Here is a 266,473-nt window from a genome sequence, read left to right as displayed (position 1 = left end):
GAGTACAATACTGTAATACAGAGCTAGACCTGACAGAACTATCAGTAGAGTAGAATACTGTAATACAGAGCTAGACCTGACAGAACTATCAGTAGAGTAGAATACTGTAATACAGAGCTAGACCTGACAGAACTATCAGTAGAGTAGAATACTGTAATACAGAGCTAGACCTGACAGAACTATCAGTAGAGTAGAATACTGTAATACAGAGCTAGACCTGACAGAACTATCAGTAGAGTAGAATACTGTAATACAGAGCTAGACCTGACAGAACTATCAGTAGAGTAGAATACTGTAATACAGAGCTAGACCTGACATAACTATCAGTAGAGTAGAATACTGTAATACAGAGCTAGACCTGACAGAACTATCAGTAGAGTAGAATACTGTAATACAGAGCTAGACCTGACAGAACTATCAGTAGAGTAGAATACTGTAATACAGAGCTAGACCTGACAGAACTATCAGTAGAGTAGAATACTGTAATACAGAGCGACAGACCTGACAGAACTATCAGTATTATTATTATTATTATTATTTATTTCTTAGCAGACGCCCTTATCCAGGGCGACTTACAATCGTAAGCAAATACATTTCAGTATTATCAGTAGCCTATCAGTAGCCTACTTATACATATGTACAAAACGTATGTGACTTTCAACCTGAAATAATATTGAACACCAAGCTTAGTTTGTACCACACAGCATATAAACGTACAGGACAGGTATTTGTTTTTCTTTCCTTACTGTGGAAATCCGGCCACGTTGCTTGGGATTGGCATAAATGACGGCAAAGAGTATCTGCTGCTCCTGGCTGGGGGATCAGTCTGTCTCCTATCCGCCTGCAATGTGAGCAGCAGCCCTGTTCACTTCACCATGAACTGGGTAGCCAAAAAGACTATTTTGGTGCACCCCTGACTAGAATAGGTACAGCTTCTTTAAGGTCTTTTTAGTCTTTGTAAGCTGCAAATCAGGCAGCACATATAAAGAACAAGCTGTCTCAACCTGCAAAGACTTTGTCAGCTCACTTGTTACTCCAGTGTTAGAAGCTTCACGAGTGCTCAGCTGTCTGTTCCTCAGTTAGGAACCTGCTGCTATTTTTTGCTGAGGCATTCTTGTAAAGGAATCCCCCAAAAATCAGGTTTGTTCCCCTTCAAATAAAATAATAACTGTGGGAATCCAGAAGTGACTAGTGTAACGGAGTGTTATTCAATTCTATAAGAAACTCTTTGATTTTATTTTTTTACTGGTATGCTTTCACTTATTTTATAAAATGCATCATGTCCATTGCATCGCCCCTTAACATATTTATTCTGTTTCAATATATTGCAGTTCCAAGTTTAATTTTAGATTACTTGCGTGTAAAATTCCAAACAGAGATCTAGATATTTATGCTTGCAAACATTTAATATGCTTTTGCTTTTTGTGTTGCTGTCTGTTTATTGATTCATTATTCATGTTCTTGAATATCCATGTCCTGCTCTATCCAAGTCAGGTGCCATATATTCCTCTGCAATGTGAAGTCCAGTGCTTCTGACAGCTGTGCACACAAAACTGAAGTGCAAGCTATTAGCATTCTGACTTCAGTCCATTCTGGTACCTGTACATACAGGTAAAAAACAACAACAACAAAAAAATCACTCAAGTCTGTTTTGGTAATAAAGTAAAAGAATGATACAGCACCCTCAGCTTCCAGCAGAACCCTTCCTACTTATCAGTGCTGTAGCTACTTCCTGCCATCTCTAGAGCCTTTATCTTTTGAAGTTTCCTTTAAAAGATATTTGTTTTGTAACAGGATACTACTGTAGTAGCCATCAGTGGCGCAAGCTGGCTACCAGACTTCGCGTTCCATACCTTGGATTCTGCGCTTCTGTCACTTTGAGGGGTGTCTCTGGCTTCTCTGTAACAAATAGTCGCTCTGGCCCCAGTGAACAGATGAGCCGGACGGACCTGCTTTAACTATGCGTAAGCCTAACCCCCCTCATTGTTACATGATTGCAGCTCGATATTTGACAAATCTACTCTGGAGCTTCCAGCAGAGCGGCCTCTCATATTCTGCATGCCCATCGTGGCTTGGGAATAGCTGTCTGAGTTCAGAGGCTGCCACGCTGGAGGTGAGCTGCAGCTGGGAAATACTTTCTTCCTAACTGCTTGTAATCCACACAATGCGGGGGCGATCTGTCACCAGATACATGACCTGTGCGGGGGAGGTATTATCTGACTTACAGACACGAGGCAGGAGATGCCTGCCGGACACCTGGCATAATATAACCCATTTAATCTTGTGCCATAGACATTTGACACACTGCTGCCTGCTTGGGGAAGGAGGTACAGCAATATATATTTTATTTTACTGTATAAGAGCTCTTCGCTAATTCACTGTATTCACATTTTTTCATGTGTAAATCAGATAGCACTGTCATTTTCAAAGCAGTTTACATATTTGCAAAAGTATTCAGTATAATGTACAGTAAATAGACTAATTTGCCATATTTAGTCAATGCTCTTGGCAGTGTTGTGCAACAAAGGATTCTGGGGTCTGATCTATTTTATCTAGTTCTAATTGCCTTACAGAACAGGGAAAACTATTCTGTGCGCAAAGGCTTGGGCACATTATAATAATATCACCACACAATATCTAATTCAACATGATGAACAGAGTACATTGCACTAAATCTCCCTTTAATGTGAAAATGTTAAGTCCCAAACAGAAGACATTATATTTTTGGGGGTTGTGTAAAGATTAATGATAAAAGCTGATGTGTATTTTTATATTGACAATACAATGTCATTTAATTTACAATAATGTGTAGTATGAGATTAGGAGGAGAGTTGCTTTCAGAATACTTTCTGGGTTACATTTGATCAGGACCACTTTTTAATGTAATCCCAAAAATTAAGACTTTGATCAATCTGTAAAGGTGAATATACTGTATATTGCCTTAAATCCTTGACAAAGCCTAGTTTGTGTCTATTAATTCCTGGTCCTAGATTGTATTTAGATGTAATGCACACTCAGAAAGAGTATTAGCCCAAAGCACCACCCTTAAAATTATGGAAAAGGTTGTGGGAGTTGAGTGCTTCAGGGCACATACTTCAGATGCCTATTAAACCTCTCATGTAATCCCACACAAGCCTCATGCATCAATTTCTTTTTTACAGTAGTAATGTTTTAAGATGGCAGTTTACTATGTATGTTTCCAAGGAATTACACATGGGCCCTGTTCAATGGAATGATTCTTTTAGGACTTTCTAACGTTTTTCAAGTCTCTCTGTGCAAAACAAAAATACTAGTGTTTATACTTACTACAAGAGATACCAACTGCTTTACAATAATACAATAATAAAGTTTCTGTTTTAAGTTCTATTAAGTTTTACTGAGTGAATGCTAACACACCTCGGGGCAGGGAAAATAAAGGTGTTTGTTAACTAACTCAACATTATTTAACACCGTTGCTTAATCTGTGAGATAACTTTTTTAGTTTATTTTATTTATTTAATTTAGAGTGCCCAATTATTTCACCCCCAATTTTCTCTCCAATTCAGAATGTCCAATTTTTATTCCCCAGTGTCCTCTTTTAAACCCAGGAACTTGCGAGTGGATGTCAACGAGCTAACGACCCCTGGAGGACCAGGGCCAGCCCTGCAAGGTGCCCGTCTTTAGGACTCTCTTGAATAAGAAAATCAGGTTTGCAGTTCATTAAATCTTTTTTTTCGAAAGGGTAAGAAGTTAATTAACATTTTTTTAACCTTTTTTTTAAATTCAATTTTAAGAGAATTGTAAAAAACAGTCTTTAAAAAACTAAAATATTCCTGATTCAGGCAAAAGATATTTACAGAACTATTCACACAGCAGTCATGTTAAATAAAATCTGATATTCATTAATCAGCTCTCCATTACATTACCATAAGACCAGAAAAGTCTTTAATCAATAAAAAACAAAAAAACATTATCTACATGACTCATGAGTTCAAGCTTTCTTGAAGCAAAGACTTGTTCTTTAGTATCAGTTATCACCCTTTAATCACCACGCATTACAAGATGTTTCCTTAGACCGCAGTGCAAGTACTGGCAGGCTTGCTAATGCCTCCTGAAAGCGACCCTTTTTAGGTATTACTGTTATGCTGCCAGCTGGTTTCTCGAAATTTCTTGTTCACATATTTGTGCAGGGGTCGCCAGAGGTCATCAAAACAAAGGAGGGGTACCAACAGCGTCCATGTTGACATTTCAGGCCCCCATGCAAATACTGTATATTGATTGAGGAGCAGTCATTTTTATCTCAGGTTTGTAACCCCATAACCTTCAACCATCCACCACATAGCTAAAGAAGAAATAATATCATTGATGCGCAAAGGCTATTCTGACAGAACTGTATGTAAGAGGTGTCCAGTCTTCTGTACAGCATTCAGATACTCTCAGGGCTGCTCAACTGCACTTCATCCTTCCTGTCGCTACGACAACAACAAGCAGCTCAGGCTCCACAGATTGCTTACTCCACATTACTACTTACACACACTAAGTCTATTTGCCATAAATCCACATGTTTTAGGCCACTACACTGGTTTCCCGTGAAGCAGCGCATTCATTTCAAAAGCTAACAAGGCTATTCATAGTTCTGGCCCTCCTATTTGCATGAGTTACTTATTTCCTACAAACCAGCTTGTACATTGAGATCGGCAAATGTTGGCCTCTTTGTTATTCCAAGAACTTGATTAAAAACCTATGGTTGATGGGCTTTAGGTTTTTGAGCTCTTTCACTTTATAACTTACTTCCAAATGTTATCTTGTCATGCTGAGTGTGTCAGTATTTTAAAATCTAAGCTCAAGACATATCTCTTTGATTTGACCATTTACTAGCGAGCAGTTTGGAATTGTCTTGGCTTGCTGTTTATTTTTATTTATTTTTTTTATGGTATGGTACTAGTCATTTGACTCAATTCACTGACATTGACCGCATAACCTAAAACTAACCAAGTAAAAAAAGCTATTTTTTTAATTTATTTTCTCGCAATATGAATGTAAATCCTTTTTTTTTTTAATCGGTCCGAGACAAACTAGACAGACTTTTTTATCTGACCTCGGCTTGGCATGCATGACTGTCACTGGTGTCTTTATCAGTAGAGTAGAGCCTTCATCTGTGGGTACTATGGCACAATTAAACACATCAGAACTTTCATCCATCAAGTGCCATTAGAGGTGTAGGTCATATTGCAGTCAGGTGGGTATTCTCAGTAAGTCTATGAATGTGTAGACACTGACTATCACCCAGGGGCGGACTGGCTGGGTCACAGGCCAGGTACCAACTACAATTATAAAGCATTAGCCAAAACAAATGTGTATTTTGAAGTTTTACAGAAAATGTTATAATGTATTGCTTATGATTACAGGGAAAAATGTAAAACTAAACCCACCACACATCCATATTTTTTGCCCCAAATTAGAGACCTTTTGGCCATCATTAGTGAAATTATAATAAAATCTGTTACGTACACTGAGATAATAATAATAATAATAATAATAATAATAATAATAATGACTGTTGCTGTTTGACTGGGGGTCTCTGCCTGTTCCTGTTTGACTGGGGGTCTCTGCCTGTTTGACTGGGGGTCTCTGTCTGTTTGACTGGGGGTCTATGCTGCTCCCGTTTGACTGCAGGTCTCTGCTGCTGCTCCTGCTTGACTGGGAGTGTGTGAATACTGCTTTTTCAAGGTTGAAAATCACTTATCAGATTTGTGATGTACATCTAAGTACAGCAAGTGTTTAATTTCCTGTGATGAACCACACAGACGTTTGATAACCTCATCACAGGAAATATGGTTGACTTCCTGTTTCCGCCCACCGTCGAGTTGACCCGTCAATGGGGAAGTGTACCACAACCTTACACAGCGCCCTTTCTGGTTGGGAGGGAGATTTACAGCTCCGATTCTTTCTCTCTTTATCACATACCCCTTTGGGTATGCTTTGCTTTCTCAATACAGTCACAACTGAAGGCAAAAGGAAGCAAATCCTTCCGCAGATCTTGGACATCAACATTAGCCATGGTGGCAATGACTCCCATATTTCCAGACTCAAATACAAAACCTGGTTCACAACATGCATTATACTTTCAAGGATCTAACATTGAGACATCCCTCCGCGGTTTGCGTGTGTTATAAACTTTGAGTGCAGCAATAGGCTTGCGGAATATAACTTTGTATACTTCAATAGATGCCCTTTCATCAGAAGCAGTCTGGCCTGGCATGCACTTCTTGCTTCGGTTTCTCCTTTCAGGGAGAGATGCAGACCACTGGATTTCTTGCAATTTGCTTTCAGAACATTTTAACATTTCTGTCCATCAGTTCTGCAAACTCTGTTGCCTGACAATAAACAGCTTCAAACTCATTCACGATTTTCAGTAAGTTGTTATTCAAACTTGACAATAGCTGCCATGCTTGAAAGTAGTCAAGTCGTGAAGACTGAAGGCATTCTGCAGCACTAGAACTCAGTGAGAACTTGAAGAAATTGGCAGGTTTTTGTAGTAGTTGGCAGCCCTGCCGTTGACCCCTCTACCTTAAACAGTATCTAGGTCCTGATATGACTAGCCAATCAGAAACTCTCTCTGTCCTCCCTTTGTTCTGAAAACCCCTTTAAAGACCAGAGCTTTAGCAACTTGAAATCATTCCCGTCAAGATGACTGCCAAGTTGTAGTAAGGTATGCCACTACTCAAGTGGTCCCTTCAAAATGGCTGTAAAGCTGTCGACTAGGTGTACCATGGCTCCTGGAATCCTTGCTTTTGACATCCTTTTTTAGTAAACAGAACTATATGAACGAAAACGTACACACAAGTATCAAGCTAATGCTTATCAGGGTATATATTGTAACGGCATGTTCGAGCAAGACGCTGAGAGACCTCTGAGCTGCAGCAGCAACAAATTGAGGGGCGTGACCTCTAGACTGTGTGCGTGTGCATTGTATCGTTTATTGGTTGTTTTCTGTCTGTGTTTTTATTGGTTATCTTTAGTGCCTTGTTTGAATAAATGTATCCAAATGTTTATTGTTGTTATGCCGTCTCCAGTCAGGTCCGCAGGGACTGTATTTAGGTAGCACGGCGCGGCCTGGTTGGGAGTCAGTCGTCGGTTCCAGAGAAAGGGAGTGTATAAAGAGCCTGTTTTGTTAAACTACATTTGTGACTGGAGTCTTCATTACAATATGTACGTGTATGTGATTAGATAACGGGTATCTTATCGTATAGAGTTCATATTGTAATTTTTGTGAATTGTGGTATTTATTGTGAAGTCATTTTAGAGAATGGTTTATGTAAGTAATAATAGCCTGCAGTACTACTACTAGAGAATATCTTAAAATACAGAATCAGATATTGCACTAATGGGTATTGAGTTTAAAGAACGCAATCCTAAATGTTTATTTGTTGTTTTGTGTATGGTAAACTATGAACGAGTTTCCATCGTAACTACATGCAACTTACAGATTTTAAAGCTAAGTGATTATAAAATAGTCGTTGGCAATTATTTTTTTATTATTTTCTCCCAATTTGGAATGGCCAATTATTTTTAGGCTCAGCTCACCGCTACCACCCCTGCGCTGACTCTGCAGTGGTGAAGACGAACACACACTGTCCTCTGAAGCGTGTGCCGTCAGCCGACCGTTTCTTTTCACACTGCAGACTCACCATGCAGCTACCCAAGAGCTACAGTGTCGGAGGACAATGCAGCTCCGGGCAGCTTACAGGCAAGCCTGCAGGTGCCCAGCCAGACAGGAGTCGCTGGTGTGCAGTGAGCCGAGGACACCCTGGCCGACCTACCCCTCCCCCCCGTGCGGCGCTCGGCCAATTGTGCGCCGCCCCCTGGGAACTCCCGTCCACGGTCGGCAATGGAATAGCCTGGACTTGAACCGGCGACCTCCAGGCTATAGGGCGCATCCTGAACTCCATGCGGAGCGCCTTTACCGGATATGCCACTCGGGAGCCTCTGTTTGCCACTGTTTTCAGTGAAAGCAAACTCTTCCTCCCAGTCTGGTTTAAAGCCTCACTTCCGTTTATTACTTGTGCAATCTGGCTTTCACTCGTTGATCGAAATATGAAATATCCTTGCCGTGAACATGCAGGCTCAAAGAAACAGGAGAGAGAGAACGGGAAAGAAGAAAGAATAATTAACATGAATTAATACAGAGAACAAAAATTATAAACTTGTGTTTATTTTTACTTTGTCAGTTTTCTTTTTTGTTTATTATTCTTTCTTCAGTTCATTCAAGTCGCAAAGTGTGCGTCACCCAGCATTTCACCGGGAGCCACACTGAAGTGCAGCAGTTTGGTCACCTCTGGTATATAAGAACATAAGAAGTTTATGCATTACAGCTGGAGAGGCTCAACCACACAGATAAAGGAAAATGTAATTACTTCCATAAAATCTGAGGCCCATTTATAAATGAATTACAAAAATAGATCTAGGATATATACTACTGTTAGCTTACTACAGTGATTTTAAAAAAACAGGTGTTATCATACTGTTCCTATAAATTAATAATTATCACTGAAGGTATGGCTATGGATTTTGAGAGTTTAGATGTATGAATGTTAATATAGTTGAGAATATGTTTCTATTATAAGTATGTACAGGTAGTGGACAAAAAATGCAAACACCTGGATAAATGAGGGACACCAAGTATATTGAAAGCAAGGGCTTCCACACAGGTGTGGCTCATGCGTTAATTAAGCAAATAACATCCCAGCATGCTTAGGGTCATGTATAAAAATGCTGGACAGGCCTGGTTGCCTATAATTATGGCTAGCATGGCTGCAAGAGGAGACCTCAGTGACTTTGAAAGAGGGGTGATTGTTGGGGTGTATTTAGCAGGAGCTTCAGTGACCAAGACAGCTCAACTTGCTGATGTTTCATGAGCAACAGTGTCTAAGGTGATGTCGGCATGGAACTCAGAGGGAAAGACATCATCAGCAAAGGGCAACAGAGGATACCATAGTGGTCCAACATCCTATTAAGTGACTTTACATTGGTGTTTCCATTTTTTTGTCCACTCCCTGTATATGTATTATAAATATTAATACAAAATATTTATTTTTAAAAAATCTATGCGTCATGTAACCTTTAAATAAGAGTTTGTTTGTAAATGAAAAAAGACTGAAACGGCAACAACCCCCCCCTCCCCCCCCATTTGTTTTACAATTGCTAGGAAGAAACAGTGTGGCTTACAGAGAGCTCCTGCAGCCACAATAAAAAATGGATGTCCTTCTTCAGTAAGACAGGCCCTGGTATAGAAACAGTAATGTTATACACAACACAAACAGCCTGTACTCATGTACTGCACTCTGAGGGGCAGACACCTGATCCTCCGAGGGAAAGAGAGTATGCGGCTAAATTATTAATAAACACGAGGGAGGAGAAGATAAAGTTCCTGTAAAATCAATAAGCTGCTTGTTAAACTACAGGTGGCTATTACACTGACAGAGACTCTTACTCCTTTCTATTATAAATAATCAATAACACCTCTGTGACGTGTCATAAAGGACACTGAAATGTGTTTAATATATGAAATATAGTATTCTAAATAGAATAATATTATCTCCAGTTGGTCATGGGCAGTAATGCATGAGTGTCACAGCCTCAATCCTGTATGTTATTTGATATATTCTATTTATATGTTTACTATTCATGTGTTTTTTTTTGTTTTCCCATACCTTGTTTCTTTTGCTGAATGAAAATACAACTTTGTGAGGCTTATGTCAGCAAGTGTTTTCTTTTTTTTTTTCTTGGATTTTTATTTTCCTACATCTCTATATTATAAGAACGTATTTAGGCACATACCTACCTTTTTAACATGCAGAAAATGTTCTATTCCTTGTTATAAACAGGAAGCACTTCAGGCACCATCTGAGGCAGCATCTTCTGCTGGGTTTCTGCAGAAGACAGCTTCTTAAATTACCATCAACCCAGCAAACAAAAACATGCCAGGGATTCAACCCTGCTTTCTTTATTTTAAAACATTGTCACATTAGGGAAAACTTTATTAAAAAACTACTAGTGCTGTTTAAGTGGGCAGCATACCTGTTAACTGCAGGTTATTTTTTGGCTTATAAATGATAATGAAATATAAAATAGCATGGGATTTCGCTGTGCTCATAATTCCCAGTATCTGACCTTTGATGTAAGATCTTTAAAAATATCCCTGCTATTTAAAAGTGCAATATTTTTAAGAATACTAACTAGTGAGGTGTCTTGCTTCAGCTAGTCAAGTCAGGCTGCAGGGCTCCGATAATAACTGGATACCTGATACAGGTCTCCTGTAGGACGCTGAAGATAATTTATAATACGATGAGTATCAATCACACTGTATGTGTGTGTGGAGGGGCTCATTTAGATCAAATGATCAATCAGACTCAGAGCAGCTACCAGAAGCTGGGGTGTCAACACCAGATTAGAAGATACAGATGATGATCCAGCTACAAGGACAGCTTCAGAAAATGGAGAGGACGGCAAATTGTGACACTCAGTCGACTGAAGCCAGGGGTTATACGTGATGTCATATGATGGATCGTGTCAGCAAGTGAAGTGTTATACGGCAGATCGTTTAGTAAGGGTGCTGTAAGGGTTGAAACTGGAACTTAATAATGTACAGTGAAACCTTTCTGTTAAGCAAACAAAATGTAGCCCTCATAGTGGTGTGGCCTTAACATTGGAGGTCTTCTAACATTGAAGTCAATGGTATTGGGACTGTAACAATATGGCGTTAACTGCGGTGATGGCATTCACTGTACTTTATTGGATGTATGTTTATGTAATTGTGTACAACTATTATACTTTTCATTGTGTGCAGTTATTGTCTTGTTATCAGATTTTTTTATAAACCAATTTTTTTTGTCAGTATGATTCAACAAATGTTTTAAAATAATGAACGTTCATGGAACACTGTAGTTATTCCCACCAATGAGGATGGCTGATTTTATGAGGGAACTAGGCAAGGCACGCAATGGTTTCAACCACGCACAAAGGGCCCAAGGCCAAGGCACAGTGCCATCTTGAAGCTCAAGCAAAGGCAATGGGTGTCAACACATGTTTGATCTGAACACTCCAACCTGATAAACTACACCGTCTGGAATGCCAGCTGACAGAGCTTGAGGCTTAAGGTATGAGGTCATAGAAGACCTTGGAACTGCTGGAATCCATGTCAGAAAGAGCAAGACCTCCCATCAGGAGAATTGACCCTAGGGAATTCATGGCAGGACCATTACAATCCTAATGCCTTAATGTCTACCGATTTGACCTCCTCATAAGCAACTTTTTTAAATACTTCCTTCAAAGTCATGTATTCTGATGCCATGTTTTGGACCTACTTTTTAAAAACAACTTTTCCTTTACACCTGGCATCATTCTGCTTGCCTTATGCTGAACCTCCTGTATGCACGTACAAGGTGAATCAGGGTGAATCATGCAACTGTGGTTTGAATGCTGTTGGCACCAAGTTGCTGATTTCTGCTAGGGGCCACCAGGGAGCACTGCACTGGACTTTGAGCTCTTACGTGATAGGGGACAGTTTGCCTCATCGTGCTTCAGTCTAGACATACCAACGTCAAGACAGATGGACAGGCACTGGCTGAGCCTGATCCTCTCAATAACTTGTACAAAATGACAATAGGACATGCTCTATGTAAAAATAAAAGTCTGAAAGAAAAGAATAGAAGTGTGACACACTTATATTCATATACACACTGACAGCTAGAAGCATTTCCATGCTGTCTACTCTTTTAAGTACAGTGCTTTGAGTTTCGTGGCACTGGAAATGTAATATGTTGTCTTGCTTCAAGCTTCAGTGATTCCACAATGTCTCCTGGCTACATTCTACCCAGGACCGCCTCATTTCGACACTGCATGAGCAAGTACCACTCGTCTGATGGACAGACACCTGCAACGCGATTTCAGCAAATCATAAACCACCCAACTCTGAAGTCCACAACCCCTCAAGATTACTTTAAAAAAACAACAACAACAACAAAACACTGTCATTTGTGATGTGCAAATAAATGCAAATGCATTTCTTCACATTTATGGCAGGTGCTGTATCATAAGATCACAAATGAACATATTTCACAGGTTTTTGTTTTTTTAACACGTTAATTTTTGCAAAAGTTATTAATTGTATCCTCCAGTGTACATTGCCCTAAAATGTGTTCCATTTTCCAATTATGTAATTTTTTTTAATGCTTTTAGAACCTCAACACAGCATATCAAGCTTCTAAATAATATGTTTCTGAAACAAATTGAGAAAAAGAGCCTATCAGAGACCAGCTTCTGTGCACAAAAAAAGCACAATCATTTATAATGAACGGGTCGGATTTTGACAAGGCGATCTCAGCTGGATTCAGGTGCAGTGTTGTCTTGGAAATGTATCATTCTTGATAAACGTTTGAAACGCTTCAAAGACATTACATCTGAAACTTTTGGATAACTGGTGCTTAGGGCCCAGTAACCATCAACTACAGGCATGCTGACAACACCCATTATCAATTTCAAATCAATGAAAGATTTGATTTCATTAACATTTGTGTTTATGCCACTACCATTCATTGGTTTGGTTTGAGTGCCTATAAGCTCAAACAATTCATTATCTAGTGCCGTTGATATTTATCAGGTTCTGAAAATTCCACATCTTTCGCTGCTGAATCATGTCTGAAAGCTTATTTTTCTACCTGTGAAAGTGAATTATTATTATTATTATTATTATTATTATTATTATTATTATTATTATTATTATTATTATTATTATTACATCATCGCCAGTATAACTTTGAACACATGTAACCTTTGTAAAATACTAGTAGATACTATCAAAGTAACAAACATTCTGACAGAAGTTGACAAGTTTGTTACTTTTATTATTAGTTTCTAAACTGATTTTTGTGTGTGTGTGTGTGTGTGTGTGCCTACTCTACATTTAATAATACTTATATTCCCTACAAAATGTTATATTTGAGAACTATGCAGTTTATATTAGCATTATTCACCCACAGTTTTTTAAAGTACTAGCCCTTTCAGCTGTATTGTTTTTCTGTGGAATCAAAGGAGATGTTTTCTTCACTGCTGGATTCCCTACTGCTACTCTCAGATACAAGGTCTATCTGATTTCTACCTGAGCTGCTGGCTTCAGGTATATAATCTGGGTCAAGATCATATTCCTCCGGACTTGATAAGTCAATGTCTTTCCATCAGGTGGCAAAAGCGTTATATGACTATGGAGCCTGCCATATAAAATCCTTGCTGAAATTCCTTACAAAACATATTGTGCATTATAGTCACGCAAGTTGATCAATTGTATTGGACTTAAAAGTTAAAAATACTGTTTAAAATGTTATTTCTTAGGGTTTTTTTTACTAGTTGGTTTATGGGCCCATTGGTCTTTTATGTGCGGTGTAAACCTGGAGCTACAGAACATTAAAATAGATGTTAACAAAATAATTAAGCATATTTTTATTGGATTTAACATGGCCATGTCTACTGATTGCCTAAAAATAGAATCCAACAGTTCTGGCACTTTAATCATGTGAAACAATATGTACAAATGATTCCAATGACCACACTGCTGTCCCCACATGGCGCTGAAGCAGCCATGGCAGTTTTCAATCAGGCCTGATGAATGGAGAACTGAGAAGCAGATGCTAGATATTTTGCATGGATACTAAAGGGGATGTATCTAGTGGAATACAATGCCAAGTTTGTGTTCAAACAATTACACATGACAGTTAGAGTGTACTAAAGATGGTGTATCCTGTAGTACACAAAACCACTTTAAGGGTTTAAAAAAAAAAACTGTGGCAGCTGCTACTTGCACTGGAAATATCTGTAATTTTTTTCATGCTACAAAGATCAACTGCGCTGACCACTGTCTACTTGATGGGATGGTAGGGGAGGCTCATTGTGTCACTGTAACCAGCTGGCCAACCAAATAAGCTAAGTGCAGAAACCTGCTGTCGATGGAAGGTGAGGGGTTTAGATCTGTACCGAGATTGAACAACCTGTCAGCATTGATCTTAAAAATAGTGCCGTCCTTGCCACCTCCCCTAACCACCTCAACTTTTAGACACCAGCTGCCACTGCAGCTGCAGCCACACAATCAAGCCGTGGAAGCAGGGTAGGTTATATTGCCAATAAGCAGCAATAACTGATAACATTACAGGCAATAATAACTGATAACAGCTGAATGGCTGACAAGGTGTATTTGCACTGTACAATTTTACCATTGTTGAATGAAAAGTTCCCTCTAAAGCTGCTGAGAATTCCGGTGGACATGGACACAGACGTGTAGCGCACCGCCCACATGCGCAACTTGAGTTTGTTCAAGACCAGAAACACGACTCAGTCACTCACAGTGCAGTTTATTGTTTCCCGTGGAAGAATATCATGGAAACTGAATGAACAGGAGTGTCTGGAAACACGCAGGGCTAGGATCCAATGTGCCAGGGGTGGCAGCGGCTCTTGTTGTCTAGGGGAATGTATTCCGTTGTGAACACATTACCTGAGACGGAGAAACGAACCATCACTTTGAATAGGCAAGACATATAAGTACACAAAAACATCCTTCCACTGATAAAGCGATTGTGGTAAATAAGGCTGAGTTAGTTAACAAACACCTTTATTCCCCCTTCCCCGGGGTGTGTTAGCATTCACTCAGTAACAGTAAAGCTTTAATATCTTGTGGTAAGTTATTAGTGAGAGTTTTAAACCTATGAACCTCCCAAACAAGCATACTCATGTGTTTTACACAGCCTAAACCACGAGGCTTCCCAGCGGTTTTAAACATAGCTCAGCAGACAGTCCCTGCAATACAAATACCTGGGCTTGTAGGTGTTCTGAGTTGTTGTGTTGCTGAGCCCCTTTACATAACCCAAATGTACTACTGTGTAGCTCAAGCATAGTAGAGCATGTGGCACAGGCAGGCATGGTAAGGGAATAAAAACATGGAAAATGCATAGTGTAAAATATATAAAAGATACAGGCTGATATCCACTCCAGTCCAATGAGCTTGTACAGTACATTAAACAGCATCCTATAGTGCATTGTACCACACAGCACAACAAACCATACCCTATATATAAACCATGTTATACCGTTTTAATAGATCCAGATTATCTCTAATGGAACAGCTGTTATTCCTAAAATGTTCAGTATGAATTCATTATGAGCCTTTATGTTATCAATATAGTGGTAGAGGTAGATTTCTGTAAAGCTTCAATTCACATGATAAAGCAATGCCATTATGTGAAAGACTTCCCATATTCATATTCATGCTATACAGTGTGGTCCTTATCATTAGGTAAAATCAGCAGGACAAGAACAGGATGTTTGCCTGTGGGAGGTGAGAGAAACGTGTCCTGTCACAGCACATTTTACTGGGATGCAATACCTCTTCAGTTTCATAACAAAAGAGCACTATAAAATGATGTGATTCCAGTAAGTGGTCTGCAGGTGACTGTCCCAGGCCTATCACTCCACATGGAAATACAGTATGAGCTCATCCTGAACTGCAGCTGCTCTCCACACTTCTGCTTTCAAACAGGACAGGTGTCATTCGGCAGACTTCCTGTGACGAGTTCCAGCTCTGAGACCACAAACAAGGACCTGCATGCTTTCAGGTCGCTCTTGGACTGCTCTGAATAAAACAGACAAAGAAACGGCATTGCAAAGTAGGTTTTCAAGAGCAGTGCACATAGAGGAAGACATTACAGCTGCATTTGACATGGAATTACATGTGCCTTTAGGGAAGTTATTCCATATGCAGTTAAGGTTGTTATATGTAATGACACTGCATTTATATATGCATTGTGTGTCATATAATCACTGTGTACCGAAACCATGTGCAATTAAAGTGTTTGATACAAAATCATTTAGATGTCACTTCCTGTCCTAAATTATACTATAAAACACCTTGTCTAGCCTTTGTTTTATTTAATACTTGCATTGCATGAAAAACTAGACTTTGAATAAAAAATACAGTCAGCCTTTAAGGTTTAACACGCTTCTCTTTGAATTATGAGATTCAGGTTTGGCTGCTATCAACATGCATTTTACTATGATAACATTACTCAGGTCAATTCGGACTTGGTCATAGTTTCTTAAGAACATTTCTTTAGAAAGATCTTTATTTGATTAAAAAAAACCAACAACATATTTTTATATCAATGTATGGACATCTTGATATCATGAGAATTGTCTTCAGACTTTTTTCCCACAATTGTTTAAAGGCAATGTGTCATCCCACATGGAAAATATTTGTTTTATTTCACTAGATAGGCTGCATCCTTCTTCCTGTTAATAAAAAGCTTTCACACCAGATGGAAAAATATGGAAAAGCGGAAGTGTTTTTTTTTCCCAAAATAAATTCGCTCACTGATAATGTTTTTGTTTTTTTTCTCCATCTCAAGTATGATTTGTATTTTAGGTCTTTCACATACATTGTGCACGAAGTCTGGTCATCGCTAATGATTCCACAATCTTTTCATAACATTTCCGTCTGTGCCATTAAACCGCAAACCTGCCTGGAAGGAACAATTAAAAGTAAAACCTATTATCACCGCTGGTTACAAGACTGTTTTTACTATAAAACGCTGTAAACTCATCTCCTATACCCTTGCTTTCTCCTTTTAATCCATCTACTGTAAAAGAATAACAATGTGTCGCCCCCATGTGGTTAATGATGTACTCTTCACAGCACAATGCTTTTGACTTCATGCTTTCGTCGCACTCCTCTATTCTGTAGAACAGCTCTTGGTTGATAAAGCAACAAGCATACAGATTGCAATGTAATGCAAAAATATGTTTTAGTTCATTTTTTTGTCACTCAAAATATTTATACAGTCTACAGGTAAATCTAAATTGACATGCAACATATATTTATTAGAAAAGATCTGTTGACAGCAACAGAGGGAATCACAAGACAACACCTGTGTAAAAGCAACATGCATGGAATCAATAGGCAGAGTTCAGTATGACATCGCCTTCCAGTCTGGCTTGTGCTTATGAAACTGAAGGGAAATATTAGGGGGAAAAAAGCATACAATACCGTCAAAAACATTATTTAAAGCCAACATTTTTTTTTGCAGACGGTCTACAGTACAGTGTTGTATATTAACAATACTCCATGTTTTTTGCACTGTAACATTAAACCCATTTGTGTTTTATACAGAAAGAAAGCTATGTTTTTTTCTTACAGCTCTAAAGACCAATCAGAGAGAAAGACTTGATGACAGGAAACATACCAGGTTTTAAGAAAATACTGTCTTAGAGATAAACTGTTCATACATAACAAAATTATGAAGCAAACCATGGTAAACTATTGTAAATGCATCGTACAACCATGCAAAAAAAAAAGGGTAAAACTGCAAAAATATCGTGGTAAATGTTTGCAAGGGAAACCAAAAAGTGTGAAGGGTGTCATTGCCTCTGTCTTCCAAACTCAGTAACTCTGTGTGCTGATTGCTTTGCCAGCTCACACTATAAATGCATGTTTACATTCACATGCCTTACCTCCCTCGTATCAAGTCTAGAGTACACTGCTAATGCATTACTTGCACAGGCGTTTCACAGAAACACAATGTGAGCGCTCCCCATTAGAGCCTTGTGGAGCCTGATTCAGTGCAGCCTCCATGCTTGAGAATGTAATCCACTAAGCAGCAGATTGTTTAAATCCACCTGAAATTCAAAAGGGAACTCACAGGGTCACTGTTCCAGCAGTGGTGTGTGGTCCAGTGGTTAAAGGGACAGCAGTGTGGAGTAGTGGTTAGGGCTCTGGACTCTTGACCGGAGGGTTGTGGGTTCAATCCCCAGTGGGGGACACTGCTGTTGTACCCTTGAGCAAGGTACTTTACCTAGATTGCTCCAGTAAAAACCCAACAGTAAAAATGGGTAATTGTATGTAAAATAATGTGATATCTGTATAATGTGAAATAATGTATAATGTGATATCTTGTAACAATTGTAAGTTGCCCTGGATAAGGGCATCTGCTAATAAATAATAATAATAACAATAATAAAGAAAAGGGCTTGTAATCAGAAGGTCCCCAGTTCAAATCCCACCTCAACCACTGACACATTGTGTGACCCTGAGCAAGTCACTTAACCTCCTTGTGCTCTGTCTTTTGGGTAATTGCAAGTGACTCTGCAGTGGATGCACAGTCCACACACCCTAGCCTCTGTGTTTGACAGCTTCATGTCTGTTTTAGGTAGTGTGCCATGCTGGTTCAAGGTGTAGATGTAAGGATTTTTGCCTATGTATTTCCCTTAACTTATAGCTCTTGAGCTTAGCATGTTGACCGAAATACACCCATGTCGGAGTTACCGGCTTTTCATAACTCAGAGTGCAGCTGTGACCTGTCCGACCTAACCCTCCCTCCCCCAGGGCAGCCCTCGGCCAATTGAGCGCCCTGGAAGCTCCCGTCTACATTGAAGACATTCCAGGATTACATAGATACTGTATTCATGCCATACATCATAAGACAGCTCCAGTCTGTGGACAGGTTGCTCATTGTTTGGGATGTGTATAAACCAGACAGTCTAAAGTCAACTATGCGAGAGAAAAGAGGTACAGGCATGTTTGTCCCAGATGTTTGTCAGCTAAAGCAAACTGAATTAACAAACATAACAATGTAAAAATAGAAGCTGTAACTGTACTGCCTTCCTCCAGCTCCCCCATAAACAGGAGTGGGAGCTGGATACCAGAGTCGAATTGTAAAGAAGAAGCTGTGGACATGACTGGAACTCAACTTGTTAGAGAAATAAAAATTCATTTAGCCCTTGAGAACTTGCCTTATGTTTTCCTTCTTGACATCGCTACACTTTTATAACAAATACTAACATACTCATAGTCTATTTTGTGACTCACCTTTGTCGTTTTTTTGTGCACCTTGTGTTTATACATTAGTTGGCCATCTGTAATGAAAAAACGCTGGCATTGTCTCTGAAGATTAGTGTTTCTTTCAATGTACCCTTTAAGTGCATCTGGGTATTTCCTATTTGAGAAGTAACTGAATATTTGTTGAAAGTTGGTATCTCCTTTTCCAACAGGTCTACCCATAGTATTGAAACTCTCTGCATGTGTTTGCACATATCAACAATAAACCTGAGGCAGAATTTAATTCTGTTTTAGTTAACTAAACAGTAAATAGCGCTAACACTTTTAGTCAAATACAGAATGATATTCATATTTAGTCTCGTTCAGACTAATTTAGATTGGCAGTATTAGTGGTTTAGGCTGTGTAAAACACATGAGTATGCTTGTTTGGGAGGTTCATAGGTTTAAAACTCTCACTAATAACTTACCACAAGATATTAAAGCTTTACTGTTACTGAGTGAATGCTAACACACCCCGGGGAAGGGGGAATAAAGGTGTTTGTTAACTAACTCAGCCTTATTTACCACAATCGCTTTATCAGTGGAAGCATGTTTAGAAGAAAATATATAGACTGCTAACAAAATACATTATTATTATTATTTGTTTATTTAGCAGACGCCTTTATCCAAGGCGACTTACAGAGACTAGGGTGTGTGAACTATGCATCAGCTGCAGAGTCACTTACAAATACGTCTCACCCGAAAGATGGAGCACAAGGAGGTTAAATGACTTGCTTAGGGTCACACAATGAGCCAGTGGCCGAGGTGGGATTTGAACCGGGGACCTCCTGATTACAAGCCCTTTTCTTTAACCACTGGACCACACATTGATGAAATAAAACTAATATGTATATATGTAGCTGTTTTTATTTATTTTAGCAGTTATTAGAAAATATGGTATATGTACGCATTAGTATTAAACTGTTTATTGATATTATTGTGCAGCATGGGAGGGTTTTGGTCCTGAAAGGGAGTGTTTTGAACGTGAATTCAAAGCGTAGCAGAGTTTTGAATGTATGCTCGTTACACTCTAGAGTGTTATCAACTTCAGTCGCTCCCTTTATCCAGACTGGTTTTCCGTCCTCTCGCTCTCTCACTTCCAATAGTGGATAAAACACTTGAATTTCAGTTATAATGGTGCTCGTCTCCTTCTCCCCCGCATAGCGAGCCTGTATCCCTTATATACTGTGCCGCCTCCTCTCGCTTCTGAGAATCCGGTTGGCGGAGTCCTCTCGGTAGTCTTCACCTCTCGCCCAGTCAGCGCTCCCGCCACCTGTCCATCACAGAGGTCTTAAAGGGGCCGCCAGCCCTCCCGAGGTCGTTAAAATAAAAACACACATTTTCTACTAAAATGCGTCGTGATGTGTACACTTAAACATATTTAGGTCATTATGGGCCCCTTCCAAGTGTGGGCCTGGCGCCATTGTAAACACGACCCTGGTCCTGGGGGAGCATCCCACTGAAAAGCGTTGGTCCTGAAAGGGTTAAAGTTATAAGTGTAAAAAGTTGTCAGGGTGCTAACAATAAAAAGAAAAATTCCAGGTCCGTTATTTAAACAGTTGTAGCAACACGTGGGGACGGGTAACGCTCGATTTTCTGGAACCCCACTACCACTTAAATTGTCATATTTTCCATTATCGAGTATAACAGCTAACAACTGGAGAGCAGAGTGGTTGTATAATACAAGATAAACAACATCACTTTAAGCAAAAAAAAAAAGTCTCACTCCACATGCTGCTTCTAAAGTTAATTGCCGAGGCGTTACATTTGCAAATAGAGCCTTCACAGGTCAGACCAACTGTGAATATTTGAAAAGATTTAATTAGACGAACAAGTCTGATCACTGCAGTGGGATACACAGTTTAGTTCCATCTGGCATATGCTGCTGCTGCTGCATAGAAGGCAGGTGGTGCTGCTTTTTGCTGAAACCATTCAGAATAAAACTAAATGAATAGAAACTGATTTCTGCAGTATGTCTGTCTAAATGAAGCTGTGGCTCAAGATAACACTGACTTCTCAAAGCTGCCCTCCCAGAGCCTGGGGCAGTATGGCAGAAGGGACCCAGTCCGACTGCCCGCAGGTTTCAGAGGAAGGCAGAGCTGAAGCAGCCCCAGCTCTGACATGCATTAATATTCAACCCGGATCTCTTGGACAGCAGGGAGCGGACATCCTGCCAGCTCCAGCTCACCAGGTTTGCTCTGTCATTGGAAAATACATCAGAAAGTTAGGGCAAGGAAGCAATGACTGCATAACAATGAGAGCAATGAGAAAGCTATACCTAAAAGGCCCTGCACACCCTTAACTGCAATGTCGCATTCATTTTGAAAGTTAAATGTCATTTTGAAAGCTACATGTGCTATAACCCACTCTTCATCAGTATTAGACGTATATAGACATATATAGGATCTAATCATTAACATAACATTTACATACATCCCCAACAACCAGTAACGGTTTGGATTGACCACTTTCCTTTGTTAAGTTTTGTTGAAAATGCCCCCATTGTAATCACAGACAGTGTCATCTGTGTTTTAATAGGGCCCGTGTTTTTCTTGTGTCGATTACAATCCAGGCCAGCTGCCACTAGACTCTGAACAAAATACCTCACTATCTCAGGATTTCAAAAAGTGACTGCTCACTCACTGCAACAATCCACTACAGGATATGTTATCAGTAAGTAGGAGAATATAAATGTAAGATTAAAAAAAAACAAAAAAACAAACATTACATCACTGTCAACCAATCACATTGTTTACAGGGTTACCCCAAAACACGGAGCACAGGGTAGTTAAGTGACTTGCTCAGGGTCACACAATGAGTCAGTGGCTGAGGAGGGATTTGAACCGGGGACCTCCTGATTACAAGCCCTTTAACCACTGGACCACACAGCCTCCTCATAAAGTTGAAAGAAACCCGCTTATGTTACGTTAACATATTGAATTACATACCGCTTTGTAGTTTTCCATATACTTAACAAAAAACTGACAAGGAAAAATGTGACATTTCGAAATCTAACATCAAATACTGTACTACAGTTCTATATCATATCGTCTACATGGCTTCCAGTAGACTTTTGCGATATCATTTAGTAGTTTATTTTATTAACATGTGGCTTCTATTGCCTGCAGTACTCCCTTCACCAGGAGAGGTCTCAGTTCACACCTTCATTTAGTCAAGATGTTTGTGATTCTCATTCCTCCCTTTTATGTTACAGGGATGGAAATAAGACTCCCATTGCATAGTAGGTTGACCCATTCCTGCTTTCACTATGAGTTTAATAAGACAAACCTGAACTTGTTACCCGTAGGTTGGGACTAATGAAGCACATATTAAAACCTGGAAAGGGTGAAACTGCTAAACAATTAGGAGTCTTATTTCCAGCCCTGTTAGTTCTGACAAACATAATTCAGTGGGTTTTTATTTTATTTCCGATAATTCTATGTTTAGTTACTTCTCTGACAAGAACAACTTGTTTTGCTTTCTTTGTGTAAACATTTTCATTTTAAGAAATAATACTAGATTAACCACGTGTAATAAAAGGGTCCTGAAAATAATGAGGGGACGCTAGGTTGTATTATAACAATACATTATTGCTTAAGTCAACCCCAGAAACAGCATTACATATTTATAATGGGTGCAATATGTATGTGCCAGTCTGTGCCATTAGGCATTCAAGGGGGGGTTGTCACGGCAGCATATTCACACATTACTACGGGTAACAGGGTCTGGTGTTACAAAAGGTTATGTCATGGGACACTGAGCGCCAGGGGCGTTTGGGAACGCACGCTATTGTAAATGCCACTGTACACTATTACTTATAAAAGATTACAGTGGTAAATAAGCAACGTAATTGTGCAGTTTCCCATGGTTATACTGTGCATTTACCATAGTTGACCATGCTTTTTTTTTTTTTCTTATATGCACCATACCTCCCGGTGCTTCACGTTGCCAATTACCTTTGACCGCTCTCCAGGTAGCAACACTAGTTCACATTCAGTAATCCAAACAGTCCCAAAAAGCCACGCTGAAGTAATTTAAATATCAGTACGCATGCTTTCACATATGTGTATTGTACTTAACAGCTTCATCGGTTAGTACAAGCAACAGTTGATAAAACGAGCGAGTTTTTGTACACATTGTAGGCCTAATGGGGTTAATAAGACATTTCCTTTCAAACACAAATATAAGAAAATACAGTATCACTCGTGTTTTCACAGTGTTAAATATTTTATATAATGCTTTAATCTGAAGTTATGTTAACTACTGGAGGCTTTTTCCATTGAGAAATATGGTGAAATTAAATCCTAGTCGTAATATTCCACACACTTTCAAATCCACGTGAACCGCCAATTCGCACACCTCCCCTCCTGCCTCTTCACCAAAAAAAAACAAAACACACGTCAGGACGCTCGGTGCGTGGCCTGAGGATTACCCGGCGTGCCCCGCGGGGAAAGATGGCGGCGGCGGAGGAGGAGGGAAGAAGCTAAACTTTATCCCAATGAGAAACAACCGAAACTGGGATAGCAAGACGTGCGGGTGCTTTGGACCGCCAGACTGACCGAGTAGTGTTAGCCACTATCTTAGCTGTAGCTGGAGGCATAGGCGGGGAGAGGACTGACAGACCCGAGGAGGAGGCAACAGTGCCCAGGGAAATAAAGAAAATAGAATAAGCGGATAAACTTTATTATCCCGGACAGAGTCAGTATATATTGGATTATTATTACTAAGAAGGCACCTTGTGTGAAGCGAGAAGGTAAGCGTATTTTTTATGTTTTTTTTTTAACTATTAATAATATCAATGTATTATTGTTGTGAGTAAAATGTTAAGCAAAGATAATAACTTTATTATTTGTATGCTCATGGTCACTGACGTGAGGCACAGAACCGAACCGGTAATTAATATATATATATATATATATATATATATATATATATATATATATATATATATATATATAAATAATGAACAAATAATAATAATAAAAACATTATTACAAGACTAGGGGGATATCGAGAGTGGGTGAACTGTTGTTGATATTTTAATACTGTGAGGATGTGTGAGAGATTCCTGTGATTTATTTTTTTTTTTTAAAGAGAAATTGTACGGTATGGCATTTAGTATGCCAGTGAAAAAAAATACCACCAAGTATGCAGTGCCCTGATGAAATAACACGCTAGAACAGCATCTTTTGTACGATGGGAATAGCCTTAAAAAGATCAATTGGTTTACAAAATACAATCCATTTCAACGTGCACTGTAGTCCCTCGTTTAATATAAAAGATAGTTCTCTCTGATCCTGCCTGTTTTTATATTACTTATTAAAAATAACAAATGTGTAACTATGTTTATAATTATCAAGTTTAAACTTACTGTCACAAAAATCCCAAATGTGTATATAACTTAATCTGATGAGTTTATTGGTTTGGTTTTATAACGAAAATCGAAAAATGTAACAAATGTGATACTGTTCTGCAATATCTTATTTTTTTTGGTAGTTTCAGGTCCTTTTTTTAAAAAAAAAAAAAAAAAAAAAAGATTATGAAGTTCTGTAGTTTTGCACTTCATATGCGTATTTAATGAAATGCAGTAAACCCGTATTGAATTTTGTTCGAGAACCAAATTGTGATATTTTTGTTTTCATCCTTTTAACCCAATGTCTGACAACCACTTTTAATTAAGTACAAAATGTTGAGTGTGTTTTTGACCATTAAGCACTGAGATGTTTTACTGTGCAATAAGCTCCACCCAGAATGACTTTCATTTAAAACAAAGCTCTCTACATCAAATGTCATTGTAACACTGGCTGGCAAATAATGGTTTAAGCTGTTTTGTAAGTTATTGACCAAAGATGTATTCCAAGTCTGTTTCAAAAGAGAGCGAGTTGCCCCAAGGTTAACCTCTGATGATCAGAGTGCAGGATCGTCCTTTACATGGTTAATGAGTTGAGTCGCCCAAGCTAGTATGGGAGGTGAAGGTAATAAAAATTAAATAATGAATGACAATTCATTAAATGTTAAATTTAAGCAAGTATTGAACAGTGAATTTTAGCATCAAATAATAAATACTAGCATTAAATATTAAATTCATGTATCAAATGTTAAATTAATATCAAATGTTAAATTTTAACATCAAATAATAAATTCAACATTGAATATTAAATACTACCATCGAATGTTAAATGCAACAGTCGAATATTAAAAACTAGCATCAAACATTAAATATTATCCATTTGATGTGCCTTTTATCCATTCGATGCATGCACTTGCAAACTGTCAATCAATCCCATCCGCCCCGCCCATTGCCACCCCATCCACATCCGGGAGATCGGTGTTCCTCCTTGTTACGTGTTAACCTGTTCAGCCAATGAGAGGCTTTGATTTTCAAACTGAAACGAGAGCTGTCTTGAGCCATCTGTAGACGTTAAAAAGGGTCTTGTTATTTTACTTGTTTTGTGTGTAAAAAGTTACATATTAAATAACGTTATTAAACCTTGTGTTTAATAACGGTTTTTATCTGATTAGGTTCACATGGCTGAAGCTGCTAGACCCGACGTAGCGACCCAGCTACAGAACTATGCTCGATAAAAATTATTCTACCGAGAAATGTGCTACAAACTAATATCAGTCATGATACCATTTTGTACATTTTTAGAGTGGCTTCAAAGTATTTGGATTAATTCAGAAGCAAGCGGAATTCATGCGAACGGCCCGTTGGTGGACGTTTTATCAGAAGTTATTTCTGAGTTGCATCGTGAGTTAACATGTGTTGTAACCAATTCAGTACCTCATCAGAAACCTGTATCCCCTGGCGCATTACGCATGTGTAAAATGAGATCTGAGTAAAATGAGATCATCGCACAGGCACGTCTAATTTTTCTTTTGCTCGTGTCAGAGGTAAAATAGAAGTGATGTACAGTGCTTAATTTGAGCCGGATCCTGCCGGAACAGGATACGGCACCTCTAAGATTTGACTTTTTTTTCGTTCCGGCACCTAATTTGCTCGGATCCGGTACCTCTCGTTGTCGCTACTGAATTTGAAACGTGTCGTGGGAAAGGAACGCCAAATCAAAAATGAGGGGGAAACTGCTCCTGATGGCGATGCCTTAGCTAGCCGCGCTGTCTGCGCTGCTAATCCCGCCAGTTCAGCATCACCACCGGCACGTCCTCCACTAGCTAAAAGGCCACTAGTGAGTCAGACTCGGCAGGAGAGGGGGACGGGGTCGGGGAGGACTAGTGATGGGCAGTTCGATTATTTTTAGTGATTCAATTCATTTCGTTCATTTGATTCACTGATTCAGTGACACAAAACCAATCAATTAGACCGCATTAACGTTGTTTACGTAGGTTTATTTGAACCGGAAAGAACGAGTCGTTCACGAACTGCACATCACAAAAGCTAGGGAGAATCTATATTTGGTTGACTGGGTTCATAAACATTAAACTAAATATAGTTTGCCAAAAAATAATAATAATATATATTTAGAATACTGGAGATAACATAACAGTTTGAACCATTAGCATTGTTTAGCCATCAGTATCAATCTAATTTAATTTAATCTTTAAAAAAATAAAAAGTCAATTGCATTTCTTACGTGTTTTTTTCTATACATTTGGAGTCACCCGTTGTTTTTTTACAACAACAAAAAAGAGAGGCTCGAACGAGTGGTATTTATTCAGCACATTGCAAAACGCTGTTTGCCCAATTCCTCTTCTATCCAGTAAACCTTTGGGATTAGTCATGTAATCAATCACACGTTGAAGCACACCCATAACCGCAACATGTACATTTTATATAAACAAAGTTTAAACGTGTATATATTTAGTATTTTTTAGTGTTTAACACAGTAAAATAACATTTAGAAAATGTATATTTAATGTGCGTGTAAAATATAATAGACGTTTAAGAACGTCATCCGTTAGAATGTGCAATCTCCTCCTAAAAGGTTGTTGTATCGTAGCTGATACTACGTTTCACCTTGTGGACTAAGGTGAATCGCAGTCATCATTAAATTATAAAATATTTAACCGTAGTTGTAAATTGTCATGTATAAAATACATTCATTCCTCAAGGTGAAATATTTTATCACAAGTTATAAGTCTTGGGTACAATAACGTTACAATACCAGTAGATGTTTGTTTGTATTTATTTATTTTGGAAATGAGGTGTATATCTCTATTATTATTATTATTATTGTTATTATTAATAATAATAATAATAATAATAATAATAATAATAATAATAATAATAATAATAATAATAATTAGTAATATGGCTGACTTTACTCAAGATGACTTAGAAGTATTAATCATAATTTGTGCAAAACAGTTAACTATAGATATGATTAATTTTGTATGTGTATAAACAATAACAAACACACAGGCTACAACTAGTAGTGATTCATTTTATTATTTATTTGTTTGGCAGACTTACACAAGGTTACGTACATAGTAAACTAAGAAGAACTGCAAGAAATAAAAAATAAAATTACGGTGCACAAATTTGTAATCAGAGTTTCTGACAGCGTGAAGCAGCACTCTAGAAAGTACACACCGTCTGGATCATAGATATGGTCTGGAGGATGTAACTGACGCCATTTTGGCTCACACGGAGCTCTTATCATACACTAAGTAAGCGGGAATTTGGATCCAACGTGGCACATATGGTCTTCAGTTTCATAACACTCAACGAGTTGAGAGACAACCCGGTTTCCTTGTTACAACGAACAAATCAGCCAGACTCGAGAGGTAAGGAATCACTTCATGACTTTTGATAGACTGGTAACTCGACTCCTGTGCGCCACGCAGCTTGTTCATAGGGTGAATCAAAAGAACCTATTCAATGGGGACTCTGATCCGATTCCCATCGTTCACCTTAGTGAGTCATTCAAAAAGAACGATTAGTTCACAAACTACACATCACTAGGGAGGACAGTGCATCCACCGACGAAGTGCCCGGAGCAGGTGCAGTTTGGACGGAGGCTCAGTTCAAGAAAAAGCAAACGTATAACCCCTGGCTTGTCATGCAAAATTCAAAGCGTGGCTGTACAACATGCAAAAAGGTAGGGGGCTTGGGTCCGGAAAAGACTGAAGGGATGAAACTAGGAAAAGAGTGGGTGGAATGTACAGAAACGGCCTCTGCCTCCGACGTGAAAAAAACAACAAAGAGCCCTCAGAAAAAAAGGTTTTTGAACATGCCTGAACCAAGGCCCATTTAGCGGCAGCAAGCATTGTAGCCAAGGCTAAAGATGACACCTTATATTTACATTGTCTGGCTACATTGTGTTTGTCACTTTTTTCTCATGCGTTCCGGTACCTCGGAGCCCCCCGGAACACCCCCCCTCCAGCGCTCACTATGTGTTCCGGGACCTCCCGATTTACAAATTAAGCACTGGTGATGTGCACTCGCAGCAGTTGTCGGCTGCATTTTGCAATCATTGCATTAAATGTTTCAGAACTACAAGAAAAACTACAAAGGAAAATTGTCATGCAGTAGTTTAAATCTTTTTACCCTGCTATTGTTTTTGCAATAAACAGTGGCAAAAAAGATGTTCAAGTAATATAGTTACTGTTTACTGAGACCTTTTTTTTTTTTGGCTAAACAAGCAAATGAAAACTTTTACATGTAACCCAAATAAACACTTAAAGTAAATGTGGAGCAAGGGGGCATTGTACTATGAAATGCCCCCTTTCTCGTTTATTAGATTCTACGTACAGAAAATATGATCACAAAACAAAAACAAAATGTTGATCACTACTTAACATTTTCCTTGCATTCGTCTATTGTTGGGAAGTGTGAGGCTTTTCGGAGTGACGTACCTACATCTGTATTCCCTGAATCGTTTCCCAAATCTGAAACTGACTTTAGCCAGTAGAGATCACTATTTGGAAGCTTGGGTTGCGTGTGCTTCCTAATCTAGAATGTTTACATCTTGCTGTCAAACCCTTTTAAAATAGGGTGTCAGTAGCAGCCATCCCCGCCAGTGATATTTCATTTGAGTAGCGCATGATTCGAAAGTGAAATCTGACATGCATTCTGTAATAAAGATCTATATCTCCCTGCTGCTGCAAGTCAATTTCAGTCCTAATGGGCAAGACAGGACATCTGCTGATAATAGATATTCTTTGCAGATTCTTCTGTATCCAGGACTGCACTGTTGTCCTGAATGAATTATTCATTCAGGATAGCAGACATTCCTGCAGATTTCCCCCCTAACTCCCCTAAAATAATTGTTCAGTGGTTATTTGGGAAAAGTCACTGTACCCCTGTAGTACTTTAGCAACTTGCAAAACACATCCAACTGAACGAGTGCCAGTGCCATACCGCCATGCAGTGGTGTCCCTGCACCCTGCTAGATTTTACTAACGTTTTTCTAAACCCCTAGATTAAGGATTTGCTGCAGGGTGATGGCTTGCTGTGATTTTAAAAGTTATTATCCATGGTTTGCTACCACCATCTGGCAGTGTCAGAAGGCATCAAGAAGGAAACAAAGTTTTAAAACAGATGTAGATTCAGTAACCAGATCTGAATGAGATGCCGGGCTGACTGCAGCGTGGGCAGAGATCTTCTGGTAATGTCTGTTTCAATGAAGAGTCTCCTTTAGCCTGCTGATGCCCAGGGACTCCCCTCTTCGGAACTCACTTTAAAGACCTGTCAGTTTAGTTTAGCTTGCTTTCTCGTCACCAAACCGGTTGTGAAATACACTGGAATTGAGCAAAGAGAAACGAAGCAATGGCTGCTGCATCCCATTCAAATCATTACAAACCATTAGTTGTAAGGTTACAATTCAGAACTACCATGTATGTAGGTATGAACATTGCTGTATTTACGTAAAACGAAAGCATTTTTGTACAACTAAACAGCCCCTAAAAGCTGTACTTGTCTTCTGTAATGCATCGCTCCTAATTTAAAAGCTACTTTTATAGTATTATTTTAATCCACAGTATTTGTTAAACACCCTTTTTATAAATAAAAACTATTTGGGGCATGGGGCAGGATATTCACTTGTAGTTGTGTAGCAATATGGTGCATATGGCTGTATTGGTGGTTGGGTTTGTGCACAAGGTAGGATGACTGGGACAGGGGAATGGGTGTAATCAAACAACTAACATCCATTAGTTTAAATGGACTGGAGAATTGCATAGGATGTGTAATTAGGTAGTGTGCCTTACTATCTACACATCTATTACAGGACCCACCAAGTATCAAAGGTCAGACCTTTGAATGCATGATTGGTTCTCTGTTTGTTGCTGCAGTCTTCACTTCAGTCAGGCTTGCATTTTTTGTAAAGTTGTGCTGACAGTTTAGTGAATCTTGTAGGGCAGTTAAGCTGCTACTTTATACTTGGGTCACTCTGCTGTGAAAATTGGAGTTATTAGTTCTATTAATGAAGAAGAAAATGCTACGAGCAGGTTATTCATACTCTCCATGTCCCCTCGTTACACGTTTAGAAAAAACTTGTTTTTTTTTCCTAGCAGAATGGGTTATCGGCACATGTCTGCTTGTTCTTTGGGTAATGTAGAACAAGCAGCAAGTAACATTGCAGGACTGATCTTGCTGAGGATTTTTTTTTTATTTTATCAAATGAATAAGTAATTTTTAGCTTGGAGGAATGAGCGAGAGGAGTGCAATGGGAGGGGATCCGAATTCCAGTCCATATCATTTCTTCATTTGGCAATAGAGAGAACTGGCTGGCACAAGATAGCATTTCATGTAAGCTGTGGTGGTACATTGGAGAGTTTCTGTGGAATGCAGAATTCTCAGCCTGCCTCCAACTTCAGTTGGAGAGACTGTAGTAAACTGAGCTCTACTGTCACGTGGATGTGTGAGCTCACAAGGTCACATTTTGATTCAGATGTGGTGAGGGACTGCTATCGGCATTTTCAACACAGTGTGTTTAACAAAAAGAGAGGAATTCTCCACCTGAAACAACAGGGCAAGTTTCAGATATGTCTTGTTGAAATATATTTGTTAGAGGTTGACAGAGGTACCCCTAACACTTTAAAAACAGCTGTAGTTGAAGCAGGTTATTAAGCTTTATGTGCTTGTAAATCTGCTGCTGCTATTTCAACTAATAACACGCTAACCATTTGCCGACTTTATATTTTCAGTGTTATGGAACATTCTTGGGCAAAATCTAACATTACACTTCCCTTTGACCTGTGAACTAGTAAAACTGACGTGGTTATGTGCCTTTTTAGTTTGTTAAATTTAAATGGTAAAGACGAAAAGCTTGAGGCTTTGGCTTCATTCTAGATACTGAACTGTAGTCTTGTGATTTTCTAGGTTGTGTGAATATCATACACACCCACCCAAAAAAAAGTATTTCTGGCAGTAACTTATGCAGCCACAAAGCCTTATATCTTAGAAACCATTTGAGACTACATATGTACAGGGTTGTGTAAACCCTTCATGCTAAATGTGTTGGCGGCTGTGACCTGGATCTCTGATCTGATACGGCTGCCACATTGAGGTCATGTGACTTTCTGCAGTATAACAACTGCATTCTATGATTCTCAGTTCCATTACTGGTGTAAAGTGAAAAACTTTCACCTCATTTTATCCTTTGGCCATATCGGTATTAGCGAGCAAATGCTTTCAGATAGTGTATTTATAGTTGGTACACCGGTTTAAAGGTAATGATAACCTTGGAAACTAGGGAACGCCTGAACCACAAATTGTAGAATCTGTTTTTTCTTAGGCAGACAGCAACGAGCTGGCACCCTGCTGCCAACAAGTGCAATTCAGCCTATTGCAGCCTTGAAGACAATTCAGCGTTGCATATAATTCGATGTTGAGTTGGCAGTCTGATATGTTTACAGTGACATAGACCGAATTTGTAACAGTACTGCATCTTAAATCAAAGCCGTGTCATTTTCTTTTGTGCTTCTGATTACATAGCAAGAAATCACAGAAGGATATAATTATGTATAGAGAGCTGATGATAAAATATAGTTTGGTGTGGATCTGTTTTGAATCCTAAATACACACATAGTCAGCAGAGAAAGATAATATCTTAAAGTGCATGCCTCAGCGTTTTTAGTAAAAGTGAGCATTACATAGTATGAGCATGTGGCAAAAGAAAAGAGTTGGAGGAGAGGGAGGGTGGCTGACGGACAGAAACAAAACTGACAAGATGCCAGAAAGATGTTTGGTATCAGCATTTTCAAAAACAAAAAAACTCTGGGTACTTTTGCAACAAGTATTTTAAGTAGTGCTGGGACAAATATATGAATATTCAAACTACTATTTTTTTTTTTTTTAACAAAAATCAGATGTTTGTATTCGCTAGAAATTACAAAAATACCTTGCACTTATTTACCGCCTCACCAGAAGTTGTGCGACAGTTTCAAACATGGCAAATGAAAAAGAGCTTTGTGATATGTGAGATTTAATATATAAAAAAACAGGATCAACACAGCAGCACTTGAGCCTCTATTTAAAAGTTTTAGACAGCAAAAAGTAAACAAACCAGATTATGCACGTGCACGCATAGTGCTCTCTATGGAAAGCTATCTGGGTCAAAAAAGCATTGTGCTGCTTTAGCGCGAATAAGAATCTCATGACAGAACATGGCAAGCACGTCATTCTGAAATGCCTTGCTTAAACAGCGCCCAACTTGCTGGAAATGTTGTGTAATGATTTTTATATAGATTGTAAATATTATACATTTTTTGTTGCAACTATGTGGAATGTAATAAATGAGAACCAAAACGGGTGAGTCTTTTTCCCCCTGCTTACCATGAAAGCATTTTTTTTTTTTTTTTTTTTTTTTATCCCCCATTCACGATGTAAAAATCAGTTGTAGAACATGTACCATTGTCTCTGCGGGTAGCTGTCAACATCATAACTATTCACAGTTTTGCTGTTTTAAAAGTGCTTTAAATTTTCCTTTTAGCACCCAAATCAAAAAATGACTCGTGCTCTTTCCAAATCAGTCGTAATACTTTTCAGGAGCTTCCACTGAAATTCGTCAGGTTTTAGATGATCCTCACTTAAACAAGAGTGTTTGCTGGTTTGCACTCTGTTCTGACAGCTAAAACCCTGTTCTGCTGGTACACTAGATACAGGTATTGTAATTGCAATTGATGCAAGTTTTGAGAAAGCAGGAAAGATGTCGGAATAGTTCTCAATAAAAACCATGCAGGCCTCATCAATGATCCTCAGAAATCATAGTTTTAAGACGTGTTACTTGTCCAAATTCTTGCCTGAGTGTCAACAGGTAAGATGCTCTGATACAGATTACTGAGCCACTCTAATACCGGACGTGCGCAGTGCTACATGGGATACTGAGACCTCCGCAGCTTTTTTTTCTTTTTTTATAAAGAGGATGCAGCGAGCAGTGGAACCATTTTTACACGTTGCATTGCATAAAATTACTTTTGTAATACAAACAATTCGGATAGGGATGAAAAGGGGATCTGTGGTCTTTTACATCTGTGTTTTAGAAACGCACTGCTGTTATTTTTTTGCGTTTTATTAAAATGTCCTGCGTATATAACACAGAATTCTGCGTAAACGTGACGTGTGAAATGTGGTGTCAAATTTATGTACCATTTATTTTGGGAATAAACAAAACAACGTTTAACTTGAACTGCTGTTTGGCATCCTTTGTTTTGTAGTTAATTCACTGGGGTAAAGTAAGGCCTACACAATGTATTCTTTACTCCTGGGATATTTTTCTACTTTGACGTGTTACTGTAATGTCTTGCTGTAAAACACAGACACACACATGGTCCACGCCCCCTGCCTCTGCTGCTATGCTGTCCCTGCCTGCGTTTTGAGCAATATAATGGCTTTTATTACTTTTTGAAAACGAATGAATATTTAAATTGAGTGAATATCTGAACATGAAAATCCCGTGTTCGTCCCAGCACTAATTAAGTGTAAACACATAACAGCAATTTAACTGTCACATCATGCAACTGCTATTGTACAGCGTTACAATCATTTCTCAAATTTGTCTTTAGCAGTTCGCTGCCATTTGGATAAACATGTTATAATTTGTATTCTAATTCCCGATGTATTTGACAGCGATTCATGAAGTTAAAGGGCAGCATCTCAGCAGAGTTTTGACCTCCCATTCTCCTGCTGATTTCAGATGTCGGGAAGCCCAGCTCGGTGCACTTTTAGCATGACTGTTGTTCCCTACAAATTCCCTTCAAATATAGAGTAATTTTTTTTTTTCTATGCAGTGCAATGTATTCCCTTGTCATTCATTTTTTATAAAATTATTTCTAAACCTTAATGCATTTAATAATATCCTTGTTTTTGCCCCCCCCCCCCCTTGTGTGCATGATAAACACATTTATTGTAATCATTCCATCACATCATTTATTTTAATAAAGCATACAGACAGCTAGGAGTCTGCATTACTGCAGGTGCTGTACAACAGGAATTTATCAATCTCATTCGGACCAACGTGGATCGTTAAACATGGGTGTAGCACATTTTGCATTTGCATTCCTACATGTTTTGGTACTGTGGACACAGCATTCTGAGATGGTGGGAACCTACACCAAAACATTTCTCCCATTTTGAGTGCAGTTAGTTTACCTATTTATACTAGCAGCCTTTGCAGTCAGTGTGGATTACATTGTCCACACAGGTCATGTGCTTCTCAGTTCTATTTTCTTAACCCCTTAAATATGCAGCCTCTTGTCCTTTGTTGCAAGCTACTGCAGATGCATGCACTTGGAAGATTTTATTTTACTTGTGTTCACTCCAAACAAGCATTGCCACAAAACAAAGGACAAAGGACTAATTTAAAACCCAGTAATGCCTGGTTGTGGATGTGCATTCCTGTTACTAGGAAGATCTCGATACCTGTTGGAATCTAGCAAAGGTTTACAAAATCTATACTGCCATTAATATCCAGGGTTGTTGCTTAAAGATGAAGCTGTTTAATTAAAACAAATTATCAAACTATGATGCAGTTTAACAACATTACAATTTCAAAATAACCAGAGCTTGTTATTATCACCTGGCAGGAGTATACTGGAGGCTAATGTATGAGTGCTCCACTACTGTATCTAACTAGAGAAACACTTGTTAAAGTTGCCACGTTTAGTTGATGTTGTGTTTGAGGTTAATCTCCCGAAACCATCTCCTGAAACTCACACTTTGTTTTTTCTTAAGTGAAGCATGAAAGAATGAATTCCTGCTATGAATGTAAGCATGTGATTTTGTTGCCCCAAGGCTACACAGTTTTTGTTGTATAGTGTCTGGTATGTGGAAAAGGAGTGCCTGTAATTTCAAGCCATCCTTGATGAGTCCAGAGATCTTGTACTGTATCCTCTGGTAACGCATTCTGTTGGCAGCAGGTGTGTTCTCTTTTTATTCTGCCAGTATGTCTCCACTTTTATAAGTAGTTTCTGAATTTATATATATATTTTTAACTTCTATGCGAGGCACGGGTATGTTTGTATGGGGAATATTGGGTGGCAGGGAGGGAGTTAAAATCCTACCTGCAAAAACACGTGGGAATGTGGCTGAAGATAGGAATTGAATAAGTGTTTAAAGTGATTAATTAAGGCTCCAGCCACAGGTGTATAAATAGGATGATCACGGGTGTTGGAATAGTTAGGGTTAGAGTTTTTGTGCAGGTTTTCGTGTTGCGTGCTGTCTTGTCTCATTTGTTTATTTACGTCTGTGTCTCGTCCTGCATTACTGGAAGTGTTTTGTATACACTTTTGTTTTGGCCCTTATGCCGTTTGTTTTGTTCCTGTTTTTTGTGTGTTTGTTTTATTATTGATAATTAAACATGCACATTAGTGCTTCACTGTACCTTCTGTGTCTGAGTCTCCCTTCCTGGTAAACAGCAGTGCCAGTGACACTGTCCTGTCGCAGGGATTTTGTTTTTTTTACAAACAAGGACACCAATAAAAAACTTCAGGTGTTTTTAACATCAATTGTTGTCGTAGAATAGAAGTTAAACGGATATGTCTTAATATAAGGGCCCTCTCCAGTCAGAGGACAGCGCATCCCAAGCCGGCTGTATCCGCGGATGTGTCCAGTCTATCAACTTGTCAAACCACTTGCAAAAAAAGGTTTTAGAGCCGTTAACAATCTTGCCCTCACTCCGAGACACAGGTCATATGCAAGAGAATGCTTTTGTTTGTTGTAGTGGATTGTAATATATTTGGGAGACTATCTGTGCAGGATACAATAAGAATGCTGTGCGTGTAAGTATGAGTCCATCCCATAAGTGTCAAGGCACGATGTGTAGCAAGCTAAATACTGTACATGCATTACTGTGGCCTCAGAAAACGGAGTATGTCTGGTAGGTCAGATTTTGGGACAGATTTATTCTGTATTTCCTCTGTCAGGTACCCAGTGAATACAGAGTTGGTTCCAATATTACGAGCTAAAATTGTATTTTGCAAACCCTTTATGACATCACTTCTTAAATCATTTATTGGTGGACAATAGTGAAACACTTTCTTCTTGGTGATTTCATCTACACTTGCAGAAAGGGAAAAATCCTGGGCCTGTTGGGAATAGCGTTACGTTGCCAGAACATTTTGCTCGTGTAAACGCGCTGAGGACATTTTTTCTTTTTAGTTGAAGCAGTGCAGCCAGTGATGCAGAGCACCACACCCCGGAGAGCTCGTAAACAAACCTGGGCAGAAGCTGCAGTTGGTCAGCTGACTAACAATCTCCTACATTATCTGAGGGACTCAGACAAGCAGTTCCTGGAGGCTGAGAGAGAAAGAAGGGAGCACCAGACTAGGATGGAGCATAGAATGTCCATCATGCAACTGTTAACATCTTGTATGAGAGACCAATCACAGTCTCAGTGGTGCCCACCCCAGTCCTCAACACCTCAGACACATTTCATGTACAACAATGGCAATTTGAATTATTTTCATCATGAGGCATCAAGTCAAAACCTGGAGGGTTCACATTGGCAACCCAAATAGATAAACTCATAGAAAACAAATATTGGTTCAGTTTGTTAATGTTCACTTGTTGTTTTTTATGTTCAATATTGCACTTTAAGTTATTGGTTCAGACTGTTAATGCTTTGTCAGAATAGATTTATTTTAAAATCATTTAAAATGTCTTCTGTGACCTAAATTAATCTGAAACCAAGATCAGTTATTAGGTAATTTGCTTTTATTAAACGTTACACATGGATTCTGAACAGAATCAGTACAGTAATGGTGCAGGCAACACTATTTTTCAAATAGCAATGCAGGAGTTTGGGGAAGGGAATGACAAATTCTGTTCTCATAATTTTACAGCTTTTGTCCTGAAATGTCAGTGAATCACTAGTTTGCAGTAAACCTCAGGTGTTCCATCAGGGCTTGTCGAATACTGATTGTGCATTACTGTCTGTTCTTCTCCAGGACTGAGAACAGACACAGGCTGTGGGTGGTCTTCACCAGCAGCTTCAGACATCCATGTGTTACCGAGTGAATCCCCATGCCGTTCACATAAGTTGTGTAAAATGCAGCATGTCAGAATCACAGTGGGCATGAAATATTTTTTCGTGTCATTCCTTTTTAAAAGACACCGCCATCTTGCTTTTAGTCGTCCAAAAGCATTCTCCACTACAATGCGAGCACTAGATAAGCGGTAGTTGTCGTTTAACTGCTCTTTTGTAAGACTGCCAGTATCCACAAAAGTTTTCATTAACCAAGGCATCAGGGGGTAGGCAGGATCCCCAATCAAGTGAATTGGTACAGTGACATCAATCTTGTATGTACTTTTGGGGAAAAGGGCACCCTGACTGCCAAGGGTGAACAATTTACTCTTGACAAGAGTCCTGGCATCATGCACTTTGCCTGGCCAACCAATATTTACATCCCAAAAACAGTACTGGTGATCAACCACAGCCTGCATTACCACTGAATACCACCCTTTGCGATTGTAATAGTCACTTGAGTTACCACAATGTGCCAGGATAGGTACAGGGGTGCCATCTATAGCTGTTTGGGGTATTCTGTATTTCTCATCAAATTATACTTTATTAATCATTGTCTCTTGGTACAGCAGTGGTAGTTTTAAAAACGTTAATTATGGCATTGCACATATCTTGAATAGCAAAGAATACAAATTATTTTGAAACCCCAAACAAATGTCCAATTGAACGGTAGTCATTACCTGTAGAAAGATGCCATAATGCAATTCCCAACAGGGACAAAACTGCGCATTTGTGTGTTTTGTCTCATAACCAATGGAGATATTTGCCGTACCAGGAAATAAAATTTCTCCCTGCTAATTCTGAAATTCAGTCCATGCCTGGGCATCATTGAAGATATTTAAAAATGGCGCTCAATGATTGTCATTACGGTACAACGTTACCGCCTCTTCGGCTTACAAAGTACGCACGCGCACACTTCTGTCCTGAGAGAAGTACCCCCTGCTGTTTTATGCAAGTGCAAACGCGCGGTTTCTGAATATTTTGTACCGGAATCGTATCAGAAGGGTTCCGGAACAACAGTGTAAAGGCACCTACTGACGTGGACGTCCCAGGTTTCTCAAAGGCTCAGGCTAACTGAGTAAAAATCGTCTCTTTTCATGCTCCTCGGAGACTGAAAAGAGAGATGGGGATAAAAAACAAATGTTATCCTGTAGACATGGTCTGCATTAGTAATGCAATTACTATGCACTTTAAAGATAGATATATATATATATATATATATATATATATATATATAATATATATAATTATTTTTTTTTAATTTTTTTTTTTGAAATCCCCTATGTGCTGCCACAGAGAGAGAATTAACAAATAATAAAAAAAAACATGCTTTTAAATTTTTTAAATGCATAATTTATCTTGGCTGCTGGAGGTAGTTAGTCAAGGATTATAATGTTAGGCAGCTTTAATATACGTGTTGATGTGGATCAAGATCCCATTGCTAGAATTTTTAGGTCGTTGCTAAACTCATTCAGGTTTATTCAACATGTTACTGGCCTCACCCATGCTCATGGCCATACTTTAGACTTAGTCAGCACTCGCGGTTTAAATATTTAAAATCTATTAATTACAGACCTTGTGTTTTCAGACCATTCCATTAAAAAAAGATGGGAATTGTATTTCAATCCCATTTCACAGGAGCAGGGCTCCAGTACACAGCAAGCTTGGGGTTTCAGTATTTAAACATGAAGCAAAGCAGATTCATGCATTCAAATTCATTCAAAACCCAAACAGCATTTGCTCCAGTGTAAAATTTGCACCACTTGGAATAAAACAAAGAATTAAATAAAGAAATGTACATGTCGGAAACATGTGTGAATGATGATGCAGTAAAATATATATTGTTTTTTATATGCAAAAGTGCCTTTTTTTTGCCATTCCTTCCTAAAAAATTTTAATCCCCCCCCCCCCCCCCCCCCATTGGCTGCAGCATAGGGGGGAAATCCCCCCAGCACACACAAATGGAATTCAAGCCCTTCAGCTTTACCCTCTTGTGCTCTACAGGCTCTGCTTTTGCCCAACTTTGGGAGAATCTGATGGTGTCCAGGCAACCAAGATGATGGTCATTACAACATTCAGGCCATATCAGTCTCCTTAAGCACCCTTTATGAGAACGTTGGCATCGTAATTTCTTAGGCAGTCCTTTTCCCGGAAAAGCCTGCTCTGCAGTCCATGAAATGCCATGTAAAGAAGTCAGCACGGAAGACGAGTGCAACATTCAAGTGTTCTGCAGTCTGAAAAGAGAAGAAGTAACAGAGGATGTTGGTGATTTAATTAAAGATCCTTTCTTGGTTGCAGCACACAGACTTAATTAAGAAATTGTCATAAATTACACCCTTAACTTTAAAAAAATGAGAGAGAGAGAGAGACGAGTGATGTCAGATGAAACTGCTCCCTCTTTAGTGTGTTTTACATTTTTCTTCTCTACTGTCTACCCACAGTGTGACAGCTCTTCAGATTGATTCTGATTTACTGCACAAAATTAAGCCGCATAACGAAAGATTTTTGAAAACAGTAGCGGCTGTGGATTTAAATTATCCAATGAACGTGTGGTCCCTGGGGACCTTTTACTGACCCAGCCTACATCGCCACCCCCGGCAATGTATTTTCAGGTAGGGTAGTTTCAGAGCTCCTCAATTTAATTTCCAGGCGATGGCTCAGAGACCAGCAACTTTTTGAACATAATGATTTAGATTGAGAAATTGGTATTTAGTCCACATTAGATACATTCAATTTTTTAAATTGTTTTATTGTTATTTCCTATATAAGGAAGTTGTTGCAGAGAGACCAGAACTGGTAATACCGTCTATTACCTGGAATAGGCTGGTACTCTAATATTCTGTGTCATTGCTGTTAACCCTAAACAATTTAGAGCATTGACTATTGGCATAGGCTGGTACAGCAGCAGGGAGTGTCCTATGAATTGCGCATAATATGTAAATGCAGCTGACACTATACTGACAAACTAATTGCATTTTGAAAACAAAATAAAGACTTGTATTACTGCTGGCAAATGTTTGATCTTGATTGTATTGGAGAGAAATATGTTTTATCTTACTGTTGTGGTGTTTAGTGCTCGCCATGGCTTTGGATCATCCGTTTGTAGAAAAGTGCCGAACCGACATCCGCGTCTGTACAGAGAATTGATATTCTTGTTAAAAATAAGGTACCATACAGTTGCTTTAAAAATGTAGCTGAAATGGAAGTTGTGAGTGGTGGTGGGGGAGGGGTAAACATTCTGATTAACTTTCTAAGGAACCAATGAAACAGGCTTGTTCTTGCTTGCTGTGCCTGGGCCAAACTTGCTTGTCCACTGTTGTACGGCATTGTTTTAGAAGAGAAGCCCTATCAACAGAAATGAAACTGCCTTTGTGTAAAACAAATACTGCACTACAGTACATGCAACCTCTACTCTGCCAGAATCTCAGGATAGTCCTGAATAGCATGTCTTTGCAGCAGGCATGCCAGCCAAGAGCATTCTGTGTTCAATGTGCAACCTTCTCGTTGCTGTCTGCTTTTCCAGATGAGCCGCCTAAAATATATATAAAAAATAATACATTTACAGAAATAAATCTACAGTGCTCATAAGTTCTAGTGAATGGTATTCAAAATGTTTTTTTTCTTTCAGTAAAATAACGGCAATTTCCACAATTCATTGCATATGTAAGTCGAGTGAAACATTCCTTCTGTGAGGGCATTTTGTTTCCGGGCTTATGTTTCTGTATTGGCCAGGTAAGTTTGAATAGTGGCCCGGGGCCCTTGAAGAAATGATACTAACGGACCACTGTTCAAAGGATCCGAATGTAACCCAACCCCAACCCTTAATACACAACCACGAGTTCAACAAGAATATATTTTAGTAACACTTTTATAATATATTTTTATTAACACTCAAATAATATATACGGTTGGCCAACATTGAAGCTCCACAAACAATATCACTGTTAATATATAGCCCCCCAGGAGGACGATATGCTATAGCCTCCAAAAAATGTTCTTACTCATTTATAAATATTGCAATAGTTTACTGTGCCCCTCGTGTACCCACACGATCCTACTGGTGTGCGCCACCTTATGTATACAGCCCAATGATACTATAAAATAATTCTAATTTATTATTATTATTATTATTATTATTATGTATTTCTTAGCAGACACCCTTATCCAGGGCGACTTACAATTGTTACAAGATATCACATTATTTTTACATACAATTACCCATTTATACAGTTGGGTTTTTACTGGAGCAATCTAGGTAAAGTACCTTGCTCAAGGGTACAGCAGCAGTGTCCCCCATCTGGGATTGAACCCACGACCCTCCGGTCAAGAGTCCTGAGCCCTAACCACTACTCCACACTGCTGCCTAATTAACACAGTAAACCTACTAAAAGGCTCATAAAAATCCACAGTGCTTATCTATACCCAGGCTGTACTTAATACAATTACTGCCCCAATGGGGACCCCAAAAATAAATGATTGCCCCGCGACTTAACTAAAAAAAAATCACTGCTCCCACAATATAGTATCTAAACCAGGACCAGTAATTACTATGATATACATTCAGGCCTATATCACCAATGACATTTCCTAAAATCACTTTGTAATAAGTATAGCTGGAAGGCTCAACAAAACAGTACTTGTACTTTAATATCTTTATTACAGTCCCGATCGATCTGTTCTTGCTCCCTTGTCGCCAGCTTGTTACAAGCCGGACTCGCTCCTCTTTGTCCCGCTAGCGTGCGGTTACTCTTTCTTCCTCGTTGACAGCCTCGCTCCCCAGGCAGGTGCGGCTCCTCCCCAATTGTGCCGTTCTTCTTGGGGGCTTCTAGCCCGGCGTTCGTGGTGAAGCTAAAGCTGTCCTGGTCTCTACGGTTGTACCGATCCTCCAGGGCCGTGTCACCTCTCCCTCTTCTCAGCAGTGCAAACGAGGAGGAGCTGAAATCCAAACACAAGGTGTTAAGATACTGAGATACAGCTTTCTCCTTCAGCAGACAATGGCAAAACAATATACTTTTTTGTACGTGGTACAAATAGCACACATGCCAGTAGCCTTGGCTCTTTAAATCACTTGTTGATCTGATCAAACATTAATGGTAGCGGAACATTATAGCCGGGAGCACTTTTAACGGAAAAACTTGCCTTACCTTTAAATATATAATACAAATTTGAATAATGTGTTGTTTTTTTGTTGATTTATATTTGGTTGCACTTTTTTATGTTCTACATTTTCTTTATCATTACTGTTTTTTATTATGGCACGTTACTATGCTTATTTCGGCACTCTACGATTTGACTGGGGGAAGATTAATGTAGGTTTTGGAGTTGACAAAAAAACAAGGTAACCTTTTCACCTTTTTAGCTTAATTATTGAGCTCATTGCTTCATTTAAAATTGTTTTCACGTTTGGTCACCATCATAACTAAAGCTGGTTTTCAACAGAGCAGTCACTGAACAGCTCAGGATGAGAAGATAGAGTTGGTGAGTTTGGCAGGTTTAGATGTGAGCCAGAGAGAAGTGCTGAATTATTTAGTTTGCCAGGGTGCAGCTGTGTGCTCATATTATAATTGAAGTTCAGCTTCGCCTCCGGATTGTCTGCTTGCCTATTTCTCCACCTCTCACCATAATGACCTAAGATAGTGGGGTAAGTTACCAGTTTCTTTCTCTCTCTCTTGACACTCTCTTGACACATAATTTTTATTTGTGTTACTTTTTTACTGGCATGCAACAGGAGGCATTACAGGAATAGACATTACCAGTTGTTGTTATCCTCCCCTCATACCGTATATGTTTATACCCGTGCAAACGCCCTGTCGAGCCTTTCTTATCTATTCATTAGTTTAACCTTTTTGTATCAGGGGACAGTGTCGGTAAGTCTCATTCAATCAGTGAAAATATCTACCTCCCATTTATCTTTCTGCTGATTTTTAATTAATCCATGAACTTTGCATCATGTTTTAATGTGTAAATGGATTTTGAAACAAAGCTGCCAGTGTTTGAAGTATCAGAATATTCATATGGGCGATACTGAAATTGAAGAAGGAATCTATGAAAGACCTAGGAGTTTATGTTGACTCAGAAATGTCTTCATCTAGACAATGTGGGAAAGCTATAAAAAAGGCCAACAAGATGCTCGGATATATTGTGAAAAGTGTTGAATCTAAATCTAGGGAAGTAATGTTAAAACTTTACATTGTGTTCAGTTCTGGTCACCTCATTACAAAAAGGATATTGCTGCTCTAGAAAGAGTGCTAAGAAGAGCGACCAGAATTATCCCGGGTTTAAAAGGCATGTTGTATGCAGACAGGCTAAAAGAATTGAATCTATTTGGTCTTGAACAAAGAAGATTACGCGGTGATCTGATTCAAGCATTCAAAATTCTAAAAGGTATTGACAATGTCGACCCAGGGAACTTTTTCGACCTGAGAAAAGAAACAAGGACCAGGGATCACAAATGGAGATTAGATAAAGGGGCACAGAACAGAAAATAGGAGGCACTTTTTTACACAGAGAATTGTGAGGGTCTGGAACCAACTCCCCAGTAATGTTGTTGAAGCTGACACCCTGGGATCCTTCAAGAAGCTGCTTGATGAGATTCTGGGATCAATAAGCTACTAACAACCAAACGAGCAAGATGGGCCAAATGGCCTCCTCCTTGTATGTAAACTTTCTTATGTTCTTAAAGTAATAGGTAGGTGGGTGCAACTAATGGTTCTCTATTTGCAACGGAAAAGTATAGTGGCATTTTGGAAAAGTATTCAGCTGTAGTGGGTTGCCTCCTGGTGACTTAACCCAATTTTTAGCAAACTGGTAGAAAATCTATCGGCCATAAATGACTGCCTCATGCAGCAAGTTCTTAATCATGATGTTATAATTACCTTGTCAATCTATCGTGTCCCATTTGAAAATGTCTTCTGTGGCCCTTCACATGCCCCGTCAGGTTGAGATTATTGTGCAGTGTATTGACACTTGTTTGTTGGGCACAGGCACATCATTTCTGATTACAGAGCTTTTTTTATTTGATTCTAGTGTAATTAAGTGTCAGAAAAGTAGCATCGGTCTGTCATGCTTTATGTGAAGTCATATTTCTGTTTTGTTTGACGGAATGAGTCTCTTGACATTCTGGAATGTGTATGATGGCAGGCTTGCTCATATTTGACTGCATGTAGTAGCCTATTTGAGGACTGTGTGGGTCTTCAAAGAACATTTTGTTCTATCTAGGTCATTGAATGACCAAGGAGTGCATTTTACAGAACATGAGCTTGGTTACGACATTTGATTAAGCTTAAACAGATTTTTGAGAGGACGTGTAAAATAACCCATGAAAAGCATGATTTGAAGAAAGCAAATACAAACTGAAATGCATAACTTTTGTTTTTCAATTTACATTTTTGCATTGTGAAACTGGTGGTGGGGGGGAGTTGAAATGGATTGCTAAATTACCTTGCTTCTATTTCTATATAAATTAATTCTCATTATCACATAATGTTTTTGGGTTATTTTATCCCTGGTTTGAATCTGTTCACATCAGACAAGCTGAGACACAGATCCAGTGAGACACTGTGACTACAGTAACTTGTGAATTGGTATTGATAAATAAAATTAGCTGTGTTTGAATGTAGAAGCATTTTGTGTTAAGATGTCTGTCCTGGAAATGGGTAAGGAATCATAAAAAAAAAATAATGCTAATCATAATTGCTGCATGAATTGTTTTTTATGTGTTGAAATTACATGGCATTAGGAAGATTAGGTTGACATTTCTTTCAGTGGTTTGTGGTGCTTACATTTTAGATTGGAAAATTATTGAAAGCAAGTTTGCCAGTTTTCCTTTATGTATGCACTGTGTAATCTTTTGAGTAACACTCGAGAAATTACTGGTACATTTTGGAAGCCTGGTGTGTCACAGGCTCTGCCTTTCTAAGGAGACCTGAAATCTACATCTGCTACAACTGACAAAGCAAAGAAAACTGGCCAGCAGTTTTGCTAGAAATATTGCCACCTGGGCAAGCATGGATGCTAGACCTTTTTCTTTATAGTAAATCATGTTAAGATAAGGATTACTATTTAATTGTGTAGGATTGTAGAGACCATGTAAAAGTAAAACCGATCGGGGGGGCGGGGACGACAACAAAGCCAGTATGAATTTTGCTTACTATTGAAGACTTGTACTGTAACTCTTTAAGAAAGAAAATATTTATAGAAAGACTGCCCAAGGATATATTTTCAGGGTCTTAAACGGGAAAAAAAAAATAAAATGGGCATAGGAATATGTATGTACTGTGTACTGGATTAGTGTAGCCTACTGGTCTGTAGTTTTTTAGTTGAGTTATCTTTCCTCCACCTACTGTCTTTCAGGGTCTGCAGTGTCAAAGGACCACACCATTGCAGAAAACAATTCAGAAAAAATAATTCTAACGGCAACAGAAGATTTAAGTCTTTTTGTGTGTGTGTGTGTGTGTGTGTGTGTGTGTGTGTGTGTGTGACGTAATTCTTAATGCACAAAGTGGGTTGGATAAAGGCGTCAACCAAATAAACGAATCATAATAAAGCAATAGAGGTGGAAATATGGAAGAACAATAAATGGTGAATAGTGTGGTAAATAGTGGTAGTTCTCTCTTCCATTTTATTAGTTAAACATAGTTTTTAATAAACCGAGCAAACAAACAAAAACAACAGGTCTTCGTCAGGTTCACAATTTCAATTACAGCTGTAGTGGTTTATACACACACACTAATTCAATTAGATAATTCAGTTATAATCAAGTCATTTAGTAATTTACAGACATGTCTGCATTGTGCAGTTTCCATTAGTTCTTAACAATTGAGACATTCACCTGTAATCACTTTACATACATGATCAATTAAATTATATATATACATTATTATTATTTTTTTTAAATATCTGCTCATGCCCGGCTGAACCACAGCAGTGAACGGTGCACTCTGCACTTTGTTTTGCACCTCAGAAAGTGTGCCTCTGTAGATGTATTAGTGTGTGACCAAAGTAGAGGACACTTCAGTCTGCATCTCAGTGTAAGATTGCAGAGCCAATTTGTGCGGTTTACAGGACCTGAAAGTACTTTTATTTATGAAGACTGTTGTGTATTATGTTGCCAGGTACTGTATACACCAAACTGACTGTAAAACTACAGTATGAAGGCTACAGGTACTGTGTTATACTGTAACTATACTCGTTCAGTTACCCAGTATTAAATTAATCCAGATTTTGTATAACAATAAAAAGTCTCTCTTGTGTCTAGGGGCCTTCCAAATTTGGCCTAGCATTCTATAAATTTGACTTTTTAATTTAAAAGGTCAAAGGTTTCCCACCATCGTTGAATATCATCAGTTGGCCTATATAATAAGTACTTCCATCATGACTGACCTTTATTAGGGAGATTCAAAGTCTGAAGGACGGCTGGACAAAAAGCATAATTTTAGTATACTGTGAGGGTCTCAAAAAGACCAACACCATAACAGGAATCTGGCATTACAGTACTGGCTATTTCTCTATTGGGACCATTGGATCTGGGACTTTTTAAATTAATTGTAGGCACTAACTAAATCTCCAGCCCTTTACTGTTGGCTGTGCCTTGTATGTTGTACTGAGTGATGTAGTCATGTCTTATTTTGTCTGCCTTCTAGCTGGTGACAGCTCAGTTGACTCTCTCTTTCCATTCTGCCTGCTTTTGTTTCAGGTTATCAATAGCCTCGAACTCATTTGCCAGGATCTGCAGAATGTAAAGTTTATAGGATTAAGTTTCATAGCAGCCACCGACAGAGAGGGATGCTTGAGCACTCAGCAACAATCTTGGTTAAACAGGTGAGAAGCTGTTCATTTAATTAATTTTATTGCAAAACAAAATACAACTGGTAAACATCAACTTTATTCATAATTCTTTGCATATCTGGATTAAGTTTAATATTATTATTTTTTTGTACCTTTAGTGTTCAATGAGTTTTTGCCGGTCTTGGGTGCAAGAAACTGTACTGTTAGATTTATTCATTTGGAAGGCTGAATGAATATTCTGTGACTAATAGTCCAATTAAAGCGTGATCTTAGTTTAAAATAAAATAGTTTTGCCAACTTATTTTTAGGCAACCACCTGCTGTAATCAAGAAGCATATTCAATTTTATATTACTTTACAAGCATTTTCCCTGTTCACATGCTGTGATCCAGTGATTTCATTAAGCACTGTTCTTGTGTCCTACTGAATGCACAATGCACTGCCAAACAGCAGGTAACTAAGATTGTATAGTAGCTACCCTGGTTTAATAACTGTGTTTTAATTATTATATTTAATCTAGAACAATTTAGCCTTTCATCAGAATCTTATAGAATCAGAAAATAATGTTCATTTTAATTAATTCAACTAGACGTTTGTCTTGGTACCAAGCAACAAAAATCCATATGTAGGTCTGACACATGCAACTATGTTGCTAACACACCCAGCATTACACATTACAGGGTTAGGTAATGTATCGCTGAGGTTTGTGTTCCAGACTGTCTGACCAGGAGGTTTAACCCTTTAAGAACCGGGATTGTGTTAATGTTGTATATTACGTTAGTCCATGCACGCATACCGTAGTGGGGTTATACAGGGGCACTATGGGATATTGAAGGTATCATTGTCAGTTGTTGCGCAGTTCGTAATAAAGGCAGCAGAATGCATGAACTCCGTGTCCTGTTTCCTTCTTGCAAGTTATGAAGAAACCCTCGAGATATAACAAATTGGCGACGAGGAAGTCTGAACCTGTGTTCCCTTCTCTGTTCGGAAGATAAGTCGTTGGTTTTTTTTTTTTTTAATGTATCAAACTTTTATTTTCCGTGAACAGTTTAGGCTAATGTTAGCATAGTGTATTGTTAGCTAGACACAAACGTGAATGAGGCTGGCTAGAAACGTGAGAGGCTAGCATCGTCTGGGTTGAGAAGAAAGGACTCAAGACGGACGTAGGAACGGGGAAACAACGAAATAAATAATAAAAAAAAATACAGTGAGTGGGTGAGAAGTAAATGAAAATAACGTGACTAAAAAAAAAAAAAAAAAATGGCTGGAATTGTCGGGAACATTGGACAGTTCGATGAGAGTGTGGAGCAGTGGAGCTCATACATGGAGAGATTTGACTATTTTGTTCTTGCAAATGACATTCCAAGAACAATTTTTGAGTGTTATGGGGGCGAAGACTTTCAATTTATTACGCAGCCTGTTACAGCCAGGGAGGCCAGGTGATAAGACCTATAAAGAAATAGTGGATACATTGGCAGGACATTTCTCACCAAAACTCCTAGTCATAGCTGAGAAGTTTAGGTTTCACCGACGAAATCAGGAGGAAGGAGAAACTGACAGTGTTTGTTTCTGTACTGAGAATTAGCAGAACACTGTGAATTTAATGATGTGCTAAATGACAGTATTCGAGACAGATTAGTGTGTGGCCTACGTAGTGAAGCTACGCAAAAGAGACTGTTGACTGAAACAAACCTAACTTTGCAAAAGGCTATTGAAGTTAGTGTATCCATGGAGTTAGCAGCTAAAGAAGCTCAAAACTTGAGCTCATCAGAGAAAGTGCATAGGGTTTCCACTGAAAATCAGAGACAGGCCAATGGGCAAGGCACATGCTTCCGCTGTGGCAAAGTGGGACATCAGGCCTCTGCATCCTGGTGTAAGGACATGGATTGCCGCAGCTGTGGTAAAAAGGGGCACATTGAGCGTGCACACAGGAGGCTGTGTGGTCCAGTGGTTAAAGAAAAGGGCTTGTAACCAGGAGGTCCCTGGTTCAAATCCCACCTCAGCCACAGACTCATTGTGTGACCCTGAGCAAGTCACTTAACCTCCTTGTGCTCCGTCTTTCGGGTGAGACGTACTTGTAAGTGACTCTGCAGCTGATGCATAGTTCACACACCCTAGTCTCTGTAAGTCGCCTTGGATAAAGGCGTCTGCTAAATAAACAAATAAAAAAAAAAAAAAATGCAGAAACAAAAAGAGCACAGGGAAAGTGTTGAAGTCAGAGAACAGAAAAGAGACCTTCAAAGATAAAAAAAGAGACTTGTTCACTCTCTGGAGCAGGAAAGAACAGAGGTGAGCGACTCATCAGATGAGGAAGTTACACTACACATACTGACGGTTGCTGGGGTCCGCACGGCTATTGGGTCTCTCCCTTGCTAGAAGGGCAGCCTGTGCGCATGGAGATCGAGACAGGGGCAGCTGTATCTCTCGTGTCAGACACAGTCTACAAAAAGACATTGAAACACCTTCCACTTCAGCCAGCCAACGTGGTGTTAGACATATACTGGAGAATCTGTTGCTATGAAAGGAATCACTGAGGTTACAGTTCAGTTAAATGGACAGACTGCAAAACTGCCACTCTATGTAGTTAAAGGTGACTACCCTTCTCTACTGGGACGCTCATGGATGGAGAGTATCAAACTGGACTGGCCATCAGTACGCATGATGACCCATGGAAACTCAGGTCTACCCTCCATTTTAAAGAGACATTACAAAGTTTTTAAAAGTGAGCTGGGTAGCATGAAAGACATTACAGTGAAGCTTGATATTAAGCCAGACAGCAAACCAAAGTTTCTGAAAGCACAACCCGTACCCTACGCTATCAGACCAAAGGTGGAGGCAGATCTCGACGCTCTAGTGAAGGACGGAGTACCGGAGCCAGTCAGTGTGAGTGAATGGGCGACGCCCATCGTACCTGTCCTCCAAGAAGGATGGGTCAATCAGAATATGTGGAGATTTTAAAGTGACTCTTAACCCTGTGTTGTCAGTCGAGCAGTATCCGCTACCGCACATTGATGATCTGTTTGCAGGCCTAGCTGGGGGTCAAAAGTTCAGTAAAATCGACCTCTGCCAAGCCTACCTGCAAATGCACGTGGATGGAAAGTCAAGGGAACTGCTGACTGTTACGACACACAAGGGGTTGTTCAGGTATTGTCGTCTTCCTTTTGGAATCACATCAGCACCAGCGTTGTTCCAGAGGGCAATGGATCAAATCTTGAGTGGATTGCCAGGAGTTCAATGCTACCTGGATGATATCCTGGTTATTGGGAAGGATGAAGAGGACCATCTCCGGAACCTGGATGCAACTTTACAGAGGCTGCAGGACTATGGACTCAGAGTTTGAAAAGACAAATGCAAGTTTTTCCAGTCATCGATGGAATATCTCGGACATGTGATCGACGCCACAGGTCTCCACAAGGCTCCCTCCAAGACCAAGGCTATCTTGGACGCCCCAGTGCCTCAGAACGTCAGCCAGCTGTGTTCCAACCACAAAAGCGTCACCAGCATCGCTTCTCTTGAAAAGACCATTACGCACCAACTTTTACCTTCTCAGACCACCTAAGGAAAAGGAAGTCGTGAGACATCAACAGGAGATCCAAGTCAAGAGAAGAGAGCAAAGAGTAAGGGACAGAGCCTTCAATCCGGAAGAGCATGTACTAGCACGGAACTACCTCCACGGACCGAAATGGGTTCCTGCCACAGTCATCGCACAGACTGGTCCTGTATCGTACACTGTCAAAACTGCAGACAATCTTATCTGGAGGAGACATACAGACCAGCTGTTGTTGGGAAAGGAAACTCCTGCGGAACCGAGAGCCGCTGGTCCAGAACTGTTCCTGGATGACACCCTGAGCCAGCAGCCTTTGCCAAGGGGCTCACCTTCTCAGGAAGCTACTGTTTCAGCCCCGCCCACACAAGTGTATGAAGAGACTGTGACACAGGCAACCAACCTGCCTACACCCATGTCACCGCCACCATCAGTAGACAGTGTTGACCGCCAGTATCCTAACCGAGAACGGCGGGCACCAAGTCGCTTGGACTTATAATGATGTACCCTTTTATCTGGGGCAATCCCCATAGGTAAGGTCAGGGGTTGAGGCAGTCTACCCTCATCCCTCCATTTTGCTATTGTAAAAAAAAAAAAAAAAAAAAAAAAAAAAAAAAAATTGGTGAGCTCATTGAAATATTTTATGGGAATTGTTTAATAAAAATAAAAAATATATATGTATGGATACAGTTGTTTTAAGAACAGGAAATCTAAACAAGTCTGTTTTTCTTAAGGGGCAATTCATGTAAGAGGGGAGGAGATGTTGTATATTACGTTTGTCCATGCACGCATGCCATAGTGGGGTTATACACGGGCACTATGGGATATTGAAAGGTATCAAAAAAAGGTGCTGAAAAAAAAGCAAAGTTTGTATGGTTTCTGAAGTACTTTATAATGTTCCCCAGAGTGTTCGTAAAAAAGGACACCATTTCCAAGATGCTACTGTAAAAAAATGATTATTTTCATCTACAGCCAAAAAACGTCTAGTCCTGGGGGAGCATCCCACTGAAAAATGCTTGGTTAATGACTGGAATCTGAAGTCATTTTCCTTGCATGAATATTAGTGTGTACATAATTAACTTGCTTACATAGACTGAAGCCTTCAAGATTCATATCCTGTATTGTGCTCTCTATACACTGACATGGATTAGACAAACCTCGTCTTCAACAATGCTGTCCATAATTGAGTTTAATTTTATACTAGCAATCTCGCTGGGAATTATTTCCTGTATGGTTTTACTATTTCCCAACACCTAAATTTGCAGTTAATTAATATTTTGTTCAGAGGAAAGTACAAGCAGAATGTTTTACGCAGATTTTTATGCTGTTATCTGTGCAAAAATTATAATTAAAAAAATCTATATTTTCTTTGAAATCAATTAGCCTCCAGCTATGGTAAGTTTTGAAGACTCCATGCTAAATCCAGGACACACATTCCTGCCTTTAAGATGACCTTGAAATGTGTTGTGACAGCACAGTGATTCAAGCATTAGAGCTACCGGACAGGTGGAAGGTGTGTGTGCTGAAGCTGAAACAAAGGGCAACTGAGCCAGAACCTCCCCCAGGTGTTGATGATAAAAAAAATAAAATAAAAAAAAAGTGGAAATTACTTTTAATTCAAAAGCATCTGTTAAATCCCGACAGAGGAAGGGTTGGTTGCACAGCGTTGTAGTGTATGAGGATGACATCTGTTCTGCTTTTACATCCACACGCTGGAGTTGCTGACAGTATTTGTTTATGTTGGTGTTCAGGCAAGGCCACTGGAGTAGTTCTATTGTACTAACATGGTGTCATTGGGATCTTTCCCTTGCACACACACCTCAATTTCGAGTTCTGTTTAACCTTCTGACTGTGTTGTCATAGGTTAAACCCCAGAATGCTTTTAACAATCCACAATATTTTCCTAAAAGGAGCGCTGTGAATTTGTTGTAGTGCCACTATAATGTGGCACCCCGAATGATTGACAGGACTGTAATAATCCACAAAGTTTAATAAAAGTAAACCTAATGAGGTCAGGCAAGATTTTGTATCTCACTTTAAAAATGTATAAGAGAAATCTTGTGTGGCTCCCTACTACTACTACTACTACTACTACTACTAATAAATAATAAATACAAATAAAAATCTTAATTTTTCTTAAATATTTTGAACCGTGCACAACTCTGACATTAAATACTGTATGAGGCAGAGAGCCCTGGGATTGGCTAAAACTGTTTGTTATGAAACCTGAAGAAAATGTAAAGCTATAGGTCTGTTTGAATGTTCCGTCTAGAATTGTATGCAGTGGCTGTTAGATAAATTGATTTATTAACTTTCTTTTTGTTGATTTTTAAAATAGATAGACACATGTACAATGCCAGGTGATTAATTATCATTTTATACAGTGTGATCTATTCTAGCTGGCGCTATTTAAAAAAAGTTTTAAAAAGAAATAAATGTACAGTGTTACTTTTCTTAACCTCGCTGTCTTAATTTTCCTACAAAAGTCAACTGAAGTAGTGATCTTGATGTTTACTCATCCTTACACCACCAATGAAGGAAGGAATGACTGACACTTTAAAATAACCAGATAAATACATTATATATATATATATATATATATATATATATATATATATATATATATATATATATATATATATATATATATATATATATATATATATATATATATATATACACAGTGTGTATATATATATATATATATATATATATATATATATATATATATATATATATATTATATGATGATATGAATCATGATATATATCATTTTTGTTTTAGAGCTCCTTTGTGGAAAAGCAGTGGATGAAGACATAGCTGTGTGATCATCTCAGTTTCAGGTAATGTACTTCACTTTTTCTTAAAGCAGACTTACCATTTTGTAATGTGTTTTTCTAACAATAGTCTCTGTCGCCACGGTAGATGATGCGAAGGGCTTGGCGCTTTCAAATAGTACGATTTTATTTTAATGTTTGTTTGAATTGTGACGAGAATTGTTAACAAAGATGTGTTCACAAGAGAGCGTTGCCTTGTCACCTAATTGATGAAAGTGGAGCTCTATTCTCATCTCTGCTGTGATAAACGTTGAATTATTTATTTTTTAAAGTAGAAAACGGCTGTGTTATTGCATCAGTTTGGCATCTTTGATGTTTGATCAAAGCTCAAGATACTTTCTCCCCTGTTCAGTGTCGCAATTAAACACACTGGGCTTGTTTCACGATGGAAGCTTTAGACAGATACACAACCCAGACACCCGCATCTGTTTTATGACTTGCCAACATATAAAAGAGGTTTTTGAATTAAAAAAGGGACAAATATAAATGTGTGTGTGTGTGTATATATAAATTAACCGTATTATGTTACAGGTATTCTCCAACCAAAAGCATTCTTCAGAAAGTTTCTATCTGTCTTCAGTTAGGTGCTGCCAAGCAGAATAAACATACATCCAATTTCTTGCATGTGCAAAGAACATATTTATGGCGCACACAAAATATTAATATTAAATAGTTTATTGTATTTTTTCTAAAGGCATAGTGATCTGCCAGTTTCGGCAGAAATGTGCCTTCATCAGGATAACACGTCAAATTCACTCAGGAGTTATATATTAGTTCCAATTAACAAGTCAAGGAACAGTTTTTCAAACCGCAACAATCGCATTACCTTAATTAACGCATATACAAACATTTATCAGTCATCCATAATTAATCACAAATGATCAACTCCTGGTCATTAATACAATTTCATAATTAAACCACTGAAGTTCTAAAATGCTAAAATACATACAGGGAAGACCTCTGCTATAGGAAAGGGCTATAATGCAATTAATCATTCAAACCAGAAGGGTACAAAGTATTTCATGTATAAACACCAAGAAGATTCTCGTTGTAGAAGTATGTTTAAGTGATCACCACCTCGTTTTGGGCAATTAACCTTTTCTATCCCCAAGAATCGTAATGTAGACGGCAAGCCGTGTCCAGCTTGTATGTAATGTCTCGCTGTAGCATAATCCATATTTTTGTTCTAATGGCAGCTTTATGTTCTTTGATTCTCCTGTTTTAATGTTCTTTTTGTCCTCCCCACATATGTTATGATTTTCCACATGGACACACTAGCATATATACAACAAATGTTGTATTGCAATTAATAATTTTATTTGATACCGTTTTTCACTGTGGGGATGACGAAACGAATCAGCGTTAACAGTATTGCCACACACGGCACAACCTCCACATTTGTAATTCTCTTTGGGCTGACCGCCAAGCCATGTACTTTGTGATACTGTTTTTAAATCCCTATGAACCAGCTGATGTCTTGGATTCCAAGCTCGTCTAAATACTATTCTTGGAGGAGCCTCCACAAATTGTTTAAGTGTGATCACTCTGTAATACATTCCAATGTTTTAAAATAATCCTCCTCCCATCTTGAGCTTATGTTGAAAAATCAGTCTTAAAAATCGATGTCTCTTCAATTCGTTTAACATTTAAATCAGAATTAAGTAACTCAAGTCATGGTTTAATAGCTGCACGATTAATTGCTCTATTTATGTTAGATACATCATAACCACATTCTAAAAAAACATTTTTTCATTATTTCAGCTTGTTCATATTCTTTATCATCATCACAATTACGTCTGTCTCACAAATTGTATGGAATACTATTGTAGATGTCTAGGATGGAAACTCGAAGCTCAATAATGTATTTCTATCTGTTTCTTTCTTATAAATGGATGTATGTAATAAACCTGAATCATCTTTGTAAACATCCAAATCCCCAAAAATGTATGTGTTTCATTAGGCTGTGTGGTCCAGTGGTTAAAGAAAAGGGCTTGTAACCAGGATGTCCCCGGTTCAAATCCCACCTCGGCCACTGACTCATTGTGTGACCCATAGTAAACTTTAGACTTGCATCTGTACTGTTCATATAGGTATAGAATTTATGAAGCTTAAGCTCTGTCCCATCCCATATCATTAATATATCTTCTATAAATCGTTTCCATAGAACAGTGTGATTAATAAAATGATTCTTGTTGATGTCATAAATGGTCTCCTCCTCCCATTTACCAACAAAAAGATTGGCAAAGTGTGGAGCAAATGGGGATCCCATAGCTGTTCCCTTTTCTTATTGATAGAATTGATTTTCAAAAGTAAATTATTTTGTAAAATTAATTTAGCCAAATCCAATAAAAAATTAGGGGGGAAAAATTGTTCTTTATTTCAAACTAAATGACACAGCTTGTAACCCTAACTCATGGGGAATATTCGTATACAAACTTTCTATATTGAAACTCATTAACAAACTTTTGTTGTAGTGTTCTGCGATACCTCATTTAGGGAGCATCGATTACCACTTATAAATAATTTAATAAAGTTAGTTCAGCAGGATAAAAAAATATATATATTTCTGGCGAACTGCATTACTAAAAAGGTTGCTAACATTTGCAATTCCATAGTGAAAAATTAAAAGTTAAGCATTATATTTAAATGCTACATTTCCAAAACAGAACAAATGGGCCACTAATGTAGATGCATTCCTCTTACATGCTATCAGTACATAATTGTTTCAAGCCAAATGTCTCCGTCAAAACAACACCCCAGTGCACATTAAATAAGAACAAAAGACATTTTACTAGCGAGAGGAGGCCATTTGGCCCATCGTGTTCGTTTGGTTGTTAAAAATCTTGCAAAGAAAGTAAATTAGACTGTAATGTACTGCAGGTACTTTTAATTGCTTTCATGCTGAACTTGTAGTCGTCCTCATGGACGGACTTGTGTTGTGTGAATGACCCTCTGCAGGTGAGGCGTCGCATTGATCCTGTTAGGGAAACTGATAGGCTGGCAATGAAGTCTGTATTCATCCTGGTCTTTCCACTGCTCACGCATGCAATTCGAAACACAGGATTTTCACAGCTGTCGCATTATATGCACATAAAATACAGATTAACACAAAATCCAAAGAATATAAAAACATCACTGACATTGGGTAGAGTTTTAATGACACGTCTGCAATTAATTTTTTTCACTTTCTAGGAAATGCACTATAATGACGAAGTAAACAAGCATCCACAAAATCCCTTTTGATCAGCTTCTAGCACATTCCTGTCATGTGTTATCTTTGCTGTGACTTTTTTTTTATAAGTAATATGCACTGGAATTCACTTAAACTAAAAGAACGGAAGAAACTGCAGTCACAGTGAACTACGGCAAAGAGATCTGGGTGGCGATCTGAGAGATTTCAAGTTTTTCACTTCTTTAAAACACGTTCGATATTTTGACAGTCTGCGTTCAACCAGATTGCCATTGATCTGGCTGAAATCCAAAATAGTAACACCAGCTCTATTTGATTATATTAAGCTGTATCAAAAAATATATGTCCCTCTTAGCCGTATATTATTACCTTTTCAGTGTGTTGTCAATGGGCCAGTTTAACTTCATATACAAATGTGTGTTAACAAAGTATTTGACAAAGACTGCTTTTGAATAAGCATACAGTGGTCAGTTCAATTAGTTTCATTTAAATCTAACCTATAATAAACATGTTAAGTATAATAGCCTTATTTAACTGTGCCATTCTCGGACTATGCCTGACCTCTTTCTCTCTGTTTCTAAAAGTTGCCTGCTCAAGCAGGATTCAGACATCCTGTTTTCTTACCAAGACTATTGTTTTGATTAATATGAAACACCATTGTAAGCACTTCTCCAAATTCACCGCATGAAATCAGTTTTCTCCCCAAAAAAGTTGCTACTTATTTGATAAGAACTGTGACTGGACACAACTCCCCTAATTCGTGGAATGCTCCCTTCTACTACGAGGTTTTCTTATTATAGAAAGACCTTGGATTCAAAACTGCGGATGACAAGTAAATTTCACTTTGACTGCCAAAAAGAACCTTCCATATCTAGCACCGCTCTGCTTGCAAGCAGATAAGGGCAAGGCTTTTTTTTCTGTATATTGTGTACTAAAATTATTGAATACAGTTTACACTTTATTGGTCTAATATTCCAACCTAACAGTTCCTGTTTTTTATTGCAGTAAAACCTGTATATAAACTAAACATTTATATTCTTTAATTTAATGGATATTGTAATGTCTAAAAGATTTTTTGATTAGTTGGAGAAAGAAAATGAACTAATTCTTAAATTGATTAAATGAAATGCTCGCTCCTGCTTTTACAGTCTATTTGTATTACAGTAGAGCCTTAACAAGCAAAAACACGTGTTAGTTTAAATATTACGTTTCTTATTAGATCAAAATACTTAAAACATATTATTTCTCTTGAGAGTTTTGTCACTATTATTAGATCAGAATACTTTTTTAAAAACCTCTATGCTTGGTAACAACACAATAAAATAAAATAGGTCTTTTTAGTTTCAAACATCGTTCTGTCTAAAAAGGGGTTACCCTTTTGTTTTTGCTAATTTGCAATACCTAGTTTAGCTCCCCCAGATACCTGCTTCTTTCAAGGTTACAGGCTTCCACGAGTGTATGTGCATTAATAACAAAGGCACATAGACAAGCTGTTTTTCTAACATTAACACTTGTTCAGTTTTCTTAGTTCAAAGCATTGTAACCTATTCATAATTTGCTGCAATATTATTTATGCTGGTTTTATATTCTTTAAAACACAGTACAATTATTACAATATTCTGACAGTGTCAGTTAGTACTGAACTTTTGTTTTTAACTGTAATATATTCTTTCAACAATAATAGTTATTTGTTATGATTTTATAACATGTATTTCTAATTCAGTTACTTCAGTATAACAGTTGCTAATATTATTTTACTGAATTAAGTCTGACCCCTTTCTCTGTTCATACAAAATCCAGTCAAAGCAGATTTTAAGACAACCTAGCCTTTTGCCAATTTTTTGGTGTTGATTAGTATGAGACATGAAGCAAAGAAAGTAAATTATCGAAAGAAGCTACTTTTTCTCATAAAACTGGAATGTGTTAACAAGGCCTTATGATAAGAGCCTATCGAGTTTTACTTCTTCCAGCAGGTGCTCATAGACTGCACACAACATCTATCCATTGTTTTCTACTGAGTATGCAGACCTTTTTGAAAAGAACATATACAGTATTATTATTATTGACAAAGAGTATATCATATTACTTCAATCAATACAGGTCAGTTTAAATCATCCAATTCATGTCTAATAACTCAGCACGTTCCCAACAGGATTCGAACTCAGGCTCAGCTCGGACTGGTTCTGCGAACACCACGACAGGCCTCTGCACATCTGCTAAAAATATTGTCTAAAACACAAGAGTCAGACATCTTGGCCACATATACCTTTCACTTAAAGGTGCTCGCACCTTGTACAAGGGAAGGGTTTTAGGGTCACTCAGTGACAAAGCACAGTTCTGAAAGGGAAACTACCCCTATGCCTCAAGAGGAAAGTCTTCGACCAATGTGTGCTGCTAGTGCTAACTTATGGATGCAAAACCTGGACCCTCAGTGCAAAAATGACTCAAGAATTACAAATGACTCAATGGAGTATGGAAAGATGCATGCTGGGAATAACAAGAAGAGGCAGAAAAAGAAACAAGAGTATGCAGTGTTGTTATAAGTGCGAATAAAACTGAAATGGGAGTGGGCCAGACATGTAGCAAGAACAGACCATCGCTGGACCAAGGAGATACTAGACTGGATCCCAAGAGATATAAAGCGACCAAGAAGAATGATCTCCAGGAAGATGGCAAGATGAAATTAGGAAACACGCTGGAGCAACATGGATGAGGGACGCAGCAGACAGGCTTTTGTGGAAGAATCTTGGGGAGAAGACTTCATCCAGCAGTTGATTGAAAAAGGCTGAAGATGATGTTAATGTGTGTGTGTGATCTTTTTAACCTTTTTTTAGTGATTTGCTCTTTTTTTCTCAGTTTTAACATTTAATAGCTTGCTTAGAGAGCTGCTGATTGATCTGATTTTACTATTAAAAAAACGAAAGCCCTTGTCTTTTCATCTGTAGCAAGTTTCCCTCTTTGCATCACAATTCTACCCTGACCCTGAAGGAACTGCAGCCTCCCTACTGGGTGTGATGAAGTGGACAGCTAAATCATCCAGTGGAAGGATCAGATCAATAATACAGGCTGCAATAAAGTTGCATATAAATGAAATAGAGCTACATACTGCATCGTTGGGGCTTCACTGACTGCACTTTTCTGAAATTTGATATATGTTTTGCATCATTGTCAGTGCAATGTAATATTAAGGTACATTTTAATATATAAGTTTGCTACGTTGGAAATGACCACAGACTTGTGTCCCATGTTGGTTTGTTGCCACATCCGTAGATTCAAAGGTAGTAAAAATTAATTTTATTTGGCATCAGAGTAATTCCCTAGGCCAGCAGAGACACTGGTATGCAGCAAGCAGTTAAACCTGAGGTTCATGCAGTGTGTCTCTCTCTCTCTCGATTAAAATCTTTGGTTAATTTTTGGGCATTAGTTGATTTAATCGGTAGATTCATCCCTGCACATTTTTAATAAAGGTAATGGGCTGCAGTATGGAGTAGTGGTTAGGGCTCTGGACTCTTGACCGGAGGGTCGTGGGTCCTATCCCCAGTGGGGGACACTGCTGTTGTACCCTTGAGCAAGGTACTCTACCTAGATTGCTCCAGTAAAAACCCAACTGTATAAAAGGGTAATTAATTGTATGTGAAATAATGTATAATGTGATATCTTGTAACAATTCTAAGTCGCCCTAGATAAGGGCGTCTGCTAAGAAATAAATATTATTATTATTATTATTATTATTATTATTATTATTATTATTATTAATGATCTTATAGTGGCTGTCCTGCATAGTAATACATAAAAAAATCAATTGAATTTAAAATAACATAAGCCCAATGGGAATTTGGTCTTCTGATGCAAACATACCATATATAACACTTATAGCTCCTTATGAACAACCTTAATTTTGTTTATTTTTTACATTATATTTAGGGCTTCCGGGTTTTCTGCATTTAAAAAAAAAAAAAAAAAAAAACACTTTTCAGGAACATGAAACAGGTAAACATTGGTTAAAACATCTCTCCTGCCCATGTTCCACAATATAAACTAGTAAAAATCGGCATGCATAAATACATAAACAACTTTGAACAGTAATGTACTAACATCAATAAAACAAAACGGTATAGTCGCAGCTTGTGACACTAGTAAAAGACATTTACTCGTCTGAAACCATGCAGGAAAACAAATGAAGGAATCGTGAAAAATAAATGCTGCACTGCACATTCAATTCTGTTGAAATGAACCTGGAGAAATGTTCGTTATATCAGGGTGTTCACTATAATCGGGTTTGGCATTTTTCTGTGTCAGAATAATGACAAAATGGCAAATTTGAATTGAACATCAATCTATAATACATTTATGAAGATTCCTTCACATTGATCAATATTTAAATGGTATTGGACAAGGTACTCGTGTCACAAGTCTGGGTAACCGCATTGCGAGACAGAGAGACAACAGAGTTGGAGTTGAAACACCAGGACAGGCGCGCAGGATTTATTAAACACAAAACAGAAAGTAAACAAATGGGTCACGTGACGATACCAACAATGGTAACGCACAGAGGACACGTACAGAAGACAGGCAGGCAGCAAGTCTCAATCGAGCGCCCGTCTGTAAACAATCATTTGATTAAACATAACTCCAAAAACCACACAAAACAAACCCGTTTCCACATATAAATTACACCAACACTAATCTCCCCCAGGTATGTTTAATAGAAAAAAGTAAAGAGAAAGAATGTACACTTACATGCAGAATACAGTAATTACATATAATTTCTCTTGGAAAAACTACCCAGCGTAGATTGCTCCTCACGCTCGTTGTCTGGTTGCAGTTTGTGTGAAGATGACGGACAGGCAACGATTGCATTCGTCATGCATGATTCGTACTACAATAGGTCATCTTTGAATTTGTGTTGTCTTTGAATTAGTCAGCCATGGTCTTTGTTTTCACTGAGAGAATAACACACTTGACACTGGAGAAAGTTCAGTGCCAGTCAGTACTGAGATCGTTCTATCCGGGTTGATCCTGTACGTGATCGTTCTAATAGGACTAATTTGCATTAAAGAAATCGTTTTTTGCTGTTGGGATAATTAAAAGCATATATATATATATATATATATATATATATATATCTCTACATATACATATACATACAAGCTGAAGTACCCGCTGTTGCCCAGGGAAATTTCAATATTTCATGCATGACAAATTGGGGAATGGTAGCCTTGGTACCCTATAAGTAGAGGTCTACTTAAATCGCGGTAAATTTACGTATTTTTCACGGGTATGTTGCGGAATAAAATTAGGATTTCGCGGACATGTTTAAACATTAAATAAACCTAAGTAGACAATATTTCAGAACACTATAAAGCCTAAAAATAGTGGTACTTGCTTACTTACTAAAACAGAGTGCTGGCATTTGTTAAAGGCGAGTATGCAGCATCCCCCTGCAGTTGACTTGCCCGTACATTGAGACTGCACGTCTGCATCCACTGAATTGGTTGGAAGTTAAGGCAAAGCTTTGCCAAGTTATACAGATCTGGAAATCGATTAGAAACAGCCCAAAAACTCGGTTACACAAGGGCATCTGGCATACTTTAATAAAGTCAATGTATGCAGCACATTCGTTGTCATGTTATTTGTCCCATCCAATAATTTATTTTATTAGTAGCGAGTCAAAACAAAGAAGAAGTGGCTATTCGGGTCTAAAATTCCAACTGTAAGCTGGTGGCAGATAGGAATACTTCTTGTCTGGGCTGACTTTCCAGTTTGGTTTCTGAAAGCTGTTTATTTTACGTTCTGTTCAGCAGCCTCTGAAGTAGCCTTTTGTTTAATGTGTGATTCTGAAGCTAAATAGCGATCGATCGTATTTTCTCCAAATACACATTAAGATATGCAAAACAATTACCTCAGTCTGCATGTAGTTTCTTTGGGAAATATCTTAAAACGATCATCAGCCGAAATATACTTTGCTTTCTTTGTCGTCCATTTGTACTATTTTCCCTCCAATGCTGAAAACTAGATTTTTTAGCAATCTAAATCAAAACAATGCAGCACCAACTTTGTCCCGCCCCCTCCTGCACAGTACAGGTCACATAAAAGGAGTAAAGACGCACTGATAGGCTGGTTAAAACTTTGTCATTTGAATAGTAAACGAGAACGTTAACTGCTTTGGATAATTTATTTTGTAAATGTTACTTGTGGACATTTTTGTTTGTTTGTTTTGTTTGTTTGTCCAGAGCCCTAACCACTACTCCATACTGTTGCCCCTATATATATATTGAACATCAAAAGAAACTTAGCACTTATTTAATCAAATTCACTAGATGTGATCACAAAATGGCAAAAAATGTTTTAGAGCAGGTGCAGTGACCTTTTATTGTTCTTATTAACAATTGACATCACGAAGATGCTGCAAAATGATCTGTCGATCTTGGGCAGGTGTTGTGGCTCTTGGTCTCCCAGTTTGTGGCCTGTCATTGACAGAGTGTGTCTGGTTATACCTTCTCGCCAGGTTTGAAATTGCAGGCTGTGAGCACCCAAGACGGCGAGCCACAGTACGCTGCCTTAGTCCAGCCTCCAATATGCCGATTGCAGAAAGACGCTGCTCTCTTGACAGACATGGCATATTGTTTTTTTTTTTCTTTGATTTTCTTTATTGTTTCTATTCAGGCTTGCAATTCAACAGCTGAAATCACTCCATATCCAGTGTCCAATCAACTGTCTCACTAATTAGGTGATTAAGTGCATATGCTTCAGTCACAGTCACTCAAGCGTGTCATGGTCAAGGATGAATGTTCGAGTGATTAAAAAGAAGCCAAAAACATTTCGTCAATGTCCATTTATATATCTTATTTTTTTTCGAAAATAAATGTGTTACAACGTTCTTGTTTACTATTCAAATGACAACAAAGTTTTAATCAGTGTGTCTGTACTGCTTTTCTGTCACCTGTACTGTGCAGTAGGGGCAATATATATTACACACATATGTATACTTCAGTGGAAAGATTCCCTGCATTCTAAATATGGTTGAGCTAAAGGGATATAATCCCTGATATATGCCCTTAGAATCTTTGTAACCGCATCACAAAAACAAATCAAACAAGATCACTCCATCAGCTATTAACACAATGTCGTTTAAAGTAAATTTCAACCTTTTTAATAAGATGTCAATTGAGGAATGGCTAAATCAAAACGTCCCGGAAAATACGAGCACCTCTGAGATGTCTACAGTCGCTATAAGTAGTACAGAGAGAAGTACTGTCCGACAAACCTACCATCAGTACTACTAGTAGTGTTAGACATGGGAGTGTTCCCCAACAGCGACTTGATTTAATTGAAATAAAATGAACTGAAAAAAATACCAGAAAACAAACAGCTTAGGCAATTCATTTTTTTTGAGAATGATGAAAGGAAAAGAATAAAAACTCAAATTGAGGAAAACACTTGCCAGCGTTTTAAATGAATATCTCAGAGAATTTTATGCAACCATCAAAAATAGAGGGACAACAATACGGTATATCTAGTTATATTTCTTTGAGAGCTGAAATATTCAAGTCGATTACCAAGGAAAAGACAAATTATTAATATTATTATTACAATCTTCTTTTTTTCTGAACTTTGTCCTCGATTTATTTTCACGGAAGCATTTTTAATAACTGCGCACTAATAGTAGTAATAATAATAATACATTTCTTTCACAATCTTTTGTTCTGTTTATTCAAATTAAAGTATACAGTTTTAAACGCTTTTTTGCACACTCATTTGATAGAGAAGATCGTTGTTATGGAGGATTATATGTATTGAACGGTCATTTTAGAGTGCTTGTGTGGAAGGATACGTAAAAAAAAAAGGAAAACCTAAATAAATGAATTTAAAATCAGTAAAAATTATAGATAATTGTGCAGTAACACTGACTTAGTCCCTCGTTTATAACACTCTTCGGTTATAAGGCTCATGTGTGTGTCCCGAGACCAGCAATATAGTGAGGGAGTGCTGTGTATGTAATTACACACTCAGACAAAAGGAAAGCAGATCTCATTTTTGTGATTCCAGCAGTTTCCTGTTATGCAGGAAAAACCTTAGTATTTAAGACTTTGTTTCACACTTGGTAAGTGACCAAGCTAATTAAGGATAGGAAATAGATTATTAGACTTTAGCTACGCTTTTAATGGTAAAATAGCACAGTAATCTTGTTGCAGCCTTCATTACCGCATCTACTCCATTCTACCCAGATGTCCCTGTGGAGTCCTATAGTTATTTATCTAGTTCTCTTTCTCCTCCACTCACTCAAGGTAATTCAGATTTCATTCTGTTGTGTATCTTTTAGTGGTAAAACCTTGTTTTACAGAACTGCGTTGACATTTATCACTCTAATGTGGTGGTATTTCTGAAAAGCTGCCTTCAAGGGGCTTGATTCCCTAAAAAGTGAAGTGTGCTCGGTTAACCTGGGTGGGGGTATGTAATTAACAGGATTAATGGCTGCCCTGTTGATTTTATGATATTAAATTCAAAACCGCTTTTCATGTTAGGAGTCACGGCTGGAATTTCAACATGCCTGTTATAATATATATATATATATATATATATATATATATATATATATATTGTATCTGTCACTTAATCTGTTTTACTGAACATGTTAATGTTTGTATAGGCACCAATACACAGTGTCAGACACACAGATTCTTAAAAACATGGAACATCTACAGGGATGACAAGGAGAGCGTAGGGAAGGCGATGCTCTGTGTTTCACTGGTAAGCTGGCTGAGACTGATTATTTCTTTATTGTGAAGCCCTGAATGTCAGTGGCTTGAAAGAGAGTAGAATATCACAGCATAGTTGAGTAGTAGTCTTAGTCCTGGGGTCTGGCTAAATTTACAGCCTTCCACGGGGGCTGGTCAATTATAGGCAATCATGCATGCCGTCACAAGCTGGATGCATGGCCATGACTCTGGCCTAAGGCATCTCCTGATTTTTTTTTTTTTTTTTTTTTGTAGATTTAAATAGCCCAGAACCCCATGATTTAATTATACTTCTCTCCTAAATAATGTGTACACAAGTCAGGTTTCCTCAGTTTTTCATGGACAGGTCCTGGGGGTGGGGGGAGGTCAGCATGATTGTCTTCCAATCAATACAAAATGATTGCATTATTTAATTCACTACAAAACGTATACAACTTTTCTATAATGAAAGAACAAACTGCCGTAGGGCTTATCTTGTAATTGAATGTCTTGTCTTGTTAAGACTGCTATGCAAAACTGTGACGCATGCATACTTTTACATAGCATTACTGTGCTGTAGGTGTTGATTTCCAGCAGCAAACCAACAACATACATGTATTTTCCATTGTCACTAAAACAAGATCTGTTATAGAAATAGCTCTGCTCTGTTACCGTATAATTCATCCAGAGACTGACACAGTAAGCAGTTTTAGGATCAACTGGTCAAGGATTCAGGCTGTGAGCCATAGGCTGTCACTTTAAGCCCACTGCATATCTTTAAATCAGATCCTTTGACTTTAGTGTTTCCTAAACTTAACTACATACATGCACATTGATTAAAACCCCCTTTGCTTTTTTATATGCATTGATTGTTCTTCTGAAGGCTCCACTGTATGTAGCTTTCACTTATCTAGTTTTACCCTAGATTGGCAAGGGCTTATTAAATTAGCTATAGTTGACTTGCAAAGGCAAACAGTATATTGGATTTCAAATGCTGTTTTAAAACTAGAGAGAGAAAGGTTGAGTCTGACAAATTGCTTGATCCAAGAGAGAATTGACATTCCCCTAATTTAACTGGTTTTCACATTGTGAATTGTACTCCTGGGCTGCCAGACTCTCTTGGCAGCTTTCAGTCAATGAGTCTCTCGCTCTCTCTCTCTCTCTCTCTCTCTCTCTCTCTCTCTCTCTCTCTCTCTCTCTCTCTCTCTCTCTCTCGCTCTCTCTCTCTCTCTCTCTCTCTCTCTAACCCCCCCTCTCTCTCTTTCTCTTTCTCTCTCTCTCTAACCCCCCTCTCTCTCTTTCTCTTTTTCTCTCTCTCTCTCTCTAACCCTCCCTCTCTTTCTCTTTCTCTCTCTCTCTAACCCTCTCTCTCTAACCCTCTCTCTTTCTCTCTAACCCTCTCTCTCTCTCTAACTCTCTCTCTCTCTCTCTCTCTCTCTCTCTCTCTAACCCTCTCTCTCTCTCTCTCTCTAACCCCCTCTCTCTCTCTCTCTAACCCCCTCTCTCTCTCTAAACCCCCCTCTCTCTCTGTCTGCCAGTCAAAGTCAGCTGTAGGTTAAGAGTTTCTCCATCGGAAACACATTTCTGCCTGTAATCAATCACTGGCTTGGAGGCATGCTTGCTCTTCCCACTCTCCCTGTACCCCACCCATCCCTTGTCAATGTCTGTGTGCGTAGGTAGTGGCGAGTCACTAAGTACTTTACATCAGAACACATGATTTGACATGTTTGATGGTTATTTGTAACAGCAGCGCTCCTCTTCTGAGCACATACAGTACAGTACAGACAGCTGCTATTGCTGCTGCTCACATCACAGCATATTGATTCAGACAGGACTTTTTCATTGCAGTGGCAGGGCAGACCGTGAAAAAATATATATTTTCCACTCTGAAAGCGCCATTGTTAGGGGCCGGCGAGCTGCTTCTGATGCTTTTCTCTCGGTCCCGGTAGGTTGCAGCGTGGGAACAAAGGAGGACAGGGCCCGAGGATGACGAGCGCGGCTCCCGTGAGGAAGCCCTACCGCAAGGCACCGCCCCAGCACCGGGAGATCCGGCATGACCTGCCAGTGTTAAGAGACGAGCTGGACGGGGACTTGGCCTTGCCGCCAGCAGAGCCATGCCAGGTAACTGACAACCAAAATCTTGTCCCTGTGTTTCAGCACACGCGATTTGGGGACTTTGAGCCCACCAGGACAGACAGCGCTGATATCCTCAATGCCTTTTCTTCCTCTTGGTCTCTGGATTCGGATAGTGATCAGCATGTGTCCAGCCTCTCAAGCCTGGATCTGACTATCCTGCCCCCTCCTAGCCTTTTCAGCCACACTGGCCCCCTGCAGAATGAACTCTCCCTAAACAAGGCCTGGGTGCTGAACCGCTTCATGAGCAGAAGTGAGGAGACGCTGGTGTATTCAGGGGATGAGGTTCTGGTGTCGGATGTGTTAAGAGGGGTCCCTAGCTGCCCATCCAAGATCAGGAGTCTGGAGCGCTCGCTCGTCTTCAAGGAAAAGGCTGAGATTTTAGTTCCCAGGCAGCCACAGGGTAACTTTGTGGTCCAGCCACCCCCGAAAGGGATCTTAAAGCAACCCAACATGCTAGGGGTCCAACCTGAGAACCTACGGAAGTCAAGATCAGCGGAAATGCTAGATCAAAACAGGGTCCGAAACCCCACTCCCCAAAACCATCCACCAGGAAAGAAGCAAAAAGGGTTTGATCAAGCTAAGCTACCAGCAGCGCAAGCAGGGGCAACCACTACCGCTTCAACAAACCAGGGATGGAAGTATAAAGTGCTGGAGGAGAAGGTGAAGTTTTCGCAGTTCCTGGATGAGATCATCTACAGGGTCCTAAGTCCTGCCAATCTGCAGTCGCTTGGGGCACAGAAACAGGAGAGCCTTCCACACTCTTGCACGTCGGCTGCAAATCCTTCTACTCCTGCTCCTGCACCTGCACCTGCACCTCAACAGCAACAGCACCTGCCGCCAGAGGTTAGGAAAGGTCCCCAGACAGACAGGAGCCCCAGGGTGATGAGAAAGAGGGAAGAGAGGAGGCACCAAACAAGGGGCAGCTTAAAAAGGAGCCAGAGAGAGAGGGATGCTGACTCCAGGTTTTTGAACAAACCCACAGCAGCGAGGAGGTACAGCTTGGAGACTAACCTGGGCCCTGAGCGGCAGTGGATGGAAACACTGAGGGAAGGCCCCAGGCTGAGGCCTTTGGAGATGGACAGCAGCCGGGGACCACTGGGTGGGGGAGAAGGAAGTAGGGGAGACTGGCAGGAACATTTACAATGGATTGTCCCACCCCACCACCTCCACACTGGGGCAAGCTCAAAGGAAGCAGTGGATAGGTCTTTTACCTTTGAAAACTCTGCTTCACTTTTAGATGTGGATAAATTAACAGCAGAAACACCATCTACCTCTTTTTCTAGGCTTACTACAAGCAAGGTATGTGATTGGAATCATACTCGGACAATATAATATTATCTTTGTGGATTTTTTACAGCTGTAAACGGATTTCTATGGTAATTTGGTGAATGAAGAAATGTAAAACCAAGCCATAGGCAGCAGCTAATTTTATGTTTTCCTTTCTTGACAGGAATCCCTTTCAGATACGGACAGGATCAAGTAAGTTTGGATGTTTGCTCACTGGTTTGCATGCAAGTTCTCGAAGCAGAACTATAAATCTCTATTTAGCACATAGTCATTTAAGCTTTCCAGTCAAGGCCAAGCAAATAATACTGTGAGGGTGCTGCATGGTAAGAAGTGTAACAATCAAAAAACAGTAGTTCCAGCTGGGAGTTTTCAGATAGGGCACTCAATGTGTTTTTGTAGTTTTTAAAAAGAGCAGATGTGACTAATGTCCTGCCAAACCATTTTATTAACATGCAAGTACATGAGGGTTTCTAGCAGAGCAGTTGCTTTGATGGATGCGGCTTTATTAGATACACCTTATAATGTAATAGAAAAATATGCAGGGCAGGGTTCCTAGTTCATTTTATCCTAGTTTTAATGCTTTTTTTATTTTAAAATTGAGTGGTCGCCAATTAGTTTTTTGTTTTCTCCCCAATTTAGTAGTGTCCAATTATTTTGTTTAGCTCAGCTCAACGCTACCACCCCCGCGCTGACTCGGGAGGGGCGAAGATGAACACACGCTGTCCTCCGATGCGTGTGCCGTTAGCCGCATGCTTTTTTTACACACTGCAGACTAACCATGCAGCCACCCAAGAGCTACAGTGTCGGAGGACAACGCAGCCCTGGGCAGCTTGCAGGCAAGCCCGCAGGTGCGGTGAGCCGAGGACACCCTGGCCGACCTAACCCTCTGACCCCCCGGGCGGCGCTCGGCCAATTGTGCGCCGCCCCCTCGGAGCTCCCGTCCTCGGTCGGCAAACTCGAACTGGCGACGTCCAGACTATAGGGCACATCCTGCACGCTACGCAAGTGCTTTTACTGGATGCACCACTTGGGAGCCCTCCTCATTTTTTGCTTTTGACAGCTGAGATGATAGAATGTGTTTTATGTAGCATACTAAAATGCTATGACCAAGATTGACCTTACCGGGATATTGTGAGTCTTGTTCTTCCTTGCAAGATATGAAATTGCCTTACCCTAGGGCAACCCTGGATTCTGTGCAAGTAGTGTTCCTTTAACGAGGCTTCTTGTAAGGTTTTGTTATTGTATTGTCTTTGCAGTTCAGATAAACTGTGGAAGAAGTAGGTCCGGTTATTTTATGCTGATTGATAGTGATTCAGCTGCAAGCTTTACAATGCAACTTCTTTAATCCTAGTACATGGGATAATCATTTCTTATTAAATCCTAAATTGCCATTTGGTATGGAGTCTATCATTTTTTTTCACTTAAATAAAAATGTATACATCTGGCACATTTACTTTTGTTTTTGTTGGTGGCACTTTTAATATGAACTTTTAAATAGCTCATGCATATACAAGGTAACTGATTTTTAACAAAAATAAGAAGGCAATTATTAATTTGCACCTAGTGTATGTGACTTTCTGCTGAAATTTTAGACACTCGAAGCAAGGGGCAGTGTTGGTTGGTGGGGTATAGGACCACAGCTGAAAGGAACATAAACTGAAATCCAATTAAGTGCTAGAAAATAAGTAACTGCTGCACAAATTGCTGACTAGTGTGAAAATGTATTGCCGCAGCTAGGACAAGCAGCCCTTGTGACGGTGTTTGGCCAGCACTTTGTACTGTGTGCCAAGTTCTTAACCCTTGCTGGTTGTATGAACAGGCCCAGCGTGCAGTGTCTCTGGCATCTGGATGATCAAACTGACCCGCAAAAGTGGTCACGTAAAACATGCAGCATTACCCAATGACCTGTTAATGACTCCTTTGTACTCGTGTACAGATGAATTGAGCTCATTAAATGCAAGTGATTTTTTTTACAGAATTTACAGAATTATTATTTTTTTATTTTTTTACTAAAGTTAAGCAAATATTATTTATTTCACCCAGATGTATGCTTTAAAGAAAGTAAGTTAACTGTTTCAGATACTATGTCAACCTGGCTTAATGTGCATAACAAATGCCTGCTTGTGAAATGTGATCATTAACAAGCAACTATTATAGCCCTAATCCCAGGCTGTGGTTTGAATGCATACTTACGGCTTCAAACAGATACATACTTAGAACAACGACATATATCTATCAGTTTCTGTTTTGATTGATTCTTTGAGAAAACCTTTCAGGCTTGTATCTGTGCTTTGTTTTTGTTTGCATGTCCACTACACATCAATTCACTTTGTGTGGCGTTGCAGAACAAAGGCAGCAGCCTTGGTATAAGCAGCTTTATTGCTTCAGCTAGTCAATTGATTGGCCTAGATGTTCTTTGTGGGATGAAAGGCATACATTATTGAGTCAGAGTTCTTTTGACTCTTGGAACTTCACAGAAAACCGTATACCCCCAGACCTTCTTAACGAGCAAGAAAAGCCTGGAATTCTGTAGACCTAGTCAACCACAGTGCTGTAACGCAAGAGCGCAGCATCAAAAATGTAACTGGCTTTACTATTGCAAGACTGAAATGAGCACAGAGTTTGTTTAGTGTTTTGTGTTCCATTTGCACAAAAAGGCAACACCAAAACAGCTTGCTGTCATAAGTTAATTTTTGTCTGTTTTTGAAGGTGATTCCCATTTTGGAATACAGTAATGTCTGGTAACCAAGGTGTTGTTTACCAATTGGGATAATTTACTTTTTCAAGCACAATTTTTTGCATTAGTCTACATGAAACAATACTAGATGGAATTAAATTGAATGCCAAGGATGCATTTCAACCTATTATGCTTCTAGAATGTATCATCAGAACTTCCATTGAATACAGCAAACAATCTGATTCCAAATAGTTTTTGTTCTTTTGGTTAAGCATGGAGTTGATGTACAGTAAGGGGCAACAGATCTCTTTGCTACCAAGTTGACACACACACAATGTTTCAGAAATCCAGTTTGCTTTTGACAGTTATTTTAATACTCACTGGGGAATCAAAAAAGAGGGATATGTTTAAACGGTGAAATAAAAAATGCAGCAAGCTTTTTTATAAAATAGAGTACTGCATTTTTATGTTGGAGCTGAGCATAAATCATTCATGCCTCCCTGCCTCCCTGCCTCGCTGTGCTTTCTCAGTAGAAATAAATTGGGACTAGCATGGATGCCCTGTCTGTAGGCCTTAGCAGCTCACGTGCTCCTGTATATATAAAAAATCCTTCTCCAGACGTTTCCTTTTCAAAATACATTTTCAGACAACATTGGATCACAAAGGCCATTGACTGTATTTATGTTGTGAAGCCTTTTCTGACCCGCAGGGCTGTGCTAAAAGTATGGACCCACTAAGCTTTTAACAGTGTTCTAACCCATCCTTTAAAAAACATTTTCTTCCCTCTGATTTGCAACAGCATTCTCACAAGCCTGCAGGTACAGTGTTTTATGTTTTCTTGTATAGTGGTGTTTTTTTGTTTTTTTTGTTTTTTCTCTGAAAGCTTGTGACTTATAAATTGTGGATTGATTCTAAAATTTGTATAGGCCTTCATGATGTTAAGGGATTGAAACCTGCACTATTGTATTCCCTGAACACCCTCTCGTTGACTTGCAGATCTACAAGCATAATCATGTCATGATCCCTACTTATCCTATTGTTATCAAACTTTACATGGCCATTTCCTTGGCAGAAATTATTGAGAATATGATCCATGTAAGCACCTGACAAGGTTAATCCTTGGTTACAACACTGTTATTAAGAAGAAAAAAAAGGAATGGCAAGTTAAAAGCTTTTCATATACCTAAATTGACTGTAACAGGATGCCCCTTTTGATATCCTTTGTTTTGTCAGTCATGTGATGGCTAGCGCCCCATAGACCCAGAGTGCTGCTGGCAAGGTTTCCTGTCTGAAACACTGAGCTGTCTGCTTAGTGCTCACCCTTAATTTCCCTTGTGTCTGCAGTCCGGCAGCCTCCTCTACAGTGGCTCGATGCTTGGTGTAATGGTGCATTGGACAACTCAAAATAAAAATAAATGATATACAATACCCTACTAAGTGACTAAGACAAGATCTATGTCTGCATTTCTCAATCTACACCATCTTTAAAGGGATATTGCCTTATCTAAAAAGTATTGTTTTTCATGGGTTGCTTTTTTGCAGGCTATTTCTGTGTTCAATTATAACTTGAGTTATGTTTTAGCAAAACATTGATAATGTCAATGTATTGTGTTTTGTTGTACCATTTCATCTTTTAATACCAAGCATTTGTTAGAGTTGCCTCCTGACTCTTTTTTTATTTATTAGCGTCTGAATAAATAAAGGGGTGCATTTTTGGGGAGTGGAGGATGGACGGACAAGAACTGTATATGCAGACAGTAGCACATTAAGGTGTTTTTGATCTGGATTATTCCGTGACAAATTATCATTATTATTATTATTATTATTATTATTATTATTATTATTATTATTATTATTATTATTATTATTATTATTTATTTCTTAGCAGACGCCCTTATCCAGGGCGACTTACAATTGTTACAAGATAACACATTATTTTTACATACAATTACCCATTTATACAGTTGGGTTTTTACTGAAGCAATCTAGGTAAAGTACCTTGCTCAAGGGTACAGCAGCAGTGTCCCCCACCGGGGGATTGAACCCACGACCCTCCGGTCAAGAGTCCAGAGTCCTAACCACTACTCCACACTGCTGCCCCAACAGGTTACACCCTACCATCTCCGAATTACACCAGACTTGGTTCTTGGGGGTGGTTTCAAGCAAACAAGCTCCAAGCTTTGTCTGTGCAAAATTTCAGGAAGGTAATATTTTTGGTTTGCTTTGAAAAAATAAAAACCTAACCTATTCCTCAGACATTTTCAATCATACCAATCCAATATATATCTGTATTGATGACAAAAACAAAACTTCCTCTCTGATATAAAAATGCATTTTCTTCCTCAGCACTGGATTCATCAGAGCCATCCCAGGAGATACTTAGTTTCTGATTCCCTTATGGAGAGGGACAGGCTTGCCCCCAGAAATCTTTCACATGGTACCCACAGCTGAACCACAGCGACATCCCCATCTCATGCCGATAACGACTGTATCAACATGCTGTAAAGTGTTTCAGCCAATCGGAGAGCTGCATTTTTGTTCTTTCCTGAGTTTTCCTTTTTCAAAATGAATAAACACAGTGCACTGCCATCGCGACAGAATAGCAACTACAGTGACAGCCAAGTAGCCCACAACAACAACAAAAGCTACAAATAAACCTATTTGAAATACAGACTTAAATTAGGGGAAAAACTAGCTCACAAATATTTAATGCTGGTTCCATTTCTAATCATTTTACTCTCACAATCACTACAACAACTAATCATTACTCCTCTCCTTAGCATGGCGTATAAATAGGGGTCTACGTAAATTTACGTATTTTGCACGGGTAGGTTGCGGAATAAAAGTAGGATTTCGCAGACATTTTGCAGACCTGTTTAAACATTAAATAAACCTAAGCAGACAGTATTTCAGAGCACTATAAAGCCTAAAAATATTGGTACTTGCTTCCTAACTAAAACAGTGCTGTCATTTGTTTAAAGGCAGGCATGCGCATCCTCCTGCAGTTGACTTGCCCATACAGTTAAGGCAAAGCTTTGCCAAGTTATACAGATGTGGAAATCGATTAGAAACAGCCCCAAAACTCGTTGTCCCAAGGGCGTCTGCAGGAAAGTGAGGCACTGTCCCCTGACACCACGGTCGGATTGGTGCGTAAAGTCTGGTTTGATCTTCAACTTAATCAGGCACAATTTGGACATGAGGGTGTCCGACAGCTAACAAAAACATTGTTTGAGATCCGAAAGTATGAAAACAGATTTGAATATTTGTGCCTCACATAACGAGTACATAAACTCGCCTGCAGATACAGCTTCAGTATCCATGGCAGCTTTTCCCCTTACTTCCTTGGTGTCATTTGAAACTCCGCCCATCACCGGCGTGTGTTCAGTCCTGTAGTCCATGTGCAATCTATTTTGAATAAAAGTTGGAATGACATTTGTGGAAGTCAGCCAAAAAGTTTGTTTTTCTAGAAAAGGAATTACTGTGCTTGTTACTGTATATCAGCTACATTAAAAGAGTAAGTAGCGGGATAATGAAAGATACAGCGTTATACATCCCCACATGCTGCTGCAACTGTTTAAATAACATACCTGTCAGTTTATTTTCATTGTTAACATCCTGACAACTTTTTACACTTATAGCTTGAAACTCAAAGCTCTTTTCAAAATGTCCGCTATAGTGCAAGGATTATTGCCCACATTGTCAAACAGGTAACACAGAAAACAAAGGACAGTGGAGGTGCCTAATGCCAGTTATTGCGATTTATAATTATTGCAAACTTTCAGTAGCTGTAAGCTCATATATTTTTGATTGCACTGTCTCTCATTGCCATCAAAACTATTGCTACCAGATTTCCACCCCCACAGTTTCTCTTTTGTTGTAGAAAACCAGTTCACTATTTTGATTATATACGAAGCGCTATTGTGTTTTAATATTTCAGTACCAGCCATTTTCTGTGACTTAAGTTGAATCCTGTTGTCAGCAGCTTAAATTCCTCTTTACTGATTTAACAATATGTTTTTACATTTTACAACATAATGCATATCGAAATGTCTTAACCCATTAATGCATGTCGGTTGTTAAAACTACCAAAGCACTTGCAATAAAATTGTTACAATTAGCCAACATAATTTTGAAAAAAATCATATTCATAGTAGTAATTGAAAATAGTCACGTTCAGAGTCAGAATTTGCTGCAAACGTTATAAAATGTAAAATTCTGTCACGTTCAGTCTTAGGATGCTACGCACTCAGCAGCTGTATAGTTGGCTGATCGATATGAATGCCTCTCGTGGCGACACGTTCTGGCAAAATTGAGCTACGACAGTATTACATATTGAAAGTCTTAAATAGACTGTAGATAATCTAATGCCGATACTTTATTGATGTTTGTATTTATTTTAATCAATCAACAGAATTGAAAAAATATTAATGAAAAAAAAAATACAACTTACTGTAGAAATCGCATTGTTTACAGAAATTGCAACAGAAACAAACTTTTGAAAACTAAAATAAACAGTGTTCGAAATCGCAAACGCATTTTTATTTTATTTTATTTATTTATTTATTTATTTATTTATTTATTTATTGCGCATTCTCGTACTTGGTAGTTAATGAGAAACGGTGTCATGGGAAAGTATGTATACTCAATCTTGTAAGACTACAAATAAATGTAAGGACTGGTGGTTCCATGAATATTTTTATTTATTTATTTATTTATTTATTTATTTATTTATTTATTTAAATTTAGACGTTACCAATTCGTTTTTTTATTATTATTTTCTCCCCAATTTGAAATGCCCAATTATTTTTTAGGCTCAGCTCACCGCTACCACCCCTGCGCTGACTCGGGAGGGGCGAAGATGAACACACGCTGTCCTCCGAAGAGTGTGCCGTCAGCCGCCCGCTTCTTTACACACTGCGAACTCACCGTGCAGCCGCCTCAGCGCTACAGCGTCAGATGGCAACGCAGCTCTGGGCACCTTACAGGCAAGCCCGCAGGCGCCCGGCCAGACTACAGGGGTCGCTGGTGCGCGGTGAGCCGAGGAAACACTGGCCGACCAAACCCTCCCTCCCCCCGGACGACGCTCGGCCAACTGAGCGCTGCCTGGACTCGAACCGGCGACGTCCAGGCTATAGAGCGCATCCTAAACTCTAGCGAGTGCTTTTACTGGATGCACCACTCGGGAGCCCCCCCCCCCCCCCCCCCCATATGAATTTTTTTTTTTTTTTTTTTGTATAAATTCAAAAGCAAAAGGAATATATGAAAAAATAGAAAACAAAACGCAGCTTATGGCTTACCTTTTCTGTATTCAAATGTACTACAAATTAATACTGCTGCTTCTCATGTCTTTAATTTAGAAATTGCTTCACATTTTTCTCTTCTGTCTCACTTGGTATTATGGTATCTATATAATGTGACATTGTTTGTTTGGGGCCCTATTAAGGCACATATTTAGGCCCAGGATATGCAGGATTTAGACCCCTGGAAAACCCTGAAATTTGTTTTCGGTGGGGGGCGTTGCCCCCTGCACCCGAGCTGGGGGAGGACCCCCCCGTACCCCCCTGCACCCGCGCTGGGGGAGGACCCCCCGTACCCCCTGTCTTCTACTAAGGATTTCTAGCCTCCTACTTCAAATGAAAATGAAAATACTGCGTTATTTAAACAGTTGTAGCAACACGTGGGGATGTATAATGCTATATTTTTGGAACTCCGCTACTTCCTCTTTAAGCAACTGCAAATGTCACCACCCGGGAAGAAAGAGAATCAAGTCAGCGTTATTTTTCACAATATTGTCATGACACATTATGGGGAAATACTGGTCCTGATGACACATGTTGGAAATGATTTTGGTTTTTAGACACATTTTTTTTTTATTGCTCGTCACCCGATGGGTGCACAGAATCAGGTTACTTTTTTTTTTTCTTATGATGGGAGAAAAACATAGACAAAGTGTGGATTTCTGCTGAAATGAAAAGTAAAGTGTTATTAGACCACAGCGAACACTAAATGGATTTGATGATCTATTTTCACAACAAAAATGATGCCAGCAAATGAATAGTGTTTTGTTTCCTCTACAAAATTGGAGTTGATATTTCTCTGGTTATCAAAACTACCAGTTTCATTTTCAGATGGGTACATATAGTTCTTCATTGCCTCAGGGAAATAATTCCTGCATTTGGTGTGTTCCTGTAGCTGTCTGGGCTACAGAATTTGTCCTTGAAGCCCCCATTTCTCATACAAAACTCATATCGCAAAATACACTAATGTTTACAGAGTAAAATAAAAAAGATATTAAGTGACATGATTTCCATTACATGAGAGTATATGTTAATAAAAAGTATAATAAAATCAGTAGCAAAAGATCAAAATCAAATAAGATAAAAAAAATAGAGAATACAGTAAATAATGACATGTAAGCGTGTTTGACTAAGAGCAGTTAACTTATATGAAAACTATTTGCTTATACGAGTAAAGTCCAGTATGAGCAAGTACGATGAATGGCCATTGGTGGAGGAGCTGAGGGGGCGAACGGGTGTATAGGGAGAAATTATAGTCTGGAGTTAGGAGGGAGCAGAAAGGTTAAGACAGCAATAGACGTAAGAGTTTTGAATTGGATGTGAGCAGTGATAGGGAGCCAATGCAGAGAGCAGAGCAGCAGTGTAGTGTGGGAGAAACGAGGAAGAGAAAAGACAAGGTGAGCAGCAGAGTTTTGGATGCGCTGGAGTGGACAGGTAGCAGAGGCAAGGAGGATGGCCAGGAGGGAGTTGCAGTACTCGAGGCGGGACAGTACCAGGGCCTGAACTAGGAGCTGTGTTGAGTAGTCTGTGAGGAAGAGGCGAATTCTGCATATGTTGCGGAGGAAGAAGCAACAGGAGCGTGCCAGATGTGCTGAGAATAAGAGAGCTATATTAATAATATCTAGAATAGAGGAGACAATGTGTACAATTACAGTCCCATTGGTGCAATGGCACTGACAGTAAATGGCAGGATAATTTACACTTGCTTGAATTACTGTCTCCGGTGTGAGATGTATTTTCATCATTATTTAATTCCATCACGCACAGACTTAGTACATGATTCCATTGCGGCTGTTTTTGAAGTCGGTAACTAGATCTGCTAGTTTTAATATTGTTGATGGTTTACATTTTCCAGGGATCAATTTTCTAACCTGTAGAAATCCAACCTCACAGCTCCCCTTTAGTTTTGTTGTAGTGAGTAAATAATCCCAGTTTTTTAGCCTGTTAACTAATATTGACAATGGGAAGCATGGATTAGAGGAGATGACACACAGTTGCTTGTGTGCAGGAGATAAGTATGAGGATCGGTCTCATTGTTTGTTGATATGTGATCATTGTTCTTGTCTGGCTGGTCTTTTCTTCATAATTCCTATTTCAAGAGTCCTGGTGGTCCAGAATAATTGAGACTTGACAATAACCGTGACACATTGGCTTACCATACCGTAGTATTCTGTCAATGCTATGTAAACTCAAGTGTGAATATGAATGATTTTCTGTACAAAATGTAATTTATATAAAATATTGATGATATTTATTATTAAAAACGTATTCTGTGTAATGGTGGTTAAAATGCATCTGTAATACATACATCTCATTACATTGAGATGCATCTCCTTTCTTTAAAGATCATAAATAGAAGGGGGAAAGACTAGTGCCTTGTCCAAGATTTCTCTCCCAAAAGTAGCTCTCCTTCCTGGTGAATATGCCACACTGATCTTACTGTTATTGTTACTGTTAAATGATGTATTATTATTATTATTATTTATTTCTTAGCAGACGCCCTTATCCAGGGCGACTTACAATTGTTACAACATATCACATTATACATTATTTCACATTATACAGATATCACATTATTTTTACATACAATTACCCATTTATACAGTTGGGTTTTTACTGGAGCAAACTAGGTAAAGTACCTTGCTCAAGGGTACAACAGCAGTGTCCCCCACTGGGGATTGAACCCACAACCCTCCGGTCAAGAGTCCAGAGCCCTAACCACTACTCCACACTGCTGCCCTCGAACATATGTATATGAATATTCCTATTATAATAATGTTACGTTAACATAATGAATTACATACCGTTTTTTAGTTTTCCATATACTGGTACGTAACGAAAAACTGACATTTATTTTTTTTATTTTTTTTAATCTAACATGAAATACTGTACTACTGTTATGGCTTCCGGTAGACTTTTGCAGTATCATTTTGTAGTTTCTTTGATTACATGTTGTTAAACAAAAGACCTAAATTATGTTCATTATTATTATTTATTATTATTATTATTATTATTATTATTTATTATTATTGTGTCCTAAAATTCTAGCTGAAACTTTTGGCCATAGCTGTAGGCCATCACTTGGAATTCTGCTGTTATGTAAACACAGTATTTCCCAAGCATTGCCAGAATGGTAGTTGTATAAAATGATAGCGACTCTGAAACAGCCCCAGCATTAACTCCTGTCGCCTTCCTCTATTCCCGGGCAGGGTCCTGCAGCAGCAGAATGAGGACCTGCGACAGAGACTCACCTGCACCACCCACAAGATGGAGGCAATGGAGACGGAGTTCGAATCCAGCCGGCACTACATGGAGGCAGAGATGGGAAGGACCAAGGACGAGCTGGAAAAGATGAAGGATAAATTCCGCAGGTAGGAGAGTTGGAGTCTGAGCATGAGGGAGCAAGAGTGGAATGGTGCAATGGATTATCCATAGGGGAGAGAAAGCTCAAAATCAAATCTGTAGTAATGTACTCCAAGGGCATTCACGATTCCCAGGGCATCTAATGTTGCAGCTAGCAATAAAGAGGAATTGAACATCCAAGTCCTGATCAGTCTTTTTCCTCTCCAGTTAGGTCATATCTGTGCAAGTTGTGTTGGGTTTTGGAAGTCATTTTAATGCATTTCTGAACACAGTGTCCTGTGTTGACTTTAAAGGTGTGATAACCAAACAAAAAAAACTCTAAATAAATAGTGTACTTTTTTTATATAGAAATGTTTAATAGTTTATATGCCATTTGCACAGAAGGTTTGATAGATCAAGTTTAACAGAACCATAGGGGTGCAGTCTGGCATCCGCAGATTGCATGCATGATCAGTAGGGTTAAGAGAGATCTGTCAAGCTCTGCATCATCATGTTCCCTCAATTGTGTACAAAGCAGAGTAAAAAACAGAAAGTATAAAGTGTTTGCAGGTTCTATCTGCCACCCACTGTTTTGCCCGAGGCCCCCTATGTCATCAAGTCTGTATGTTGCTGTCGGCTCGGGTTTATTTATTAAAGCAAATGCAGAGTCCCAGATGGCAAGCAAATTTTAAATGTTTGCTGGATTTATAACAGCAATCAATAGCACATTCATAGTGCTTTAAACAATCTTTTGGGTTTCTACATCTGCATCTGATAGTGTGCTAGTGTGAGTCGAAGTGGCTATCAGGGCTACACGACATTATTTATTATACAATGAGTATTGATTCTACTGAATAACAAAGAAGGGAATACATTTTTGATATGGTCTTAGTTGAGATGTTCAGTATGAAGCTCAAATCTCTATAAATATAAATTCAGCGTCAACAGAAGTCATGCATTCCACAGGCTATTATGCTTAGATCTGATTTCCATAATTATACATGTTTGGATTTGATTTGTTAAAACAGTTTATTCTGTTTTTGTTTTTTTCCTCATCAATTCCAAAAAACTTCTGTGCTCCTAAATTGAAAAAATATGTTTTAATACACAATTCAGATGCGTGAATATTTTGTCACCACCCCCTCTCCTTTTGTGTGTGTTATTTATTTTATTTAGTCTATGATGTGGTTTATGTTGGTTTCACAACACTCAAACTGCTCCGCACTGTGGTATTTTGTGGCAACGTTAAACATTAAACACTTGATATCTTTTTTCCAAAGGTTTTATCTCTAACCCCATGGGTATAGAAGTGATGAAGCCGAACTTGATCTCCATCAAGTCAGGGATGTAACTGGTCTAGCCCATGAAATTCCAGAGAGTCAGGAGTTTTCTGTCTGAAATGATAAATTGTATATCCGATTTAAAAAAAAAAAATCCATATCGGACTTGAAAATGGAAACCCTGTTTCTGCCAGCCAAGCTCCAAGTTAAAACTGCATCCAGATTACAACATGGTTTGAACCACTGCTAGTTTTACTATGAGTTTAATGAGACACACCTGAGCTTGTTACCTATACACTGGCTAATCAAGCTCGTAGTAAAACCAGGAATGGGTGAAACTGCTATACAATATGAGTCTTATTTCCATCCCATTTTCTCTCTCTCATTGAGCCCTCGATTTAAATGTTCAGTACGGTAGATCCCACATTGTCCAAACCACCATTTTAACCAGTTTGCGTAGTCCTTACGTTCTTCAAGTTGAAAGTACTTGCTTTGAAGTAGAAACGCAGTCATTTTCTCATGTTCATGGCTATTTGCAGGCCAGTTTACAAAGCACATATTACCTCCTGCGTTTTTTTCGTCCTCTCCTGCATTTGTTCATGTGTTTTTTTTTGTTTTGTTTTGTTTATTCAAATATTAAGCAGAAACATATATAAATACATGTTTGTATTGTTAAAGTCACTAAAAGATAGGACGCTACAAACTTTTAGTTGACTTCCGTACTAATCACTGGAGGCTTCCTTGTCAACAGACACTTTGTGGGGTGGGGGGGAAGCAACTGCAAGACCAGTCACAAGCAGAGATATTACAGTAGCTGCTGCCAGTATGATAGCCTTACAGCATTACATTCAGTTTAAACAAAGCAGTCTTCCCCACAGAGTCCTGGGGTTTTATATACACAAACTAATGCTGTTTGCATTGTGAACATTAGGCTTTCAGTCTTTTAAGTGCCTCTCGAAGCGCAAAGTCAGGTTGCTTCTCCCTGCTGGGCGCTGATGAATCTCATGATATTCTGTGAGGCACGCAGGACAGCTCATCAGTAATTGAGCAGAGGAGTAGATTCTGTATCAATCACCTGTCCCATTTGTCCAGGCTCTTTTAGAATCGACCAAGAAAGACATGACATTGATTGCACAGAGAGACCAAAAATAGTCGTGAAAGGTGATGGCCCGGTTTGTTTTGAGTACATTTTCAGTGTCATGCACTTGAGTAGATCTGTAATTTCTTATTTTAATGCGTTTCACAAATCATTTCTGACTAACCGAATGGGCAGGGGATTGCTACATTAAACGGGTCTCTTTTTGTGTTACATTCAGCAGTAGAGAGAGATGCTTGACACTTAGGGTATTCTACATTTACAGTTTATTCTGGTTGCGATCTTCATGTTATTTATCATGGCTATTTATTTTTTAATCACTGGCCCCTGCACACAATTTGAGATTTTAGATTTGAAAAAAAAAAAAAAATTAAAATGCGTCCTAATATGATAACGAAATGCATGTTTCGCCATGTTGTAATCCAGCCTTATATAAAATATAATCTCTTCCTGCATGGAGCATCTAGATGACAAAGTGAGACAGGGTTTAATTTTAGCAATATTAAAATAAGCTTTGAGCCTTTACAAATGAGTTAAATTAGTCCTGCATTTTGTTTGGAGCAGTGTTAATGTCTGTCTGTACCTTTGCAATTAGGTGTCAAGCCTCTAATTTGTTTGAGCAGAGCTGGGACATGCCTTAATGCTTTTGTTTTCTATGCCAACAATAAACTCAATTTTTTTTTTTTTTTTTTTTTTTTTTTGGTTTTCTCCCCATTTGCAGACTGCAGAACAGTTACACAGCATCCCAGAGAACCAACCAGGACTTGGAGGACAAACTTCATGCACTGGTAAAGAAACTGTTGATAAGACAAAGGAACAGATAGAGACACTTGGCATGTACACTTTTAAAAATGCCATTTACTTGTTGTAGCCATTTTGCTTTTTTCAAAACGTAACCAAACATCTCAATATACAAGGTGCACTTGCAGTAACAGATCACATAAACCCAAAACGCCATGGGGCAAGTCTGCAGTCTGGGCTTTTTGATCAAGCTCTCTGTAGCTGCTGTCTCTCTTGTCAAGCCTGGGAAAGAGCAGCAGGAGTCCTTGTTTTGACTTGCAGTGCTGTATTTCAGTTAGCTATTCAGATTTTAGAAACCATGTTAGACCTGGCATTAAATTGCCAAAATCCAGTGTCTAAAAAACTGTAAATGATGTTTGATTGTTTGCAGTCAAGCATTCGGACCCGATAGAGGATTGGGTGCTGCCAGAGCAGTTCTGACAAGGGATACCAACTTCTCCTTGCAGGTGTGCTGTTGAGCAAAACAAAACTGAATACATTCCTTATGAGTACAGGCTGAGTGGTGCCACACCCCCTCCCCCCCTCCCCCAACACACAAAAATTCTGAATTTATTATAGATTTATAAGCAGTGTTTGTAAAAGCTGCATGTTAAAAATGTTGGTCTATTTGGGGGGAAATAAATGTAGAGGTGTATAGCACCAGCCTACTCTGCATAGATCATACCTAGGTGGAGTAATTCACTAGTGTTTTTATGTTTTTCACCTCTGGAGACCTCAGGTGACAAATGAGTCTCAGGTTAGCCCCTAGTGGACATGCTTGCTTGAAAGGCCCATAGAAGTGAGAATAAGTGAGAAGCTTGTATGGTACCTGCCAGCACTGCGTCTGACTATAGCCAGTGCCATTGTCCATCACTTTTCATTAGCACTAAATTCACTGACAACATGTTTACTTATTTAAATCCTATACCATATCATCATTAATATAACTGTTCTTGAAAATCTAGACAGCAACAATTTGGTTTTGATTTTGATAAATAATGACCTCTTTAGAACCTGCTGATGCAAGAGGTTTTGCACTCAAACAAACCTTTTTTGGAGTCCCCACCCACCAAAAAGAAACTTGCAAACTGTTAAAAATGCATAAGGTAGACATTGCGAAGAGGTTCTATATTAAGGTTAGGGACATATGGTAGCAAGGCTGCATAATACACTCTTTATGAAGTACAGTCCTCCTGTTTAGAGCCAAAAGGTTGTGAGTTCAAGTCCCCTGTGCAAGGCTGCAGCAGTTACTCCTTTTACAGATTGTACTCGATGGCCTGACCTGAGATGCAGCATCTTAGGATCTCATTCTAGTGTTAAAGATGGATGGAATGACAGCACAAGATGACTTTCACATTTACTGATTCAAGCCTGTAACCTGATGTGGGATTTGAACATGGAGTTCAGTTACATATTTGCATACTTTGGTTTACTGCTACTACTGCAGCAGCTAAACATTGAGCTATGTAGAGTTTAGTTTGTCCAGATTCTGCTGCTTCAGGAATTTGATGCCACCGATGTGTAATCAGTGAAGCTTGGTTTACTTATGTTAGTGTACAGTGTCAAAGCCTTAATTTAAACCAAACTGGCCTGGCCACTGGCTCCAGGCGCCTAGCTCGCTAGACTTTACAGTGCCTTTTCTATGTTGCATGGAAATGCTAATCTTCCCATATGTAAAGTTCTGCCTCAGGAACTGGATGTGTTATTCAAGGCTTGATTTTAATATTTCATAGCATCATGTTCTCACCATTAGTCTCTGTCTCTCTCTCTCTCTCTCCTTCTCCATGCTGCCATTGCTCTGGGTGTCTCATCAGGCTGCTATAAGCCAAAGCTGGGTCTATGCAGTTGTGTTTCATTTTTCTTTTCTATATTCTTACTATAAATTCACTATTTCATTGCTAGAAATGCCATGCTTGTTCTACATTAGGCGTGGGTAGATTTAATTTATTTTTCTAAAGATGAGTGTAATTTAAAGGATGTCCTGAAATTGGCTAATTTCAAGAAATGCTTCACAACCCCTCCCACATAGCCCCAACACCAATCTCTAATCGATAATAGTGGCTATCCTGTTTGAACCAGTGCATTTTTAGAATTGCAAGTAGATATGCATGTATTATCCCAGGGACATTCAAAATGTAACCTGAGAGCTGAATCAACTTGCTTTATCAGACCATTTACTGTCATGCCATGCCATAGTGGGATAGCTGTGGGTGCTTTATAGAAGTGCAATCTAGCTTTCATTGCCAGGGTTAATTTTGATCTCTCCAGCTAGACACTAACTGTCTGCTTGGATTTCCTGTAAATTGAACTGTGTTAAGAGAGAACCTCCAGTAATGTACACTAAAAGACCACAGCAATAAATACTTCAGTGTAATCAGGTTAATGTTGCTTCATCCAGTCCAGTCAGCATGCTTAACTTCACATTTTAAAATGGATGTCATCTGAAATCCATTTTAATCAACTTTCATCAGATTAAACTACAGTGATCGATTCCCATTTATAGATGTCATTGTTTGCATGGTACTCTGTACTGTTTAGAATTTGCCTGATTCAATCTAAAATACAATATATACAGTTTTTCACTGCGTAGTCTGGGGATCAAGGGGGGAATTGTTTCTCATTCATATAAGCAACAATTTAGAAAATAGGATAGGCTTCTTAAGTGGCCCCAACTTCAAGCTGTTCATAAAGTACTAAAATGTAAGTGCCTTGTACTTGACATTCTATAGCCTTTTGTGGCCGGTGTAATTACACAATCCAGATAGGATTGAAGTACTGTAGTATCATTTCCTAGGAAACTAATTACAATCCTGCAGCGGGCACTTAGTAAGATTTGGCTTGCATTGGCCATGGCAGCGTAGCTCTCATTTTCTTTTTATTCCTGACAGACCATGTGATTCCTCCTTCCCCCTCTGTAAGGAGTGCATTCATTTCAGAAACCTGCACTGCAAATTAATATTAACGTATAAAGTTGACTCTGAGAAGATAAGATCGGTTCTTTTTAATTGACTAATTTGGTCTCAGTTAAATCAGAATAAGATAACTTGCTACAGTCGGAGAAATGAGTTGGCTTGGAGGATTCCAGTTTTGGAGCTATTTTTAATAGCGGTGGTAATAAATGTAATTCTTTAATTTAAGATAAAGTGCTAGTGGTCTACATCATCCTAATCAATCGCCTAATAACACTGGGAAGCCAGATTTCCATAGCAGTCGTGATGTAATTTAGCAGCCTCGCCTTTTTCTTTTCTTCCTCGCTTGCTCTCCCACGATGGTCATTGCAACCCATTAACCCACCTCATGCTGTTTCACTTTTTGTTTGCTCTGTCAGCTTTATTAATAATACATTTTCTCAATGTAAAGATGAAAGATTCTGTGCTGTACTTTGTGTATCAGCTTGTACTTTATTTTCTGAATCGCTTTAACATTGTACTTAATCTGGTTTGATCAGCCTGCCTGACGTATACTGCCTATCTGCTGTATAATATTTTAGTTGACACCTTTCTCCTTTTATTTCAAAAGCTCAGAATGGTGGAGAACGATAAGAAAACCATGGACCACGAGATTGTGGAGCTCACAAATAAGCTGCTGGATGCTAAGAATACTATCGATAAACTGGAAGAACTAAATGTATGTGTGGTTTTTTCACGGTTCACTAAACCCCCGAATTTATAGTTCCTTAAAAGTTCCAAAAGACTGCTAACACAGTGATGTCCTTGTCAAACTCCTGAAATTTTTTGGTACAGTCATTTCACAAGCCAGAAATACAAAGCAAGCCTGATCTAGTATATTTTATTATATTTCCCAAACGTCTAGGATATCTGCTTTTAAAATATATCTTGCTGTTAAAAAATAATTAAAAATTAAATAATTGTAGGAGTAAAGTTATATGTATGTGAAGCATGCTAGTGTTACTTGAAAGTTAAGCTGTGAATAGTGAAGTTCAAAAAGGGTTAAAGTCCATTACAAAAAAAATAAATATTCAGTTAGTTCAACAGTGTCATTGACATGGCTGCCAATTGCCTAATATGGCACTCCTGGTTATGTGTAAATGTTTCACAACTTAAAACTGATCAAGTATGTATTGGTAGAACTTAAGTTTTGTATAACATTAGGACTTCACCACTTCAAGTTTTACACCCTAGCAAGGGCATCATTTTTAGAATAAAAATGTAGCCAACATACCAACAAATATAAGTTTTTAACAAGTGGATAACCTTGTCACGAGAGCAAGGTTATCCACTTTCTTTGAAGTTGTGTCTAGCTGTCTCCATAGCGATGTGTTTGTACTGTTGAACAATGGCGATCTCAATGGAGCCAGCCTCTGTTTGTCTATTTAATTAAAGGTACAGTATACTACCAAGGGTAATTTAGCCAAAGCTCTGACTTTTATGTTAGTTTTGAAGTTGCTCTGATGGAGCGTCCTGCTTTTCAAACAAGAACAGCAATATATTTCTTGCACTGTTTCAGGACCGCTATCGGCAGGACTGTAACTTGGCCGTGCAGCTGTTGAAGTGCAATAAATCTCATTTTAGGAACCACAAGTTTGCTGATGTAAGTATAACTCTCACCATGAAGAGGGCAGTGCGCTAATCAAAAACCAGCTTTTCACCCTCGTTGTCTGGGGGGTGGGGCTGGAGATTGCCACTAAGAGGTGTGATCCGTTCTTGATGTCTACTTGCACACACAAGGAAGGAGTACGGTGTGTGTGGGGGTCATGTCTACAGGACACTGTGTAGCAGGACATGGAGGCGTTGACCTCGTTTCTACACTAAGGAAAGTGGGGTGATCTTTGGCTGTGGTACAGCTACACTGTGTTGTTCCAAAGTAACAGATTACGAGAAGCTAAATAACAGCTGTTTTGTTTCTTCACAGTATGCCATACATGTGGATTTAAGCCAAATGTTTGGAAACTGGCTCTTCAGGGTAAAAAAAACTAATTGGCGTGTAAAAATACTGACAAATTCAAGATGGTCTCATGAATGACCACTCACTTAACAGACAGAAGTTTGCTTGGTCTTATCACAGCTGTCTAGCCACAAACTCTCTCTTGGGTCTTCATCACAGCTACTGACTTGTAGTAGCCTGTAGTAATAAAATGTACTAGAAAAACAACAAACCAAATTGCATTGATTTGAAACGTCTCTGGCTATTCCTGGTATGGTGTTAATTTCAGGCAGCTCTGTTCAGCGTTACAATATGCACGACTAGTTCACTCCCAGCAGTATTTCAGTTCAATATCTTGTGTGCAAGCTTTTTGAAAAGTTGTCATGATGATTGTAATGTAAATATAAACATGTGTGTGTGTGAGAGAGAGAGTGCATGAAAAAAGATGAAGCTATTTTAATGTATTGATGTCATTCCTAACAGCTTGTTTTCTACAATGTATTTATAAATCTAAAGAATCTAAACATCACTGTCAGTTCTCAGAAGTATATTCTTGCCATCCCAGTAAATATGTCCCTCTTGACTACTTGTCTAGTTTGCATTGCATAATTCCACTGCTTTGAATAATCGCTGCATCAGCACTCAACAGTGTATTTATGCCAACTAAGGCTTTATCCTTTTTCATACCCTTAATAAAACCTTTTCACTGCCCCCTAAAGTCAGCCTTTGATTTCAAATACGTTTTTGTAACTTTGTAACTTCTTAAATGGCACAGCACAATAGAGCAGCCGTCTCCCTTTGCAGGTATGCAATACCATTGGCAGACTAAAATGTCCTTTCTATCTAATTTACCTATCCCAAAGTCGCAGTTAATCTCACAGAGTAGGGCACAACATTATTACGAACCCAGTCCAATAAGCAGACCCATAAGTAGCCAGTTGCCTAAAGGAGACTTGGCACAGAGGCAAAGACAGAAATAGCGAAGCAGTGACCCATACATGATTTCTTGGGGATCAGTGCAAAGGGCAATCTGTCTGGTTGATGCTTGATGTATTGGTTGTCAATGAATTTCAAGGGATACTAGTTTTATTGACTAGGAAGGTATAACAGACACCAAGGGGGAATTTGTTGAAGGACCTTATCTATCCAATATGAACCCTCCTTAAAGTCTTTCCTCATATCGTGTTCAAAACAGCAGATTTTTTTTTTCCCCCAAGATGATCTGAAAGGGTGGCTGACTGGTGGCCATTTTGGGCTCTGTTTGGCAGGCGGGTTCCTAGTTTTGTGTCCATGTGTATCAACATAGTAGACAGGTGCTCCTCTATAGCGTTTAACTTTTTTTTTTTAGAGACATTTCAAAGTGAAGAAAAATATTAAAAAGTGAAGCACTAAAATAAGGGAACAGCTATTTTAAAACATGGCAGGGCATTTCTAGCACTGTGCAGTATTTCTATCCTAATTAAAAGACACTGGATTTGCCTTTCTGGAAAGTGCAGCTTGGCTACAATTTCCCCATGTGGTCGTAACCTAGGGTGTTTTGATTTTCCTGACCTAGAGTAAGGCTTAATAAAAAAAAAATAAAGAACATAACTGTGAGTAGTGGTTAATTGAATCTGTTGAGATATTTATTAGGGTTACGTGTTGTGATTTTAAGATCAAACTTTCTCTACAGAGTAGTGACAGAGCACCAAGGTATAGAAATCTCCTCTCCGGCAGGCAGTGCAGTGTGCTGATTCGCTAATGATGACCGCATGATTTATGAAACTGTTTTGCTGCTATTCTGATGTAAAACGTCTCATCCGTCTTGTGAGTTGGCTGACTGCCGCCAACCTCGAATTCCTTGGAGACGAGCTGCCAGGCTCACAGTGATATACCCTGGTTAAATAGCTAAATAAATAACAATCAGGATAATTCCCTTTTATGGAAGGTTACAAGTTGCAAGGCAAGCATTACAAACTTGGTCAAGCCTAGTGTGCTACCTTTTAAGATTAAATAAGCGTGATACACTGGTTTAAAAAACCAAAACAAAACATGATTTCCTGTTCTGCTTGGACTTATTTCTGTTCTTGCTACTTCTGCTCGTGTTTTAATAAATTAAGTTTTAAAAACAAACTTGCAGGCTGTTTTCTTTGGGTAAAAGCTAACTACTGGAAGGAACCATTTCTGGAAAGTAGCTTACATTGCTTGGATGTTTCCTGCAATTGTTGTAAATCTGACCAAAGGTACGTCACAGAAAAGGGGCTTTGCCATAAATGACCTTACAAATTAAAAGCATTGTAGGGCCATAGCAGTAAGTATTTCTGAGAAGCAAAGACACTTGCCTTTTGCACAAAACAAATACATGTGCATGCCTGATGATGCCAGACACCTCATTAAATGACTTCAATAAAAAAAAAAGAATGTGGAGTGCTGAAGATTTAAGCAAGCCTCTCATCTCCCTGTATGGATTTCTGTATTCTGACCCGCTAATCGGACTAACTGAGACAGGACGCAAGCATGTTGCGGTGTATGTTACACCACACGTACTGCAAGTCAGGGAAATGGAAAGATCTGCAGTGACCACATACCCTTGCTGTTAAAGTAGTGGTTGTGTGGCTATTGTGGAAGCACTTGATTGATTATTGTCCTGCCAGTGAGGGGAAGCGAAGGGTGTAGTATTACTGCTTAACAGGATCGTTAGAGCTTCATACACAGGGCTGTAAAATCACTAACTCACTTAGCCCATTTTCCAGCGATCGATTGCAGCCCTGCTCCATTCATTTCTGTGAATGTCAGTGCGCAAAATAAAGGCTACAAATTACAGACGTCGACATCCTTTTTTGTTTGGTATTCTTTAATCTGATTTTATAGATACAGATGCATTTCTGTGTGCTGAGGGTGTCATTCTAACCTTTTAATGGAGTGCATGTAATACAATCTTGAATAAAATCAGCATCAAAAGGGGCCCTTCTCTTTCAGATAGAATGCCACCCTTTCAGATATTAGATAAATGTACTGACCCAGGGTACTGGAAAACTGAAAATGTTAGCTGCTGAATGTCTGACAGCTATAAATGTCAAACTAGTTTTTTTGTATATATATATTTTTTCCAACATAGCTGTTTTTGAAACTGGTGAATAAGTAAGCATCGTGATACAGCAATACAGTGCTACCCAGATATAACGTGACCTGTTATAGTGTGGAATTGGTTATAACATGGTAAGGTTGTGGCTGCTGTTTCCCCCATAATGCAATTTGGCTCGCAAATGTTGGATGAACGTTCCAGATATACAGTACGAAGCATGGCAGACAGCAAAAAATGAAAATCTTTCTCTGTTAAAATGAAACTTGATGTGGTGGACAGTAAGAAAAGGTGAAACTCAAGCAGCAGCAGTTTTAAAAGATATAAATGTTGCAGAATCTACATTGCATGGATGGCTAAAAGACGAAGAAAAACAAAGGTTTTCTTGATAAGATTGACCCCAAAGAGGGCTGCTGTAGGAAAAAAATGCTTCATTAAAGAGTGAGGCAAGCTGCTGTGTGAGTGTGCAGCAGTGAGAGTGTAAGACTATTTGTTGTTTTTGGTGTGGCCCAGGCTAATGGGCCGGGAATAATTGTCCCAATAAACCGTGGATTCGAGTGCCTGCAAATTGTGTGTGTGTGTCTCCTTCCTTCATTTTCCGCTACAATGTTAATTTGGCTTGTGGGCATTGTTTATCATTTCGGGAACAAAAATGCCAATATTCGTCATAAGGCGAAACACAAATAACGCGTTTTCCTAATTATGGACCCCGTCAACCGCATTATAACGGTGAGCACTGTACTTTAAACTTGCATATTTAATGCAATCAGAAACAGTGTAGTCCGGAACATACAGGACTCTGAGATATGATTTACTTTTTCTTGAATAGATTTTAGGGCAGTTCTAGCATCTCACATATTTGACTGGAGGTCTTGGGTACAGGCCAATCTTAATGTATCGTCATCTAAAGTTATGCTTCTGATGAGTATGTGAGAAGTTCTATTCTCCAAGTGGTCCTCATAATAGTGTTAATAACAAGGTGTTCTTTTTCAGCCAGTTCAACCAACACTATTAGATCTGAAGTAATATGCTGGCAGAACCCTACAATTCCCATAGAAGGACTAGTTCACAGAAGTTGGCATGATTTAAAATTTAACGTAGAGTTTGGACCTTGTGCCTAGTTTACACCTGGTTGAGACTGGGGCAATTGGAGGTCACAAGCTGTGCTGCTGAGATAGGGTCTTATTCCAGCTCACAGTTTGGTAGGTAGTCTATACGGTTTCCCTTGCAGATTTAGGAGCTCCTAACAGATTTTGAAAGGCATATAGATTCAATGTTAACATGTTACTAGTTAATGACTAAAAGCTTCTGTTTTTCTTACAATGCTTAAACCTGCCTGCAATTATTATTTTTTTGTTTTGTTTTGTTTTTTTTTTCTCCCCAGCTTCCTTATGAGTTACAAGACATGGTAAACAAGCACATGAAGACCAGTCCCCCCGATTCAGGGCAAGTCCAGCCAGAGTCGTCCCCAAGCCTGGCTTCTACTGATGTGGTGCCCACATCGGTGATCGCCCGGGTGCTAGAGAAGCCAGAGCCTCTGGTGCTGAACTCTGCCCAGTCGAGCAGTAGCGCAGGGCGTCCCGTGGCGGAGGACGTCTTTGTGCACGTGGACATGACTGGGCCACAGGCCCAGAGGAACGGGCAGGGTCGAGAGAACGGTGGGCAGGGCTTGGCGAGAGGAGTGCACCAGCACCAGCTGCAACAGAACGGGACATGCGGTCAACAGGGCAGTGTAGAGACCCCGGCAGGAGAGGAAGGAGGGAACGGAGCAGCGTTGTCATCCTTTGAGAAGCTGAACCCGTACCCCACCCCACAGCACCCCCACCCTCTCTACCCAGGTCGTAAGGTCATTGAGTTCTCCACCGATGACAAGGTGAAGATCCCAAAGAACAGCCCGCTACCAAACTGTACCTATGCCACCCGGCAGGCCATCTCCCTCAGCCTGGTGCAGGGAGAGGATGACGGGGAGCGGCAGAGGACAGTGCCCAGCAGTCCTGCGGTGTCCGAGGGGGGCTGGCGGTCAGCAGCCTCCTCCTCCTCTGGTAGAGGTGGCGGTCGTGGCAGTCGCTGCCCTCAACAGCAAAACATGGCTGACCTCCGCTCCACCCAGTCTAGCCCCTTCAGTAGCCCACCACCGGCCCCCAGCGCCCTTGCCAGCTCGGCCAGCTCAGAGGAGGACCTTCTGTCCAACTGGCAACGCATGTTCGTGGAGAAGATGGCTCCCACTTCCGAGGGCACTCTGGTCAACCGCACCTCCTTCAGCAGCGAGACAGCCCACGAGCTGCAGAGGAGCTTCCAGGGTAAGACGGTGCCTGGAGGTGGGAGGGGGAGGGGGGAGCAGCGGGGCGCCTACTCTGACGGGGAAGAGTCGTCGGCACGCAGCTGGACTGTCAGTCGTGAATCCAGTCTGGACACAGATAACAGCAGTGCTGCAGAGTCCAGAGTCAAAAAGGGCCACTACACCACTGACTGCTCCCAGGAGGAGAGCAAGAAGCTCTTGATGGCTGTAGACACTCAGGACGATGGTGGCAGCATTGACACCACCATTGCTACCACCCCCATAACCAAGACGAGCCCTGCCTTGAAGAGAAAGGAGTATGTAGACTTGGGATCAGCTGGGAGCTCCACAGAGGAGCGGGATATCTTGCCGCAGGAGTTCACCATGATCGCTCCAAGGGCTTTCCCCAGCTTGGAGGAGTTTGGAGAGAAGCCACCTCTACACCATACCACCACAGTCTCCTCCAGGCCCCAGAAGAGCCCCAAACGAATGGGGGTCCATCATCTGCACCGCAAGGATAGCCTCAACCGGGCACAGGAGCATGGAAACCTTCTGGATTAAACGGGTTAAGGAGTAAGAGGAGGCGATGATTGATCAGCAGATACTCTCTTGGCACCCCTTAGTTTATGAATGAGAGAATCAGTCAGACCAGTTGTGGTGGATGGAGAGAGGCTGTTAGCAGAAGCATGTTGTCTATGTATTGCCTGCCTGGAAGAGCCACATGTGGATTGAAAAATGTGGCACTTGTAGAGAGGCTTTTCCCCATTGATAAGTTCAATGCTTTGAGAGCATGTCTAGAGAGCACAGGTAACTATTTTAAAAAGGTGGCATTTAGCTTTGTGGTGTGGTCTTGAAAACAAAGTTGTCCAGTGGTTCATTGCTGATCTCCTGTAAGTATCTATCTATCTATCTATCTATCTATCTGCTTTTGTACATACCTCAATACTGTATAGGTTAGTTATCAAACTTCTTTAAACAAACTTGAGGTGCTTTGAAACTCCACCCCATTAGAGGCATGACTCGCATCCTTCCACAATGCACTGTGCATTCAGCATTGTGCCCTATTGGGGACCGTTGGATTATTATTGTGATCCGGGGAATCCCATTGTGCAAAAATTTAATTGCCCAAGTGCTTATGCATAGTATTTAACAGCAACCAAGGCAGATGCTTTCTCTTTCTTGGTTAACAGTTGCCCACGGTGCACTTGAGGGAGTAACAGGGGGGCTGCAGACGTCCAAGATGCTCCGAGGCTGCCCGCCTGGTGTTAACAGTAGCGTCTGTCTGGAGTTGCTGTTGCAGGATCTTGTTGCCGTTTACAGTATAATTTCAGCTGACCCTTTTGTTCACTTGCAGTGCCTATCCGCTTGTTACGGTGTTTGATAAGACCGAAAAGATGTCAGGGTTCCTTTAGGGATCCCGTTTTAATATTAACTTTAGCTGTGTGTGTGTGTGTGTGTGTGTGTTTCTTTTAAAACTTCTGGAATACAGTATATTGCCACTGAAGTATAATAACAAGCAAAAGAGGCATTATAAAGGCTTCCTCTCAATCTGCTAAAGTTCACCAGAGCACTTTCAGTTTTTAGTGATTGCAGGTTTGAACTTGTGTGTTAATTTGCGTTTTGTCTTGTGTGAAAATACTGCAAACAAAGCTGTAAAGACTGAAAATGGACATTTTGTACATGTGACTCTTTGTCTTCATCACAGTAGTGTTTTGTAGGTGTACAGGAAAAAAAACTTAAGTATTTTTATATTTCACTTTTTTCCAGGTGCTGATCCCGATGTTCAGTATCTGCATTGTGTATAATCTAATCTGCATTGGCAAAAGCTTTGTACACTGCTAAATAAATACCTGAAAGCAGCAAACATATTGCTGTAGCTTGATTTACAAAGGGGTGGACACATGCAAGCCTATTGATTTCCTATGGGCTTGCTTACGCATGTCTCTGAAAATTAAATCACGTTTTTTTGTTTTGTTTTTAATTGTAACAGAAGTAACTAAGTAGTGTTTTACCTATGTGAGATAGAAGTAAATATAGACTGATGCAGGTATCTGCGTGCCAGCTATTGTGGGATCACAGTTGTTCTGGTAAACTTTGCCCTCTGTAGAACAGGGTCTTCATCTACCCCTGTATGTGTAATACTTCTTGTTCATTCATTTGAATGATCAACAGTGTAAAGCTGTATAGTTTTTAAAATAAAAATATACTAAAACTCATACAGCAGTATACTTTGATCAGACTGATCCATAAACAGTACATGACCCTTTAATAGAGGAACTGCCAAAATTTTTGTTTTTGTGTGTTTTTATGGTCAAGGCTTTTGGAGAGAGTTGATCATCCTTTTAAACCCAAACATTGGATTTAAAACATTGAAGTTTTTTTCTTCCGATGCTTATTGCAAGTTTAACTCTGGGCTGGTATCAGACCCATTATTTGTTCTAGTCTTGGACTACCTTATCTAAGGTAACATTTGGTAGTCCCAAGATTGCTAATCTGGGTCTGTGGAACCAGCCAAGAGACTCAGGTTCAACCCCCGTTGTCAGCCTGGTCCGTTTACTAGAACTGGTAATTCACACGATCACACAGCGGGTCTTTGACATGCATGTCATTTTCTTTCAGTATTCAGTCACAATTATTCTGAAAACATGCGGTGCAATTAGAAAGCAATGATGTAATTGCTCCTAAGAAAACCCATTTTGAGCAGCCCAGCAGTGCTGCCGCTGGCTGTGATTTTGTGTTTGTGGGAGGAGAGGTCAAATAAACTGCCTCCCCAAATTGGGAAATGCGCTGCTTATAACTGGGCTGTACATGTAACGGATGTTGAAGTGGTTTACAGTAGCAAGTCGGGCTGCTATGTCTTCATCTGCAGTGTTACTGGAACTGGTACCCATACCAAAAGACTGTTTCCTGTTGAGTGAAGGAACGTCCTGTGGTATAATAGGCGAGTCGAATATAAAGTGTCTACCAGATACATGCAAAAAAAATACCTGTCTACAAGCCCAGAGCCAACAATTCATTTACAACAACTGTTGGCTCACGGGGGAGTTAGTTCAGTTTTGTACCAAGATTTCCTGCAGGTGCGCTCAGTGTCTTTGCAGAAGTGCACATTTTTTTAAATTTCTGAATTCTGATGTCATCTCTGTTTATCTGATCAGGAATGTAATCTTAATCCTGTAGCATTGATCTTACGTTTGTTTGATTGTTCCAGTTGTTGTTCCTTTTTTTTTATTATTATTTAGCGTTAAGATTTATTCCTGATGTTTACTGTGCGTTGATTTGCGTTAACTCCATTGAGATGTCCAGAACAGTCTTTTGACTTAGAGTAAATGTTCTCCAGATAGTGAATTTATTACTTTGTGTTTTACTTTAATAAGCTGATGTCTGTGTATGACTGCAGTAAAATCATGACAACCCCACCAAAAAATATTCGTTTTTAATATAAATGAGATGTTAGTGTTGTGCTTAAAATAATGGAGCAACTTTTTTGGGGTAAATGGTTAGGTTTAATATCACCACTGTACAGTGGTATCAGTTTCCCATTTCTGTTAGTACAACAAACCATTAAATGTGTATGAATGGGAAGCATTCCTGTAATTAAGGATGATCAATTGTCTTCTCTGCAACAAGTTGATTTTTCTTATCCAATGATATTCTTTGCACCATTTTAAGCAGTCTTGACTCAGTCTTAAGATCAGTATGGTTGTCTTTTTATAAAGTTTTCGTTCTTTGGAGCAAGCGTTAATAATGCAGTATTTCAGATTTGTTGTCTGTTTGAGAATTAATAAGGTGCTAGAAGTTGTAGATCCTGGAATTAAATGATTTTTGAAAATGAGGAAGCACATGCTTAAGAGTTGATCATTGTTGTTGGTCTATTACGCAGAGCATGCTGGGATAATGAAGTAAAATTTCCATGGTTTCATTCAAATGATTGGATTACAGCAACTGTCATACCGTGATGTTTAAAACATCCAGTAAAGGCGCTCCGCATGGAGTGCAGGATGCGACCTATAGCCTGGAGATCACAGGTTCGAATCCAGGATATGTCATTGCCAACCGTGACCGGGGGTTCCTAGTGGGCGGCGCACAATTGGCCGAGCGCAGCCCGGGTAGGGATGGCTTAGGTCGGCCGGTTCAATCCACGGTTCACTGTGCACCCTGTTACTGATGAGGCGCCTGCAGGTCTGCAGTGGAGCTATTCACATCTGTGTTGTCCTTTGGGACTATAGGTCTGGTGCCTTCACTGTGGATCCGCAGTGTGAAAAATGACGACAGGAACACGTTTCGGAGGACACGCGTCTCAGCCTCCGTTCCCCGAGTCGCCGGGGGATAAAAAAAAATAATTGGGCATTCCAAATTGGGGAGAAAACCAGGGTAAAATAAAAAATGAGAAAAAAAGCCCCACCTCCATACTTACTGTCATGTGTATAAAGTCTGCTCACATAACATGAAGAGAGTCTGTTGTCCATTTAACATATCAGTGACCGAAAGATGGAAACGCAGGCAGCAAGTAACAATGACAGCAATGCTTCCTTTTTTTTATAGGGTGTGAGTCATAATGTACTGTTTGAATGACATTACATTCTGCATAGGTCTTCACCATCTGCTGTTACAACGCTCCTCGTCTTTAATTATTCAATACAATTGGCTTCAGCTTGACAACACAAATGTTAGGTGAAGAATAAGAGTTGGGGCAGTCTGTGAATTTCCATTTCATTATACAAAAAGATAATGTAGTCAGCAATTAATAAACATAGAACTGTCTTCCCAAAATAAATAATGCATCCCCTTTATTACTTCCTAAAATATGCTGCTTATACTCTCTTAAAGCCAAAAATAAAGACATTTGTCAGTGTTAACATGGGTTTGAATATTTCATTGTGCTCTGTGAGGTTCCGAAGACGCACTTAGCTTTCACTGGAAAATGTGGTGCTTGTCTTTCTCATGCATGTCAGCTATCAACAAGTTATGAGGCAGATTTGAGATGCTTTCCCCACCAGACTCTCTTAATAAATGAAAATCTGTGGAACAACACCGAACATCTCCTTTCAATTTCATGTAGACTTATTATTTTACAGGAACTTGTTTTCGGGTTATAGCCATACCACCTCCCCAAGCCATTAGCATTGCACTTTACATAGTTTTTATATACAAGTGTATTATAATGTAACCAATGATGCACATGGGTTTGTTTTGTGTGTGTGTGTTTTTTTAAATGTCTTTAATAGAGAGATTGAAGAGGCCACACTAAATTAATATTCTCTATGAACTCTGAAATCATACTTTAGGACAGTAACACAGATTTACAGTTTTTGATTTGAACCCCCCCCCCACCCCCCAGAAAATAAGATCAAATACAATCGTCATTAATCCAGTGAATCCCGATACTCCTGTCACCTGACTCCAAAGTGAGTGATTTATAACCCAGATGTCTTCTCTTCTCTCTAATGCTTCATTTTCATTAAGATGCATTGGTTAAAGTAGAAACTAACAACATAGTGAGTGTAATTGTAGTTGTACACTAAGTATGTCCTTTAACGGACTTGAGTCTTTAATTTCCCTTCACGGTAAGGGGGATACACTGATCTGTGTTTCCTAGAGGTATATTGCATCATGATCCTTTTATGGTCCTAAGGAATAGAACCGTTTTTGTTGATTTATTAGGATTGTTTTTGTCCCATATTTGTTCATTCCATTCCATTTCTCTTTTTCTTTTCCTGAAGACAGAAAGCTTCCATGGTTTTGTAGTTGCACCCTTCATCCTTATAAAAAAAGAACACAATACTGTTAAACCTGTACTAATTTTATTTTCTGAATTTTTAAACTGAGGTTGTATATTTTAAAACAAATAAACTATTTTAAATGTACTGTGGTCTCCTCTCTTTGTCAGTCATATACTCCTAAAAATGCCTTTTCTGAATTTCTTGCAAACCACTGTAATTCACACAAGATGGGTCTCAATATTGAGTAACACTTGGTAGAAACATTTGTCATTTAATTTAAGCTTCTTTTAGTATTTCTCAATTGATAGTTGGCAATATTTATGGTTGTTTTTTAGTTGATGCCTGTATACAGCTATTTTCTTTAGTATTGTATTTTAAACTTTGTATGGCAGCCTTTAACTTATTGTTTCCATCCTGTGTGAATTCCACTGATTTGCACCCAAGTTTCACATTTTTTAGCAAAGTGGGAGCGTGCAGAAGTGAGTCGGTTATCTCCACCCCCCCCCCCACACACACACAATGAGTCAGCCCAACTCCAATCACAAGGCTGCACTGCTTCCCTGGTGGAGACATTTTAATTGCTGTGTTTTAAAACCCAGTGGGTGCTTGTAGCCTTTCTGTTTGTTCCTTATTTGCATGTGCATGTGACTTGATGCAGGAGCATACAGTAATCTACTATGATCGTTGTGGAACACCCCATGGTACCTGAAACGTTAACTTCACATTTCCAGCAGCCCAGTGAGCTCAGGGGGGCTGGAGCAGAGCCTTGGTTCACAGTTTTCTGTGGTGCTTCCTGACAGAGGATAAATCATTTACAGCCAAGCTGTTAGTCACACAAAGCTGCACACCTAAAATGTTGAAGGTCTGATAGAAACCAAATACTTTGTTGATGCTGTCACTGCACCGGTCCCCTGTGTATCATTCAGATGCAACCTTCTCAGATGCAAGCTGCTGCGGTGTTTTAGTAAACCAAAAACCCTACCATGTAAGGATTTTATAAATGAAAAGGCACACATGAATGCAGACTGATGACTCTTGGCCCTGAATTTGATCTTCATCTTCAGGATGTTGTCTGCATTGATCGGGTCAGTCGGAAGTGGGAGCGTGTAGAAGCGAGTCACTTATCTTCCCAGATCTGTGCTGGCATTGATCTCCTTGTTAGAGAGGCATCAGAGCCACGCTGTGGCTGTAAACTTCTTAAAGGGAAACCAGACTCGCTAGGGCAGTCACTAGACTAGTGCACCCCCTGGTGAAAAGTCTGGTGTGAGCATCATTAGAAAATTCCAGAAAACATGTTCATTCAACTTCAGGGATGAAAATAAGACTATTGCAGATTAGCCCCAGTATATAGCTAACAAGCTCAGGTGTGTCTTATCAAAGTAAAACCAGGAATGGATCAAACTGCTATGCAATGGGAGTTCTCTTTCCATCCCTGTACTTGGAATATTGTCAGAACAATCATGGTAATCAAGAAGAATGAATGCAACTTTGTAGTTGGTTAAAATGCTCTCTGAAGCACACACACCCATGTAAAATGTATATAACAGGAAGTGGAATTGAGGAGGCAGAAACAGTAAGTTTGTTACATAAAACAGTCAACACAGGCAGAGTTATTTTGTGAATACATGTTACTGATAATGCCTTCCTGGGTGGCTGCCCCTATCAAACTTGCTGAGGGCTTGGTCTGGGTGTAATGCACAAGCATATTTTATTTTTTTATTTATTTTTTATAAATGTAGTCGTTGCCAATTATTTTCTCCCAATTTATTATTATTATTATTATTATTATTATTATTATTATTATTTATTTCTTAGCAGACGCCCTTATCCAGGGCGACTTACAGTCGTAAACAAATACATTTCAAGAATCACAGTACAAGTAATAATACAATAAAGAGCAAGATAAATACAATGACTTTGGTTCTAGCAAGTACAAGTATGACAAAATACCATTCAATAATGGAGCAGATAACAGTGTCAGTGATAGTTACATCAGTATATAATTAAATACAAAATACTACAGATTAAATAACACTTGACAGATTACAGTACTCTAAAGTACAGGATTCAATGCAGTAAAATAGGGGGCAGAAAAGAGCAAGTAAAGCGCATTTAAGGAAGGGTGATAAGTGTCCCGGGGGAAAAACAGAGGAGTTCTACAGGTGCTTTCTGAAGAGGTGAGTCTTGAGGAGGCGCCGGAAGGTGGTCAGGGACTGGGCAGTCCTGACATCTGTAGGAAGGTCATTCCACCACTGCGGGGCGAGGGTGGAGAAGGAGCGGGCTCTGGAGGCAGGGGAGCGTAAAGGAGGTAGAGCCAGTCTTCTAGTGCAGGCGCAGCTGAGAGGTCGAGTGGGGGTGTAGGGAGAGATGAGGGTCTGGAGGTAGCTGGGTGCAGTCTGGTCAAGGCATCTGTAGGCTAGTACAAGAGTTTTGAACTGGATACGAGCGGTGATCGGGAGCCAGTGGAGTGAGCGTAGTAGTGGAGTTGCATGGGAGAAGCGAAGCAGAGAAAACACCAGGCAAGCAGCGGAGTTCTAGATGAGCTGGAGCGGACAGGTGGTGGACGCAGGGAGGCCAGCCAGGAGGGAGTTACAGTAGTCTAGGCGGGAGAGTACCAAGGCCTGGACCAGGAGCTGGGTGGCGTAGTTGGTGAGGAAGGGTCGGATTCTTCGGATGTTGCTCAGGAAGAATCGGCAAGTGCGTGCCAGAGTGGCGATGTGCTGGGAATAAGAGAGGCAGGGGTCCAGGGTGACTCTGAGGTTCTCAGCTGAGGAGGAGGGAGAGAGTGTGGTGGATTCCAGAGGAACAGAGATAGAGAGATCAGAGGAGGGGAGGAGGAGGAGGGAAAGAAAAGGTCGTCAGATTTAGAGAGGTTGAGTCTGAGGTGATGCAACTCGAACTCGCGACATCCAGACTATAGAGCACATCCTGCACTCCACGTGGAGCGCCTTTACTGGATGCGCCACTCGGGAGCCTCACAAGCATATTTTTAATATAGATTTTAATGTTACCCTTGTTTCATCTTTTTTTTTTTTAACCTTATAATTTTTTTTTAACCTCGGATATTGATTTCTAGGTTCAGACTAGAGCTAACCTTGAACTGCAGGCAAGAAAACATTTTTGCAATCCATCTACAACAGTATATTTAGCAGTCCAAGGTTCATATACAGTATTATCCACACATAAACACTTTCCATTAAATACATGACCATGCTGATTGAGGCCAGGAAGAAAAGCTGTGGAAAATAGTTTGTTTGCACCCCGTCGCCTAGCAACCTGGAAATGACTCAGGGACGTCCCATTAATTATGAATCGTGTTTTCTTGGGGTATTATTTTGGTTTCCAAGGAGCGGCACCTGTTGTAGAATGAGAAGGAGAGCTCAGGAGGCTGCAGGTTTCAGTTTGAAATGCATGGGAGCTGGGTGGGTACAGTGCTGTGGCGTTTTCATTTTGATGTGTGAGCATCAGACTTCAGTGTCCCCAGAATAATTTTTAGGGTTTGTGCAGCCTCGTTCCATCATGTTTAGCACAGAGCATATAGTGACCGTACTGTGGCTATCCAGTAGTTTAAATTTGCCAAACATATAGGTTTTACTGGGGAAGCTCCTGTGGTTAGCATGAAATGTCAAACTACAGCAGACATGAGACTCCCTCCTTTTAGGAACTTTGCAGTCTCACTCCAAAAAGGAAATGACCATGCGTCTGAATGGAATATCCCAAATCTCACTTATTCGGTTAACTGTTAAGTGTAGTTAATATATAATAACAGATATAAGCAATTCATATAGCAATGGTTTTTAATGCTTTTTAAAGCATGTTCACTTACATGATACAGGCATGTTAGTAAGACAGTTATGAATAGTTAATAAACATAAAGTGCCCTTTTAAAATAAATCTTTTTTCTGTTTCACAAACGGTGAGGAAGATAGATGAGTGGTCCTGTACCTATGGATCGGTTTACCATAATATGGAAGCCCCAAACAGAAGTAGCTGGAAAGGAACTAAAGTCGTTACCGTGTACTTGCTCTGAACTCTCACTGGCTGCTTTTGCACCGTTTCATAAATCTGTATTTTAAAGTCATTGAATTTTTCATTTTGGAATGCCCAATGAGAAACACACACATGTACCCATGAACAGAGAACTGGCATGGATACTGCATCATGTGAATCAACTAAATCAATTCAGATAATACACCCCCTGCCAACATGACGTGCATCGGTTGTTACCCAGAGACTCCCAGCAATGCATGATGGGATGGAGTGAGCAGCTTTTTAGAATTCATCTTTATTTGACAGGTTTTAGAGTCCCTTTCCTTTGATAACACTATGTAACACAATTTTGTGGGGAATAATAGCCATTTTCTATACTTTTGAGGCATAAGCAATTAGGAAATAACACTTACTACCCAGGAACCAAAAAAAAATTAAAAATTTGTTACACGGTGTAATCAACACCTGCTGTTTGTCTTGCCTCATTTCACCTTTATAGAAAAAGTTCACAATTATTTGTTGATCTCCTGTTGTTTTAGGGACCCCTGGTGTCCGTTTTAGGCACTGTATTTGATCGCCATTAAAAGTTTTGCACAGTTATGAACAAACCTGCTGAGATGTTTTTTTGAATATAAATGTCTACTGCATCTTCCTGAGCAAAAATAGCATTCTGCTATAGCTGTGTTTAAAAAAAAAACAAACAAACAAAAAAAAACCCTAGACATAAACAGAAAGTGTTTCATATTTAGTTTTGCAACTCATCGCACTGGCCAAAGCCCCTTACGAATCTTAGTTTCTTATAGTCTGGCCTGATTGAAATTATGATTCATTCTTTTACAATACACCGTCTGCTGCAAAGTCAGCATGGCATATATAGACTCGGTAGGGCTGTGTTTCCACTGCCACAAACCCCACCCTGAACACCATTCTCTATGAGCACTGTGCTGTTCCAATGATAGCCCTCCTCTCCCTCTGCAAGCAGGTTTATTCAGCTCTTGGGGAATGGGTAGTAAAGCAATCTCAGGGCAGGTTGAGTGAGCACAACCATAGCTGCTGGTCAGGATATATATATATATATATATATATGGACCCATCAGCGATACATGTAACTTCCATTTCTCTTGACAGGTTTCCAATTAAAAGTCTGAGCCTCACTGTCAGTGAAAACAATTACTCGTCTCAAAAGCAGAGCTCAACAAGAACACATCTAAGCATGCACCCGAGAACAGGAGCATTGGACAATGGAAACATCACTTCGCATGCTCGCGATCTTGTGGGATTAGGGTCCATTCGTCCAGGTGTACAGGCTGCAACTGGACAAAAGACTGTGGCCGTGAATGCGTTGGATCAGCATTTGGGACTTGATCGGCAACAAACTTCAGGGCCCCTTTGTAGTGTATCAGTTAGAGTGGTTCAGATTTGCTGGCAGCACAGGTTAAAGACAAAGTGCTGTCTGCGTGAAATGTTCAACAAAAAAGGGTCTTCATTCCAGATAAACGTATACTGCTGTAATCCAATGGAGTCTGCAGCAATCTGCTAACAGCTGCCTGGCTGGGCGGAGGTGAGGGGATTAGCCCTTAATGCAGCAGGGTGTATCTGCCTGGGCCTTAACAAGATCAACAAGCCAGTGTCAAAAATACAAAGTGGCTACTGACTGGCAACAGCAGCACCTGGACAGACTGTGTGTGTGCGTGCTCCTGTATTTCAATGAACATTAACACACTGGGGGGGGGTTATCCTGTATTTCAATGAACACTAACACACTGGGGTGCTCCTGTATTTCAATCAACACTAACACACTGGGGTGCTCCTGTATTTCAATGAACACTAACACACTGGGGTGCTCCTGTATTTCAATGAGCTTTGAAATAACCACACAAAATGTTTCTTAAGAAGGTGTAAATATGTTTATTCGGACACTTCTTTACCTTAGGCCTGTATTTTTAAGTCAAAGCTTATCCACCCTTTTTCTGAATGGAGATAAACAATTTTACTTCTATAAAGCTAGCTTTAAACAAACCAAAACAAACTGTTAACATATCTGACCTGCAAGTTGTGTCTGGCGAGTTTATTTTTTCATTTTTTACGATCAGTAAAAATGGCAGCAAACTGCACTTCCTTTATACCCTTATACTCAGAGGTTAATGTAAACCCTGAACACACAGGTTTCAATTTTAAATGTACATCTTTAAAATAAATAGTTAACTTTTAACTCACTTGGTGTTCAAAGCCTGTGCCTATTTATAAAGTCTGTTTAAATCTATGTACAAGTGCCAAAAGACCATGCATGACCAAGTGATTGGTTGTTCACTATCATCTGACTGCATCATGTGACAGGCTGCATTGCAGTAGGGAGAGAGACTTCCAGGGTCACATCTCTGTTTCAGCCAATAGGCTGTCTCCGAGTCCTGACGTCACCAAGACCATGTGTGAACTTAAATCTGGGAGAGAGAGAGAGAGAGAGGCAGAATTTGATTTGTGTTTGATTAGACAATACAAATGAGTAGTCCGTCAGAGAAGGCTGTTACAAAAGTGGTCATATTTTACAGATCATCCAGTAGTACAACATCTGTACAGAATTTATTACAGTACACCACCCTGCCCAACCCCCTTGGCCAAAACAGGTAGCGTGCTTCCCATTCCCAACTACTGCCCCCCTCCCAGAGCATAGTGGGAAGATGAGGTTGAAGAAACCTGCAAGCCTGGTTCCTTACTGCTTTGGGAGACCCAGGTGGTCTTCTCCCTCTCCCTGCCCCCGGCGCTCCCCCGTGCCTCCCCCTCCTTGTCCTCCTCCTCCTCCCCCTCGGACAGCAGGTCTGAGATCTGCTGCTGCAGCTCCGTGCTGATGTTGTTCTCAGCTAGGATCAGCATCCGCAGGCACGTTGGGTAGTTCTCCACCATGTCCAGGAAGATCTGGGGAAAACAAACATCTGTTCACTCTTTATTTTTTTTTTAATTCAGTGCCCAATTATTTTATCCTCAATTTTCTCCTCAATTTAGCATGTCCAGTATTTTTTTCCCCTCACCGCAGAAATTGCCCACATAGCTCAGGGGAAGTGAAGGTTCAGTGGGCATCCTCCGATCCCACTGCCAAGCCAAGCCAGCTTCCACTTCTACACCCAGGAACTCGAGAGTGGATGTCTGTGAGCTGACAGCCTCTGGAGGACAAAGGCCAGTCCTGCAGGTGTCCAGTCTGAGCTCACTGGGCGCTTGGTCAGCAAGGTTCACGCGACGAGAAGAAACAGTCCCTGCCGGTTTTGCCTCCCTAACCAGCAGGACCGCCACAGCCAATACCACGCTCTCTCTGGAAGACCGGCGACTTCGCACAGCCAGGACGCGAACATGTCGTGCTTTTACCAGGTGAGCCACTCTGAGATTTCCAATGGGCAATGGACTGTTTTAAAAAACCACTGTAATAAATGCACTGTGCTATTTATACAAAACCTGGTAGGATAGCTGCCAGTGGTTTTGCAGAGAGATGACATTGTATTGTTGAAGTACCGTGGCTTTAGACAGGGGAACCACTGACTGACATTCCCACCCTCTGCTCACAGACTCATTTGTTTCCACCAAGAAAAACTATTCCTGCTGACGGAGTGTTGGGCCAAACTGTTCTGACAACAGACCAGGTAGCACCAATAAACCCAGCAATCTGACATTGTGCAACTGGGTTACACACTGTGCGGGCTGAAACTGTTTCTATAAGGAACATCCAGAAGAAAAGCTGCAACTGCCAGGATTTCCAAGTACAAAATATGGATGAAACAAAAGAATATTGTGGCAATCTTGAAAAAGACGCCCCTTTTTCCCCCGTTAAAGACAATGTATTTAAAAGCCCAGCTCTCTGTCGGTATCCTATAAGGAAAGGTGTTCTTGAATTCAGAATCGCGAACACGATCAAATGATAAAGGGGGCCGGAGCTCAGCTCCCTCATGCAGTACCCAGGCCAGCACTGAACTGAGATGGTGGAACTGATTCAAATAGGTTTATACGCCAGCCTCGCCATAGTTCCAAGCCTCTGGTCATTTTGTTTATTAAAGTACACAGCAAAGCCTGAATCTCGGCTTCAGTGGTGGGGGTGTGGGGCTGTCTGCTGGAACAGGATTAGATTTAATTCTTGGATGCCACAGATAAAGGTCTTTGGAAATTCTTTGAAAATAAAGCCCACAGCACCATCGTATGGTAGCAACTGGGTTAATTCCAAAGAATGTGTTACACTAGCTTGTTTTGAATATATACACTATTAATGTGATACAGAGTGACAGTGAAGTAAGCCAGCCAGTAAAAGTCACAGTAAAGCTGAAGAGGGTGCTGACCTGTGCAGACTGATTGGTGAGACCTGTTCCCTCGAGATCCAAAACCTCCAGAGTCCGGCTCGACGCCACGGCAACAGCCAGCATCCCGGCGATCTGGTCACCTTTAGAGCAACACGAAGAAGAGCCCTTGGTACATTGTACGTTTTTCACTGTAGAAAAGTAGACTTGATTTGGCTCCTCTTTTAAAGAGGCTTTTGCAAGTAAACTATGTGTCTGATGGTGTTTATTGCTGCTTCAGATCCTATACTGTTATCCATTTTAATACATTATAAATAGGGCTTGAAGCTTTCAGGTTTTATTTTTGATCACATGACGTCCCTTTAAACTTATTTTGTTCCCTAATTAAACTCAGAACAAGCTGTTAATTACAAAACAATGTCACTTGTTTTTACCTTCATATCTTGACTGAGCCTGGTTCTGTTTCGCTTCATTTTTATTTCAAACAGGCGTGACAAATTACGTCAATTGCTCATCGCTGATCCTAATTGCATTTCATTCTTGCAGTCGCCTAGATTATCGTTGTGCTTTTGTTATTTTCTCTTGTTTAACAGAGTTGTCCTGACAGATTTTCTTTTAAGCACAAAATACCCAGTACGGATTGATAGCAAGTCCATCACTTAAAATCTCCTTGATTTACAGCAAAGAAGAAAATAATCTTAAACCCAGTATTTAATTAGTATTTTTCTCTTTATTAGGATGCAGAGACAGCTTTACATCTACTAATCCACATTTAAAAGGGAGGTCGAGATTTGGATGTAAGCCAGCAGTAGGATGCCATCAATGAAATGTGTGTTTGTGTTTGTGAATAACTTATTACAGGAAACACATACTTATACAGTTAGTATTTTCAGCTCAAGTACCTAAACATTGTTTAAACCGCATAGAGCTAGCGTTCTACTAATATGATTTCAGATATGCAAAACTAATCATAATCTCGTAATGCTGGTAGAGCTCAATCGATTCACAGAGCAGCGATCATTAAAAACAGTACTGACATAGCTCTTTGATCTGACACAGAACCCGCTGTCATGGGAACTGATTAGGATGGTTCTGCAGCGCTGCTGTTGTGAGGTCTCGTACTGTCAGGGGATATATCTGCACAGCACTGTGATCTGCATCTTGAAACCCTAGTAAAGGAAGCCCTCAAACTTAAAAGAGTCAAAGTCACTTCCAAAATGAACATAGCGCTGACACAAGCATGTCCGTGTGGCGAGATTTATTTTGGAGAAACATCAAACCTGAAAATGTTTTATCATTTATCATATCTGTATGCATGGTAAACCACTAATTTAATACTGCATGTGAAAGTATGTGACTATTATTAATATATTAGTAATATGATGGCCATAGACACAAAATCAAGTTTACTTGTCTACAGTGAAAATGTATATGATAGTTTGAACCAGGGGTGTCACGCCAGTCCTCGAGGGCTGCAGGGTCTTCTGGTTCCCTTTCAATTCGAAGACAACCACCAGCAACATTATGTATGGGATATGCCTGCCCATTAGGTAGGTATTACTGAGCTCTTTATAGCAGAGCTGCCGATAGGCCCCTTCCTGGGATGACGCACTTGGTCCCGCCCACCGAGGGATTAAAACCGTCATCCTGAGGAAGCCATTTCTCTTTTTCCTTCTCAAGATGGTAAGGTAAGACCTCTATGTCTAGCTGAGCGTATTGATAGAAAGAGCTTTGAGTCGTGTTGTATTTCCCTTGCATTTGTGCTGAAAGCCAGCTTGCAGCTTTCCTGGAATCACCGAGTCTCTTCTGTCTTTCAGCAGCCTCCTCGCCTGCATTGTAGGCTGCTCTGTCATTATTTACTTGAAGGAGCAGATGACACAGGTCCTTGAGCTTCTGCCTAAGCAGCAAGTTCCTGCGGTACCAATACAGGTCCTGGCCCCGCTACCTGCTACAGCCCCGGCCACTGAGCCTCCCACGGGAGCCCAGGCCGATTCTGAATCGCAGCCATTAATGGTGGAGGAGGACACACTATCATTAGCGGCCTCCTGGGGTGACTCCTTCCCCGTTGAGATGGAGGAAGAAGGGGAACGAGCACAGTTGACCGTGGCAGAACCGAGCTCGGAGATTGCCTCCGAGTCTAGTTTGCCACCATTGCACCACTCTCTGTCGGCACTGATGGGGCGCGCTGCAAGCTTCTTACAAATCCCCTGGACAACACTGACAGAGCCCCACCGATCTGTATTCCGGACACAGGCAGCGGCTCCTGCGGTGCAACCCTTCCCACAGTTTCCATGCAGGAAGTACGCTCCTCTTGGGACCGACCAGCGTCAGCGCCGAGTGTGTTGAAGCAAGTCGCTAGGCCCGCTGCATTAGAGGATGCAGAGAAATTGGGGCTGGCAAGTTTCCCCCTGGTCGACTCCAACATCACGGCCTTAGTTAAGGCTCCGCCTGTGGGTGGATTGCCCAGAGGCCCTAAGTGCTCTAACCCTCAATGTAGGGTTACGGAGACACACCTAAAGAGGGCTTATGCAGCGGGAAGCGCAGGCGACTCACCTAGCTAACACGGTGAGTATTCTCACCACGTACCTGGATGGCATGCTCACGGAGACCCTGCTCCCTGAGCCGGTGGCTACAGAGCTACGCCTCATATCTAGTATACTGCTCTAGATGTCCGGCCTTCAAGGGCAAGCCTGATGGTAGCTCGCAGACCGCTATGGCTGTTGCAAGCTAGGGTACCCGATGCGGATAAGGCGACGTTATTAGATGTGCCGATATCTCCTGGGCATACACTGGTCCAGCTGTGGAGGAGATCCTACAGCGCTCCCTCCGGCAGCGCGAGGCATCTCGGCAGGTTGCACGCTCGCACTGCTAACCTTCGGGTATATACCATCGGTTAGGTGATTATGAAGTGTCCCTCATATGCTGCCGTTCCTTCTCCAACGCGACGGCTCTGGTATACATTATCCCATACATAATGTTGTTGATGGTCATCTTCTGACCACCAACCGTGAGGTCACATTGGTCGCCCTCACTGGTGCGATGGAAAAAGAGAAATGGCTTCCTCATGATGACGGTTTTAATGCCTCTGTGGGCGGGACAGATTGGGTCATCCTAGGAAGGGGCCTATCGGCAGCTCTGATATAAAGAGCTCAGTAATACCTACCCAATAGGCAGGCATATCCCATACATAATGTTGTTGGTCGTCTTCTCTTTCAGGGAACACCCCTGGTATAAATGGTAAACAACCCTTTACAGAAAACGTAAACTTTAATCTATTTAACATAGATTGACAGCGATACAGTCACACTTTTACCCTCACTGTGGGTTATGAATTTATCATTCTTTACCATGCTTTCCCTGAAATTTACTGCATTGCTTTTACTACAGTATGCCAATATAACCTTTTAGAAGAGATAACCCTATCTCAAAGGTAGCTGTTCGAAGAAAATTTAATCACTAAATTTAGAAGTTGCAAAAAACTTGAGTGTCCTACTTCAATGTGTGAGAGTAGATCATGCCCTAAGAGAATTCTGAATGCAGCAGCTGTTTTCTGATTCTTTTTAGATATCCCCTAATATAGCACACACTGTTCTGACATTGCTAGAACTGTATTGTACAGCCGTGAAAATCCTAAAACCTGCTGTCTAACTTTCAGTAATTTCATATAACTTAACTCTAGTTGTGTCTGGGAAAACATATCGGTGAGCTTGTGTTTCAAGATGAAAGTGCTATTTTTTTCCTTTACACAAGGGCCCTACAATTCCATACATTTTAGGGGCAACAATCTACACAGAACAATCCAGTCTTTTTAAAAGCTTTTTTATGAATAATTGAATAGATTTGAAATGTGCTGGCGCATTCACCTTTTAAAACAGCAGACGCGTTGTTTTCTTTTTCTATTACTGTTCAATTTGGGCCCAAAAGTCTACGGTTTGGAGCTACTGTACATAAATTGCTTTTAAATAGTCTCATGTGTTGGTGGCTTATTGTGCGGATCCTGCTTATAACCGTCGCGCAACCTCTATGTAATTCAGCATATTCCTATTGGTAATGTGGGCTTTATTTGATCACATACTTTTATTTACTCTTAAATAACAGTGTACAGTGATGGTATAACGTTGATTAGTGTTGGTATTTATATATTGTACATACTGTGGCATACCAAGCAGATGTAAAGTGCTGAATTTTGTATTGGCACAGAACAAGCCAAGATGCAATAAAAGACATTGAGAGAGTTTGTATGCACTGATCAACTCAGAAATAAGAGAGTAATCTGTTAACCCAGACAGGCTGAAGATTGATTCTCACATTAATTAGTCTCTTGCCATCATACAGCTCTCCCTCTCCCTTATAAGGATAGAGTCTTTCGCTGACCTAAATTCTGTGGTACTTGTCCACATTCTTCATCATTAGTCTGCAGCTCTTATTAGACCTGCTCTTGGTTGGCAAAATAAGATAACCAAGTAAGGAGCAGCTTCGATCAAAAAACCAGAGCGCCCGCATTTGGTCCCTGTTCTATCTTTTAAATGAAGGGCTTTTGAATGTTAGCACAAGTTGGGATTTTTGTTAACACATTGGCTTATAGGGGCGTGTCTATTTTATTTTATTGAATATACATCTAACAGTTAAACACACGTCTGCTTAATGTTTTATATATATTTTCAACCTTCTACATGTTAATATGGGTGTGATCACCACGGACACTAGTTCGGGCCTGGCCTTTATATACAGTGGTTTGCAGAAGTATTCACCCCCTACCAATAATGTCACATTTTGTTGAATTACAAATACTGTATGCACAGTTTTTCAAACAAACTTTTTTAAGTATTCAGCCCCTTAAGTCAGTACTTGGTAGAAGCACCTTTTGCAGCAATTACTGCAAAGTATAGGCGAATCCTTGAGGAAAACCTGTTTGAGTCAGCCAAGACTCTGAAACTGGGGAGTTAAATTCACATTTCAGCAGGACAATGACCCAAAGCACAAAGCCAAAGCCACACTGGAGTGGTTGAACAAAAAGATAATTAATGTTCTTGAGTGGCCCAGTCAATGTCCTGACATGAATCCAATCGAAAATTTATTGCAGTCCATTGACGATCCCCAACATACTTATTAGAACTGGAGCAATTTTCCTGTGAAGAATGAGCAAAAATGTCACCATCCTACTGTGCAAAGATAGTAGAGACCTATCCAAAAAGACTCATAGCAGTAATTGCTGCAAAAGGTGCTTCTACCAAGTATTGACTTAAGTGGCTGAATACTTATGCAACCAGTAAATTTCATTTTGTACATTTTCTTTGAAAGTTTTACTGACATTTAACCTCCTCCTCATATAACAGTTCATTTGAAAAACTGTGCACACATTATTTGTAATTCAACAAAATGTGACATTATTGGTAGGGGGTGAATACTTCTGCAAACCACTGTATATAAAGGCCAGGCCTGAACTAGTGTCTGTGGTGATCACACCCATATTAACATGTAGAAGGTTGAAAATGCAGACCCCTTTCCCAGCACAGACTGTCAGATAACTGCATATTACCAGCACTCTGCACCCATTTTACATTAAAATGACTGAAGCTTTATTTTTTCAATACCAGATTTGAGGATTTCTAATGTGTAATCTGAACATCCCTGAAAACTGTTTTTAGTACTACAGTAATCACGAAAAGGTTACAGTCCCACAACGTGCCCTGCAACCTGCCCTCCGAGTGTGATGGTGTTTTTTGGAAGTGAACACCTGTCCACTGAGAACTGAGCCAAGACGACAGACTCATTTCACACACAAAGGACAAACAACAGCCACCAGACTTTCGATTGCTCCTGGTGTTGGCTGGATTCAAACTGCTAACCAAGCTTTGTGTGCCAATGCTTAATGATCCACTACCATACCTCCAAGCAAGTTATTCTCCAAGCTGCCAGCCCTCTGTGTGTGTGTGGTGCAGGACTATCTGTTAGCTTCTTACTGGAGAGCCTTCCCCTCACATCCTCTTACCTAAGGGGTTGTAGTCCAGGTTTAAAACCCGCAGCTGGGAGCTGTGGGCTACAGCAATGGCCAGCCGTGCCCAGCCTTTGGAAGTGACGGTAGGGTTTGCACTTAGGGTCAACTCCTTCAGTCCTGTGGAAGAGACAGAATGGTGTTCTCACTCTTAGCATCAGTTTGGGCAGAATTAAATCTTGAAATCTTTTCTCATAAGTGGTTCTATGACAATGTGATGAATAGCTCTGGAAATCTAAACTCACAGAAAAAAACTGAAAAACATTGCGCTACCATTTTAATACCATTATAGTACCCTGAGTGAACCCTAGCAGAACCACTGGACCACTGGACCACTGTTAGACGAAAGGCTACTTTAAAACAAGATGGTTCCTAATGCAGATCAGACCAGGGCCTCCTGCTGTGTGTGTGCAGCGTTCTCTCATTGACTTTCATGGGTTTCCTTTAAAATCCCACAAAGACCCACATGAAAAGCAATGCAGGGAGCTTGCATCTTCAGACTGACTTCCTTTCATTCCAACTGAATGAGCCAGTTAGACCAAGCCAAAGAAGACACCACAGGCCAAGGTGTTGGAGGGTTTGAATGCCCTTTTATTATTTCACTTTTTTTGTAATTCACTGTTCTGGTTCCTTGACGGTGACAGCAATCTTATTACATAATTCTGCACATAATGTATGTAATACAGTTTAACAGGGCTCTTTACTAATTGAATTCCCTCAGCAATGACGAGTGGGCAGCGGGGTCCCCGGGTGGCTCCCCTGGTAGAAGCGCCACCACGTGGTGCGCAGGGTGAGTCCTACAGCGCAGGTCTGCATCCCTTCAAAGGGAATGGTGCATTGGCTCCCGTGGGTTCGGGAGGTAAAACCAGCAGGGACTGTTTCTCCCATTGCTCTACAGCGAACCCTGCTGGCCAGGCGGCCAGTGTGCTCAGAGAGGACACCTGCAGGGCTGGTCTTTGTCCTCTAGATGTCGGTAGATCCGCTCTCGAGTTCCTGGGTGAAAATGAAAGCTGGCTTGTTCGTGGGATCGAAGGACACCTGCTGAATCTTCGGGTCTCCAGAGCCGTGTGGGGAATTGCTGCGGTGAGGAGGAAAGTGATTGGGCGTTCCAAATTGGGAGAAAATTAGGAGGAAAATTATAATTAGACACACTAAATTATTATTATTATTATTATTATTATTAATAATAATAATAATAATAATAATAATAATAATAATAATAATAATAATAATAATAGAGAGGGCACAATGCGTACACATTACAATACTATTAATGCATGGTTTTGTTAATAATAATTAACTAGAATAAAGACATAACAAAGCATTCAGATGGGTTCTCCAGGGTTGCATGTATTCAGATGGGTGCTCCAGGGTCGCATGTATTCAGGGTGGGTGCTCCAGGGTCGCATGTATTCAGGTTGGGTGCTCCAGGGTCGGATGTATTCAGATGGGTGCTCCTGGGTCGCATGTATTCAGATGGGTTCTCCAGGGTTGCATGTATTCAGATGGGTGCTCCAGGGTCAAATGTATTCAGATGGGTGCTCCAGGGACGCATGTATTCAGGTTGGGTGCTCCAGGGTCGCATGTATTCAGATGGGTTCTCCAGGGTCGCATGTATTCAGATGGGTGCTCCAGGGTCGCATGTATTCAGTTTGGGTGCTCCAAGGTCGCATGTATTCAGATGGGTGCTCCAGGGTCGCATGTATTCAGGTTGGGTGCTCCAGGGTCGCATGTATTCAGATGGGTTCTCCAGGGTCGCATGTATTCAGATGGGTGCTCCAGGGTCGCATGTATTCAGGTTGGGTGCTCCAGGGTCGCATGTATTCGGATGGATGCTCCAGGGACGCATGTGTTCAGATGGGTGCTCCAGGGTCGGATGTATTCAGATGGGTGCTCCAGGGTCGGATGAATTCAGATGGGTGCTCCAGGGTCGCATGTATTCGGATGGGTGCTCCAGGGTCGCATGTATTCAGGTTGGGTGCTCCAAGGTCGCATGTATTCAGGTTGGGTGCTCCAGGGTCGCATGTATTCAGGTTGGGTGCTCCAGGGTCGCATGTATTCAGATGGGTTCTCCAGGGTCGCATGTATTCAGATGGGTGCTCCAGGGTCGCATGTATTCAGGTTGGGTGCTCCAAGATCGCATGTATTCAGATGGGTGCTCCAGGGTCGCATGTATTCAGGTTGGGTGCTCCAAGATCGCATGTATTCGGATGGATGCTCCAGGGACGCATGTGTTCAGATGGGTGCTCCAGGGTCGGATGTATTCAGATGGGTGCTCCAGGGTCGCATGTATTCAGATGGGTTATTATTTTTATTTACCAGTCCGCAATGTGTTTAGTTGTAATCAGATTAGTCTCTACTCTCTGCCTGAGTGAATGACTGACAGTCTATTGTTTTCAATCAGCCTTTTGAAGGCTGGCGCCTGCTTGCCAGGTGCGCTGCTTTGGTCAGTCAATTAGCATCGGGACTAGTGAAAATAAATACCAGAGACCGTGGAGTTTTACAACGCAACAAAATATGGAGTTGATGTTTTGGATCAGATGGCACGAAGTATTCCGTGAAAGCTGGCTCCCGACGGTGGTCTGTTCAGGGGTTTTACAATGTATTGGACCTAGCAGCCATCAACTCCTGGGTACTTTACAAAGAATACATGGAGAAGAATTTACCAAGGAGAGAATATATTTTACAGTTAGTACAGGAACTTCGCAAGAAGCATTTGGAACAGAGGGAGACTGCCAATTGTGTACTCACAGCTGAAGCTGGCAACCCCACTGAGAGCCGCAAGAGACGCCAATGCCAGGTTGGCAAGTGCATAAAAATAAAACTTCGGACAGCTGTTCTCTGTGTAGAAAGGCAACGTGGAGAAGCGCATTATCTGTGTTGACTGTGAACGGCCTTAGACTCAAGGTAAAGGAATACCCTTTTGTCAAAAAAAAGAAAAATAAATTAGACTCTTTTTTTTATAACTTCATGTGTTGTGCGCTTCTGTAAAATGTTTTTTCTAAGTTTATGTATCTACGTTGTTCGGTTGCTTTTGCTCATCTGATAATAAACCGATTGCTGTTGAAAAGTTAAAAATGTATTGCTATCGTTTCAGTTTTATAAATAGGTATGTTGTAAAGCGATGTCTTGAATTCTTGCAGCAACCTACCAAGTTTCACCCGGGGGCAGTCAATTCTGAATCTGTCACCACAATAACCCTCAATGTTCTGTTTTACCTGGATCTCAATGAAAAGTGACCCGAGTGCTTTTCTCCCCATGCTCCCGAGAGGCGTTCCCCCGTCTACCTGATTTGGCGCCATCTGGTGGCAGCATCCCGCAGATGAGCTGGAGCCCTTCGTCCCCCAGCATGCAGTCCCCGAGGTCCAGCGAGACGAGGGAGGGGTGAGTGGACAGCGCTGGGTTCAGACAGGCCAGCCCTGCGTCAGTCAGGGGGCTTCCGTGGAGACTGCAGTGGAAACAAAGCACCTCAGTGACTTGGTTTGACATGTATTGGGCCACATTCATTGACAAAGCATTCACCACTGCTTTGTGTGCAAAACTGCTAATGTTACAGACCCAGCATTAAAGTACTCAGATGCAAGTTTGTCGGGTCTCTGACATAAGCCTCAAAACCTTTTGTCTGTATGTTTCTCTCAATGAGTTTAATGTAAAATGATTTGGGTTCTCATTCTTATATCCATGGGTAGTGTGGTGGTCTCCACCCAGTTGATAAAATGTGAAATTCTCTTAATTTACCATGGTGGTAAATTCTTTGTGAATATGCCCCAATATATTCTATAGTACCTGACTGATCTTCCCAGCAGAGGCACAGGGGATCGTGGGTATTGCCACAGTTATTCCAATACCAATATAATGTTTATTTCTAAAGCTTAAGACTTAAAAGTTTTCTTGTTTGCACGATTGAGTCAATACGATGGTAGCTTCGATGTATTTTCCCTTTGTTTTATACTCTATAAATGTGTTAAAAGTGACCCAATTTCAACATAGAGCTGGTGTAAGAATGGGGACAGTGCAAGTTTGTGCTAAAACAAAACACAGTTATTTAAAGAATGAAATGCAAGTAACTGTTGTATTACACAAAACCCATGTGTGGGCAACACAAAATTGTGTTGACTTAACTCAATTTCCCCTGTGGTACTAAGGCCCTCTCCACACTACATAACCGATCTCGAGAACCATACTCAAAAACGTTTTAATTAATCTAGCTTAAAGCGTCCATAAAGTACCGTTTCATGTTTAGTTGGGCTTAATGCGTACAAACACTATTAAAATAGTTTGGTTACAGCGCAATGGACTGTGGGACTTAATGACATTATCCCACCATGCACTGTATTTTATGTTTACAATCCGGCAAATATAGAGTCTTTGCTGATGGAAGACATAACGCTTCTTAGCACGAACGTTATGTCTTTGTTTCTTAAAAGTACAAGGTGCATTTTATCATAATGGGTGCATTTCGTTTTGAACTCTGAAGTTCTCCGATTTGATCACTCCAGATATCAATGTGCCTTGATTTCGGCATCTGATCACGTCGCTCCATCATCCACCATTTTACAACAACTCTCACAAATTGTACACAGTGCAGCAGTATTGATGGTCGTTCTCAACTCCTTCAGGCGCCTGTTCTGAGTACAGTACTGTATTTGTAACGTCCACGCGCCAAAACATATCAGAAAGCATTCTGGGATATTGGATGATACAACCGAAATTCACAAAAACAACAATACGCGCTCCAGTTTAGCGTACAAAACACTTTAAACAAGTTTCTGAAACGGCGCAGCAGGTTTTCCTTTGTTAAAAAGAAACCAAACTTGTAATTTGTTAAGTAGCACACATTTTAATAACATTCACTCAGTCCTCCATCTTGTCTCTCTTCTCGCTGCTAAACAGTCCTTTCTTAGTCACATGACATTCTGATTGGCTAGAGGTTGCAGCTTTTAGTAAATTAATTGGCCAGTGAAACTATCAATCAGGCAGAGATTATGTAGTTGGAAAAGACTTCCCCTTTGTGTCAAAGTCAGTTCTTAAAGCGAACACACTGAATTTACTATTTTTGTAACAGTAAAAAATAAATTTATTTTGCAAATGTATGTTCTGTATTCATTAAATTATAGTTTCATATACCAAGTTATGGTGGATATTTTATGCCAAAATAAAAAAAGAAATGAATAAATAAATAAATAAATGAATACATACAGAAATACATTTGTTTATGTATTTGTTTATTTATTTTTCATTTTGTCATAAAATATCCTCGTGAGTGTATAATAGGATATCATACAAACAACCGTGGCAAACAATGACAGGGCTGTGAGTGACACTGGCAATGCAGGACACCTCAGGGTGCTTGACTCTAAAGAATGACAGGGCTGTGAGTGATACTGGCAATGCAGGACCCCTCAGGGTGCTTGACTCTAAAGAATGACAGGCTGTGAGTGACACTGGCAATGCAGGACCCCTCAGGGTGATTGAATAAAGAATGACAGGGCTGTGAGTGACACTGGCAATGCAGGACCCCTCAGGGTGCTTGAATAAAGAATGACAGGGCTGTGAGTGACACTGGCAATGCAGGACACCTCAGGGTGCTTGAATAAAGAATGACAGGGCTGTGAGTGACACTGGCATTGCAGGACCCCTCAGGGACTCTAGATCCTCTTTAAGTTCATCACATAAATACAATATCGTAGCTTTATCTATTCGATATTTCCATAGCACTTGCTCTTCATTAAGGTCAAACAGGCGGGCCTTTGACGATACACTGATGGGGTATATTTTCGGCTGTGATTCCATACTGGGGGGGCAGCTACATTATCCCTTTCATCCTCTAAAATCACAGCAATCCCTAGCAGCACATTGGGCACCATCACCGTTAATATAGTCAAAGAGTCACTCTGCCTCAGGGGGTAGTCTCGAGTCCGGTTCCAATTAGATCGCATCAGGTAGTGCGGTTTATCAGAAGTGTGGACGCTATAATACTGAACTACATTTTTTGTGTATCCTCCAATATCCCAAAATGCTTTCTGATCTGTTTTGGGGCTTGGACATTACAAATACAGTAACCGTTTATCCACCGTGATCAAGCTCTTCAACAGTGTGTGCGTGTGTGTGCGAGTGTGCGCGTGTGTGAGTGACAGTGAACCAGAACCTGAGTTAGATAACGAAGACTGAGTAAGCAAGTCGAAACCGCCGACAGCCAGGCGATTAGCCGGAGTTAGTTTATTATTGAACAGAGAAGATTAGTTCAGAGATTGTAGATCCCACCAAAGTTTTTGTGCACTGTGTTGTATGTGATCTGTGCCCTGCCATTGCTGGTAGTGTCACGTGAGCTGTTCAGTGTGTTGATATGTAAATAAATCATGTTCGCCTGCGGGGCATATCAACTTCAACCTCTCGATCTCCTGCCTGTCACTCAACAGCAAATACACACAACCACAGGGCAGACAGCTACCCTGTCAATTATAGGGTTAATTAAAACGTTTTTGAATAAGGTTCTCGAGATCGGTTATGTAGTGTGGACAAGACACAAGAATTGTATTAAATAACATATTTAATTATATGTATTTAACTTGTTTTTATATTATTATAATAATGTGGTTTAATAATATGCATGAACTATACTGTCATTTAATTCATACAAATACTTTCTAGTGCTTAAGAAGGCTTTTGTATATGAATCAATGGTTTACATTGTGTTTTACCTGTATAATACTTTTTTTATATTATTATAAAGTACAGTAACTTAATGACATGTATTAGGGAAAATACAGAAGTGTCCTTCATTACTTACAAACCATACTAAACAAATACATGGAGTACCGGTACGTTTATTTCACAGTACTGGTATATGTTCATTCCAGTGTATATTAATTATTAGTACTGGTATATGTTCATTCCAGTGTATATTAATTATTAGTACTGGTATATGTTCATTCCAGTGTATATTAATTATTAGTACTGGTATATGTTCATTCCAGTGTATATTAATTATTAGTACTGGTATATGTTCATTCCAGTGTATATTAATTATTAGTACTGGTATATGTTCATTCCAGTGTATATTAATTATTAGTACTGGTATATGTTCATTCCAGTGTATATTAATTATTAGTACTGGTATATGTTCATTCCAGTGTATATTAATTATTAGTACTGGTATATGTTCATTCCAGTGTATATTAATTATTAGTACTGGTATAGGTTCATTCCAGTGTATATTAATTATTAGTACTGGTATATGTTCATTCCAGTGTATATTAATTATTAGTACTGGTATATGTTCATTCCAGTGTATATTAATTATTAGTACTGGTATATGTTCATTCCAGTGTATATTAATTATTAGTACTGGTATAGGTTCATTCCAGTGTATATTAATTATTAGTACTGGTATAGGTTCATTCCAGTGTATATTAATTATTAGTACTGGTATATGTTCATTCCAGTGTATATTTTAGTGTTTCATATGATCATGTTTCATTTCTTTTAAAATCAAAAACATAATAGAAAATCAAAAGGGCACATTAAAAATAAAACACTTATCATATTAATATGTCTTCAAACACGTTTTATATAGTGAACTAAATACAGCTAGCTTACACAAATGAAAAAGAAGATGCCACAATTTTTTTTTAATAAATCACTAGACTTACCTGCATTGATGATGATGATGATAATGGTTGTTATTATTATTATTATTATTAATATTATTATTATTATTATTATTATTAAAATGCAATAAACTCACAATAAAGTGTGGACCGATCTGTTGGTGTTGAGCGCTTCTGCGAGCTGTTTGACCCGGCTCGTGTTGGACACCACCCCCAGATTGAGGTTCAGTTGAGCCAGCGCGTGGCACTCGGCGACACCGCGGCACACCCGCCCGAAATCCCGGTCTGAGAGCTGGCAGCCCCGCACCGACAGGAGCCGCACGCTGTTTTCCTTCAAACTGTCGCAGATATCTTTAATCTCAGCTGCAGAAAGGGCTTCACCTGTGATCTGAATTGAGCCTGGCAGCATGTTTCACTGTCGTATATTAAATTAAGCACTAAAGTAACGAGCGATCAGTAAAAACACCCATCCAAGTATCAACTGCGCGCAGCCTTCCAAAGCTTAAGCAGAACTGTTAATCCATACTTATTTTTATTTTTTTAAATTCGAAAATGGGTAATACCATTTATAAGGCTATCAGTATTATCATATATATATATATGATGAGCTTCAGTTAGGAATTAATTCGATATTTATTATGCATCATAATAATTAGTTTAAAAATATTAAGCGTCAACCGCGCTGCAATTCTAGAAATACTTTAAAATAAATTAATAAAATGCGATTGTTTTCCTCATTGCGATCAATACAAAAATGCGACTGCTGTATCAACTGGTCTGGGATATTTCCTTAAATAAACTACTGCAGCTTAGCAATGCATTATCGATCTCTAAATGTTATTGTTATTACTGTAAAATGTATGTACACCAGCTGTCTTAATAATAATACGCGCCTTTCTTCGCTCTTCAATGCCCCTGTCTTATTTATTATGTCGTCCTGGCATTTTACTAGAAATCCAGCAAACAGTTAGCATTCTAGTCATGTTTTAGTTCTCTGGCTGCAGTCTTACAGCATTGAAAGCTTGGCAGAATAAGGTTTTGTTTGCAGCCTCTGCAGGTGCCAGTTACTATGGACACAGCAGCGTCAATGTCACCCTGCTTTTTATATCAACACAGCATTCCAAAAAAAAAAAAAAAAAAAGAACACTCCGAAAATTCTCAAAGCCACGCAATCCTCATCAGCAGCAGGTGAGCTGCACCGAAACTAATAGACTGCATGATTACTCTTCATCAGCGGCAGCATATGGATTATTTTTATCCAGTATATTGCTGGTCTGTGCATGTATGAGTTCCTTTTGGCTCCTTCCAGTGCTGCCTGTCTGCCTGCCTGAGTAGAAGGATGAGCTGTAACTCAGAGCAATAGATCTAACAAGTGAGCAAGTCGTGCTTTGAAGCAATCAGGCGCGATTAGTTCAGTCTGTTGTAGCAGTAACTTCGCTTCAGACCGGTTAAGAGTGTTGCAGATCGTTAACACACCTATGCATGCGACATAATTCAAAATAATTAAATCTGGTATTGGTTATTGCAATCTGTCTGCAGCCCAGGTATGACAAATGGTACTGTATGAAATGAAACTAATTTTAGGTAATTAAAATCATTTTGCATTACTTTTAAGACGTTATAAGAATATAGGTTCAGGAATTTTAAAAAAATACCAACCCGTGTTGTCAGGCTGCAGAAACGTTTAAAAAGAATACAGCATCGGAAATGCATTCAACATTCATGAGCTGTTATACACAGAACCCCAAATAAAAAATGGAATGCCATACAGGGCAATGGGTTACGGCAGAACCTGATTAGTCATTGACTATTTTACCCAAGGCAAAATAATCCATCTTAAAATACTAGTTTGATTAGCCACAGTGTATAGGTAACAAGCTCAGGTGTGTCTTATTAAACTCCTAGTAAAACCAGCAGTCTGTCATTAAAAAAATAATAATAATCCCCTTGCCTTGTATGGTATTCCACTCTTTGTAAGGTAACGTAAGGCAGACCAGATTAGTGCCAGGTTCAATAGATATATACTAAAAGTTTCATATCTACAAAGGTGGTTACAATTTAAAGAAATAACATGACCAGGTGCAGCGTTTACACAATCTTCCTCATCTGAAGTGGTTTTATAAAAGTGTTCTCAGAGACAGAATTCATACATTTGTAATCAAGCATTATATTCTGTATTAGGTATGGATATTGATATTTCATGCAAATGCACAATCTTAACATTTTAATTGTGAAATAATCATATGGGTATAGTCTAGTGTTCACTCCAGGCTGTAATTGTTTAAAACACCTGCTCATTGTTCAAAACTAGAACTGAACTGCAAAGTAATATAATCCAAGGGGAAAGCTTTTTACTTCATTTGGAATTGGAAAAAAAAACAAAACAAAAAAAACATTAAAAGCCACTAAATCGGAGGCTGTGTGGTCCAGTGGTTAAAGAAACGGGCTTGTACCCAGAAGGTCCCCGGTTCTATTCCCAGCTCAGCCACTGATGCATTGTGTGACCCTGAGCAAGTCACTTAACCTCCTTGCGCTCTGTCTTTCGGGTGAGACGTAATTGTAAGTGACTCTGCAGCTGATGCACAGTTCACACACCCTAGTCTCGTATCTTGTAAAGTTCTTTGTGATGGTCCACTATGAAAGGCGCTATATAAAAATTAAGATTATTATTATAAATTGTAGTTGTTTATATCTGGTGATACAGTCCATTGACTTTTTTGTAGTTTTATATTTCTGAAGAAAAGAAAAAACACATACTGTTGACATTGGAGCAAAGAGCTTTAAAAATCGAGCTTAAGAACCCCATATATAGTTTGAATGTCATTGTGTAAAGAACATTGATATTTTAAAACATGACATTATTAAAATAAACCAAACAGCAGAAAGTAACAATAAAGAAACTTGTATTCAAACTTCTTGAATATTTTATTTTATTTTCTGTACAATAACTATAATATATAAGAAAAAAGTAAACCCATGATAAGGAACATTAATGTACAATCCAACTAAGACCCAATTCCACAGAGAACCCATATTAAACTACAGGCGACTGTAGATCAATGCACCATAAAGCACAGTCCCAATGAATACACTTTCACTGCAGTTCAATGGGAGATGCTGGGAAGCATTGAGAAGTGACACTGACTTGATCTTTGTATATCAAAGCCATAAAAAGACGTTAGATCTAGACCTAGATGCCACAAACCCACTTTTTTGTTTGTCTAAGAAATTGTCTAATAACAAACCCCAAACAAAATACAAACGTTTTTGAAAAATACAGATCAATACATGAGCAATCTACTGTATCCTGGTTCAATAATACAGCTTGATAAAAACAGATTAAAATACATAAAGATTTTTTTTATTATTACATACTTGAAGAAAAAAAAAAAAAATCAGATGACATAATTGACCTGGGAATGGTGCAAGATTACATTATCTGCACATGTCGAGCAACCAAATATGTGTCTTTCTTGCTGTCTAATGACCCACTGTCAAGCCCTGGGTAAGGCTCTGATGCAAAGCTACCAGGCTGATCAACAGTTGCAGCTATACCGATGTGTATGTGAAACATTACAGAAACAGAGAGAATTAAGCAACCTGTGGCACATCACAGGGCAGCGAAGACTGATGAATTTAGGAATAGCTTACACTTTCTTTTGTTTTTTGACCTCTTACACTGTACTAAAACACCATAACATGAGGTCTTTGCCTTTTGAAAAAGAAGATGATGACTTTACCAAAAATAGGTTACCCAATTAAAACAACATGAAATAATAGTAAGAAGGTTGGAAACAGGAACAAAAACAGTTATGAACGGAACTCTTTGCCAAAGATGGACTGTAAATCATTGTGTAGTTTCCAGAGTTCGTTTCATGATTAATAGGACTGCAGAGTGGCGCTGATCGTCTTTACTGTGGTGTTCACCAAGGCCACTGAAACTTCAGGGATGTCACGGGCAATTCGCTGAAACGGGGGCACATTGGGGCCTTCCAGGGTGTCCAAAATACCTTTAGAAACACAGGAACAGGAATATTACATTAGCAATTAACCCTAACCAATTTGTATTTTAGTAAAGACTGACCAAGTACAAGTTTTAAAAGGTGTGCCGTATAATTATGTGATATTATCATGCAGAGTTTCCTCATATGTTGCTTACATGTGTTGCTTAGTGGACAATAAAACAATAGCATGAGACATTGGATATTATACAGCTTATTAATACCATTTAACACATATCTTAATTACAGAACAACAATATTACCCATAGCCAGACCTCCTCAAGCTTTGTTTCCCCAGATCCCAACCCCACCCCCCATGCAACATCCTGTATATGGATTTCAAATTAAATGAAGCCAACAGCATCTCACCTTCAACAATCTTATGATAGGCAAAGTGCAGGTAAAGCAAAAAGAGCATGTGCAGAGCAGAGAGGGTCGCGCACAGGATGAGACGTGGTGTATGCCCCACAGTGCGGGAAATCAGAGCAGCAACCTGCACCACCACGGGGAGAAAAAAAAAAAAACACTGTTAACCCAAGACTCAAATTTGCAATACTGCAGTGATCCCCTAGATGATTTCACACTGCTTTTTGAAGAAGCAGGGTCGACCTGGGTGATGGAAGCAACTACACAATGCCCCAGATGCAGCAACATTCACACCACCACCCTTTGGCTTTCAAGATGGCGTGCTTGTTACAGACTCTTCCATCCAAGCTCCTCTGGATTGCATTGTCAGCCCAAATGTTGATTAGAGCAAATGTTTCTTCATGGCGCCACGCCATCCCCGCAGCAATCTGGCTCATGGTGTCCCAATCTACAAAAATATGACTGAACAGAATAAACAGAAATGGCTCGCAGGTTAATGAGTGAGTGAATCCTTCACGTATGCGTGGCTACTTTCGTCCGCTTAAGAACGCCCATCATGCATTTTATCTTGCTCGACCGGGGACAAAGTGTTTCAACCCACATCCTGAGGTGGGTCGTTGCCGACCTGGGTCGAGCTAGGGTCGACCCGGGTACATGTTTTTACACTATGCGGGATTGTGACCCGGGTAGCCAGAACCCAGGTCGGGACCCAGATAGTGCTAGTCTGAAAGGGGCTTAAGAGAGAAGAAATTAACTTCCTGTATATAGGACTGTTGTAGAACTGCGTGTTATTAGGCAGATATATACATTCAACAGATGTAGCAAAGATATATATATATATATATATATATATATTTTAAACCTTACCATACGTAGTGTTGAGAGTCCTCCAACGACCAACCACAGGATGTAGAAAAGAGAATGGAAGTGAACAGTGTAGGTCACGAAGAGAACAACACAGTGTCCGAACAGACCATAACCCTGTAAAACAACACAGTCTGTATATTAGAAAAGGGCTAATTATTCATTAGGTTCAGGGAAGTACTTATAAAGGTACAAAACAATGATCTGTGGTTTTAACTTCGACATACTAATACTACTGTTCAGGAACAACGCTGGGAATCAAAGTGTTAATGAATGAAACTGGCAAACCTGCTGCTATGAGAAATAGTTTTAGAAAACCCAAATGTACTGTAAATAGAAACTTAGAATACCCAAAAGAATGTTTCAGTATTGGTTTACTACAACATGGATATGTGTGTGTATTTAAGAATAGTATGGTCCTTTAGCACTCACCAGAAGTGACAGTATCTGCAACATAGTGATCTGAGCATTGCACAAGTACGCCAGGAAATAGATGAAGGAGGAGATGCCAAGCCAGTATCCAAAACAGGTGCCTATGGCTGTGCCCATCAATGTGCCTTCTCTCTGCGGGGAGATACAAGGGAGTCTGAACTGTGAGGTGTGGCAAGAATCAAACAGCTGTGAAGAGTTTATTTAAAAAGGAACATTTTTTATGTTGTTGTGATATAAAGCAGTTTCTCTAATGGTAGTATTGTGTTTATTTTCAGAACACCATTTTAAAAAGGGTCTGAGATAGTTCCTTACAATGACAGTTCCAGATGTCTTCATTCCATGCAGGAGAATGGCAACCAATGTAAAAACCAGCATCAGCGGGCCATACAGTTCTCCAGCAATTTTCTAAGGGTAAAAAAACAACAAAAACATTACTATACATTAACATTTATGATTGGGTAATATCAAATGTTAAACCTACAGTTTAAAACTAGCAGTGCTTTGAATTAGAAATCAATTACGATTATGGTCTGCTTCATATGACACACCATTTACTTCAGCTGAAAATAAAGTGCTTTAATACCTTGCAATCAATTATATCTTCAATCCTAGTCGTACCCAATACTTCATTTTAGCTGTTATTCTAAAAGCATATAACAATGCTAAAAAATAAAAAGAAAGGTAGCGATTTGCAGCCTTTTTTCTAGTTATTCAACTTAACTTAAAGATTGTGATCCAGATAATCCAGGATAGACACCTGGAACCTAAGGGTTCTGGTCACCTGAACAGGCTTTTGTTCAGAATTTAAACCACAAGCATGTTTTTAAATACATTTGTTTTTAAGTCCATACATGGTTTAAAAATCAGATCTAAAAACCACAATCACCTGTGGGAAGTTAATAATTCGGACAGGTATCAGAGACTCCAATAACCTGCAAGAAAGCAAAAAATCAGCTTTTATTTAATAAACTTCAAATTATTATTATTTTTTTTTTTTTAAATGTTAAGACTCCCAAGGAAGTCATTTGAGTGGACAAAAGTATACTGTGCTGGGCTCTTTATCCTTCAGATAAATAAGGAGTTTAAAAGCCTGTCTTACCTGTTCCTGACCTGGATAGGCTCAACATCAAAGTAGGGTCTGAGGATGTCGATGTTGCCATACAGGTTAAAAGCCTTTGATGCCTGCCTCTTACCAGCCTGCCATACCTAAGAGTCAAAAGCAAGGGAATAATTCTCAGGGCTGTTAATATCTGCCAATACCTTTGTTACATAGCCTTCTGCTGTTCTGGCTTTACTAAAGTGCACGTGTTACAAGTATGGGTCTGTCACCATCGCAACTTCACTGGGTAGATTTAAACATTTGATTCACAATTGCTTTTTTGCTCAAAGTATATGCGATCACCAATTAAAGAAAGATGCGTGTGAGAACCGATCATGTTAAATGTATTTTTGTCTGTTTCCTGTGTCCCTCTTGAAAAACAAGCTGGATGTACCAGCTTAATGAGGTTTTCCAGGTGTGTATGTGTATAATTTTAAATCAATAAAATTAAAAACATTTTCAGGGGAATTTATCAGATGAACTTAAAGATCCCAATTGGGATCTCTGAATTTTCTAATCCAGGAGCTGAACCGTCCACCCTTCACTGCCAACCGGGTCTTACCTCATCGGCAACCTGGCGGCCGAGTTGCCCCTTGACCCCCTTCATGCCCAAGAACTCTCCGTCATCCCCTTCCTCCGTCGCTGCTGCCTCCTCCGACACCTCCTCTTCCTCTTTTATTCGCTGATGCATGTCCCCCATGTCCTCGAAACTGGACCCCGAGGTGTCATCCATGTTCTCCATGTCGATTACCGCGGAGCCGCCTCCCTGCAGGGGAACGGGAAAGGGGAAAAAAAGAAGCTTTGATCGACTGAATGATCCAAGCAATCCAAGAGTGCTGAAGACAAGCATTTGCATCTCCTAATTCAATGTAGTTTGAAAAACAAAAAGTGGTGTGCTAGTCAACAAATTGGACACTGTAGTATGATTCCTATCATTTGTTTATGAAATACAGTATCCACCACTTACACCATACAGGGTCATTTCAGGCAGCTGTTTATATCGGACAAATAGCGTTTGCCATTCCCATTGATTTCAATAACAAAAGCATTGTTTATACCGTGTTAAGAATGCTGTATATTTCGGACAAACTCAGCTGTTTGGATCTCGTTATGTGCCATTCACATAGATTTAAATAACAAACACACTGCTGATTACTGTAGTAATCAGTTTTACTAATCCATCAATCAGCTGTTTGCACCTTGTTACTGAGCGATTACCTTGTACTGTACCTTGGCTATTTAATCCCTGTACGCAGTGTCGGGTTTATAGTTTGAAAAACAGCACTGCCTGCAACAGCAAGCAAGCATGGCTGTAAAGAGAAAAGCGATGAGCATCAGCACGAAAATTCAGTGTAAATAAAATGTCTCTGTTAGATGATGTGCGCTTGCTAAAGCATGCTTGGAACCGTCAGTCAGCAAACAATGCAACTGGAGTTTAGGAGAAGAGTGTTGCCGAAAATACAACCGAAACTTACTCTGACTGAAACTTACTTTGCCGTCCATGCAAAAAAAGATCATCCAGATGTGTATCACAGAGTTCTTTGCTGGAAACAATTTGCAATAATGTAAAACTGTTTTTACATTTCTGCACTTGCATTACTTTTTTGCACTTTTTATTACATTTATAGGTTTCAATACATCTTTTTCATTAGTGTAATAAGCATCTTACTAAAGATTTTTAACCGCATACACGCTTGTTTGTTTTGATTACTGAACTGGTGATTGGGGGATATTTTGAATGTCAGGTTATTGTGTGAGTGTTTATACCGTCCATGTTAACACAAACACGCCTGTTCTAAGAGGTGATGATTGTATAATAAAAAAATATATACCAAAAGTACAGGGATGGAAATATGACTCCCATTGTATAGCGGTTTGATCGTGATTTTACTATGATTGTAATAAGTCACACCTGTGCTTTTTTTTTTTTTTTTTTTTACCTATATGTAACAGGGTGACCCACGTCACTTTATTTAGGCACTTCTTATTAACATTTTAAATTATAGTAACCACATTTTGATTCATCACCTTTAATTTAATGTTAGTTTGTTTTTATTTTATCACCTTGTTTTAAAGCTTGTTTATTTTGATTTGCACATTGCTTTCGTAGTTCAAGCACAGATCTCACTGGCACGTTGATGCCCTCCTGTTCTCAGCCTCCACAGGTGTCAACTGGACAATTTGAAGAAGCTGGGCACCTGATTTCATCTACTCGAGATGGGATTGTGTTGTTAATGTGAACCCGGGTGTGTCTGGAGTGGAAGTTGGACATACAGCCAGCAGGATCAGAGAAGGAATTAGACTCTTTTGGGTTCAGGGGTGGGTCGGGAGAGAAATGAATGAAACAGCCGCCGACATTTAGAGCGAGGCTCCTGCTGTGCTTCCTGTCTCCCTCCTGTTTTAGATTTAGTATTTTTTGTAAGCCCCGTCTCTGCAATCGTATTGAGCAGCACAGCACTTTGTTCTTTTATTATAATTATTTATTGTTTTTATTGAATAGTGCAAACCCCATGCTGTGACTGTGTATATATAATGCAGGTATATCCAGTAGTAACCAACTGACTCCTCACTGACAGAACTAATTAAGCCTATATGTTGAGAATGACGTTTTTGGTTATCATGAAACTCTGCATGGTTTTGCAGATCATGGTGATCACGTGACAGCTCATATTTGAACTCTAGATGGAATTATGTATACAAATACCAAAACATACTTATTAACAAATATTAAGAAATCAATCTGGCAAAGAACAAACACACCTGCACACAAGAAGTGGAGGATGACAGCTGAGGTTTGCACTGCTTTAATTTAATTTATTTTTATAACCGTGAAAGTGCTGTGCATCAAATTTAGATGATGGCTTCGTTTTTGGAATGTTCCATAGGCTACTATAATTGCTCTTCAGTTAATTGCTCACTAATTATAAATATAATTAAGCAAAAAGTCCGTAGCTACACATGATGAAAACTGGTACTTCTGCATCCCCTGTAACTGTTTTTAATTGTAACTGATTTTAATCTTATATCATTTACTTGAATCGGGTTGTCCTCGAAGCCTCCCCACGACTCCGTGCTGTTTGGGTTCTTGTTTCTTTCTGTTGTTGACATCTTCGTGGTTCCTCAGATTCTTATTTTTCAAGACAGTTTTCACTGAAGCCTGTCGACTAACATGTAATGATGTTTATTTATCTAACAAAACACAGTCAGCGGCGTCTACGTGTTCCAATCGTATTACTGTTCTCTCAAACACACTCAAATGTTAAATTTCATTACAGGATGTTGCAGCTTGGAGACGTGGAGATCGCGGAAGCTCTCGCGGAAATGTAGGCAGTCCTTTTCCTTACTCGCGAGAATCGTGTTTGTTTTTTCGGGGAAGCCATCTTATTAGGGGCACAAAACCAAATGCTATAGCTACACAATATCATATGGCTAATATGCATTAAACAGCCAGCTATACAATTGTTGTAGCTATGTTAATAATAATAATAATAATAATAATAATAATAATAATAATAATAATAATAATAATGTATGTCCAACATTGTTAGATCATGTTGAATGTATTCCTGGAAATGTAAACATTCATTAAATGATAATTATTTTTTAGAGGGATTTATATATAACAAGTACTTAGGTTTTCTAGTCGTTCCGGTTCAGTAAGGATACCAGAGTCCCAAAGACCAGCACTGGTGTATGCTGGTGGATTCTGGTTTTCTAGTCGTTCTGGTTCAGTAAGGATACCAGAGTCCCACAATGATAAACTGGGACGTTTTTCTTTCTTCAGTTCGCCTATAGCAACAGTGAGGCAGTTAAAATGACTGTGTTTAATAACACAGTCATAATTTAAAAGGTACACATTGGCTGTATTTATTGCAGATCATATTCATTGTTTTCTTTCTATTACCCAAACATGTTAAATGTACAAACAGCCATGTTAGACAAATTAGATCAGCAATGACGAAAGAATAGATCAGCGTTTAATCGAAAGAATGTAGTGCAGTTTTACACTGGCCCGTCTTTATGCATCTATGTAAACAAAGCACTACTGATAATACCATATAGTAGATTTGTTGATATAAAAATGTGAGGATTAAAACGCATTGCCATACCTAGGTTGGTCATTATCAGTGAATGGGGCCAAGTTGTAAAAGATGATCATGTACTTTACAGTACTGTTTATTGGAGGTAGTCATTTTTAACACAAATGTTATTTCTAGCTATATCTGACTGGGACACAACGAATACTGTTGAATTGGTCCAAGTAGTCAATCAGTACGTTTACATGACAAAGCGTTTCCCGAAAACTAATGTTTTCGTAAAACGGAATCAGAAAACTGATTTTCTTAAAATGACAAGCGGATATGATGTTTGAGGGACCCGTTGTTGTTGTGAATTCTTGCGGTCGATATGCGTCACTTCCGCTAGCAACCAGTGTTTGGGTTGAAAACAATCTGGCAACCTATAAAGTCTATGGCAATTACAGTGGTATACTATATTTAATTCAAGCGATTACATGGACAGCCTGTCATATGTCGCTAAGGAAAGATGTGCAGCGAAGTTATCGGCTGCAAATCTCAAAAACTGCCCCTACAAGCTCCCAGTCGATGTTTGGGTAAATGACCAAACGAAATGGACGAGGGGCAGTTTCCAGATATCTATATCTACCTCATCGAGACACCAGGTGTGTTAGTTAGCTGGCGAGAAGCGGTGCGCATGGTGCTTGGCGCCGTCATAAAGTTCTGAAAAGACAAAGACATCATGCTGTTTGTTAATTCATCTAATAATTCATTGATTAATTAATAGAAAGGCTGTACTGACGTGCACATTTCCAATCAACCAGACAAACTTCTCAACTCCCTACTGTCAATCTCGCACTGCGCTGAAAACACTGCTACCTTTCTAGCCAATGGGAGCACACACTAATATTTTATTATTATTTATTTCTTAGCAGACGCCCTCATCCAGGGCGACTTACAATTGTTACAAGATATCACATTATTTTTACATACAATTACCCATTTATACAGTTGGGTTTTTACTGGAGCAATCTAGGTAAAGTACCTTGCTCAAGGGTACAGCAGCAGTGTCCCTCACCTGGGATTGAACCCACGACCCTCTGGTCAAGAGTCCAGAGCCCTAACCACTGCTCCACACTGCTGCCCTTCCAATATTTCTCTTATTATAAATATAATAGCTGTGTATGTTGAAACTGTATTATGAGTGCCAGTTAAAGCAGATCTTTGTAGATTCCTATGTTTGCTGCGAAGGTACCAGTGATGCACGGCCATTGTCCAGGATGAGATTCTGGCTGATTCCAATGAAGGCTGACTATATGAAGGTCGGCTCTTTAAATACTGAAGCGCAGGTAAGGAGTTGTTCCATTGTCTTGTAAATACCCAAGTACTTGAGGGATCCAAGTAAATTCGATATAAGTTTTACTCTCTGTGTTGCGGGTTAGTGAGTTGCGGGTGGATTACAATACTGTCAAAAACCACGGTCTAAAATGAAGAGAAGTAGGTTCTGTATTTATTTATGTATTTAAATAAAGGGGAAAGCAGTATGGATTAGTATGGATTAGAATGCTAATACATGTCTATGTGTTTCTTTCTGTCTAACAGTAATAGTAGATGTTGTGTCCCGTGTTGCCCACGGGAGATGAAGGCGGCACAGAGATTGACACAATTCAATTTCATTTAAACATAAAGTGCTCCAGGAACCCAAGAGCTACCAAAGACTCTACAGACCCCAGTGAGCTCTGCCACATGGGAATGTTTTCCTGCTGTTTCTGTCATTGGAGATGTGAAGATCCAGCGATTGCATTTAATATGGAATGGTACTTAAACCACCGTTTTCATTCTCATAAGTCATGAGTCCAACAAGAAAAGAAAAAAAAAATACTGTTTACCTACTGTATACCTATACTGTATATAGTATCTTTTAAATTATAATACATACTGTGCATTATACAGTTATGCTGTGATATTTATGAAATGAATAATGATATCTACTGTAGTAGTTCAGCTATATATGAATACAATGAGTGCCCAAAGTATTGGCAACAGTTGTTCCCGTTCTTGCAATTTATTTGTAGAAAAATGATTCTCTTCTTCTTGTCTGACGTATGACTGGTAGCGCACTGTAGTAATGCGCTGTCTGGAACTCATGTATTTTTCCTGCTCTCCCTGGTTTACACCAGGCACATGAAGTAGATTCCCATTGGCAACACGGTTTAGTTCACGTTTTATAATTTGTTAATTAAGAAAGTTAGGCTTCAACGCCATGTTTTTTGTTCAATGTAAAAATCATGCTACTCCTTTAATACGTGTATTCCATGCAAATTAAAAAATCTAATGTCACACATGGGCTTATTGACATGTCACGTCTTGAGGTAAGTGTATGAGTTTGGTTCAGATCACAAGTGACATGGTCTTCTCTGTCCAGTGGACATAGGACTATTGGGTCACAACCCAGACGCTACAATTGGCAGACCTGAGTGTCCCAGGTTTATGCTCTCCAAAACACAATGCCTAAGTGGTTGCCAGAAAACTTAGTAAGGTCCTTTATCCCAGCAGGTTGGGGCAGGTTGTATTAATTGTAGGGCTTTTTTTTGTAGGGGAGCTAGGTGTCTGGTAGAGAAGTCACATGCTATACACCTTTCTGTAAATGGTCAGAATCTTTTTATTTTATTTTTTCAGGTAAAGACCATGCCAAGTTTTCTCCAAACGAGGAGCACATCAGCAAAAAGCTCTACATAATTGCTTTGGTGAGAAGGATCAGTTTCCTTATCGCATTCTTGCTGGATCATGGTATGTCTTTATTGTGCACAGTAGTACAAACTGGGGCTCACAAACAAATCATCTGGAAGGGTAATAAAAAAGCTAAATATATTCTGTGTGTGTGTGTGTGTCTCTGTGTGTCTGTGTGTGTGTGTGTCTCTGTGTATGTGTGAGCCTCTGTGTGTGTGTGTGTGTGTCTGTGTGTCTGTGTGTGTGTGTCTGTGTGTGTGTGTGTGTCTGTGCGTGTGTGCGTCTGTGTGTCTGTGTGTGTGTGTCTGTGTGTGTGTCTGTGTCTGTGTGTCTGTGTCTGTGTGTGTGTGTGTCTGTGTGTGTGTGTGTGTGTGTCTGTGTCTGTGTGTGTGTCTGTGTGTGTGTGTGAGTGTGTGCGTGTCTGTGTGCGTGTGTGTGTGTCTGTGTGTGTGTGTGTCTGTGTGTGTGTCTGTGTGTGTGTGTGAGTGTGTGCGTGTCTGTGTGCGTGTGTGCGTGTGTGCGTCTGTGTGTGTGTGTGTGTGTGTGTGTGTGTGTGCCCTACCTGCATCACCAGAGCCTTCTTTTTCATTTAGAGAGGAAGGTTGCTAAGGTGCTGAATTTTCAACTAGATACCTGCAGTGGAGAAGTCCTCCGGTACGAGGAACTGAAGAACAAGGTGAAGCTTGCCAGAGTCCGGGATCACTTTATCTGTAAGTTCACGTTACTGGAGACTGCTTTGTTAATCATCTTCCTTTTGGCAGACCCTAATTCCACCACTCTAAAGTACAAAGTGAAAGTGGGCTTGCCTTACTATCAGGTAGTCTGTCACACTCGGACTCTGTAGGACATGTGACTTTGGGGCCAAAGCATGTTGCTGGCTGTAAAGCATGTCAGGAGATGGTTTGTTAATGACAGGAAGGAAGGTGTTGAGGGGTGGATAGAATTTACTCACCAGGTGAAATGACCAAGGAAGTATAATAGACTACCTGTAAGTAAAGCATAGAGTGAGCTTTCTGGTATGGTAATTTGGATAATTAAAAAATAATAATAATATAAAGGCATGTTTGCTAAACATGCTTTTCATTCAAAATTGTGCATCGCCTAATTAAATACATTAAGATGACTATTACTGGGGCACCCTGAAACAGAATACGTTTTATATTTGTTTTAGATTTATCGAATTAAAAAAAGCTTCTGCCTCTAGGGAATGTATTTCAAGGATACTGAAAGAAACTAAGTTTAGTAAACAAATGTGTAGACCCTGTTTAAACTTGGATGTTTTTTTTTTTATAATTTATTTTGTACAGTCTCTGTGAAGTCAACAGCAATCCTTCCCCCTGATGTTCCAGTGGGTGAGGTTATCGAAGTCCTGATGGCAAGGTGTAGGAGGTTTCTGGATGAACTGGACTCCTTCCCCCCGATGTTCCGGTGGGTGAGGTTATCGAAGTCCTGATGGCAAAGTGTAGGAGGTTTCTGGATGAACTGGACTCCTTCCCCCCCGATGTTCAGGTGGGTGAGGTTATCAAAGTCCTGATGGCAAGGTGTAGGAGGTTTCTGGATGAACTGGACTCTGCTCAGCTGGACTAAAGGAAGAGTGTGAAGATCTTGCTGGACTTTCCCATTTTGGTATCTGTTTGTTCTTCTGGACAGAGATTATCCAATCTGCAACCCCCACTAAGAGTCTGGGGTTTATCTACAGACGATTTCTCTTTACAGTTTGATATTGCGTAGCTGAGTTGTAAAGACGGCTTTCTTCTGTGTAGAAGTATAGTTTGCCAGAAGCTATTCCAAGATTTGTAGTTTTGGTTATACAGAACTGTGCTGAAAACCAAGACTGTTTTCTATTACGTTTTACGTTCTTATCGATCTCCCACCCCCATGTGATTTAATTGTTAAAGCAGTTCAAATCAGCTGTGTCCAATAAACATGAAAAACAAAGATCAGCTACACATGTAACTTCAGTTTCATTTATTATATATATTTTTTTCATTTAAACACTGTTATGGTGGAAAGTTATAATTGAGTACAGTAAATGGTTGCTGCTTCTTCTGAATGATTTATCTTGCTTGATTCCTTTGTTCTCTCCTTCTTTTTTGTGTGTTTCAATTTGTTTTAGTTAACTTCAGCTCATAAAATGTATATTCTCTGATCTGCAAGGAAGTTACATGAGAATGGACAGCTTGTGAGAGGGTTGAATGTATTTTGACAGTCAATGCAGCCAAACAGCATGCAGTTTGAGCTTTGCAACATAAAAATATTACACTGTTTTGCCGTCACCTTCCGTATACATTCTAGCGTTAACATCTTCCACATGAATTTGTTTCTTTCACTGCTTCCTGCACAGGATCCTGTGGGCAAGTTGTAGCTACGAGTGGCTACCATGGTAGCAGTAAATTGAGCTTTTCCTTTGATAGTAAACCTAAGTGACATACTGCTGGAACCAATCCAAGAGTGGGCCCAAGCAGGGGAAAGCAAGCCATCGCTGCCCCAGTACCTTTAGGGTTTCCATTCAGATTTTTAGACTGATGATCTTAAAAGGCAGAATACAATTAAATGTGGAGAAGGGTATTGAACTTGTATGATTCCTTAGTTCTGTTCAGTACAAATTTGGAGAGCAGTCAGTACAGTATTAGGGGAAGATGATTTGTAGTTCATCCCAATTGCAAACTCAAGGTTTCACAGGGATGGAAATAAGACTTCTATTGCATAGCAGTTTCACTCAGAGGAAGCAATGTGTTGCTAATATAGTACCCCAAACATTAAGCACAAACAGAATATTAATGTTTACCAGTTAAAGAAGTACTAATTATTACAATTTATATAAAACCTTAAACTCATTGTAAAACCAAGAATGGATCAAACTGCTATGCAATAGGAGCCTTATTTCCATCTGTTTCATTATACCAATTGCAGTCTATAAGCACACTCAAGGCTTCATATAGATGGATTTGTAAGGAAACTAAATTGATGTTTGTTATATCAGTAAGTTTCCATTTATTGATTACAATATTCAATAGTTACACACATATAGCTCAAACTTTATCACTGGACACAACAAATGTGGCACCTAATTATAAACAGAAGTCAGATAATGATCAGTTTTCTAATGGTCTGTTGTCAGGAGAGAATTCAGGTAGCTTTTTCTCACTCGCACTCTCAAATGTCTTACATTAAACATAGGAAAGTCTCCAAATAAGCTAGATTAAGTGGAAGTCTAGCAAGACTTTTCAAAGGATATTGATTTAAGCAGGATCAAGTCTGCTGGCGGATCAGTTTCATTAAACCCTAAAGCCGATAATAACACACTCTTATACAAGTTCAGAATGCACCAGGATTATCTCCGAGGCCATTGAAGATTCAAATAAACATGCTGTGCCTTTTCAATACGGTATTATGAGGATCCTGGATTATTGAACAAAACTTGTGTCTGACTGTCCAGTGACATTAATGACTGTAATGAAAGTCATGCTTCTGACTTCATAATGTTATGTGCCCAGTGAATACAGAGTGGGTCCTGCCAGCTGAGGTCTATGGAGACCTGCTGACACTAAGCTGATTAGAATATGATGATGGAGGCTGGATAGTGTAATAACTTTGTTCAGGAGGATTTCAAATGTCAAAGGCATATTCATGCATACTTGTTGTGTAGCCAGACTGTAATGCATCCAGTCAAAAAGTGTTCAATAATACTTTTGCTTATTCATACAGTTCTGATCTGTGTGACCTGTTACACCCTCTCCATACAACCTAAATGGTGCTCATCAATAACAAAACACATTGAGAAAGACTTCTAGGTTTGTTATTACATTTATTAAATTTATTTTAGTAATTCTAAAAGAAAGTTAATAAATAGACACATGTTGAAACCAGGTGATTTCATTTATTTTTCATTTACAGTAGGTAGTGTGTCTAGAGTATAAAGGAAAACCCATCAAAGATAAGAGGAAGTGGTTCACTTGTCCTGGTAACACACTTTGGTTTTTAGAATGACCTTGTGAGAGGTGTAACTAAAATGATCAGGTGCCAACAATGTACAGCATTGCGTGCTCTGTGCTGAACTGACTAGTTATTATACAGGAGTTCCCAAACTTGTATGAAGTCTCACACCACACTGCAGTAGAGCTGATTGTCACCTCTCACCCACATGGTTCCAAAAACAGGACTGGGTGCAGCACAAAATCCCTTCCCCACAAGAGGTCATAGCGGCTGCCACTAGCGTGGTGAAAATCAGCTTTTAATATGTAGTTTAAAACAATAATTAAACAGTATTTCCATCTGATACAAAGGCATTCCAGATGGCTTTGTATCACATCGATATCAGGATCAAGTAAAACAGAGTTGCATGGTGTACTTTCTTGTATAGTTTTCTTTGAACTGTATCTGTTTCCAGTCCAGTATGTTTACATTCCCCTACGGTCGTTTTTGATCTGCAGTTATGTAAACTACATTACACACTCAATAACGTTCTGTTGATACTATTTTCAGCCACTGGTTAACGTTACATGACCTTTTTTCGTCTTTTATATTTTTGATTTTTTTAAATTAGTTTATCACAGTTTTTCCTTTGCATAGGTTAGGCGTAATCAAAAAATACAGCAGCGGCATCTACATCCTACATAAAACTGAGCAAAATATTGTATTTACATTTAAAAAAAAGGTCTGTGTCGCACTTCATTTATTTGTACGTCGAGATGCCCCGTGTTTTCTGAAGTTTATGTTCATTTTCACAACATACAGCAATTATTCTGTCAAACAGCAATCCAAATAGATTATAAAAACCTCAGAAAACAATGATATGATTTGATTGACGTATTTTCATAGTTGTGTTAATCTGTGTAAGTCTGTCCAATATTAGGCAAGTCTCAACTTTTTAAATTCACATTAGTCAATTGCTTATTAAAAAACCACACATTCTATTTGTGTTTATTAAATACTAAACAAGACAGCAAAAAAAAATAAACACTATTACTCTCATTTTAGTCTAGGCGTTTGTTGCAACTTGAGTTTCATCATTCACCTAACATGGTGTAACAAAAGAGTATTTTTAACAGAGTAAGACGAAGACAAACACGTTTGCCAACAAAAACGATGGCGGCGCCAGCGCTTTTCTAATGCAAGGTTTCATTGGAAGCACTTCCTCCATCAGTTTGGTCATGTTTACGTCACTTCCCAGATTCCTTTGCAGACGAAGATGGCGGCCGTGGAAGACAGAGTGGATGCAGGTGTTGGAGCGCTGGAGTGTGGATCTATTTCCCCGCGATTATCCACTCCGCCCCCGGACCACGCTCACCAGAACAACCCGCTCCTGGGGCTCCCTATCGTGGTCATCGACACCATTCTAAATTGCCTCACTTACGATGAAATCAGTTTTCTCCGCCTGGTGAGACGGAACAAAAACAAAGCCCAAAATGCATATCGGCACTACAAGGACCGATTGACAGTATATTTGTTTTATTATTGTGATATTTTACTATGCCAGATTGACACATTGCGAAAGTTATGTCAGTGTCAGTATATCATAGTTAATACATATTACGCTCTTTAAAAAGAGTGATATTTAATCTAACTATTTCCTTAATCACTTTATATTTATTAGTACATGTTATTACATGGATGTATTGTTAATTACTGCACCAACTCAAAGAACAACCGTTCGGTTTTGTGATTAGTCCAGCTAGCTCTAGAAAATACGTCGCTATAAGCAGTGTTGGGTAATTTATTTTAAAATGTCCTTAAGATGTGCAGGGTGCAGCACTACAGCAAACTATATAAAAGCAATTTTGTATGTTTCACGCTGGTTGGTTGGCATATTCCATATTAATGTTTGAAGAAATTGACATTCAATAACTAATATAATAACAATATTAATTATCAATGGGGTGTATTCGTAGTTTAAATTTTAAGAATGTAAATTACTAATAAGGAGAGAGAAAAAAAAAAAAACGTGTTTGTTTTAAGAGTATTGCCGTTCAACCCTAAAAAATACAAATATGATCAAACCAAAGTGGTCAACCGATATGAAACAGATTTCAGAATACTTTAAAGAAAAAACACCAACACAGCTTTCGAAGTATACACAATTTTCAATTGCATTTTGATATTAATCAAATAAATGCGTTTTAATGGACAGCTTTTGAACGCCTATAACTAGTGTTCTTGTTTAACTGCCTTGTTCTCATAGAAGATTGAGATGAAATTGTAAGTGGGGCATAAAACACAAAACCAAGGCAAACAGGTTTTGAATCTTGTCCTGATATGAAGTAAATATAAACCTGCGTTCTGGGAATTTATTCCCACCTAAGTCTTGTTTTTTTGTAGGGTTCTGGGTTTTGACACCAGTTATGAGTTCTGTGTATTTTTGTAAGCATTAAAAATGAAAACAGTCTGAGAATGTAATCTTGAATAAATGCATTTTAGCTTGAGTGGTGGAGTGAGAATGAGGAAGTGGTTTTGTAAGTGTATTAAATGATGTTCATTTTTAACACTTTGACTTTGAGAATCAAGTGTACCCCTTTTTTCCTGGTTCTTGGCTTGTTCTTTGTTTTAGGTCAGATTCATTCATGAGCCAAATGTCCAGCAGTCAGAGCATAAGGCCTTTAGCACCAAAAGTCTCTGTGTTCCAAGAAGAGGCATTTTAAGATGAAGAATTGTTTTATCTTGGGTTTGCCCTGCATCTGGTCTTTGGACTGATGCTTGGTCATATCATTGCTTATCACAGTCATTGCATATCCCCAAACAGTTGGTAATATCATTAGGATTTCCAGCCTGATGATCTCTTTGCCTCTGCCCTGGCAGGTGTGTAAGCGGATGGACGTGATCTGCCAGCGAATGCTAAACCAAGGGTTCCTGAGGGTGGAGCGGTACCACAGCCTGTGCCAGAAACAGGTCAAAGCACAGCTGCCCAGGTACGAACCACCGATACTTCAGTGTTCAGATAGCACAGCTGACCAGCAATGAACCACCAGTACTTCAGAGTTCAGATAGCACAGCTGCCCGGGTACGAACCACCGGTACTTCAGAGTTCAGATAGCACAGCTGACCAGCAACGAACCACCAGTACTAAAGAGTTCAGATAGCACAGCTGCCCAGGTACGAACCACCGGTACTTCAGAGTTCAGATAGCACAGCTGCCCAGGTACGAACCACCGGTACTTCAGAGTTCAGATAGCACAGCTGCCCGGGTACGAACCACCGGTACTTCAGAGTTCAGATAGCACAGCTGACCAGCAACGAACCACCAGTACTTCAGAGTTCAGATAGCACAGCTGACCAGCAACGAACCACCAGTACTTCAGAGTTCAGATAGCACAGCTGACCAGCAACGAACCACCAGTACTTCAGAGTTCAGATAGCACAGCTGCCCGGGTACGAACCACCAGTACTTCAGAGTTCAGATAGCACAGCTGACCAGCAACGAACCACCAGTACTTCAGAGTTCAGATAGCACAGCTGACCAGCAACGAACCACCAGTACTTCAGAGTTCAGATAGCACAGCTGCCCGGGTACGAACCACCAGTACTTCAGAGTTCAGATAGCACAGCTGACCAGCAACGAACCACCAGTACTTCAGAGTTCAGATAGCACAGCTGCCCGGGTACGAACCACCAGTACTTCAGAGTTCAGATAGCACAGCTGACCAGCAACGAACCACCAGTACTTCAGAGTTCAGATAGCACAGCTGACCAGCAACGAACCACCAGTACTTCAGAGTTCAGATAGCACAGCTGCCCGGGTACGAACCACCAGTACTTCAGAGTTCAGATAGCACAGCTGCCCAGGTACGAACCACCAGTACTTCAGAGTTCAGATAGCACAGCTGACCAGCAACGAACCACCAGTACTTCAGAGTTCAGATAGCACAGCTGACCAGCAACGAACCACCAGTACTTCAGAGTTCAGATAGCACAGCTGCCCAGGTACGAACCACCGGTACTTCAGAGTTCAGATAGCACAGCTGCCCAGGTACGAACCACCGGTACTTCAGAGTTCAGATAGCACAGCTGCCCAGGTACGAACCACCGGTACTTCAGAGTTCAGATTGATGATGGCCCGTGGGTCAGAAATATTATTACATCTGCCTGCTTGCAGTGCTAAAGTAGAGACCAGATTAATTGGAATCATTAGCACTGTAAGGGGGTGGACAAAACATGTGCCCAGTCTTGGAAATAGTCAGGCCTGTTACCTTGACCATTTGGGGCTGAAACTGACTTCAGTGAAATGCAGACAGGAAATAGCAAAAAAGAATGCAGTTGCATGTAGCAGCAGGTCCTTTAAAAAATATTATTATTAATACTAATAATAATGGGGCCAACGTTGCATTCTCTGAAAAGCAATGCCTGTGACTGAAGAGATATTAGGGTTTCAAGTACTGTGTTTGTGTTGATTCATTCTGCTTTGTGTAAAAGATTAGACACTGTACCAAGACTCACAGTTGCTTGATCTTTTCGATTGCATGCTGTCTTGGTGTTCTTGTCTCTTATTTTGCATGATTCTCTGAAGTCTCTTTCAGTAGTAAATTATGTGATGAATTGGATCCTGTCACCAGTAAAGGGTTGAGTGGATCAGTGTTTATGGGAGCAGAGGATGCATGTACAGCATAAATAATTGATGAGTGACATTTGTGGTGTGGACTACTAGCAAATAACTTCATGAATAAATGTGTGACATTTATTCAGACAGGCTGTGGTAATGAATGTAGATTAGAAATAAATTTACTAAGACCATGGAAAAATAGCAGTGCTATAAAAGCCCTGGAGAGATCTGTTTAATGGGGCTTTTGCAAGTCTTTAACATTAGATTTTATAAAATGGGCTATATATGGACTGAACCTAATTTCCACTACCACATTTTCTTCTATGCCATCCCAATGAAAATATCCCTTCTACTTGCACCAGTAGTTTATGTGAAGTCACTTTGTTAAAAGGATGATGATTAAGTGGCCCACAGTTACATCTGACAACAGGGATACAGTGGAGCTGTACATTTTTATAATAGATACCAAACATGTTGATTCAGTACCTGACAGAGGATATGAATGTTCCTGACCTGCCCCCTTCTCTTTTTAGACGAGAATCGGAGAGAAGAAACCACTCACTTGCACGCCATGCAGACATACTGGCAGCTGTGGAAACACGCCTTTCCTTGCTCAACATGACATTCATGAAATATGTTGACTCTAACCTGTGCTGCTTTATCCCTGGAAAGGTAGGACAACAAATCCCTAAATCCAAAATGTATTAATGCTACAATCTAAATTTGTCTACAGCAGCATATCTGTCCCAAAGGGAGGCAAAATGATTAAGTGTGTGGTCTGACTTCTGGTGGTAGAGCTTAACCTTGTACGGTTTTCTAAATCCACGAGATCAACTGTAATCATTTTTCAAGGGGCTAAATTACCAAGCTGAAAGCGTGGGCTCTGTGCACTTCTGCATCTCTGTTTTAATACAGTGCATTCGTGTGCTCTGTGGCAAGAGTTTCTCAGAGGACTTTCAACGCAAGAAACATCATGAAAACATTTAAATTTGCCATGTTAATTTTGTCTATGGTGGGTGGTGAGTGAAGAGCTGGAATATAGATTTACTTTAATTATATTTGTGTTTTGAGATCTTGGGTGGAACACTAAAAAGACTTTTAGGAGGTCCTCTGAGATTTTTATTTTCTATATCCCTTGCCACGTTTGAAGTTCTTTTGCAGTTTTTTTTTTTTTTTTTATAACTGTTGTAGTACTTGCCGACTTCGCAATCAAATCAACAATGTTGAATCTCCTTTCAAATAAAACCACAGCCATACTGGTATGTTTCCTTTCTGTTGGGTGAGGTTAACTCTAGAAATACCCAGCCTTGAGTGCACACATGGCTAATTTACATATTTAAATAGCAGGATGGTGGTTACTGCAGTCTGTGGGCTAAAAAAAAAAACCTTCAAAGATTGTCAGTGTATGATGTTGCTGATTTACAAGTGTGTAGTGTTTACTAGGTAAGTTTACTTTTCTGAAGTTTAAATGTTCGATGATAGCAATTTAATGAGTTCAGTGTTTTATCTACGTTTTTTAAATAATATTATTGAGTTGAGCAGGCAGCTAGGCTGCCCAATTTAGACAGAGAAAGACAGTAAAGGCACTCTGCGTGGAGTGCAGGATGCTCCCTATACCTGGAGATCGCGGGTTCGAATCCAGGCTATGTCATTGCCGACCGTGACCGGGAGTTCCCAGGGGGCGGCGCACAATTGGCTGAGTGCCGCCTCGGTAGGGAGGGCTCAGGTCGGCAGGGCAATCCACGGTTCATCGCGCACCAGCGACTCCTGTGGCTGATAGGGCGCCTGCAGGTCTGCTGTGGAGCCATTCAGATCTGTGTTGTCCTCTGACGCTGTGGATTTGCAGTGCGAAAAACAACGGCTTGACTGGGACACATTTCAGAGGACGCGTGTGTCAGCCGCCGTTCCCAGAGTCACCAGGGAGTTGCAGCAGTGAACCGGGATTAATAAAAATACTATTGGTGAATCCAAATTGGGGAGAAAACTGGGGTAAAATCATGGGCAATGACTAAATTAAAAAAAAAAAATTAAAAAAAATTAAAAATGTAACTTTTGGAAATATTCACTTCAAAACAGTGTGCTTATTCTGGCTAGATTCGATACCGCACAGGACACACACAGCATTTTACATGGTCTCAATTCATGTGTTCAACGATAACATTCAAGTTCAGTAAAAAAATAAATAAATGTTTTTTGCAAATTGCCTTATCTCTTTTCTCTCTACACTTCTGCATTTTTTGAGAATTGCTTTCTGATTTTGTTATAAATTGGAACTTAGTTTTGTTTCAGAAGCATAACCTGTTTTTGGACTCTTAATTTGGACTTGTTTTTGAATTAGTTTTACATAGCATTTTTAGTTGGTGCATTGTCACCGTCGTTAACTAATTTTATTTTATTTCGTTAGTTTTTAACAGCAGTTTTTCATTTGCAGTACTTGGCTGAACTCTAGCCCCTCCTTTCCTGTGTGCCTTCTGAGTCAGCAAATCGAGACACTTTTTTTGTATGGTCCACTTAAAGCTTTTTTTTTTTTTAAAGTCCTGCTGGTTCATTTTTAAATACAGAATTACATACTCTCTGTGTATGGCTGCATTGTTTAGTAACCAGGGCTTAGTTTTACTGAAATTTGCCCTGCAACACGTGACCAATCTGAAATCGAAATATTGCCTTGCGGTTCTGGATGTAGGTCTTGACACTGGCTTTTGGTGTCTAGAGTTAAGAGGTTTTGCAAGTTCTTAATCTAATAATTAAAAAATGCCATCTTTTTTTTCCTGTTTTCATAGGTATATATTATTACTCACATGGGGGTACTAGATTATTTGGAAAGGGGTACAGGCCTAAAAATCTTGAAAACCACTGCCTAGCTAAAATAGTAAATGTTTTTCACTGTGTAAAAGTGAATCTCACTTTTATCAGTCAGTACTTTAGTTTGTTACATGTATAAACAGCAAATGCATCTTAAAGCAGTGACTTAGCTACGGTCTCCTGTGTCCTCACACTGATGGTCAAATTTCCTTTCTAGGTGATAGATGAAATTTACCGGGTGTTGCGCTACGTGAACTCCACGCGGGCACCCCAGAGAGCTCACGAAGTCCTGCAGGAGCTGCGGGATATCTCCTCCATGGCCATGGAGTACTTTGACGAGAAGATTGTCCCCATCCTCAAAAAGAAGCTCCCTGGGGCTGACATGTCAGGCCGGCTGATTGGCTCTCCTCCAGGTATTTAGATCACATATTGATGTCTTATGTATTGACCTGCTTTGATGATGAGGTTCTGGAAAGCTACCCCACTATTTCTGGTGGATATCGTATAGAAAATATATTTATTTGTTCTGGATGTAGGTCATGAAGACCAACTTTTTTAGGGTACTGACACCAAATCATTTTTTATACAGGGACTCCCATTGCATAACTGTTTGCTATCCTTCTATAAGCTTAATAAGACACACCTGAGCTTGATACTTATAAATAAATCTGCTAAATAAACAAAACGATACTTACAGGCTGTTGCTAATCAAACCTGGAAAAGGTGTTATTTCAGTCCCTGAGATGCTTGACTGGATATGTCTGTTACTAACATACCTTATCAACCGCAAATTGGTCAATGCTTTGTTTTAATGGCGTGTTCTCTTACTCAGTGCCAGGCCCCTCCTCCTCCCTGACCACGATGTCGCTCTTGGCCAAGAACACACCATCGCGGTCGGAGATGACGAAGCTGCAGCAGCAGGTGAAAGTGAACGGGGCAGCGGTGACGGCGTTGCGGCGTGAGATCTCGGAGCTGCGGATCAAGCAGCTGGAGCAGCAGAAGCAGCTGCAGGACCAGGAGCAAAAGCTGCTGGAGCAGACCCAGGTGATTGGAGAGCAGAATGTACGACTGGCAGAGCTGGAGCGCAAACTGCGTGAACTGATGGACAATGCAGTGGGAGACAGCCCTCCTGGGACCAGCCCGGAGACACCCTGCAAGCGCAGCAGGAAGGCAGCGGACAGCCCCCGGCAATCCAAACGCCTAAGGAGCAAAAAATAAAAGGGGGGGAAGGTTCCACGGCAAGGCAGTAGCCAGCCACCCCTCCACACACACACACACACACACACACACACACACACACACCCTTTTCCACCTTCCTCGACCACTCCAACACTCTCTAGGTTTTGCCCGGCCACCCGGGGATTGGGACTGCTAGCCTACTATATATATTTTAAAGTGGCACTATGCCCTGAATGGGCAATCCTGCACATTAAAAGGAAAAGGGTGAAGTCCTGCTGAATGAATTTAAATTGCTATCCAAAGAAAGTTCTGCTAGCTAGTGAAAGCCTTGTAAAGGTTTCTTTGGGAGGTTTTAAAACGGCAGAAGTGTCCCACAGTAATTTGGATTTGGTGGTTTGGCATCGTACTGCAGGTAACTGTGTAGAAAGGTGGAATGTTTAGGTTCTACTCATGGATTTTCTTGGTTGGCAGAACAGTTAGCTGCAAAACAAATGTGTTTTTTGTAATTGCTTTTTTGTTGTTGCTTTTTTAAAGGAGTTTAATGTAATTTTCTATAGAGAAGTGGCTCTAGTAGATGAGGGCATTTTAATGAATGCTCCGAAATCAGCAATTTGAATTGAATTAAGCAAACTACTGAATGGGGAATCCCTATTAATTTGTTAGCTGACTTTTTTTTAAACATATTCAAACTTTAATTTCAACAGAATCTAGCAAAAGCTTTCTTTTTTTTTGCTAGTTCATCAAATGCATATTTGCGTCAGATTGTAATGGAGAAGTTATATCAAAGGAAATAAGACAGTGGTGAAGACAATGACAGATGCAACATATCTATCCTGAAAAACAAAACAAAAACAATATTTATTCTGTATATTAAGGCAGAACATATTTATTGGTTAGAAGCCTCCTCTGTTGTCTCCATAAAACCTGCATCAATTAGAAGAACTCTATTCTGTAATCTCAAACTATCTCATGTCTATAGTAACCCAGCCTGTGTCCCATACCCTGTTGCCTTGTAGTTTTACTGGAAGCATATATATATATATATATATATATATATATATATATATATATATATATATATATATATATATATATATATATATATATATTACACACACACTTGGGGCTCCAGTTATACTTCTGTATGCAGGGCATTGTCATAACAATCGGAGTGTTCACAGGCTCTAAAATGACACCCATAAGTACCAAGCAGATACCAAAGCTTTTTTTTTTTTTTTTATCCACCCATTCTGGATCATTCGATTAGCGCTCTTTTTTCTTTTTTTTCTTTTTTGAGGATTGTCAGATTTTTGTAACCCATACTTTGATCTAAAAGTGGACTTGCAGTTGTGCCTCTACAAAGCTGTTTAGTGTGGTAGTGGTTGGTCATACATTAACCATGCATGTTAACGTGCAGAGCCAGAGGCTGCAGGCCATGTTCTCCAATATCATTACAATACAAATGATAACTGATTGAAAAAAAAAAAAAAAACAGAGCGCTGTGCTGAAAATGAATCTGGTGATACAATGTTAATGTAGGGGCAGATCGGCATTCGTGAAACGGTACTGACTTGAGTTTGCAAGTCATGCCTATAATCCATGTAGTCTTTATTCTGGGATTATTTAGAAGTATTGGCTGTGGTCATACTGTGGCTCTCTTGTTTACTCTGGTTTTAAGATGGTAAATGTTATTATCCAGCGTTGTAAAGAAATTAACCCGTCTTGTGTTGAAATCCTTTTTATAAAGCCTTTTTTTAATTTAATTATTTTTTTTATAAAGGCTGTGTCCAATTTTCAGTTAATGCAGCTTGTAAGACATGTGAGGGAGTAGAGCAGCTGCACATTCAACCAAATCTATTGCCCATCAGTGCCTGCTCCTGCTTTCAGCCCCTGCCCATCAGTGCCTGCTCCTGCTTTCAGCCCCTGCCCATCACTGCCTGCTCCTGCTTTCAGCCCCTGTCCATCTAGCCAGTGAAAATACTTCAGCTCACAGTTGCCCTCTTTTTAAGGTATTCTTTTTTTAATTGCATACATTTTTTGTTTTTATGTACTCCTTTTTTAAGCTGTCCTGCAGCGTTGCTGTTACCAAGCTCTTCTAACCTGTATACAATTACCCCTGAGCCAAACAACAAGCAAGCAGCTTGCTTTAATTGTTTGGAGGGCAATATGAGATGGGAAATCTGAAATTCTCCAAAGGCAAATCACAATCCACAGAATTCTATTTTCATTTATTTGTTTTAGGAGAAGAAAAATATGTTCTTGAGTTGTTATGTGAATTGCCCAAGGAGAATTGTCAGAATTCCCTAAAAATCAAATTTTGGCCTTCATCGTATCTGTGTTCTCAAGTTTGTCTGTTCTCCAAACTGATAAGCCACCCCAGGTTCAACACTGCTATGATCCCACCTGCTATTCTGTTCTTTTTTTTGTCTGTAACCAAAGTCATTACCAAATAAAATGAATGACCAGTTTTAATGATCAGAACTGAAAACGGGTTGATACACTTCCACGCTTTTCTTTTGGGTAGCATCTGATGTACTTTTAGTTTGAGCCTTTTCTGGCAACAGTTGTGGTGGGTTGGATTTAAATGTTTAAATGGTTCAGTGAGATTGAATAGTGCAACCTATTATGTAGAGATGTCCAAAAAAATGTATTTAATTAAGCATTGCAATTTATTAAGTTATGAGCAACTACTATTGAATTAATTGGCTGCCAGATCAATGTGTGTTCCAAGTAAAATCCCAGTTAGAAAGGTGAACTGTAACCACCCTTTTTTGTATTTTTTATTTTTTGCACAATAATTATCTGGTACTCTACATACATCCATCCCATTTAGATTGTAAACTTCTTTAGTAAGAGCAGTCAGACTTTGTACCCTATTTTTTGTTTAAGGAAACCCCTGTTGTCTTACCAAACACCCTAATCAGAAACAGGAATAGATAGTGTTCATAGATTCTGCTTGTTATAACTGAATTCAGGAACAGTCACAGTTGGAAGAATAGTTATTTCAGTGACTGCAAGTCATTTCTTCCTTTTTAATTGTGGCATGTTGGTAATTGCAGTAACCAGTGATAGCTGTAAGAGGACAATATGTACACACACATGTAAAGTGTGGCTGAACACAGGGAAACTAGAGCTTGTGGCTTATAAGAGACTGTGTCTCCTGTTTAGAAATGACTGTACTGTAATCTATATGTATTCAGAGTTTAGATTGTGAAATATTACATGTATGTAAGAAAGAAGAAAAAAAATCTTGTAAATTACCTAATGTTCTGGTTTGTTGCACACATTGTAAAATGCATTACAATATTAAAAGAGGTATTAACATTGCTGTTAAAGAAAATTGCCAAACATTTGTATTTATTTATTTAGAAAGGTACTCAATATGAGACAAATCTGATATGTACTTTCACTTAAATATCCTCAGTATTTTGCAGTTGTTTGTATGTGATTTTCAGCAAAAGAACAAGGAACATTGCATATCATTCTGTAGTTTACTCTTTGCACACAAAAACACCAACTGCTAGATGGCGCCGTTGTGCTGCAAGGTTCTGGAATGCTGGTCCTAAGTGCTGACATGCTACAGCGGGGAGAAGCTAGCTGCCATTGGTATAATACACAGATAAGTAAAGTGTTACCCAGCGATTTTTCATGTGCTGACAAGTTCCTACCTGTTTTTATTGGGTACAGTAAATTCCTTAAGATAACATGCCTCTGTATGAACCAACAAACTGCACTCTACAGCAAGGGTGGGGGGGGGAGGGTAAGTTCTGGTCTAAAGTACGCAACGCTCTTAAAAGTTAGTTGCTCTGTTGTTGAAATGTTTAAATAGTACTGCAAAGTGTTTCTAGACTGTCACTACAAACTTTGACCCCCAAACTCCAGGGAGGAAGAGGGAGAGCAGAATTCTCTGGAAGTAGTTATTACTTGTTCCTGATTTGCAGCATCATATAAAATGTTTTATTAACTGCTTAAAAGTTTAAACAGAGTCCCATTACTTCAAGTAAAAACATTAAGGTAAATTTATATAAAATTACTATTTACAAGGACAATGGCAGAATTCTTATATAATAGTTTTTGAAGTCAGTATGTCAATTTGCACTACTGCTGTATTTAAATAAAAAAAACAACAACAACATAATTGATGCTGTATTGTGATCTTGACAATTGAACCCTTCCTTAAGACAAACAGGGTCCAAAGCTGCATTTCCACTGCCAACGTAGCCATTCTCGGGTACATTCTGATATGCATTCATTTGGATCACCATGCTCTTGAGCCTACTTCTAGTTTCTGCCGACAGTAACGCTCAAACAAGTTTAGTATACATTTTTTTAAAAATCAAATAGAAATAATAAAGAATTAATCTTTATCTGTTGTTTGTTAACCCTAATGTTGGTTCTCCATTACTCCACAAAGTTTAATTTGAGATGTATATTCTGGATAGGTTTTGGAAATCTTGCAAAACATCCTGTACAGATTTGGAGAATCAAGAACTGTTTGTATAATACATAAAACAACATGTAAATTCCCTAATTTGTTTGTTGAGCACAGGTGCACGTGGCAGGCTCTTCGTTATCTTTCCGAGATCTTTGTCCTTTGGTAGCTCCTTTATTTGCATGAACACAAGGACCCAGAGCCAGTGAGGTGAATATGAAAGCACAGTCCCAGCGCTGCTTAATCTTCAGGATTTGAAATTGGAAACTGATGACCTTTTGTCCACCTGGACCTGCAAATCTTTAACTACCGCAGTCTCTAAGCAGAAAAAAAAAAACCTGTATGCTAGTTCAGGCAGCTTTCAGTAATTATTTCTGAATCTAGTGGGCTGTAGTGTTCTTTTATATTACTTCTGCAATTTATTTCTAAGGTTAAAATAAGGTTAAAGCACTTCTAGCTGGATTAATGCAACTATGCTAACCACGAGGCAAACCACTGGGTTCGGTCCCGAAATAATAATACACTAAACAAGACAAACACAACACGGTCACAAGTCCAGAGAGAGAGCTCTTAGTGAAAGTCGTGATTTACAGGTTTATTTGTGTACAATGGTGAAGTGTACTCTGGGTTTCTTGTTGGCGGTTTAGCTACAGCTCCCAGAGGTTAGCCTTCTATTAATGACAAGCACACAGAAACAAACAAAACACTTAACACTCATGATGCGCTTATCGCAGTATGTTTCCTTTCTCGGTCATTCTCATAACCACATCAAAGGAACATATTACATTGTGACATCCCCAATTATACCCTTAGTCACGCCCCCTGCGATAGCTAGTTCAGTCGCGTCTCCTACAATCCATGACTGACACATTGTGTACCACTTTAGGGCGATGACTTTGGGCATTGTGACTCCGCCCCCTTCCTGGGTGGCTGGCTTCCGACTGACCCTGGAATGAACTGCCAGACCAACCAGTACGAGGCACTCTGTTCCTATTAAACAGCGCTCTCACAGGTCGGGAGGGAGATTGTTGACTAGGATTCATTCACTCTCTGTCATAGAGACTTATGTCCCTAGTACCTTAAAGGGTTAACTTGTAAGTTATTTAAAGAAGTCACTTTGTAAGAAGGAAATGCTTTTTTATGTTTGTATTCATAAAGACATTCTTTACATAACCCATGAGTCAAAGCTTTGTGAATAAGGTCTATGCATTACAGTATATGTGCACATTTGACATATTCAACATATATTCAACATATATGAAATATATTTCATACTAAACTTAAACTTGCAATTTTGAGTAATTACAGTAATTAAGATTTGGTAATCATGGCTTTTTCTAAAAGATTGTAAATAAAGATTGAGTGAAATTTCTGTGAATAGAGGCATCTATATTTGTTTAGGTGTTGAGTATCTAACGCTACAGAGTGAATTTTTTGTTTTGTTTTTAATATTTCATTTTTTAATTTATCTTGCAGTCACTCAAATCCAACTACAGAATGACTGGATACTTATTTCACTTCCTTGACCCCTTTGGGGACTCACGGTGGTATTTGTTTATCTTTATTTTAACAGTAGCATTAAACTATAATAAATGAACTGCCATTGAACTTGTATTATTTCTAGCATTAAATAAAGCTTTGCCTTTGCTCCCTTCAAACGAGGGCCTATAATGTTTGTGCTTTAAAACCTTTAAGATATATATACTATAAAAGTTTCATAATAAATGTGTATATGTACTTTATTTTTGGCAGAAGGAGTCTATTTGACTGATCTAAGCATAAAGACAGTTTGTGAACCAAAGTTATGAAACTCAAACCTCTAACAGTTCAAATGGCCCTGGTACTCTCCCGCCTAGACTACTGCAACTCCCTCCTGGCTGGCCTCCCTGCGTCCGCCACCCGTCCGCTCCAGCTCATCCAGAACTCTGCTGCCCGCCTGGTGTTCTCTCTGTCTCGCTTCGCCCACGCTACTCCACTACTCCGCTCGCTCCACTGGCTCCCGATCACCGCTCGTATCCAGTTCAAGACTCTTGTACTAGCCTACAGATGCCTTGACCAGACTGCACCAGCTACCTCCAGACCCTCATCTCTCCCTACACCCCCACTCGACCTCTCCGCTCCGCCTGCACTAGAAGACTAGCTCTACCTCCGCTACGCTCCCCTGCCTCCAGAGCCCGCTCCTTCTCCACCCTTGCTCCGCAGTGGTGGAATGACCTTCCTACAGATGTCAGGACTGCCCAGTCCCTGACCACATTCCGGCGCCTCCTCAAGACTCACCTCTTCAAAGAGCACCTGTAGAACTCCTCTGTTTGTATCCTGGGACACTATCACCCTTCATGTAAATGTGCTTTATTTTGCTCTTATCTGCCCCCTAGTTTACTGCATTTAATCCTGTACTTCAGAATACTGTAATCTGCCAAGTGTTTAACCTGTAGTACTTTGTATTTAATCACATCCTGATGTAACTATCACTATTTAATCATATCCTGATGTAACTATCACTATTATCTGCTGTATTATTGAATTGTGGTTTGTCACACTTGTACTTTGCTTGAACAAAAGTTATTGTATTTCTTGCTCTTATTGTATTACTTGTATTGTAACACTTGAAATGTATTTGCTTACGATTGTAAGTCGCCCTGGATAAGGGCGTCTGCTAAGAAATAAATAATAATAATAATAAAAATGTTCTGTAGACATGTGCAGAATGCCAGAGGGTCCTATTCCAAGATTTAAGACAGTGATATTGAGCTCTCCTAGCGTCTATATCAGCTGAATAGACCCCAGGTTTTCTCATTGTATGGGATGTATTTGAAAATGTATTATAACAATCTGAACACAAAATAAATAAAAAAATGAATTGTCACTTAAGTTACTGTAAGTTGATTTATTTAAATAGCCTGACTATAAATCAATATATGAATGCCTTTGTGAAGTCTATTTTTTAAGCTATGGTCTGTATTGTTGCATGCAAGCTTTTAGTAGATAATAAATAATACTAGAGCCTACTTACAGTGCAGGACTTGGAATAGAATTGTTTTTAGGGCCAAACAGATTTGAGGTTTCAGATCTTTATCCATACAGGAAGAAAGAGACAGTGTTCTCCAGACAGCAAGGAAAGGGAGCCCTTCAACTAAAAGCATGTCAGGATGTGGGAAGTCCAAAGAAATGGACAAGTTGGTATTTGTACAGCCTAATAGTGCAATGTAAAGTCACACTGTTTTAAAACTAAACCAAGTGTAGTGACAGATAAGAGAAACCACAGTCAGTCCAGCCTGCAACATATCAATAACTATAAATGCATTAACACACGTACCCAGAAAGCCACTAGAATAATCATGCACTGTTCTGTGTGTGCCTGCTGCCAGTCGTGACGTGAACACCCTCTTAGGCCTCTCTCAAGTAGAACATGCAAATTGTGGATAAATATACTCTACCAAAAAATTAGCATAAAACAAGACAGGAACCTCCGACAACCAACTATACATTAAGTTGATTCATTCAAGCAGTATACCTTTAAAGTAGAATTATTTCTTACAGATAATTTGTCTCTGTCTTTACACTCTTCAAACAAATGTTCTATACTGTGTGAGCTTTAACACCTACACACTTTAAAACAAGCAATATAAAAGTCATAAAACTGTACACTGTACAACTGTAATAAGGTTCGACCTTACCAATATGGCGTAGTTCTTGCTCCGACACTACGTCATGATTAGCGTCCTACAGATGAAAAGAATATTAAAGATGTTTAAAAAAAATACATTTTAGAACAGAAATAATGTGTAAGTTGTTGTTAAACGATGATGTTGATGTGATATTAAATATTTATAACAGGGTCGCTGTTGTGTCGTAATGGTGGGAGGAGCGTGTTATCGGCTCGAAAAGTTGTCAGTGGGTGAGTGAGGGCGAGGAGTGCGTTAAATTGCTGGCTGGATTGTCAAATTTTTTAGGACAGGAAGTAGACGTGTGGGGTAACGTGGAAGAAAAAAGAGAAAGCGTATCTCACTTAAAACAAAAGAGTCAGAGACGTAGTCAGTTGGTAATAAGAAGAAGAGACATGGGGAACCGTGTGGCTCGAGACGATTATGAGTGGGTTTACAGTGACCAGCCGCACGCCGACAGGAGGAAAGAGATTCTGGGTGAGCTGGTGATGGGTGATGGGTGAGGGTAGGGCTGGGTTATCGTGGGTGCGTGTGTGTGTTTAGGAGGACAACGGTTTGTTAAGCTGGCCTGTATGAATATGTGGAAAGAATAGCAAACAAGTGATGATTAAATCAATTGAGGACCAAGTGGAATTGCGTTTTCACATGCATCACATTTTTTTGTATTTTAAGTAAAACATGTTGGTTTAATTTACGAGCCGTGTTGTTTTTTAAACGGTGTTGTACCAGGTATTGATGTTAGTTGTTTCACAATTGCTAACTATATTAGAATGTTGTAGTCTTGCTGTTAAAAGTACAGTGACTGTGTTCTGGCTTGAGACTGACTCTTGCCCCACCCTGTCTGACGGCGTCAATTTGGAAACGTCGCAGAACCGTTAAGTTCACTTGAATGGAAGGCCCTCTATTTTGTTAACTACACGTACACATTTGGACGAATCGGTTCTTTAGAAATGAAGTAAGAGCCAATTAATTTAAAGAAAATAGTACATGTGCTAAATGATCCAATGAAAAGGGTGCCTCACATTTTCCATGCTTTTCCAAAAGCGATCAGGGAATCCTGAGCCTTTATATATATATATATATATATATATATATATATATATATATATATATATATATATATGATTTATATTAGCTCAAAGACCCAGCTGCCCTGTATTTCTGTCACCGTAAACTTCCAATAATCGCCGGGTCTTTTCTAAACGGCGAGTTATGAATAATAATACAATGCACGTTATACTGGATGTGGTCTTTTTAGTGGATTTTATTGTTTATTATTATTAACAGTGGTCGATGAAATTCAGTTTTGCAATGCAGATTCGTTCTTCTGCTTGTTCATTTTCTAATGTTTTGCATATCCTTGTTTTACTTTCGCTTTATTCTGTGGGGGTGTACAACACAGTGGCATTGTTATAAAATAAAACTGTTACTTAATACCCACTGACACCACATTCTAACGATGTTGCTGGAATGTTGCAATTTAGTTATGTTAATGCTATGAGGATGTATGTTGGTGGCTTCTCCATGATTGTATTTGAAGATGTTACATAATAAACGCTGGGTGTCAATAGTCGGTCTGGCTTATTGCTAGGGTCCTGCGTTTACGCGATCTGCTTTCTTAGGCTGCACTTCATTCCTCCCACCGCAAGGTGGTCATGTAGTCTGCTTAATTAAACCACTTATTAATTAATAATCTCCCGATTCCTTTAATCATCTCAGTTAGTCATTCTAGTAACGGGCGTTGATTAGGCGGCAGCAGCAGCTACGGACATTTTATTTGGTCATGCATCCCTTTATTACTAATACGTCTTATTCGATATTATTACTTAGAATGTGTAAATAATTTAAATGGTTCAATTTACTAGTAGGAACTATTTAAAATATTTTTAAAAATTCCCGGAACAATTTATATAAAATACTGAAATAACATTAATGCTGTAACATATTACAAATATTACATTAATAATAATAATAATAATAATAATAATGATGCAAGGTTGTTCGCAAGCAGCACATTAAGTGTCACTTACAGTTTCATGAAAGAAAATGCCCCATGCATTAAATGTTGCTATTAAATTTAAGCATCGTCAGTTGGTTAACCCTGCCTTCTTTCATAGATTGACGTTGTTCTGGAAAATCTTGGCCATAAGAAAAAACACTTCTTTACGCTTCTTAAGACAGAGTTGACTTCACTGCGAGGTGGCATCTTGTGCGTACAGATGTTGACAGTGTGTGTATATTGTAACAACAATCCTAAACGCTAGAAGAATGAACTTTCAGTCGATTCAGGGCCAAACTCGATGTTTATTACACTAATAAATAATCAAAGACAATCTGCCAATTGTTAAACAATTAACAAGTCTCTGTGGGCCACGACCTACGTCGCTAAAACAAATTCATTATTGAAAGGGATCTCGGTGGAACTATTCTGTCTGTTTTATGCGCTTCTCTATTTGCTTCACAGTAACAAACACTCCCCCTGTCACTGGTCTTTAGTCCCGCCTCGTCCCACGCCATGAACAATCACCAGCAGCTCCTGTGGTCCGACTCGCATTTGACGATGTGATACACAGCCCCTCCTACTCCAAGCGTTCCTGTACTTCACAGACCTCACATATGATACAATATTAACTTTTTTTTTTGCACCTCACCTGAGTATTTCGCTGGAACTGCAGCATGCTTTGTCATGAGATGTCGCACATTTTTCGTTCACTGCATATGAGACAAAGTGGAAATCCTGTCTTCTCCACAAAGGCGTACGTATCGCTCCGTTCGGCTGAAAAGAACGGTATTCCTCATCCGACTTCTTCCATCTTGATGCCATTTTGTTACGAAACTAAAGAGCTCTACACGATAACGCATGCATTAACCCCCCTACATTGGGTCGAGTATCCCGTTTTTGGCATAAGGCTTATAGATTGTTTACATATTTAAAATTAAGGGCACATTATTAAAGTTGTTTAACAGTAGTTTTACTGAATGAAAGCTACTGTTGTCAGGATCTGTATTGATTTTTACATTCTGCCATGCAGCATACATGCTTTACCATTTTTATACTTTTATATAAAACATTTTAAGTAACACTTGGAAAATGCATTAAAATATAAATACCATTGTAATGAAAATTGAATATTTTAAACGGTAAAGACCTGTTTACACAAATGTTTATGTTTAATATTCCACATAGATTTACAGTCTTATAAAATATTTAACAAGAAAAAGAAAGATTTAGGTCAAATCAGCTAGCAGGGTGAAAATTGGTTAACATTTTTGCACCAGCTTTTTGTTTATGGCAAAATAACTAAAATGCATGAGTGCGTGATGGTAAGCATTTTCAGCACTCTGAGAGGTTCCCATGCAAGTTGTTAATTTAACCCTTCTGGTAGTGGAAATTAACACATCATTTCATGGGCCTCACCACCTGTATAAACTAAACCATTTCCTGTAACAAAAAAATTGTTGTGTTTTGTAACATTACAGGCGGGTAGGGTTGATAGTAAACAATAGTAACTACATAATAGAGAAGAGAAATGTCACTAAAACTATACAATTAAAGGGTTTCAGAAAGACCCAATTCAGTATCCTAAAAAAAGGGCTTTGGTTAACTAAAAAATAGTACATGGACATGTTGATGCCAAATGATATACAATAATCATTGATGTTTGGTGTTCAGTTCCAGGAAATCCCTGGTGTTCTTAAATTGTAACAAAGTTAGGACCCCTTAGTTACTGCAACATGCTGTCCTCAATTAGCTTTGACGTGCTGGAACGCCTAACAAAATAAATATACAGTTGGTGGATCACACCAGTTGATGTACTTAGACTAAAATAGTGAAATAAAACTAATTTCTGGTTTGTTTAAAAATCTGTGGTTTAATCTTAAACACATGTGTGGTTCAGGCACTGGTAGGAACATCTGGTTCTGGAATATTGGTTCCTCAGCAAGAGATTGTTCATTTTTTTTTTTTTTTCAGCGCACAACTTTTGTTTGAGGACAATGTTGGTCCCTGCTCTGGAAGTCTGTACTATAATACATTGATCATGATTCGAAGTGTGTTTTTTTTTTCCAAGATGCCTATCTGACATTTGTATTTCAAGCAGTGGTAACCATGCACTGACTGTGATACTGAGTAAAACATGTATTAAAATGCAAGTGTTTGAGCTCACTGTCAGGCAATTGTACGTTAAACTTGAGATAGGAGACAAAACAGGCTTATGGTTAAGTCATGGAAAACGTGATCTGGTGCCTATCAAACAGAATGTTAATAATGTGAAGAGATGGACTAAATAATGATTACGTTTATTGTATAGCCTCGCTGTGGAAAACAGATTATATACGAATGCTCTCCAGAAGTAATTGCTTTTCTTATTTCCAGTTCTTTTAACTTGTAGTATTGAACTTTTAAAATGAGTATGCTAACAAATGTTTTTCAGACCTTACGACTGAAAGTCATTGAAATATTTATACAATGCTTGGGTGTACAGCAGGGAGGCTTAAATCAACAAAAGCACTGAAGGGATTTGTTCTGTTCACAGCAGGATTACCTAGTTAATGTATTGGCCGATTTATGATAAAGATGTGATCATGCTTTCTGCAAACAAGTGTGAAAGAAATACATTTGTTTCTTTTACAAGTAAGTTACAGTTCACCATTCGTAAGCTGGTTGATAACCTTGTCTTGCCTCCTTAAATAAACGTCATTTAGTCATGCCTGGAGCCTTGTTGTTTTTGAAATGATTCATTTTAAAGATATGACGTTGTAAACCAATCCACACAATACTTACACATTGGGCACGGCACAGTGTCAACATGTTCTTGAAAAGGGTTAGTAGCTGCTTAACCTGCATTTATTTTCTCTCTATATAAATTACTGGCCTTAATTTCTTTCTGCACAGTGGTTACTGTCAGGGTTAGAAACTCGTGCTCACCTGAGGCGAATTAAATCTGACGAAAACAGTCACTCGGCACTGAAGCCTCGCTTCATCTCCCCTGCAATGCAACCCCACTTAATGACGTTTTGCGTTTTTGTTCTCCCTCTGCTCGGGATGCGAAGTTGATCATTAATTTACAGAAATGCGTTGCATCTTTTGAAGTATAAAGTCATTTTACAAAAATGTGGGGATTTATACTGGGTTACGACCCTGACTGAAGATGTCATTAGCAAAGCGGGCCGGTTGTACTAAAGAGGTCAAACAATAGGCCACGTTTTACTAAACATTTTAAAACTAATAAACAATTACCATAATGAAAATGATCGTAATATGTTGCTTAAAACATAATAGTTCTTATCTATAAACAGTAACATGTTTTAAAGCTTGGTGTGGTTTACATTATCATATATTTTAAGTGATTGGAAGCTGCAATTACTTTAAAACACACTTTTTATACCAGTACACTACTGGTGAGCGAGGATCAGTTCATTTGAAAACTAGGCTTTAATCACTGATAATAGTGACTCTGGGGCTCAAGCACCAATGGGGGGAAAGTAAGGTACTGCATAATGCAAATAAATCACATGTTCTGTCAATATATAGGGTGGATGCTTCACAAGCTGAACTGTTATTGCAGCATTTAAAAAGTATAAAATCCATTTCTACAAAGTCTCCCAGCTTTCTTAAAGATCTGTGTTTCCCTCATTTTGTTCTTTTGTATTTGTTGTGCTCTCATTAGTATCTATAGTAGATTTGTCAGTTCTGACAGTAGATTCTACTGTACTTGCTGCAGCAGTTTTCTCCCACTGCTAATTTAAAAAAATAAATAAAAAAATAGCTATCTAGCTAACAATGAAATGGCTACAGGGCTGCAGTGAAATGTACTGTCTTTAAATTGGGACTTTAGTGAAGACTGCATGTGTACGTGAGTACATTCATTATTGTAGATAGTAATTCATAGTCAGACAGCACTTTTGTAAATAGCAACACATGTAATGTACAATAACAAACATTTTATTAGTGTCATCGGTGTCAATTTCAGGCGGCACTTCATGGTTGGCAAGTTGACAGCTGAGAGAATTTCTCCCGTCTGGTGCTGTCAGCGTCAGTTTCTCAGCACACAGTACAGTAGTCGCTCAGTAATGAGGTGCAAACAGGTGACTGGTCGATCTGTATGAGTGTTTGCGAAGGTGCTTTGTTTTAAAAAAAAAAAAAAAAAAAATGTAAATCTAAATTTTTATAACTATTTTTTAGCAAAATAAAATCTAAGCCTATTTTTAGGGACCCCAACTGTTGCTGCTTCCAACTTAGGCACTTCACATCAGGACTAGCAAGTTTCAAAAGGTACTAGTTCTTTGGACTAGTAGCACAATATCGTTAGTTTCAAACCCTGTTACTGTACAAAATTTTACAGTCTAAAATAATTTCGGTTGGGCATGTTTTGCTCAGAGATCCCTATTGTCCATCCATCAATACAGTATGGGCCTGATTTTCATTAGTGGGCAAAGTGGTGCAGCTGTTCACGCACTTCAGGAACATTCAAGGATGGTGGTTGTCAGTGGATCTCGTGTCAATGTTAGTTTAAAAGGGACATGTATAGCTAATTTGTGGGGACAGTTTCTGTAGTTGGGATATAGTAATATTTCAAATAAACATTAATTTCATGCAGATGGTGTGGTGTCTTGCTGTGTACTTGCAGAGAATGAGACGGGCACTGTGCTAGGCTGAACTGTATACAAGTTTCGTGGGAGTACAGTACAAGTACAAATGCAGACATGCTGCTAGTTCAGTATGAGTATGTAGAATGACCCCTGTGTGTAGAACGAGACAGACTTCCGTACATCTACATGCTACATGCAGCATATGGAGCTGGATTCCGGAGTGGACATGTGAACACTACAATGGGTGCCAGTGGAGAGCCTCTTTGACCGGTCTCTCTTGAAACGCAAACGTAACCCTTTGCACGGTCATGCATTGCGTTGCATTTTAATTGGAATTGCCCACTGACACAAACAAAAGTGCAATTGAACACCCCATATAATAAATAAACATATAATAATAATAATAATAATAAATAAAGACAAACAAAGCAAAGCTTATGTTGGAACCCTGAGCGCCAGCTCCCCAAACGAAGACGTTACGCTCTCATGAAGCGTCGGCTGCTCTCAATAATATAGAATTTTGGTCGTCTTGCATCACAACAGCAGAGATTATAGATATGGTGATAATCATGGTAAAATATTTTAAAATGGCTGGAAGATTTTTTTCCCCCTAAAGCTTTCAATTGTTTGTTTTATAGAAATGGATAACATTTGTTTTCCTTATATAATACTATGTTTAGCTAACTGTGTATTGCAAAATGAATTAAGAAGTGATTATAGCAATGTGTAGTATTCCAACAGTTTTTTTTTTTTTTTGTTTATTTTTAACTTTTTTCTGTGATCACTTGCACTTTTTAAATGTTATAATGGGCACGGGCTCCACTGACAGCCATCGTCCTTGCATGGTCCTGAAGATTAGCCGCGCCAGCACCACCGTTTTGTCCAGTCATGAAAACCATGCCCTATGTGTTCTATTTTCGATACTTGTAGTGTGAACAAGACATACTGGAATATATCACTTAATCTCCCTGGGCGTGAGTGAACCATTTAATAGTGTTTTTTTATTGTAGGGTTATCTTAAGTAAACTAGCATTTTATAACCTAGATCAGTGGGAGGTGTGGAGCTGCCAATTAAGTTAAAGTAATACACACTTTGTAGTTCTCAATTCTGCAGTTTAGACTTTTGCCCCAGTAGCCTTTTGAAGATGAGATTTATGATAAACTCCTGCAGCAACAGTAATTTGTTGAATATTACAACGCTGATACAGATCAATATTTTGTCTAGAGCCTTAGGCTCATGAAACTAGATATGTTTAGTTTCTTGTAGGCATTACTATACTGTATACAGCAGTTGATCAATGTCCTGTTTGTTGTACATACAAAGGTTTGACAACTGTACATTTCTAAGAACAAATGACAGATCCAAACTGTTCTATAGAAAGTAGATATTGATACTTGCACTAGCATTGTGATTTATTTTAAGAACAAATACTGATTTTTATTCATATTTTCTGTCTCCCCACAGCTAAATATCCTGAAATAAAATCTCTAATGAGCCCTGATCCCAGGTTAAAATGGATAGTCTGCATGATGGTTGCAGTGCAGTTTTTAGCTTTTTACTTGGTAAAGGATCTGGACTGGAAGTGGGTTCTGTTTTGGACTTACGCCTTTGGCAGCTGTGTGAACCATTCCATGACGCTGGCCATTCACGAGATCTCCCACAACTCTGCGTTCGGCAACACCCGGGCCCTGTGGAACCGCTGGTTTGCCATCTTCGCCAACCTGCCCATTGGCCTGCCCTACTCGGCCTCCTTCAAGCGGTACCACCTGGATCATCACCGCTACCTGGGCGGGGACGGCATCGATGTCGACATTCCCACTGAATTCGAGGGCTGGTTCTTTTGTACGCGCTTCCGCAAGTTCATCTGGATCATCCTGCAGCCTCTGTTCTACGCTGTGAGGCCACTCGTCATCAACCCCAAGCCAATCAGCCGGCTAGAGATCATCAACCTGGTGATCCAGTTATCTTTCAACGTTGGGCTCTACTATCTGTGGGGGGCCAAGCCACTGGTCTACATGATGGCCGGCTCGTTGCTTGGCATGGGGCTGCACCCCATATCCGGCCACTTCATTGCAGAGCATTACATGTTCTTAAAGGGACACGAGACCTACTCGTACTACGGCTCGCTTAACCTGCTCACCTTCAACGTGGGGTACCACAACGAGCACCACGACTTCCCCAGTGTTCCTGGCAGGAGGCTGCCCCTGGTAAGTTGGGGGACTTCTGTGTGGTACACCGCGGGTAGGCCTTAAAAGGATACTATCTATGTTCTACGTTTTCCTAATACAGTAGTCAGTCGCATGTCTGCCCTAGCCGTTTATCTGCCTTGATCAATCTCTTCAGCAACGTTAGTTTATTATTGAACACAGAAAATTAGTTCAGAGATTGTAGATCCCACCAAAGTTTTCGTACTTTGATGTATGTGCTCAGTGCGTGTAGTGTAACGTGAGCTGTTCAGTGTGTTGATACGTAAATAAATACCGTTTGCCTGCGGGGCGTATCAACTTCAACCTCCCTCTCGCTCCTGCCTGTCACTCAGCAGCGAATGCACGCGCACACACACAAAGACCTGTCAACTCTCAACTCTACCTTATTTGCCAGGAGTCTCCTGTTTTTTTGGACACACCTCCCGGGACAGATTTTCACCTGAATTTTACTCAAAATTCTACTGTTAAACCCCCTTATGTCAGCAAACCTTTACTTTCTGCGGTCTGTGGTTACTGCAATCCGTGTCTTTACCTAGTAGGGTTTAGGACCCAGGGGAGCCTTGTGGCAGACATGCATTCAGTGCGTGAGGCATGCTCACATACTTGGTCATCTACGATGGCTTGCAGGCATGCATATGGCAGATGGCTACTCTGTCACAAGCATTACTACCCTGTATCTTTCTAAACAAGGGATTTAAGGGCGCTCCCAAATAAAAGCTGAATCTCAAAACAATAATTGTGTGAAATATAGTAATTGTTACAGCTGTGTGTAATGGGATTTAAAACTGGATTCATTCATCCGCATTTTTACATATGCACCCTTACTCTGGTCCTACCGCAGTGAGATATGCGACCGGATTACTGTATTGAAATTCTTACCTTCTTTAATATTGTATTGTGTGTTCTGTATGATTCTCTATTGCTGTTGATTAGGTCTCATTTCCACGATTACTAACAATAACTAATCCAGCAAAGAATAGCTTCTGAAATGATCCCTCGTCGCCTAATTGGCAGTTCCAGGGTGTACTTAAAAAAAAAAAAAACACAACAGCAATGTAAGAATATGAATAACAAACAACTTTGGTGAGCTTTGTATACTACTCTTCTCTGCTTTTGTCAAAAACTTTATACATAAATGTTGCACTTAACGCTTTTATAGAGAACTGCTTTTTCCAATTGTGGAAAAAAAATGGTTCCTTTTTAATTTATCTAGTCATTAAGGTATAATATTTATCTTTTTTTTTTTTTTTTTTCAGGTAAAGAAAATTGCTGCAGAGTACTATGACGACTTGCCTCAGTACACATCGTGGGTGAAAGTGTTGTATGATTTTATTATGGACGACTCGCTGAGTCCCTACTCCCGTGTCAAGAGAAAGCTGAAGGGTGAGGTGAAACAGGAATGAACCCTTCCTGCCAGATCGGCGAACTGCTTAAATTATCAGAATTATCTAATGGCCTGCACAGGGTTCAAAACCACACTGTTGTTGTCGCATGTTTGCGTGCATCTCATTTACCAAGAACAACTAAAGGTATCTTATTAAAAACTGAGCTAGTTACAGTCCCGGTGGTGACTTGTGTGTGTGTTTTTAATTATTTTTTATTGAATATGCGTTCATTAACAAGCTCTTGCTTACTTGCCCAAATGACTTGTGAATGGTGGGAGCCCCTCTGGCTAAATTTCAGTCAATATGTATAAAGTTATAAGGCATTGTAATATCCCACAACACATTTATATATTTCGTAGAAATTGGAAAGCACATAGTAGCCTATTTATAAACTTGACTGACTTGCCTTTTTTTTGTTTGTTTTTTTCTTTATATTTTATACTTGTATATTTTACCATACTAGCAGGGCTGGCCTGTTTCTGCTTGCCAGCCCAGCTAACACTATCTAAATAGGAGTCCTTTATCAGGGCTGTATGTCCAGATTACCTCCTTTTATTCAATAAGTGATCAAATCACCATCTCTATTGTAATGCAACAAAATACATTTTTGAAACTGGAGTTTGCTTTGTGGTTTAATGGTCAAATTGTTTAATACATTCTTTATCTCTGAACTGATTTGCAACATGGCACTACTGTATGTAACTGCTACCAAGTACATTATAGTACAGTACTCTGTTCTGTTTACATAGCGTTGAGTTGGAAATGACCACATAATTCCTAAAGGTGTGGAAAATGACAAGTGTTTTCTTGAGTCGCCCCAAAGGAAAGTGCAAACTATTGTGTAAAACGTTCATATTTACATTCCTAATAAATACCGCTGTAAGTGATGTTTCTCTGACTGGTGTGCAATACTTTTTGGTTTCATATGTGCTTTGTGTAATGAAAACTAGCAGTGTGTTTTTTTGTTTTTTTTTTAAATTTAAGTACACGCCATTTCCACTTGTATAGCAAAGAAGTGATCTGCTCCTGTTGATCTATGTATGGACATTAAGTATACCAGTTAGAGCAAGTTCCCTTTGTTAAAGCTGTTTTCTTTAATAAATTGTGCACACAAAAAAAACCACACATGCCTGAATGTCGTCTTTCAAACAAAGAAAAAGGTACATTGCTTTTCATTTTTATAAAACGGGTTCCCTTTACCAATAAAATGATTTGATTGGCAGTTTGTGAGAAGTTAAAAGGCTTAAAGGAAAGTGTTCATGCTTTGAGACATCAAAAGTGCAGCGACTAGCCTGACAATGTGTAACGTTATTGAATGAAACATTATATTTTTTTTCTTGCCAAAAGCTGCAATGATACTTAAGTACTATGTTTTAAAATTGTTCTGCCTAAAAAAAAAAACCAAAACGTTATAGCAATAGCCTCTCCCAAGTTATTGCAATAATTTGCATTTGTTGAAATTACTAATAACAGCTGTTGTGTTACAAAAAGCAAGAGAGAAAGGTACGGTACGTTTTACTAAGTTCTGGTCAATTGTTTAAGATGTGTTCTGGGAACTTGTTATAACATCTATTAGTTACAGCAACTAAGCAAATGGCAAAATAATAGCCAGGGCTGGCGTCAGCACCAGTGCAACCAGGTCAAGCACCCGGGGCCCCAACGCCAAGGGGGGGCCCCCCACACATACAGAAATAAAATTGATAATACTGTATGAATAAATGTACTATACATGTGTCAGCTATCCTACTCCAGCAGCCTTTAAAACTAGAAACGTTTTGTTTTCACTAAACTGTATGTGTGCAGTGCAGTGAAACTTCAGACAACCTGACAACCGTTTTGTCGAGCCTCACTATCATAACGTCTATTATCATAGCGTCTGAACACCTGTAATAATTATACGATTAAACCATCAAAAATGAAACCTGCTGAACCTCTGGAACCTCCAAATAAAAAGAAACTCAAATCTGAATGTCAAACGGAAGGAAAAGACTACAAAGAAAAGAAAAACTGCAGTAAGCACACTGTCAAATTTTCTATGTAAATTTAAAAGATTATTTCTGTAAAGTGTGTGTTCTGTTTAATTCTGTACCAAGTAAGCTACAGTAAAAAATAAAATAAAAAAAAATGTGCTAAAATCATATACCGGTAGTTTTAATTAAATATATATATTTTACTATTCACTGTACAGTAATGTGTAAAATGCAGCAGCATGATTTATTGTTACCGGTAGGCTAAAGTAAATAGAAGGTGCTCTACAGGTATTACTTTGATTTGTGTATAGGCCTACTGTACAGATTTATTACATTTTATTTTTATTTATTTATTTATTTTTAATCTGACGACTCATGTCTCCAGACATGTCCAGTTTAGCGAGGGACTAGTGATTTATGAAAACCTGTTTGATAGAAAAATCTTTTATTTGTGTGTGAAGGTGGGGGCACTGGTCGGTCCATCGCCCGGACACTATACCGGCCTTGTTAATAGCCAGGGCCATATTAACTAATTACAAAGTTACCGAGTCAAACAGGGGAACGAAAATCTAAACTCGCGCCACGTTAGATTGTATTCTCATTTTGAGCTGGTACAACCAAGGATACTTGCTATTACTTCTACTCAGGGCTTAAATTCAGCCAGAGCTGTCTGGAGCTGAGCTCAGGTAAATATAGGGCTTCTGGTTTTCAGGTTTTTTGTGTCAAAATATGTATAGTAACTCGACAGCACTTATTGTACCTTCTTTCCCTTGCTGTCTTCTACAACGCAATCCCTATTGGTCAATGGTCCATTTGTCTGGGGTTTTTGTACATTTCACCACAATTCTGTTTTAAATCCTCCGTGTTTTAAATCCCAACAAGCCTCCATCCTGATTGTAATCTCGTTTTAAATCTCGCAGGATTCTCCAATAGAAATGTAGGAATGTGCTGTCACTTAGTAGTTGGGTGGGTTTAAAGTATTCGGCACTAATCACAAGTCAGGAAGGCGGGACGTTGCCCAGCAGCACAGGGAAATGTACCATTTTTGTAGTCGGTTTTATTGTTTTAAATGTGAAACGGGTAAAGTCAACGTGAATAGATTAACCATTTCCACACTTTTTTTACGGTGTTTTCCAGTGTTTATTGGCTATCCACCGATTTTAATTATTTTTTTTTGTATTGGGTGTTTTATCGGTTAAAACCGAAAATCAGAAGCCCTAGGTAAATAATTCCGCATCTTGACTTCAGCCAGAGGCTGTTCTGTAGTGAAAACAACACGAAATACAAGTTTACCATAAATAATTATTTACATTTATTTTCACGGGGACTGTAGCAATTTATTTTCATGGCAATTATTACAAGTGAAAATATTTACGTACTGTATATGGAGAGCAGCATAATAAGTTTGGTTGAAATCTATTTACAAATTTCCATGACCAATCCTTGTCTGAGTAACCTGCTTGCAGTGGCTACTGAAAAAACATTGGTGTTAAAAAAAAAACAAAACTTAATTTTGATGTCCTGGTTATTTTTGCAAAAATGAAGACTCTACAATATCGGCTGCTTCACTAGCTTTATTCATGCAATGCCAGAGGTTGTTGGTTTTTTTTTTTTTTTTTTGCAGTTTTATTATTATGGAGTGGGGCTGCTAAATGTATATAGGCTGGTGGTCTTCAATACAGGACTTGTGTGTTGATTCTAAGACCACCACCATGGGTCATGAAGGGCCCTGCAAGATTCATTACATAAACTACATATAAATGTTTCAGTATTATAAATAAAAGCCTCCCAACAAATGTCTTTTTTTTTTTGGTTTGTTTATATATAAGTGTTATGCATTTCTATGAATAGGACTGTCCTTAAAGCCAAGGGATTAAAACAAATAATAATAAAATGACTTGCCTGCTGTAGACCAGTAAAACATGTAGATAGTGCTCATGACATTACTGTCTACCTTGGTTTTTATGGGCTGGGTGCTAGCTGCTACAGCAAGTCTCAATAGAAGTTAGCCCTGAAATTTTACATGAGGATCAACAGCCTGTTACCATTTTGCACTAGCCTTTCATTCTCCGTTATAGAGTGGTGCCTGGAAGCTTCAGAAACAATCCACAGGACAGGCAACCACCTCAGCGAAGGAGCTGTAATCAATTCTTTCTGTCAATACAACCACAAAACTAAAAAGGATTCAGTTGACCTTTTCATTGGCAAAAGTATTCATCGACCCAGTGCATTTTTTTTACCAAAATGTAAAATAAGAGAAAAAAGTAAGTGAACCCATCCTTTTTTTTTTTTTTTATATATATATATATATATATATAGACACACACACACACACATAAAAACATACGTACAAGGTAAGCTAACTGTAAAAACAGTCATGAGTTAGATGGTTTTTTTTTTTTTTTTTTTTTGCAAACTTGATAACAAATCAAAGTTTAAGACCTCCTTCTGGACCTCTTAGTCAGAACCCCGGGCCATGATATAAAGCTTCTTTTATTAAGTCCAGTTTTCCTGTATTTTGTTGCAGCCGGGCGGTCTCGCTTAGCATTTCATCCGCACAGTGACTCCTTCAACATGTCATACATTAGCTGGTCCTGTGTATGGAGACAAAAGCAAAGACGGGTAAGGTGTTGAAAAAACTCAACTGAAGAAGCAAGTCCATCCTTTTGGATGTCATGCTTCAGTTTTTACACAGAAATAAATAACTTTTTCAATTGTGATTAAACTTGGTTGTTGAGAGTTTCACAATATGGAGGCACCTCTCCGACTGCCTGCATATCACCCTTAATTATTTTTTTTTAAATATACAGTATATACTTGATCAGAGCAAGAGGTTGGAAATGAGCCTTGTACTGTGCAAAAGTGGGACTTCAATGAGTTAAATGTTTTTGTGTTTCTATCACACCTGCATGGAAATATTCTAAGGAAGACCACACTTTAAATAAGGGAGATAGAATTATGGCACCATGAAGTGCATGCAAATAACGATGTGAAAGTATGCAATGCAAACCAGTAGGACACATTCACTACCCAAAGTACACGCCACCAGTTAATCCTGTCGTCAAGGTGGAGCTACTCCTTTTGTACAGCATGTAACAAAGAATATAGATCTTGATTGAGTTTTTATTACCACCTTACACTGTGTTCTTGTCCTTGCAGGATGTGAATTGTATTGTAAGGAGTAGTTTACTTGGCAAAGGCTTGCAGTCCACCTTTGCTTTTTAAACACGTGAATGTTAATTTAAAAATATCCAGATTATAAAACTATTATCCCAAAATTCTCTCAATAACTAACTTTGGAAATTGGTTCTCTCTCTATACAACAGTAAAAAAAAAAAATACATGAAGTGCTCCATACTTAAACATTAAAAATACTTTACACTGCACTTGCTTAAAAATGATGCCCAGTTATTCATGTAATGACACTTCAAAAACCATTTTACAAAGGCAAAACAAAACTACATAAGGTTAGAAGGGTTTTATTCATCTCTGAAATATTTTCATAGCATACAGTGATCAAAAGAGGTCACCTGATTTCTTAAAAGGAGGTTGCATAGATGCCCGCTGGAACGTTGAAGTGCTTAACTGAATTCAATTTTAAATCAATCTGCGCATAAATACCAGCTTTTTCCCTTAACATTCTAATGTACAACTAATCTGATAACATAAAAAGCTACTTAAACATGGATACTTTCTGATGGTTGTCAAGAGACAAGGGAAATCATGTCTGTGAGAGAACACCATAATGAAGGCTCAATTCGCAGCTACTGGACAGCAAATCAACAGGAAAGACATGACTGGTCCACAATTCTGTCATTAGCTGGATCCAAACTACATCCTCCCTCAAAACCAGCCAGTCAAACTGCCAACCCTGTTTCAGTTTTTATCGCACCAGCCAGTCCACTCCCTGCCAGCTTGAATGACGCCCCGCCTCCAACACAAGTTTCGAGTCCGACTCAATACTACACGGACAATTCAACAATTGTACAGAAAGAGTAAGACCCCAATAAATAAATATGTTAGCCAAATAATAATAAAAACTGTTTTCACTACATGTGTCGTTTTTCTACTCTAATTAGGTTAGGGACTATTTTCCTCAGTGGAAGGTTACCTCGCAAAATATCACACATTCAAAGTAAAAAGTTTTTTTTTTTTTAAAGAAAATAAAAGAAATAAGTAATTTTCTAATAGCAATAGATCCCTCTTGATGTGTGGTCTACCGCGTGGTAGATGACCTTGACTTTTGTTAGTGCCCTCGCCTACGGTTTGGGACGCATAACTCCAGCCACGGTCATCTACCACACGGTACATCCCACAGACAGGCTCTATCGTTTATATATATATATATATATATATATATATATATATATATATAGACACACACACACAGGCAAGCTCCACGGTTTCAACTGCTTACCCTTTTTGATACAGACGGTTTCACTTTCTTCAAAGCATCTTCAAAGTTCTGCCGGCTAACCCTGATCTCAGCCACTGGAGCTAAAAACGAGAATGGAGCGATTTAATGGGTAAACCCCCCGCTCCAAAAAAATCAAATAAAATATCCCATGTTGAACAACAAGTGTGATTGTACTGTATTGTAAATATTGTGTTTTTAAATTTGAATTAGTTTGGCAGGGATGGGGTTAAAAGCCTATCCCTGCAAAGCCATGTGTGGAATGTGGCAATTCCCAAATTCATTGGCTGATTACCAGTTGTGCCACCTGTGCATAAGAGGACCAGAAAGCCTGTTCCTTTTCTCTGAGCCAGTTTCGGTGTGCTTTTGTCTAATACATTTCTTTAAAAACAGCAGAGGAAAAAAAAGTTTGGTTTATCACATGAGATGATGTAGTTTAAACTGTAAAATGGCTGGCCAGAATTAACTATTTCAAAGGCTTGCATTGTGCTTCACTTGCAAAAAACAAACAAACAAACAAACAAACAAACAACTTCTAAAGTTAGTGTTACAAGGAGAGGAAAAACAAGCACAAAACCAAAAACAGTGACAGGACCAAGCAAACAGTCTTTGTCCTCGGTAATCTGCTGAAGCTGATGTCCAGTACTAGAAGAGGACTCCTGTCCTTACCGTTGGTTGCTGCAGGAGCCTGGAGACAGAGGTGTCCCCGGAGAGCGTTGATAGAAGCCTCTCGGACCAGAGCGGACAGGTCAGCCCCCCTGAAACAAATGGACATTGAGACTGTATCTGCACCCAAGCATGGACTGAAACACTCCTTCAATGCAAGCTGCTATTTACAATGACCTTTTTAAGCAGTCACCCCCTTCCATTTATCCCAATCTGGCCATTGTTAACCTCATGAATCCCGGTGACAGATTTACAGGATTAAACATCAGAACATAAGAATTACAGAAGGAGATTAAGCCGTTTGACTCATCAATTCTTGTCTGGTTCTTAATCATCTGTTGAACACAGAACTGCATCCAGACAGCTCATAATGAATCAGCTGCAACAACCTAGCTTGATAATCCTTTCCATACAGCCACCACGCCCAGCACCCTCCGTCTACCATCTATCTTCACTCTACTTCCAAATGTGTCCTCCGGTCCTGGTCTGAAATAGTGACTGGGGTTGACTTAAAGTGCTCATGCCATGGTAGATTCAGCCTCAAGTGATCTTGGACTCAGAATACCACAGTACACTTCTTTCTAGAAGTGTACAAAAGAAACTAAATCTCTCTCCACCACTTACGTGAAGCAGTCACTTCGTTTATCGTGCGCTATGTCTTCTAGATTGACATCTGTGTCCAGCAGAGGCCTCCTACCACACTGTGAAAAGAAAACAAACAACAAGAAGCACAAAAGGACAGTATGCGCAATGGTAACAAATGATGTTATGTGGTGATAGCATTATTCAGTTACTAAACTAGAAATAACTTGTTTCACAAAATGTTTGGAATGAGAAAAAAATGAATTAATTTTTAATTTTTTCAACCCAACAATATTTTACCAAATTTCAGTTATATCTTTCTACCTACTTTATTACCCAGAGTAAAACACACAACCCAAAGGCTAGTTACTCCAATCTCAGTATCGCCAACTGTGCAGTGAAGCTCAGAGCTGCAATTGTATCCACAGGTGATGCTTGCTGTCTTTTCGTGTGTCCTGTAGAGATACTAATGTGCTCCGATCCCCGTACCTTGGTGATGGTCTGAAGGATGGCGAATCTGTCTTGGGGAGGGGGCAAACCAACGTACAGCGATTTGTCCAACCGGCCCGGACGAAGGATTGCAGGGTCGATAATATCTGAGCAAAATTCATTTACACGGCACAATGTTTTAAGTCAGGCTTTACTGTAATTAAGGCATTCAGATGAATTGCCCTACATATTTATGATGGATTCTAACTGCTGTTCCCTCACCTGGCCTGTTGGTGGCAGCCATGATGAAAACCTGCTTGCGAGTCTCCAGTCCGTCCATCTCAGTAAGCAGCTGGTTGACCACACGCACGCTCGCCCCAGACTTTTTAAAAACACAAACAAGCCATGGAATTTAAAGCATAGTACCGGAGCTTCTTTTGCAGTGCCCCATTCATTTAGGAGAGTTATCTTTGAGAATTAGTCAACTGAGATTTCAGTCAAACAATACCATGATTGGTTTTCAGAACGGCCCATGTCTAAAGAGAATACTGGGTGTCACTTTAATGTCTCGTTCTTTCCAACAGCACCCTGTAACAGTATTCTAGGGGGATCACTTCAGTTACAGCCATGTTTTCACTGGTCCAAACGTGCTTCGCTTCTGAAATCTGGTAAGATGGCATTATTATTATTTGTTTATTTAGCAGACGCCTTTATCCAAGGCGACTTACAGAGACCAGGGTGTGTGAACTATGCATCAGCTGCAGAGTCACTTACAATTACGTCTCACCCGAAAGACGGAGCACAAGGAGGTTAAGTGACTTGCTCAGGGTCACACAATGAGTCAGTGGCTGAAGTAGGATTTGAACCGGGGACCTCCTGGTTACAATCCCTTTTCTTTAACCACTGGACCACACAGCCTCCATGTGTGGTCCAGTATAGCAGTATGGCTGCTATAAAGTAGACAGCTACTTATAGACGACAACTCAAGCGGTTTCGCTGTAGGCTGATGGACCATCTACACAGCTGGTGGTGGTAATGGTAGTGTAAGATGTATTAAAAGATTCATAACCTTGTGTGGGTCTCACCTCATGATCGGACCTTCTGGGACAAAGAGCATCAATCTCATCGAAAAAGATGACGCAGGGGGCTGAGTTTTGGGCTCTCTGGAAAACCTGCCGCACAGCGCGCTCGCTCTCTCCCACGTACTGCACACAAACACAACGGGGGGGATTGAAAATCAACCAGATCCAGACCACTCAGACTAAACTTCCACCTGGATAGCCATTATTTTTGCCATTGGTGGAGTAATAACAGGATGGTACTGTACCTCAGTAAAGAAAACTAACTATTATTCAACTATCAAATGACTGAAAGAGATATACCAGGGCTTATATAATACCAAGAACAACCATCTTTTATTTAATTATTTACTTCTGTTAGAAGCTTTTCTTTTACGATTAACTTTATACTTTAGTACGGTAGGGTTATCACCCGTGTAGCTAGTTAGTAAGACTGTTAAACAGCTGTACATACAACTGATTAGAAAGTCTGTATCTACCAGACTTGTTAAATGAACAGCCTTACAAAGTGTATAAATTTAGCTGTTAATATTAACAGTGAAGAGAAAGATCCATAGTGCCCAGTCTACATTTATTACCCAATTGCAGAATGTGTTGTGCTTAACAGGTATTTAAAACAGTCTGTATTTATTAGCTTAGGAATCTAAAACACATACCAAGGGAACCCCACCTCTTCCAGTATTAACTGAACTATTGTTCAAAAAGCAGCATAGCTTTAATCTTGACATTGATTAGTTCTTAATACGACTAGAGATATGGAAAAATAATAAAAGCAGAAATGTTGCATACATGACTTTAAACTTGTATACAGCTACTGGCTTTAGAAATGGTTTACTTACCATGTTTAACAATTCTGGGCCCTTTACAGAGATGAAGTTCAAACCAGATTCATTGGCAACAGCCTATCAAAGAAAAAAACAAAACACATACTCACATCAGGCTGTGAAACATGCTTGTGGGACACGAAAATAAATCAAAAAACTAATCTTTGAAATGGAGTGTTTACATGCTTGACATCTTTAAGCTACAGATAGGTACCTTAGCAAGCAGAGTTTTACCACAGCCTGGGGGCCCAGCAAGCAGCACCCCAGCTGGTGCACTGAGACCCAGAGCTTTAAACTGGTCAGGATTGCGAACTGGAGCCTAGAGGTGCAAACAAAAAGACAAATGCAAATCAGAAAACTAAAATTCAACAAGAGCTCTTCCTGCAATCTGCTCTCGATTTTTTCTTTCTCGTCCACAATGTGTTGCTAATTAGGGAAATTACTATGTCTAAATCTCACTTTTAAAGTGAATCAGTGCTGACACCTAGTGTTACCACAGTGTAAAGTCAGTGATAAGTGTCAAGTTTGGCTCACAAAAATTGCCTTGGTCTGTGTTCATTCCAGCAGCGCTCATATCAACTGACGTGTTCTAATTTTAATTGTCTGCTGTTGTTCTAGAGATCTTAATTGGGACCTACAAGGTGCTTCCACTGTGTCTTGTGTTCCACGGCTCTTGCAACGGCATTACGTAAAAGCAGTCACAGCAACAGGGATGGAAACAAGCTTAAATCAATAACATGTACAAGCATGGAGCTGGAATGCCTCAAATTTCCACCTCTGTTGCAGTGTTCTGAGAAGGCAGCAGTACAGTACAAATCCCTACCAGGATGGCCATGGTGAGCTCTTGGCGGATCTCCTCCAGGGCGCCGATGTCAGCCCACGTGACATCAGGGACGGTAGCAAAACCTTCCCTTTTGGCGGACGGCTGGATGCTGCACAGCGAGCTGGTGAAATCCTCCATCTCAATGTGGAGCTTCTCCAGCTGCTCCTCTGAAAGAGGGGTGTAGTCCTTCAGCAGCCTCAGCAACCTCCGCAGCTCTGTCTGCCAGTGCGGAGAGGAGAGGGTAGACAGGGTGGGTTAGCGGGGAAAGGCACAGCAACCACTACCCAAAAACATTAGTTCTCAAACTGGGTCCACCCAAGCTTTGTCTCTGCAAACGATCACTATGCCAGATTTTAGACCTATACCATTGTCATTTAGACTTTGCTAACAAAAGGAGTTTGTATTTAAAGTATAGCTAATAAACAATACATATTGTTTTATGTTGTTTCTGGCCTAATGAATGACATACTGGTGTGCGTATCCATTCAGAGTCATGCGGGCAGCTAATCATGGCTGTGTAGCCCTTTCCGTTCTGCGTTTGCCCCACTCGCTCACCTCTTCTATGGTTTCTGGTTGCTGATTTGGGACGGCGGGTTGCTCTTGCTCCACTGGCTTGGTGCCAACGAGGTCAGGCTGCCCGCCCGCTGCTGCTGCCTGACTGCTCTGCTCCTGCATCTCGATAAGGACCCGGTTCACTGCGCTCATGGCTGCCTCCCGGCACAAGGCCATCAGGTCTGCACCGACGTACCCTGGAGTCAGGTGGGCCAGCTGCTGAAAGTCAAAGGATTCTGGGAGCTTCAGCTTCCGACATAGCGTTCGCAGGATTCTGTATGCAGAAGGGGGGGGGAAAGGGGAGGGGGGCATTAGAAATTGTACAGAGAATGTGATTCAAATACATACATACATACATGGATCGGGTGTGTGTAAAACAATGAAATCATATTAACATATTCTTTTCTGGAATAGTTATGATTAAACCTCCATTCTCAACATGTGATGCTGTTTGCAGGTTGTGGCACAATATACTTGTTTTATAATCCCTACAATACCACACCACTACGCCAGACAGCAGTGTTACAGTAAAAGCTTGGCTGTTTTTTTGACAGAGGTTTTAGGGACTGGGAGTCTCAGTTTAAAAGAAGCAGGTAGAGTTGAGGGTTACCTCAGTCTGGCCCCTTCGTCGGGGATCCCCAGGCAGATCTCCCTGTCAAAGCGTCCGGCTCGCCTCAGTGCCGGGTCAAGAGAGTCTGGCCGGTTCGTGGCTCCAATAACCATGACCTGAGCCGTGGCTGCAAGAGCATTGAGATCTGCCACAACATACCAACAAACAAACAAACAAACAAAGTCAATTGATGTGCACACTGTTTCAACCTCCATCTTTTATCACAAAATCAGATGCAATCAACAAGACTTTGGAATTGTGTTTGAGCAATTTAACCAACACAGGGAGCCGCAGTGATGGATATGTTCCAGGCACTATTTGTTTTGTAGGCTTTTCCTGCATGCATGGTTTACTAAAGCCCATTTAATTAGTTAATGGACTGCCTATTTTATTTTTCCTAAAAGCAACATACTGAACAAGAAGCCTACCGAGGTGGGGCATAATGAAAGGTGGGCACATTTCTGTCTTGGGTGCAATGCGCTATATGGTTCATAGACCATTTAATGAGGTTGAAAGAAAGGGAAGAAGTTAAAAATACAGGGAAAAAAAGCTCAGCTGAAGCAAGCAAGGCATTAGTAGCATTAGCTCAAATCTCCCCACTCACCATCCATGCAGGTTAGGAGCTGAGCCACCATTCGTCGCTCCATGTCCTTCGAAGCCACTTCTCGCTTTGGGGTGATGGCGTCAATTTCATCAATGAACAGGATGCATGGAGCACTGGTCTGCAATGGTTGGGGTTAGTTCGGTATTTGTTAGTTTACATAACGGAATACAAAATGTAATCGTATTCTGCAGAGAAAGCAGTGTCGTTTGTGTTACGAAAACTGTTACAAAAGCATAAAGTACCAAACCACCTCTAATTGTGCTTGTTCTAATAGCCTAATTTGGCTCACAAAGTGCAGTATCGCCTGTGAAACCAGCCGACAGTGAGCTTGTTAAAGTGTGTCTGTTATTTACCACAGCTTGATCAAACAGCTCCCTTAGCTTCTGCTCAGATTCTCCTGAAACGCCCGACACCATCTCTGTGGCAGCGACCTTCAACATTGGCAGCTCCATCTCCTTCATGGAAACAAAGGTAAGTAAGGGTAAGTAAGGGTAAGTGTCCTGTGGTTTTCAGTTTTTTTTAAATAAAGTTTTTTAGAACCGCTTTAATGCACAAATCATTGTAAGTTCAGTAAAAACTGCACTTAGGAGAGCTACATGCAAGTACAAGGGCACGACAGGTAAGACTTATCGAATTACAGGAATGGAAAGAAGATAGATGGAAACTGCATAGGAGTTTGATCCATTCCTGGTTTTACTACGAATCTAATAAGACACACCTAAGCTTGTTACCTGTACACTGTGGTTAATCAAGCTCATACTAAAACCTGGAATGGGTAAGCTGGTAAGCTGCTAAGCAATAGGAGCCTTACTGCAGTCCCTGAATTATTTTGTTAGCTAGAACCACTTTAACCACTTCAACGCACGTACGTCAAATGAAAACCCACTTACAGTACCATGCCGTACGTGCATACATCATGTTTCCCCATTCTATTCTATGATCGGTTTCTCAGTCTAGCGTTTCAGGTTTCATTCTCTAAGGCAGTGCTAGTACTGTGGAATGTGCAATGAAAGTCGGGGGAGGGTCAGGTGACATTTATTGCATGTCATGTAGTGATTCCAGTCTACCTGTGGGTGTTTAGAAGACTGAGATATATTGCGGGAAGCCATTCAACTTTTACAAGATATAGATATATATATATATATATATATATATATATATATATATATATATATATATATATATAGATATAGATATATATAGATATATATATAGATATATATATATATATATATATATATATATAGTGTTTTAAAATTATTACTTTTTGTTTTATTATTAGTTTTACTTGTTTAGTTGTAGTTTATATAGTTTTTAGCGAAAGCTAAACATGGCAACGTACGTGGTCTTTCTATAATGAGCAACGGGAGTGAAGTTGGTTCGGAGGATTTTGATACCAGCGACAATGATGCTGACTTATCACTCAGCGATGATGAAGAGGATGTGGAGCCAAGAACAATACAAACTGTACAAACAGAAGAGCATGCAGCTACTTTACAGGTAAGCCAGCTGCAAACGGGAAGCTGTTTGGTTTGAAATGGCAGTGCTGTGACGAAATGCTATCAAAACACAGCACTGAGTACGGGCAATTGCGGCAGCCAGATCCATCACAATGCCTGTGCAAAGTAGCCCTGTACACGCATTTGTGACTATCACTCCAACACAAGGGAAGCAGAGACCGCAACAAAGGTACAGGGTCTGCTACGAAAATGAAAACAAAAGAAAAGACACAAGAAAAATGTGCAGTGGTTGCAAAGGCAACCCCGGGTTCTGTTGTATTGAACATTTCAATAAATGGCACAGAGCAAGTCGATACTGGCACATGTTTTGATGTTTGATTTTTATTTGATAATTACTGTTTACTGATTATTATTGTTATTAGCAGCGTTTTTGCTTTCATTGTTCAAAAAAACAAAACAAAAAAGTTTTTTTTTTATCTATATTGAACATGGGTATGTAGTAAACAGCATCATAAAGGGTTAATGAAAAACACAGTTTAGGTCATTTATTTGTGTTTCATTCATCATATGTTAACATTTTATAGCAATTACAGGTTTGAAAACATTATTATTATTATTATTTTCAAAATCTGGTACCTGGGAAGGGGTTTCATTCTTACATCTGGAGTTGAAGTGGTTAAGGATCAACAATAATTATTATTTATTTATTTATTTATTTTTTTTTACAGGTTTCTGAATATCATGTTTCCCCACTCGTGATTTCAAATTAAGAAATCAGCAGCCTAATAGATTTTGACTCCTAACAGCTTTTTATTTGACAGTACTAAAAACACTTTTTGTTTCCCCTAGGATATCTGTTCTGAGATGCTCACCCCCGCGATGGCCTGAGCGAGCAGAGTCTTCCCGCAGCCTGGAGGCCCGTGGAGGAGGAACCCCCGGGGAGGGACCACCCCCAGCTTCTGGTACACCTCAGGGTGGCGCATGTGAATCAGCATCTTACACACCTCCTGCAGGGTAGAGAGGGACAGAGTGACAGTACCGTCCCAGAGCCACCCATTCAGTCTCATCAATTGTGACGAGAAATGCTAAACCTTTAAAATCTGTGCTTGGTTTAGTTGTTGTTGTATTTTACAATGAAGTCTTACCACTACTAGCTTATACCATGCCTACCTTCATGGTCTCCTCATTGCCTCCTACGTCTTCAAACTTCAGAGTGGAATACTGCAGCTCTGGAGCTTTGAGCTTGACTAAAAGTAGAGATAAATATGTATCAGACAAACTAAGTCTGCAGGACTTCAGAGTCATAATCCTGCAATATTTTGCGATTTCAATTATTCCTTCATCAACAGACTGACACTCTGTTCAACACATTACCTTACAATATGAAGTAACCATTTATCAACACCAGAACAATCACAAAAATGTATTTGGACAAGTCTAACTTGATTAGAATATCAATTTTAGTGCAAGCTTTTACCTTTCTTGTTCATTATAATGGATTCGATCTCTCCGTCTATACCGCTGGCCTCTCCCTCTTTTCTTCTCTTCCCATTCTTCATCTTGCCTTTTTTCTTCTTATCTGTTTCCAGAAGGGACTTCTATTTCAAAAACATTATAAATGCATTGCAAAATGCATGCCTGTAATCCCCTCTGTACAGCCACATGAATACGCTCAGAGGGAGTTAAAATATTGCAGCGTTTATGTCACAATGTTAACGGCAAGGTAAGACCCCAGAAACACAGATCTACAAATCGGAGAAATATACTGTATACTATGGCTGAAATATCTGCTGTGTTAAAGTTTGGAGAGCTTATAACCCTTCACTCTCATAGTGACCATTCAGCCCCTTCAAAGCCATTCAAGCTAGCAATGAGGAGGGTCAATGTTAAAGCAAATTAAAAAATGGAAATATAATACAAAAGAAAAAAATAAAAGCAGCAGTTTAAATATACAAATTTCACTGACGTTTACCTTGGCATTGTGCAGTATAACAGCTGGACTATGTGGTTGTGAATCCTGTATAGTATGTGCTACTGCTGCATCTATATAAACGACACATGACTGTGTGCACCCTTCCAATGTATCTATGTGGATTTACCTCAGGGTTGGGTGCCTCTCGAGTCTCCTCACACAGATCGATGAGAATGCTCTCCTCTTTCTCCTCCCCGATCCTCCCGGGGGTGGTATCGATGAACCAGCCGCCCTGAGAGACCCTGGTGCCCCTCGGTGTCTTGGAGGGGGCAGGCCTGGGGGTGCTGCTGTGTGCTGGCTGATCTTTGGGTAGAGTTGGAGCCACAGAATCCGGAGTGCCCTTCCGATACAGGGACATCAGGGAGTTGTTCATCTGATTGGTGGGCTACAGAGACAGCAAGAGTTTCAAACATTAAGATACATCTAATCAAACATGCTCATGCTTTGAGTCTCGAATTCCATTTTAGTTAGAGAGAAAAATAAATAATAATAATAATAATAATAATAATAATAATAATAATAATAATAATATAGTAACAGGGGTTACCGGGTATTCAGGTTGATCATCACTGTCTGTGGAGTCTTCACTGAAGCTGTCCTTCTCCCTGTAAATCAAAGATAGTCTTCATGCTGCTGAAGCTCTTTACCAACAAGCAGCATGTCTAACAAGAAGAAAAAAAGCACTAAAAGGTATAGGAGATTTAGCAGGAACATTTTTGTAAGGAGACATACATTGCAGCTAACATTGCAGGGGGTCTTCCCACTAATCAAGACCAGATAATCAAGACCAGGTTAAATTAAAAGAAAAAAAAAAACATTTTTAAATCAATGCAAATTAAAAAAAAAAAAAGAAAATCTATTTTTGGCAATATTTTTAACACTAGTCTATGATTTGAAAGCGTTCTTTACTGTGGTACTTGATATCTTATTTAAATACAGACATCTAAAATACTGTACTTTGCTTTAGGCGTTTACCTGTTCAGCACAGTTTGAGTTCCTGCTAGTATAAAAGAAAGGAATATGGGGAGACAGGCTTCCCAGATGAACTTACCCATCAGCTCCTTGGCTTTGCCTTGCCCTTTTAGCCATGTGTTCCCCCTCTAAGGCTGACAGGTCAGACTCATTGCATAACACTGTGTACACTGGGGAAATATGTGTAATGTATATTATAAAGAGCAGTGGTTCTCAAGCCACACTAGTGCAGCCACCACCACTACTTACAGTTCTACTTTATACTTTATATTAAAGGGAGCATATAGGAGAAGCGGTAGACTGAATCATGGGAGTGCTGGGAGTTCTACTGGGGCATCACAGAATAAACTGGTGGCTGTGTTTGAGTAACACTAGAGACACTAGTCAAGCTTGCAAGTCTTGGGAAAAACACTTCTAGGCACAGCAGGCTGTGCCCTCTGCAGGAATGCTAAGGCGTTGCATTTCTATGACGGTACGGTTTTTCTTTTTTGTTGTGCTACACACACAAAAAAAAGTTTTATTTAAAAAAAAAAACACAGTATCTTTTAGGTAATGGGGTGCCAAAGTGAATCATCCAATTGGCGACATCATCGTTCACTAAGTGGTTTAAGTGTTCAGAAGTGGATCAGTAGGAGTGAAACACAGCTTCTCTGATGATTCTGTAACATGCTGTGGCTTACGCACCTTTCTCTAACTGGATCCGGAATGCATTTCTTTTCCGCCGTCCATATTCTGTGCTAGAAAAAGAATGACACTAGCAGCATTACCACACAAGCCAGGAGAATACATTTGAGTCGTAGACAATGTGTGCTTTCATATATAATTGCATTTTAATTAAGGTTCTGCAAAATGTTACCTCAACCACCCAGCTACCTATAGAACGCTTTAGAATAGTACTCACTTGGCTCTCTGAATCTATTCCAGGAACTTCTTTCAACCAATATCGTTAATAATGGCATTGATAAGTACAGTGCCCTATTCCAACCAGGTCTGTACTTGTATAGTTGAACAGTGTGCAATTAAATTATTAAAAACCTGGCTGGTACAAGGTCCTGGGACTAATTGACTGAAAGAGCCACAAGTGAGTACCACTACTTCAGAACATGCACCATTAAATTCAACGGTACATTTGGTTATCGAACAGTGTCTAAATGAATTTACAGTTGTGTATTTACATTGTTGCTTTGGGCTCTTACCTGTACATTCTCTGCAGATCAGCTGCCATGACTGACATGTCTGTAAACTGGCTGGTGCTCTTCCTCAAATACTGAAACAGAGGGAGAGTGAGAAGGTTAGGTGAAGTGAAAAGTTACGATGTGAATGCATTTTACAGTAATACGTGCATCTGACCCGGTCTCTTAGCTACGGCCTTCTCGTGAGTATTGTGGATAGGCAAACTAGTGTTTGTGTGTGCCGGAAGATGTAGCACGAAGTAACTGTCTCATCTTAAATAAGTTATACTGGAGTGTTTATTGATGGAAAGTCCTGAACAAAAACACGGTTTTATTTCCTGCATTTTCCGCTTGTTAGTATAATACTGAGAGCATCATCCGCGCTTACCTGTTTGACTCGCTCCTTGAGCCTGTTGTCTACAAAGTAGCCGCCTCTGTTCTTCATCGCTGAAACCTTACCGCTACAAATGTTACAGATCAATTTCTATATTGAAAAGCCTTCAGCTGTCACTGCCTGCGTCTTGTTGCGATACTCTGGGTATAATATATTTGTATTTTTCCCACCCAAAACACTATCTGAAAAGTCGTGAAATGTAAATTCAGTCTCTCTCGTTATTTTGAATCATTCAAGTATACAGGTCTGTATGGCAAAATAAAACAATACTTTTAATTCCCAGGTAAATTCCTCAGCGCTGTCTCCATCCGCTCTTTTTTTGTTTATCTGTGCCTGTGTTTACCAGTAATATATATTAAATAGTTCTTCTAAAGTAGTTACTACAGTGACTTCCTCAATCCACGTGAAACCGTGGTCTTTGTTTATAGCTGTCTTCAGAACTGCCTGCATCAGGAATTATCCAGAAATTATACAAATCGTACCATAGAACAGCTGAAATTATTACATTAATAATGTCAAAATGTCCGACGTGCTTTTTTAAATTGATGTTTTTACTGTAAACATTTCAATATTCTGTTTAAACTGTACACTTTAATATTGGAATGGCAACTAAAAAAGACATTCCCCCGTGTTGCAAGGACCTACAACTTGAGATTTAAAAAAAAAAAAATCCACGTCCATGTAAGACCTTTGAGGATTTTGTAGTATGCTTTCTTTCACTCGTCCTTCATTCTATTAACTGTATTTGTATGCATTTGTTTTTGTTGAAATCATAAAGCTGCTGCGCCCCACAGTTAAAAGAAAATAATGCATCTAACTCGTACGCCACTTTATTAGAAATTAGACCTAGTCAGTTTATTTAAAAAAAAAAAAAAAGAATATGATGAAAGTGGATACAGCAGCAATTACAATACTAACACTTACAATATATGTTAAGATAAAAAAAACGTTTCCATTTTTATACTTTTGAAAACCTCAGACGTGCGCAGCACTGAATCTGTGATGTATTCCTCTATATTTATACAATTTCAATGTTGTGGTTGAAGTACAGATCTGGATGTTAAACACTTTTATTCCCGGATTAAGAAAAGATGATCCATGGTTTGTTTCACAGACCTTGAGGGGCGACCCAATAACTAAGTAAAGTAGACCCAGATTAGTGCGAATCAGGATCAATGAAACCAGCCTGAACCGTGGGTACGTTTATTCAGGCAATACTGTATCTTCAAAATCTTCACTGCAAGAATCTTTCAATTGACTGATACATTAATAGCCGAATATAGATACCACTCCGGAGACCTTTGGGAACTTCAATAATTTCTAAGGAAGTCGTTATGCAGTACATAAAAAGTACAGACTAATTATTTTTATATATATATATATATATATATATATATATATAAATTAGTGCTGTTTTATTTGTCAAAGGGAGAAAGACACTAGGCAGCATTTTCTCTTCTGTAATAAAGACAGGATATTATCCGATGTGTTACTTTTGCTGGTTGGTAGCTATTGCCAGGTTTTAAATAAAATAAAAACATGTTAATTAGTATATTGAATTGATAAAAGCACAAGTATCGTATACGAAATAAATATTTTGCTTCACAGCCCAACCACTGCTGCACCAGGTGCCCTCTGCCCGTTCCTGCCCCTTGCCATGTCACTTCAGTACTATGGGAACTTAAGCACAGCCATCGCTGGTCTTGTAATATTTATAAACTTACAAAAAACAAATGGCACACATTTCCTAAAATTTCACTTTTTCTCTTATTCTAAAAATGTAAAAGTGCAGTTTGGCCCTAATAACACAAAATGGATATATCTATAGCTATCAATAGAAACAGAAACAAACACAGGAGAAATAGCTCCTACACAAATTACAGATTGTTCACATAAAATGTCTTCATTTGAGTTTTATAACTGAATGTAAAGCTGTGTGAATGTGGTGCCCTGGAACAGGGGAATATCAAGGTAAATGTGCAGAATTTACCTTTTAGTATGGTAATTGCCAGACGATCCCTTGCTGGTGTGTGGAAGTGCGCACTTTGACGACGGTCCCTTACTCTGCATCAACCTCGTTCAGGTGCGATCTGCTCGTCTCCACAGGTGATTTTGTATTAAAAAGGTTATGAACTCAGTTACTTTCATCCACACTTAGTGATATAGATGTGTAAATGTTACATCGATTGTTTTGTGAGTGAAATGTGGGTTTTGGTCAGAAAAGTCTCACTTAAATCGTGTTTTTTATATTACTGTAATGAACCTTCTTGTTCACGTGATGGATTAATTATACGCGATAGCGTGCTGCTGCCACCACCTTTGTTTAACCGGGGGGTCCGGTAGTTATTGATGTATTTTTAGTATAAAGGAGGAGAGTGTGTGAAGTCACGTCACAAAGACACCAGGAGCAGCAACTCAGGGCAAACAGTTTATTAATACACAATTAATTAAAACAAGGCAATTAGCAATCTTAGAACAATACCAATAGGATAGTCTAATTAAATGAAGTTAATAATTCTCTGTGCAGTGGGCAGACACACCCACTACAGACCTTTGCAGGGCAAGAAAATACAGTAACTCAAACAATAAATCATTAGTGAACTTAAATCTCAATACAATCATACATCATAATAAAGTAACAATACACAAACCACAACAAAGTGACTCAATGAACCACAAGTAGTCAAACCAACTAACAAGATAAACAATATCTATACATCACAGCAAACTCAAACACGCAGAAATACACCATCCACCAGAGGTTAGAGTGAGTGTGTCTGTCCCTTACAGATCCACACACGATTTAAATACAGTGTATCAATTCAGAGTTTAAGTGTGGTTAAGACCGATAAAACACCCAGATTACAAGGTAGAAAATACAATACAATAGTATAACAGTTTTAAAAAACACTTCCCTGATTTCAGAGTCTAAATCAGTCCCCTTACAGACTAACATAATCCCAGTGCTCACTCAGAGCAGTCTATCCCCGGTCCAGGCACGCTGTGTTAAGCGCCGGTTCTCTGTTTAAAGTCTGGGCAGTCAGGCTGCATTGCGCTAATTAATAATAATAATAATAATAATAATAATAATAATAAAAACTACTGAAGTTTCAGCGATCTCCTGTGATGCGTGTGTAACATGAACAAACAGAGAAGAGGAGGAGCAGACTTTCCAACGTGAATTGTAAAATACAAGTAAACGAGTAAGGAAAGCAAGACAGAAGGCAGGGAAAAGGACAACAGTGAAGCTGAGAGAGAGAGAGAGAGAAGACAGTGTAAGCCTGTTTATCTACACACTGCAGAGAAGGCAAAGAAAATAATAATACAAAATAAATTAATTAAAACAACCCTTTCCACTAGCAGATTTACTGCACTAGAGTAAAACAAATAAAAAGAAATGCAGTGACAGTTTGAATCAGTTGGCAGCTGAAGAGGGCACCCCAACTGACACTGAAAATAATACAAATGTTGCAAATATTGCTTCATTGAGCACTGAAATACCATAGCCTGAAGGACTGAACCCTGAGGAAAAGAAATGGTATAAAAAGAAATACCTAAGGGAGTACCCGGAGATCCTTATCGCCAACTATACTGTACTGGGGAACAACAGGACCAAGAGCAACCTGCTGTTCTATACACAGCACCCCATTCCCTGGCACACAACCCTCGACAACACATACAACCCCAACGAGAAGACAGATATCAGTCACGGCTTGCAGATCAAGTACGAGGACGGCGCCGGCACCATGCTCACAGTAAACGTGTACCACAACGGCACAGTGATGGTTCAGGGTAGTGAGAGCAGCCTGGGTTTGTTTGAACTCAGTTTCCAGGCACTGAAAGAGCGGGTGGAGCTAGAGCCCACAGCTCTCACCTCCACCACACAGCACAGCTTATCCCATGTCAATGATTGCCTGTCCGTGGTGAAGCTAGAGGTCAATGAGCTCAGACTGGTCGAGACCAGCATGTCAGAGCAGTTCAAAGACGAGGTCAGATATAAAGGAGCTAAGAGGGGCTGTGCAGGAGCTGCAGCAGGAAAACCAGGCTCTAAGAAGCAAGCTGAAGAGAATGAAGGAGATATCCAGCAGAGTGAACTGAGGAGCGTGCAGCGAGAGCTGGAGGGACTGCGACACAAACTACAGAGCAGAGCAGAGCGAACTGAGGAGCGTGCAGCGAGAGTTGGAGGGACTGCGACACAAACTACAGAGCAGAGCAGAGCGAACTGAGGAGCGTGCAGCGAGAGCTGGAGGGACTGCGACACAAACTACAGAGCAAAGCGAACTGAGGAGCATGCAGCGAGAGCTGGAGGGATTGCGACACAAACTACAGACAGAGCGAACTGAGGAGCGTGCAGCGAGAGCTGGAGGGACTGCGACACAAACTACAGAGCAAAGCGAACTGAGGAGCGTGCAGCGAGAGCTGGAGGGATTGCGACACAAACTACAGAGCAGAGCAAACTGAGGAGCGTGCAGCGAGAGCTTGAGGGACTGCAACACAAACTACAGAGCAGTGCAGAGCGAACTGAGGAGCATGCAGCAAGAGCTGGAGGGACTGCAACACAAACTACAGAGCAGAGGGACAACACAGCACTCACACTCACGCTGACACCTCTAGCAATGACACACACACACACACACACAGTGACTGACACCTCTAGCAATGACACACTCGCACACCTCCCCTCATCACTGACATGCAGACAGCTCCAGACACACAGGCTGTGAAGCAAGCCAACACAGAGGTGGTCATCCTGTTAATTCCTGGACAGGAGGCGCCTTTTCCTTAAAGATGTGGTGCTCAACAACACAGAGTGCCCTGCACCTCCTGTCAGTGCAAAAACTGAGCAGCCCCAAATACATTGTGATCCACACAGGAACAAATAATCTAAACTCCCAGAGGGGACATCACCAAATCCCTGAAGCCGAGCTGACGTGCCCCAGTGCACCATTCAGCTCATTAACGCAGAGGTGTTCCGAAGCTGTGCGCCTCTGCCCAAACGTGCACCTGGCACACCACCGCACCATCCAGCAGCACCACCTGTATGACCAGGTGCACCTCAACCAGGAAAGCATAAGGATCTTTGCCACGGTCTTCAAAAACACTGCCCTGGGCCGAGACCCACCCAGCCCACGGCGAGGACAGGAGTATCCCCAACCACCCACGAGTACGCAGGAACACCCAGCCACTGAGACTACGCTGCAGCAGGAGTGGTACCAGCGACCCGCACAGTCACACAGGTACACTGCAGCAGGAGTGGTACCAGCGACCCGCACAACAACACAGCTACACTACAGGAGTGGTACCAGCATCCCTGACATGCTAATAAAGCTTAACTGAATTGAGAGAGAGATGTATATATTTAATTTTTTATAGGGAATAACCTTGACCGATACTTAAGTTTAAATACAACATTGTATACCATTGGCATCTAAAATCACACGACCATTAGGAAGTTTTAACCTAATGTGTGAGAGAACAGTGGTATTAACAAAAGATAACTTGTATTATATTGTCAAGAAGAAAAAAAAACAACGCTAAACACAACACACCTTTTAAAAATGTCAGCATTTTTATATTAAACAAAAAATGTACAGTCATTTATTTTTTTTTTTAACAAAATGCAAACCCTTAAATCAATATTTTAAACAGTAGTCAAATCATAACAGAATCAAGCCACAGCTTTGACTTGTGGAAGATTTATTTACGTGAGCGTTTGTTCTCCAGCAGCAGCACTACCAGTCTGTTACGCAAGCTTTTTATCTTGTTGCTATAATTCTGATTAAACACAGCTGTCAGGTTTTCACGGAGGTTCCTCAGAGACGGCAGGCTATTGCAGTCAGGAATGTTCAGCAATGTGTGAAAAAAATCTGTCCACATTTCAATATGAGGATTCCTGAAAAAAAAAACAAAAAAAACACATTGTTCAGCATTAAGGGAAGGAGATCATTTAGCTTACTTACATTCTCCAACAAGGGCTGCTTGTGCTGTTATAGCCTATATTTAAAAATAAATACATTCATTGCAGACCTATTAATTCAGTCTTGACAGAGGCATTTCATAAACAGCAGTGTGGAGTAGTGGTTAGGGCTCTGGACTCTTGACCGGAGGGTTGTGGTTCAGTCCCCGGTGGGGGACACTACTGCTGTACCCTTGAGCAAGGTACTTTACCTAGATTGCTCCAGTAAAAACCCAACTGTATAAATGGGTAATTGTATGTAAAAATAATGTGTTATCTTGTAACAATTGTAAGTCGCCCTGGATAAGGGCGTCTGCTAAAAAATAAGTAATAATAACAATAATAATAACAACAATAATAATAATAATAATAATAATAATAATAAAGCCTGTGTAGGAACACAACAGTACAATGCAACCAGGCATGCCCATAGGTACCAGTTTATACAGTATATCCTTAACTCATAAATTCAAAATATGGGGCGGTGAAATAAATACTTAGATGTTCCCACTGAATAGAGCAAACTTACCTTTTAAATACAGCTGTAGTCTTCCAAACACCGTTGTCGTGTTTTACTTTCATGTAAGACCCAAAGAGCAAGCAGTAAACTGTGCCAGCAATCCCAAAATAATCTGTCTAAAATAGACAAACGGGACATCAGATTGGTTGCCCTTCATAAACAGTACACACAGCTAACTTGGTTGACCTAGCATTTTCACCAGTATTCAACACAGAAACTCCCACCAAATACCTCTTTCTAAACCAACCTCTTTCTACTGTTACCTAACAGTATATAAACCACTGTTACAAGGAAGCATTGTGATTTAGTGTCAAGACCGGTCAACTGGAGCTAGAACTAGCAAATTGTATTCATTTATTTTTTCTTTAAACAAGCAGTCATGGTCGATTTGTGGCTGTGAAGGGAGCCTAATTCACATTTGTTCAGCTTAGAGCTGCAACAATTGGTAAAGGACAAACCGTGCTTAAAATGAAAATGTATAAAAGAAAAGTCAAGTGCATGTTTACTATTAAAACAATATATACTATACAAGAAATTAAGAAACCAAGGGATTCAACAGAACCATAACTGGACTGAGACCCGGCTTTACTTGTTTCATAAAGTAATAGCAATACTCAAGAATACCCCTGTATGCTTTTTACTTTTACCATGGAAAACCAGCACCTAGATTAGAATGAGCTTAACATTTAAGACAAGTGCGCAGGCTGTATTTTAATGCTCTACAGTTCAACTACGAAATTTTACCACCATCAGAATTATGGAAACATAGTAGCGGATACTTATATATTTTGCTGGCAATCTTACAGTATCAAACAGTGAAGCACACCAGTTCTTTACCTGGTAATTCCATTGCCTGCCAGTTACCATTTCAATGCATTGGAATCCGGAAGTTTCCACTTTTGCTGTGAAGGAAGTTCCTTTGGGGAACAAGGTCATATCAATACTCTGTCCCAAATCAATCAACGACAAACCATGATCCAAATTTTCCAGGTCGAAGGAGTCATTTTCCAGAAATCTAGATTGTAAGATACATATAAAAAAGAAAGCACATTCAAACAAGAGTGAAATATAAAGCCAATATGAATTTTAGTTCTCTAAGGGTGCATTAAAATTATGAAAATAAAAATAGCACAAATAAAAACACAGGTCCATTTGCTGTGAGGTAATGGAGCTTTGAAAATCGTAAAGACTTGCAACCTTAATTTTTTTCATGGAATTTCAAATGGAATATTCTTAAAGAATAATCAACGAACACAGTCCACTATTAAGGGTACTTCAGAAGCAGCAAGCTTAAAAACACAAAACGATATGCAAGTACTACAAGTACAGACCTGTCTCCCAGTATAAAGTTGTCCGGTTTGATGTCTGCATGAATTATACCGATGCTGTGAAGCTGCTCTACCATATGCAAGATGCATATTGCAAAATAGATCACCAGAGGCTGGGGCATCACCTTCTCACTCAGGTGTCTGTACAGGTTTGTTGCATTCTGTTAGCAAAGGCAGCGACAAATAAAAGGGCATATTTCAATCCACAGACGTTTTCACACTACACCATCCAACCCCGAAACACCCGAGTTCAGCCCTGCATGCATTCACATTTGCCTTGCTCTACGATCTACGCGGTGAGATTCGTCCCGGGGTCAGACACAATCGTTTCAAACTACATATTTTCATCCCAGGGCGTGCCGATGCGTGACCCTTACCCCACAACGTTTGTTTTGTTTGCGGGTACTGCCATGCACGTTTTCAATCTGAGGCGAGCGTAACCATGTTGCATTCACATTTAATTTTTCAACCCGAGGCAAACGTTTCGCCCTGGGTTGAAAATTCTCAACTTTAGTCTCTGGCAGGGGTGAGTTCGCCCTGGATTGAAACTGTCAATGTGAATACACTTGCCTGTTTGCCCCAGGGCGAAAAGGCAAGTGTGAAAAGCGCTTATGTATGAGTACCACACTTTGGATGGATGAAAGAAATCAATATGCAACCTTATTTTTCAGTCCATATCTCAATAGCAAAATAAATGTCTCTTATATCCTTTTTTTCTTATTCAAGCAACTCATTTTGGCATACCAGCAAAGTCCCGTAGTTGTGAAGTTCTCCAACTAAAACACTTCCATTCTGGAAAATGTGGGCTTTGTAGAAGTTTATGAAAAGATGCCGAACGCCTGGAGGAAGTCGTTCGACTAGCTGGCATGAAATGTAGAATTCCCAAGGATTTGCTGGTTTCTGGACCTGTGAAGAGAAGAAATGAAAACCATCAAGAAACACTTTAGGTTTTCCTAGAGAACTCCAACTCTGTATGGGCTTCAATTCTGAAACTAAATTGTGCAACAAGTTGAATGACAGGAGATATGAATTACATTTTCAGACTTTCTGAAACTAGCATAGGATTGGGGGCACTGTGTTTAGTCTTCCACATAAAATTGTGAGATTACCGTGAGTTTAATTGCACCATTTTGTTTTTAGAACAGAAAACTAAACATTAATGCTCAAGAACCAGCCAAACAATTAATATAAAACAATAGAACAATTAACTGCTGTGATCATTGGCATGACTGCCTTTCCAAAAGCAACCAATTAACTGTTTTAATCGTCATAATATTTTACCTTTAAGACTAGCCTTTGGCTGTTGTTCATGTCAACAACAGAAGCTTGATAGACAGTGGCAAAGGCTCCTTCTCCTAACATACAATCAACGTGGAAATATTGGTTACCTAAAGTTGATGAATGAAAAACACCGGGTTAGACAGTGGTGTGCAAGAAAAAGTGAATGGGTCATGGAATCCAATGCATCAGGGCTGCCATGGGTGCACATGACTTTACCTAGTGTAACAGAAGCCTTCGGGCGGATTTCTGGGACCTTGCTTTCCCATGTGAAACAATTTGGGTAAGAACTCAGTGGTCTGTGTAGATCAGAGAGCAGGCGGGCAAGCAGACGGTCATTCCAGGGGTCAGCCACGACCACATCTAAAAAATAAAATAATAATTTAGTGAAGAATAATAGGGGTCAATTTCCTGGTGTTCTTCAGTTTGTGCACATGAAATACACCCCCCCTTCAATCATTGCTTTTGTTATGTGCATTTACTTTCAACTTGGGATAATCAAAAGTAAATTATCATTAAGACTATATAGTTTACTGTACCTGCCGTGGGTGGTGGCTCACTCATCGGCTCGTTTGTCTCTGCCAGTATATTAAACGACTGCTCTTTCTCAGTCCTTGCCCCCTCTGCATGTGGAGGCTGAAGACCCAGCTCCCCGTGATCAGTGAGGCTGCAGGATGCCAGGCAGTGCTCCGTCAGGTTCAACTTCTCAGCAATGGCTGTGTCATCAACACAATCTGCCTGCTTTACAATGCGACCAGGAGCTTGGGCAAGTAAATGCTTTCTGCTGTCTGGGCTTTGCTCTTGAATTGGACTGAAATATAAAATACATTTTAAATGATCAAATAAAATAAAAACGTAATGATTTTATTTGTTTTATTCAAATGGACTGCTGGAGAGAACAAATCTACATATTAGGGTAAACATTTATATTTGGTAGTAATGAAGTTGAGGGAAACTGAATGGATGGATTTTCTCTACCTTAGTTTCCTTGTTTTTGCCAACTGGGTAAACTGCTCTTCAGATGGATCAAACGCTGTGTGGCCACCATTTGCTAAAACAATTTAAGATAGTGTTTAGTATGGGTAGCAAACACTTAACTATTTACAAACAAAACATTGTAGAAAGAACAGCAATTTTGCATTGATTTTATTTCAGAATGTGCTAATTTGTACTTTTCACAGTACAACTCATACAAGTGGCTCTTATTGTTTGCTGCTCGGAAGGGAGACGTAGTTCCATTGTTTTGTTTTTGAGGCACGTGGTCTCTCTCGGATATATATATACGAAATACACCATATAATGTATATTTCAGTGAAAATGTTGTTTGACTATAAATGTACAATCTAATAAATAATTAAATGCTATGCAATTTGTTGGTAAACAGCACTATTCTACTGTAAAAAAAGTGAAGTAAAAAAGTAAAAAAGTGAAAAAATATATATATTTTTTTAACTTTATTAAATCCAATAGTGACTTTTTTGTATTACTATCCATTGGAACAGCAGAAAATAAAACATTTAAACTGCATTTCCCATTGGTAGGCCATAGAAAAACAAATTAATTAAAAAAAAATGCTTTATGACAAGCAATATATAAAGGTATTGCTATTATAGTTTTGCAAGCATTGCGGGACAAGACTAATAATCTTGGTGCTGCAGATCAGGACTGCAATGGCTTACCGTTAAATGGTGTTGACACCACGTGTGCAGAATAAGCGAAGTCCCCAGTGCTGTTGGGACTGGGTGCCAGGGTTTTATTGCATCGTGCTGCCCAGATCGTAGTCTCGTCTATTATCGACTCTGCTCCTGGATTCACCTCCTATACATAAAAAGAGACAAGCAATACAAACTTTACAATGGATTTAAAGAACTAATGTTAACCCTAGTTTCATAACCCATAAACCTCAAATCAGTCGCACAAAAATGTCATGCAATTTTGGGCAAATGAAGAGGGAACACAAAAAAGTAGCCCAAAGGCTCCCCCACTGAAGTTGAAAAATGACATGTACATTAGGTTTTGGGATGTGTAGTTTTGGTACAGGCCGTTCCCCAAAAACCTTCTGTGGTCGGGTATTGTTCCCCATCTTGAATGCGCTGCAAAATATAGGAAAAAGGGGTTAGTGTTATAAAACCTTAACAACAAAAGAAATACAAGAAAGTAAAAATGCACATGGGGGTCATTTACCAGTCATTTTCCTTGTTCTCATTTTCATCCTGGAAGATAACAAAGGGAGCTGCCGCAGGTGCAACGTTAACAGCATCCAAAGCACCAAGAGGCTGGAAGTCACCTTGGATCCCAGAGGGGAAGAAAAAAAAGAGAGTTCACGTCGAACGCAAAACAAAGGTCAGAGCATTAACCACATTTAGTTTCATATGACCTCCATGTTCTTACTTGTATTTCTGCAAAAGGCTTCAAAACTGTGGTCCACCGACAGGCTGTTTTCATGCATGTTTCTTTTCTGTGGTAGCGCTGGTGCCATGAACACGTCCATGATAAAACCTGAAAACAATCAGAGAAACAAGAGAAGTGTACAATCTGGGGGATCCCCACTTTTAAGGATGACGTTAGGAAGAGACTTTGTGGCACAAGGCCCAAGTTCAAATACACATCATTAACCACCAAACAATCAGAGTCAACACACAGGGCAACTTTATATATATAAAAAAAATAAAAAAGTATCAGGCTTGCTTAGAAATAGATAGTAAACTACTAAATTATTATTGCTTGAACTACAAAGCACTAATGTGGGTGATTAGCCATTAGTGTCAAGTGTGTGGTTTAATGTAAAAATACACACAGGTGTTATAATCATATTATGGATACTCTGTGCCTAAATATTGCACCGTATTTTAATGGGGGAGGGCTTACCCAGAGCCTCTTTTGTGTTGACAGTGGGGGAAGGCTGCGCTTTGGATGGCGTAGCCAGAACCAGTCCCAGTGACGTGTTTGGAGTAGCATGAGAGCGATTAGCACTGCGCCCAGGAGTACTGCCCATGTGAGACGCTGGAAGCACAGAGTTACTCAAGTTTACACCACAAAGTCTTAGCTGTATGGAAATAACAATGAAAACAAGAAAATCTAAAACAAAAAACTACATTTAAGCAAGCCAATTTAAGCCAACTACTTAATTCTCAGTCAAACATTACAGCAAGCTGGAGATTTATTTATTTAATAAAAATGTATGTTTTGTGGCCTTAATTGAAACCCAGTCAGCTGACATTTTATTAAAAAACAAACCTTCTCCAATTCCTGCTATCATCTGTGCTTTTGGATCATTGGACTTCCCAGACCTGCAAAAGAAGGTTAATTTTTAGAAAGTGTGTGTTGGGGGGGGGGGGGGGGGGGGGAGCTAATAATAAACCCATATACAGTTAAGCTTTTTTTAGGGTAATTTGATAAAAATTTGGATTAAAATCAGGGACCACACAAACTTAACATTTCAAATACAATGGCCAAGTTGCATAAAACATGTTATGTATGTTATTGCCATGCTAAGAATTTGTAGTTAACTTAATTACCGGTGTAACCTTAGAAATTAACAGAACATGAAGAGGTTACAGACCAACCTGCTTAGAACAAGAGAAAGAATATATAGATGTTCCAAATGGTTTCTATATAGACAGGTATATATTATTAGAATCCTCATGGCCATTAAAAGGTTAAATCCAGATTTGGGCCAAAGTGCTTATGACAGGCAATGTAAAGTTGCAATACACACATGTATACCCTCAATACTTACTGTTCAGTAAAGCTGGCCTGATGAAAACTAGCAGTGAAGGGGTCAGGCTTTGCTTCACTCACTGTATTCATGCTGGTATGAGTGTCTTGATCTTGGATTCCATAGTCTGCTTTGCTCTCTGCACCAGGTACTGGCTGACATGGAGGAAACAGCATACTGCAATGGATCTGGGTTTCGGATGGTGGTACGTGGAAGGAGCTGTAGGATGCTGATTCTGCAGCTCCAGGAACTGGCTCACAAGATGGTAACCCAGTGCTGTCTTGGTTCTGGAATTCCAGTGTTGGCACATGAAATGAGCTATGTGGTGTGTAGACTTCAGCTCTTCTCTGCACTGCCCCCAGCTCTTGCTGCGATACAAAACAGTCAGCTTTGATCTGCTCCCCATGTACTGGCAGAGACAATGGAAAAGCAATACTGTCATGGTTTCGATTTTCAGCAGGGGTGAAATGATAGGAGCTGTATGGAGCTGAAGTTGCCACTAAAGAAAGAGAGGATCTTTTTGGTACTTCCCCCAACTCCTGCTCAGCCTGCAACACAATGCTATGGTTCAAGGGCAACACATGACTGTTAGTAAATAAGTTTGCATCTGCAACAGATGGTTCCTTAGACGTTTGTTGTGGATCTCTCTCGATTGGCCCAGCTGTCTGTTTTACAAAAGAGGAATGTCCCATAACAGCAGCATCCTAAAACAATATAAACAGAATGTGTTATTCTCAGTTACAGTTGCTCCAGATCAGGTAAAGAAGACGGTGAAATGCAACATTGCTGTTACCTGCTGCTGTGGCTGGCTATTACTCTGAAATGATTTGAGCCGATTGTCCAACTCCTCCAGCTGCTTCTGTAACATCTGTGCCTCCAAATCTTCTTCAGCTTTCTTCCTTAAGCGTTCTTGGTGTTCCTCTATTGGTTTAAACATTTATGTAAGTTACTACAGAACAGCTGTCTCACCCAACACCCCTTGTGGGTGATTTTAATGGCTCTTAAAGCAGAACCTCCTCAAACTGGACTCATTACAGCTTTGACAGAGGGCAAATTACTCACATTTCAAGAAAATACATAAAATTGTTTTGAAGAAATCTTGATAACAGGAAAGCCACATTACCATTGGTGAGTGTTATACATACAGATTTGAAGACAACTATAAAGTTGTCCCAGAGATATAGCAGGGTACGCATTTATGAATCCACCAGCAGCATTCCAAAACCAATACAAGACAGCTTGTATTGTTTTCCCAGCTTATCAGTCTGTTTTGATGTGTGATGTATTGGTTGCTGTTGCAGCGCTGGGGCCACATCTTGTAAGGACTTCAAAGTCGGACGGAACAATAATTAATTATCCATAAAGAATTTACCTTAGGAGGTGCCCTTTAGGGTGTGGAGGGGGATATTACTCTGAGTTAATAATATACATACATTAAATAGATAAATATTTTAGAACCACAATAAGTATATATACCCCATTTCTGCATCTCTCTCTTCTGTGCACATTTCTTGAAGTACCGCTGTGCTCTTAATTCTTCAAAGCACAACTCAGACTCTGCAGAGACAAGTTCATTTTTGCAGTACATTGGAACTGGCTCAGCCCCTCCTTGTGAAGCTTGTGCAACAGTCTGCTTATGTGAAGGCCCAATTTCAGCCTTAGAGATTCTGTAAAGCAAAATCAAACACAGAATATACACACACATATTATATACACACACACATCTGTATAGAGTATACTGCATTAAAAAAAGGAGACAACTGTCTTTCGTTAGTTGTTTCGTTCAGCCTAATTCTGAAGACGTGCTACATTTCAGAATAAAATATCTTTTGTTTATGTAAACAAAGAGCCCTTGTCAAAATGGCTCTAACTACTTCAAGAGTGCAGTTCTAATATAATGTGTCAACTTACAAGGACCCAATTAAGCAGCAGTTATGACAAAATATATAAAATCATTAAAAGGGAAAATCCTTACAGATGCTGTGTTACGTCAGATGAAGAAAACTGGGTCTGGCTGTTATACATATTCTGATATTCCAAAGGCTTTGAATCCTGTTTAAAAAAAATAATAATAATTAAGAACTAGCTTGCCACTATCAGATAGATTTCAGGCTTTTTATTTTAACTGTATAAAACCAGTTTCAAGACTAGATTATACAGTATTCACCTTGCATTGGTGGTGAAGGTCAGCAGTTCCTTTTTCTGTCACAGGTGGTTTCATTTGATTCACACATTGTGAGTTCTGTAGAGGCTGTGCGCTGCCTAGAATGACAAGAGCAATAAGTATACATTTGTTACTATATTAAAACATATGTTACACACAATATGACCATATTTATGAAGAATGGTGTTGAAGAGGGATATGCGAAACATGGTTCACAATACTGTAAACACTCATCAATAGCCCACCACAGTAGAGCTATAAAACTTACCTTGTGTCATTAACAGATTGCAAGATACTCTTTCTTGGAATAGCCTTAATAAGAAAACAAAAGTTAGTTGTATCTTTCATCTAAATGACCCAATACCCTAATTATCTTTGATTTTTTTTTATGCTCACTGGCAGGGTCATTTATGGGTAATACACATGTAATTGAAAAAAAAAAAAGTTTTATAACATCAAAATAAGTACTTTATATTGCTGACATAGAGAAGCTAGACTAAACAACAAATAATTAATTTTCATTTGAGCTTTACTCTAGGGCATATAGGTGAACTCAGCTTCCAGTTTATCCCATATCCCACTCATAACAAAAAACAAAACATTTTGCAGGCAATATATTTTTCACGTTCCTCTTTGTTGTGTATTCTACCAGAAGACGTTGCACTTCAACATGCTGTTTACTACTGAGTATGCAGTTACCTGTACTCATGAAGCACACGGTCAGCTGGTTCAGCTTGATTCTCAACTGCTCTTTGAAAGACAGCATCTGCCTGCTGCAGCATTCCCTGTACTTCAAACTGTTGCGCCCAGATCAGGTAAAGGGCAGCTGCCCTGGTTCCAATGCCTTGAGCATGGAGGTCGCTGTACACAGCAATTGGATCACTATAAAAACTTGCCTGAGAAGTGAGGACAAACTCTAATCATTACTAGCAGCTGTGGGTTAGATGGAGATAGTTGGCAGATGAGGTAGATAGATGACAGTTATGTTATTTATGCAAAGCATTATCAAGAGTATTTAAAGGTGGACTTTACAGTCCAAGTGACTCATTATTCTATGCATAACCGATTTAATCACAAGGATCACTACTGACAAGTGGTGATTTTACAGGATTTACTGCATTTAGTATCGCGTACCTCAGAGTTGACAAACTGCATTACAGAACATTACATTGCAAATGTAGTCGTGTATAGCTTATTACACTTGATTAGTCTCAATCTCACTTAACACATCAATTCATTTTTTGATATATAAATATTTAAATAATCTGGTACCAGAGCACTGTAGAACACTTACATATTTTATGCAGTAGTTGACATATCTTTCGTCATTATAATACCGTTTTTCATGCATAAACTTCCGCACAAGTCTTTCCAACACGACTGAAATATTGTTCTCGTCATGGGGCTGAAGATTCTCCTCCACCCATTGCACAAACCTGGTATGCAAACAACGTAGGTACATTAAAAAAAAAATCAAGTTTTCAACACTGGTCAGAACGACTTTTAATAATTTACAGAAATATATAACGAGACAAAACGTTACCTGTCCCATACATCAAGTGGATCATCTCCTTCGTATTCATGGACAGTGGCTTCAAACTGTCTGAAAAATAAATCAATTACGTCAGTGCCAGAATGAGGTTGTATGTACGCAACCGACAGAGTTTAAGCTATTTTCCAAAAATATCTCATTATTATTATTATTACAACACGCAACAATCTACTTTAGCTTGACAGCCTACGCTGGGAAGGTTCGGGGACAACAATGTGTTGATTAATATTAATATAATAATAATAATAATAATAATAATAATAATAATAATAATATTTTGTATCGGTGCTGCTTGATTAAAACGAGAAGCAGCAGTCTTTTTTCATGTGGACCCTTGAAATGGTTCAGATACAGACGTAGACAAACACGAACGAGCTAACACACGTCTGCTTTATATACTAACATACAGACTAATAAAAATAAGAAATATACAATCATCGATAAACTTAAATATGTCTGTCCATAAAGCGTTTAAACTAAATCGCTTATCAGCGAATACATTTATTCTGGATTTTAGCAGTGCAAAAGACATACATCAATATTATAATTTAATAATGCTAACATACTTAGTTGTTTACGATCTATTGCACAGATACACAACCCACTGCCCTTTCTAACGTGTTAAACGTGTAAAAATTGAGAATTATATCCCCAAACACTTACTGCAAAGAGTCCTTTATATCCATGTTATATATAGTATTTGTTTTACTTTACTCTTTACATTAAACGTTAGATTTTACTAATTGCAAATAAACCAAATCCTTATCCTCCACAACAACCCATCCGGTGTCTTGCGTAAAATTTTAAATTTAGCGCGCAGGCGTTGCGATTCAAATCCCTTCCCTCCCATTGGATAGCACTGACTCCGTTAGCTAGCGTATAGCCAATCAATGTAGACCTTACTGCTGCCAGACACATTTAAATCCTTCAGTCCACGCGTGAGTGAACTAAAATTGTGTAAGAAACTGAGATCAAAACATACCAGGAAGCCTTTTTTTGTGGACACACACACAATATATATATATATATATATATATATATAGTTTTATAAATTGAAGTTGTTATTTGTTCGACATTTAATATGATATATATGAATGGAAGATAATTCATTGTATTATTTTTTCACTATGTAATAATTGTATATGCATATTTTAATATTAGTTAAAAAAAAACATGCAGTATTAATATCAATTTTTATTATATCAGGGATATTATTTAATTATTTATAACAGGGGCCGGTGGCAGTTAAACTCTTGAATGAAACCGAAGCCTAAAGTTACATGGTAACAATGGTATAATGACGATTAGTAGGTAGGATGATTCTGCTTAACTCTGAAGCATTCTCAGTCTCCTGCTGCAGTACAATACAACGGGCACACGTAAACTACGGCTGTGGAAATGTGCATAAACATAAACGTACACCACCATATTGTCATAACAGATCCCCAAATAGCAATGGTGTCCCTAGTAGTATCGCTTTTTATTTTAAGTTGGAATAACATTGTACTGTGAACTTATTGAGTCTGCTGATCGAGATAACACTTGACATGAAGTCACTTACTGGACTTTAGGTACCAGACAGTATAACCAATCAGTATAATATCACTTTTAGTTTATAATGAATTGTTAAAAATGTCACTTTCAATATCATATATACACAAAGGCATTATTAGGCAGTGAATTCCAAATGCAATACCAAGTTCGGGTCCTTTTCGGCTACGGGCGTTCATGAGCTATGACGGAGTGGGAACCACTAAAAATTTGCCTTTTCCTGGTCGGAAGGAAGGTTGTAAAAAGCAAACTCGACACGCTCTTTATAGTTGTCGCATAGGTTAACTTAAAAAAAAAAAATCACATAGAAACAATAGCTTACATTTATTTGTCGGATATGAAATAATGTAAATAAAATAATAATAATAATAATAAAGGACAGGCACGTGTTGGTCATTCCTGTCTGGTGTTCAGAGGTCGGGTTTGGACCCCGACATGCCAACCGAGCAGCTGCGTGGGTGAAGCCGGGCAGTTTCTGTAATTTAGTCATTTAAAGTAGACGACAGTGAAATGGAGAACGACGTATTAGACTGTTTGGAGGATTTGTGGTATGTAACATTTTCATAACGCGTTTAAAATTGTTCAGGGAGAATGACGAGGCTGTATAAAGTGGTGTCTACAGAAGACTGTACGTGTCAGGCAAAAACAAAACAAAACAAAAAATCTTTCCGTATGTTTCCTGATTGAGTGAACTCGCATGTTTAAAGATTGCAGTTAGATTTTAATTCTACATTCTGATCACTTTTACAATTGCAAAAACATTGTTGTTTTAAGCTGGCAATTTAAACTTCGGCTGTTGCTGCATGCTCCAGCTCCAGTCTCACTCCCACCGGGAAATTGAAACCAGACACAATCCTTAACTTACTGACACTGTCAAAACGTGGTGGGACGAGAAAGGGGGAACTATACACCTTCTTCCTTAAGAAGCGTAAACATTAAATATGTTACTCCCACCATAACTATGAAGCGTCCTCCCTGTGTTAAGCAGTTCTATAATATTCCATAGTTAGTGATGTCAGGAATGCACTCTCTATTCTTGTACAGTAGTTTTTTGGTCATAATGTATAGCTATCATTGACATACAGTAATCAGGGTTAGAGTCAATAAGTCTATTTCAGTTCCAATTCCCTTTTAATCAATTCCAACACATTGATCGAAATTGCAATTCACAGATTTCTGTTACAATGAGCATCTCTCAGTGGCAAGAAGTTATTTAAATGGAAGTCACTGTCAGTCAATTCAGTTGTCTTCATATGAAAGCAGTTGAACAGTCGCAACAATTCCAATTTCAGAAATATCATTATCAATTCCAATTCCTTAAAAGGAATTGGAATTGGAATTGATTTTAAATAGGAATTGAAAAACAGGATTTGATCCCAACCCTGACAATGTAGTTATTACTTGCATCCAAAAAAACACTTCTTAATGTCAGGACAAGTGAAGTCTTGTATTCACTGAAATGAACGTTTGCATGATCTGGCATTGAGTATAAAAAGAAACAGGTTGCCACTGTTTATATTCTGACGTACAATGTTCCCATTAAAAATAGTATTAATACAAGTATGCATATTCTTAGAAAAAAAAACTGTTGTTACAATATATGTATTTTTAAATAGTTTTTAGTTTCTTCTATACAAGCTTGCCAAAAGAAAATCCTTCATGTCCTGCTTTGAAATGAAGTTGTATTTCACCATGCTACTGAACCGTAAATATTGGGTCTGTAGGTACTGTGGTAGAATGCTGCCTATATACAGTATCTTGGTCTATACTTGGCTGTTCATATCTTTGCTGAGAATAACATATAGTAGGTAAATAATTCAGATATTGTTTTTTTTCATAAAAGCTAATTTCATCTTGTAGTTACAAGGGTCCTCTGGTAGAAAATGGTGCGCTGGATCAGGCAGTTGCTGGGGGAGCCGCTTCTCCTGAATTCACAAAGCTCTGTGCCTGGATTGTCTCTGAGATCAAGCTGTACTGCAAATTGGAGGAGAGTGTGCAAGCCACAAACAGTAAGTAATCACTGTAATATTGTGATGTCATTGAACTATCCACTGTCACTGCAGCAAAATAACTCAGCAGTATAGGAGACGTGTTGAATTGTGTGCAAAACGTCACTGCGCATTATTAAAATATGTGGAATCTGGAAACAGTGTTCTACAATTTATTAGTGCTGGGACGAACACAGGATTTTCATGTTTGGATATTTTTAATATTATAAATAATTTTAAATATGACATGGATGAATACTTCCAAATAGAATCTACTGGTACTAGCACCAGCAGTAGTAAAGAAAACTGTAGCGACTCAACACTGCCTTCTGGACAATCCACAACAACAGACTGAGTTAAACAATCATGAAGAAAAAAGAAACAAGACTAAAACTAGAACAAACACAGTGGGCTGTTCGTCTATTTAAAAGCAAAAGAAAAGAAATGACAACTTTGAAAATGAGAATCTGCAACAACTAAATACTACACTAAGAGAATTCTGTGCAATGGTAAGAACAGTTAATAAGGAGCAGTACAGCATACAGAGTTATACAGGAATAAGATCAGGGATAAATCGGCACCTTAATAACCCTCCCTTCAGTAAAAACTGTAATATTATGAACAACTCTGAGTATACAGGTTCCAACAATGTACTGAAAGCACTGTTGTATACATTCTGGGATAACATTCAGCTACATTTTGCTCGCCGAGGTAGAGAGGGTCAGAGACTGCTACCACCTAAATCCTTTTCAATTATGCAAGATGAACAGGGGCTGAAATATACCACTTTCTCCTTTAACAAAGAAACTAAAAATCACAAGCAAACCAGTGACCGTTTCAAGAGTAACTACCGTGGAAGGTTTACGAAACACAAAATAAAAATTGACCAGTAAAAGCCTTAATTAAGTACATGAATAAATGCCCCGATGAAGCAACATGTTTTTATTTACAACCTAAAATTAATTTATCACCCGAAGAACTCTCTTCTACCGACATATGGTACCACCCACTTCCTCTTGGAAAAAAACACCTTAGGAAACATGATGCCAACATTAAGTAAGTTGGCCAACCAGAGTAAAACGTATCCAGACCACTGCTTGCGTTCCATCGCAATACAACTATTATCTAATGCCGGTCTAGAATCGACAAATTATGGCAGTAACCGGACATAAAAATGAGTCTTCGATTAAAAGTTACTGGGCACCGGATGGAAAAGAGAGACAAACCTGGTCTCGCATATTGACAGGAGGAGAAAATGCTAATATTACAATACCATCACCTGTTCTGAATTTTCCAAAAGAGACTTGCAATCCATCGATTGTGCCAGTTTCAAGAAATGAACTTTAGTCCAGCAGGTTTTCCAGTATGCTGAGCAATTGTACCCGTTAATGGAAACATTCACATCAATAACTGCTAAATAATTCAAGACATCCGATTAAAAATGCTGGCCTATTTTACTAAAATTAATTAAAAAATAAACGTACCTGTTTATCGTTCACGTCAGTGTTGTTGTTTTTCCTAATACTTTATATAGTTTGGTTTTATTTGTAAGTTAGCCTATATCTCCCGGGAAAAGTACGATGACTTCAGGTTTGGATGTTTTGCAAACAACTGTCCAATCACATTGGCGGAATGCCACAGCCTAACAACACCTATTGTCCAATCACATTAAGCGGAATGCGGCAGCCTGGCGTAATTCTAAACAGGTCGGATAACAAAATGTAATCGGCCGCAACAAAACCTAGTTCTTGATAAAATCACGAAAAATAATCTTTTTTTAATTTTTTTAAATTTAATTTGTAACGTATCCACATTCTAATAGCATTTGAGCCCTCAGGACTGAGCTTAATCGTGTGGTAATGCCCTTCTCGTTACGTTAATGTAACTGCACGAGGCGGGCATTACCACCCGATTCAGCCCGCTCCTTCGGGCTCAAATGCTTAAATAAAACATTAGTATTAAACTGACTAATTGTTGTATTGAGCAAATCCTTTTGGATTAATCCACAAAAATGCACCCACTACTAGTGAGCCACTTAACAATTCACTTTACTAGTCAGCCCCCCTGGAAGGTAAGTGACTAAGAATTTTACACAAAAGATATACAAATATATTGGATAGCAGACGTGTGATTTAGTAACATTTTCAGATTTTGGACCACTTTGCAGGAAAGTAGTGTGCAGGTTGTGGATAGAAGATTTTCAAGAGCTACTCAAACAAAGGTAGTGGATCCTCCACTCTTTAGACCTGCACTGTTTGTAAATGGTGTTCTGTGAAATGTAGTGCCTCCACATCAGACTGGATTAATGCCTTTAGGAATTTGGTGGCTTTCATACACAGCAACTCAGTGGCAAGTGTTGGCTCCCAGGTGGCCTTTTTTTATTCAGGTCTGCTCGGGATGGCAGTGCATGCCTCTCCTTCCCTTTTCCTATCATGGGATAAAACTATAATTCTGTTCCTGGTTGAATAAACACTTACCCTTGTTATATTCTTTTTAGAGATATTGTTTTTTCTGGAGCAAAGCACTGCAAAGATCTCGTCCTGCGACAAAAACAGCTTTGACTTATTCTGTGACTGCAGCACCCTGCCACTGTAACGTAATATAATTTATGATATATTGAGCTTTCCTTTGTGTGTTTCTTTGTATACGTTTTCCTTTTTTCCTTTTTTATTTCTATTGTGTTGTTATAGTTAGATTGGTTGATTGTTTTTATAAAAACGTCAAGGTTTGTAATTCTGTACTCTGACGATGTTTGTGGTCTTTGTAATTAAACTTTTTGTATTCTTTATTAAGGTCCCAGTGAAGCAGAAGGCTTCCAGTTTGAGATGAGTGGCTTGCTAGCTGAGATGAACTGCCCTTATTCTGTTCTTACAACTGGGGATGTCGCCAAACGTCTTCTAAACAAAAACAGCTGCCTTTTGCTGCTCAGTAAGTTTTGTGTAATGCACATCAAATTCTGCTCTTTGGAGCATGTACCCACATGCATGTTGTGGAATTGAATATTTCTTGTTGATTTTTCCCGATGCTGAGTGTTCTCCGTCCTTCTCTATAGTTGTTTCTGCATGGATCATTATTTACCAGGCTTGCCAACCCCATATGTCCCTTTTCAACCATTGAGTCTGACCGCTTGGGGTGTGTAGCTGTAATTACTGTCCCCTTGAGATTTAGATTTGTGTACTGGATTTTCCATTTCCTAACCCTGTTGCCACAGTTGCCAATACCTTACATATAACAGCCTCATTTCCAAAAGACAGTGACAGTTAAATATTCAAATGTTGATGGTGTGAAGTATCCTGTTCAAATCAGTTGTACCATATTTAGAGCCCTCTTTATCCAGGTAGTCTTGTTTCTGTTTTGTCTTACTAGTCCTCTTTCAAGCTTGTATTTCTTGCAAGAGTTCAGTCAAGATAAATCTTTATTAACTTCGCCATACCTGTGCACCCTTTTCCAGCCTACCTTATTTCCGAGTTGGAGGCGTTAAAGATGGTTCATGTAAGCCATCCGCCAAAGACGGCTCCGGAGGGGGGAGGCAGTGACGTTTTTCTTGAGCTGAAGGGGATTTGTGTGGGCCTGGGTATGTCCAAACCCCCCGCCAACATTGCCATGTTCCAGTTCTTTAGTGGAATTGAGAAGAAGGTAAGCAGATCACCGTCTTACTAAGCCTTCACAGACTTTGTCCACTAATGGGTAATATAATTGGGGGGAGGGCATGATGAGGCATATTTGAGAGCCTATGTGTTTCTCTTTCATTGATTAAAAATGACTTGTGTCTCCATCAACAGCTGAAGGAAGCCATGTCCAAGGTGCCTCCGAATCACGTTGGAAAGCCACTACTGAAGAAACCACTTGGCCCAGTTCACTGGGTCAGAACTTTACAGAACAGCTGTTTTTGTAGTCTGCCTAAATATTATTTCTTTAAGTGTCCCTGCAAGGGGAACTTTTATGTTTTTCTTAATCTGCCCGTATCTCATGAAGTTCATTTCAAAAGTAACGTTACTTTGACCTGTGACCTAATATTGCTTCCTTATTGCGGTCATGTGATGTTTCTCTTATGTAAAAACAAGTTTTATGGCCACATTTCTTTTAATTTCCAGCCATATTTTCAGAATGTTTCTTTACACAACAGCTTCTTGTCCCACGTGTATTAATCTTTTCTACTCTGCTGTTAAGTAGATTGTTAAAGCATGTCTACACAATACTGTACGTATTTCTATAACAGTTCAATTAGAAACCTAGACAAAAATAGTTGTTTCCTTGTAGCCGCGATATCAAGGCTTATGCGTTGAAACAATGCAAGAAAACGTATTGCTGTAAAAACATCTTCATCAAAGGCTAAATATTTCCCACAGGAAAAAATCGAAGCTGTTAACCAAGCACTAGTTAATCAATATGAAGTCCGGAGGAAGATGCTGCTGAAACGACTTGATGTAACGGTGCAGTCTTTTGGTTGGTCAGAAAGAGCAAAGGTAAGATTTTGAGTAAAAGGATATACGCGAGATCCAAGCCATTGTTGGAATGTCAGCAACCAGTCAAGATGCAGGACAATTTCCAAACCATTTTATAAAATACATTAATTTAGGCAACTAGATATAAAATACTTTTTTTTTTTTTTTAGGCTCGTGCTGATCAGTTGGCGAAGGTATACCCGGCGAAACGGACTGCTCTTGCTACAAAAAGCAGTGTTTCTATTGCTCACCTATATGCAGCCCGGGAAGATCTGTCCAAGATTTTAAGAACCAGCAGTGGAACGATCCGTGAGAAGTCAGCCTGTGCCATCAACAAGGTAAGAATGCACTAGAACAGGGTTGTGGGTCAATTACTGTTCAACTCCACTTCCTTTTTTTATCAATTCCAACACATTATTGCAATTGGCGATACTCTGTTAAAATGAGCTTCTTGCAGTGGCAACAGATTACTTAAATTGCAGTCCCTGTTCGTCAATTAAACTGGCTTCAAATGAAAGCAGTTGAACAATCACAACAATTATGTCTCTTAAAATATAAATTCCAACTTCTTCAAAGGAATTGGAGTTGATCTTAAAAAGCAATTGGAAATGGAATTTGAATTGAACTGCAATGTGTACTTTTACTGTTACATTTTGGACAGTTAGTAAGAGCTGCTGTTCTTTACTGCCCTGAAGGTGAGCTTGTCTTTTGCTATTTACCACCTTTCTGAAGTAAAACCTACAAGAAACAAGTCAAGTAGACAAACATTTCAGCTAATACCTTCATCTGTTTGTTTACATGGCTTATTCTGGTGAAGCTAGTTATGGTAAAGGCATCATTTCCTCATACTGTATATATTTGAACCAGAATACCGGAAGGCAGGGTACCAAATGTAATAAATATTATAGCTACTCAAAATGCAGATGTAAATGTAAATTCCCTGCAGTCCATATATTATTCTACATAATATCTGTTTGTTTGCTTGTGATCTACAGGTGCTGATGGGCCGGGTGCCGGACCGAGGAGGAAGACCCAATGAGATCGAGCCGCCTCCTCCGGAGATGCCGCCCTGGCAAAAAAGGCAGGATGGGCCGCAGCAGTACGGAGGGGGAGGCGGGCAGCAGAACAGAGGCGGTGGCAGAGGGGGCTACGATCAGCAGTCCCAGGGAGGGCGGGGAGGGTACGACCGAGGAGGAGGTGGCCGGGGTGGCAGAGGGGGCAAAGTACAAGGGGGTTGGGGGGATGGAGGAGGTGGTGGCTACCAAGGCAACTACCAAGGGGGTGGATACCAAGGCGGGGGAGGTGGGGGGTATTCAGGTGGAGGGTATCAAGGCGGGTTTCAGCCACCTACCTACCAGGGAAGTGGACACCAGGGAGGAGGAGGAGGAGGAGGAGGGGGAGGAGGAGGGGGAGGGGGTTATCAGGGTGGTGGAGGATACCAGCAGGATAACCGCTACCAGGACGGTGGCTACCAAGAGAGAGGTGGCCGTGGGGGGCGTGGTGGCAGGGGCAGGGGGAACCGTGGCTGTCAAGGAGGTGGTTGGGGTGGAAGAGGAGGGCAGAACTTAAATCAGGGAGGGCAGTTTGAGCAGTACTTCCAGCAGGGAGGCTATCACTATAACCAGGCAGGGTTTGGTCAAGGGAAGCATTATTCAAGTTGAGGGTAACCTCATGGTCATTGCAGCAGAGCTCACGTACTAGCGATGTGTAGAGAGGGGGATAAAAAAAAAAAGCCTTAACTACAAAATATTCCAGCGATGTACACTACCATGGAATTGCACAGTAAGGTCGCCAGCACTGGGAGGAGTTGGTGCTGACCTGAAATGGTTAGTTTTGAACTGTGAGAGGTTTCACATACAGCAAGACTGAAGACTTAAATTTTTTGTTTTAATCATGAATATATGGGGACATTTCTGATGACATGTTTTTCATGAAACAGACACGACGGTACCTATGCAATCATTTATTTTATTTTAACATTTTTGTTTCAGGAATTTCAACATGATTCTGGCTTTTGCTTTCATATCACAAATATACTGAAGCCTCATCCCCTAATGAGAGCTGAATCATTTTTGTTTTAACCCTATGGGAGGGACTTGCATCATCAAACAACTAACAGATATCAGAAGTATCCTTTTAATGTAGTGCATTTACAAGACTGAAGACCCTCTTATGACCAGTAACATGAAATTGATCTACGTCAGTGTCTCCACAATATGAGCTCTGCTGTAATTGCTTTGGGTTACAAATCAATAGCCTTATCTTCTGGTTTTTGAACGTTGCAACTGTAGAGAATTGAAATGCCACTACTACAGGTTTTTTTTTGTTTGTTTGTTTTTTTGGAGATCTGCAACACTACTATATCTTACCATGGACCTATATGGTGGTTAGAAAACAAACAGATTATCAAGCAAGAAAAACGTTTAAATCTATCTGCAGTCCTCCTTTAGAGGAATATTATTATTTTCAGCGTTAACTGATGTGAAATTTACTTGAAAGGAAATATGTATTCTTAAATATGCTTTGTGCATGAGTTTACACCACTGGTTAAAACACGTGGTTGATTTAAACTAAAATTTACTGGCATCCAGGCAAGGGACTGTAGAATCCTGGAGGCCTTTCGTTCTTGCTACAGACAACATCCAACTAACCGAGCTCATGATTTCTTTTTTTTCTCTTTACTAAAAGCCACATGACACTGCTTGTTGGCTATTATGTGTACATAAGTTATGTGAAGTTATGAAAGACAATGCTTGAAAGTGTGATGTTGAATGAACAGTGAGCAATACAAATAAAAAAAAAACAATCTGAATTAAGTTATTTCATTAATAGTACTGTTTTTTTTTTTTTTTTTTTAATTATACCTGTGGTTATTGCTTATATAGGCAAAGCATTTAAGTATGCTATTACTTTTTAATACTCCTTATGATTTCAATTTAAGCTTTGGGCAATGCAGGAACAGGATCTGATCGTTCCCATAGCTTGCTGCTTTACCACTGAAGTCAGGTTAGCGATGACACTGCAGTGCAGCAGCTGAGCTTGGAGAGACGATATGTTTAAGAGCTGTATTGAGGCCACAGGCATGTGTTTAAGTTCTATTCACAGAAAGTGATACACATTAGTTAATATAACTGATATTTGCTACCCCTACCAGATGCTCTTCATTATGTTTTTAAACCAAGACTACCTGATTATTTAATTGAGGTGTATTAAATAAAATACTTGCATGTACACCAGTTGCCTTTCAGATCACTATGAATTCTATGCATTTGGCTACAGAATTTTTGGAACAAACATTGCAATTTAAGCATTGACCAGGATTGTATTGCCACGGTATGTTCTGTTTGAGCAAAGTATTTAAAGGAGGATTTATGCATTTTACAGTGAAAATTATAGTAAACAAAGATGGGCCAAGCTATACAGCAAAACATTGGGTTTGTGAAATTCTGAAGAAAATGTATTTATTTTGAGAAACGGTGGTTTGCATGTAAAACCATTGCCAATAAGCTTGTTGAAGGACAGGTGCTGATTCGAAGACATGCAGTATCACAACCAATAGGGGGTTGATTTGGGGTATTTTTTTATCATTGCTGTGCTAAAGATGTGCTTAAACTGCAGGGATTGACACAACTGTTTTGTTAGTTGCAAAAAGAAGTTATGTAACTGCTCTGTTATACTTGCTTGAAGTGGGAGAATAAAAGTGCCAGACAATGCAAAATAAGATGGAAATACATTACAGCCTTATTCTTTTATCCTTGAGCAATAGACCAGGGTTTCCCAATCCTAGTCCTGGGGACCCACTGTGTCTGCTGGTATTCATTCCAACTGAGTTCTCAATTACTTAATTAAACCCTTAATTGAACTCATAATTTGCTTAATTAGACATTTTTACTTGTTTCCAGCGCTTAAACACTTGCAGATTTCAAGTTTGTCATAACATTTTATAAGTAACTTGAACTCTGCAACTCTTTAAGAGCTGAGAACAATTAAAAAGGTCTAATTAAGCAGATTACCAGTTCAATTAAGGGTCTAGTTAAGTAATTCAAAGCTCAGTTGGAATGAAAACCAGCAGACACAGTGGGTCCCCAGGACCAGGATTGGGAAACCCTGCAATAGACCGATCAAAGCCCTGCGTTTAAACTTCCACAAGGGGGCAGTGTTGACCTGTTTTTTTTTGTCTTTTTTTTTAATGAAAACCAAAACCTTGCAAAAAAAAAAAAAAAGATTGTGGCAACTAGTCAGTTTGGACTGTTGATTACAGTCGACATTGCTCCTGAATGTCTGACATGTTCATTTCTTAATTAAAAATACAGGCTACATGGTGGGAAGTTGAGCTGGATATGCATTTTTTCCCGTTATTTAGTGTGCTCTTTAACTAGACACCCATCCCATAACCCCCCCCCCCCCCCCCCCCCAAAAAAAAATGCTAAAAAAAGTCACTCTGTGTGCCTGCTCTGGGCCCGTTCTACCTTTGTAAAGAACTTAAGCAACATAACATATTCTAGTAATACAATGACTGTTTCCTGCCGTGTTTGTGGTGTGTTGGTAACAAGAGAGTTGGATGCCTATTAAAGCTTTACTTTTTAACTGGTATGCAGTCATACTGCTGCGGTATTTGATGTATTCCTTGACACCCTCAGTAAGTCTCGCTCTGTCGACTTCATCCTTCGACTCAAGTCTGAAGCCCTGATAGTTTAATAGAAATTTCTTAAACTATAGTCTTCAGCATCATTGTTGAATTTGAAAATCCACCACTACTACAGCTGTTAATATCTCGGAAACCGTTTCAGTGTTATGGGAACTTACCCTTCACTTTTGACCTGTGACCTAGACACCATACTGGGGTCATGTGACGCTTCACGATACTGGCTTCATACTCTGGACACAGCAGTGTTTTGTTATTCTCGCAGTAAGTTATTTTATAAAGCCTTGTATCTCAGAAACCATGTGAGGTAGTGACTTCATATTTATAAGATTATATAAAACCAGCAGGTTAAATGTGTTTATGACCATGACATAGATTTACTATGGCTGTGACTGTAGGTTTCTGCTGTAGAGACAGTAATCTTTGTGTTTTTGTCTTCATGTTTGCTACAGTACATACTGTAGCCGTTTTCTTAGCTTTTCTTTCTTTTGTTCCATTGTAGGTGGTGTCCAGTTGAAATGAACAATTTCAATCTGATGTGACATCCTCCTTTGCATATACCCTGGGGAGGCTTTTTTTTCGTTCACAAAAAAAACTCAAAGAGTTATTATTATACATTATATTGGTTGCTTTTGTATTGACTTGCTCTATTTACAATTGGTGTCATGTCACCGTGGATGTAAATAAACTGATTTCTGCAAAGGAAATTATTAAGAAAGTCTCTTGCAGATGGTATGTATATTTTTGTTTGTAGAAAAGCGTGCAGCTGTTTGAATGTTGAGATGCTTGCCGTTACTCCAGGTGCTGAACACAGATACGCAAAGCGTGCAGATTTAAATCTTTTATTACCTGTCTGTAAAACAGTTTGCACAGCGAGGGTGCCAGTTTAACACTTTTCAAGCATAGGGCATAAATCGCCGATAGCAATGTGGGGGGCTGTACAGATGCTACAACATGTCTTGTGAATTTAGTCATGTTTTTTTATGGAACAAGGACCACAGTATTTTTGGAGGTAACACTGAATGAATGGAGTATTTACTTCTGCATGTGACAGTCATGATGACTTTGCGGCTCTCTCATGACTTCGCAGCAGACTTCTGTTCAGAAGCAATATGGGAAAGGGTTTTTTTGGGGATTTTTAAATCATAATATATTTTGGAGGACCAAACATGGGTTTATAAACAGTGATGGCTTCTTGAAAAACAATTGCAATATTTACAAAAAATATATATATATATATATATTGATAGAGATTGACAGAGATGGACCGCTTCACAGACCCTGATTAGCTCTAATCTTGGATTACCTTACCTAAAATAACATTACGTAGTCCAAAGCCCCTTTCACACTGGCACTCCTACCCGGGTCCTGTGGGTTGACACCCTTTTGAGCTGACACAATAACAAACAGCCATGCCTGTGTGAAAGTTTCACTTCCGCAAGGAACGTTTCTGCTTATTCTGTTTAGCCATATTTTTGTTGATTGAGACACAGCATGAGTCAGATTGCAGCAGGGATGTAGAAACATTTGCTCTAATCAACATTTGGGCCGACGGTTCAATCCAGAGAAGCTTGGATGGAAGCGTCTGTAACAAGCTGCTACCGGGGCATTGATATGTGCTTGTTTAATTGTGTCTGTCACCCAGGTCAACCCTGCTTTATCAAGAGCAGTGTGAAATCGTGTAGCTACCCTCATGACATCGGGTCCTGACCCGGGTAGAGCATGCCGTGTGAAAGAGGCTCAAGATTAGTGCTTATCAGGGGTTGTGAAACCATCAGTCAACATATAACCAGTATGTAAATATCTTTATCAGGATATAAGTTATTACCAGATCTTAACACTATTTAACATTTTCACCTGGTAACTTCTTTAACGGAATTGCAGGCTGTAATCATTGAGGGCACTACAGAATGGTTTGAACAGGTTGTAGGCCGATATTTCCAAATTGTATCCCACCACTATATAACCTGTAATAAAATGTATGCAGAGAGAGCTGTGACCACATCATGTGTCAACTTAAACCATATCTACTCTAAGTGCCATTCTTTTGTAAACAGTATTCATATGCAACAACGGGAACTGCACAGATAGAATACATTTTGTGACCCCCCCCCCTCCCCTCCCCTCCCCTCCCCTCCCCTTGCATTGACATTTTCATCAGGACATTCTCCCTTCTGTCATCACTCAAAAATCTTTTTTTTTTTTAACACGGGGTAGTTTGATTGACTCTGTATTTTAACCACTGTATTTTGGCAGGGAATAGTATGTTTGAATCTGGTATACTGCTATGGTTGCCATCTGGCTGCTTTATTTACTGTTTGTTTTGCCAGTTCCCAGTGAAAAGATGTAATATGCTGTTTTTTTTATAAATTATTATAAATATTATTATTTGTTGTAGTAGTAGTAGTTATTTGTATCATATTAATAACATGTATGTGAAAATATTATTACATTAAGTGTTTCATATACAATATTAAGCAGTGTACATTAAAGGAATAATGCACAACACACAACCTGGAGTGCATTATTCCTATTATACAATGGCTCACACTGTAAAAAATAGCAAATAAGACTCATTTCATGTTTAAAAGTGATTTTAATTAGACAAATGTGGAAATAACATTCCGCCTCATAAAATAGTTCCTGTTTTCCATTTACAACTGTAGTAAAGTACTAAAGTGTTATTTCTGTTTAAAGTGAGTTAATAGCTGCGTTTTGTCACGTCTTAAGATTTTTATGTATGCCATGAACACGTTGTTGGCAGAGTTGAACTCTGAATTTGACAGTATGTTAATGTTCCGGGTTGTTCATTTAAGTCTCTGTTTAAGCCCGCTCTGAGCCCAACATAACTGCTTATGCCATATGGCTCTCCGGAGCTATTTCTGACAGAGGCATACAATTGTCGTAGAACTGTGTTCTATCGTGAGTTTTCCAATCTATATTTGTGTTACTCTCATTCACCCAGTAATAAAACACTTTGACAGCCCAGTTGGTTTGTCATTTCATGGATGCTTCATTTCTGTCAGAGTCTATCTTGTCTAGTCCCTCAGAGTCGATCTCCAGCATGGCTGTAAGTAGCTATGAGGACACTGAGGTCATGTCCTCGGTCGTTTTTTTGCATCATCAATGCTGATGCTCATGTAAAAATTCTGGTAAAGTACAAAAGACTCCTTCTCTGTTGGTTTGCGTGTAACATAGATTTGGAGGTTGAATAGTAAGTACCAAGCAGTCATATAAATAGTGCAGGTAGAGCTTGAAACCTAAGTTTGACCTCGGTAGAATGTCTCTGGTTACAATGCTCATCTCCACGTGTCTTTCTTTTTATGATTTTTTTTTCTTCTTTTCTCTCATGAGAGGTGCTGTATGGTCTCCTGGCTGCTCTCTGTTTCCACAGTTGTCATGTTGTTTAAAGTAAAATTCACTTCAGGAATTGTGTAATTTATTCTGTGTTATTGACAGTTGTGGCGGATTGATATGTCTGTCTTTGTTTTCATTGAGGAGGTTGCCGGTACTAGATCCATGATGTTATGTTGGGATAACATCACTGGTCTTGTGCAAGGCTGACCAATCAGGGCTCAGGAATATTTTTTGCCATTGTATAATTTAAACTATTAAGTGCTGGTTGGTTTAAAAACGGACCGCTGGGTGTCCCCAAGGACCAGAGATGAGAGGCCCTGCCTTAAGCAATGACAGCACACCAGCTGGAAATGTCACTTTGGGATTGTCAACCCTTGGCATCTCTGTGTTAGCCACACTACATTAAACCTGCATTGGCCATTGGTGTATAATAACATATGAAACAACACTTTATCCAGCCTCAGGCCAACATTTAATCTTGTGTTTAGCTCAAAGAACGGGCTCTAGTTAAATAATCTAGTAGCTATTTCTCCATACAAACATACATGAGCATTTCAGGGTTAATTACTTCTAAAAAATACCAGAATAAATAAGACCAAAACAAAAACATTGGGCTGTCATTTCATTTTATTGCGTAACCCATCGGGATGATTCATACAATGAACTGAGAGATCAAGTACAAAAAAAGAAAGGTCAGAAATAGCATATTCTTAAAATCTTTCCAAAAAAAAAAAAAGTCATCTCTGCCACAGTGAAGCTCTGGCTTTGGCAAGAAGGTAAAGAAGAGCACAAAGAGTCAGGAATCACAGTGATGGGGGTGTGGGAGACGGGACAGTAAAGGAACTGGAATACTGGCTGATCAGTAAAGGAATTGGGATACTGGGAGCATCGGCAGTGATGAGTAACCGACTAATCAGGGACATTTATTTATTTTTGCCATGTTGCTAATCCCCTAGGGTGCTACTGAAAAAGAGTCAGTAAATGTCGGTGAATGCTTTTTTTCTCTTTATTAAATCTCTCTTACGCATATTAAATATATTTCCGTAAAATCTTTGGAACAATACCTACTTCTGTTTAACCATATGTGTCTCTTATTCCTGTGTACTACATCAACCAATTTGTCTACATTGACCCCTGCTGGTGAAAACTGGAATAGCTTTTTCCCTAGCTGGAGCTCACTTTTAAGTCAATAACAAAATATCTCTTTGGTACCGCGGCTTGTTTTGGCCGTCAGAAAAAAAAATAAAAAAATAATTCGTTATGTCAAGATCGCGAGAAAACCATTCCGTTATTTCGTGATCACAATGTAATTTCTCAGGATCTCTAAAAAAAACTGAGGTAATCACTTCCGTTTTCTCAAAATCATAAGATAAATGATCTTGTGATCACAAGATGACGGAATGGATTTCTCGAGATCACGAAATCAATTATCTTATGATCTGGACATAATGAAGGTTGTTTTTTTTTCTTTGATGGCCTCAAGGAGCAGCTGTACTCCCCCCAGTTAATTTAGAAAAGCAGCGCCATGGCGACCATGCGATCACAATATCTTCAGCCCTCAATAGGTTCAATTCCCATGTTCCTATCACGAATGCCATTTATTTACCTAGTGCAAGCGAAGTAAATAAATGGCTTCAAGTCAATTTATTGGCCCATTGAAGTTGATAACACCAAACATTGTATGTGACAGCTGCTTTTGCTAATTATATTATTTCCTGAGTGTCATACAAAACCATATTCTGTATGTCTTACTTAATAGAGTACGGAAACTTTTTGTTCTTTTTTTTCAGAAACAAACCCCATCAAATTTATATATATTGTCATAATTAGACTATCGGAGGTTAGCATGATGAATCATGCTTATTTCACACATTTTTCAATTCAATTAAAACACCTAAAATGCCTTGAATAAATACAGTATGTGTGTATGAACACGTGTTCATTTTTTGTGGACATATTACAAGAGCTGTAGTGCATTACCTGGATGCAAAACCAGCAATCACAGGCAGTCCAGAATACATAATAATAAACAGAACAACTTCAAGCATATACATATAAATTAAAGATATGATTGTAACAGAATATTACAATGTGTAATTAATAATAATAATAATAATAATAATAATAATAATAATAATAATAATAAAAATAACAATTTACCTCTTCTATAAAAATACAGAAAAGACTTCAATATAAATAAATAATCTGCTTCTAAAATAAACTTTAGTCATAAGAAATATCCTTACTAGCCAGAGTAAAAAGACATTCAGAGCCCTGATTACCCAGCTCAAGGCAGATATATTAATATATTTCTTATTCCACCAGCACTGAATAATAAAGGACCCCCCCCCCCCCCGCCCTCCTATGTAAAGGAGCTATAAACAGGACTTTGTAATTCACTTATTAGCATTTACACTTAACAAACAACAAAAGATCTTCAGCAGAAGGAAGTAAATGCCCAGTGATGAAATGCTGCTAGTGCAATGAACAGGAAAGAAATGGGTTTACAGTGCTGATTACAACACCTTTAATCCAGAGATCATGTGGGACAATGTGACAGTGCCTCAGTTCAGTAGGCAGTCTTGTGAGTGTTTGGTTATTTCTCTGCCCTTCATGTAAGATTATTAGCATCTGTACTACAGAGTCCATCCACCTCAGAGAGAATAGAAAGGTTGACCATTAACAGCACAGCCAGTGACCCAGATCCGTGCACGTTAATTACAAATCTATAAAACTAGAAGTAGATTTTCCTACATCATTTACACATCTCTAATAATGCAAGTTTTTTTTTTAAAGGTGCTACTGTCATACGCTCTTTAATAACCATTTACATGTATTTATAATTTTTGTCAAAAAGAAAATTGTAACAAAACAAACACGTAACAAATGTCAGTTTTCAAGTAGACCAGCTAAATAAAAATGTAAAAATACAGACTGGCGGACGGATGCTCTCTGCAATTCTGCATCCTTGAATCCCAAATGCAGAATGTGTTTTATATACAGCAGGGACTTTAAACACACAGACCACTTTTGATGCTTTAAACCTGCTCTTCCATTCCAGTCCAGTTCCAACCATGTTGTCCACCCTGGTCCTTAATGATTTCATTTAACCTGCAGTAACAGGCTCAATTAAACAAGCTGCTGAACTGGAATGGGACTGAAAGCAACACCACTGTTTAAAAAAAGTTACACTTATTTGAAATTGGATCAAGAACAAAAAAAACTCCTTCTTGGTCATTGCTGCTGACAGCATACACCCATTTTTAATATGCTGCAAATGATGACTTCCATAAAATATTTTGGACAGTGTTATCTAAATAGTAGCATGCCTGTAAACGAGAAGAATTGCAATTCATATATCGGCACACTAATGCACAACTAATGTATTACAGTGTGTATACAGCCTTTTAGCACAAGCTATGGTGAATCCTGATGTTATAGGCAACACCTTTTCAAGTCTCAGATAGTTCTGTTTTAATATAAAACATTTATTTATACAGGACACTAGTTGAGGAGGGCCACTTCCCAGTCCCTAGTATGGCCAATATAGTGGGCCTTTCAGCAAGTTCTCTGTATATGATTCATAAATACATTGCCAATCGAAACATGCCTTTTCTGCCCTGTTTTATTGGTAGGGGTAGGGTATAACAAAACTGGAAAGTGGCCTGTGAGGGGTGCTGGGGCTCAAGCTGTACACTTCTGTGTGTCTTCATGTAGCAGCCTCCTCGTTTAGAGAAAAGCAGATGGATTTAATTTTGCTAACATCCAGCAGTCTAGAAGCAAACTGTCCTGTCAAACCTAAGAATACCCCTAATGCTGCCCTCCTGTGTCTTTGAGCTGCGTAGTTTATTCAATTGATTTAAACAGCCGCAGTACTGAGTCTCCTCCCCACCTTTGTAAAATAAATTTAATGGAAAAACAAAAAGGCTTTGAAGAACTCTCGTTCAGCCCTCCTTCAAAAGTTCTTGGCACTAAGTGGCGAAATTGCATCTAATCAATACCTCCATTGTTTAGATGAATCGAGTAACCAGGTATATTTTGTTACGATTCTGAAGGATAGTAATTGCTACTTGAGGGCACCTGTCTGCTACCATTGCCGCATCATCCCGGAAACATTCAAGCTTGCATATCATGTCATGGTGGTCTTATATATACAGTATTTTAGAGATGATTTGTAATGCTGTAGTGTTTAATATTTCGATCCCTGAAAAAAATATAAAAGAAATAAGTTTACGTATTTGCTGTATTATGGTAGGGACTGCAGATCCTTATCTAACCCTACCAAATTGTTTCTCCATGTTCCACATCACTTGAATATTGTCTCACTGGAATACAACAGAAACAGTACCTGTTCTCCATTCAGTAGAAACTATTAAATTACTTGGAGCTTGACTTACAAACAGTATATAGTGCTCCACTTTAATAATACTGTAGTTGAATAGACTGAGCTATTTTTGTCTTATAATGAGAATGTATTGGAATGACCATACTGAATTCTACCCTTTCCTGTGATATGAATGAGCAGTGTTTTTTAGTATAATATTTGTCAACAGCACTTGCCATTTTCATGTCATTACTTCTGTGGTTTCCAATACTTACATACATCTGATCATCTTATATACATACCTGTGTCATCACCTACACTTCAGTTTTTAAATTCTCTGAACTTTGTGCTTCATAACTTTCCTCAGTCTTTCATCGTTTCTCTTCTTTCACTTCCCCTCTTATATCTCTTGCCATTGAAAACACTTTATAAAATAGAAACCTACAATGTCAACATCAAAACCTGGTCAAACCACTAAAATTGTTTCCTTGTTACACATTTGAATTGGAACGTCTTTGTTTTAACGGTAAACCAATGAAGGGAATTTAAAACCATTGGTCTACTCCTATCTTCAGTACATTTGTGAATATTGCATACTGCATAGAACTGTGGGTTTATAAGAGGATATGTGTGGATATGAAAAAAGGGGTTTATGGTCTACAGTGGAGAAATATTTCCTAGCGTATCTAGTGAAATGAGATTGGAACTCCATAAGAGTTGTTTGAGTGAAAACTCCGCTGTCGAGCTAATGCACCTCATCTGTGAAACTATGCCCATCCACCAAGACATAGCATAAACTTCTTCTTTACGTTGTGTGGCCCTCCCCCCTCCTTGGCAAGATCACTGTGATGGGAATGAGGCTGGTCTACTGCCGTTCTACAAGGCAAAGGTCTTTGTTACCAAGCATATCCCACCAAGTCCAGAGAGCCGTCAAAGTTGGCTTGTCATTACCATGGGTCCTTTCCTTATTCCTTAATGGCAGTAAGTCAGCTATCCTGTAAATACAAATACAAATACAATTACTTACGGCACTGTAAAATGATAAGATTTATAAAAACAAAACACTATATATATATATATATATATATATATATATATATATATATATATATATATATATATATATATATATATATATATATATAATTTATTGTCTCTGGCATTCAGAATCGGAGTTCTGTGCAAGGGTGGGTTATGATTATTATCATTATTATTAATATTATTATCTTCTTGACAAACTAAACAGATAATTACATGCTTAAACAGTTATTTTGGTGTGTTGCTCAACTCATCCCCTAAAATTCTGTTAAATGTTAGAAAGGATAAACTTGTGAGCGCTGCTGTGTTCAGTGCCTGCTCCCCAGTGACAAGGTCCTAAATCTGAACGCCCCAAAAATATTGACTTTATATGAATTCCCATTTTATTTGTATACTGAACTTCAAGTAACACATATAACATGTAGTGCATTTATCTCATTTCTAAAAGTATTTCCACAAAGTGTCTTTCTCCATCTTGTCAGAATGCTTTACATGTCTGTGTGTCAGTGGCTTTGTTTGTGTTCACACTCGATGCACTGTTGCTGTTGTCTTCGTCAGCATTTTTTTTTTTTAATTTAGTAGTCGCCAATTGATTTTTATCCTGTTTTTCTCCCAATTTGAAATCGCCAATTGTATTATATTTTAGGCTCAGCTCACCTCTACCACCCCCGTGCTGTCTCGGGAGCAGCGAAGACGAACACACGCTGTCCTCCAAAACGTGTGCCGTCAGCCGACCGCTTCTTTACACTCTGTAGGCCCACCATGCAGCCACCTCAGCCAACTACAGCGTCAGAGGACAACGCAGCTCTGGGCAGCTTACAGGCAGGCCCGCAGGCGCCCAGCCAGACTACAGGTGTCGCTGGTGCACAGTGAGCCGAGCACACCCTGGCCGACCTAAGCCCTCCTCACCCTTTGGGAACTCTCGTCGGCAGTGGAATAGCCTGGACTCGAACCCTAATCTGCAGGCTATAGGCGCATCCTGCACTTTACCGGATAAGCCACTTGGGAGCCCCTTTTGTCAGCATTTTTAGCCTTCTAAAGGGTATGTAAGGACCTTTTTATTTTATTGTCTTACATGTTCTCATGTGTTGCTACAACTGTTTAAGTAAGGTGTGTGTATTGTTTTAATTATTATTATTTTACATCTTGACCACTTTTTTCACTTTTAAATTGCAGTGCTCTCTGGCTGTTTCTATTGTAGCTCCAAGATGGCATCTCATGTATTTCTCAGAACTACATTTCCCGTCATCCTCCTGCTCACTGGTAAATCTATCTCAGTTACATATGTGAGCAGGAGGATGATGGGAAATGTAGTTTGAGTGGTCCATGCAGGTCCATGTGAAGCTATCTTGGAGGCAGTGGAATGCAATTTAAAAGTTTAAAAAAGTAGTCAAAATGCAACCGGAGGGTTGTGGGTTCAATCCCAGGTGTGGACACTGCTGCTGTACCCTTGAGCAAGGTACTTTACCTAGATTGCTCCAGTAAAAACCCAACTGTATAAATGGGTAATTGTATTTAAAAAAAAAAGAAAAAAAAGTGATATCTGTATGATGTGCAATAATGTATAATGTGAAATAATGTGATATCTTGTAACAATTGTAAGTCGCCCTGGATAAGGGCGTCTGCTAAGAAATAAATAATAATAATAATAATAATAATAAAAAGTAAAACAATACACACACCTTACTTAAACAGTTGTAGCAATATATGGGAACATGTAACACAATAAAATAAAAAGGTCCTTATATATCCTTTAAAGAAGCCGTCTGTAATAGAAACAGTTCCTAATGCTCCTTTCATTGCATCAAGAGCATCCTATTTGCCTCTAGAAAATAGCACCGAAACGGGGTTCCTGTGTGTTCTGGCCCGTTCCAGCTTGATTACACCACTGCTGCTCCCAGACTCACCTCCGAGGGCTCTGGTCTCACCTCCTCCTGCACGTCCGTTCCGTTCTGCTCCGCCATGCTGACCGTGACGCCCTTCTCCTTCGTCTGGGGCTTGGCCTGCGGGGCCGCGTTCTCCCAGCACGCAAAGCCCTTGCTCTTGGAGCTCTTGCAGTGGAGCTTGTACCTCATCTTGGGGAAGGTGTGTGAGCCGCTGTCGCTGCTGCCCCCCCAGCCTTGCCCGTGCCACATCGGCTCCGTCTGCGTGGCCTGGCTGGCTGTGGCTCTCTGGAGCCGCACGGAGATCTTCCGAGCCGAACCCGTCATCAGAGTGATCGACCGCCCGTCCAGGTCCTGCCTCTTGCCCGTCACGGCGGGGAACTCAAACACCTCATCTTGAACTACGGAGGCGATAAAAACACCTCTGAATAGATCTCTTTCATTATTTACTGTCCTAACCTTACCCCGATCAGCACAGTCAGACTAAAAATACTACTGGAGTGGTCTTCAGTTGGATAAAAAGCTGTGGGGAAATCAATGATTCAATTAAATAAAAAACTGACTCACAGTGAGCGGCTGAAGCCCATATCACATCATTTACAATGAGTTTTAAAATCGGCAAGTGTTACTAAGCTGAATGGATGAGCTTATAGTTGCTCATACTACATAACCATGTGCACAGATGGGCTTCAACAGAAGGCACTTTGGGAATTTGTTTATTGCATTATTGTGTTCCCTAAAGCTTGTTCTATGCCAACACCAATATTCAGCCAAAGCATGTGCTGATACAACCCAAGCCAAGTGACCTTATGCTACTCCTGTAGTTGTAATAATGAACTTGCATGGCCTTGACCAGTCTGAACTCAGAGTTCTGAGGCTTTCTGCACATTCGTAAATCCAACAGTGATAACTAATATAGAGAGAAAGGGCTGGAGCAGCATGGCACACTGGGTTTATTTACAAAATACATCCCCAAAACAGTTTAACTGAAGTCTAATACATTTCCCCCAGGCTGAACAATGCTTTGAGGACAGCAAGCCTTTACAGCAGATCTTGTCCAACGTACTCACTGTTTTGATACAGGGTTTAAAAGGTCTCCCAAAGGTTTGCTAATGTGATTCTGTAAACACATTTGGATTAAATTTACCTCGGCAGATCAAGTGAATTGTCTGCTTCAGCTTTTTAATATCCCTTTGTTGTCATACACAAGCAACGCTTAGTCAGGACTGTCTAGGTGGGAGAATTTTGACATAGCAACGGTATCACGATATTAGGAACAAGCAGTCTACTGCAATACTGCACCTGTGCCATCACATCAGAAGCGCTGTACAGTATTTGTTCCAAATAAACAGTGCTGCCATTGCTGGTAATGCTTGTGGTCTGTTTGTGATTCTGGTGTTATCCCAGTGTGTTGAAAGGACATACAGCCTGGAAGCATAGTTAAAGAGTGGTATGTTTTGCAAGCTGTTTCTTACCAGCACACGGTGGTAGGGAGGGACTGCTGGGCAGAGAGCCGTGGCTGCAGGAGGAGGGGGATGTGCTCCCCAGGGAAGTGCCTCTGGACAGCTTTCTGCAGGCCAGCACAAGCAGCTCCTTGCATTGCTTATGGCAGTTCACACCACAGTCTGCAACAAAGAGTATTAAACATGTGCCAGGGGAATCAGGGCAATGACAAGCCACTATTAAAGACAGAGAACCTGAAGAGCAAAAAGAGGTCAAGTTACCGACATCAGTAATATCATTCTTTTGCATTAAAGCTGTGCTGTGTTAATTACTTTAGATGCTATAATACATGTATTCAGCTCTGTCATACAGTAAAATGGACTGTAGCTTCCCCCCCTTTCTGTTTTCTGTGAACTGCCACACCAGTCAAGAACATGTTTAAGAAGATTAACCTTAATAATTAGAGACATTTAACCCTTTCATGCATATGAAAAATATATTTAACATGTGTCCAAAACTACTTTTATCAGCTATTTTTTAAAAACATATTTCATGCATGAAAGTCTAAAGGAAACATGGATACAGAATCAAGTTAGAAAAATGCGACAAGCATTTCAGAATCCAAATGTATAAACTTTCAAGAAAGACTTCTAGTTGAAATGCCTGCCATAGGACTGTATCAATTTCTTTTAGTATTAATATAAAAATATAGAAATAACACCAGAGGCAGAACACGGGTGCTGCCTGTTTTTAATGTGTTAATGAACTCTGTCATCTGGTAATATTTCATTTCTTATTGTTTAATATCCTATTATGTGTGCTGTATTGTTCCTCTGTGTTTTCTTTCCTGCTTAGATCATTGCTACATTTCTATATGTTTTATGTGGGGGTGGGGTGTGGAAAGTACTAAGTGTTCTCCTCATTAGTCACGCACTGAGGTATTTTAGAAAATGCTGCTATTGTTAAAGAAGTGAAGGCTTATATACCTTGTTGTGAGTCACATGTAGTGTGCACCTCACTACCACTTACTGTAAATATTAATATTCACTAGAAATGTACCATGTGCAGTAACCTTATTGGTCAGAATGTTCTGGAACCCTCAGAACAGAAAGTTACATGTGGAAAAGTTACAGTAGAGATTTTTATGCTGAGAACTGAAACGTGGCACAGCTGCTCATAATGTGTTAAAACATATTTTGTTTCTAATAAAGAAAACTCTTCCTTATGGAAACTCCACTGAAGTCTTTGATACAGCATGTGCCGTGGTGCCTTGTCCTCACACAGTTTGGTGTGCTTTGTGTTCATCAACAGATGCTTCACTTCAAGGTGACACTTACCTTTACACTTGTATCCTTGTTTGATTATGCCCCAGAGCTGCAAAGGATAAAAAAAGACAAAAGAATGAGTGTAGTAAGGAAAGCCGGAAGGAAATTGATTTCATGGAGGGGAAGCAGTGATGGCTGTTTCTGCTGTACAAACAGGATGTAGCTGCTCGCAAACACCCTTCCTGTCCACTACACACGATCCAGTGAGCTGCCAGTAACGGACCCAGCAACCCACTACCTCTGCATTCCTGCAACCTGGGAGGGGTGCAGTGGGGCAGCAACGCACTGCAGGGCTCCCAAGGTTTTGTTTTGTTATCAGTTATCAGTCCCCTCCTCAGCGTAACCATGCATCAACACAGTACAGTAACTCTGCATTATAGAATATCGCCTCCATGCATCAACACAGTACAGTAACTCTGCATTATAGAATATCGCCTCCATGCATCAACACAGTACAGTAACTCTGCATTATAGAATATCACCTCCATGCATCAACACAGTACAGTAACTCTGCATTATAGAATATCGCCTCCATGCACAACACAGTACAGTAACTCTGCATTATAGAATATCGCCTCCATGCATCAACACAGTACAGTAACTCTGCATTATAGAATATCGCCTCCATGCATCAACACAGTACAGTAACTCTGCATTATAGAATATCGCCTCCATGCATCAACACAGTACAGTAACTCTGCATTATAGAATATCGCCTCCATGCATCAACACAGTACAGTAACTCTGCATTATAATATCGCCTGCATGCACAACACAGTACAGTAACTCTGCATTATAGAATATCGCCTCCATGCATCAACACAGTACAGTAACTCTGCATTATAGAATATCGCCTCCATGCATCAACACAGTACAGTAACTCTGCATTATAAAATATCGCCTCCATGCATCAACACAGTACAGTAACTCTGCATTATAATATCGCCTCCATGCACAACACAGTACAGTAACTCTGCATTATAATATCGCCTGCATGCACAACACAGTACAGTAACTCTGCATTATAGAATATCGCCTCCATGCATCAACACAGTACAGTAACTCTGCATTATAAAATATCGCCTCCATGCATCAACACAGTACAGTAACTCTGCATTATAATATCGCCTGCATGCACAACAATGTTTGCTTTTTAATAGGATCAGCTGAATTTTATGTCTAAAACACAGATTTTCACAAGTTTATACATCCACAGATAATATGACCTTTTTCTTGCCAATAACCAGCATAAAAATATTCTCAGAAGTCCCTGAGATCCTGATGTAGGTGAAGCCTATTTATCATGATATAATACTATCGAATAGTTTCAAAATACCCTGATTAGCTCTAATATTGGATTACTTTACCTAAATAAACATTGAGTAGTCTAAGATTAGTGAAACTAGCCTTATAAATGTACTTCTTGTGGTACAGGGAATAGGGCCCCACCAGAGCCTCACACTTGCATTCTAAAATACCCATAGGATACTGCAGTACGTTGGGGTCAGGTGGGGTCAGATCACTGTGACAACTAAAAGCAACTTAAAAAATAATGGTGTACATTCTTTTTGTGTCTGCATGTAATAACCTAGTCATATAAAACCTAAAAACAAACAAAAAAGTTTTGACAATGAAAGCAGTACGTACAAATCCTGAACATTGCTCACAGAATGTGGGCTTGAGATACGTCATCTCCTGAAAGTTGTGGATAAAGCCGGGTCCCATTTTATATTGCAGCGGGGAGTTGCCTCTCACGAAGAAGGCCATCATTTCATCTTTACTAATTAGACCATCCCTGTCACAACAGAGAGACGTGTGAACATTACTGAGCACTCAAAACACACTGCTTTGTTTAATTGCTTCTGGTAATTGCAAGCTATGTAATTATGCCAGGAGAGCCTCTAATTCCTTCCATGGAATTTGTTCGCTATCAAAGTCTGTACCCTGTCTTGGCCATTGTGACTGAAACTGACTTGCAACATAGACAGTAGTAGTCGTAGTAGTAGTAGTAGTATGTTCTAACATTGAATGATTTTACTTGTATGTGCCTTTGTTTTTGGTTCCAACAACACCTATGCAGCCAGGGAACCTGACCCACAATTAAACCCTGGTAATTAAAATGACTAAACAGGTTCATTTAAAACATGTTTTTGCCCTAAGAAAGATGACACACAAACTATGTCCTCTCACATGACATCTTTCTTGTGATAAGGTTATATTTCCAAAACCATGTCTTTAGGCCTAATAGGGTTTTTAACAGTGATTATTCTAATGATGTTGGGAAGAGTTAAGACTCACTGGTCCTTGTCCAGGACACAGAACGAATCCAAGAAAGGGAAGTTGGTAGCGATGCTTTCAAAATCCTCTTGAGAGATGAAGCCATCATGGTCGTGGTCATAGTTCCTAAACACAGACTACAAAAAAATATATATATATATACAGGCCCTCGCTATACAGTATAGACAATGGGACTTGAATATAAACTGGAAACAATAGCATACACACTTACATCCACCACTTTTCTGATGTGCTTGTTTATGACGGTGGGATCTTGTTTGGGGGCCACTCCAGATGCCCAGTCCAGCGGGACCACAGGTTTGTTGGGGGTCGTTGGAGAGGTAGGCTGTTGAACACGACAACAGGATATGTGTGGCAAACATTACATAGAAAGGGATCAGTTCTTTAAACACACTTTAGCTGATCTGCATGAGTAGTTTACCCTAACATGTAATACTCAAAACAAAATATAGAGCTTGTTTTCATGTTTCTATGCAGTCTCCGCCATTGTCTTTATATTTCTCCATCTGAGAAGTAATTTCATGTTCCCTTTTGTTGGTATTACACTCACAGAGCCAGACTGACACGAGACTCTTTTAGTTATCAGACTGACACAAGTTATAACTGGACTTACAGTAAGCCTTTGTATAGCTGTCCAATGTACTGTAAACTAGGCTAAAATGTTCCCTCAAAATCATGTAAAGTAAACAGCATACACTCGTGCAGACAGAACTCACCAGGGATTTAGGATTGCGAGGCTCCCGAAGTAAGGACAGTTCATAAATCTCATCTTCAGTATAATACAGATCTAAAGAAAGCTAAGAAGATTAAATGCTCTGTAGAATCACTCTGCATAAATGCAAAAAGGCATGCTCAGAAAGACATGTTTATCTGAAAGAAGGGGCAGAGTCAGACAGGTAGACTTTTAAGCAACCTATTGGGGCTTTTAATATGGAATCGATCATAACAAATGAAGAGTTTCCTTATGGATCCACATTGATCACTGCATGTAACATCAAGGATGGAAATAAGAATCCTATTTCATAGCAGTTGCCTCTATTCCAGGTTTTACTATGAGCTTGATTAGCTACAGTGTCTAGGTAACACGCTCAGGTGAGTCTTATTACATATAGTATAACCAGTATATAGTAAACACAGGAATTGATCAAACTGCTATGCAATGGGAGTCTCATTTCCCTCCCTGAATGTATAATTGTAACATATTAAGTTTCCTATCTGTGCTGTACAGGGCAATTTCTCTTACCCTATAAACACATTCTTAAAATTACATTTAAAAATTGTGACAGAAGGGGATATAGGACTTCTCTTCAAGTAAATATCCACAGCTGCTGTATTCCTTTTCATTGCTCACCTAGAATCACCTATGTAATATTGCTAAAATTAGGTCATTTCTTTCTTTGGCTGATGCTGAGAAACTAAATCATGCTTTCGTTTCAGTAAGACTTGATGCAATGCTTTATTTGCTGGACTTCCACATCACGTCTTATCACGTTTACAGATTGTTCAGAATGCAGCAGCGAGGGTTCTGACTAGAACGAAAAAACAGGCTCATATAACTCCTGTGCTGGCTTCATTGCACTGGATTCCAATACATTTTAGAGAGATTCCTAAGAGAGATTCTGTCCCCATATAAACTTCTGCGCACTTTAAGGTCAGCTAACAGTTGTGCTTCCCAATGCTAAAATTGAAAAGGAGAGGAGAAAGTGTGTTTTGTTTTAATGCTCCCAAGCTGTGGAACTCTTTGTCTTCCTCTATTAGAGATGCTGCTTCGGTCAGCATTTTTAAATCAAGATTAACGACTCATTTTTATAGATCAGCTTTTTTTTAACCTAATCTAGATATAAAGTTTCTTTATCTATTTTTATCTGCTAACTTTGTATTTTATTTGTTATTCTTAATTATTTATTTATTACTTATTTCCTGTGTTAAAAAAGTAGTTATTTGCTATTTATTGTTATTATTAATATCATTGTTTTTTGTCAATTGTGTGATTATACTGTTCTGTCTTGTTTCTTGATCATGATACATACTGTCTGTAAAGCGCTTTGAGATACCATGATATGAAAGACGCTATATAAATGAAATAAATAAAAATATTACCCACGAGTTAGCATCTTAATGGGAGTGGTCCATGATATTTTATGTTTATTTATTTGATATACTTTTCTGCAGCTAGGGGTAATCAAACACATCTTCTCCACTTGCTTAAGCTTTTTCTCAAGCGCAACCATACACTTATCTACGTCTCAGTGCCAATCAAGCAAAAAACATGTCAAGATATACAATTAGGCAATGACTAAGCATGTACGAGGAGATAACAGCCTTCTGAGCGGATAAAAGAGACATTTTGCTTAATCACTTGGAACACAATGCTCCCTGCTGTGTGTCCGTTGTCCAGCTGTAATATTCTGAGCTACCATGTTCTTGAGCTGGAACTTTAGATCTCTGAACAAACTTACTGTCAGCAGGTAGATGAAGTCCATGTTGGGCTCCACTTGTGCATTGGTGCTCTGCAGCGACACCAGCTCATTAAACGTGACGTAGAGCTGCTGCATTTTCACAATGTTCACTTCGTGCTCATCTATCCAGTCGGGGAAGACCACGTGCACGGCTATCAAGTCTTTCAAGTGAACACCTAGAATGGGAATCTTAAATCCTTCGCAATCTGCAAAGGCCTTGCGGTAGGTGCTGTAGTTCCCATTGGAGGTGACAAGCTCTGTCATTTCGTTCCATGTCTGCAGAAAAAACAAAGAAACATGGAGAACACATACGATGGATTGCACACAGTGAAACCAGAATGAACTGTGGCTGCTGGAGACAAGGGGCTGTTTATTCAGGGTGCCTCTGTCATTTACTTGGCTTGAAAAATGCACCTGAGTACATAGAGGATACGCCCTTATCATTAAGCTGTTGTTCCACTAGTGAGGGTGGATAGAAACCTGTGGAGCGGGTGGTCATCCTCATGAGTAAAATAAACATAGAGCCCCATGACAGTTCATTGGTTTATATACCAAGTGTGATGTATGTAACTGAAGGTTGGCAACGTGGAGTAATTTGGAAGAGTGTGATTAGCCCAGTCACTCTGCAGTTGGATTTGTATTGTTAAAGGCTAGAACTCTCAGCACTTGTTGTATAAATATGCAAGGCATTTTATGTCTGACCTGCAAACAGATTTTTTTTTTAATCTTGTAATTTCCTAACCGCTGGTCTTTAGTCACTTAGTGTTTTATTATGGTTTCATTCAGTGTTATCCTGCATTGTCTTTTATATAACCCTAACCCTTTTTCACATTTATGTTAACTTCTTCTGAATTGCCTGCATGCAAAGGTGCTATAAATGTACTATCGTGTTGATGCTATTGTTGTAATGCTATAAATAGGAGGCACACAGCAAGGGTGCACCTCTGTGACTGCTCTCATTGTTGCTGGCCAGAGCTGCTAGTAGTGAGACAGGTGTTGTTCAATTCAAGATTTACCTGGGCACTGTTTCCTACCTTTGTAACTTCAGGTGAGAGGTGTGAGTGGGTCTCTTTTAGGCGTGAGATGGAACTGTGGCTCAGCCCACCCACCACCGCCATCAAGGTATTGAAATTCTGGAGCTGAAGCAGCTTCTGCAGTGAAATCAAAAACACATGGTTGCAGAATTGATAAATGTTAATCGGTTAATTCAGCCGTCTTTGAATTTCGGTGTTAAAACCATAAAGAACTAAATCTACCTTCATTGTTGCACTGTTTTACAAATTTCAGAGAAATTCTTGCAATATATATATTCACTTGGGTTACAGTATCTGGTAGCATTTTAGATACAGGGCACAAATAAGCCCTATAATTACAGTACATTGTACAAAAGTGACAAACTTCCAATAGTTATTCGAAGCTGTGTAATTACATGTTAAGAGTGTTATCTGATGACAGCATAACATCTGGCAATGTTTTTGTAATTACACACTTTTACACACTTTTTCTAGCTGTAGTTACAATGTAAGATCATGAACCCATTTGTAACACTGTTATGTATGCCTGCGTAATCTAAAGTGCTATACCATTCTACAGTGCTAGGATAGTATACAATAGGTACACTTCACACAAGGGAAGCAGTCAAATACATTACATCCAGCGCACACATAAACATCACATTCTGAAAATTACAGAACGTTGACCTTTTGTATGGCTTGCACACTTTTTTTTATCACCATGATATAACACAGTTACAAGTTAAAGTTGTTATTTAAATCCAAGCTATATACCTTGTGTTTATGTGCCAACAAGTTATAGTGTTCATGTGTGTTGTGTAGTCTTCCTACCTGAGCCACATTGATGAATTTGGTGATGACCTCTGCTCTGTGCTGGGGAGTAGGTTTGCTGAGCACCATCAGCTGCACCCATTGGGAAATCCCATTAAAAAGTGCGATGGACCGTTCCAGTGTAGCGTTATCCACCAGGCAGCCATGGATCACATAGCTTTGGTAATCTATAAACTAATGCCACACCACAGTAGCACATACAGTCAGTGTTGCATTAAATATGCAGCATGCAAGTACAGTATGAAGTGGACAGTAAACGTGATCTAATTAGACATGTTAAAAATGTAAAAAGGACCAAGTTAGGGAGTCAGGCATTTACAAAAACAATATATAGTGTATCTGTCACAAGTGTGTATTTCGCTCTATAGACTATATTTAGCTGCATCATGCCTGTGTGTAATGTTCTGTGCCGTACCTCACTATGAGGCTGTGATCTGAGTGCGCTTGTGAATTGAGGCAATGTATAATCTGTAAAACCAAGTGTCCTATTCTTGTAAAACAACAATGCATGGTTCTATAACTATAACCCCTGAACAACAGAACAAAGTCTTTGCAATTTTTGTAATATATTTCTGCGCGACCCCCCCAAAAAAAAGTTTTCTGTTTCTCCGCCTCTATCAATACAAAATTCAAAGAGGTGTAACCGTACTTGACTGGTTAGATATTTGTGGTTTTCTTTCCATAAGCAACAACACTCTGCAGGGGTGTCCAACACAAAACCTTCTACACAAGATCCTTCAGACCCAGCTATGGTCAACCTATTCAATGGACGGCTGTGGCAGGTGACACAGGGCATACCCAGGCGGAACTAAAAGGGTCCAATGATAGCTAACCCAGTCTTTCCACTTGAGAGGCAGCTCTCCCATGAAGTCTGATGAGGACTCACCGATATCCTTCTGAAAGACTTATACTCCAGGAAGGTGAGGTGCTCCGCTAGCTCCATGGGTTCCAGGTGATCAAACAGCAGGGATGCTTTGCCTTTTTTAGACTGTTTTTTCCTCTGAGTCACCCTCCTCATCCAGTCATACGACGGGCTGCAACAGCAAGGGAGTTTTTATACAGTTACGCAAAAAAAAAACTTTCTGTGGTTATTTCAAACTCTCAAACAGCTGATGTTGTTTCACACCAAAGTGTCTTAGTGTTAACAGTACGAAATAGGCAGACAAAACACCATCGTGGTTAGCCTTTGAACGAAACCTTCAGATTTCAGAATGCAAGTTAAAATCTCAAAGGTTTGGTATTTTTTCCATGCTGCAGAGCAACATTTAAATATTAAGATCTTTCTTGAACTTTCTCAGTTATGCAATGTTGATTTGAATAGCCTTTAATAATGTTGTATCCCTTGTACTATAGTATGGAAAACAAATTCCAAAAATACTGTCACCAAATTGTACAGTTCCAGTTATTTTCAATACCAACTGAATATATTCCCTTATGGGCAAATTGCAGGCTAATTGTCCACTCCATAATAAATATCATGCATGGGCAATTTGCCCACAGTGGAAAATCTGGCTTGTAAAGTTCAGTAGGGTTTGCCAGTGGACATGGACTCGTTGCCAATGAGATGCTTACATGCTTGAGATGTCAATGAGTTTGATGTGCTCATCATAGCCGAGCTGTGCTGCCACTTCTCTGAACTCTTCAGTCATGCGAATCAATCCCAGATCCAGGTTGAACTCAGCAGGGAACTCCACTATCCAGTATCTGCCATGACAGATGGAGAGCAGAAGAGCCCTTTAAAAATGCTGTGCACAGGGCACTTATGATTTATTGGAAACGAAACGGTATGAATCCCATTGACAAGCTTGGTAAACTGAAATATTCGTTTTTATTTAATGACTTCTGAGACTAACACTGTTATCGTATTGACATTTTGGCTGCTAGTATCCATTAAGCTTAGAGGTAGAGATGAGCAACTCAATCTAAATGGAGTGTTGTGGACTATAGCAACCACTGGAGTGTGCAGCTGTAATTTCTGCCCCCCCTGTAACTGTGATTTTTCTATAGCTTTATATCTGAAGTGAAGTCAAGTGGGCTTAGAAAAAAACACCAGGGGCTGTGCGACTTTAATTTCTGCCCCCTCTATAACAGTGGCAGCTGTGAGATAGTAAATGGAAATTCTCTTTACAAAATCACAGTTTTACAGGGAACAGATATTACAGCTGCACACTCCTACCCTGTTCAAACCACCTCACTTTAGAAATGATCAGACCCAGTAAACGTGTTAAGAGAATAGATCTGTGGTAGACGACAATGAGCTTAATAAAAAAATACAATGAGTGGGTAGGTTCAAATAGAATGGTAAAACACATTTCTTTACAGTATGCCATAATGAATTGGCATCTCAGCCTGTTCAAAGACAAACTTCTTACCATTCATCCAAAGAGCAAACTCTGTAATCGAGAGGTAAATACAGGTGTGATGCTGATATCAGTATTATTAACTCATCAGCCACAGGCCAGATATCCATTAGATTGTGAACAGTCTGTTTAAGGAACCATGCTGCCTTCTATCAAGCCGAGAATATTTGCTTTTTTCTTCTTCCTTTTTTATTTTATTTTCCATGCCCTAAAACCTGATAACCTTTATTATTAGTTTATTTAGCAGACGCCTTTATCCAAGGCGACTTACAGAGACTAGGGTGTGTGAACTATGCATCAGCTGCAGAGTCACTTACAATTACGTCTCACCCGAAAGACGGAGCACAAGGAGGTTAAGTGACTTGCTCAGGGTCACTCAATGAGTCAGTGGCTGAGCTGGGATTTGAACCGGGGACCTCCTGGTTACAAGCCCTTTAAGCCCTTTTCTTTAACCACTGGACCACACAGCCACTGGACCACATAACCTCTGCGTACCGTAGTACAAAAGCAGACATTATTCCTAGCAGTGTTCTCAAACCGATAGATGTAGATCAGTCTACTGGAACAAGAAGAATATAATATACATATAATACAGGTCTGTGTGAATCTATAACAGATCATACGTCATGAACAACGAACAATCACTAAGCTAACTGACATTAGATTCACTGCTTCTGTGTATGTGTAACATTAGCACTTACCTTATGAAGTAGCAGATTTTGAGTCTTGTCTTTTTATAGTCTTCGTCAACACAGTCCCGATACGTTTAAAATGTCAAGGACCGTTCGATAGGCTACCATTGATTATAAACATTTAAAACTTGTAGTAATTTTGTATCGCTGCAACGGGAACCCGCTTCGCTGCTCTTAGGACTGGATTCATAAAAGGTTGTTAGTGTAATATTTAGCCACTTTAGCAACTACTGGCGACTCATGAACCAATTAAAAAAAAAAACACACACAAAAAACATAATATAATTTCAAAGCAACTTGCTAAAAAGCTGCTAAAAATATGAAATGGTCCATGTCTAAATTTCTGAATCTCTTCGCTGCCAAGCAACCCTTACAGAACCTTAACACATTTATCCAACATAGCAAGACCCTTTTAATATGTTGTCATGTCCTGAAAGGATATGTTAGGAGGAGTTTTCCAGCCAGTTCGGTTGAAGTGAGGTACCAGCGATGCATTAACAACACTGTCCGTGGTAACTGGCTGTTGCTCAATTCTCCGCTGTCATCTAGAGAAACAGAATATAGATTTACAAATTCAATACATTCAGGTTTCCAAACCTGTCCTGCAGGTGCATGCAAGTGGGACAGATGGAGGGTGAGCGTGAGCCATTACACAACCCTCTTGCAGAGCCCTTAAACACTGATCTCACAAGGGAGCAGAGATTCTTTACTCTTCAGATGTATGGTCTAGATAGAACTGGAAAAAACATATTTAGCAAATTACAAATCGAAAGCAATAAATGGAGTGAGTGTGGAAATAATTTACTAAACACAGCACTGGTGATATACAGTAATTAAATCCAGATAAAACCTGAGCGTTAATTGGACTGGAACATTAAAAAAAGGAATTTAGATGTATTATTTAATCACAATCTTATTTTGTTTGTTTGTTTGTATAAAAACCTTACAAATAACAACAACATCTATAATTCCCAATCGCCCTTGGTACTTTCACATTGAAAAGTAACTGACCCCAGAAACTACAGCGGAAGGTATCTTTATCATCTCATATATATTCATGAACCATGTCATGTGTTTCTTTCAGACCCTTGTATGTCAGAAATCAAGACAAATATAGATATTAAAAGTAAAACAAATAGTCAGTACTACAGTAGTGATGAACCTGTAACGACTCCAAATAATATGGCGACTGCATTTACCAAAAGCCTCAATGCAGGCGTTTAACAGCTTGTCCAGAGTAGCAGCTTTCCCCAGGGTTGATGATCCCATGATCCTTCAGCGGTCGTCAAAGCACAAGAGTCATTTTCTCAACCAGAAGAATGCCTCTGCTCATGGGGCGAAATTAGCAGCACAAAGCAAGGTCTTCTCCACCAAATCCTTTCAAGCACACACTGTAATGAGAGGGAAGGGAGAGGGTTTATATCTGTTTAATTTCTCCCTAAATGGTATTATTATAGAACTATAAATCCTTAGTGTAAAAAAAAATACAATAAGGCTGTAGACTGAAAGAACCAAGTTAAAAAGCAGGGTTTATGAATGTTTGGGGTTCTTGTAAACCCAAACCGACAGCACTGCAATGTGCTGCACCTCATCCTCAAGGTGACACTCCTAACTTACTGCAGGATTATTGAAGTAAATAATGCAAAGATGCAACAGAGACTTCTCAATATCTTGCTTTGCTGAGTTATTTGACTGGTTTTGACCTTGGTTGCTGCAGCCGGTCTGAGACATTGCTGTGATTTCCAGGCACTGTAGGCTGATCGAGGACAGCTGTGTTGGCGTATCGAGGTCAGCTGTGTTGGAGTCTGGAAGGCTGTGTATTTTGGGACTAATTCGATATGATGCCATTAGACCTGAATAAGCCAGAGATATGTAATAATATCCCCTTCTCAAGGAGACTTCATCGGCTTTGTACGCTTTTAGGAACAATTATGCAAACTGTAATAAACTAGCATTGAAATGAATAGAGAGGCAAGGGCTGGCCGTGAACCGGTAACTTCACCATTCATTAGTGAACGTCTTACTACTCAATTCCAAACCTGTCTAAAATATGTGTAGTGCATGGGATTCTCTATTGATTTGCTTGTTAGTCTTGCCATGTCATTGTGTATGAAATGACTCATGACTGTGGGGAAGTGAGGAGGGGAAGCATATTAGTGTTGAACACTGAAGCCCATAGGCTAAGCTTTGCGCACTGAAGCCTGTGCCACACTGAAATGCATCCCTACCTCGCTTCCTCACAAGCAGCTCTGATGAGTCTTTTCAGAAGCGATGCTGGAATAGTTAATAAACAGGGGAAATAATCTACACAGAAGCAACAATAGAATCACATACAACACACATAATAGGATATTAAACAGTTGTAAGGAAATTCAATATTTGGAAATAGTACATGATTCCATCCCCTCTGATTTTTAAATCTTATGTACACAGGGCATTTTTTAACCATTTTTGCCCTGAATACCACTCAGTAAAGTTGTCTGATTGCCCATTGTGATTTCTGACTGCCAAGAAAAGATTTAGTTCCCCCTCTGGACTGTAGTTCTGCACAGAGTTCTCCTAAAGACACAAAAAACACCTATAGGAGTTAGCCACCATACTCTACTAATCATTCAGTAATAATAGTAATAGAAAAGTCTCTGCTAAAGGCAGGAGAGGTTAAAGGAAGCAATGTTATGTATGAGTATTGATAGTGGTATGTTAAAATGGTTTTTTACAGTAACTGTATGTTTAAAAATAGAAATCAGGCCAAAGTGTCCCTACAAGTTGACCCCTCATGATCATCAACTATGACTCAAAACCAGCATGCAAAACATTCCGGGTAGCAGGTCCCAGTCACTGTTTGTTTCATACAACACTGATAACACTATTTGACAGCTTCAGTTTCCCACACACATGTCCTATTTAAGAGTCAAACACGATTCCTGGTTGACTGTTTACAGCATTATCCCATAGTTTAGCCTCATGCACACTCTGCTTTATCAACACACAGGACATGATATCTTGCCAGTTTGTTTACATCTCTGCCTTTGACTCTCTGCCACTCTGTGAACCCAACAGGCAGGTCTCATGATAAAAATTGCTTTCAGCGAGCTTTCTAGGAAGGAAGTCTTAAACAAAACATGGCAGTAAAAGCGACCCCCTGTACTAGACGTTGCTACAGTACATACAATTCCTTTGTAAACTGGTTCCAGACAAACAGACATTTTAATAGCCATCATTTTTACAGTATATATTGCTGCTGTTATATACAAAAAATATTTCCTAAAAAATTCCTACATCTGTACTTTTGTCTTTTACAATACTGAAGAACAATGCATCATATACTGCAGCTAATGGTGCAGTAACTGTCAGAAGATTGGTTGTTGTATACTGTGAGCATTTTCCTTCTTAGGCTCCTAAGTTTTCCATGAACTCTCCCTCCTACTTCTCTTTGTTTTGATATCATCAAAGTGGCCCTTCTGGGTGTCTCATCTCCACTGATCTTAATCTGAACATCATCCAAAAAGCTTCTTTCCGTGATGGCGTTTATTCTTTTCAAGTGCAGTTTAAAAATAGTTAAAACCCATCATGTGTCAATGTCCTGAAACCTCAACGTCTGGTCTTGGTAAATATGTTTTGTACTTCTCACTCACCAGTTTTCTTGCTTTTCTTGGCCTATACTATGGACTAACTGTGATTAACTTTTTGCACTAACTGTGATTAACTCCCCTCAATGGTTTCCTTTAACTAAAACAAAAAAAACAAAAATATAATATGACACAATAAATAATAATAATAATAATAATAATAATAATAATAAAACCTCATAGAGATGAACCTCTTTCCCATGGAACTCCTAGCAAATACATTCACCCGTCCATCAAAACACAGCAGTAAATAATAGCAGTCATATGAATTAGTTACAACTCTTGGCCCACTTTTCTAAATGTTTCCACCAGTTTGTTCCCATTTGTTTCGCAATAATATCTTTCTGAAAAAAAAGCTTACTCAAAGCTTACTCAACTTTGGGCTGGCAAAAGCTGAGTTCGACCACCACAGCTGCATTAATAATACCGGCATTATGTTGCACATTGAAACCTTTTTAAGTCTCTAAAGCTACCTTCAGGGGACTCAACAGATTATACCTGCATTCTAGATTATTTTTAACCAGCCAGTCCTGCTTTCATCAAATGAAACTCCTGCTTTTAGCTTGTACAAGGAAATTAGCTTTGCCAGTATCTCCTTATAAAATGCATACTTTATATGTGCTTCAATATGCTTTCTTAGTGTTATCTGTGCTCTAATATCATTTACAGTGGCTGCACTTTTACTATGGTAGACCGCACAGTAAACTCAGTAGAGTACTGATTACAAAATGACTTCATTGCAGTGGACTGTGTAACCCAGTGAACAAGTGAAGGTCTTCAGTCTGGAAGTCAATCAATGCAATTTCATAACCATCCAACTTGGGGGGAGGGGGGAGGGAGGATGCCCTTTTTCAGTTTTCCAGTTTCCTCCACTGTAAATCCCTTGTTTTCTTGAAAACCGGAACATTCTTGTCTACACAGAATCTCTGGGAGTCTGATTCAAACACTGCACTTAACGTTTAGTTTGGGTTTCAGCAACATTTTATCATTCTATTTGTTTTTGTAACTGTTGATGACTTGCATTTTTAGCAAATGTTACATCCCCACATTTTCCACACGATGGGGACAATGGGGTGAAAGATCACTTCATGTCTAACCTTACTGGCTTCTTCACATGGGCTACTGTCCACTGAGGGATAAGCTGAGACCACCAATTCATTTCAGGAGTGGTCTGAGTCACATTGGAATGCACATAGGGTTCAGGTCAGTGGAATAAGACACCTACTGTTCTCATTGTTCTTATCAATTTTCCATGAAAAAAATAATCCACAGATGTTTTGGAGCAATGTTTGTTTTTGTGCACATGGACAGATCCCACCCTGTCTGGGAGCCTGATGCCCAGGTTGCACGCTCCAGTAAAGTGAAACATTTCCAGGGAACACCCTTTCAAAGCTAGGGCTCCCGGATACTGTGCATTCACTTTACAACTAGGCTGGCAGGACATATAATAACTTCAGAAGAGAAGTAGCTAGTATTAAATTCAACAGGGGATCACTGAGACATGGTGCATACAACCAGTATATAAGAACATAAGAAAGTTTACAAACGAGAGGAGGCCATTCAGCCCATCTTGCTTGTTTGGTTGTTAGTAGCTTATTGATCCCAGAATCTCATCAAGCAGCTTCTTGAAGGATCCCAGGGTGTCAGCTTCAACAACATTACTGGGGAGTTGGTTCCAGACCCTCACAATTCTCTGTGTAAAAAAGTGCCTCCTATCTTCTGTTCTGAATGCACCTTTATCTAATCTCCATTTGTGACCCCTGGTCCTTGTTTCTTTTTTCAGGTCAAAAAAGTCCCCTGTGTCGACATTGTCTATACCTTTTAAGATTCTGAATGTTTGAATCAGATCACTGCGTAGTCTTCTTTGTTCAAGACTGAATAGATTCAATTCTTTTAGCCTGTCTGCATACGGCATGCCTTTAAACCCGGGATAATTCTGGTCGCTCTTCTTTGCACTCTTTCTATATATATAAGATGCTAGGTGTCCGGGTGCCCCAATGTCGAAATATGACCTAACAGTGGTACACATTCAGTGTCAAAAGTATATACAGAAAAAACAATTCTCCCCGACTATGCACATTTACAATTTTGCCGGGCCATCTAGGTTGTCCCTCTAGAAGGTTTCAGGTTTTGTTTGCATGGTGCACCTGTTTGACTCGACAGTCTGGTTGTGATCTTTCTTAGGTGTGCCAGGTCTGGTAACAATGGCTGCATACCTTTTGTTGCTCCACTCGTTCCACATGGTGGTTTTTCTATTGGCAGGGTAAACTATGGCAAATGCATAGCATAACAATGGGAAAAATGTGATAAAGTGCAAAAATGCTGTGGTAAACCTTTTTTAAGTGATTATACAACAATGCAGACATATGGTATCTCCAAATAGATTTCCATATTTAAATGTTCTACTGGCTGCCAAAGTGTGTGGTTACTGATTTGAACTTTATTTAATACTAGTCACTCGTCAAATATGCGTGCATGTGGCGCAGGTCTTAATTAAATTCTTCTTAGAAAACCCATTAATAATGGGGCACAAGTTGCATAATCTTGTCATTAACCAGATAACAGAAAAAAAGGTTTTCAATCAATATATTTACACCTTATACAACATATTACATTTAAAAAGTAGGCTACCATGACTTTCATTAGCAGCATGTAGAATAGCATTTCATAAAAAATAAAAAAATAAACTGAAAAAGCAGCTCTGAAGTTACCATGATGTCCGAACATGATGTTAATACAGTTCAAGGGAAAATCAAGGCAAATTGTTATGAATGGCCTTCATTAGTCCAGTCAACCAAAGACCAGCTAATAATGTCATCATGATCATGATTCTGAGAGAACCTGTGCACTTGCAGCCTCAGTGGAAGATGATTAGAGCTGAAAAAAACAAGTGGGCCAAGCTGAAAGCACTGAATCAAGGGTTCAGGATACTTAGCATTGAAACAGTAGCTCTGCAATTACACTATAGATTTTGATCCCAATGAACCACAGTTTACGTGTTAGGGTACATGTTTTTCGAAGATAGGAAGCATTATGGAAACCAAAGGGATTTTTGTGTTTGTTTTTGTTGGCGAAGCAGCATTTGTTCATGTCTCTTCTGGAACAGGCAAACATTTGACAACAAAGACGTGTCCGTGTCAACAAACTGAGTTAACAAAGGACAAAAAGACTCGCAATTTATTGGTCTTATTAACAAAATAAAGATTACACAAAACAGCTGGAAAATCCGTGCGTGCTGACTAGAATGATCATTGTGCACCATCAGATGCTGTTACCCTTTTGGTGCGGAAACATCATGCCACTGTTAACGTTAGAAATAGAATTGATTACACCTGCTGTGTAAATGCGACGTACCCTTGTTTTCCCAGAAGGCAATTAAATGTTAAGGTCAGAATCACAGACCTGCATGCGGTATCTCTCCTATAGAAACCATATCTAGTGTTGCTTTATTGTCCCTGCTGATTTTTTTTTTTTTTAATAACACATCTTTAATAATACAGACTTACTGTAATGAAATGTGCCTATTACGGGCTAATGCCTTTACATGTTTTTCTTTAAACTTACAATGATGTCTTGTCTCTAACTCAGTAGCAGACAGCCTAGGGCCCGGCATGGGGTGGGTCATTCTTGCTCATTACCATTTAAACACTTTTTGGTTATGAGTAGGCCACCCCCCCCCCCCCCCTCAAAAGTGATTCAACTGTTATCAGAAGAAACTGAAACCTCACTATAAACTGAAACCTCACTATCTTCATAATTAGGTACAACATTTTATCTTCCATCTTCTTCAGATAGCATGATAGAAATAGCTAGGTAGACTGATGGTGTGTGTGTGCATGTGTGTGTGTGTGTGTGTGTGTGTGTGTGTGTGACTGTGTGTGTGTATGTGTGTGTGCATGTGTGTGTGTGAGCCTGTGTGCGTGCGTGTGTGTGTGTGTGTGTATGGGTGTGTGTGTGTGTGAGCCTGTGTGTGTGTGTGTGTGCGTGCGCATGCATGCGTGTGTGTGTGTCTCTCTCTCTCTCTATATATAACCCTGTCTCCTCAGACATGTCTCCACTACAGTGGATAATAAATATTGCTTCATATTTGCTCTATTGGAAACTATTGAAAAACCTAATCCATTTAACATATAAGAGGAATATGGTCCTGTACCCTTTTCTTAGAGGGGCAGCACTTACTGCCATGTATTTATACTAAAAAGAGCTCAATCAGCTAATACATGAGTAAAGCTTTATGACAGTGTTGACCAATGAGAGAGGCTTCTGTGATAACATGTTGTTCCAGACAGTATTTGCATAAGCAGCGGGTGTCTCACAAGTTAGAAGTGGGTATAAGGTTATTTAAACACTCACTTGTTTATTTCATCTTTCATTATTTTGTTCATTTTGAAATTAAAATTCAGCAAAAAGGAATTTTGAAAGAATGGGTTAGGGTTAGGGTTAGGGTATGTAAAATAATACTGTACTGACTACAATAGTGCTTGCAAAGGAGCTGGTAAGGTTGGCTTTCAAACCAACCCTCGCAGTGCAAACATAACCATAGAATTACTTTTTCTTCATTACAACTTTTAGTATTTAATAATGCTAGGAGCCACAATATGCAAAATATTCTGTATCAAAGACACAGGCAAATTATTTAAACTAAAAAAGAGCAACTATCCCTGGTTGATGTTTTAAGAAATCTCTACTAACACCAAGTAGTTTTACCAAGCTCACTCTGAACCATAGACAAAGTGCTTGTTTGCACCCAGCAATGGACTCAATCCACCATGATGGGCAGCAGCAAACTCTACTGCTTGCAGCTCTTCAGCACAGAGAACAGATCACAGCTCAGTTTCTGCAGAAACACACTTTTTCATGTCTCCAGAAATGTACAAGGACTGCGAGAAAATGAGGATGGAATTTTTAAATGAATCAGGTTCTTTTGAAGCAGTGGAGTTTAAAAAAAAAAAAAAAAGGCTCACATATTTAGAACAGTCCCAAGAATTCCTAGAATCTGAGAATGCAGCTTCTGTGTTCACACTTAATTTTTTTTAAAAACAATACCGGTACTAAGAAAATCTGCTCATGCATAATAAAGGAGTTATTGAATAAAGAAGAGTCCTGCATACCACCAACAAATCAGAATAATTTGTACTTATAACTGGAATTCAGATGTCATGGTGGTCAGGTTTAGTAAATCTCAGTGCAAATGTAGGAAACCAAATGTGCTTTACCTTCCATTTTTGGTATACCCTTAACGACAAAATGTCGTACCGACTCATATTAAATGTGATTGAGCTATACACTATTGAAATAGTACTAATAGTATTCATAATATATTTAATTAATAATTGGGCAGCTAAAACAATATATGTAAACTGTAGTGAATATTTCGGAAGGGCTAAATCAAACCCTCGACAAAGTGAAAAACAATCAGGCCCTATCTCCATGACGTATCTTCAAAATGTGTTATTAGCTGGGAAGCTATATAGATGGTACAGTACATCACACCTATAGTAAAGACTAGATGATAGTAGTTATTCTGAGCTCTGCCCCAATCTGTGCTTGGCAATGTCTACTCTTGGTTCACTCATAACCGCTGCACACAGCACCCAGCCCAGCAAAGCAGGGGTACACCTTCCAAAGGTCAAGCCTACACACAACAGAGCATTCATGTGCACACCAACTGAGCCAGCACCTAACAGGGTGCATAGTTTAAGAACTGTAAGTGTATCATTATTACATATACAATATTGGACTAGACAAAACCGGCATTGAATATCTCTTTACATATTCACTCCAAACACTTGACATAAAAACTTTTTTGCTTTGCTATTGCACTCCAAACTTAAACCCTTTCCATTTGCACAGCTGGTTTGTTATTGCATAGCATAACCCAAGCTGCCATCGACAACAATTCTCAAAACGGGGCACTCAAACGTTCTTAAAGGGCAGAAAATATTGCAACTTACCTCATTTTGTATTGTTTATAAGTACTTACCTCTGTCTTTATTGTTTATAAATACAGCATCTGCGACAACTGAGATCAAGCGTGAACACAAGACTCCGAAGAAGCATGTGATGTGTGAAGTGAAAGTAAAAAAAAAAAGGAATCCAAGAAATCCTCAATACAGATTAGAAAAACAAAAAGTCTACCCTGGCTTTAAAGCAAAACGAAATGAAAACACCCAGGACAGGCTGGACTGGACTGCAGACAGGAAGGCTTGCTCTCCTCACAGATACACTCCAAGCAAACATCAGCATTCCTTGTACAGCTGCTAGCAGCTCCAGCTTCAAGTGAGCAGCAGCTGGCTTCACAGCCCTGCACTCTACAGCTTAACTAGTCACATGCCCCTAGTCTGATAAATCTCACAGCACTGCCAGGAGGTCCACAGCTCTCTTAAGTTCATTATTATGCAGAAAAAGAGCTATATAGCTGCAGCATATGCAATATTAGTCGGGGTTAACACACTCTCTTTACCCCCTGGAGGCCTGGGTTCAAATCAGGTAGGAACACTCTGTGGACTGTAGCCTACATCACAAAAATGACACGATTCTGCACAATCGGTCACTGAGCGACTTAGCATTCTAAAAAAAGAGAGGCCTTTATGGATAGAAATGGAGGGGACTGAACTGCTCGCTCACCCTCAAATAGAAATGTACATCTCACCGTGGAACAATTAGAGAGGACTCCACTGACAATAATCTGCTGTATCACCTTTCATGAGCGTCCCCATTCATCACAAAAATATAAAGTTTCATTTTACTCAGTGAACTTGAAGCTTGTCAAATATGTGCATCCATCGATTGCCATTCTAGAATATACTTTGATAATCGTGTTTTCTCCCCCCCGCCCCCCCCCCCCCCCCATACCAGTGTGAAAAGGGGGTTGTAAGGGGCATTCATTGTGATGCTTGGGGACCAGATGAACATGTAAAGAAAGGGATCACTGCTCAATCCACTGCTGCCAAGACAACCATGATTGCACAGCAGCCCCACACAGGTACTAATTGGACATGCATGCCAGAATTAGATACTGTTAATGCCATTTCCCAAATGGATTTATACAGATGTTCTACTATTTAAATGTCTTCATATCTCATCAATGATTTTTTTAAAATGAAAATTTGATTACAATATTCAAGTCCCTGCTAGTGAAATAAATTACATGCTCACTCCCCACTGTCAGTGCGATAATGTGGAATATGTTGATTGTTGCATTAACACAATGCAGACCAAATCAGTAGCTGTATGAGTGACTGTGTTATTTATTAGTACGGAAATGAAACATCATTGATGGATTCTCTACAAAATGTGTTCTGTACAATACTAGACACGGCGACAGTAAAAGTGAATTAAAAGAAATGGTAATGTAATTAAGATTGGTTATCTACACTTTGATCGCTGTGTTCCAACATGTCATTTCAATGTTGAAGCTAGTGCAAAGTTTCTCTTTATTTTTTATTTTTTGTAAAAGTATGCAGGTATTTGAAAGTTACGGCTAGACAACCATAAACAGAATGTTTCTTTAAAACAGGGCCTGTATTGTGGATTTGAAAAGGTAATGTTGCAATTGTAAAATCCAGTCACAGGTATCACTTCATTACTTTTTTCACCTGCCTGCTCAGCACTTAGACAATCTCTAATCTTCCTTTTGGAGACTGCCTGTGTGATACATCACGTTCTCTCTCACCTGACACATCAAAACACCTCATTATCTCTCACCTGTCATTTTAATTGAACTCTTTAGGATTTTAAAACTATACATGTTTTCTGTCAGCAGGAACCATTAGCTGTTTTGATTTTAAATGAGTTGTAGTCAGTAGTAACATTCTGTGCTGGCACATTCCATTAACAGGATATTAAGGAGGCAGTGTGGTCCAGTGGTTAAAGTCCCAGGCTTGTAACCAGAAGGTCACCAGTTCAAATTCCACCCCTGCCACTGACTGACTCACTGTGCGACCATGAGCAAGTCACTTACCCTCCTTGTGCTCCATCCTGTGGATGTGATGTTAAATCAATGTCCTATTGTTAGTGACTGCATATAATGCACAATTCACAGCCTACCTCCGTAAAGCGCTTTGTGATGGTACTCCAATTTGAAAGGAGCTATATAAAGATATTATTATTATTTATATTCTCACTTAATCAACATCAGCAGCATTCCCACTGATATCCCCTCTTTGTTGGTTTTCTATACATCTTTTTGTTATGCAGATATTTCAATGACAATGCTCTTGTAAATGACTCATCTACTTCCTGGCACGTAATCACTTCCTGTACTGGAGCCCAGTTTCCCTCCAGTAGGCTTGCTGCAATCAGGTAACCTGACACAGGAAGTGATAAGATACTGCAGGAAGAAACTATATAGAAGCGTTATAGAAAAAAATCTGTATAAAATCTGTAAACCTTAAATGAATATAAAGAAAACTTCAACACCAAAAAGGGGACAAGTGACAATGCTGCTAATTGCTGGTGTAGTATTCATACCAAGAGCTATGGGTTTGGAAAGCAGTTAGATTACCATTGTAACAAGCCCGGGGAGTCCCAAAGCACAAATAAATGTAAGCTACTGTGTGAAGAGGGATGTGTAACGCCACTGATATACCCTGCAGGAGGACTGTAGAGCCAATGACAGTGTTTGCTGTGATTGTGATAAAGAACAGCATTTTAAAAAGCCCTATTAAATGTGTTACTGTTATTTTGAGAAAAAGTAAATTCAGTGTTTATTTAGTGTCAGTAGATGGCAGCATTGGATTCATTTCAACAATTGTTTTTAATAAAATAATTACTATATGTATACATTTCTACAATATCTGTGTTTTATATAGACAACATTAAAAATAAATGTTAATTTTTTTTTTCTTCAATTCAGTACGTTTCTTGTATTGTTGCCACTTTTTACAAAAGTGTGCAAACTCTGTGTACAGACTGTGAAGGTGAAAAAACTAATAAAATGCTAGTTTTTGTGGCACATTTCTACTCCAGAGGTAGATGCCAACAAAGGTACACATTAATTCCACAGTGCACTCAAACACAGACATGTTACAAATCAACTGGGATATAATAAATAGAGTTATCTTTCAACAGGGAGATACGACAGTATTATTGTATGAAATATGCATTGTCTTCTATAATGAACTGAACTTTTGATGGATCAGTAGTTCCAGGGAATTAAATCCTGTCTCTTTTTTTTTCTTTAGTGTGCATTTGCCAAATGAACGTCCAGTCTTCCAATTTTTTCTTTTGTATAAACTTGTGAACGCTCCAAAAAAAGAAAAGGCAACCCAGAGCCGGCTCAGACTTAGGCCGCTGTTTCAATGTGGCCCAGGGCCTGCAATCTGAGACCAGGGCTGGCCTTATGTATGAACGCAAAGCAGACTAGGGCCGGCCTTTTCGTATCACATGACCAATGTGGTTGCACAGCTCAGTGGACACTCCCATACTCCCACGCGAGCAAAAGGTTAATAGAAAGGTGAATGCTCTGCTAACCGAGACGGCAGTGGATCTATATTGAATGGTAATTATTTCTGCATCATACAACTTTAATTATAAAAATAATGAATAAATAAAAAATCTAGCGGATTAACGTTCAGATTTCACATAATATATGAGCTGCAGTGCATTCATAATTATGCTTAACTTGTCACAATGACCTTTTCTTCCTGTTATTTAGTAACTAAGCAATAAATATAAAAACTGCAGGATTGTGGCTCTCAATAATGATCAATAATGGTGCTGGCGACTTGGCATATTCAGCCACCATTGTTTGTTTTGCATGCAACGATATACATAGCTACAGAAGAGTGCGTCTTTACATAATAAAATGCTGATCATTTCTTTTAGCTGCTTGCTTTTACACACACATAAAATACTGTTCTCATCCACAAATATTAAGATCATTGATGGACCATGTGAGGGTGAGACCCTCACTAATATTTCAATGCCTATTATTATTGTGATTATTATTGTTAATGTTTTTTTACTGGTGATAGAGCAGTGATTTATTATGTTTCGTGCATGTTGTTGAACAAAGTGTAGGACTATTTGATATTATTATATGACGGTGTATTGCTGTATTTAGATTAGGGCGCTTCCCTCAATGAAGTGGTAATGGGTAGGGATTAGAGAATAATAATAACAATGATAATAATTACGAGTAAACAATAGAATAGTTTAACAATCGTGTTTGTAAACAAAGACGGTATTCATGCAGGTTAAACAAATAACAGAGCAGAAATGTGTGTAATGTATTTAATGCTGTGTCTTTCCTTGGGAGGGAGCAGTAGTATTACTAGGTGGTCAGTCCTGAGCTTGTCTTGCAAATGTCAGTCATTGTATGTACAACCTGATAGTCATCTGCAATCTGAGTGAAGTATCCGTTACGAAAATAAATACCTCCGTGTTCTTGAGAGAATAATGTGATTGTGGGTGGGGGTAAGCTCGGACCGTCGTCCTGTTACACACCATAACATTAAGTCAAAATAGTCAATAATATATGTTTTTTTAAAAATATAAACCGTACAATTGCTATTTTGCTGCATTGAAAAAATCTATATTAATAAGAAACATCTGCTGCAAATCAAGGATTGCTGTATATCCTGGTAGCTCTGCCATTCTGAGTGCAGGCCACATTTTAGGCCTGCTTTTCAGTCACATATGTGAACGCGCAAAGGTGCCTTAAACCACAAATGTGAATGGGGTTGCAGATCTAAACCTGAGGCGGCCCTGGGCCAGCATGGTAGTGTGAATGGGGTCTTACAGTACTGAAGTGTGGCCAGTGGAAAGTGGGTGCTGTGACGTGCAGAGGTTTAATCGAGACATCTTAACCAAGTACACCATGAGATTAGGAAAGGTGCATTACAAAACAGACACAATCCTGAATGTCAAAGCATTTCCGACCGCCGGGGGAGGGCTTTTGTGGCGGGGTTTTAACTTTCCGACAGTTTTTTCGTGTTCTGAGCAAAAATCAAAAATGGCTAGGAAGGATGAGAACAGTCGCAAAACCCCAGTTCCAACACTATGAAGAATGTTATTCAAATCAAGTGGATACCTAATTAACATACCCTCCCCATGCAAAAATCAAAAGGGGTAGTCATTTTGGTGGAGTATTTTCCATCTAAAGTGGCTTGCGATCCGCCTGTTTCAAAGAGTCTTAATGGAAGTGGGAACCTATTTCAAACAGTCTCCGTGCTGAAATAAAATAGGTCTGCTGTGGGTGGAGTGACTCTTTGACTAATGGTGATGGTGCCCAATGTGCTGCTAAGGTAGGGTGACCATACGTCCCTGATTTTTGGGGACAGTCCCCGGATGACAGACTGTGTCCCTGGTCAAACGATATCCCTGAAAGAGTCCCCGGATGACAGACTGTGTCCCTGGTCAAACGATATTCCTGAAAGAGTCCCCGGATGACAGACTGTGTCCGTGGTCAAACGATATCCCCGAAAGAGTCCCCGGATGACAGACTGTGTCCCTGGTCAAACGATATTCCTGAAAGAGTTGCCGGATGACAGACTGTGTCCCTGGTCAAACGATATCCCTGAAAGATTCCCCGGTTCACAAAACTCTTCACCGAATACCCTTACCTTTAATTTCTTGTGTTTGTTAATATGTCGGATGCATAAATGCATTGTATAGAAATATCCAGACCGTTTAACAAAATATGGTCACCTTATGCTAGGGATTGCTGCGATTTTAGAGGATGAAAGGGATAATGTAGCTGCTCCCCCAGTATGGAATCACAGCCGAAAATATACCCCACCAGTGTATCGTCAAAGGGTCGTCTTTTTGACCTTACAGAAGAGCAAGTGCTACAGAAATATCGAATAGATAAAGCTACGATATTGTATTTATGTGATGAATTTAGAGTCATAACGTGCTACCGGGTACAGAGGATATTTTATACCAAAATAAATAAACAAATAAATAAGCACATCTGTCTATATTTATTTATGTATTTCTATATGTTTTTATGTACTCATTTTTTTATTTTGGCATAAAATATCCGCCATAACCAGTGCAGTGTTATTTTCAGGTACGCAGTAAAAAGTGGTACGCAGCGCATTGTGCTTGCTCTCGCGTGCCTAAACAACTTGTAAACAACTTCCGCTAAGAAAGCAGGGAAGCACCCATTCAAATCTAGTACGTTATCTGCCTTTCACATCTTTTTTTATTGAATGTGTTATATTTTCCGGTCTTTTACATTGTTGTTAATGTAATTTATCCTATTTTTCCACCATTAAGAAAATAGTATGCAAATATTTATCATATGCAATACATTGGGTATTGATTGAACAGAAATTGATTGTCTGTTTCCAGTTTAAGTTTGCAAAAAAATGTATAATTAATGGTAAATGTACCTCTGTTTACAATAGGAAAACCCCCATCGCCATCAGAACGCAATTACCAAAATCTGACAGCGTACCACTTTCAAGGTGACAACGTATCGCTTTCTGACGTCATGTGGCTTGAGTTTTGGTACATGTACCACATTTTGACAATGTACCACTTTCTAACACTACACCGGTACATAAAACTATAATTTAATGAATACATAACATACATTTACAAAATTAGGCTACATTAAAATGAGCTCTCTCACTTTACTTTTTTTCTCTCTGTCCTGACGTACTTGCATCATTAATTACTATGTTCTATTAAATGGATCTTCTCTTGTTTCTAAATATCTCCTGAAACACACGTGTTTTGTTTTTCTCTGCCTTTACTTCATTTCAATCCCACCTGTCCATTGATTGAAATCCTGAAATGACATAAAGACTGTCATTTGCGTCATTAACATACAGTAGGTTTCTCATTTAAATACTAAATAGTTATTCTGCCACCTTTATGTAAATTGCCCCCATTCCGCCTGTCGGAAAACAGCAGAAAAATGTTTTCATTTTATGATGGAAAGAACGTTCGGGATAAGAATCATATTAAAGCAGACGGAGACGGCGAGTTTCGGACTGTCGGAAGACACTTTTGATATTCAGAGCTGATGTGTGACACCCCCGTTTATCTGATCAGTCCATTTTGAATAAGTTTAGTAAGACCATGTTTTGTGGTGGTGTTTTAATTCAGAAGTGAAATCAGTTCTCTGTGCTGTCACACCCCTAAACCTATCCTAAATAAACTTTGTACTAGTGCAGCTAGCATTTTTCATGGCTGGAGAGGACTTGAATTACTTACTTACTTACTTGTACACCTTACTGAACTACATCCATGTGAAGCATTTGCTTGTTTCATGCAATGCAAGATATTACTTTACAAAGCCTCAAAATTCTTACCAAACTAGAAAAAAATATACGCTCATTTATAACCTCTTGAAACCTGTACCTGCTAACTTAAGTACAAATTAAATAGACTGCTTTTGCTGAATTTGAGTTTTATAAGGTTTTATTGTTGTTTTTAGCTGCTTTCATAAAATAAATGATAAATAAATAAATAAATAAATAAATAAATAAATAAATGTACAATTTTAAGCGACACCAATTTTCTTATTAACATATTCCATTTTTAGTTGCATTGCTTTGAATATTATTTTTCAGCACAGAGCTAGGAGAGGATGAATTACATGTTTGAAACAAATTATTATTATTATTATTATTATTATTATTATTATTATTATTATTATTATTATTCTAATGGAATCAGTGTTCGTGCAACTACAGGTTTGAAACAATTTAAAATGTTCATGGTATCTACATGAAACATGCTTTTAAAAAAAAATAAATAAAAGCTGAGCGTGATAAATGCGTGGAATAGTTTATCATGTAAGGTACTGCGATCCTTCAAGAAATAATTAGATACTGCCCTGGGGGTCACAGTGTGATAGCAAGGGATGAGTTTGATGGGCTGAATGGTTTTTTTAATCTATCTATCTAAGCACTCTAAAAGGAGTGCTAGCCACGACATTGTCCTCCTTTGAAGGTCTTTAGTTAAGAGACTGTGTTATCTGTGTTTCACCAACTGATGATAATGCAGGTGGTAGCGGAATGGCATTATGGGGCAAATTGGCACCACCACCGTACTGCCTTATAAGTGGTATGAAGGACCGTCCTTTTAACAAGGGAACACCGTAATGTGAAATGAAGTAAAAGAACCACAAAAAGCAGCCGTGTGTGTGCCTGTGTAAATGAAATGACTACCATGTTCTACCACAGAGGTGGTCACAAGTAGCATTCCTGTATGAAAGGAAAGTCTGCTTTCCATCAGATCCAAACGTGGTAAACTATAGTAAATGCATAGCATAACCATGGGAAAAAGCATGGGAAAGGTGAAATCTATCTGTGGTTTTCTCGGGATCACCCCTTATAATAGACAGATGAGAAATAAAATCCATCTGTGGTTTATAAATTGATTGTTATTATTATTATTTATTTCTTAGCAGACGCCCTTATCCAGGGCGACTTACAATTGTTACAAGATATCACATTATACAGATATCACATTATTTTTACATACAATTACCCATTTATACAGTTGGGTTTTTACTGGAGCAATCTAGGTAAAGTACCTTGCTCAAGGGTACAACAGCAGTGTCTCCCACTGGGGATTGAACCCACAACCCTCCAGTCAAGAGTCCAGAGCCCTAACCACTACTCCACACTGCTGCCCAATTGATCAAAATGACCCCTAACAAACTTAATTTAAGGTGTGACCTCTTTCAATGTAACTTATAGACAATAACGTAGGCGTATCATAAGGCAGGGTTATGCTAGAAGCTAAACCATGTAACGCGCGCTACTCGTTACATTTTTGACCATACAGTAATGGAGAGCAGTACACTTTTAGATAATTGGACATGATAGTGGTAGCCTGTCGATTGTAACTGCAGTTGATAAATCAATGAGCGCTGCGTCATGCTACATCTTTGAGGAATGTCTAATGTTCCAGTGGTAGGCTTTCATGCTGTAAGACACAATATATTTATTATGATGCAGCGCAACTGGAGGCTACAAACCCATTTCAAAGCCTCTTTTTTACGCAGATAGTATTGCATGCGTGAAATAGGTTACTGTCTAAAACACTGGGATCATTATCATTCAAGAAACAGATTGCTATTTGCCTGGAGCGAACGATGTGCTGGCAATGGAACAGCGTCACTGGGCTGAATGGGTTATTTCGAGATCTGAATAGGCACGAGGTGGAAGTCGCCGGTTACTGGCAAGGGAAAATAATAAATGCCCCCAGTATTTTTCTCTTGGCCCTGAGAGGGAAAGTTAAATAAGTTTGGTTATGCAGCATCAAAGAAGGAATATTTTGGCATGAGGTTTGGTTCTTTGGCCATGGCTTTGTTTTCTTCTTGAGCAACTCAAGAAGCACAAAACTGGCTCAGTGTGCCCTGGTCTTCCGACTGCAGCTGTGTTGAAAATTGTTACTGCAGCATATGTGTGTAAGTGCAAACCCTGCCAGTGCCACGTTCTCCCTGAAACAGCATGCAGGTGTGCTGGATCTGCTTCTGAGGACCCCCCTGTTTATGGAACAGAGGGGCATGACTGGAAAGTGTAGGAATAATAACACACACATGGACTTCATCACCAACCCTTAGACAAGTTTCCTATAGTAAAGTCATAGCAAAGTGTAATAAAGCACAGTGAAAACATGGTAAAGCATAGGTAAGCATTGTAAAGCACATAGAGGTATGGTAAAGCATATAAAAAAAACATTGCAAACCAGGGTAAACTATGGTAAATGTATAGTATAACCTTGGGGAAAATTGCCAAAATAGTTGGCAAAAATACTGTGATAAACTTTTATAAGGGAAGCTTCTCCTTTTATGTATCCAATTTGGAATAAAAATGCTTCATTTTTTTTAAAATAAAGATGATTAGCTTTGGATTAGCTCTGGTACAAGGTCTGGTAAATTGATAACGGCAACATATTAGCCTCATCCACCAAAGCAAAAAATGCCTTGTTCTTTGAATGCACACCAGCATTTTAGGGCTAATTTGAAAAATAATTAGAAAAGTTCAAACAGAATAACAATTTGATGCAGTTATTTTAATTCTTATTCTAGGTAAAGACGACTGCTGTATGATGAAAATACAAGAACACTGTGCACATTTTCAGCTAAACTGATTATGTGGAGTGTTATCATTAAGTACCATCTGATCGCCGTGCATCAGGTTTCCACGGCAACAAGGGGGTCACACACGCCATCAGTGTTGTGTTTTTTTTTTTTTTTTACCTTGGTAGCTCCAGCGCTCGCAAGGTATTCTGGTTTTCTGGTACAGTATTCATTGTATGCTAATGAAGAGAGACAGACCACCCAAGCATAAACTAAAACATTAAACTCATTAATCTGTGACCAGTGGCAACATTGAACTTCTCCTGTAAATAAATGTAACTGATAATAAAGTACTTCACTCCGCAGTTTGCGAAAGTGGTGGTGTAAATATAAAGCTACTAAAGGACAAAAAAATGACATTTAAAAAAAGTTTAAACAAAAGCTAAATAACTGTTTTTAAATATTGCGTTCTTGTTTATCATGTATTGGTTTTGTAATACTATCACACTATTTAAAAAAAAAAAAGAAGAAATGTTCCTTTAAATTTTAATTCCGTTCCTAAATTTCCATAACAACGTTCTTCTTTATTTTTGAAAGATTACCACCAATCTGCCACCCAGTCTCTTGTGCATCCTATTGCTTACACCAGATATAACAGCTACAGCATGGAGTCCTTTGAAATGTGTGTGAAGTAAACAAAGCACTGCCGCCAACAACTATAAATTCCTGCTTTTGCTAGTGGGGTGGGGGTTATTCCAAGCACCATAACTTACAAATCACTTTGAGCAGCAGACAGGCTGTTAGTGCTGCCCTGGGACTGTAGCCAGGGCAGCTTAAAGCACTTTATATTCCTAATGCATCCAACCCAGAGACAAAGAAAACAGTTTTCATTACACAGCAGACATAGACACTGAGGGTGCACACAAAGGGAGACGGATGGGATCATTCACCTGTACAACCCTGCTACTGTGCAAAGGCAAATCCAAAATCAATGATCCGTTCACACTAATTCCCATGTAAACTCCACATTACTTCTGCCTGTGATCAGAACACAGCAAGTGACTTCTAGACCACCTTCAAAAAGAAAGCAGCTGACTTTTAAATAGTGATATTGTAGTATGCGCTTACCAGTGACAGCGTTTGCTAAGGCATGCTGTTTTTTATATGCACCAGTAGAAGAACATTGAATACTCTAAAAACATCCAAAGCACTATCTGTAGACTTCTGAAAGTAGGCACACCATGTTAAAAGCATGTAAAGCATAGTAAAAGCTCAGAGTAACATGATGAATTACTGGAGACTACAGTAAAATCCTTGTTTTGCCATGGTAGAGCAGAGTAGTAGTGTCCTGAGGAAAGCATGGTCATCGTACTGTGCAAATACACAGTGCCTTAGTAAACTTGTATAAGGATAACACGCAGTTCTATTAAAATACACACCCTGTAGCTTGTTTGAACTCACCTAGCCCTTGTTCTTCTCAGTACCAGCATGCTGTCAGTCTCAATGCCAGTGAGAAATGATAAAGATCCTAGCTTATTTTGCACTCTTCTTTTCAGAGGGCCAACATCACTGTATTCCTTTAGCTTGTTTGCCGTAGCTCTGGTGCCTCCAACTGCTCAGCCTCTATTAGCTCCAGATTGTTTGGCTAACTGGCAGTCAGACTTCCTCCTATTCTTTCCCAGCTTAGTTTTTCCTGCCTGCATTGGAGTGGTTTTCCTTTTCTTGCACTATAAATAGGACCAACACACGGCAAGCAGCAAAGGAACAGACAGGAAATGTGTCACAATATCAAGGGGGAACATTTGTCTTCAGTTGTGTTTAAGTGTGTGTTTGCATGCATTTGTCATTTTACAAGCTGAAGCTTTGTTTTTCTTTTTATTCATTGCACAGTATAACAGGCAATAACATGCGAGGTGCTGTCCTGGCAGCTGACAGGTGCAGGGGTTGCTTACCAAAACAGAAATATATTTTTGTGTCTAAGCTTTGTATGTGTGGGTGTCTAGCTTGCCATTATTCATCTTGGACATAGCCTGGCAGATGTGACACAGCTGTCCCTGCGTCAGCAGTAGTCAGTAGGGAAAGGGATAAGACAGTTCTGGAAGTCAGTCATAGCTGTAGGATTATCAAGCTGAGTGAAAAGACTTCAGATTTCTATTGTGTTGGTCCAAAACTGAACAACAATTAAAGTTATATGTATGCACTAAGATAGTGGGCAGTGCAGTGGTGTACTATGGGTGGGGTATTTGCTGCCTATTTTTTTTTTTTTTTTACCCCATTTAGACCACTTACTACATTTCTGAATAGAACATTTTCAACTTTTTAATTGCATGCAAACCATTTTAATGAGGAAGCAGTCTCACTAGCATGTTGTTCATTATTCCAGTGCCAAATGAACATTCATGACCTCATAAGCATCTACAAATAAACCTAATCCAAACCTTAAATCACTATAAGATTGCAGCAATACACCTGAAATATGACTCCCTATATAGCATACATTCAGAGCATACATGTTCCCAGAGATTAATAGAAAATCTGTGTCTGGCTAGGAAAGTGGTACTCCAAAATCTATTTGCTAGGAATGCAGAAGACTGGCGCATTTGTTGTCCATTTTCACCCACTCAGAATCCTTGCTCACCAGATACCTGGGTATCCCCATCGTCTTTATATACAAAAAAAAAAGAAAAAAGATTAAGAATCCACTAGTGAGGGATACCCTCAAAATTATCCTTTTTTATATATATATATAAAAGAACTCCTAGGTTGGCCATCCTTCTTCGTTTTACTTCTGTAACGGTGACTGCAAAACTTAACAATCATACACTAGGAGGTAAAAAAATAAATAAAAAATGAAAATAAATGTGTCTACTAACTCAACCAGCTTGCTCGCCTTCTAACACGTACATCCAGCCAGAATCCAATTGTACAATGGTTCACTAATAAAAAGCACAACAAGTTGGGTTCCCAAATTACAAAGGTATGGACCTTGCATAAGAGTTGGGTGTTTGATTGAACAGCAACACGAACTGTGAAATAAGCAATAGTGTCATAACAGAACTGGTGATGGCACAATGGGAACATTGCCTTGTTTCCATTTGCCATTAAGTTAAAAGTGATTTGAAACGGGACTGGGACTGAACTAGGACTCTCGCAGCACAAGTTTGAAACAATGCTCTGATGGGTGTAGTTACCCAATGAGCGTCCAAAGCAAAGGACGCAAAAGACAGCTTTTAAAACATGCATTGCAAAAACATAACAAAAACATTTAGTCAAAACCGAGGGCTGTGAATTGATTCTACTATCAGGACAAATATCTGAGGTAGGTAATTATACAAAACCTGATACATTTAGGTGATCTTTGACATTTGGTTAACGTCCAGCTGCAGATTAGATTTTAGACTGGTTTCATGGTGTCTGAAGTCTAGCAGTAGCACCAACCTCTCACCCTCCCTTCCTTCTTCCCTGTAAAAATCATTACTCTAAATCTGCTCAGTCCTACAGTTAAGTTTCTAATCTGCAAATACAGCACATGACTGCTACATGACAAACACTGATGTTATATTCACAAAATGAGCCATATACTATTTTGATAGTGGATTTTAATAGATCTGTTCTCACCACCACTTTAGTATATAAAATTGACTATGAAAATAACGTTTTATTATTGTGGGCATTGCTAGTTAATAATGCTGTGCACCTTTTAACCTGAAAACATGAAGAGACACACATGAAATAGTTATGAGCCAGACATCTGCCTGAGCCGTATAGTTTTATTAGCAACACCATCTGAAAAATACAAGACAAGGTTCATGATTTTCCTCCCTTATAAAAATTTACCACTGTATTTTTGCACAGAATTGTAGCTGTTTTACCAGATTTTTTTTCTGTATGTTGTACTACTTATTTACCATACCCTGTTATTTTTTTATTTATTTATTTTTTACAATGCTTACCTATGCTTTCAGTATGCTTTATTAAACTTTGCTATGCTTTTACTATGGTAAACTGTTATAAGGGCTATTATTATAAACCTATAATGCACTATCCATCAATTAAAGAAAAAAAAATGTGTTTCGTCTGAGGCTAAAGGAACAAATCAACCAAGCTTTGTTACAGGAATGTATGACTGGAGAATGAAAACAATATTAGCATTACATTAGAACAAAATAAAAAACAAAATAGTTAATAGTACAGACACCTGCTGTTTTCACCATTGTGTAGTTGATAAGACCTGCCGGTAAGTCAATTGAATGCTGAAAAACAATCGCTCTGACTGATGCAGAGTAAGTAATTAAACGTTAACTTCCTGCTGCCGCACGGTGGGTCATCTGGAGAGTTTGTACATTTGATTTGATGACTTCACCGCCAGCCCTCAGCCCAGGCTTCCTGTAACGGGAAACACACAGCAGCTCAGAATATGCTGGAGCGATTACCGGCGTCACTGCCGCAAACAGTGTTTAATCAACGTTCATGGAAATGTGCTGTGTTATATTCTAAACAAACCTCTCCAACGCTCTCCAGGTCTGAGAATGACCACTTAGTGTATCATTGATTTTTTTGTTTGTTTTGTTTTTGAAAAGCTTAAAAGAGTGCAATTTAGCAATTACTTCTCACAACTCATCTGGTGCGTAGAAAACGCAAGAAAAATATGCAGTCAATTTCCATAACTTTATACATAATTTTATTTTAGAAAAAGGCACAGGTGGAGCGGATTACACACAACACAGTTGATGATTTACGGACGTTTACCACATAAATACAGTACCCTATACCACAGAAGTTTTATTTTTTTTTACACTTCATACACTAGGCATCAATAACACTTTTTGAGGGCATTATAGCAGAGATCTTCACGGGTCCAAATTAATCGACCCGACCACAAACCGACAATTATTTACCCGACCCTACCCGATGTAAAATTCTTATTAGACCCGGATCCAACCCAGCCCGAAAAAACAGTGGAACCCTTTTCACCAGCTTAGTAGTATATGCATTGACTAGATACAGTATTAGAGCAGTGTTTTCCAGTCTACCTGGAAATCTGTTTGAACCAGTGTTTATTCCATCATGAACCTACACAGAGGACTGTACAATTATATAAAAGATACAACGATGAATACATTATCTGAAAATCAAATGAACTGTACGATCTCGTAAATGCGTGATTTTACAACAAACTTAACACAAGAGCAAATGGAACTGACATGTAAAATGTGTTTTATGCAAAAAAATGTTTCCTTCTTTGTCCGCAATAACAAGAAGTGATTCCCACACAGCAGACTTGCATTTTTCTGTGAGCTTTTGTTCCTGGAATTCGTTTTTCCTAAGTTTTGCTTTTAAGTCCTTCATAAATATATCCATTACTCTGACTTTTAAGAATGAAAAGAAACACCTTCGATATAGGTCACGTGTGTGCTGCTGCGCTCTGTGCAAGCCAAGCCACTCAACAGGAATTATAAACAATGATTTTAGTTAAAGCTACCAACCGTCCCGATTTTCCCGGGACACTCCCCTTTTTAGGCAGCACGTCCTGGTTTCCGCACATGTTTAGTAAAATGTTACTTTTGCCCCGTTTTTGGTTAGTTGTCCCGTCTATGTCCCATTTTTCATAAACGTCTGTGTTTGGCCATACACTCAACGGTAATAAGGCACCACCATGATAGATTGCGATAAATCTAAAGCAGCTCCGCGGTGCAAACAAAATTATTAAGGAGGTGAGCGGAAATTATTATTTTTTAATGAAAGAACACCCCAAAAAATTGTTTGCAAATTATAGGAATAAGAAAAATGCTTATTTTATTGTGAAGATCTCGGTTAACGCAGGCAGGCGCATCACACAAAGCGAGGCAATCCACACACAGAAGAACATAAGAACATAAGAAGAACATTAGAAAGTTTACAAACGAGAGGAGGCCATTCAGCCCATCTTGCTCGTTTGGTTGTTAGTAGCTTATTGATCCCAGAATCTCATCAAGCAGCTTCTTGAAGGATCCCAGGGTGTCAGCTTCAACAACATTACTGGGGAGTTGGTTCCAGACCCTCACAATTCTCTGTGTAAAAAAGTGCCTCCTATTTTCTGTTCTGAATGCACCTTTATCTAATCTCCATTGGTGACCCCTGGTCCTTGTTTCTTTTTTCAGGTCAAAAAAGTCCCCTGGGTCGACATTGTCTAACCTTTTAGGATTTTGAATGTTTGAATCAGATCACCGCGTAGTCTTCTTTGTTCAAGACTGAATAGATTCAATTATTTTAGCCTGTCTGCATACGACATGCCTTTTAAACCCAGGATAACTTTGGTTGCTCTTCTTTGCACTCTTTCTAGAGCAGCAATATCATTTTTGTAACGAGGTGACCAGAACTAAACACAATATTCTAGATGAGGTCTTACTAATGCATTGTAAAGTTTTAACAATACTTCCCTTGATTTAAATTCAACACTTTTCACAATATATCCAAGCATCTTGTTGGCCTTTTTTATAGCTTCCCCACATTGTCTAGATGAAGACATTTCTGAGTCAACATAAACTCCTAGGTCTTTTTCATAGATTCCTTCTTCAATATCAGTATCTCCCATGTGATATTTATAATGCACATTTTTATTGCCTGCGTGCAGTACCTTACACTTTTCTCTATTAAATGTCATTTGCCATGTGTCTGCCCAGTTCTGAATGCTGTCTAGATCATTTTAAATGACCTTTGCTGTTGCAACAGTGTTTGCCACTCCTATTTTTGTGTCGTCTGCAAATTTAACAAGTTTGTTACTATACCAGAATCTAAATCATTAATGTAGATTAGGAATAGCAGAGGACCTAATACTACTGGAGATACTGTTACCATATAGGTCATTTTCCATTTTGGATCTTATTATAGTTTCCATAAGTTTACATATAATAGAAGTCAGGCTTATTGGTCTGTAGTTACCTGGTTCGGTTTTGTCTCCCTTTTTGTGGATCGGTATTACATTTGCAATTCTCCAGTCTGTTCTCCAGCATGATCTTGGTTAGCGGTTTGTAAATAACGTATTTCATTTCTTTGAGTACTATTGGGAGGATCTTGTTTATTTTAAGATCTCCAAGTCCCTTTAACACTTCTGCCTCGGTTATGCTAAAGTTATTTAAAACTGGATAGGAACAGGTCGACATGTGGGGCATGTTGTTCGTATCCTCCTTTGTAAAAACTTGTGAAAAGTAATAATTTAATATATTTGCTATTTTTTTTCTTTGTCTATGATTTTGCCATTTGTATCTCTTAGACATTTAACCTCCTCTTTGAATGTTCTCTTGCTGTTATAATATTGGAAACACATTTTGGAATTGGTTTTAGCCCCCTTAGCAATGTTGATTTCTATCTCTCTCTTGGCCTTTCTAACTTCCTTTTTCATGTGCGTTTGTAGTTCCAAGTACTCTTTCCATGTACTTTGTTTTTGGTCTCTTTTAAACGCTCTGTAAAGTGCCTTTTTTTGCTGAATATTTTTTTTAATTGATCTATTAAACCATTTTGGCCATTTTGTTTTAGATTTAGATTTGTCTACTTTTGGGATGTAATTGTTATGCACCTCTAGATACTACATTTTTTAAAAACAACCATCCTTTTTCTGTGGATGTTTTCTCTATTTTACTCCAATCTACTTCTGCTAGTCTCTTTTTCATACCTTTACAGTTTGCTTTTCTAAAATTGTAAACCTTAACTTTAGTTATTACTTTTTGGGTTTTAAATGTTAGCTTGCGAGGTTCGGGGGGCGTGAAGCTGGGGGGGCTGCTAATCTCTAATCTTTCAATTTTCTAATCTCCAGTTAATTAGTTCTATTTACTATTTAAGACCTGATCACCTGCACCTTTTCTGTCTAGTGTTTCGTTTTTAGCAAACGCTCAGACGCAGTCGTTTCGTGCTTCACCTCTAATATCTAAACTTCGTTGCCTCGCTCACGCAGGTCGTTTCTCTGCACATCGCTGCCAAGATATTATCAATCATTTTTTTTACCTGCTCAGGTGATCTTTCTTTTCAGTCAGCTTCTCTTTTCGGCTCCAAGAGCTCCAACGTTACTCTTTCCTGTTCCATCCGGTCTCCACCTCGGCTTCATAGCCGTCCAAACCGCAGCTTCAATACTCAACTTGTCTGCAACTTTATCAGAAAGTCTGGTCCTCCGTTAAACTTCCAAGCTCCTTCGACATGACATCGACATTCCCGTTGTCTGCGATTGCCTTACCTTAGCTCTATTTAATTCTACCACGAAGTTTTGTCGGCTTAATCCTTCTTTGACCTTACTCCTCGCTTGCAATCCGACGCCCCTCCCCCCGCTCCCACTGAGCCAGCACAATTACCGTTTCATCAGAACATCCTGCCCTGGACCTCCATCAGCTACGTTCAACATTTTAAAGACGTATCCAGCCCATTCTAAACTCCATTTGTAACTAGTGGCGGCTCGTGACTCGACTGGTCACAACATTCTCCAACTACACTATTGTACTGTAACTTTTCCACCGGCGCCTCACAGACTATGGTTACCACGGCAACGCCCTTATTGAGTGACTGCGGGGAGTGGTAAGTTGTCATGGTGACCAGGCAGCTTCATCAGGCTCTGCGTGCTCTGCGCCTCAGCACCGCAATCTTCCGGCTTCCTGTTGCTGCACTTTCACAACTGGCAGAGACGAATTCAACGCGCCGAACCATAACATCTAAATATTGCGTTAACTTATTTCCATTCATGACTATCTGTCCTAAACATGTCTAGAATATTTATTATACAAATCTAAAGGAATAAGCAAATGTTGTTCTTCATAGACAAGGATTTTAATCGTAATAACTTCTTGGATTATACCCTGATTCACTCAGGTCAATGATGTAATTCCAATCATAACCTCTGGATGGCAGTATAATACCACAAGCTCTCTCTCTATACATTAAACCAGTTTGGTTTCGCTGCGAAGCTCGGACACTACAGCTTTTCTATCTATTCCCGCAGTTCTCACTCGGATGGATTCTCGGGAGTTCCCCTCCTGCCTCATCCTCTGTCTATCTATATCAAATGACATTCTTCAATTTCAACTCTTACCCCCCTCCCCTTTTGAGGCGGACTGCTCCTGACCAAATCTATAGATATTTCAACAGCCTCAGAGCAGTGGATTCTTCATCCTCTTAGGTTCTACAGCAGCCTCAGCTCTATGTATTCTCCATCTCTGGCTTCATCTAAATCAGTTTAACTCACAGTCCAATATCCACCGCATTCAGCAGATGTCTGTGCTCTACAGCAGATCATCACACTACCGATGGCAATCCACCATTCACTATTACAGATCCCTGCTTCAGCAGATATCGGCGTTCTGCAGCAGACCACCACGCTCTACCAATGGCAGTCCACCATTCACAATAACAGATCACTGCTTCAGCAGATCTCTCTCTACAGCAGACCACCGCTCATTATTGACAGCACTTCTTTGTTTACTTCCTCAGATCTCTGCACCATCCAGCAGATCCCATCCTCTACTGTTAATTGCTCCTCCCTGCAGCAGATCTCTGCTCCCTCTTCAGATCTACTCACTGTTCTAGCATGCAAGTTGCTTTAGTTAAGTTTAAATCTGGACCTGCACTACTCCAGATCTTCCAACGCTTCCGCTTTCCTCCAATACGCAGATCGTGGAAGCATTCCGCAGTCAAGGCTAATGCTAATCCCCATCTAATCAAAAATACGAGGTGCTTGTCTGTCTTAGCAATCTATTCATATGTCCACACATCCTCTCAAATATTACAGCATTAATACATGGTGAGAGACGTGGTGAGACTGGAAATCTGTCTTGTTTATGAGTTAAGGAGTTCCACTCTAGGAGAATAACTGGAGTTGTGAAACCCAGTCTCTCAATGTGAGTTCACCTTTTCCATTTCAAGCAGACATGATAGTAGCAGACCACAGATTGATCCCGTATTCACTGACACATAGGATAGTCAACATCTCATCTCTGCCCTCCATTCCAGTAAATGGAGCACAAAGCGTGCTGAGCTTCCCCAGCAGTTGATTTACACACGTTCGTTCAGATCCAGCTGCTACCTCAACTGTCAGTTCCAGCTCCCCTTCGGCCTCCACTTTTAGTGTTCAAGTTCCGTCGACTGGTCCCGTCTGCTGCGTGCCCCCCCCCCCCCCCCCCCGATTCACCAGCTGTCATTTGACTGAATCATCCTCTCAGTAACCTCCTTCAATCTGCTCAGCATTTCGTATCTGCAGCTCTCTCCCTCCTTCGACAGCTTCATATTGTACAGCCTGGTCAGTGTTTTAAACATTCTGTGCCAGAATCTGATTCATCCTATTCCTTCAAATCAAACCAGATCATGGCTTTCATCGTCCAGCTAGGGATTTTTCTTCCCACCATTCTCTCCATACCAGTAGTTTGTCTGACTCTTTCCGGAATCTTCAAAGTTCCCCCCCCCCCCCCCCCCCCCCCGCTGCACCTTCCAGCCTGCCTATATCAACAGACATTCTCCATTCATTTATCTCTACTTCTTGGAAAGTTTGCTTGTCCCCTTACGAAGATCTCCTCATGGAGACCATCTGCCTAACAGCTGATTCTTAAGAGCCTTCCCTTCTGCCTCACCTTCCCGCTGTCCGCATCAATGACCATTCTCAGTTTGCTCATTCTACTCTTCTGAAACGCCGCTTCTCCCCATACAAGGATCTACCTATGGAGATCATCTGCATCTGAGCCCTCTTCGGTCTCCTTAGGAGCTCAGAATTCACAGTTCTAATTTACGCCATCATTCAGTTGTGTACCTC

The 266,473-nt window shown here is 39.4% G+C and overlaps 9 protein-coding genes and 1 long non-coding RNA gene across 15 annotated transcripts; 5 read left to right on the top strand and 5 right to left on the bottom strand.

The window, feature by feature from the left end:
• Positions 1-23,282: 23,282 nt before the first annotated feature.
• On the top strand, positions 23,283-99,372 carry LOC117410661 (tight junction-associated protein 1-like). Of its 3 annotated transcripts, XM_034017378.3 has the most exons (10): positions 23,284-23,645; positions 47,012-47,136; positions 53,431-53,489; positions 67,340-67,511; positions 68,977-69,005; positions 79,997-80,158; positions 83,227-83,293; positions 86,805-86,912; positions 87,753-87,836; positions 92,615-99,372. In XM_034017378.3, the coding sequence occupies exons 4-10, from the start codon at positions 67,377-67,379 to the stop codon at positions 94,067-94,069; spliced, it is 2,040 nt and encodes a 679-aa protein (XP_033873269.3). In that variant the 5' UTR covers positions 23,284-23,645; positions 47,012-47,136; positions 53,431-53,489; positions 67,340-67,376; the 3' UTR covers positions 94,070-99,372. The 3 variants fall into 3 exon arrangements, with proteins under 3 accessions (XP_058880875.1, XP_033873269.3, XP_033873271.3); XM_034017380.3 differs by lacking the exon at positions 47,012-47,136; XM_059024892.1 differs by lacking the exons at positions 86,805-86,912; positions 87,753-87,836 and having other exon boundaries at positions 23,283-23,645.
• Positions 99,373-105,114: 5,742 nt separating this feature from the next.
• LOC117410663 (leucine-rich repeat-containing protein 73) lies at positions 105,115-122,884 on the bottom strand. 3 transcript variants are annotated; one of them, XM_059024894.1, is made up of 6 exons: positions 122,757-122,884; positions 116,775-116,935; positions 113,485-113,607; positions 107,535-107,635; positions 105,933-106,131; positions 105,115-105,659 (listed from the first exon to the last, which is right to left on the bottom strand). In XM_059024894.1, the coding sequence occupies exons 2-6, from the start codon at positions 116,836-116,838 to the stop codon at positions 105,589-105,591; spliced, it is 558 nt and encodes a 185-aa protein (XP_058880877.1). In that variant the 5' UTR covers positions 116,839-116,935; positions 122,757-122,884; the 3' UTR covers positions 105,115-105,588. The 3 variants fall into 3 exon arrangements, with proteins under 3 accessions (XP_058880877.1, XP_058880876.1, XP_033873272.1); XM_059024893.1 differs by lacking the exon at positions 122,757-122,884 and adding an exon at positions 121,235-122,573 and having other exon boundaries at positions 105,913-106,131; XM_034017381.3 differs by lacking the exon at positions 122,757-122,884 and adding an exon at positions 121,235-122,571.
• Positions 122,885-123,986: 1,102 nt separating this feature from the next.
• LOC117410674 (protein YIPF3-like) lies at positions 123,987-131,148 on the bottom strand. The gene is made up of 9 exons (XM_034017396.3): positions 130,893-131,148; positions 128,422-128,625; positions 127,860-127,966; positions 127,647-127,692; positions 127,073-127,165; positions 126,761-126,892; positions 126,332-126,445; positions 125,468-125,591; positions 123,987-125,107 (listed from the first exon to the last, which is right to left on the bottom strand). The coding sequence occupies exons 1-9, from the start codon at positions 130,965-130,967 to the stop codon at positions 124,977-124,979; spliced, it is 1,026 nt and encodes a 341-aa protein (XP_033873287.1). The 5' UTR covers positions 130,968-131,148; the 3' UTR covers positions 123,987-124,976.
• Positions 131,134-136,544, top strand: LOC131737255 (uncharacterized). Its single transcript, XR_009328831.1, has 5 exons — positions 131,134-131,182; positions 133,127-133,224; positions 133,478-133,692; positions 134,555-135,315; positions 135,913-136,544. It is a non-coding gene; the product is annotated as an uncharacterized LOC131737255 (long non-coding RNA).
• Positions 136,545-139,726: 3,182 nt separating this feature from the next.
• LOC117411494 (F-box only protein 28-like) lies at positions 139,727-150,433 on the top strand. Its single transcript, XM_034019101.3, has 5 exons — positions 139,727-139,985; positions 141,401-141,510; positions 143,672-143,810; positions 146,158-146,353; positions 146,773-150,433. Exons 1-5 carry the CDS (start codon positions 139,797-139,799, stop codon positions 147,156-147,158), a joined length of 1,020 nt encoding a protein of 339 aa, XP_033874992.1. The 5' UTR covers positions 139,727-139,796; the 3' UTR covers positions 147,159-150,433.
• Positions 150,434-155,430: 4,997 nt separating this feature from the next.
• LOC117410644 (sphingolipid delta(4)-desaturase DES1) lies at positions 155,431-166,287 on the top strand. Its single transcript, XM_034017349.3, has 3 exons — positions 155,431-155,693; positions 163,273-164,015; positions 165,272-166,287. The coding sequence occupies exons 1-3, from the start codon at positions 155,612-155,614 to the stop codon at positions 165,416-165,418; spliced, it is 972 nt and encodes a 323-aa protein (XP_033873240.2). The 5' UTR covers positions 155,431-155,611; the 3' UTR covers positions 165,419-166,287.
• Positions 166,288-168,972: 2,685 nt separating this feature from the next.
• Positions 168,973-184,384, bottom strand: LOC117410502 (nuclear valosin-containing protein-like). Its single transcript, XM_034017093.3, has 23 exons — positions 183,918-184,384; positions 183,554-183,624; positions 183,042-183,094; positions 182,437-182,527; positions 181,933-181,990; positions 181,513-181,770; positions 180,891-181,011; positions 180,584-180,660; positions 180,286-180,420; positions 178,307-178,408; positions 177,954-178,071; positions 177,350-177,494; positions 176,743-177,013; positions 176,188-176,406; positions 175,579-175,683; positions 175,380-175,442; positions 174,547-174,666; positions 173,744-173,843; positions 173,522-173,628; positions 173,075-173,151; positions 172,454-172,542; positions 171,788-171,867; positions 168,973-169,964 (listed from the first exon to the last, which is right to left on the bottom strand). The coding sequence occupies exons 1-23, from the start codon at positions 183,972-183,974 to the stop codon at positions 169,920-169,922; spliced, it is 2,562 nt and encodes an 853-aa protein (XP_033872984.1). The 5' UTR covers positions 183,975-184,384; the 3' UTR covers positions 168,973-169,919.
• A 5,085-nt stretch (positions 184,385-189,469) lies between these two features.
• bub1 (BUB1 mitotic checkpoint serine/threonine kinase) lies at positions 189,470-201,317 on the bottom strand. Its single transcript, XM_034017880.3, has 25 exons — positions 201,103-201,317; positions 200,431-200,490; positions 200,182-200,323; positions 199,587-199,783; positions 199,156-199,199; positions 198,891-198,985; positions 198,699-198,775; positions 198,200-198,390; positions 197,517-197,644; positions 196,745-197,427; positions 196,243-196,295; positions 195,874-196,008; positions 195,397-195,504; positions 195,190-195,292; positions 195,014-195,098; positions 194,685-194,823; positions 193,984-194,056; positions 193,545-193,816; positions 193,225-193,368; positions 193,009-193,115; positions 192,472-192,633; positions 191,731-191,888; positions 191,237-191,414; positions 190,409-190,515; positions 189,470-189,816 (listed from the first exon to the last, which is right to left on the bottom strand). Exons 1-25 carry the CDS (start codon positions 201,123-201,125, stop codon positions 189,621-189,623), a joined length of 3,660 nt encoding a protein of 1,219 aa, XP_033873771.3. The 5' UTR covers positions 201,126-201,317; the 3' UTR covers positions 189,470-189,620.
• Positions 201,318-202,376: 1,059 nt separating this feature from the next.
• Positions 202,377-211,243, top strand: LOC117410543 (protein FAM98A-like). The gene is made up of 8 exons (XM_034017165.3): positions 202,377-202,538; positions 203,851-203,999; positions 206,772-206,906; positions 207,430-207,614; positions 207,761-207,841; positions 208,328-208,444; positions 208,594-208,761; positions 209,419-211,243. Exons 1-8 carry the CDS (start codon positions 202,501-202,503, stop codon positions 210,082-210,084), a joined length of 1,539 nt encoding a protein of 512 aa, XP_033873056.3. The 5' UTR covers positions 202,377-202,500; the 3' UTR covers positions 210,085-211,243.
• Positions 211,244-218,780: 7,537 nt separating this feature from the next.
• LOC117411472 (ras guanyl-releasing protein 3-like) lies at positions 218,781-257,335 on the bottom strand. Of its 2 annotated transcripts, none has more exons than XM_059024889.1 (17): positions 257,173-257,335; positions 237,291-237,482; positions 236,537-236,636; positions 236,101-236,166; positions 234,612-234,743; positions 233,926-234,073; positions 233,040-233,213; positions 232,230-232,346; positions 231,196-231,471; positions 229,453-229,533; positions 228,948-229,061; positions 228,737-228,852; positions 228,086-228,233; positions 226,451-226,487; positions 225,146-225,295; positions 223,695-224,071; positions 218,781-221,744 (listed from the first exon to the last, which is right to left on the bottom strand). In XM_059024889.1, exons 2-17 carry the CDS (start codon positions 237,358-237,360, stop codon positions 221,736-221,738), a joined length of 2,115 nt encoding a protein of 704 aa, XP_058880872.1. In that variant the 5' UTR covers positions 237,361-237,482; positions 257,173-257,335; the 3' UTR covers positions 218,781-221,735. The 2 variants fall into 2 exon arrangements, with proteins under 2 accessions (XP_058880872.1, XP_058880873.1); XM_059024890.1 differs by lacking the exon at positions 257,173-257,335 and adding an exon at positions 245,704-246,011.
• Between the last annotated feature and the right edge of the window lie 9,138 nt (positions 257,336-266,473).

This window comes from Acipenser ruthenus, chromosome 6 (genome assembly GCF_902713425.1).
Source record: "Acipenser ruthenus chromosome 6, fAciRut3.2 maternal haplotype, whole genome shotgun sequence".
In the NCBI taxonomy this organism is placed as follows: domain Eukaryota; kingdom Metazoa; phylum Chordata; class Actinopteri; order Acipenseriformes; family Acipenseridae; genus Acipenser; species Acipenser ruthenus.
Note: the sequence above shows the minus strand (reverse complement) of the source record. Positions and strands in the feature narration are given on the sequence as shown.

Bases quoted from the DNA above. Each gene is read 5' to 3' on its own strand.
- LOC117411472 (XM_059024889.1), bottom strand. From the start codon at position 237,360: ATGGGATCATCAACCCTGGGGAAAGCTGCTACTCTGGACAAGCTGTTA. The intron at 234,744-236,100 runs GTAAGTGCTAAT...CTGTCATGGCAG, and splicing joins AAAATCTGCTACTTCATAAG to ATACTGGATAGTGGAGTTCC. The intron at 229,062-229,452 runs GTGAGTTCTGTC...CGTGTTCAACAG, and splicing joins CTCGCAATCCTAAATCCCTG to CCTACCTCTCCAACGACCCC.
- LOC117410661 (XM_034017380.3), top strand. From the start codon at position 67,377: ATGACGAGCGCGGCTCCCGTGAGGAAGCCCTACCGCAAGGCACCGCCC. The intron at 67,512-68,976 runs GTAACTGACAAC...CTTTCTTGACAG, and splicing joins CGCCAGCAGAGCCATGCCAG to GAATCCCTTTCAGATACGGA. The intron at 69,006-79,996 runs GTAAGTTTGGAT...ATTCCCGGGCAG, and splicing joins TCAGATACGGACAGGATCAA to GGTCCTGCAGCAGCAGAATG.
- LOC117410502 (XM_034017093.3), bottom strand. From the start codon at position 183,974: ATGAAGAACAGAGGCGGCTACTTTGTAGACAACAGGCTCAAGGAGCGA. The intron at 180,421-180,583 runs GTAGGCATGGTA...TCTACCCTGCAG, and splicing joins GCAATGAGGAGACCATGAAG to GAGGTGTGTAAGATGCTGAT. The intron at 173,152-173,521 runs GTACGGGGATCG...TTCTTTTCACAG, and splicing joins TCCTTCAGACCATCACCAAG to TGTGGTAGGAGGCCTCTGCT.
- LOC117410543 (XM_034017165.3), top strand. From the start codon at position 202,501: ATGGAGAACGACGTATTAGACTGTTTGGAGGATTTGTG. The intron at 206,907-207,429 runs GTAAGTTTTGTG...ACCCTTTTCCAG, and splicing joins CAGCTGCCTTTTGCTGCTCA to CCTACCTTATTTCCGAGTTG. The intron at 207,842-208,327 runs GTCAGAACTTTA...TATTTCCCACAG, and splicing joins CACTTGGCCCAGTTCACTGG to GAAAAAATCGAAGCTGTTAA.
- LOC117410674 (XM_034017396.3), bottom strand. From the start codon at position 130,967: ATGTCAACAACAGAAAGAAACAAGAACCCAAACAGCACGGAGTCGTGG. The intron at 127,967-128,421 runs GTAAGACCCGGT...TTTGACTCTTAG, and splicing joins GCCGCCAGGTTGCCGATGAG to GTATGGCAGGCTGGTAAGAG. The intron at 127,166-127,646 runs GTGATTGTGGTT...TTTTACCCTTAG, and splicing joins GAATTATTAACTTCCCACAG to AAAATTGCTGGAGAACTGTA.
- LOC117410663 (XM_034017381.3), bottom strand. From the start codon at position 121,506: ATGCTGCCAGGCTCAATTCAGATCACAGGTGAAGCCCTTTCTGCAGCT. The intron at 107,636-113,484 runs GTAAGAGGATGT...GTTGCTCTAAAG, and splicing joins CCTGGACTACAACCCCTTAG to GTGACCAGATCGCCGGGATG. The intron at 105,660-105,932 runs GTAAGGAACCAG...TCTCTCTCCCAG, and splicing joins CACCTGGGTCTCCCAAAGCA to ATTTAAGTTCACACATGGTC.
- LOC117411494 (XM_034019101.3), top strand. From the start codon at position 139,797: ATGGCGGCCGTGGAAGACAGAGTGGATGCAGGTGTTGGAGCGCTGGAG. The intron at 143,811-146,157 runs GTAGGACAACAA...TTTCCTTTCTAG, and splicing joins GCTGCTTTATCCCTGGAAAG to GTGATAGATGAAATTTACCG. The intron at 146,354-146,772 runs GTATTTAGATCA...TCTCTTACTCAG, and splicing joins GCTGATTGGCTCTCCTCCAG to TGCCAGGCCCCTCCTCCTCC.
- bub1 (XM_034017880.3), bottom strand. From the start codon at position 201,125: ATGGATATAAAGGACTCTTTGCA. The intron at 196,296-196,744 runs GTAAGTATTGAG...CTTCTTTTGCAG, and splicing joins CAGGCCAGCTTTACTGAACA to GTCTGGGAAGTCCAATGATC. The intron at 194,057-194,684 runs GTAAGCCATTGC...AAATTGTTTTAG, and splicing joins GGTGTCAACACCATTTAACG to CAAATGGTGGCCACACAGCG.
- LOC117410644 (XM_034017349.3), top strand. From the start codon at position 155,612: ATGGGGAACCGTGTGGCTCGAGACGATTATGAGTGGGTTTACAGTGAC. The intron at 155,694-163,272 runs GTGAGCTGGTGA...GTCTCCCCACAG, and splicing joins CAGGAGGAAAGAGATTCTGG to CTAAATATCCTGAAATAAAA. The intron at 164,016-165,271 runs GTAAGTTGGGGG...TTTTTTTTTCAG, and splicing joins CTGGCAGGAGGCTGCCCCTG to GTAAAGAAAATTGCTGCAGA.